Raw genomic sequence first — 288,358 nt, forward strand, 5'->3', positions numbered from 1 at the left:
TTGTCATCTTGTGCCTTTTAAAATGTGCCTTTGGTTTCTAATTTTGTCTTCTTAATTTGCATTTTAACTTCCTTTTTTAATCACCATGCAATAAAACTGCACTCAAAGTTAAAATACTGTAGCCAGACTTGGTTAAATAAATGATGCTTAATGTGAAAACAGTGTTCAGTCATGCTCCTTTATCCATCTTGTCTCGCTTCCAAGTCAGGATCTTGTTAGACGATAAAAAAATCCAAGCTCATGCTCGTTTTGTTTGGTCTACAGGCTCCTACTGTACATGTCGGGTTTTTAGGCTGAATAACAGAAGCTTTTTGTTGGGGAGTAAACAGCTGGCTGAGGAAGCTTTTGTCTGTTCCCACCTGGATACTTTGTTGGCTGTCTGGCTGCTATCAGCTCAAGGAAACTCCATAAAACCGAGCTGGCACCGAGTCAGCGTGACTCCCCTGCAAAAGAGCTCAGTTATGTGTACGTCAGATTATTTCGGGTCTATTTCTGCCTTTTATCTGTTTGCTTAAATCTATAGCGTTGCCTGTCTGTTTTCGTCTTACAGTGTCTGTTTCTCCTCCGTGTGTTTCCCTTCCTCCAGTCACTGTATTGATTCTGATTTCTGCACTAACAGGGAGTGTTACTTCCTGCTGTGGCAGCCGGGTGTTTGTTTGCCTGCATGTGTTTTACCTTATATATGTGTGTGTGTGGACCCCCCTATGTTCCTACTTAGGCAGCAGTGTGAGCCGTCTTCTCACACAAAACTAGTGTGAGCTCAGAAACAAGCCTGGAAAATCAGCTTTTCATAAGATTATGTGTCACACCGTGTCTATTTCTGCACTTACAAACCATTTTATGACAAAATAGCACCGAGATTCGACTGGAATTACTGCTATGTAAATGTTAACATTTTGTTTCCAATGTAAAAATATATAATTTGCTGAAGAAATACGATGAATCCAACCCACCCCCCGATCCTGCCTCATGTATAAAAAAAAAGCCTTAACGCTCTCCAGAGAATTGGTGGAGAATTCATAATTTTCCAGCTTTCTCCTCCTCCAAGGTGCTGTTACCACCGTTCCACCCCGGTAATGTATGCAGCCAGCGCTGAGATCAAAGATACATAGATCATATTTTGGTGTGTGTGCATTCGTACACGTATGTGCGCTGCTAACAGGCATGTATCTTCAAAAAGCGCCGTGACTGGGCCCCAGGCGAGAGGGCAAGGAATACAGGTCTTGATGTGAGATGCCTCCACAGCGTGTGCCGCCTTCATACGCAGTCACATTATACGGCTGCAGCATGAAGGTGAATCACCGAGTGTGATGCCTCGCAGCTCTGGCAGCTTGTGACTGCTGACCTTAAGTAAATACAACTCTGCATGGTTTAGTACAAGTCCTGCTAACACGCTACTACAGGCCTCAGGGCTAAAATTAGGTAGAATATACGGTTTTATTACCTACAGTGTGTGTAAGTGAACGTGTTTTGGATGAACTGTTGTTATTGGGGGCACTCAGAATATCAATATGTGTCTTAAAGTTGGCAGTCATTCTTTGCATACACTGTAAAAAAAAAACTACATGGTAAAAAAAGCTGTCAAAAAACAACAGTGACTGTAAATGATTCTAATTCACAAAAGTGCAAAAACAATGCATTTACAGACATTTTCATTGTATGTTTTGTGGATAAACTCTGTGCTTTTACATATTTTTCCTAAAAATTAATTAAAGCACCTTGAATAAACTCATAGACAAAAACATTAAAACTGTTTGTTTTTGTTTTTTACAGATTTGGCCTAAATTATTACAATACAGCACCCTCAATAAACTGATAAATGTAAAAGTTCTGTAATTTTTTTTTTTTTTTTTTTTTTTTTTTTTTTTTTTTTTTTTTTTTTGTCTGCATTTGTTCTCATTGTTTAACTCCACAAAAGGGGAGTCAACATTATATGAGATTGATGCATATTTTAGTCTTGCAACCAAATATTTTAATATTTAGTGCATGTGTGTGACCATCACCAGCCCTCCCTGAAAGCTAAGCAGACCTTTTTTATTAGAATTCCCTATTATAAGCCAGGGAGGGCAGTGCTACACCTCAGTGATGTGTGGGGGAAACAAAGACTGGACAGGACGAACAGGACGAACAGGATGAACAGGGATAGAAAATAACAGGCGTTGCTATTGCAATTAAAGATTGTAAGGTGGTGTGTTATGCCCAACTACTAACTGTCCATCAATAGAAAAAAAAGAATAAAAATTTGAAAAAAGAAAAGAAAACCAAACCAACACAAAAGAAAAAGAGATTCAATAATAAATGAACAAACGGTACTGAGCACCATAATTGTGGATGTCTTGATAGTATAGAATAGAATAGAATAGGCCAGAAGAGGATGCTAGTGCGAGAGAGAATGAGTTTAGGGTAGAGACTGGAGAGATTCTCAGCACATTCTGGCGGGACCCATCATTTGCTGAAATGGGACTCGGCAGTAGCTGGCGAGACCTGATCAAACATGCAAGTGTGAAGAACCCCGAAGCCCAGAACAGCAATCACGGCAAGGCAGGGCCAAGCCAACAGGGCACCCCTCCCCCCAGGCAGTAGGAGCCACAGGGCGGCACCCCCAGAGAGCCACCGGGGCCACCGTGAACGACGAGGACCCAGAGAACAAGAGGGAGCAGCTACCGACACCCCCAGCGCGCCCAGACCGACCCAGGCGGCCCGGGGCACGAGGACCCACCCGCCACCCAAACCCCAACCCCGCCCACCCCAGCCCCCACCGAACCCCCCACCCCACCACCCGACCCGCCCACCCCCATCCCCTCTCCCTCCCCCGAGGGGGGCCAACGGCCCCCACACAGCCAGGAAGCCAGACACAGGGGCCGAGCGGCCCACCGAAGGGGCGGCAACCAGCCCATCACAAGGCAGGCCACCACCGGGAGCCGGCCAGAGGAAATCGGAGCCGGGACCCGATGCGAGTCCAGAGAGTAAAAATGGACAGTGTGGTGGGGCCCGGCGACGCCGACAGGGAGGCACCCCGCATACCCCCCGCACCAGGCCCCAGGCGAGCGCAGTACACCCAGGGCCCCCACCCCCCGCAATGCGCCCTGACAACCCACCGGGACAGAGCCACCACATGCCACCAGCCCGCAGTACAGCCACAGCGCCCACCAAGACGGCCAATCCAGCCCCCGCAGCCCACCAAGAGCCATCGCACCTGCCCGGACCCGTCGGGCACGCAGGAGAACCCCCCCCCGACCACAGCCCCCAGGTCCCGGGGACCCCCCAGCCACAGCAACACGGATGATGGTCCACCCCCGCCACCCCATAGCCATAAGGGGGCCGGGTCCCACCAGCGAGGCCATATTAGTGAAATCCCCCCATTACTCCCTATTAATATGTCTCCCGATCCCAGACTGGAGACATTATCCCTGCACCGTGATAGTGTAACCCTGAGTGTCATGTGGTGCATTAAAAGTGGGGAGGCTGGGCGAGGCGTCCAGGGGGCAGGCCAGAGGACCACAGAGGATGGCTACTCTGCAGCCTACCCTGGCCCAAGTTCCCCGAGCCGTCCCAGACCTACCCCCAAGGTGTGAGTGTATGTGGTGCATTAAAAAGAAATTAGAGAGCAGGGGAGGCAAGCAAGAGGGTGATGGGGAAGAGACAAGGCCGTAGAGCCCTGCCATCCGCCCCACCACAGAGCCCATCGTTCCTGCCCCCACCTGCTCTCGGGGCCCTAACTGTCATGTCCCTATATGTGCCTAAGAGTAACTATATACAGTGATGTGTGAAGTATGTGAAGTGCACAGTAAGAGGCAGTCTGGTGTGGATCCGGCCCATGAGGAGAGAGCAGCGGGGGAGACAGGTAGTAAGACCACCGGTACTGATGCAGAGGGCCCCCAGAGCCCGGAGGCAAGAGGCCGAGGTGGGCCCACCCGAACCCGACCGGCCCGGCCAGCACCGAAACCCCCAGAAGTCGCAGCGCTAGACCAGCGCCCCGGCAGACGCCGTAGCCCCACCACGGGCCAGCCGCATGCAGCACCCTGCCCCGGAGGGAGGACCAGGCCGCACCACTAGGAAGCAAGGGCCATGAGCCCCCACGCCCGCCCCGGAGCCGGCACGTCCAGGATGCAGGGCACCCACCCCGCAGCACCACCGAGACCCCATCCACCCCACCACACCCAAGGACAGCACCGGGCCCGGACAGAAGCCCCCAGTTCTGTAATGAACAAGTTTTATTTCACAGATTTCATCTAAATTGTTAGAGTCAAACACCCTCAAAGTGTGAACACATGCTCAAGGCATTTTAAAATAATAGTATTTTATTTTGGAAGACAAATAACTTATACTCTCCATCTGATTTCACAACACTTTTGTTAAATTTATGAAAGTTAATATGAAACTTTATATTTACTGTGAATGAAATGAAAAAACTTGATTAAAAAAAATTTAATTTGTTTTCAGAATTGCCAAGTTTGGTCGTAAAAGCTTTCATCAATATACAAAATATATGATTTCCCTAAAGTTGTTATGAATAAAATCAAAATTAATTTCATGTAAAGAGTTACATATTTATTTCAGAATAATATTATCATGTAACATAAATTTACATGCTATGTAAGAAAATACAGGGAAAATACAGTATAAATATTATAGTAGATGCTCTGTAAAAAAAAAACAAAACACAAAAAGAACAGAAAATTAAAAAAATCTGAGAAAAAAACATAATCACAAATTGGCATTATTGGCATGCGAGATATAACTGTCAGATTTTTAATTTACAGATAATGTAACTTGGATTTTTTTTTAATTTTAAACAGAAAATTACTTTCTTTCAAGAATATGTTTCCAGAAAATATTTAATTTAATTTAATTTAATTTAATTTAATTTAATTTAATTTAATTTAATTTAATTTAATTTAATTTAATTTAATTTAATTTAATTTTTATTTTTACAGTAGGTAGGTATTGCATAAGGACATACACATTAAACCTGCTGGTGCTCTCTATGTGCAGCATCATACTATTATTTAATATACAACATAATGGACTTTTACCAAAGCAACCCCTGTAATCTTTAGTGTTACGTACAGTGAAGTACTCACTGGCTACACAGAAATGCATGTGTGGATTTTCTTTGATTGCCTGAATCAAACTCTCATCACTGCTGATAGTTTAATAACCACAGTGATATGAAGGTGCTCTGTACCGAGCTGCACTCTCCTTATTGATTCGGTCTTCATTCAGAGTGCTATGTGTCATGTTTGGTTAATCATAGGTTCGGCCGAGCACTCGATGACAAATTGTCGCAATCATGTAACAGTGCTGCTCAGAAATAGAGGAGAATGATGTGGGGCTTCTTTAAAGGTTATGCCATGGTTTGTGACAGTAGTAGGAGAAAAGAATATCCGCCGGGACTCGACTGTCTGTCAGGCCGGAAGATGAGAGAGGGAGATAGAGGGAGGCAGAGAAATAGAGGCAATTGTGTTGAAGTATGAAGCTCTAATAAAGGCAATATTTGCAAGAAGAAAAGAGCTTGAATTGCTGCTTTTTTATCTCCTGGATTAAAGGTTGAACTGTCATCTGCATCTGCGAGGTTGAAGCGTATTTAAGTGGAGAGGAGGATGCAGCAACAATGTCGTTTTTGAAAATATACACTGCACACAAGTGCAGAAATAACACTGTGATCCAACATGTTGGACACACTCTATTTCCTCCTCCCTCTGAGCAGTGTGCAGTGATGGAAACAGAGGCATGATTGGGTGTCTGGATTAAACACACACTTCTGGATGTGATACATTACAATCACAGCTGCTGTATATTCCTTCATGTTCCTCACCTAATATCAGAGCCATCAATGATCCACCAGAGGACTGGTTATCTCCCCTGTTGCCCAGTGGCTGCGGCATATTGAAAATATGAAGCATAAAAGCCTGCAGTGCGTGCTCTGGTTGCAGAAGACGCCTCACAGTCAAGGTTTGAGGACAGCAAAATGAAAACCACGAGGGCACCCCCTGATATCCAGCTGCCCTGACATTTGGAAGAGAAGGCTTTTTGATGTGGGAGGCAGAATGAAGCTGTGTTTGTTTTTCTGTCTTTGCAGCAGATCTGTCCAAAGCTGTCTCTCTCTCTCCCTCCTGCCGCCTCTCACTGCACGTCGGTTTCATAATCTCGGCCTCTGTTTTCCTTCTTCTTGTTTTACCTACCTGCCCCCTCTTCCTTCCATCCTGTGTTTACATATCTTTGTGTTTTTGCTGTACGCCTGAAATAGTTGCCTCGCTCTGTGTGTGTGTGTTGCGTTCGCTGTCGTGTGGATATCTCAGAGCTGCACCGGTGAGCGGAGCAGCAGTTCACAGACCCCCCTCACCTTCACTGTCAGACTGTTATCAGAGTAAAGCCTGGTGTGTCTCCCACTGAGCCAGGAGGCACAGACCTTCCCTCCGCCGGCTTTCATCTGCGCCTTAATGCAACTACACACACACACACACACACACACACACACACACAGTGAAAACACTCACACGTTGTTATTTTCCAGGGTTTTCAGCTGTGTCACATTAATTTAAACCCTCCTTTTCTCCTACTTTTGACCTCAATGTTTCAAGAGCATTTGATGTTGGAAATGTTGAACACGCATGCGCAGCAAATCTGGTGCTGTTAATGAATGTTGACTTTTCTGTGACCATTATATGTTATTGACAAGTAGTGACTTGTGCGCCGTTTGTTCACCGGTGGAGTCGATGCAGCTTCCAGTTGAGTGTTACTAAAAGACTCTTGACTCTGATGGTGCAGAATATACATTGTTTGTCAACAGTCTGAACCCGAAAACCGGCTAGTAGCTTTGAAAAAATGGGCAAGGCAAGTTTATTTGTATAGCACCCTTCATGTCCAAGACAATTCAAAGTGCTTTACATGAAACATTAAGAGCATTACAGTGAGGTGCAGTAGTTAAAAGATATCATGCAGATTTCATGCATAGGCGCTTGAGAAAAGAAATGGTTTTTAGGAACTCTAAAGACAGAAAAAAATGTCAGATTCTCATCTTTCTATCGGTTATTAAACTACTCCTCTGTGATGTCCTGAATTTACATGATTAGTTAACCATCTGACCCCCAAAACAAGCTGGTAGGTTTGAAAAAACAGCCAAAATTTTGCAATTTATCAGAGCTAGAAACTGTAAAAAACAAAAATTTGTCAAATTTTCAGCTTTTAAAGAGTCATTGAACCACTCATCTGTCGCATGCAGTTCTATCCGGAAAAGTAACTAAATTAACTAAATCAAAATCAAATTTAAATCATCATATTTCATCAAAATGACTTCTACATGTCTTATTTAAAATATAACTATTTGTACCAGATTCTGTTAAAAAAAAAAAAAACAACTAAAAATTCTGCACTCCTTTGTGCAGCTGAAAAAGTATGACTGAAGTCAGCTGTGATCAACAGTCACATTGAAAAAATTCAGAAATGACTCAGCTGAACGGCAGGCAGTGTATACATTATACAGATAAGAGACAAGTATAGAAACAAATTAAAACTGTAAGTAGTAAAATATTGTTTTCGTGTTGGTAGCACTTGTGAACACTTACGCTTACATAAAAAATGTTATGCATGTAGATATTTTCAATTTTTGTAAAATAAATATTGTAAAAATGCAACATTCATTATTTATTTCTTTGATTTTTTATGATTTATTGCATTATAACTCTTTGTTATACTGCACTGCTGTTTCCATTGACGTGCAGGACTATATATTGAAGTGAAAAATGAGCCCATGGTGAATGAAAATGTGACAGGAGCAAAAACAAACCGCCCCGAAGCTGCTTGGGGTTAGGGTTAAATTAGAACTACATATTTCTCTTTTTAACATGTCAACATAAGGTTGTGAGATTGTACCAAACACTAGAGAGCAAAGTGTAAAATTGTGTTTTTTTCATCTAAACATCCTGCATGAAAAACACTAAAACAAGCACAACATATGCCTCATCATCTCCATTTATGCTGCTCTATTGTTTAGGCAGCACAAAGGCCTGTGAATGATACATCTATGCAGCATGTGAGACAGTTTGTCTGATAGCGCTTCCCCAAGCTGTAAATCTTTGCTGCTTCATATCCTGCTGTGATTTGTAATTCTGTTCACTTATCTTTCCTGATCAGTCTTCCTGCTTCTGGTTTTGCTGACAAGCCAAAGCCACTCTATATTACTCAACCAACACACATAACAAGAGCTACAATCACTTTTGTTTTTCCTTTTAAGACAATTTGACGCTTGGATTGTAACAAAAACAAATGCAAGTGGAAATTATCTGTTGTATTTAGTGTGTTTTTTATTTTCCTTGCTAGCATATGAGCTCATCAAAATAAGAAAACGATAATCGCATAATGACGGAAACCCCAGATCTTGATGGCGGCCTAAATTTAATTAACTGATCCGCTGACCTCAGTTTATCTCTCCACCTAATTTCAGTTAAATAAAATCAAGAGCAGCAATGTGAGGTTATTATATCGAAAAAAAACGTGAAACGAAAAAGATAATTAAGGCCAGCTGATCACACATCCTTCTAAATTCACACATCAACACATGTTCCAACACCACATTCTGTACATATTCACTGTGATCTCATACGGAATAATAATCTCCATAATGTAAGCAGAGTGAAATCCATTTTTAAAAAAATTCTGCTCTTATTCATTTATGGATACCAACTCACACTTTTCCTGCAGCAAGGTTTTTCCCGGAGATAACTGCTTACTTTCACCTCCATCTGAGCATTAGCAGCTACAGCATGTTATTCCAGCTCATCAGGTTGATAGCGACGTACGGCGTCGCAGGTGTCAGAGGCTGCAGTTAAACGTGTCAGCATGCTTTTATGTTATTAGTCCGCGTCAACACACAGCCGTGGTAATCACACCTCTCCTGACTTTTTTTTTTTTTTAAAAATGCACCAAGGACCAAATGCATCAGAAAAGCAGAAATTATCAGCTCACCCTTCACTCTGGTGAATTTTTATACGCCACTTCTGTTTTTTTGTTTTTTGTGTGTGTGTGTGTGTGTGTGTGTGTGTGTGTGTGTGTGGATTAGAGGATGTAGGTGTAGCATTTACACTCAGTACAGCACAGACTGCTCCTCACACCAACACCCACAGACCAACCGGCTGTTAGAACAGCTTAACACCAACCAGAAAAAGAGCAAACAGCACTTAGCCCAGAGCTGCTTGTGCGATTGCCAGCCTGTGGTTCTGTAGAAATGAGTAAGACAGATGACGAAGCAGAGAGAACAAAAGATTGCATGTTTGCGCAGAGCCAAACCTGGACTTTTAACATGTTATTTAATACGGCGATGAATAATTGCAAATGGCGAAACAAGTGAAAACAGTTTCACGTTAGTGTTACGCTTATAGAATCGGTATCTTGATACACATTTGCACCTACTGCCTTGCGTACCTTGTATTTTTTTACTGAAATGATACATGTTTGCATGCAACCAAACCTTGTATAGAATTTTTGCACGACTTTAAGTCATACTTTTCCATACATGTGCAACATCAGTCACACTGCTGTATTTATAGCTCTTAAGACAACAAATAAGGAATCTTTACACTAAAGATGCTTGTAAATCCATCTCCTGCTGTACTTTAAATGTTGTTTGATTCTGTGAATGCACTGACAGGATTGCATTGACAATAAATACTTCTATTCTTACTTGCTTTAATTACGCTGCATATAAACTTTTGCTTCTATATGGTGTTTGTGGCTTTAGCTTGAAATGTCTAACATTGCACTTTTAGCACCTAAACTATTGTCTCTTCTTGCATATTAGTAGTTTTTCCACAGGAAAATGGGTGCAATTTGCTGAAATAACAAACATTAATGCTTTTATGAATCATGTGTCACCCCTGGTTTAACTGTTTGCTTAGTTACTATCACTAAAGCTTGGACAGCACACAACTGGTTTAAAGGATACCAGCGCCAGATTCACCACTTGACCTGCATGAAACAGTGGGTGCTTGATTTTACTTTTAATGTTACAAGAGAAAAAGTTTGCAGGATGAGGAGTAACTAATACTAGAACTAATACTGTGTTCGCTGAGGAGTTGAGCTTTGGTTGTTGGGACATAAACTTCTACAAATCTATTAAACAGCAGGGCAGAGCTGCTCTCTAGCCTCCACCAAGGGTTCTTAAACTTAATACTTAAAGGTCCACATCTGATTTTGTTCAAGATTAGAAGTCTAAAACAATTGTAGAATAGAAGATGCATAGTTTGCGTCTCGGCCTGGGCCTGTTATCTTTCTGCATGGAGTTTGCATGTTCTCACTAAGCATGCGTGGCCTTTCACCGGGTACTCCAGTGTCCAAAATCATGCTGAATGAACTGGTGATTCAAAATTGCCTCTATGTATAGCCCTGTGATAGACTGGTGACTATCTGCCCTAAGTCAACTGGGATAGACTCCAGCCTCCCCATGACCCTAATGAAGATTAAGCCATGTATAGATAATGGATGGATGAAAATGACATTCAATAACCAACCCTCCCTGTTGTCCTCATTTACGGGCACCAAAAAATATTGTTTCCTTGGCTGAAAAAAATCCAAAAATTCAGCAAAGAAATTCTCCAAATTTCAGAAAATTTGCAGAACCTTCAGGAAGAAAATTCCAATAATTCCTTAAAAGTTTCCCTTGATAGTTTTTTTTTTAAAATTCTTGTAAATATTTTCAAAAAATGAGTAAAAATCTTCCAAAAAAATCCTAAAAATGTCTAAAATGAATACATATATATCAGTAAAACTTCAAATATTTTCTTTAAGAATGTTGTGAATGTTCTTAAGAAACATTTTTAACATTTCGTTTTTTTCCACCAAAAAATGTTAAAAGATTTCCCAAAAATACTGAAAATGTGGACATCAGAAGTTTCACTGTGAAAATATATATTTTTTTCACCTTTTCAAACTTTAAAACAGGTCAATTTTTAAAGGCATGAGGGTTAAGAAGCATTCATTGAACTTTGAGACGGTCAAAACTGTGAAAATACATTTGAGTGTAGTTTTGCCTGCGCTCAGTAGCTTTCAGCTGATTACACCACAGACGTCACATGTCTTTGTAACTGGGGCAGTACAAAACCACAACACACACAGTTGGTTCGTATTTATTTGAGACTTGGACATAGTCAGACAGTTTTAGAAATTGCGCACCACAAAAATGAGGAACACTGTATATATACGATTCAGAAGCTAATAGCAAATTCTCTATAAAGTTATTGAGCTCGGCAGCTGTAACGCCCAACACTCTTTCTTGGAGTTAATGTCACCATGACAACAATGTCAAAAATGGGGATATAAGTCACATTAAAACCACGTTATTCATCTGGGGACAAGTTTGCTGTGAAAAATCCCTTACAATTAACTGATCAATAAAAACTTTATTTCAGAGCATACAATGAACTTTTTAACATATTGTATTCATAACACAAGCTGTGGATTAGATCTGATTGACCACATATTCTGTCCTGATGCACACTAAGAATTAGGACGAAATTCCACAAAATTAAAAAACAGCACAAGTGCTATTGTAAAGGTGTTTTTAAATGCATCCTGAAACCTTACAAAACACAATACTCCTTGGTCTAGCTTACCTTTGTACTTGGTAATTGATGGAGCTAATTGGATGGAAGTTAGCTGATTCTTTCAGATGAGATAAACACACTCTTTAAAGCATTTCTTGTGCTGTTGCTCTTGTGTTCTTTTGGTTCCTGAAAGCCTAAAAAACAGATTTAACAGCTCATTAAGATGCAGAGAAACGTAAATAGACCTGCTATTCCTCGTTACAGCTGCTCTGCTGAGATCTGACGATTGCTTTCAGGGGAATAGTGCTGCTTAATGAATGGTCAACTGGTGTTAATACTTTCAGTGTCGGCTTTATACACTTCAGTACCATTCTCTCGCTTGTTTGTCTCCTTTCGTGCACTCTTCTAGTGCTGCATTAAATCTCAAAGCCGGATTCATCAGTAAAAAGGACTTTTTTCCAGTCTTCCGCTGAGAAATGCTGCTCTGTCTTTGCCCACCTCAAGCTCTGGGCCTTGTCTTCCCTCCTGAGAGCTGCCTTAGAGACACTACTCGTCTTCTGAGATGACTACTAGACAACTTTCTTCTGACAGGACTTTTGCTGTTTTTTATTTGGCAAATTCTGTATCTTTGAAGAACTTGCTTTTATATCTCTGCAGGAGCAAAGCTTGATGTATTGATCTTTGGATGGTGTGGTGTGATGCACAAAGTGTTTTAGGATGCCAAGCACTGTCCGCTCAGCAACCTTCAGTGTGGCGAAGATTTGATACTGAGAAAGCCCCTGTTTTTACAATAACAATTTCATATATAACCTAACTCTAATGCCATGTTTCTCCACCAACACACTGCAGCTTACAACGTTCTGCTGGAAACTTGAGACATAGCTATAAGAGGTGGATAGTCGCTGCAAATTGATTTGCTTGAATAAGGCATTTTGGCTTTTTTGTACGACTGAGTTAACATGGCCAATGCCACAAAATTGCTTGCATTTGAATGCTGACCAAGAAAAAGACCCGAATCTGAAATATTTCTTAGCATTTTACATTTCAGAACTTTTAAAAATGTTCTTGAATCCTCTAATTTTCTGAATTCTGATATAATGGTTTTCACTGTGGGCTCAGGCTTTCAGTTCTCATCGTATTGTGTGTGTGAGTGTGTGTGACTGTGCTGTCAGCCGATGAGATGAAATGTGATGTATGATGTATGTGGGTCGGTGGGTGTGGGAAGGGGACGCATTGCCAAGGATTGCTTTCAACTTGCTAACAGATACAGCCATTTATGACAGCCATCTGTCCAGCATGAACGTGTGTGTGTGTGTGTGTGTGTGTGTGTGTGTGTGTGTGTGTGTGTGTGTGTGTGTGTGTGTGTGTGTGTACTCCCAGGCACGATTATGTTTTTGCTGGTGGGTGTGTTGGGGTCCAGGTGGCTGTATACTGTAATATTGCACCCACAGCGTGCAACAGCATGGGGGATGTGGGAGCCCAGCAGAGCATGTTAGTCATAAAAACACAAGCATCGATGCCCTGCTGTTACCACGAAACAAAAACTGTAACTTGAGGAAATGTGGCACTTTGACTTTTCGGGGAACAACTTATCTTTGTCTCAACAATCAAAAGAAGTTTCCACGTCCGATATATCTGATAGTCATAGTCGTGAAAACTTGTAACCTGTGCTGTAGATCGGTTGTAAATCTGTGAAACAAACGTTGGTAATAATAACTGTCCAATCTACAACCAACTCTTTTCCATTGAATATGGGTCATTTTTGACCCATGTTGTGCATCAAAGGGTTAAAACAACAGTGAGAATCAGTTAAAAAAGATTTGGAAAATTAAACATCTAGAGTTCCTTGATCACAATAAAGATGTGCCAATGAAGACCATGTTATATGATTATGATTGCTGTGATATGAATGAATTATTTCTGAGAATAGAATAGAATAGAATAGAATAGAATAGAATAGAATAGAATAGAATAGAATAGAATAGAATAGAATAGAATACAATAGAATACAATAGAAATACTTTATTGAATCCTCAAGGGGAAATTCTGTCATTCCAGTTGCAAGCAGAAAGAGTAAAGTGACTATCACAATAGAGAAATATAAAACATAATAGAATATATAAATATATAGAAAAATATACAAAATTGAAAAATTCATCATTAGGTGTCTAATGCTAACAGGAACAATATTCAGTGAATGAGGACATCAAAGTCCTGTAAATAGCAGTGCAACATGTACAATATTGTAATGATGACATGATGGCTCTCCAGCTCTTCTTGGAGAATCTCAAATCATTCCCAGGCCAGATGGGATATTTAATCTCTCCCAGTTGGGAAAACCCAGGAAACCTCCAGATGAAATACCCCAGGAGGCTTACTAATCAGATGGCCGAACCACCTCAGCTCGCTCCTTTTGATGTGAAAGAGCAGGAACTTTACTCTGAGCTTCCTCCAAATGTCCAAACTCTTCACATGATCTCTAATCCTGAACTCAGCCACTGTATGGAGGAAGCCAATTTCGGCTGCTTGTAATCCTGCTTTCATTTTTTAATCACTACCCAGAACTCATAGATTCGAGTTAGAATATAGATTGGTGAATAAAGATCCAACCCAACATCATAATTGGTATAAACTAACCACTTCGGGCCACTGACCTTTATGTCCGTGGACTTTAATTTAACAGATTAACTCTGTGATGAAAGGGTGCTATCCTCAACTGATATCAACCCTCTCTCTCACTGACATTAAGACTGTTACCATCTCATCAATCTCCTCAAGGCTGGGTTATTGCAACTCAGTGCACCTGGGTATCGACCAGTTCTCATTGTCTCATATGCAGCTGCTGCAAGACCCCCAACAGGTAAAAAAAAAATTGGAAAGGCATTACTGCGGCACTAGCATTCCTGCACTGGATTCATTTTAAGATTCTTTTATTTGCACCTGGGTATATTTCAGAACTTCTCTGCCCCTACTCAACCTTCACACCTATTAGATCTTCTGAAGAAACAGTTGTGAGTGTTTCACTATCAGAGATAATGGGTGCCTTAGTGGTTTTAGCTCCAGAACTTCGGAGTAGCCTTTTTCTCAGTCAAATGTAAATCTGTTCATAATTAAAGGAAACCCATCCAGTGGGACGTCCACTGATGCAGTATCAGAATGGTCATAGATTAGAGGATCTCTCATAATCACACAGTGGAACAAGCTTCTCAAATAAAGTGTCTTGATTGTTGTCATTGTGACAAATGATCACATATTAAATTTTAAGAGAGGAGAAGAGCTTCTTTATTCAGATGTATCCTCAAGCAAAGTGGATAAAAAGGCCGTAATAGGTTAAAGATGATAACAGATTTGTAAGGACGACTGAGCTGCTCCTTTTAACTCCACTTGTAGCTTTCTTGAAACAAGATTGGATCCTTCGCGCATCAAAGATCTTTCTGCTTTGAGAATACATTGAAGAGACTGAGGTGAAAAGCAGCTGGAAACAAGCATTTACGGAATATGTAAAAATAAAAAATCGTATCTTGCTCGTCTGTAAGGCCTCATGAGCTTTTTTTTGATAGTAAACGTTTTGGGTGTATCAGAGACGCAGTTAAACTCGATAAGAGAGAACATGCGGGGAAACACGGTACTTTTCAGTCTTTTGATTCCCACGGTGAACACTTGCAGGTGACAGGATCCATTCCTGTACAGCGGATCATGTTTCATCGCCTGTGAGCGTGGTTTTGCATATCAAACCTATGAAAAATCATCCACGTTGCATTCCGTATTGATGCTAAGGAGAAAGACGGAGGAGGTCTATTTTTACATCCAGCCAAAACACGGTTTGAAGTGGAGGCCCAGCAGAGAGGAGGGAGGGAAAAAAAGTCGAGCTGATGTGCTGCTCTCATCCAAAGTCATTGGGATCTGCAGATACTGCTGTATCACTCATGTTGTTCAGGAGGACACTATCAAGAATAATGCCAGATATCTGACGATACAATAGCTTTTTATTGGATTTGAAGGATTTTCAGCAGCAGCCGTGTGGCTCAAAGGATAGAAATGTTGGTCGGTCAGTTCAACATTTTGGTTTAGACTGAAATATCCCGACAACAAGTGGATAGATTGATATGAAATCTTTTTCAGTCTTGTAGCAGGGACCTCATTGACTTTAGTGATTTGTGATTTACTCACTTTCATTCTAGTGTCACTCTGAGTCTGAGACAGGTGTGGGATTTATTTGTGGAAGCAATGCATTAATTATGGGGTGTGGAGGTCCCGCTCCAAAAAATTTTTTCACTTCAAACACTTAGTTTGATGCATTTTTATGCACAAATTGGTGCCTTTTCTGAATGCACCTGCATTCTTGCATCTATGTCTATAATTATAGCCATTTATCCCCTGCATTCCCACTGAAATTTACATGTAAATCTGAGATATTTATGGTTTTAGGTGACATGCCTCAACAAGTATTAGAGGAAATACCACAAAATTTAGTACACAAATTCACATTCCCCTTAGGATGATGATCATTTTTTTAATGTCTTAACTTTCCATCTGTCCCTTATGTTAAAACATAGATTTGTTCAATTATTTAATGACCAAAAACAGACATTCTTGTTATTGATAGTTATATTTCCTGCAAATTAGCAAATGTTTGCATGTCAACACACTATGTAAGTAAGGTGATATATAGTATGAACTCTAAATTTCAACATGTTAGCGTTGTTAGCATGCTAGCATTGTTGTCGTGAATTTTAAAGTTGCTAGCATGACTCAAGACTCTTAGGCCCAATCTCAACTTCCACCCTAAAAGCACTAAACCATCACAAACTTCACACATGCTACCTGGAAAGTGATCAAATCATCTTGCAAGCAGCCGCTTGAGTTTGAAATGGTATAAATAGGAACAGGTCAGCGACATATTAAGCTATCTTACTGACACCACAATGGCTTTCATACTGTCATGGGTTTGGGAATTTTTTATTTCACTTTTCTCTCGGACAAAGCATTTCAGATAAAGCTTATTTGGTATTCATCGTCGTACAACCACACAACAGCACAGTTCTGGTCATATGGTAACTTGCTTCCTCCATGCTTGTTTGTTTACCTCTTTTCAGACTTTCAGGCTTCTCCTTGTTGCCACGTCACAATGCTATGAACTGTGGGTGATCCCTTCAGGCAACAGCTTTAGAAATGCAGACTTATGGAAAGTGTGCATAAAGAGATCAAAATGCCTGCAAAAGAGCCCTCATGCATTTACTGATTTGACAGAGGGGCAGCCCTAAGCCCTCGTGGTATTAGCTGGGAAGCCTGTGAGTGTGGCCACCGGGATTTCGCTTTAGTCTCGTTCTGTTGTCCTCAGTTGAAGGCTTAAGATTGGGATTCATTTTATTTATTCTCACATGTTTAACTGACTGATCTATGAATGGAAATGTAATAATATAGTATACACCACCTTCCCCATATTACACCTTTAATTTATGTTATTGTATCACATAGGCCCCAAGAATAAAAGGGTCTTTCTTTCAACAATACATGTCTGTGTTTGTACATTCATGTGTAGCCTATGCATTCACATATTTATGTGAATATAAATGGGCTTTTACAGGTAGATTATACCCTAAGAAGTTATTACACGTATAAGAGGAGCAAATGACTAATCCCTTTCTAAGCTACAGTAAACGTGCCAATACTGTAAATGTGGGAAAAGCAATGTAATTAAGGCCGTTTCTATGTGAAGATCCTTCATCAGAGGTGTTGAGGTGTGAAATTCAGTCTTCGTGTGGTAAAATATACAATGAGGGGTGTTTTTCTTCTATCTCGCACAGCCTATTTTCATGGCTATATTTAGAGGCCTGTTTCTCCTGGAGGTGGATATTGCCTGCTGTGTGTGAGCTAAGGGAGGCATATGTTTTCCCCCCATCTGACCTACACTTCCTGGTGTGAATTAAATCAAAGCTCAGAAGTGCTGAGAAGAGCTGATAGGCAGTGGCCTCTTGAGATAAGCTGGTGTCATTTTTGCTTCAACCATCCAGAAAAGTAAATCAGCTCTTGTGTAGTCACATTTTTTGACATTATAAACCAGTCATGTGGTGGTTAAAAGGGAAAAATAAGAGGAGATCAACAGGGGTGTCGACAAATGAAACCTGAAAACTCTACTACGGCTTTAAAACGCATCAATGACCATGTCGTCTTTAATTTCTTTTGTTTGCCACTACTTGTTTGGGTTCCAAAGCCAGTGAAGTCTCGGCTGATTCCAGAGGCTCTCCCCTCTTCTTCGCTGTAACCATTTTGATTTATGCAGCACAGATGTTACGTTTAAATGTGGCTATGGGCCAGAGATGAAAAGAGACTGGTGGTTGAGTGGTGGAAATGCTGAGCAATCTTCAGAGCCCATCTGGGCTTTAGCGGAACTGTCTGCGGCAATGGCCGACACCATCTTCCCCTCCGTGATTGATTCTCAACAACGATGCCCGGCAGGGAACATATGGGTCTCCCTGATGAAACTCGGAGCAAACATGAAGAAGAGTAAAGACACTGGGAATGTGGACAGAGAAGAATGGATGAAGAGGTGAGGAGAAGGTGAAAGAGAAAACACGAGCACCTGGGCTGAATGCTGGATGACTCAACCTGTGCTCAGTCCACCATAATCCGATCACAGTGTGGTCAGTGGACAGATATGTCACCTCTGATCTCTCTCCCCGTTTTTCCATCTTCAGCCCCTCAGCTGTCACTTCATCATTCTTTGTCAGTCTGTGGACTTACAGCTTGGCATTGGAGAGACTAAAGGGACAGTAAATTTCTCTTTCAACATATGTAGGATTAGCCTTTATGGTGAAAGGCTGCATGGGACTTTTGTTCCTCCCTTTTGGTGGTGAAAATAATCACATAAATGCTGTGGACACATGCTTGTAACATACTGTATGTCATCATAGTCATTTGCTTTCTTTTTTTAGACTGTGATCCTTTCTCTGACCTTTGAGTTTCTTTGTAATCTGGAAAATCAGAAGCGTCTTGAATGCTTCCCAGGTTTTCCAATATATTGCCAGTTTCTGTAGTGTAGTTTGTCTCCATTGCTACAGTTGCTGTCCAATCATTGCTGGTGGATATAAAATGCACTGCCACTTGCTCGGGAATCCTACAAAACAAGTCACATTTAAAACTCCAGTATACTGCTAGGTACATAGAAATTTACCTGACACTTTTAGACTTAATCAGCGTCAACATCTCCTGACCCACAATGCGCATCAAAGGGTTAAGATACGTAGATGTTTGCCTGTGCGATTACTAAAGCTTGCTGTTGGCTGCGAGAGTGAACACAAGTGTCTTTATGCACTCCCAGCATCTGAGGAAGAACAAAAAGAAAATCTTTAATGTTCGTGAGCTGTATGACAAATGAAGCTAATGTTAGCGTTAGCGTCAATCATATGCCCACAGATAAAGCTTTGGGTGTTCTGTTGTGAATGTTGGAGACATTCAGAGAGTGTAGTTATAATTTAAAAGCTGATTTGAGACTAAGAAACAAGGACCGGGTGGGTTGTTGAATTTTGAAGTTGCACGTTGTGCTCCACAGTAAACTAAGCTTGGCTAGTGTTTTCTGCTCTCTGTGGTCACATATACTGTAATTTAATACAGCTGCATACCCAATAAAGCCGTTCTCATTTATTTTTCTGTTGTCAGGTAATAGAAGTATGGAATGCTGTCAATCGCAGATGCATAGAGTCTTCTTCCTGAAGGGGGCGGGGACTACAGTAGATCAGCTGCAGCCCATTTAGAACAGGACCAAAACCAAGTGTTACACAATCAACCATCTTTATAGCATTTTTTAGCTGAAATTTTGAAAGACACTTGAGAATTGACTTAAAAGGAGCATAGTATGGGTGGAACTTATTTTAACATTTGTATCATGTTTTAGTATTCTCATTTTTGACAGTGCATTTATTCTATAAAATGACTGTATGTTTGCATGTCAAATCTGAATGTGTTACTTTAGCTACCAAGACTGGAAATATTAAATAGCATGAGATAGAAATACTTCAAGTAAGTATAGGACAGATGTGTGACAATGGACTGAGGAACAATCCTTAGTATAATCCCCATCGGATATGCAAATGACAAAATTTTTAATTTTGTTGAGTACAGAAATGTGATGAAAATACACGTAGAGTGTTATATAGTGTTGTGTAAATCACATTGCCGGGATAAAGGACTGACACTAAAACACTGCACTCTTTCAGTCAGGTCAGGTTTAGCTGTTGGCAGTCAACCTCTCTGTCTGTCTTATCTGTCCAATACTCATTTTTCTTGTTTGCCTCGCCACATTTTTCACCTTTATCGCAACATAAAACTTGAAGGCAGCAGAAGTTTGAGCATTGATTAATTGATGTAGAACACAGTCTACTTTCCACTTTATTAAAAAAAAGAAAGAAAAAAAATGTACACCGACTCCCATCTCCTGTCCTCTCAGGGATGAATCCATGGGGTTTCTGTCTTACTTTACTCCCTGGCTTATGATTTATTCATATGTAGAGTAGAGCATTCCCACAACCCCCAACCTCTCCAATCAGAAATATCGAAGGATCGGGATAAAGCAGCGCAACGTGGAAACCCACTGTAAAATTAATCCAGCTCTAACTGCTAGTCGGCTTTTTTTTTTAATTTAATGTATGCCATGGCATTTATGCTGCTTACTGTATGTATGTACAGTGAGAGAAACAAGGCAGATAAGGGAAAAAAGGGGGGGTGACACTCGGCCTGTGATGCCATGTGAGTGCTCAGTACGCACTTTAACCTACAAAGCCTGCCTGGGGTTGCTTGCTTTTTTTTCATGGCACATCCATTCATAATTCACCGTATAAACTACAAAGGTGGATGGGTAAGTGGACATGTGAACTGCTGATGAGACACACAGAAAAGAGAGGCACATTTGACACTTCAAAGCATTTTAATGCACCATTTGCAGCATGAGAAATGAACATATCTCTTTTCTTGTCGTTGCAAAAATCTCTTTGTGCTCAAACACAGCACCGACTACACCCAGGCAAATACTGATGATGAGGAGAAAGAAAGGAGAAAAACAGTGTGCGAGTTGTATGGGTGTATTAGATCATAAAAAATGTGTCATTTCTGGGTGCACGTGCACTCACCCACATACAGACACGCTCAGCTCACTTTTTCTTTTTCTCCGAGTGTTGAACTCTTTCATTTTGGCTCTGGAACTCCCTCCAGTTTTCTGCTTCATCCTCATAGAGACTCATGTATTTTTCATGATCAGTTTTCCCAGCAGAAAGCTTTCATGTCCAAGAGGACTCTCCACTCTTACAAGGTCATGTTCTACACCACTATCCTAATATTATTTCTCTGTAAGGTGCATCTCCTTGGCTGAATGTACAGTAAATCAGAGCTTACATTTCTGTGTTAAACTGAGATTTATTTACTCCAGAATACCTCAGAGATCCTTAAAAACAAAACAAGCATATTCCAGCCTTGTGTTCACCAGAAAAGCCAAAAACAGAACAATACCCTAATGTGACGAAGATGCTGTTGATACAGAGACCGTCATTGACGTCAGTGGCTGCTACTACAAGTCCCAGAATGCCTTGCTGTAGCTTCTCGCTGCGCTGGCTATGCTGCTGCTTTCAAGTGCTCCTCGGAAACTTCTCAGTTGTACATTTAAATCTAAGCTGCCGCCTCAACAGGTCATGACGTTAGGGAATAAAACACAGGTTGAATGTCTTGGCGAAGCCTTAATTTACAGCAAGTGAATTTCCACTCAAAACTCCATGTTTGGAGGTTTCTTTCCAAGCTAGACTCGCAATTATGTCTAATGTAGGATAATAGACTTTCAAATAGATAGTGGAGCGTTTTCTTTGATCTTATAGCTTAGTAGCACAACTCATTCCATCAAAAATAGGCTAATGTTGCTGTTACTAGCTTTTGTGCTATTGCTATTGAGCATCAGGCTGTAGCAGATTTGAACTGACTCTTGTTTTGACTATTTGATTGTTAATTCACTTATAACCACACGGTTTTTGGATATTTCCTAATTACTGACATAGCTGATATGCCAAATATTCAGGACAAAATGAGAAGCTAACATGTTTAAACTGGAAAAAAATATATTTAATGTAGGATAATAGTCCTTAAAATAGATAGTGAGCCATTTTTTATAGGCTCAGAACTTACTAGCTCATCGTATTATATTGAAAATATGCTAATGCAGCTGCTAATAGCTATTTGTGCTAATGGTATTTGGCATTAGCTGTTAGCAGATTCTGAGTTTTATTTTTTGTCTCAACTTTTCTACTTTTATTTATTTATTTATTTATTTAGTTTACTGTGAAGCAAAATTATATCAATAACATACAACAGTGTTGCAAATGCTGTTTCTGCAGGTACTGGGAATACCAAAACACAGGACTGTAATGCTAATGCTACAGAGATATTAGCTAAGACAAGTACAGTAAGTGTGGACATTTACAGCTCAACGTTTAAGTACGATTTTGGACTACAACTGCTGAGAATTAAGATATAAACTACCAAAAAAAGTGTTAGATATAAGCTAATAGCAATTAAAGTAGACAATGGGCTTGTTTGTATAAGCTTATAACCTACTAGCTCATCTTATTGTATTGAAAATAGGCTAATGTAGCTGCTACTAGCTTTTCTTACGAATGGTATTTAGTAGTAGCAGATTTTCGTGTTTTTTGTTTTAACATTTTGTTTTTTTTCTGTTTTTTTACTATAAAGCAAACATAATGTCAGTAAAATGTCACATGTGACATTTGTTCTTATTTCTGCTGCTGGCAGACATAGAAAGCACAAAATTGTAATGCTAATCCTACATGCTAAATGTCAGCAAAAACAAGAGTGGCCATTCACAGATCAATTTTGAAGTAGGATATTGGACTACAGCTGTTGAGAATTAGGATTTACAATGCAGACACATCACATTTGGTGGTAAAGCTTTCATTCACTCTGCCTCCTAATGTCACAAATTTACAAAATAATGTAAACAAGCTAGCATGTTTAAACTGTAAGAAGTTGTATTTAAAGTAGGCTAATAGTCCTTCAAACAGACAGTGGTGTTTTATTTTAGCTTACAACTTGCTAGCTCATTTTATTCTATCGAAAATAGGCTAACGTTGCTGCTACTAGCTTTTCGTGCTAGTTGTATTTAGCATTAGCTAGTAGCAGATTAAAATTTTTTACATGTATTTATTGATTTATTTTTAAACTGTGAAGCAAAAACGATATCAGTATCAGGTAACGATGTCACATATGCCCAGCCGTAATTTTCTGCTGTTGGCGGAAATAGCAAATCATAAATAATTTAATGCTAATGCCACATGCTAAATGACAGCACAAGAAGTGTGGACTTTTACTGCTCAACTCTTAAAGAGGAATTTTGACTATAACTATTGAGAATTGGGATTCACAATGCAAAAACATCACATTTGGTGGTAAAGCTTGTATTCATTCTGCCTCCAAATACCACAAATGTGTTAAATGATGAAAAATCTCCATATACAGAAGCTCTCCGAGTGCACTGAAGTGATAGTCGTCCTATTTCCCACAGATCATGAAGGCAGCACGGCTCCGTACCACTACGAGCAGCAGCAGCAGCAGCAGCAGAAGCAGCGGCGGCGGCGGCGCTTTCTCCTTCTGTAACCTAAACAATGACTCCTACTACAGACCGGAGGAAAGCACACCAATAGAATGCGTTACCCAGACCCCAAACCCTGCCTTTCGCTGCTATTCCGACCGATCACTTAAATGCGCCGACCGTAAACATGTGGATACCTACGGAGCATGAAAAATACGGCGTCGGTAAGTTTATTTCCCTTTATGTTTTTCAGAAAAAAAGAAAACTGCTGTCTTCTCGCGTTCAGTTGTGCAGTGCATGTGTTAACGTGCGGATGGAGGTGAAGTGGCCAAAAGAAGGATGGTTTCCAGGACTGTTACAGTGACTGATTGTTTTTGCATAAGGCAGCATCAGCTCAGTCTTTCCAAACAGCCCGTGATGGGAGCTTCATCTGACTGCCACATTGCAAAGCACAGGGTTGTCGCTCTGACCCCCCTGGGTTTGCAAAATGATATGCCTCATTTTTGATTTTCCTTTGCCCTATTTCCCCCTTATGCATTGTCAGGGTATAATTTCCACACTCTCCAGTGCTTGTGTGTGTGTTTGAATGGGGGAGTAAAAATCTGTCGCTGTGTGCATTTGTACCCAACATCTGCAAATTCTTCGAAAGAAATTGAAAATCTCATGTGGAAGTAAAGAAGAGGTGTGCTTTTTCATAACACTGAGATTTGCTCTGGCCCTTGAGAGGTCCTGGAAAATGTGTGTGTGCATCCTACAGTGCATTGTTCCAGACTGTCGGTGGGGGCTCTGGATCAAACACTGAAGTGAGACAAACAAGCGACAACAACGCAACCGAAGCCAAATGTGGCGAGAAAAAATACAAAAACAACCTACACAGGCTTTTGTCCTGTTTGTGTGGTAGGAATTTCTAGTTTGCCTGTCCTAACAAGCAAAAAAAAAAAAAAAAAAAAAAAAGGAGCTCATTGAGATGCAGCCACTGAGAGGCGGCTTAAATGTCTCATAATAATATTCCCTGGAGATGTTGGTCTGCTCTGTGTGTGATGCTCTGGTCCCTACATGATCCAACAGTGTCCATGAATATGAGCCAGTGATCATTTTGTAATGTCTGCAGGGATGCCAGGAAAACGTGGCTTCACTTAAAACTAACAAAACTGTGATTTCATGCAATCAGTTAAACAATTTTTGCCATTATCACTTCCTCTTTCTTGCATGCAAGTGTTGCTTAATGTCCAAAAATTCATGATTCTCCCATCATGACCTGGAATCAGTGAAGCACAGTGAACCAGAAAACTAGCCTTTGGCCTCTCCCCGTCACACTCTGTGGTCTGGTCACTTGACTGCTCGACTAAATTTTCCCATACTATAGGCTGGTTTCCTTTCCACTACCACGAGAGAGCTAAATATCACACCTTAGTCACTTTGCAGTTATTATTTTTAATCCTGTGCAGGGCAGAGTCCTCAAGAGCCCATAGCTTCCATGTTTTGATAGGACTGAATAGATTTATTCCATTTAGCTACTTAAAGCCATTCCCTGCTGTCAAAGTTCATTTGGCTGGATGAAAAGACCACATTTATTTTGAAAGCTAAATACTCACCATTGTCCTCGAACTGCTAGAGGGCGCCCTGTTAATTGGATTAAAGTTCTTTATCCCCCCCTTTTCCCTCAATAACTGCAATAAGACTCCTTTAATTGGTTGTGATTTATTTTTTAAGACATGTTTTGGCAGCGGCGCACTTCTTTGCGGCCTAATCCGCTTCCTTTTGAGAAAGGATGTTTTCCTGTTGTGAAATTCATGTCAGTCAGGTTACGCATACATACACGCACAATGGCTGTTTGGTGGAGCAGGTTAGTTTTGGTTATTGATAATGGCAACTGTAATGTGTCAAGTGTTTGGAGTCAGAGGCTGAGACAAGTTCATGTGCTTTACTGTCTCTTTTAGTCTGGAGAGGATATTATTTATTCTTTGTAAGTGAATGAATGGAGACTTGTGTGCTTTAAAGAGAATTGTGAAGGCCAGAGTTGTGATACAGTGGCAGAATTTTGTACAAAGTGTTCTCTGAATGGAATGCAAAAGCGTTAATATTTGTTCTGAATGATCACATTTAGAGGTGGGACGAAATGCTGGCCTTCAAAGGAAATGATAACTCTGTTACTGGATTTTTGCACCAATATTGATATATAGGCTAATAGTTTTTATATCCATGTATGTATTTACATGTTAGAGCAATAATGAAGACCAAAAATGGTGGCATCATTTTTGATGCATTTCACAAACTGGTATAAAATAAATAAATAAATAAACTTGGAAACTTTTGGTGAAGACGCTGCTCGCTTGGCACCACTGACTGCTCAGCTGTTGCTCTGCTACATGTGCTGCATAATAATAAAAGTACTGTAATGAGTGGTTCTCTGGAGGGCTAAGTGTTTGTAGGGAAAAAAAGAATGCTTTAGCATAAGTGAATTGCTATATATGTAACAGTTGTGATAAGTGATATATCTTTTGGACGCCAAAAATGAATGTAGAAGAACCTGAGATAGAAATTCTAACCTTCCTCACTTGTAAACCTGTCAGACTGGATATGAATGTTGGACTGTCAGTTTAGGAAAATTGGATGGACAAATGGGGTTTCCAAAGCTTTTTGAGTCTGTTGCAAGCTGATGAGATGTATTGGCACCTTAAATTTTACCACAAAACATTTCATGACTTCAGTAATTTTAGTTCTTCACTTTGCTGTTGCGAAATGTTTAAGGCTTATCGCAGTCATTGCAATGGCATTCCAAATGGCAACATATCAATTCAGCTAGTCTCCAAATTGTTTACTTGTTTTGCAGGGCAAAAGGTTAACCAACTGTTCATCCTTGTGGCAAAAATAAGCTCACACCAGCAGTGATCACTGAGCCCCACCTGGACTCTCATTCTAAATTATTCATGTCTAGAGGATGAGCTGGTGCCTTTTCTACAAGCCTCCACAATTTATAGCAAAACACTACCTGAAATGGTATTGCGCAAAATATCATTCATCCACATCTGCTTTTACTTACCATTGCAGACTTGGTTGGATCTTTCATGAATAGATGCTCTGGAATGGCTGTGATATCTAAATATTGGTTCAAGTAATTCCCTACGTTAGCCATTTTAAATGCGATCTCCTCCAGGTGCTTTCAGCGAACATTTTATCCCACTTTGACAGGGAGGCAGGCCGACTAAAAGGGCTTAGAATTCCTCGGATCCTTGCAGGAACATTTGATCTCTGGCCAAATCGAGATGAGATCAGAACGTCTTGCTGTCTAATTGGAAGTTTGCAGCGTTTGATGTCGATTCGCCTTACTAGCAGAGCGGGGCCCGGGGACGACGGGGGCCACTGCCATTCATGAAATATGAATGGACTCTCGGTGAGTTGATGTTAAGGCGCCTATTAGCCCACCAGTGGAGTGATTAGTGGTTTTTAACCTGAAGCAAGAAGGCCAGAAGATTGATGAGATGATGTTATTCCTAAATGGATGTGCTGGGATATGGAGACATTACATTGAACCAAGAGAGAGAATCTTTTATACGTCAAAGCCATGCATCTCAGTGCAGAGATAGTTCAGGTTGCCAGTAAATAGGATGAGATTACGGTTGAAATGGATAAGAGGATGCATGAAGTTATGATGTTGATTTGAGATAACAGAATCTCCCATGACAGACGTGCAGAAGGATGTCTGTCCGATGCTTCATAAGTTGATGAGGAGCAATCTCACAAACGTTACTGAAGACAAATACACTTTGACTGAGTCACTGACTGCAGAAAACACTTGAGGCTGCATTGTGTGACGTTCAGAAGGAGCAGACGTCAAGTTAATGCTCAGACAGACAGTGAGGCCTTTCTCCTCATTAAGGCCCTTTGATACAACCAATCAAGCATGTCATTGCTCATCATAATTTAGACACATAATTAAACCTTTTTAACGAGCTGCTTCGGCTCTGTTTGCGTGCAAGTTGAATTCTCCACCAGCGTTTGACTGGAAAAGCTTGATGTAGTCTGCTGCCTTTCTTTGAGTGCTGTGCCATGTCAGATAAAGAGAGAGAATGGAGCAGTGGTCTTAGTGAATGTTCCTGCTTGAGGCCTGGCTGAGATGGAGAGCTGCCATCGGGGCTGGGGCTTTCCTGCTCTCCCATGGTTGACATGGCTGGTTCCTCCCCTGGGAGGATGTCGTTGTGGTCGATGGGGGGGTTGGGGTGGGGTTGATGGGTGTTGGAGGGTGCTGGCGCGTGTCAGGGGTGGACTCATTGTCGGGGCGGCCGTCCTGCCCTGTTACCCCCAAATTCACCCCCCCCGACCACTCCACAGGGGATTAGCAGGTTGTTTTGGAGGAGGCCCCCAGGCCCATTCCACCATTATACCCATGATTTCTTAATGCAGCGAGCCCCTCGGCAACGTATAGGAAATGGTGGGGGGAGGGGGCGTGGCGAGGGGAAGCCCACCAGCTTGTAACTGCTTGCTCGCCTGCTGCCTCATCTGCAGAGACAGAACCCCTTCCCCTCTATGTGTGCTCACGGACTAGTCCGAGACAATCATTCGACATGGAAAGAGGCTGGAGGAGGCACCCCAGTGTATAAAACAGATGCACAAATTCTAGAAAAAAAGATAGCAGGAGAGTTAACCATTCAGCCCACGACAATACACAAGCCGTTCCTTGGTGGGTGTGCATCTTGTGATGGCTAAATAAATCTACATAGACATGTGACATATGACGAGATCAGTGAGTGTTTTGCTCATCACTGATTCACTCTGACAATAATAGCCACTGTAGCACAAACATGAGGAAGAAATGCCACCGCTGGTTTGTTTGTGTCATTCAATTAAATCATGCTCTATTTATTATGGAGCCCTCATTTGTGAAGGGAAACACCCGAATTGCAAAAAACACATTGTCTGTCTGTTTTTTTCCAGTAACAAAAGATACAGGATCTGGACACAGTTGTGTGATCTCAGTTATACGCTGTGGAAATGAAAATATTTTACCTCCTTCCAGCTTTTCTTTGCAACATGCACACACTGGAGGTTACCCTTGTGAATCCTATTGGAGTGGGTGACGTAAACAAACGAATATGCTGTAATTGTCTGTCCACGTCCATGTATAATGTTGAGATGGGCAGCCGGGGGTGGGGGGAGTTTTCCTGCATTTCCACTCGAGTGGCGGTCTATCTGGCTTTCTGTAGGGAGATGATGCTTCTGCTCAGAGATGGCCGAGTGATTTCCAGTTTACCAGAACGCGTATGGTAATTACAATAGCCATTAATTCACACTGGATTGACATGAGTTATTGGTTTAATTTGCTTGTCTGGCTGCTAACTGCTAGTATTCCTTCTTACAGGCTTGCACTATTGATTTTAGGGCTCAAATAACCAATTATTTTAAATATATATTAACCTGTGGTTTAATTTCTCGATTGATTGATTGCAAAGTCTATAAAATGTTAAAAAATGATGACCCAACAAAAAGATTCAGTTTAAATGCTTATAACAGTGATCAAACCAGCAGTTACATGTGTTTTTTCCTTGAAAAATAATCCGAAACATAGATTAATTGTAGATTAATTGTCATTTAATCATTTAAACAGCTGCAGCTCTTATTGGATGTAAATGAAACAGACTTGTCTTTGACGAGTGACACTGAAGTTATGATGTTTCAACTGCAAAAGTAAAATGGTAGTTTTCAGATATGACATTTTCTCTGTTTTAGAAATAAAATGAACAAAATATGTGGCTTTTGAAGATAAAAAAAAACCTTTTTTGCCCTTTGGCTAGTCTCACTGTTAGGAAACCCTCTTTGCTTTTGTAGCAGGCCTGATGTGGAGCATGGTTGTAGTTTCCCTTCTTCGATATCAATCCATGATCCCTGCAGGAGAGGGGTTAATGGGATATGTCCTATTAGGAATTCAGCAGCTTAACTGATCAGTAGTGCTCCTGTAGTGGAGGCAACAGAGGAGTGTGTGTGTGTGTGTGTGTGTGTGTGTGTGTGTGTGTGTGTGTGTGTGTGTGTGTGTGTGTGTGTGTGTGTGTGTGTGTGTGTGTGTGTGTGTGTGTGTGTGTGTGTGTGTGTGTGTGTGTGTGTGTGTGTGTGTGTGTGTGTGTGTGTGTGTGTCATCTGTGTGGGCTGCTGGAAAAATGACTGACATGCTATTTTCATAAATGAAGGGCGTCTGCCGGTGACAGTCACTGTGATTGGCAGGTGAGAAGGGCTGTTTATGCATCAAGAGACACTTGTTTTTTTGTGCTCATTTGTGGCAGAATAAATGATCGCCCAGAGTGGACCGGCATCAGCTATGTGTTTCGTGCGGCCTGCACTTATTGACTATAAAGGAAGTGTACATTGATTTGTGCGAGCGTTTGTGTGGGTGACCCAGTGCATCGTAATGACCTTCCATTTTCCCATAAACCACCCTTTAGCTATCTCTGCTCACCCTCAAGTTACTAAACGTGGCGTGTTCACTTCATTATTAACATGCTCATAAAAAGGGATAGTTACGGTCTCTGTTCCGGTTAAATCTTATATCATTAATGCATTATTGATGGCTAATAAAGTGTCGAGGCTTTCTTTAAAGGACATATGCATTATTCAAGATTGCGAGCAGTCGTGGTTGTCTCTGTATTCAATTACTGTGCTAATTTTTGAGTTTAGAACTTCCCCTTATTCACACAGTGGGGAATGTGGAACCAGAGGTGACTCCTACAGATTGCTTTGGTCCAGTCTTTAGTTTTGTTCTGCAGTTTACTGTGTTTCTTTGCGGAATGACTGACCCTCCCTAGGCACAATCTGCACTGAGGCAGATTTTCCTTCGAGCATCCTTTCTCTTCAGTCTTTATTTGCTTGCCTGTCATGACACTAACTACTAGATTAATACACTGCTACTGCAGATACATCTGGAAAATGTGTATGTCCACAGACATAATGATCAAATCTGCTTTGCAAACTACAAACCGGTGCATGAGAAACAAATCCTAATAGGTGACTGAATGTATTTGATGCTGTACGTAGCTCAATCTTGTGCCTATTGTATGTATATGAACAGGCACAGATGCTGTAACTGGAATATTTAACTACCATTTTACCACCAGAGATGTAATTTGGCATTTTTGGACTGCTTATTCTTGTTATCCACTGTGCAGTGTTTTGCACTGATACTCATATATCTGCCATAAGCAATTCTGTTGAGTTTTGGCAGGCAAAAGTGTTTCAAAAGTACCAAAAGTTTCCATCAGATTTCGCTAGGTCTTGGTTTCATTGAGCATATATTTCAAGTATTGCCATATAACTGTGTCAGTTTTATGCTTTTTATGTTTTTGTTTGCTTTAGCAAAGTGACTGCTCTTGTCTGAGAGGATTGAAAACTACAAACGGAGGCCACAGTTGAAGGAGGCTGCCATGGTGGAAAGTGCTTACATGAGATGCTAAAAGTGACAAAAGCAGCATGTAGGCGTTTACCATTTTAGTTTAGTACAATAACACTACACAAAAGCACAGCTGAGACCGATGGGGACGTTGTGTTTTGCCATAAGCCAGAGTATTGAAAAATTACATTGTGACCTGATGAGTGTCCCACATCTAAGGACACATGATTATAGCATTGCATCTGATAGATTTCAAGATATTTCACTCAAAATTGTACATTGGTGTCACAAAAGAAAAACATCTAAGGATCATCAAAGCCAGTAGGACTCAGTGCCATGAATGTTTACAAAATTTAAAGGCAATGACTGTTAAGGTAGATCAGTCTAAACCATAGCAAACTGTGTCTCTACATAAACAACTATTAGGATAGCTAAAACATGCTTATGTTCTTAAAACCATATTTAGAGCTTTTTGTGGAGATTTTTTCTCTTGCGAAGACAACTCTTTATTCATAGCACAGATGTAAAGCTTAGTGTGGATGGATAGCCGCAAAGACTAATGATGCATTTGCGGACATGGCCTAAATTCGTCCATGTGCCAAAGCAGTTTTTAAAAGATAGTGTCCACAATGGCGCTCAGTTCCTCCTAAAAGCCTCACTGTCCTGTTCAGGTCACTGAGGACATTGTTAGGAGTTTATCAGTGGAGCGGCCGTCAGGATTAGTGTCAGAGACAGAGGAAGGGAGGTGAAAGGTCTTCAGACTGAAAGCTGGTGAGCACCATGGCTCGACCTTGACTGGGCGTTCACTCACAGCACTGTCTGCACCTTTATCTGTCCCCTCTCGCCCCTGCTTTTGTCTTTCAGTGCTCTAATTAAATGGAAATGCTTCTGTGTTGCTGCTGTATTGAATCGGTGTCCCTTCTGTTTTCCCTCTTTGTGTCTCTGCCTCTCTGCTCATCCACTCTTGTGCTTATTGCAGTTGAATGAGCTGTTTCCAGAGACAGCAGGCCACACTGTGATGACCCTTATCTCATTTTCTGCCTCTTTTTTATATCATCTATTGCTCACTCATTCCTTTTCTGGCTGGCTTATTTTCCCCGATTTCTTTCTCTCAGTAGCCCACTGCCCTCTATCTGTGCTGCAGTCTGTTTCACCTTTATCTCTCTTTCACATGCATCTCTTTTTTCCCCCTGAATCCATACTCACTCGTCCCAGATATCCCCAGATACTATGTGTGTGTTGTTGTCTGTTCAAGGATACGTTCATATTTGTGGTTCTGCTTTCCTGTGTGCATCTAACAGTTCAGATATGAATTTGTGCTCCAGTGTGCATGTTTGTATATTGTATTTTGGGGTGTGTGTTTGCAGCAGCCTCAGCGGACTAGAAGTCTGAAGATGATAAAGCACTACAGATGCCCCACAGGCTTTGGAGTACAGTTGTAGCTACAGTCGATGTTATACATCTTTTTGTTGTGATACATGCACGGTTTCCCGACAGATTCTGCTAAACATGCTTCCTAGTTATTCTAAGATGAGATCTGAAGCCACTTTGCTAATGCAAAATGTGAAATCGCAGATGCAGCACATAAGACCCGTGATGCTTGCTTTTAAAGATATCTAAGGATTTTTCGCTGTATTTCATCCCTGTTGGTTACCAGCCAGGCCATTTGCTTGGATTGCTATGATAAGACGATACACAGCAGAGGAGGTGCATGTCAGAGTCAGCACAAAAAACACAAAAGGGAACATTTTAACATTGGATGCTTGTAAATTTCAGAAATGGATAAAGCAATCACCAGTTAATTTGGGCCACATATTCTATTTCAGTTTATTATTGCTTTGTCTGAACAGCTGTTCAATGACTTATGCAACATAAACCTGGCAATACTTTAGTTTGATTGACATTTCCTGTGCTCAAATGCGCCTCATGGCAACAGGGTTGCTACCCAGTTTTACTAGAGCTCAATCTATGCAAATGGAAACTGGCTGAAAGTCATTAACCATTACAGTAGTCTTTATCATAGTGGCCCTTTACTGAACACTTACAATACTCTCAGTTGAAGAGATCTACTGGGTAAAAGGTGTCATTTCAACTGATAAAATTCATGCTAACCAGCTACAAATGGGAAGCCTTCTTTAGCATGTGACTGTGCGAAATGGAACACCCAGTTTAGAATAGAATTTTGGGTGTTTATTCTCCCTCTGTATCATTGCAAACCGCAGATGTGTCCTCCAACAACCGAAAGCTTGACGGTTATAGCAACAGAGAGGCCAAAGATTAACAACACGTGAAAGATGCAGGAATGTTCTTCTCCTAAAATTTGTCTTCTGCTTAAAATTGCATTTACAGTTGCAGGTAGACAGATGGTATATTCACTTTTAACTGGGCTTGTTTTCTGTCCCATCAAGTCTGTTCTCATTACGTCCTTGGAACCTGTTTTATCTGTGTTTCCTTAATGGAGGATGAAGCAGTTTTATGCTGACACCAGAATGATGCTGCATCCTTGTCGTTTATGCGCCGCTGTCGATTACTTCAATCTCCATCAAAGGACATGAGGTGAATTTTGTTGTGTTCTTTTGGCTCGCTATCCATTCATTATCCAGGGTACCTATAATTTAATTTTAGAGCATGTTTTAGTTACAGTACTGACCATGAAAATCTCCATGGCAAATAGAGTTACTTGCAAGCTCACAGCACAGGTATGTCATATTAGGAGTGTATATTGACTGTGGACTCAGGAGGTGTGGGGGTGACATTGATCGGTGTAGATCCCTCTCAGTCTTCTCTGAGATTGAACTGTTTTCCCATCTCCATCACTCTCTCTGTCTGTGTAAAGATCACACTGGGAGGATCAGCTGCTGCCTGGCTGATTTCTGGGCAGAGGCCTCTCCGACCTTGGCTGCTGTTAGCTGTCTTATTACCTCCTCGATGTGTGTCTCTGTGTGAGTGCGCATACACCTCCTCTGCGGTTGAGTCGGTGTACGTACGGACTCTACATTTGCTCTTTGTCCCCTTTGAGGTTGTGCGCGAGCGAGCTATCGGTTTCCTGCTCACGTTGTGCCGTCGAGGTGATGGTCTGGCTCTCCTCTGCATGTCAACCTGCTGCATGCGACATGTTGGCTCGCTGCCTGTCCTCCTCACCTCTCCTCTGTCAGCTCCCCTCACTTCCTCTCTCTACCCACACACAGAAAAGCCAGTTTTAATGTCAGGTTAACTTTCTAAAGGGGCTTTTGATTGCAAGCCTATAGCCGCTCGCTTGCTCGATTATGCCACGGCTGCTTTTTTTCAGTCGGTTAGAAGAGACTCAACTGTTCAGCTTGATTGCAATTGATTTTTGTTTGAATGCAGGAGTGCTTAGCTGATTGAAATAGCTTTGTTCTATAGAAAGCGAAGGCATAGGATGTATGGTATTGCGCCTTTTGCTAGGGGTGATTTTTCTGAATTTAGATCTATATTGCAAAAGAAAAGAGGAGCTACAACTTTGAAATGAGATTAACTCCAATTTCGTTGACAAAGCTTCACAATACTTCGAAACTGACTGGTTCTCCCCGAGCTGAGCAATTCTTCTGAATTCCTAAATTAATTGTGTGGGTGTTGTAGAGTGTTATTGCCTCAGAGAGTCTGTTTAATTCATCAGGTTGACTGAAACCTCCGACTGCGACCCAGTTCACTTTCTTATGTCTCCTCTTTTCAACCCTCTTCGGGGACTGTTACTATTTGGAATGTTTACCCAGTTAAGAGGAAAGCCTTCAAACCACACTGAGACAGAAACAGATTTCAAGTTAAATGCCCGTCTTAAATTAATAAGCCCCCCAAACATCTAAGCCGCTGGATCATTTGAAGTTGTGTTTGTCTGAGGGGAGAAGACCAAGACTCTTCCTTCTCCATGCCTCTCATCGTTGATTGAATGAGGCCTTTTCAGTATTCTTCCAGCAACACCAAAGGTTGGCACTGCGGTGCATTGTAGGATTGGTTTGTTTTGTTTGTGTTCCTTTTTTCTGGAAGTTGCACAGAGGATTTCTTCTGTTGATTCAGGAGGCAGGGCTTTTTCTTCTCCTGCCATTTAAAAGAGAACGCAAAGAGATGGAGTGGGTATTTTGTGTGTTTTCCTGGAGAAGTAATAGTTTGACATTTTGGAGAATACGTTTGCTCCTTTCTTGCTGAGTGCTTAGAAAATTATCTAATGTTGAGATATCTGTACCCACATAAAGGAAGAGTGTGACATTTGGGGAAATACACCTAATTCATGTTCTTGGTGCGAGTTAGATGAGGAGATTGATACCACTCCAATGTCGGTGCACTAAATAAGATGCCAGCAGCTGAGTGGCATAGCTTGGCATAAAGAGTGGAAACAGGGAGCGTTAACTAACCTGGCTTCATCTAAAGGTGCAAAAATCAGCCAACCAGCACATCTAAAGCTCACTAATTACCAGGTAATACTGTATCTTGTCTGCATGTTGCTGGTTTGCTTCCAGTCATTAGCAGTTTGTTTATTAGTGAAAAGGTTCAGCCAAAGAAGTGTTCCTATTAATTTTCTCAGCAAAAGATATAAAGCATTTTTTTTTTTTTAATCTCAGGATTTTATTTCCAGGAGGCAAGAATTATTCTTTATAAGGGTGTTTTCCATGAGTTCTTAAATGTCTCTTATGTGGTTTTATAAAGTTTGACATTGCCCCTTAGATGTGTTTCTTCTATTTATGAACCAAATATGGTGTCAGCCATGTTCATTACTATGCACATCCCTTGTCTGGGAATATAATTAGTCTGAATCTACTTTACATATATATATTAGGAATAGACTGATTATCGGCCTGACTGATTATTGTGGCCGATATTAGACATTTTTCCAATAATTTCAGTTATTTTTATTGACCGATTATTGCTAAATTGAATGTGCTACTACATGCCTGGTAGGTCTGAGACTGTAAAAACCGAACAAGCAACATGGACCAAACCAGGAAATGAACTACTCTCACAGTGGCTAAAGCAATGCTAACAGCTAGTGGCTAGTGGTTGGAAGGCACAAATTACCCTAAAACAGTCTGGAACACTCTAATTAATAATGCTTTAACATATGGACTTTAATGGTGATAAAAGTGATAGAACAGTGAAAAATTAAGAAAACAGAGAAGAACAGCAGACTGCAGAAGCTGATCAATTGATTCCACATCAACAGAGGAGAGCATCCTAATTCAATCAGTTCTATTTCTATTCTATTTTACATATTCAGTTATAGTCACTCTAATTAATGAAGAAGCCTAGTTATGAATGAGAGGTTCTTTGCTATCATGTGTTATTTTTAACATAACATCTAATGTGTATCGGCTAAAAATATCGGTTGTCTTCCTTTCTTGATCATAAAGAATCGACATCGGTATTGGCCCTGGAAAATCCATATCAGTCGATGCCCAATCTATCAATATATTCAGGTGAGGCTGAAATACATGTGTAGGTATATCCCAGGTTGCTTTTTATATTTTACTTCCAGGTAAATCTTTCAGTCTTCACTCTATTTAAATGTTCTTTGTTGCGTGTTTTATGATTGACCTTATGAAGTTCACAAGCCAAAATGTGCTGGTCTACACAGCACTAAACCAGAAATCAGAGTCGCTCCAGGCAGTGGTATCAGTTTCAATATCTCCCTCTAGCCTTAACCAAAAAAAGACATGCAATGATGGTGGGATATGTTTGAAGTACCCCTATTTGCCACAAGCCTAACCTCTCTCCCAGCATCCACCTGGTGTCTTTATTTTCCTCCTTCCACCAGTTGCGCCCTCGGGGCAGGGAGTCTGGAAAACTAAAAGCGGAAAGTGGTGCTGCTAAAAGCGGTTGAAATAGATCCCCTTTGTGTGGGTGCGAGTGAGTAAATGCGAAGGAAAACCCCCCGCTGTGGGAGCCTTTGTGCGGGAGAGTGTGAGCACTTGGACTGGGTGATGACGGCGGATGGACACGGCGGGCAGCTGGTTTGAGTACAGCAGAGGGGATGACAGGAGGGACGAGTTGCTGTTTGTACACATACTGGCAGTGTACACAACGTGAACACAAACCGTGATCCTGGAGCAGCTTCCCTCCCAGCGGATGGTTCTCATACCTTGCGAGGCCCCTGGCTATTCTTGCTAACGAGCAGTTTGTGTTGAGAGCTGGCCTCAGACAAAATATACAGATGCTGGCAGGGAAATAATACAGAAACTTGGGTGCCAGTTAGAAAAGGGCCATGTTTACTGGTATATACAAAAGATCCTCTTTAAATACAGATGGTTTTGTCGGTGAAGTGATTGCACCGAGGCTGTGGTGGTTTCTGTTTCATCTACAAGGGAATGTGAATTTAAAAACAACATCACAGCACAACAAGAGGAATTTTCCCATGGAGTAATCTCTGCCGTTAATGGATCAATAATGGAAATCTCTCTTTGGAAATGTATCCCCCTCCCCTTACCTATTTATCTGCAGTCTAATGACCTGTCATTGGTTCCATTTTGACCTTGATGGTCATTACACAGCCGAGTCTCATGTTCCAGTCTTCAAGCACTTTGAGCTGCTTGAAGAGAGCTCCTTTCAAGTTTTTTTTCATTCGTTTAACTTGAAAGAGTAGTGAGAAGGATATTTTAACACCAGCGAGTTATGTCTCTTGTCTTTGAAACATGAATCCTATCCTCTCGAGTTTGTTTACGCAGCACCTCAGGAGCTTGCCGGTGCACAGCCACAGCGGAGAAATGAGGCGTATTTGTTTTCCATCATCCTCAAAAATAAAATTAATTAGAGCGGCGAAGAACAAAACACATTTCTCACTGCCAGTATACATATGAGGGGCTCTCATGCCGGAGCAGATGCCCGAGTTTATGCAGAACTGAGCATTGTCTTCCTTCCTGTTGCTTTCTCACTTCACTCAGGCCGGCCCGAGCCTTCTGCTGTGCCGTGCTGACATAATGAGTATGGGATGCTAAAAATACCGATGCACAAATGGAGCATGTTGCAGTGCGCACGTTTATGACATATGTTGTGGCATGGCTGCTGATGCCGCCGTTGTCTCCAGAAGCAGAAAAGAAGAATGTCTTGGCTTGTGATTCCAGTAAAATGTGCGCCTGTTTCCTTTTGCCGAGGCTTTGATGTGTGGACAGCAACCTCAGCGATGCTTATTTATAATTCGCAAAATTCAAAATTCAACTCAGATCCAGTGTCTTGCATGACAGTATCTGCAAGTACAGGGATGCGCCCAGTTTTGTGACATACTACGACTCCTCTGGCTTGTATTGAGTGCAAATGTTAGTGAGCTTTGGACCAGGCCATTGATTTGTAGGGCAATATTTCCAGGCATCATCAGTGGTGATGCGTCACCCATAAGCTGCCCCCCTCCCCGGACCCTCATCTGGACTGCTGCCATAATCCTCTTTGCACAGGCTGTCCTAATGCACCAGTAACCTTAACAGCAACACCACCACCTAGGAATCCAGCGTGGGTAGCAGTAGCTGGCTGTGACTGCGCTTGTTTGGCATATAGCTTTGACAGTCGACACAATTACACATATAACATGCAAGCATACTTGCATGAAGGATATGTATGCAAATTCTAGGGATATTTGTCATAGTTTTAAGCTCACATATTTAAATGAAACTTGCTATATATTGTTTTTCCAAAGTTTCTAGGCTTCAAAATCACCTACAATTTATTTTGTGATAGTGGTCCGTGTGATTCTTCGTAGACTGCAAATACAAATGAAAAAACAAAACTGTGTCCCATTTTGATCCTCAGAGGATATACACAAATCCATCCTCCCAGGATTTACATTACTTAACCTCCAAACCTCAGTCTTAATCATCTGTAAATCAAACCTCAACAAAATCAGTTGCGTTGGGAGCTTTTTTTGGGATGGGACAAAGCTTAGAAATAAGTCTTGGCTGACAGACAAAAGCTGTTGTCAGGGGTTGTAGACAATCTTATATTTAGTCTTGGAGCTAGACAATAGTTCAGTATTATTGTGTATGGAGCTTTAGAGGAACTGATGACTGTGCTACTTGGATCTGACAGTTGGGAGTAACACAAAGCAGGTGCTTGAGTAGAGAAACTCTGAGTACAGGAAACAGACTTTTTTGATTTTGAGCAAGACTGCGTGGCAGGTGACATGTGTTTGTCTTGATTTTGATCATTTCAGTACTTGCTCAAAAGAAAAGAAATCCCAAGAAAACTTTGGATTTGTTGAATTTTGCTCTATAGTTCCGTGAAGTCTTCATGTCACTATGTGAAGTGTCTTGAGAAGACACAAGTTATGATTTGTTGCTATATAAACACTATAAATTGAATTAAATTGAACAGAATCTATTCCTTTGAATGTGGATATTGTTGATTTCTAGAAGCTTTATTATGTAAATCTTATTAATACTACAAAATTAGCTATTATGAATTCTCTTCAGTTCTGTTGCATATATGTGGTGCTTCAAAGCCAAGCTAATGTCTTCAAATGCCTTCTTTTGTCCGAACAACAAAAGCAAAGTTATTGTCTAAAAAGTTTCCTATCAGCTGACTCATTGATTTATAGTCTCGATTCTACTTACATGTGGAATATTGGACAATACAGGACATCTCTTTTAGAGAAATACTAGATGTAGATGATCATAAGTTGGCGTATGATCTGCTTTTTAGATGAAAGCTCAGTCACTGCTAACTAGCTAGCTCCAGCCCATCCTGTCTCATGTTTCCCTACCTGCAGGCCAGTTTAGTCACTGTTGTGGTGGTCCGAGATGTCTTTCAGCTGCTCCTCCAGTTAATCCCTTGTCCCGCGGACAGATCCCAAATCCACTTTCCCAGATTGCAGCTGGCGACAGTAGTGCTGCTCTCCAGGGGATCTGGTGTGAACTGAAGGGCCTCTACTACCAGAACCTGCAGGAGTTGAAGAACTGGTCCATGTGGTACCATGCTGAGCACCACAAGACTGCAAAACAGAACAGGAACACCACAGAATCTGCTCATGAAGAGACAGGCGGTACTATTGCCACCTGCAGTCCAAGAAAGTGTAGTTTCAGCTTACGTGGGATGAAGCAGAATGACATCAATGACTGCCACAGCAGCAACCTCACAACTTTTTCTGTAAACAGAAAACTTGTATCCACGCAGCCATATGTGCAGCTAATCATGTGATCACATGAGGTCAGCTGAATCTGGGGGTGCACTGAGATTCACTTCGTTAATTGTAATCCCACCTCAGAAGATCATAATATGATCTTTTGGCCACATCTCCTGGCACAAACTTTTATTCGACTGACATGTCCACAGTTTTGACCAGTATAGTGGTTTTTGATCTGGACCTGTTACGATGAGAAACGACGATGAAATTTTTGCATTATTTATGTAGTTAAAAACACTGTAATCTCACTTATTTTGGCATAACTAGCTTGAACGTCGTTCTTCATATACATTGCTGGGGCAGATAAAATGATAGGTGCTGTTGTAGAAAGCCCAAATTCTGACATAGTGAACAATTTCAAATCATATAATCTCCAGTAGTGACAGTTTAACTGGTTGGTGCATTCACTAAACTGTATTTGCCGCAAGCATGATCTGCCGGGGTTTACTGAGCACCAAGCAAGAAATCTATAAAGGGGAGAGAAATGAAAAGGGAAAAGAGTAGGGCATATATGTGAGCTGGAGATAGTGAGGCAGAGAGAATCAGACAGATACACAGAATGTGATGGTTGATGGGCTGTCAATTGCCGGGTCCACATGGAGTTCCTCCTCAGAGCTGAGCTGCCAAGGCTGGCAGAGCACCGTCCCAGTGTGTCTCTATCTGCCCCTTTGTGTTTCAGGAACTCTCTCTGTAGCTCATTAGAATCTTTATACTTTGCTTCCCCCCAGGGATCACCAGGCATTGAACGGGCACGCAAATGAGGCTACCTTTCTACTTTGTATAATGGTGTTCGCCCGCAACTGTGGGAGGAGAAAAACAAAGATGAAATTAATCACTGTAGCCCCCGTCCCTCCCCATTCTCTCATCCCTCTTCTCCCTTCAAGTTCAGAGCTCCTGCTGACTTTTTAACTAGTTTTATTTAATTACAGTCAGCTTTAGACGGTGCACACGACTGCTGTTGGCCTAAATCAGGAAACTGGGACATTTTTTTTCCCCCGTCGCCCCCTCCAACTTTCTTACTCTACCCTATTGATTTCGTCTGCGTGGACACGAGCATGAGCAAATTAGCTGGGCATCGGTTTGACACCCGTTACTCTCTGTGTCCGTCTCTCGGCTTCCCTCTCTTTTACTGCTGCGTCTGAATTAGCCTGCATCTAGCTTCATGTCCGCACTTCCTTCTGCTCCCAATTTATCCCAGAGAAACGTGAAGGGGAATTGGGAATCTCATCCATTTGGGGGTCCCTGACAGGACGAGAGCCATTGTGAAACAAATTGGAGAGCAGGCTCTTTGTTCGCACTGATGTAGTCGCAGTAATGGACAAGATTAAGGCAAAGTGTGAAGCAGCTCCTCGAGTTAAAGCGAATTTCAAAGCAGGCACAAGGGATTTGCTTGTGTGACGGTTGAGTATTGGTTAATTATTTTTACGGCGCGAGATGGCTTGAGTGGTGATTCTCTCTCTAACTCGCTCCCTTAGTGTCTCTCAATCAGTGTAGCTCTTGGCTGTGTGATTTCCTACGTGGTTTGCGTTGACAAACACAGCGCTGCCCGGTGGACCCTTTTTTTTGCCAGAGTTTGATTCCTTAGAGAAACGTTTTCCAAACCACAGTAGTTCTGTCCCTTTCTCTCTCTTATTTTTTTCCTCTCTCCTCCATCTATCCAAGCCCAAAGTTCTCCGACCCCAGGAATAATCCTCCCAGATCTACCAATGGCATGCAGGAAAACAGTCCTGACGACAGCTGAAGCCCTTAGCCCTGCAGGAATGTTTGACCATGTGCACTGGCCATGCATTCACACACAGAGCGGCTCATTCTAAAAAAATCAGTTGCAACCAGCCGTCCGCTCTTATGAACAATTTTTCCTCTTGTTTATGTCGACTCTGGATGAACATGAAAGCAAATTTGGGGAACCGCTTAGGTTTTTTTTTCTTTTTTCATGAGGCCTACATTTCCTGAAAGTAAGCACAACGTGGGGCGACTAAAGCAAGTAGAAGGAAGGAAACCCATTTCCTTCAATGCAACACAACTGATTTTCTCCTATGTAGTTCTGTTTGCATGAGAGACAGTATGGATGTCCAGTTTAACAGACTGTGTCGCACTTGTGCTATCACGCTGGTCCATACCTTTTTGTCAGTGCGACATCCAGTATTGATTTGCCTAAGTTATAGCAGATGTCAGAGGGACCAGCATGCCAACAAGCCACGGAATCCAACCCTCATTTTTCAGTTTTCAATGCGAGCCTCACTTCGTAGGAAAGAATGAGAATCAGTGCCAATATAGCAACGGACACACTCAGTCATTCATTCTGCATATCTTGTGGCTCATGGAAAGCAGAATGCGTATCACGTGAAAACATTTTATTTTTATTCAGTTTAGTTCAGCTCCATTGTAGCCTCCAACTTAAACGGCCACCTCCGCTCTTTCTACCCTGCCGAGCTCGGAAAGGTCTTGTGGCGGAGCTTCCCAACTTTTCCTGTTACTAAGAGGTGCCTGATACCCAGAGGTGCACACTGTACTTACTAATGCCGCGGCTGAATGCCTCTTTGTTTGGAGGACTTCAGGATTGCAAACTCTGCTGGTAACAGCTTTAGAGATTGAAGTTCAAATCAAACTGTAAGCTGTGGACTTGAAGAATGATACACCACAATATTGGCAACAAAATACTTCAGATTGTTTGGTTACATGAACAATTATGACTTCCATGTTCTCCCTTTGTATTGAATTTGTGGCATAATTTGTAATATATACAGGAACATCAACAAAACTAAGGCATCATTCTGTATAAAGCAAGACCGTGTTTATTTTGCTGCACGGGAGTCATTTTTTGGCTGCTTATTTTGACTGTAATGTTCATATAAACATTTCATTGTTCAGTTTATATGAATATAAATGTGAAATTAACAGCTTGTGAATTGAAATCTTAAAGTAAATCAATAGCACCACATAGTAAGAATATATTTTCAAAAGACTTAAAGTTACCATGAGTTTATTTTGAAGCCTTTCTTCATGCTCTTCTTCTATTTTCTTGTTTGAAGCCTGGGCTGAGCCATGCTGTCAACACATATATACAATACACCATGATGGGTCCTCTCTGCACAAGTTTATTGATTGTAAAACACTCTGATGTAGCACATTTCTCACACACGCATACTTATTTGCACTATAGTCATCATTTTTTCATCAATAAATGTCAAAAATGCCCATCAGAGGTCTCAACAACCCTAGGTGGAGTTTCCAAAATGTTTGTTTTGTCCTTGTAAGAGTCCAAAACCCAAAGATTTTCAATCTTTCATGACATAAAATGGAGAAAAACTAGCCACAAACACCTGTGGAATGTTCAGTCTTTCCAGCAAACATCTTACTAGCATGTACTAGGCTTCCATGGGATATGATGAGAACCTACAATCTGCAAAAAGAATGTTTAATATTGCAATATGAACTGCGATAAATCCAAAAATATTGAAGTGTATTAGCTATATCTTGTAGCTATAATGAGCACGCTGCTAAAATATACCCCAAACATTAATTAGTCCATGCACACTGATTAAATGGAATATATAATCATGCTTTTGTTGAACCAATTGGGAATGAACCCACAACCAATCAAGCATAATATTAATTTAAATAGGTTACTATAACTATAAGAAATTAAAGTTTAATTTTCCTACTGTTCCTTTCAAAAATATTTTCTTCTAATCTCAACAGGAGCATCTCTTGACATTTTCCTTGCTCTCCTCTCCTTCATCAACCTTGCAGTCGACACCAAACTGAAAACTAATTAATGCGAGGGCAGCTGATGACTAGCTGGGGCTTCAGCTGATTGGCCAAATGTTTAAGTGCGAATGCATAAATAAAACGATTTTACTTATTCATTGCATTTCAGGCAGTTATTTTAATGTGTTTTTCGTGCATGGTCATATTGCAACATGATTTATCGGTCAGCACTAGACTATACACACACACACACCGTCTCCCTCTGATTAAAACATCCTCCGCTTACATGTCCCTCCAGTTACTGACCTGTGTTCCCTTCATTTTACTCGTCTCCGTGTGATTTGCTGGATGTCCTGCTTCATGGGATTTCCATTCCTGTGTGAGCTTAGCTGTTCTTTTCCCCCACATTGAGGGAGGCTGACACACTCTGAGCTGCAGAATGGCTCTTATTGAGAAGCAGTGACTAGATGGCTGGCTGGCTGGCTTAGGCTGATAATAAGGTATGCTCCAGTGGTCTGTATTTGTGTAGCACCTGCCATCTGTGTGTCCTTGAGTGGAGCCACTAATGTGCGCGAGTTATTCCACGCCGCCACTTCCTGTGAACTGTCTTCAATTGCCCTGGCTGTGCTCTGAAGCTATGACCGTCTGTCAGCGTGTGTGTGTGTGTGTGTGTGTGTGTGTGTGTGTGTGTGTGTGTGTGTGCACTTTCTAGCGCCGTATTCCCGCATTGCACGCCGCAGTTCATGTGTCTCGGCGGCACGCAGCGAATCTGAGCTCACATCTAATATCCGAACCTGCACCCAGCGGCCCCTTTGAGTTCGGCGCAAATGACCGACACTGTGGTCTTTTCATTCACTGTGGTGCTTTTCATACACTCCCCGCTGACTGGAATCACTCACTGATGCTTCAGCCCCCTCTCTTCTCTTATACTGTCTCTCTGTCTCCACTTGTCACTGAGCCCTTTGTTTTATCTTCTCGGGAGGAGAGCTGAGTGAAAGCTACTGGGCCAGGATGTGAAGCAAATGTATAGAATCATGACTACACGGCACTTTGGATGCTAGCACAGTGTTCTTTCTGTGCCTCATCCGTTCACTGTCCTGCTTTTACTTTGGGTTTTACCGTGTTTTTAACAAACTAGGCTAAATAAGACTGCGGGTAGACGTGGAAACAAGTAATATAATTGCTTTAATTGTTTCCAACTCTATACTTAGCCTTAGCCCTATCATCAGCATTGTCATCTTTCCCTCCTTCTCTCTTTATTTGTCTCTTTGCACTCCTCTTAGGGCATCCTTCTGGGAGACTTAGCATTTAGCGCTAGCAGCATGGGGTCTTTACTGTGGGAGTCACTGCTTCAGAAGGATGTATGGTCAAGCCTCATCACTAATGGAAGACGTATGATTGGTGTGGTAATGAGATGAAAGTGGCTGCAGAGGTCGAAGTCAATATTAACCCCACGGTCCACTGCTGACATTTATCTTCAGTGTCTCTTCTGTTGATCCCACTCTCAATCTAACTCATCTTTTAAAGCAAAGTGTGTGTGTGTGTGTGTGTGTGTGTGTGTGTGTGTGTAGGCCTTCAGCTGAGAGTTGCTAATCAGATGAAGCAGAAACCTTCCTGCCTGTAGGGACAATGTTAACACAACCTATTGTTTAGGCTTGTTTTGATACTGTTGGCATGACATGCACTTTAACACACAGGCACATATGTAGATGTCGTATTAAGATGCCAGGCAGATACCAAGGTGTGTGTGTTTAGCTGCGCAGCCTGTGGTTTTTCACAGAAATGAGGCAGTAAAATCTGTTTTCATTTCTTCGCTGCCCTCGGCACCACAGCTCCGGCTCATCGAGAGCTCGAGAGCATCGTTGCCCTTTTATGACCGCACTTTTATTATAGAATTATCCTTTAAGTACTGTCTGCTGTATGTGTTTATGCGCTGCAGTTTCGCCCCTGTATGGAAAGGTTTCATTCTGCAATGAGGAATGCTGAACAATCGTTTTAATTTTAGCTCCGAGGAGGTGTTTGCTGCTGGAAGTTCATTTGTTGTCTGCGAGCTTCTGTGTCATGGCTCATACCCTACAATTTAGAGTGCTGGTGGTGATGTTGTGGCGGCATGTTGCCTTAACAACAAATCAGTGTACAAAACAGGCTGCATCTGCATGTAATAAAAAGCGTGACTAGTTCCCCGGCTACTGTCGTGGAACAATCCAGTGGGCTTAACTAATAAGAAAACCTCCATATGGTTGTTCATGGCTCGGTGCTGACTCCGAGACCCCGGGCTAACCCTGCTCACCATGCGGACAACACGCACGTGGGCGTGTTTGTGTATGTTACTGCGCGTCTCTCCTCGGCTCCGTCTCCGTAATGTCCTGCATGTGTGCATGCTGAGATACTGTATGTACGCAGAACAACATGCTTTGCATCTGAGTGGGGAGCGGAAATATTTTCTAATGAGGTGATAAGCACCAGCTGTCCACTATGACACTGTGGAATCAAATGGTATGATACTAGCACATTAACACTCTAATGCACGCTGAGCGTACAAATGAGAGCCATCATTTAAACTGAGCTACACACATCATCCATATCCCCAGGCTTTGAAAGTTTTACTTCAAGAATCAAGGACCAGTTTATTCATTTAAAATCTCATGAAAATTTCCTGCACCGCTGTGTATGATATGCACAAAAAAGATGAATTCTAAAAGATAAATACAAGAAAAATAAAACCAAAAAATCATACAGGAAAGTGGATCCTACATAGATACGTACAGATATCTTGCTATACAACATTTATTTCCTGTTTTAATGAGGGAGAATAAATATTTCTGCTCCACGCTTCCTAGTAATCTTCAGAATTTATAACAACTTCTTAATCATTAACTTCATGAAAAAGTCGGTGCACTTTAGTATGCAGAGATAATTTAATTCCATAAGCTGGTAATTCAGCAACAAGGTCTACCTCCAGGAGAATAATAAGATCTTATTTATCTCTTCTATTGTATCCACGGCTACACTGGTCCAATATTTCCAAATGTTGAGATTACAATTCTTATCATATTCCCCCATAACATTTTGGATGACTGGCCGTAGCCTGATGATCCCCTTTCTTTACATCTTAAGATGGATTTTAAACAAACACAGAAAGAGGGATGTGCTCTGTTTGTTTAAAGAGCAATTCAACTTTCAGATGTCTTATTAAGTAACTGGACCACTACAAGCTTTCTATGGCATATCTAGAACCCTGCTGGAAGGACCAACATCACTGTTCTAAATATATTTATTTATATATTGGCTCATTTGATGTTTTGATTATGTTTAAATAGTGTTCAGTAACATGCCAGTCTAAGTATGTACATGTATCACACAGCTTTTATTCTTAAAAACCCATTCTGTATCATCTGAATGACTGCATTTGTTACAGTTCCTTCAGACAATCACTCATCTGTACTAGTATGTGTTAGCAGTTCTGCAGTTCTTGGTTTTGTGATGTTAACGGTGTAGCTTAACTTGTCTCTTTGGTATTTTCTGAGCAATTCCTGTGCTTTTATGCCCTTCTTTGCCAGTTTTTAACTTTGTATTAAGCTATTAAATGTACCTGAAAGTGTCACCACAATAAAACACCAGTGTGTGGCTAAATAGGTTACAATAACTAGGGGATTACTTTAATTTCATTGCATGTCTATACACGCAGTAAGTTGATGCACATTAACATCATAATAAGGTTTATACTGGCAGGAATACGAGTTATGAAGTATTTTCCCTATCTCATTCTTTTCAAACTTCCTTTATTGAATTTCTCCATAAAATGAGAGGATAATAATGCAAACAATAAACAACTGTAAACAGAACTTCCTCTACCTTCCCCATAGCTCATATCTCACGTCTCTGTCTGTATTGCGCAGTCTTGTCTCCTTCTCTTCCTTCTCCATGACTGCTTTGACCTTGCTTTAGTCCCCATGTCTTCACTCTGGCCCTGCGGTCGCTGTGTACATATTTGAGAGCCGACAGGGAGCGTCTCTTTTCCCCTCTGGTTGACACACAGCACACGGCTAAACAACGTGAAGTGAGACACACAAAAGCTGACAGCTACTTATCTCCTCTGCCTTTTGATGCACTCTCCCTCACTCTTTCTGTTTCTCCCTCTCGTCCAGTCTCTCCTCGCCATTGTCTCTTTCGGTCGCTTTCGTTTGCCAGTCTCGCTGTTCTGCCGTCTTGATCTGTCCTTCACCTCCTCTCACCTGTCTCTCTTTTTACCCAGACTGCCTCTTTCTTTGCTCCCCAGTCAGCACAGAACCCACCAGTATCTGCACACCATCGGGCTTGAGGCTGTGGCTGTGAGCTGCACTGCTCTGTCTCTCTCATTTTTAAATCTCTTGACAGACACAAAACACAAATAAAAAAATCCAAACTAAGTCGATGCTGTGGTTGCACCAGCTCTATCTTATAAAATCCAGTTGATATGGATTCACCTTGGGGCGGCACTTCCCCATTTTTTTTTATTTTTTATTTTTTATAACTGCCACACCTTCTGTTTTTGATTTTTGCCCTACCAACACTGCAAGATATAACCACAGATGCTGTTTTTGGTGGGTTTTGTTTCATCATTTTTTCATCATAGTTTCATCATCCTCAGCGTAGACCTGACTGCTTTTGGGTTATTATAGCCTGGGGCTATAAAAACGAGGGAGTGTGTATATTTTTTCCCCTCTAATAGTGGGTGAGGGTCTTTTGCTGATGTCACGGTGATGAGAAATAGTCTCAGATACTGTTTTATGGTGCAGCTGACAGCGAAACACACAACCTGCCACATATTCATCTGTGTTTTATGGATTCATAAAGGTCACGCACTGTTTTCTGCTCTGTTGAGGCCTCACTCTTGCATATTCACAAGTTGATTTCCTCTCAGCATTGTGTTTCAATGTGCATAATCTGGGTCAGGAGAGGCTGAAATGCAGATAGAGGTCAGTCACACCTCCTCTTCCTTGAAAGACATCGGTGAATGAATGATAGAGGTACATATAAAGGAAGTGGAGAGGTTGCAGCTGAGTCAGAAGCAGAGAGAGGCAGATTGATGCAGTAAGTTTCAACTGACACTCCCATTTTTAACGGTTATACCTGCAGGAAGAAAAGCAGATGTTTTGTCAGTTTGTGGCGGCTGCGGCAGACTCTTCACTTGTTCGCTCAGTCTCCGCAAATCTTCCTCCTCTATCACTTTCTCAGCAGCCACACCCACAGCCTTAATTTCTCGGCTCACTCTCAGCATGTTTCAGCCTTTCTTCCTCCACTCTCCAGTCCTTTCTCTCTGCAGGGTGGGAGGATGTGTGGGCGCTGGTGTCGGTGTGACTTCACCTGCTGCCGAAAATCAACACTCAATAAAGCTGCAGAGAAAAAGAGAGATAATACCAGGTTTTATTTGCGGTTATTGTGTCACAGGGCATGGTGCAAGGATAGCCAAAGACAAAATCAAAGCAAGTGGTGAGATTTTCTACTTCTTTTGTTGGTAACAATCACAGTTTGCAGACCGATTTTCTCATTAAACTATGACCTGTCACCTCAGTTGAGCACCCGCTATTTTCCGGTGTAGATGCTGATATTCTGGGTGTGCTTGCTTTCAGTTTTACCTCAGATAATGTGGTTTAGATAGCCATGCTTAACTGTTGGTTTGCTATCTTAACTGACAAAAGTAAGACCCAAGTTGCAATACACTGGAATTATTCTTTAACCTTCTGAACCCGAGTGGTTTCTGGGCATTTTTGTTCCTGTCACATTTCTCTTCACTTATTTTTCACTGCAATATAAAGTCCTGCACCTCTATGGAAGCTGCACAGCCATTGCTAGGAGAAGAGAAACTCAAAAATAGTCTATTTTGCAGTCTAACTAAGGTTTAATCCTGGAAGTCATGAAAAATGGAAAGCAAAAGTTGAATTTTTTTGATTATTCGTTTCACTTGGAATTGACATTTTTCAACATTATTCCAAGACATACCATAGTCATATTTCTTTATATATAACATACATACATACATTTATTTCCATACATGTCTCCTCTCTGCCCTGTGTAAACACTGCCTGCAGTTCAGCCCATTACCGTTGAATTGTCCGAGAATTTTTGCGACTTGATCATTGATCACAACCGAGTTAATAATAGCTTCATTGTTTGGCTGACCAATGAGGATTTTTTTGTTTTGTTAAAGAATCTGCAAATGGCCATGGAGTAGAATGAATCGATTTTGATGAAATCTCCATTTAAATGCTGCATTTGCTGTTTTTCTCGATGATACTGAATGTCTCCCATAATTAGTCCAAGAACGGTCACAAAGTTGAAAATCCAATGATTCTTTCTGTTTTTATGGTTTCTTGCTATGATAGATTTGTAATTTTGCCAATTTTTAAAAAGCAAAAAAGCAAAAACATGCCTTTCTAATCTGCCAGAGGGTTTTTTGGGTTCAGATGGTTAAAGATGCACTCATCAGTAATTTATTTTATAAGCAATGGAAAAACTTGCTATGAATAATGTTAGAATTGTTGCTTGCATAGATAGTACCACAGAGAATTACCACTTGACTCTCCAGTTCCTCTGAGCTTTAGGAAGAATCTTAGCAGCTTGCAGTTCATGGTTTTGCTTTTTACAAACCTGTAGCTTTAATGTTGTGGTTCACTGCTAACCTCAACATCGCTTCAAAATTAGTCAAACTACTAGAAATTGACATTGCTACAACTAAAGTAGATATTACATTCATGAGGTGGGCAGAAATATTGCTCCAAATTAATTCTAATGTTGCTTCATGTTGGTTGGATGTGTAAATAAGCAACTGTTTGCAGCCACTTCATCTTAATCAACGAATGATATGTCAACACTGTGTTTACAGCTTGTTGCGCTTCCCCCAAGTGGCCCTAAAATATCAGCTTTGACTATGCAGCGTACCTGATGAAGATGATGAATTTGCTTTCACACTTGACTTGCCTGCTGCCCTCTGGAGTGTTTAGTTACAGAGCTGAAAAACCCCGGAGCTGAAATCTGGTGGCAGCTCGACAAGAGTCCAATCGTCCTCCGGGGTGAGCTGGCATCGGGTTGCTTCCCACAGAAATCCGGCCTGGTTTGTTTTTTTGGCACGAACGCCATTAAACCCAGTCACAGGAAGTATCCCTTATGTTATTATTGTGTACCTCTTCGGCTGCGACTGGCAACTCCCAGGTACAAAAGAAAAGAGCTACAGGAAAGTGTGATGTGATCGTGAATGGGTAAAAATGAACAGTTGATCAAGAAGTATACAAATCCCTTCCAAATACTTGATTATTTAGACATCAGAGTGATTAAAAGCACCACTAATGATGTCATAATCCAATGATAAATATTACAGAACGAGTAGGAAAAATTACAAATTTATGCAGGTGAGATAAAACCTCCCAAGAGGATTATAATAATCATCTCATCTCAACTTTGGCATCAGTGGGCTATCTAATGCATGCACTTAGCTAGCTTTGAAGCCACACACGTGCACACACACACACACACACACACACACACACATACACACTCACTGAGTCAGATTAATGCCTGGGAATGGGGTGAGGTTTTACTGCAATGACCTATATTTCTATTTAATCTGAGTCATTTATGATTTTTTTTCCTGCTCAGGCCAGTTGGACAGACTGAATGTCACTTTAGTTACTCTTTTCCCCCACTTCACGAGCTGCTGCTGCTGCTGCCTTCGCTGGTGATATAGTCACATAACCGTCTAATGAAAAGTCTTGCCAAAAAAGTTTTCCTCGTTAAAAGCCTCTTTAAAACACATGAACTGACAAACTGTGAGTCTCTGCGAGGATGTGTTTACAGGTAATCATGCTAGAGGGTAAAGCAGCAAGAGTTGATCCAAGTTTGCAGACATATTCTCTTTTTAATAGAGGGCTGTGAGTTTCACCTTCGCAGCTTGTATTTATCTTTCGAGTTCTTTCATGCGTTCGATACTTCTGGTGTAAGGATTTTTACATTCCTGACACAGAGGTAAGGCTGAAATGTTATTGAGCCCTGAGCTGCACTTTTTTTGTAATACCATTCCTCTGCTTTGAAAGCTTGTGCTCCGGCAGCGTGATTTGAGAGAAGGGTTATTGTTGCTAGTGAGCAGTTTTGTGATGGTGGTTGGGGCGCTATCTCGGCGCACACAAAGGCGGTGTAAGGAAACTGGCGGCCGGCAATGAAGAAGGCTAAATGAAAGCCGTTCCTCCTGGGTGATTCTACTGCCCTGGTTTTTGTCTGCACTGCCTATCAGACCTCTACGTCTGTGCACGTGTGTGTGTGTGTGTGTGTGAGGTTTTTTTTGTGTGTTTCTGCGTGCACAACTGCCAAGTTGAGTCCCGTTCAAGGCCTCCCCGGTGCTGCTACTTCCAGACATCTGCCCGCTCCCTTCTCCTCCAGCCGACCCCTGTTGATTGGACCTCCTTTAAAATGCATGATGCCACTTCCCAGCATTCCTAGCTCGGTCGGAGAAATCACTGTTTCACAGAGGCACGCACGCTGGCACTCGAGCTGTCAGGTAGCTCTCCTGCTCTGTGGCACCGATGCAAACTCGTGTGCGTTTGTGAGCTGTGTATGCATGAAAAAACGTCTTTGCTGTTTGGATTTTCCTACTGCAAGATCTCTGAGTAAGTCTTTGTGTGTTGTTAACCACACTCGCCCCCTCGCTGCCTTTAATCCACGAGGCAGTGGACATGTACAGTATTTTGGCAAGAAACGGAGCCATTTGTAGCTCCTTTTTTACTGACCACATAGAAAGATAAATGCTTGAAGCCTTTGAGCAGAAACACAGTGTGCGTGGATTTGGCCACGACAAAACATAGCTGAGCTGGTTTTGGTCTGAGTAGGAATGTTTTAGTCACATTGCTGGAATAAGGAGCACTTTTGGTTTGGCAAATACATTTCTGACTGTGCTATGCTTTTGGACAGTGGACGTGCAGAATGTGCAGCATGAGGAAGTAAAGAGTTTTTTATTGGGGCCAGAGGATGCAGAACGCAGTGTGCAGCTTGAGGAAATAAAGTGGTTTATTAGTGAGTTTAACTTTCAGTTCTGTGTATTAAACGCTTCACCTTGTAAATGTGTAGGAAAACGGAATGAAAACAAGCATTTGCTTCCCCTTGTGGGGAATTGCTTCTCCTCCTTACTTCAGAATCAACCCATTAACCTGATTCTGATTCTTACAAATATGTGTTTTGCATGCATGTCTGCGCATGGTTCATAACACTCACATGTATGTTCCCACACACATATTAAATATTCATGATCCCTACATTTGGCAGCGATAGAGGCCAGTGGAGTGCCACCAGTTTCTATGTTGTCAAATTAGCATATTAATGATATAAATGCTGTATAATTAACATGTGGGAGTGGATTATACGTGCGAATCGTTGTCAGATCAGTCAGAGAGAAGAAAGGGTCAGGCTAATTAGGTTAAAAAGCACATTAAGGAGCGCTTTGAATAAAATTCACCATGTGATTTGGTGGTAAAAGCTTTCGGATCTTGACACAAAAAATACTTCCTTCGTTTTGCTTATTTATTTATTTCACTTTAATGGTGAAATCTCCCATTAGTGATGGTATCCCTTTCATAATGTTGTTGCTTTTCTTGTCATTTTGAAGGAGATTTCTAATGTTTTCCTCAGTCAGGGCCAGTGGCGGTATTTGTTCTTCTAAGGAGCTTAGAAGCAGCAACAGACAAACCAAATGTAACATGGTTTGACAGGCCTTGACTCCAAGTGGCAGCCTAAAACACATGTAAGCCTAATCCGAGCCAGTAGGCTTTCCAGGGATCTCGACTTATTCAGCAGAATGCACTTGCAAACTAGCAAACAGATACACTGTATGGATTAAGGCGGGGTGAAAGCGCATTAAAGAGATCGAAATGCAACCTCTGACTCCACAATCCCATATATCACCGTCTCAGTCAGTTAATGAACAGATTTTTTTGCTTTCGGTGCAACTTTGTCTGGTGTAATATCTGAGTTAGGGCTGCGACTAATGACTGCTTCCATTATTGATGAGGCTATCAGTGTTTTTTAATTATTAATTATCAAATGATTATTCACTCTATAAATGTGGCTCTCCAGCTCGTTGTTTCTACAAACTTTAATCTGTGTGAGTCCTTGTGTAAAAGTTGGAGATGACTTTTATGGAAGGTTACATGAGGCCACGTGAGATTGTTGAAGCGCTAAAAACATGAAGAATAATAGCAGATATGCGGAATTTTGTCATAACTCTGATCGTGAAACTGTTCGTACTGTTACAGAAAGGCAGGAAATTCTCATATTTGAGTGCACTGTGATGAGTAAAACAAACCACTCAAAGCTGATAGAGTCCACTTGGATCCACTTGAGTAGTGGACATATTTACATACAAATTTGAGGAAATGTGGAGTACAAGGAGACCTATTTAGACTGAGTTGGACTGAATATAATATGAAATACTTCTGCTCAGTGGCAAACAAGTGAACCCACAAAGACCTTTACTCTCTATGCTTGGATTAGTGATACATTGATATATATTACTCTTACATGCATAGATTCACACTTATAACAGGCTAAAATGAACTACTTGCTATACTAAGCAGAAGTATATCATTAGAGATGTGGCATAATTGTCATTTTTAAAAAAAAATTATTAGATTTTTTTAAGATAATGATATTTATTGACTTAGAATAATTGATTTTTCCACATATGGGGTTACAGCTTTGTTAAAATTCAGCTAAATTATCTATTGTTAATGTTTTCAGGGAGTCTGTTGCTCCACGTTGGTTTTAGTATTAGCAATCTTTGACTTTTTCACATTGCTTCCATGTTTTGTCCAAAGTTGCTTCATATTTACCTCACAGTTTGTTGTATTTACTCCCCACCATTTGTTTGTCGTTTTATCCACCGTTTTCTGCCATCAAAACTTGACAGTGAGAAGAAAAAGAGTTGCATTGGCAGCATATTTAATTGCTCTCTGCTTACTACCTCGAAATGCATTGCTCCGTGTTTAATAGCTGCGAGAAGTACCCATGTGTGACTCAGAAGTAGGAAGGCACAGTTGGTGTATTATTAATCTCAATCACGATTTTGGCTTTTAAACGAACATGATCAGCTGCAATATTGACACACAACATGTTTGCTCTGCTCTGCGAATCAAATCAAGTGCTTCCTAAACTAACAGCCAGCCAACAGAGAGCAATGGAGATGTTTTGGCTCCACTTTTGGGGAGCTGTCATGCCACTGCGTTTGCACCCCTGCAGCGGCAGCCTGTGCAGAAATGTTCTGGATGTTGTGGCTGCGGTCCAGAGTTGAAGAGTAATTTTCAACAGAGAGCAGGTGGGCAAAATGGAAATGAAATGGCAAAAACTACTGCAGAAGGTGAAGAGCTTGGCCCTGGAAACAGATCATCATCTGCTGTTGGAAAGTATTTTAGATTTAGGGCAAGTGATGGTTATCAAAAAAAAAATATATATGAAAAAGAGTGCATGAGAGTCATGTCTGTGCTGCAAAGCAACACAACTAACTTCCTTTAACCACCTGAGAAAACACAACAAACTGTATGTAGAATATATGAAGGTCAAGAAGAATAACGACACAAAATCATTGAATCCCTATACTTGTCCAGTTTAATGTCAAATATTCTCTACAGTGCATCACTATGTTGTGCGGAGTGAAAGTGAAAGTTGATTTAATTTGAGGTAAAAGGTTTTGGTACAATTTCTAAAATAGTTTTTGTCTTCTACTCTTTGCAGTGTGACAAAGAACCAATCTTATTTTAATGCAAAGAGTTGCACATTCACAGAAATATAACACAGCATGCAAGTAATAACAGTGCTTTGTTTGAACGTAAAAACGCACTAAAAATACTTTGTAATGAATGTAAAATGATGACTTTTGTGCACGCTTTTTATGTAACTTTTGAGTTAATTATGTAGAATGAGTTTGTGAGTGAATGAGGGAGTGTTTTGGTCACAGCTTGACTTCATAAGTTCTTTTACTGTAGTATTACCTCGACATTAGCTAAGACATCTACAGTGATATTCTTATGTGCTGTGATGGAGATAAGTGCTGCTGTGCTTCTCCCATTAAGACCCAATGACACACTGCATCAGTGTCACACCACCAGCCCTCTATTAGACATATTATTCTGTTCTCTTTATCCTTTTCTGTCTGTCCTGATTTCCTCGTGTCTTTTGTTTCCTCTTGAGAAAACCGACAGTATGTTTCTGTTTGTCTATGCATGTGATGCGTAGTTTGCTCTTTCCGACTTCCGTCTTTGTGGAATCTTTAGGGTTGATGGTCTGGTCAAGAATAGCAGCGTCCTGGCTTTGACCCAGTGGACCAGTGTCACATACAATCAGACTGAGTGTGCTTGTGTGTGTCAGAAAGCATCAGAGTTTGCCTTTTGTTGGCTGAAATACTGGTCAGCGTAGGCCATGTAGAAACTGGATCTAATATGTTCAATAGGCAGATAATTTGTGTGTGTTCATGTCATATCTTTTGCCGGTCTGTTTATGTTGACTTTGCGCAATGAGATATTCATGCACCAGTTGCATTCATGTTTGTGCATGTGGCGTGTGTGTACATTGGTTCATTTATAGGCATTTCCCCCCGCTATGCCTGTTTTTGTACTCTGCGGCAGCTGTGCGGTCGAACAGCCATGAATGGCATCTTTCTCCCCCATTTGTACTCACTGTTCTTTCTCTCTGGCGCAACAGGACACAACCCGCAATCCCGGTAAACGGGACAAAACAACAACAAATCAGTTCCCTCAAGAGCGTACACCTTTTCCCGTCTCCTCCATGCATCATTTATTGGTTAGCCGGGACGGACGGTTGACAGACAGACTGATGACAGGCAGTTAGAGGCAGACGGTCAGACAGCAGCTGGCTTGTGGATCGACAGGCGGGAAGCTTTCATTTCACAGCAGAAAAAAAAAAAAAAAAAGCGGTGGCTTGAAACTGAATAATTTAGCTCAATGCAGCTGGGAAAGTAACTTGGATAATTCATGCATTGGGCACACTTTGTGAGTGAAAGTGTGCTTGCTGTGATTGGTCTCCGTGTGCAAGTGTGAGCGATTGGGCTTTGAATGAATTACAAAAAAGTCGGCAAGTGTCGGGCGTCTTGTGCGTGTTTGTGTTTGTGTGCATGCGGTGGCTCTTTGAATGAATTACAAAGTCAGATGTGCACTTGTGACAAATCCCTTGTAAGGATGGTGGTGCTGCAGCTCGAGGGATAACAAGGAGCTGGCGAAGCTTCAACATGAAATGCAAAGGACACCGACGAACACACTCATGCAGAGTTACAGACAGCACAGAGGGTTGTTTCATCAGCAGACTTGATCTCGGTGTCGACATGAGACAGGGGGTGGATGAGTAATTCTGCTGAATCCTCTCTTGGAGTGGTGGGCTATTCTGCTAGAGAAAAAAAGATTCCCCCTTAAATAAACAAAATGCCTCCAGCAGTTGCAGATATTGTTATAGTTCACTGTTTTTAGTTTGCCGAATTTCATCAAAAAATAGCCTCACACCTACAAGGAATAGCAAGTTTAAATAGATTTTTGCACTCAGGTATAAGAATCATATGATAAATTTACTGCTTTCAGTGGGTATTTTGCTGCTAATTAGTTTCGATTTTTGCAAACTTTGACCTTTTTTCAGGCTGTGTCCAAAATTACACCCTATTTATGATATAGTTTGTTGTATTTACACTTCGCCATTTGTTTAAACGTATAATTAAACCCACTATATTGTGCCAACAAAACTCAACAGTGAAATGAAATAAGTTTAATTGAGCGCATGTTCAGTTCGTCTCTGCTAACTATCTTGCAATTCAATACGTTTGGTAGATGTGACCAGTTAAGATTCTGTTAAAGTAATGCTTTATGTAACTAGAATTGTGGAATCTAACTTCATGAGATCTTTGTGAATTCCTAGTCACTTAATTGCAATTGAATTTGTCCCTTTGTAGGCAACAGTTACTGAAACATGACCACTGCTTTTTTTGTGTTTGTTTGTTTGTACTTTAGCCATCTAGGTAGAAGTCCCTGTTTCTTTAAACTGTCCAGGATTAAATATAATCCCTTTGCCGGAGAGGAAATTCTCTCAGTGCAGTTTGGATGGTGCGTTCAGGTACAGTGGATGAGCCCTGCAGGCAGAAGACATGAAATTCTCCCTAAACACTTTAGCTGTAGCAGGGATCCCATCTGCATGGCGGGGACTCTTATGTATTTCCAGTCCAAATCCCAGTTCAATTGCATGTGTGTGTCCATGTGTGAATGGGTATCTGTGTGTGTCCATGTGTGTCCTGCATACATTGCTGTTTTTGAATAGGCTGCTTGTGTGAGTTTGCTGCCTGTGTAGCAGCAGCAGCAGTAGGAACATTTGTAGACATTTCTACAGTTTCTGCGTTGATGGATCAGCCGGTGTTTACGTTTCTGTGCTTGTATGAACATCAGTGTTCAGTGGTTGATGTATCTGTTTGTACATGCAGGATTAGGAGCACGGCTCAATTCATCTTGTGTATGTATGTGTGTGGCAGGTTGCAGTGAGCAAGTCAGCGGGAAACTGTGCTATTTTAAAGCGTTACATGTCGATCTGTCAGCTGACACTCCCTGCTGATGGCTGGTACGCTCTCAAAGAACAAAGTACTGCTAAGTGTGAAGTAGGGATGCAAATTATAACAATTTTCTTGAGCTAAAGTCAGCCACATTGACAAATATCAATGTATTAATCTTAAAATAGCAATACATATGCCAATAAAACCATTACGGCATCAACTACTGATATTTAATGTTCAGAAAGTGGCATTAGGGATTTGAAAAACAGATAAAGTAAACACCAGATTACCTAAGTATTAAACAAAGACAACAAGCTGCAGTTTTCCACAGTAAATATGCCATAGCAGTTTAAATCTCTTCACAGCAAACTTGAGTCATAATGGTTCTTTATAACAAAACAATTCTCATACCTGATGATGGAGTTACTTATTCACTGTAGTTAATGTTGGTCCAGCTGCTGAAAACAGCTGCTTAGCCAGTACAGATGTGCATCATTACTATAGCAGCAATTTATCAGTCCAGTATATCTGCCACAATTTACTGCCACCTCTAAAATGTATTTATACTCGTCGAACAGTGTTGCCGATACACTTTATAGCTTCAGACTGAATGTTATTGGAGGTATGTAATCAGCGTCCTGCTGCTCCTAAACATTGGCAGCAGACCTCAACTGATATATCAGTGGGCCGATATTATTGGCTGATCACAGATAAATCGATGTCAGCGTGTATGTCGTCCGATATGTGCAGATACGTAGACATTTTTTTACAGTCTATACTATAAAAGAACATGCCTTAAAAATGGCGTCATCAAACAATTTGACCATCAGAACAGGTCATTGTTCATAATCCTCTCAGTACTGTCTGCAGCACATGTAGCAGAGTATAGACCACAGTTTAGCAGAGGGCGGTGTGGAGTCAAGTGGTGTCTTTATCATAAGCTGATAACTAGTTTGCGAAAAACATTGCGGGAAAGTTATTAAATAATACCCTTATCATTTTACCCTTTCAGTATAACTCTAACAGGTGTGTATATATATAAAGTTTATATATAGTGTTTTGGCCGATATGTTGATACCAGAACCCATAGCATCTGAATCGGCCCCAAAATCCAATATCGGTCGGGCTCTAGTTATCAGGGTTGCTTTCAACAGCTGGTCAGTCTTAGCTTGCGATCTTTGTTAGCATTACAAAATCCTAGTTTAGTGTTATCTAGCTACACCAGACAGCTGTCATCTTTTTCACAGCTTTTTTTTGCAGAATTCATGAACATCTTATTGGAAGTCAGCGAACACGTGTAACTTCAGTCTAACACTATCCACTCCAAACTGTCTATGTTTTTCTTTTTTGATATTATTTTTACACAATGTCATCTCTTTTTTTTGTCTTCTTATCTTTCCTTAAAGAGGCAAACCATACAGCCAACACTCACCATAATGCATTTTTTAAAATTAGTTTTCACATCCACTGTTGACAACACAGACTTCCTGTTTCAATCAGTTCACAGAGTGAGATCTGTTCCTCATGTTTAAAATCAGTGGTATGTCCCTTTAAACTGCTACTCACGCTCTTCGTGTATATTCTTCATAGACATTGAAACGTCTAAAAACTTGATATTTTTGTATCATATTTGATTGTGAGTTTTTATTGTGTCCACTTTCCAAGCTTTCAGCATATGAACGCGGCCTCAATAAGAGGTTGTGTGAGTCTATAGAAAGTGTTAGAGATATTATTAACACCTGTGCTGGATGTGTCCACTGGCTAGTCATCTCTCAGTGGGCAATGAATCACTGCAGTAAACAGCTCGTATTGAATCAAATACAGGCTGCTCCTGCTATCGCTGCATCATGCAAAATGATTTATGACCCCGCAGTGTTCAGGATTAAATGGCCGGTGTTGTATCTCTGCTAAAGGCTCTGCATCATTATGGCTATAACTGTCAATTCTTCTGCCTCTGGTTACATTGTGTGAAAGGTTTTGCCTTAAAATTAGAAAATCAAAATTCCGTGTTGCTCATAATGTATTTATGTAAGTTTGTTTTGTGTGTTGGTGCAGAAATACAGAGACATTTTCTAAGCTTTGATTTTATTTCACCTACTCAGATTATTGATTGCACCTCCTCTCTCTCTCTTCGTGATTTATTTATTTCTATCCAGATTTTTTAGAAGTGTTTTGTTTTCTGTCACTCTGCTCGTGTCCTAGGACCTCTCTCCAAGTCTGTGTAATCGAGCTGAAACATTAAAAAATACTCATGTGGGTGTTTGTACTCTTTCTGTTGCAGTGCTGGCCAGTTTCCGAGGGACTGTCCAGCATGGCCTCCCGCTGGAAATTGGAGACACGGTGCAGATCCTGGAGAAATGTGAAGGTACAGTGCTCACGCTGCAGTTCTTCTGTATGCATTACCCTAGCAATTAGCTACTTTCTATGAGGGAAAAAAAATAGAATTAAAACAGAACATTGCATGCAAGGAAACCAAATGCTTTGCTTGAGCAGTGAGGTGAAGACTTGTAAAGCTATTTCCAACACTTCTGCTTTAGACGGTAGACAGACTAAACGAATCAGTGCCATAGCTGTCATATTTATGAACTTCTTTTATTAAATCTGTACTGCACACACAGTTATGCATGTTAATACACTCACATTTATCCACTGATTTATGAATACAACAGGGCCAGATGCAGATATATTACTTGGCGCTGACTTGCACAAACAAACTCGAGCAAGAATGTAGGTTTCTTGTACTGAAAGTTCACCAGGTGGACTTCACAGACAAACATTTCTCACATATACCGAGCTTCTCTGATATTTTCTTGAGGGACATCCAGATGCAGTGCGCATACAAAATGAGCTATGTCTTGTCTGTGATGAAGGCCTGTGGAAATTCATGTTTTGCTGCTGTTTCCTGCACCACAAACTGGCTGCTTCTCCCGCCATCCTGCCCACACTTGGTCTGTTTTTCTCCTTTAGTTGCTTTTTCTTACACTCTCTCTCCTCTGCTGTCTGTCTCTGCCCGTGTATGTTAATATGTTTTTTTAATATCTCCTTCTTTCTAGCTTTCTTTTTGCTGTTCTGTCGTAGGCCTGCTTTAATTTCTACAACAATGTGGAAACATTTCACACTCTGTTATGCACACCTAAACACAAATACGCAACCATGCGTATGCAACCGATGCATACACACCTCCCTCTTCCGGTGCTCTTGACACACTCACTTCCTGCTGGGAGACAGAAACGCACAAACCGAGAGACCGGCAGCCAGTCAGTCGTGCAGCTAGCCAGCCAGAGGGATGTGATATTGTGGTAAAGGGCCCAAAGGAAGGAGACAATAGCACAGCCAGCGGAATGCTTGGCCCAGAAGGGTGGAACTAAATCAAAATCCTGCCAGCAGCGAAGAGGCTGAGAGACAGGCTGCTGACAGTATAGGAGACAGACTAATGGCTCTGCCTCATGTTGATACTGTTGACACTTCAAAACACAGGAGCTTATAGAGCGAGCGTGTCTGTACTGACATGTGGCTCCTGTCTGTAAACGCACCGCCTCGGTAATTGATTTTTGACTCGGCCCCTTCAGTGGCTCTTTCTTGAACTTTTGTTAAGTTTCTGACAGCAGCGAATACATTAGGCTGACTGCGCCGTATATAAACTGAGATTTAAAATGCCGCTTCCTCAACCTGCTCCGTCTTGTCTTCCCCTACAGCCGGTCTGTGGAAGTATAGCATGGCAAAGAGCTGTCACAACGTTTGACCTGAAAAAAAAAAGTGACTCATCTAGGAAACACTGAGCATGTGCTCCACAACCCAGACGAATTACTCAGTACTATCCTGACCATGCATGAATGAAACAAATCTGGAAGAAAACACTACCTAAGTCACAGATGTTCTGGCAGCGGTGATTTGAATAATCTATTCCATTTACATTTCAGTTATTTAGCTAATGCTCTTATCTGGAGGGACTTACAATGGATGCAACAGTGGAATGAACTTAAATTGTCAGGTTGGAAAAGAGCATCAGCTGAAAAGCCTCTGTAAATGTAAATTGTATTAGATTGTTTCTGTCAGTGTTGGGATTTGCAAAAAACACATCAAGCACGTACTGATTTGGCCTCAACCCAGACTGGTAATGGTGTGAGAAGAGTACGAGTGAATGCAAACCACAGTTATTTTAGCTTTCTTTCTGTGTTTGCATTTGTTAACATCTGCGAAAACGAGTCGTAGTCATATTTATAGGGTTCTCGGTGGAGGTGTTACAAGTTTCTTTCCTTCACTTGCTCGTGGTCACTGCAAGCATATGTTTCGAGTGCTGCTTTGTCACATTACATGTAATCTAAAATGACATTCTTATTGGCCGTGGAAGTATTCAGCGACAGAAGTTAGCCATCTGGTAGTATTTAAGTCCACTTTTCACGTGACAGCAAGATAGAATACAAATAAATGTTTGTTGGACTTCTTACAAAAATGGGAAGAAAGGGTTCATTTTGATTAAATCACAGTCAAAACACATCTATCTCCTCTCCTATCCTTATTCTGCTCCTATTAAATTTACAGTTTTTCATATTTCTCTGCTTCTTCTGTTCTGCAGGCCATAAAAATCTAAATGTGTAATATTAATAGTGACTAGTAATTATAACAGTGCTTTTTCTCTGCAGGATGGTACCGAGGATTCATCCTGAAGAACCCAAATGTAAAGGTGAGCGAACTTAATTTGCTTTGTCTGTAGTTTGTTTGTACCCTCGTTAAACACAGATGCCCTCCTTATTCTCATCTTCGAACAGTATGTTAGCTGACAGAGCACAGATTTCGAATGGAAAGTCTCCCTCAGGCCTGTCATTGTTAGCCAAAACCAGCAATTTCACCAGCTGAGATGACAACTGTCAGGAGCAGATGTTATCAGTTGTGCCTCTGCTTCTCTGACTATGACAAGTCAAAATACCTGCTAGTTTGGTGAAACCGTGTGATTTTCCTGCAGGGCTCCACCCAACTTGAGCTGAAGTAGAGGTATAATCAGGGAGATCTAATTAGACAAGAGAATACACCTGTGTGCGTCTACAGAACGGTGGAGGAGAGAAGCCTCTTTTAGGATGAGCAGAAAGATACTGTATGTGCAGAATAGAGAAAGGGAGCGACATTATGTAAAGAAGAAGGCTACAGACTTAAAAAGACTTTTAATTGTACCTGGAACATAAAACCTCTCATAAAGTTAATATTTTGTCACACTTATTATGCATTTAATAACAAATTTTCTTATGTCTGTCTTAGATAATTTTGTTAATACCGACACTGCAATAAGCAAATTCCAAATTTACGCTCACATTGTGATTGTTGACATTTGCAAAGGCAGTCTGAGGATAGAACAAAAAGGAAATGTCAGTTTGATGAAGGCACTTACAATTGTGACCAATAGGTCTTTATCTGATTACAGTTTGAGAACAAAAACACTCATCCTTGCTCCAAACCAACCATCCATCCATTATCTGTAGACCACTTAATCCTCATTCGGGTCACGTGGGGGCTGGAGTCTATCCCAGCTGATTTAGGGTGAAGGCAGGGGACACTTTGGACAGGTCACCAGTCTATCACAGGGCTATATATACAGACAAACAAGCTCACATTCACACCTACAGGCAATTTGGAATTATCAGTTAACCTCAGCATATTTTTGGACTGTAAGAGGAAGCCGGAGTACCTGGAGAGAACCCATGCATGCACAGGAAGAACGTGCAAACTCCAATCAGAATAATCCCATGCCCAGGCTGGGACGTGAACCGGGAATCTTCTAGCTGCAAGGCGACGGTGCTAACCATCGAGCCACTGTGCCACTGTGCAGCCCCCCAAACCAACCACCTGAACCAAAATAAATCATTACTGGTAATTATGACATTCCGAAAAAATTGTGTCTTTTTAAAAATTTTCTATAGTTTTTTTCAGAATCAACTTTAATGGCTAAGTACGTACACAACATACAAGCAATTTGTTTTGGCTGCTGGTGTCACCTTAGGAATATGGAAGAGAATAATACAAAATAAAGAAACTATAGAAAGAGGAACAGAAAGGAAAATAAAAATAGCAGTAATAAAATTAAATATAACACAATATATACAAAAATTTACAGCTTGAAAGAAATATATAAACACGGTAGTGCAAATGATAATTGCATGATGCAGTGCAAAAAGTAGAGACTGCTGTTCATGATGCAAAAAAGTAAATACTGTACATGTCCATTGGAATGCTGTCTATCGTACAGGTGTGTACGAATGGCTCATCTGCTTATCAGGGTGATGGCAGCGGGGAAGATTTTTTTAAAAGATTTGTCCCTTTTATAATGCGAAGAGTCACTTTGCATTTCACTGGGACAGATAAAAACTCTTGAATCCCATGCACGAAAGATAAAAATCCCACGAGCTTGTAGAAGAATATGCAATCAACCATGCGAGGAGTTAGGTGTTTGTGTGTTGCACTTAGCCTCAGATGCTTCAGCTTAAGTTCTGCTTTGATCTCTTTAAGTCAGTAGGGAGCAACATCCAGTTTATTAGCATCAAACATTGTGCGCACATCTTTTTTTTTGTCTGCTGAATCCCATTGCTACTTGCTTTTATCTCTGTCTGCTCCCCTCTCTCCCTCCAATCTCCTTCTTTTCGCAGCTCCGTATCGATTACGTGCATCATTGTCACAAATGTTTAATGCTAATTACACTGCAAGCAAATGACTCAGGGAGCATTCTCATTAACCTGTAAATCTTCCACCCAAAGGGGATCTTTCCATCCAGCTACATCCACTTGAAGAATGCCCACGTGAAGAACAAAGGGTAAGTAGTGTCACGTGTTGTTGTTGTTGTTGTCTGCTTCCATGTCTGTGTGCGCAGGTTGTCTGATTCTCATTCATGTGTTTGCAGGCAATTTGAGACCGTCATCCCCGTTGAGGACTCCGTCATCACGGAGATGACGTCAACTCTGAGAGACTGGGGCGCCATGTGGAAACAGCTCTATGTGGTAAGAATTGCTGAACACAACCACACAAACACACTTTTTACATTGATTTAAACATCACAGCTCCTTAAGCGAAGCCGCCTTCTTTTTAGGTTTCTCATGCAGGGAGTTTATTTGGTAATTCCAAAGCCGCAAACAGTCAAACGCTTTTTCATACACATTCATTAGCTGGATTGATTGTGTTTGTGGCCTATTAAGCTATCTGGGGTGCTGATTAAATTGAGCTGATGAATACTTGGAGATCAAAGTGCATAAATTTGCGGCAAAAAGCAGCAGGACACTGAAGCTAATTTGCACAAATCCATTTTAAGCCCCTCTGTCTGCTCCTCTCTCCGGGTCGCCCTCTTCCTCTCAGTGTCGATTTGGTTCTCTAATGTGCGCCGTGTCGCTTTTCGTGTTTTCACTTATGTTTTTTTAGGGAGTCAGTGTTGATGCAACTGTATGTTTTCATCTTCTTATCTGTGCCTTCCCTTCTGCCATCCTCATTCTGTCTTCTCCTTCTTGTCAATTTCCCTTTCATTCATCGCCTTTGACTGAATCTCATTTTTTTCCCTCTTCCCGGAATCCTCCTCTCATTGTTTTCTCCTCCAACAGAAGAACGAAGGGGATTTGTTCCATCGGCTTTGGCACGTGATGAATGAAATCTTGGACCTGAGGAGGCAGGTGCTGGTGGGCCACCTCACTCATGACCGCATGAGGGACGTCAAGCAGCACATCACGGCGAGATTGGACTGGGGCAACGAGTGAGTAGAAGAAGGGCCGAGAGGGAGAGGACCTCTGGTTTCAAATGTCCAGCTTCACAGGGACTTTTTAAACACACATGAACCATATTGATGTTTGTTTTTCATTTGATTAATAATTCATCAAACTTTGCTTCTATGACAGATCCACTTGTGTACTACACATTCTTGGATTGATTTTCTCTCCCTTCATTTTACGCTGCTGTAAAAAACTCAAATTTCAAGGGCTTGAGGCTTGCTTGAGAGCAATCCATCACAAAGAACATTCTGTCAGCTTGTTTTTGTAATGATTAGCAGAAGGAGGTAATATAGTTGTAAACCGGGACCATTTTGAGCATTCACTTTTTGATGATTTGAGAGTTATTTCCATAATTTGCATATTGATGTCTTCCATTGTTCAGTATCACACTTTTTTTAGGAACTGTTATACCTTTATCTGCGGTTATTGGAGGCACAAGAGACTAAGAGAAGGAGATAGTTAGTGAGCAAAATGTAGTTTTTCAAACTGGTTATGGACTCTGGAGGCATGCACTTTGGAGGTGTCAGTCTTGATTTCTGCTCGTGCCTGTTTCTTGAATCTGTTAATTACAACAAGAGTCAACAGTAAATTACAGATGACAACCTGAATCTGTTGTTACAACCTGAACCAATTGTTGCTTTGCAGTGGCTGAAAATTGCAATTACATCAGTTTTTAAGTCATTACTGGTGTTGACATGTGATGGAAAGAGAAGCAAACAAGAGTGTTAAGTTCTTTGGTAGGAATGCACTGACCCAATGCAGTATTCTCTTTTTCCACATTTGGTGAATAGGAGCCAAGGCACTTAATGGAATGTGGAGGGGCTGGGGATCAACACTGGGCAAAACTTGCACTAATCAATACTTTATCTCATCATTGTAACTGAATGAATGCAACTGATAGCAGTGACCCTGAACTGTATGGCATTGACAACTATACATATAAGCTGTATATATATTGATTTCTAACTGTATTTAGAGTGGATCAGTCATGTAATATCTGGCCAATATCTGATCCATTCTATACTATTGTGCTGATTCAGGTCTGGTGTATTAGACTTTCTAGTTCCTGGGAATTCTTAGAATCTGAAACTGTGTGGTTGATTGTATGTGATTTCCCAACAAAATGGAAAAGCTCTTCAATCAACCAACTGACTCTAAGGGGGTGCGTCTACAAAAGCATTTTTTTGCCTGCTGAAAGTGCCAGGCGTTCTTCTTCTTCTAAAAAATGTCCAGCTGGGAACAATTGAAAGTTCTTTGCAGGTGCAGCTGAGCCACTTTAGTTGCTATAATTCGAAATCTCCACATAAGTGATGTATTGCAATTACCGATCAACTGGCTGACTCGAGCTGATTGCCTGATAGGCCCATTGTGAGCAGAATAGTCCTCCAAGCGTTATTTTTCCTATCAATATTGTGATAGTCCAGGGATGTCATTTGGATTAGACATTGCTACTTAGAGACAAGCAGTATTAACTTCTTGTCCATTGTAGTTCAGGTGTTGTTTAATATTTGCACCGGTAGGATGTAATGGTTGGTTGGTGTGGGGTTTGCCTCTCCTCCAGTGTGATTGGATAGATAGACAGATAGATAGATCAATCCATAGATAGATAGATAGATAGATAGACTTTATTCATCTTCTTGGGGAATTTCTCAGTATCCATTAGGTCACACATGTTACATTGAATAAAAATGAAGAAGGAGAAGAAGAAAATGCTTTGCTGGACACTTCCTCCTTAAAATCTTGGATGTCTCAGTTTCGTTGAAACTGTTTGAATTGTTCCCAGTTCCTGCTCACAGTTGCATAACCACATTATAGTATAGCACTATAGCTTCTGCAGAATTAATGAGTAAAATAAATCAAACTTTATGTTCACTGTAAGGGATAACCTGCAGAGAGTTTAAAGTCTAAAAGTATTTTTCACTACACCTGTCAGGAAGGTGGAATAATCGATCTAAAAACTTACCACGCTTTGGGAAATTACCATCAATAATATCAGTCAGATTTGTTCTTAATGAGCCAAAGTAAAACCTATAAATCCACCAATTGGGTCTTAAAACAAATCGGTTCCTCCAACATTTGTGGTTCGGCTCAACTAATATGTGAAGCAAACAAAACTAAAAATAATCACGTCTCATTTCACATTTCTTTCTCAGCTTCTTTTCTTCAGCTTCCTGCAGCTCTCCAACTTGTCTTCACTTCCTCTTCTCTCTCTCCGACTCTTCTTCTCTCCTCTGTCTTTTGTTGTCACCTTCATTCCCTGCAGGCAAACTCATCACTCAAATCAAGAAACTCTCTCCATCCTTTCCTCCCGCTCTCTTCTTTCTTTCCTCTCTCCATGCCGTCGGGGTGAAACGAGAAAAAAAAAAATCCTCAGAACTTCTGTCGCGCTCTCTTTCAGTCTGTCCTCACCCTTCACTCTCCTTCATTTCCCTGCTGTGGGCCCTGCTTGAACACACATCCATACTTAGTGAGGAGGTGGTTGGAGGGTCCCTCGGTGTGGGCTGTTGCATGCCTGACCAGGCTCGTCTCTTTTATTGCTGAGAAGTAGACACACTCTAGTGTGTCGGTTTTGGTCCGCTGAGATGGCTAACCTAGAAGAAAGGTAGGATAGAGGTGTTTGTGGATAAGAATAAGAACAGAGAGGGTTAAAGGATAGAGGGGAAGGATAAAGAGGGCAGCAGGAATAGCAGCTGTAAGGACAGGGTGTTTTCTTTCATATGTTCTTCAATAAAGCAGACAGCCTCTTCAGTTTAGTTTGAAGGCTGACAGGTAATCTGAAATCTCTGGTGTGTGTGAACTTGTCCATCTGTATGGTTTGTTATTTATGCTCAGACCTGCCACAGAAGTCTTATCTGTATGTATCACTTCTTCAATGCGTTTCAGACAACTTGGCTTGGATCTGGTCCCGAGGCGAGAGTTCAGCATGGTGGACCCGGATGAAATCAGCGTCACAGAGCTTTACAGACTGGTAAGCGGACTCAAAGATCTTCACTTTGTGTTCTTAAAACTAACCCCCATTCAGAGGGTTTATTGTCCCTACAGCAGAATAATAGTGTGTGCAACCAGACCATTCTCCAGTGCTGACACAGTGCTATGGAGAAGGGTCTGACTGTGTTTTGAAAATGTATTTCACAGCTACAGATTTGACACTGTGGCTAGCTTCTGCAGCTTTACAGAAGATATGAAACCTATTACAAACAGTGAAAAGATGTTTTACAAGTGAGTACTCAAGACTTGGTCAATTCCAGCTATCCCTGTAACTGGCAGAAAAAGTCACATTGTGCCCTTTCATTCACATAGACCCATCAGACCTTAAACTGTAGAAATAAATAGAAATAATGCAATATGACAATTCATGGTTCAGAAAAATATAACAAATCTTGGATAATGGATACTTTTGTGATCAGGCTCTTGTGAAGGATTTCTATGATGGTGAACAAGGTTCAGACCGTCCTTTCAGCAACCGTTTTTGAGCTTTTCTGTGGTACGACATGATAGTTCACTCTTTACTGGGTTGTTACTGAATTGTAGATGTTCACATTTCCATTTTCTCCAAGAACTTGAATCACGTCTCCGTGTTGGCATAAATATTGTAATTGAAAGTCAGCTCTTGTCCTTGGTAGCAGCAGTTGGCAAAACGATTTGGTGTTATCCACCCAATACACCAGTGATATCAGTGTTTTTCCTCACATGTAGTCGAGTTGAAGGACTACATTCTCCCTCTTCCATCTGCCTCCTTATTTCTTCCCTTCCTTTCCCTACTGTTTGCTCCCTGCTTCCCTTTCCCGCTTTCTCCAAGCCCCAGCCACTGTTACCGTGGCAACCACTTCTCTGCCCTGGTACAGTGTAGGGAGGATTGTAACACACACACACACACACACACACATGCACACCCACAGTGTGTCGGCTTTCCCTTCACAGGGGTAATTGAAGCTCTTAATCCATCTGTTTCTTTTTTTGTTAGTCAAAACAAAAGCAGGCATCGCAGGAAGAAAGCTTAATGCACCTCTATTAAATGGCGTACAAAATGAGCAAATGACTGCAATTCCCCTATACTGGGACAAGATAAAGGGACAGGCATTCAGTGCTGTCATCCGCATACAAAAACACACAAGAGCCGCATGCAAGAAGACACAACACACCGTTTCAACGAGCCCAAATTACATCAATTATTTTTCAGTGAGATCTTGTGTTATGAGAACAGCTCCTTTCTTTCCTGTCTTGTGCTGTGCTGCTGTGGTGTGGCTTAATTAAATTGAGATGGGGATTACCTGATGTGTGTGTGTGTGTGCATATGTATGCATGCCTGTGTGTGTGTGTGTGTGTGTGTGTGTGTGTGTGTGTGTGTGTGTGTATGCATGCCTGTGTGTGTGTTGAAATGGCAGTGGGGTGTTACTGTGGGAAAATGTAGCTGCACTGTATCAAGGAATTATGTGATATCTACCCAGTGAGAATAAAGAGGACATAAGGAAGAATAAAGGGAAGACAGCTGAATAATATATATACATATACACTAATGGTCATTTTTACTATGCATTAATGTATAGAGTTGTTGATTCACAGCTCTTACAATAAAACATCAGGGAATAATTAGAAATTTTGACTTATTGTCGTTGTTAGGAAGAAAGTAAACGCGATTTTGTGTTATAAATAATCCTCACGTGTATGTATGTATGTATGTATGTATATATATATATATGTGTGTGTGTGTGTGTACACACACACACACACACACACACACACACACACACACACACATATATATATATATATATATATATATATATATATATATATATTTATACTTCAGTAATTTTAAACAGGGAAAACGATGAGGTTATTGTTTATTAACTTTTCCAAAATGTATTTTCCAAACTACTTATCAATGTATTATGAACACTAAGCTGGACTCCACACCATTTGCTCAGCTGTGATACGTAGTCTGCTACATGTGCTGCTGATAGTACTATAAACAATGGAGTTGGAGCCACTCTGTTGGGTGAACATTAAAACATTATTTATAATTTCCCCTAAGTGCTTTTTTTGTATTATGTTCTCTAAAAGACAGTTTTCATGTGTGCCCATACTGGACAAGATATGCACTGATAGCAATATATGAGTATGAGTAACTGATATATCAACTGGGCTCTAATATTCAGTATGTAAGTGACGAAAGTTATTTTCTTACGGTGTGCAGCTCTGCATATTATGTCCAGTCCATTGGAGTTATTAAGAAGATCATCTGTGGAGATCAAAGGCCAATTTTTAATTGGACGCATTTGACTTTACTACCAACAACAAACACTTGAAGCATTTGGTTTGGTAACAGCTTTAAAGTAAGAAACTCTCATGCAAAGTCTATTCATTTGGGATAGCTGTCTGTAGAGCAAAGGCAATCAGCTTCAAACTTCCCGTTTTTTCCTCGGAGACTTGAGTTCAGTGCCGAGCGCGAGCCGAGCAGACTAGAGTTTAGATCTCGCAGCGATGAATTCATTAACAGTGGCAGATCAGACGGCGGTGATAGATAGCTCGGGTCTGGCCCTGGACATGTGGTCGTAAAATACCCTCAGCGGCTTCGTTTATCACTAAAGAGAAACACTAATGCTTGAAAGCCTTCACACATCCACAGGTCTTCTTCCCACAAGCTTAAAAAGTGGGATAAAGGAGGCTTAAGTAGTCATGTAGAAGTGAGCGATGGCAGAAGGATTTAGAAGTTTCTCTGCGGCCTCAGTTTGACCCGTCACTCCTTCTTGAAGCTCCTCGTAGTCCCACAGTCGCGCCACTCCTCATGCTGTTTGGGAAAAGATTACTGAGTGAACAATAATAAGACGGTTGGCCAAGCACACACATGGTCACGTCCCCTCTCTGGTCGGCTATCTCCCGGCCTCTGCTTGTTGCCTACAGCATTATGTGTTGCAGGTAGGGCTGCCAGCCTGTCATGTCTACCCTTTGTGTCTAGTCATGCTGAAGCTGTCATATAACCACGCACTGTTCCCGCCGGGCAGCTTAAACGACACGCTGAAAATAACCTCGTAATAAAATCCCACAACATAAATTAGGCCTTCCCAAGACCTAGTCATTCTGCGTCAAAACCCTGCTGTGTATAGAAACACTGATCTGGTTGAGAAAAAACTAAACATTGTGCCTTGTTGTTAGATCATTCTCCGGATTGTTTTCTTCTGGGATCTCAGATACTATAGCGCAGAGGAGTGAGGGCAAAACAAAACATATTCATCACTTTGACAGATATTTCAAATTTAAAATGATTTGTGGTATAATTTTTGAACGTGTTTAAGTGTAATGCCATGTACACACAGTGGTTTTTGCACAGCTTTATATTTATATCGCAGCCTGAGCTTATCATTTGTGTTTGATTTCTTCCCCTCACTGTTTACACAATAGCTCATAAATCAACCTTTAGAGTTTTAAACCATCTCTGAAGCACTGTAGCTTAAGATTTTGTTGCCTTTATGTTTAGTCAAAGCAATATTGTTGTTGCTTGGTGAGGCATTTTTAGATGTGTTCAAGTAAACTGCAAAACCACTGCCTTCATAGTTATGCTTAGGCAGCATAATTGCTGTGAAAAGTAAGAAACAACCTGTTTGAAACCGTATTTAGACAACATCCAGACTAGATTATTGTTTGTCTTCCATGTTTAACTTTGTGACATTATATATTGCCATAAATAATTAATGATCTTGTGATTACAGCAATTATTGTCAATAATCCTTTCAAAAAAATCTGTGTAATTGACATTAAGTCAAAATTATTCCTTCCAATCATAATCACCCAACTTCCTTGTATATGGGTTATTGCCTCTCAGACTGTATTTCCCCCCAGGTGGTTTTCTACAGCAGCAGAAAGTCTTTGTTGAAACCGACAAGCTCCACCAAAGGATCATAGTTTCTTTGTTCTAACTCTGAAAAATTGGGAAATTATTGGCAAATTTTGGGAAAACCACTGCACAGTCAGTAAATTTTGGCCACAGTAATCACAAAATCTTGTTCAGCTTATGTAAGATAGACATCAAATGTAATGATGCAACTTTGAATTACCCCTAACAGACTTGAACATTTTAGGAAATAGATGAGTTACATGAATTAACTGATAGCACCATGTCTGTGCAGCAAAAATGTAGTAGAACCCAGGAGCTCGTTAGCATAGCTTAGCTTAGCATGAAGATTAGAAAAAATTAGTCTAAGCAGGCAACCAATGGAGAAACCACGAAGTTACTGGCTCAACAAACAATCTGAATTGACTTTAGCTCATTAAAGAAGAAATTGTTGTCTAAAAAAACAACAAATGAGATATAACTTGTTGATTAGTAAGCTTTGGAGGAGCTTGTAGAGCTTTTTCCAGTTGTTTTGCTAAGCTAAGCTAACTAGCTGCTGTCTCCAGCTGTATAATATTTGCAATATATGAGCGTGGTTTCTATTTTCTTATACAACTCTTGGTAAAGAAACTAAATCAACATTTTTCCTGTAGTTTTGGATTATTTAAAAATGCCAATAACAAAGTTCCAACACAGTCACTTTTGTAGCTCCAAGCAACAATCTGTGACTTTGACAACAAGATATAGACGAGTATGCTTTAACTAGAATCCTTCTTTTTAACATATTAATTCTCTCTTTAAATGTACTGCTCTAGGTGGGGGGTCCTGTAGCATTTTTACCTTTGTGTCTTCTTGTGTGTGGCTCTTGAGTGTCATTCTTACATTTTAGCATTTTTTGAGCATTTTAGCATAGCATTTTTACATTTTCTTTATCCCCCCTCATTCCTCATCCTCACGGCTCACCATTTTTTTTAATGCTTTACTCCAGAAATGGACGTGAGGCAAAATCTGGCAATGGCTCTGCTGGCCATCTGGTGCCTTGTGTCTATGTGTGTATATGTGTGTGTTTGTGTGTCTTGTATTTGTGGATGTTGACAGCAGATTAGGATGAACCTCTCATAAACAGATGTATAATGTCCATATTGATCTGGATGGCATTTTCAGTGCTACGCCACTGTGTCTGAGTAGGCCTTTTTGATCTTTTTGATACGGATTGACCTAATATAATATCATCATGTAATATCATCCACTGCTAGTGCACTACCAGGCACTGAGATGTGACGTCGTGCTGCAGTATTTTGACTATTTCTTTGCTTGCTTTACATTCGGTGTGAATCTCAGTGTTTGCATTCCTGTTTCGAAGATTAAGCAAAGGGATGCAAATGAAAACACCATTGATTCTCGAGAAAATAATTAGCCTTCTTGAAGATAAGTGGATGAAATGTTTGTTGCTTTTAAACCAGTTTGAAGTGATGTAAGATGTTAAATGTGCTTTCCCAAGTAAAGAGGCAACAATGTGTTTTCTGTGAAAGCCCTTTTACTGCAATATGTACATGCAATGCCCCATTTGCTTTCTCGGCATCACCGCTACCACAAAGAAACAGTCAGACAATACAGCTCGAACTCTCACATTTTAGCCTCTGGTGCTGTCTGCAATATTACACGCCATATTAATATGATCTATATCAACAAACTCTGTATCGGGGCCTATTTTTTCGGTCCTCAAATATATATGCAAATCTGCAGCAGTGATTCCCCCCACAGTGAGATGTCTCAGAGGGATATTACTTATCTTAGAAACTCAAAACTAAATACACCAGCTCTGTACTGTGATTGGCCAGTATTTAAAGAAATGTAACCACATGTTGTTTTTTTTTCCTGGTATTAACTGTATTTGATAAGCTTTGATCCTGCATTTTGAGGATCTTTCAGGATTTAGAGCTTATGGATTTTACTGTTATTTAAACCTTCCCAAATCCACCTCTTGAAATCTGCATTAAAGCAGCATTTGTTTTCACGTGTTTCCCCATTTATTAAAAATTTTGCACTTGCAAAGTTGATATGTAAGGAGTCTCCTTTTCAGAGGATCAATCCGTGCTGATTTTTTTCTCCTCTCCCCCACAGATGGAACATCGGCATCGTAAGAAGGAGACCCCGGCGCCCGCAAGCACCCACCATTTGTTCGTCCATGTGAAGAGTCTGATGAGCGCCAACCTCGGGGAGGAGCTAGAAGTCTTCTTTCACATCTATGATGGACGGGAGAATCGACCACTCAGGTAGAGACTGTAGAGAAAATAATGCACCCTAATTTAAAGAAATATTGATGTAAAATGCATCACTTTTTAACCCTCTGAACCCCAGTATCATAATGTAATACCACCCACTGCTAGTGCACTACCAGGCACTGAGATGTGACATTGTGCTGCGTTGTTTTGACTATTTCTGACTGAGCAGTTTGTGGGTGTTTTTTTTTTTTATTTGCTCCTGTCATATTTTTTCTCACTGTGGACCTGCATCTCTATTGAAACAGCACAACCATGGCTAGAAGTAGAGAGGATTAAAAAATCTCTTTTGCACAATATAATGAAGTTATAATGCCATAAATCATCAAAAAGTACACAGAAAAACTTTATTTACTTGATTATGCATTTTACAAAAAAATTAAATCCAGAAATTGACTTACGAATTACGATTTTCCCGTGGTGGTTCTGCATGCTATAGATGTATAGGTACTTACATTTTGAATTTGTTTCCATACTTGTCTCCTATCTGCTCTGTGGAAACACTGCCTGCAGTTCAACCCAGTTCAGCCCATAAAACCTAAAATTTTTGTCAACTGACTATTGGTCTCAACTGAGTCATTAATAACTTATAACTTATATCATTAATAATGTGTTTAAAACCCACTGGTGGGTTTTCGGGCTCAGAGGGTTAAGCTAATAATAATATTATCCTCATTATGAAATGTTTGTTTTTAAGTGTTCCTCACTGCAACCTGATTTTATGTAGGTCTGTACAGGAGGTTTTTGGACCAAGCAACAGCATTTAAAGGTCACCAGCCTGTGTGTTGTTTGCTTAGACTATATTTAGTTAAAAATCCTCATAAGCTTGCACAGTTATTGCATTTGCTAATGTCCTTTGGGTTTACGAGTTACAGAGATGCAAATGAGATGCACTGGTGATTGCGGGAGGTGTCTCTAATGGTTCCCCGCGTGATGTCAACAAGACTGCTGTAATTGTGTGTTCTGGAAGATTTATTAAATGAAGCAGGTTGTTAAAGTGCACTTGGACACATAAAAGTGGGCAAGGTCATGTCATTTTGTCATATAAAAAAAAAAAAGCCTGTGCCCTCCACATAAAAGAGCCTGTCGCCCTGGGAGTCTGCACACGTTACTTGCATGCATGCTCACACGCACCACACACTCCTGATGGGGTGTTGCCCAAATTGAAGACTGTGTTTAAACTCCCCGGTTTTCAAGGTTCAAAGTGAAGAAATTCTATTTAATGTTGCAAACAAGTGGATTTGTCAGGCGAAGGAAAATGAGTGGGTTGAAAAATGAGCACGGCGACGCTGAAACTTCTTTTGATAAGTCATGCTTGTGTGACGATGCTCTCCGCCCCACAGGGTCACATCAGAGGAATAAAGGTGGCTTTGATGGGAGTCATTGTTGTCTTACTGTTGTGCTGCATACAGTAACCTCACTTCTGTTTGAAATCCACTTTATTATTCATGAACTTTAAAGGTAAGTTTGTCTAAACCTCACATGGAGAATAGCTGCAGTCTCCTCTGCCACTGGGTGAATAATAGCACGCAAGACACCAGGTTCTGTTTTTGCTAGTGTGCTTTTCTGTTTGTTTCTCATGATGCGGTTTATCCAATAGGAAGAAGAACAAAGAGATCTGCATGTGGGCACTTAAGCCACAACTGTGAGTGAATCAGAAGCACTTTTAATGAGAAAGTTGTACTTAAATTTGGTCTCTTGTCTTCTTTTAACTCGTACATCTGAAATTACGATGTAGTTGAAAGGTTTGACAATAATGAAGATGATTTTTTTTCCTGCACTTTGTCTCAAAGCGTGTAATTGGTGACCAGTGCTATCATATTATGTTCCACTTGACGCACTTTGCCTTTCCATTTTACTGTCATTATCCGTCTCCTTTTTTTCTGTCTCTCTCCCTCTCCCTCTTCTTGCTACTTCAAAAGATCAAGTACCTTCTACAGGTATGACTAATTAGACTCCTTCAGCTCCTGTCATACATTTGAAGGGGATTTCCAATATGTTCTTTGAAACACAATGAGGTCTGCTTTAGAAATTCAACATATTTTATAAACTGAATATACAATAATGAACAGACACAAAGGTGTATTTTCCTTATAGCAGCTTATCTTGGTGCCTTGGTGTAAACCCAGTCATTGGCGTTTAACCACTGTGCGTTCATGCGTCTAATTTTCCACGTTTGGATCAGTTGTCTTTTTGAATGATCTCACAGTGGCAGCTCGCCAACCTTGTCTCTCACTGTCTGGTCCCATGCATAAACACAGACACACAAATTTACACAATCTGCCTGGCACTAAGCCATTTCACTCCTTCCCTCTGTATGCTGGTAGTTTATTTGTGTGTGTGTGTGTGTGTGTGTGTGTGTGCACGAGACCAGATGGGGGTCTGACCCGTTGTCTCAGTACCATGCCAACACCAGCAGCCCCCGTGCACCATGGCAGCTTCTTTGTGTTCAATACAGGCTCCTTGTCAGGCTCTCGAGTAGCACAACACAGTGGTATACTGTGCAGCGCTCACACTGATCCTGCTGCTCTTTTTACCCTGTAGGTTTTCAGATTATTCCAGATTGAACACAAGCACATCACACAAGTTTTTACACATTTCCCTCCTCCAAATTCCATTTTTTCTTCTTTCAAGGGCAACCATGGGTCACTTGGCTTGTGAATATGTGTGGTCTGAGTAGGGATTGACCGATATGGGTTTTCCAGGGCCAATACTGATGCCAATTACTGGCCGATAGCCGATATTTGGAGACGGTGAACATTATAAGTAATGTTTTAACAGCATGTCATAGCAGAGAACCTGTCATTCATAACTAGGGTTCTTCATTAATAAGGATGACTGTGACTAAATATATCAAACAGAAATAAGAGTGATTAAATTAGGACACTCTTCTCTGTAATTGTGGGATCGACTGATATTGATCAATTTGTCTCCTGTAGTTGTGTCTGCTGCTCACTAAGATCCATATTAATCATCTTAAATCATTACTCATCATAGTTTTCCAGTTGAGACTGACCGATTATTGGCCTGGCTGGTTATTGTGGCGGATATTTGGCATTTTCCAGGTTATTGTTATCTGTATTTTTCTTGGCCGATTATTAATAAATTAAATGCAATACTTCAGGTCTGATGCAGCCTCCTCTCTCTGTCTGTCGTCACTCTGTGGTCTCAGAAATGTCTGTCAAGCAGAGAGTGAAAAAACCTGAACAAGAAACACAAACCACAAAATCAGCTTCTCTCACTGTAACTACAGCTATGCTAAAGGTTAGTGGCTAAGTTAGAAGGCAGCCACAAATTACCCTAAAACCGAATCTAGAAAGCAATAATTAATAATGCTTTCAGATATAGACCTTAGTTCACATAAAAAATATAAAATGATGAAAGATTAAGAAAATAGAGAAGAACAGCAGATGTATCATCAGGGGACAAACTGATAGATCTTGTTCGATCGCACATATACAGAGGAGAGCGTCCTAATTTATTCACTCCTATTCTATTTTACATATTCAGTTCTAGTCACCCTTATTAATGAAGAAGCCTAGTTATGAACGACAGGTTCTCTGCTATTACATGCAATGTATATCGGCCCCTAACATCGGTTATCGGCCTTTCCTGATCACCAATAATCTGTATCAGCACTGAAAAAATATCAATCGATCCCCATTTTCACACTCTGTAATCTGTGGCAGGCTTCTGACTTAGCCGCTACTGTTAGCATAGCCTTAGCCACCGTGGGAGTAGCTAATTTCCTGGTTTGTGGCAACGTCTTCTTTCTTGTTCAGTTTTTGCAGTTTCTGTTTGAGAGACATTTCTGAGACTGCATTAGACCTGAAGTAACTCATTTAATTATAATAATGATTGGAAAAATGGCATATCTCTGCCATGATAATTGGCCAGGCATCAGTCTATCCTGTTCATTAATGGGACTAAGTGTTCTTTAACTGTCTGTTGCACTGTATTTAGTGTAATGTTGCGCTTTTTAAAAAAAGATTAAGTTTCCTCTGCTGTTTAGTTTTAGTCATCGTTCCACATGGCCTCTCGGGGTGGTTTTTTTAAGTTTAAGAGAGGGGTGTGAGGCAATAGTGGCACTTAATTTATCTGGTATTTTACACGCCAGTTGCTCACTATCCCATCCCTCCCTCCCCCTCCGCCCCCTCATCGGGTGAACGCACAGCTCCTAATGCAATCATCGATATCAGGAGAGGGAATAGCTAGCGCCGTGAGGGCCCAGAGGGGAGGGAAGTCGGCCATTCATGTTATGCTAATGCGAGCGGTGATAGAGGGAGATAAGGTCCCGCTGGGGGACGTCGGTCCCTTTAGCTCAGGCGATCAACACGCTGCAGCTGTGAGGCAGAAGATGTGGTGACAGCGAATGGTGTGTTAAAGAACCAGAGACTTGTGTGTCTGTGTTTGCTGGAGTGGCTGTTAATTGGCAGTTGGGGTTTCAACAATAGAGCACTAATTAGGGTTCGGGGGAGCGTGTGCAAAGTCTCATGTCTAATGCATAGGAATCCGTCTCCATATGGCTGGATAAATGGCCTGGAAAGTTACAGAGAGCAGCTAATGAGGAACAACCTCATCTAAATCAAGTTGGCCTCTCAACTGGTTCATTCCAATACGGGTTGATAAAAAGAAAACTTTACTGAAGGAATACATGTATGAAAAATCATAAGCATTTGTATAATTAATAATCAGGAGCTTAATTAATTCAAACATGGGCACCCACTGCCCTACATATACAAAACAGTGAATTACAGTGCAAGAAGCAGCCTCGTATTTACATCACTGTTGAGAAATTTTGAGCTTGTATTAGGAGCTTTCATTAGCCCAGACTATAATGAAACATCCTAATCCATTGTAGCCGGATACAGCATGAAGTCACGTTATATAGTATCTGCTGGGGTGAATTCTGCTCTCGTGTGAATGGGCCTACTGTAGCTTGCACTGCTAGCCGTGCCAGCGACTTGGCTCGTTGTCAGGCACTGGTGCATTACAAGGTTTTCTCTCTGCTTATCGGTGGACTGTGAAAGTCACCTAACTGGATTAGCCCTCAGCTCGCCAGCCAGGATGAGAGAGGCCCAGCAGGATGCCTCCGCTGCCCCTCTTAGACAGTGTGCTCAAGATAGACAGAGAGGACGAAGTACAAAGAGAATGAAAAGGCGATCAGTGTCTGTCCTTTCTGTTTTTGCATGACATTCACTTCAAAAAGGGAGGCTGGGGGGGCATTTGAGGCCACAGTTGTTATTTCGGGACAGTTCATTGTGGTTTATGAAGCTGCTCTTGGTTTTCACAGCTAAAGTTGCTCTATATGTAATATACAGAATATATACAGAGGATGTGCAAGCAACCCAAAGAATGATTCATTGTTGTTCAGCCAGTCTGTTGCTTTAGGTTTTACTTTGGTGGATTGAAGAGTTGCCATGACAGTTTGTACAGATATTAAAGTGCAGATATAATGCTTTGGGGTTTTTCCCTATAATTTTGTGTGTTATATAGCTACTTTATGCAACTAGAAGGAACTTACAAAGTCCAGACTCCATGCATAGAATTACTATCTCACACAGAAAACACTCTACATTACTTGTGCAGAAACTAGCCCGGCAACGAATGAGTAGCTGCATTATTTCTGTATTTATGATGATATGTAAATTAGAAATTACTTTATGTACACTGGGCCAATCAGAGAGAGAATGGTGTTTTTGGGCAGGCGACCTTAAAGAGAGACCGGCGCTAAAACTGAGTGTTTCAGGTGGATGGTGGAAAAAGGGGCTACAGAAGTGTACAGTATGCAACAAATAATGGTATTTAATCTCTAAAGCATGTAAACCTCATCTGGTGGAACCTGTAAATAAGCCTAATTTGAGCACTTTCATTGTCATCATTGGTTAAAGCTTAAGCATAATGTAAGTATCCTATAACTGTAGTTGGTGTTTGTGAAATGTCTTGACAACTATGAGATGTTTTTCCGTGTAATTGGGGCACGTACATCTGTGGCTGCCAGGATGAATTGTTATAATTTCAGGGATCCTTTAACTTTTCACTTAGCACCATCATCACATCCAAATTTTGTTTAATAATTTGCTTCATGCCCAAATACCCACAAAATTAAAACAAATTTTCCTATCAGCATCAGCTATACCTCGGGTTCAGTGCTGCTAGTTAAATATTTGCATGCTGACACACATAACCAAAACGTGAGCATGATTAGCATCATGCTACTTCAACATGCCAGCATACTGGCATTACTACCTGATTCTACAAAGCTGCTAGCATGATTGTAGACTCTTATGTCTTGTTGATAAAGAGGAAAATAGTGAGTAGGTCAGCATCTATCGGTCGGTCATCTGGCCAGTCGTGTTGAGTTTTAACAGTGTAATTTTGCAGCTTTATTAGCTTGGCTATATACTTTTGTCATGCATTAGCATTAGCATGACAGTTATGCTAACTAGGACCTGGCCAATACTGGATTTTTGGGGCCAGTGGCAATTTTTAGAGTGAAAAAAATTCTGATGTCAATATATAGGCTGATATTCTTTATATGCTTTGTTACAGTTATATTGAAAATGGTCTGTTCAGCTGTGATGTTTACTCTGTTACATGTGCTGCAGACAGTGCTAACAATGGAGTTGATCACCTGGACAAACTGTGTTATCAAAGTTTTCCAAAATAACCAAAACAAGTTTTTTCCTTTTTTTCTTGCATAATGTTTTGTAAAAAGAAAAAAAAATGACCTACGCTACCATTCAAAAGTTTGGGGTCACCCAGACAATATCATGTTTTCCATCAAAACTCACACTTTTCATGCACTAAAATAGTTGCACAAAGGTTTTCTAATCATCAATCAGCCTTTCAACACCATTAGCTAACACAATGTAGCATTAGAACACAGGAGTGATGGTTGCTGGAAATGTTCCTCTGTACCCCTATGGAGATATTCCATTAAAAATCACCTGTTTCCTGCTAGAATAGTCATTTACCACATTAATAATGTCTAGACTGTATTTCTGATTAATTCAGTGTTATCTTCATTGAAAAAAAATGCTTTCCTTTCAAAAATAAAGACATTTCCAAATTACCCCAAACTTTTGAATGATAGTGTAAATGGCAATAATAAGACAAAGCAGCTCATTCGTTGCTATGCTACTCCTGATAATGAACAAAAGCATGCAGCAGCCACCAAGCAGTTGCATGTGGATGAGTCAAACTCAATTGCTATTTATGTCTATTTCATATTATAAATCACATTTCCCAGTATCTTTGACATTCACCAGCTCTCATCAGGTTCATTTCTTTCTTTGTCTGTCCATATTCACCTCGTCAGTCCACGCCTGTCACAGCCAGAAGATTTATGACGACCGGCTCGGCAGTTATATGATTGAGGTTGTTTTATTATAACCCATCTTTATATTGAGGATGATGACAGTCCAATATTGGGGCTAAAGCATGTCAGAGAGAATCTATAATATGCAACAAAGCAATTTTATTGAGCCATGGAGGAGCCGCGTGTGAATGTACTTGTTGTCAGATATTTTGCAGACATTCTGTGTTGGGGATTTGGTTCAGTAATTCAACCTTTGTATATATATTTTTTTCTCCCCGCTCCCTCTCTGCCTGTCTTTTTCTTGCCTCGTATTCTGTTTCAAGGTTTCAGACAGCTTTAGTGTGAAGTTTGAACTTTGAAGTGATTTCTCCAGTGCCCACTGTTCAGCGCTTGACATTTTTGACATTGTTTCTAATCTTTATTCTGTTCCTGTTAGCAGCGACTTGGATGCAGTTGTTTACTGTGACACTCAGCCATCAGTCCTGACCTCATTCATCTCCATGTGTGTTCCCTCTCTCTGTCTCTCCTCTCGTACAGTGAAAGGTTCTTTGTCAGGCTGAATAAGAGCGGGTTGCCCAAGTCGCCAGAGAAGACAGAAAGACAATGCACGCTATTTGTGGTGAGTAGAGAACACGACTGTGTTTTTAGAGACTGACTGGAAGCAATTTAAAGCTATGTAACGTTGACTTAACTCATGTTCCATTGTACTGAATGCTAAAAAGCTTCGTCAGCCCTCCTCAGCTTGTTTGGCTCTGGTGCTAAAGCATGTTTTACTGTGTTGTTTGTCAGGATTTGGGAAGCAGTGATCTACGAAAAGACGTCTACATCGTCGTGCACATCATAAGAATAGGTGGGAGTGATGTTGTTGCCTCTTTATTCTCCTGAGCTCTACGTGTTGTTTTGAAAATCTCCTGGGCATTCGTAATAGAACTGTTCTTACTGTGGATGTGTTTTTTTGTGTGTTTGCAGGGAGGATGGGAGCAGGAGAGAAGAAGAACCTGTGTAGTGTACAATACAGGAGGCCGTTTGGCTGCGCTGTTGTTAGCATTGCTGATCTCCTCACTGCTGACTCCAAGGATGACCACTTGCTCAAGGTCTACGCGTAAGTCACCATGAAGAACTATTTCAATACGGTCATTTCATCTAAAGATTGAACTAGACTCTACTCAAAGGATAGCTCAGCGTTATTACAAATGAACTTATTTACTTTGTACGTGCACCTCTGAAGCTCAAGACTGTTCATGGGGTTCTTTATGCTAAGCTAAACCAATGCTAATGTTCTTTTAATGGTCAGTAGTGTTAAAATTAGCTACAAGTTCCATTTTTCTATCAAATGCCAACCATATTTTGAAAAAGAGATCAGTCCATCATCATAAACTCGAGGCTAGAATTCCCTTTCATGAAGCTACAAAGCAGTCCAGCTCCACTAAATAATACAGAAGTGCTAATGTGGACATTTACAGCAAAAAATACACCTTTTCTGTTGCACTTCAGAGGCTTTGTGGTTTATTCTCTGCCAGCAGCAGTGAAAGTATACTGTGGTCCTGCACAGTCCACACGATGCCCCCAGGGACAGAAAAGGCTACGGCTGACACAGTAGCTTTGACCTAAATTATAGCTGGAGCAGACTGACTGGCCAAATAGACTGAACTCACAAGAAAATACAGCCACTCTCCTTACACCTGAAGCAAACACCAGTGAGGTTTCAGTGGGATTAGCATGAAAGGTCTGAGCTGAATGTTTGCAGAATTAGGTCCAGGCAGGATGTGATTGTAAATAAGGCCAAGTTTTTACCCAGCTTGCCCTAGTTACACTTAGAAATCAGACAATTGGCAGGCCATGCAATAAGATAGAATCATACATGTGATAGATAGGTAGACAGACAGACAGACAGACAGACAGACAGACAGACAGACAGACAGACAGACAGACAGACAGACAGAGATAGATAGACAGATAAAGTAACTATGTTTACTCATGTACACTGTAAAATTTTGAGGTTCTTTACTTATTCACTTCACGTACCTCTGCCACTTTATAGCTCCACTCCACTACATTTCAGAGATAAATATTATACTTTTTATGCCACTACTTTTATTTGGCAACTGTGATTACCGTCAAGGAGAAAAGTTTACCCAATGAATAATGCAACAGTTTGTAAAATGCAACACATTGTTAAAGATTAATCCAGTACTTTCCGACCCTTCTGGCTTAGAAAACAGTTTGTTGTCGGCTCACATTTCAGATGTCTATGAATTGTTGAACAGCTCCATCCAATAGTGATTTCCCCCTTCGAAACGCATATTTTTATTTCAATAAATGTTCAAATAAGCCAGCATATCACCAAAAATCAAAGATTACAGAAAAAGTATATAAAAACTGAAATGACTTCTGTGTATCATAACTTTATTTTTTTATATTTCCTTTCTCGTTAATCATGTAATGATCCCTCAGATTTATCTGCGGACCTTGTGTATAAAACTGGATATAAAATAGTTCAAACTAACTCCACCTGCCACACTGATGCTCTGGTGTTTGTGATTTAATGGTGTCATATATAATAATATGTCTGTCAGAGAGACCAAACCAGTATGTTTATGTTGATACTTTAACTACATGTTGCTGCTATGTACTTGTTACTCGAGTAGAATGTTTTGTACAAGGCTTTTACTTGTTGTATTTGTACTTTTACTTACGTAAAGCATCAGATTACTTCTTTAACCGCTGACAACGACTACAGAAAGAAAGGACATGGTGCTTCAAAGCGGTGGGCATTTGCCAGGCACCGAGAATCTAATGCCAAAGTGCTTTTTGTTATGGAAAATGTAGGATTTATCCAAATATCTCAGCCTCTACTGCTTCAATGTTACCTTTTTTAAAAATCACTTGTCCTTGTGAGTCACTTTATTTATCAAAATGAAACAAAAAAGTGTGCCTGTGATTGTGCAATATGTACAAATGATTTAAGGGTTCTTCTTCTTTTTTGTTTTTCTGTCCCTCAGGTGTAACACTGAGAGTGAATGGTACCAAATCCATGAGAACATCATCAAAAAGGCCAATTCCAGATACAACTTGTCTGGATCCAACACTGGTACGAACCACATCTGTTTTATTCATTTTACTTCCGCACATCTACACACAGTTCTGAATCTGAGACGTTACACAACAGGAGGATTTAGTAATACATGTCGGCCTCCTGAGTTTTAAGCACATTCACTGATTCTCTTTTTGTTGTGTTTCAAAGCTGCTAATTCAACAGTCTCATGAACTCTGGATTCTTTTCTTTCGTAACACCTCCATTGTGCTCTGGTGACAGCTCAGTTGCATCACCGGTGTCTTACCATGCGATAGTCACTTTCCGGTCAGTCTGAGCAGCACTCATGTGGGAGTGAAGTTCCTCTTTAGGGGAGCGGATCATTCTTCACATGCTTGTGTCTGCAGGAAACCCGCCACTGCATATATGCATTCAGATGCTTTTGTATAAATAGCTGCATCCACATCACACTGCGTCAGCAGTTTCCCATAGCAACAGGTTGGTGGAGAGTCTGAACACTCAGTTCTTCAGACGTCCAAGAAAAACCATGTGGCATATGAAAAGATTTGTTATGCAATGAGATCCATATTTCTGTAGAGTACAGGATGATAAAATGCAGGTGTTGGAATAATAAATGCATGTAAACAAGATGATCTTCATTATTATAACTTGGATGCAGATTGTGAAGCGAGAGGACATATTCATAATTTAAACAGTGTTCGCTAGTTTGCAGCTGTTTACATCAAGGGGCAAACGCACAACCAACTGTAAGCAATCAGGAGCAGTTCATCAGAAGTTTGTCTTAAAGCTCATTTCCATTAATGTGTTTGTGAATGTTTCTGCAAACTTGCCGCAGGCTGTTATTCTCCTAATGAAAGTGTTCATTTTGTGCGCTAACCGAGTGCACCGTCTCCTTACACTTGCTTATATGTTCTTGGAGAAACAGCCGAGCCCGCCCTATAGAAAAGGTTGATGATTGTTTGAGGATTATCAGCAGGGAAATGGGAAAAGAGATTCCAAGAATGTCAAGAATCTGCGAGACTGATCTACTGAGTCAGCGCCTCTTTCCTCTGCCCTCAGAACGCCAATAATTACTTGAGGAGAAGTCATACGACTCCGGGATGTTAAATTATCATGAATAATCTCGCACAGGGGTGAAGGGATGCGGTGATTAAACTGAGTGCCACAAAGACATTTAACACAGTCGGCGTTATCTTTTACACCACGTTGGTTTATGACAAAACTGCAGCATCAAGCTAAAATCTTAAACGCATAGAATGAGTGGGGATGCAAAGCGCTTTTGCATTGCTAAGCTTGAATTAATTTCTGATTAAACATACAGAAATGGTGCTAAAACGGCACTATTAAGCAACCATTTACTTATTTTCTTGCTGTTTTCTTATCTCATATTGAACTAAATCTTAATCAGGTTCTTCGTCTACTAGTTAACCAGATTTATTTACTGCTTACTCCTGCTGCCTGCCCATATTATCATAGATAACACACAGCCATGCTCATGTCATCAGATTCAGTAACAGCTAATGCATACAGATGATGCTCTGTATTGTTGCTGTTCAGCCCCCATAACCTTTTTTTCAGATGACACTGCAGATACTGTATGTTGTTGTTGAGGTATGAGCAGCACAGTGTTTGATGTCTGCTGGATATCAGTTGACATTTTCATCCTTAACATTTTGTAATCAGAAACAATTACTCACACTCTTTGGTAAAGACAACATTACTGGCAGGAGACAGCACGATGCTGGAGTTCGCAGTGTTTTCTCAAAATGTATCCTTCGTGTAAGTGTTTGCTTCAGGCTTTTCGACACACCGAGCCAGTGCAAACACACACACACTTAATAAACACATGTAAGTGAATTATTTTCAAGAGTTCACTCCCGTCTTTGGCCGCACTTTATCACTAACACTTGGATGTTAGCTATTGAGTACCTGTCAGCTGAAGACATTGATCCAGCTGAACGCCTGATTTGCTTCAGTGCTTTCTCTGTTCAAAGTGCATTAGAGTCGAGCTGCGGGTCTTTTGTCACAATATGCTCGCATGCATAATTCAAGGGAGTTTGTTCCAAAATCATATTTACACCACTTAAATGAATTTGACATTGATCTTATGAAATGAAAGAAAAAAAATGTCTTTAATCGCAAAGGAGAGGCAATAATTTTAATATTTAAGATAATGGGCTCTGGATATTAGGTTTCACTTATGAGCACAATTCATCTGCCTGGACCAAGTAAATTAATTACAGTTTTATTAGCTTTGACAGTTTTACTTTGCATGCATTGTGCTCTTTTTAAGGTCCATCTTGTTAATTACATGCCTCTCTCTTTCTCACACATACACACACATTTGCTCTTATGCTAATAGCTCTTGTGGCAGTAGCTGCATAGTCTGCAGCAGCCTGATATCATTTCCACACCTACTGTACCAGGCTGTAAACTCACATGTGCAGCAACTAGGATGAAGATAGCCGAAACATTCCAGGAAGCAATCCAAATCCCCTCTGCCTCTAATTTCTTCTCCTTAATCTCCAGATCTTTTCTTGTTCCCTGCTCATTCCGCTTTGAAAACACAAATACACAGCATCACTTGCGGCCCGCTTTTTTTTCTTTCTTTTTTATTATTGGAAAAGTCAATTCCTCCCAAAAGGCAATTATTCTGCAGCGGTGCAACATTACAGAACAGATAACACTTGAGCTGCAACAACAAATGCGAAAACTAAGAGAGAATATTTTATCTTTACCAAGCAGGTCAGTGTCTCCTTTCTAGTTTGTCCCTGTAAAACCGTTCATGCAGGAGTTATGGAACACCACGAATAATTTAAGGGCCACAATTTATTACACTTAATGTCAGGAGGGCAATTAAAACAAGTTTGAAGAGGCGTGAAATAATGTAGTATGTATATGTGTCTGTATATGTGCACAGTATGCTATCTTTGTGCATCCTGGTGTGTGTCGCTGGTTGTCTCGCTGTGTGGTTCTCTTTTTCAACAGACCTGGCAGTGCTCCAGAAGTCTCTTATTAGCAGCCAATTAGCAGGGGAGAGATGAATGCGCTTCCCCTTAAACATACCAGGCTGTTTTTTATGTAATAAAGAGGAGGGGAGACAGTCTATGTGGAGACGGTTATTTTGTTCTCATGTCGTCTAATGACTACCTTGTTTTTTCTTAACCTGCGTTTCATGGTCACGGGTGCTTTTTGGGGTGATGGAAACCGAGAGACTGATGAGAGGATTTTGTTTACCTGCTCCCAGTGAATCCGTAAAAGGGATTTCATAAGAATCTGGCTCTGTGTGTGAGTCAGGTCAGGTAGATAATTCAGCTCCCACCTCCACATGCAAGTGTAGGCAGCGACAGAAGAGGCTGTGACAACGCCACTGTTTTGTTTTGGAGTTTTTTATTTTTCGAGTTTGTGAAGAGGCAGGCCGGGTGGGCCGAGGGCAGTAAAGGTAAAGGGTGTTTTTTTGTCAGCTGCATCTACTGGCCAGAATAGTAATGAAGCTGGCTTTGCCTAATTGTGGCCCTGCATTAGCTTTTAGAGCCTGACTGTGTGTTTGTTTATGTGGGTATATAAATGGAAAATGCCGGATCCACAGAAAGGGGCAAGCAGAGTAAGCTTGGGTAGAAAAAAGAAATCTTTCGTGAACTTAATGGGACTCTCCTTTCAATTTCTACCAAGCCATTGTGCTGCAATGAACACACTGTTAATGGACTGGGCTATTTTTTGAATTCCTTTGTGTCTCTGTCACCCCTGTGCCCCTTGTTTTTGAATTTTTTATTTTGAGATTGTCTTGGAGATGTCATCATGACATCATAGAGACACAGAGCTGTGCTGCCGGTGCACTATGAAGCCATATATTTTGTCAGAAAGAGATAAAGACTTACGTTTTATGATCTGTTTTACCATACAACCTCAGGTATTTACAGTATTATGCTATTAAAATGTAAAATTAGCAAGAAATCCTCTTGTGTTTGTAGTAACTGCACAAACACAACTAAAATCTAACCCCAGTTACTTCACTTGGATACTGTAGTTATTGCATTCTCTTCATCAGTAATTTCAACTGCTTTGGTCTGATAATCAATAAATAAATGACTGTTGCAGGTAAAGCAAGAGCAACATACCTTGGTGAGGAAATCCAAGCGTCCCTAGACAATCAGAAAATTTGCTTTATGGATTTTTCCCCATCTGTAATATAATTTATAATGATGTGGCATAACTGAACACATCGCTAAATTTTGAAGGAAAGCATTTAGCTTTTACATACTGTGTTGTCCTCATGTCGTCTTCAGATTATCTAAAAGCCATAGAGCTCATTTAAAAATGGAGTCTGTGATTACTGAGAAAGGTTGTTGATAGCCAGTTGGCATATTTTGAGAACATTTACATTAGTTAGCATTTAGATAGCAATGGCCAGAGCTACTTTGCTGCCACTGCCCCCTTTCCCTGTCCTGTGCATGAGCACAAACATACACAAGCACAGCACAAACGTGCACGGACCAGACTGGAATAATCAATGTATGGATGGGCCCATCCCAGTTTGTGTCTCATTTACAGAGTTAGGACTGTGTACAAACTATAGGCTGTAAAAAGGGAGGAACAAACTCTCCGTGATGGTGGATTTGAAGCTCAGTGTGAAGGCTTCAGGTGTCGCCATCTTGGCAGTGCCGGACTTTTTCTCACTTCTGGCTAATCAAAAAATGAGGAAAGAGGTGAAGTGTGAGTAGAGCTGAGCGGAGCAATACAAACTTTAAACCTTAATACAATTTGAATGGATGATTAATATAAAGATTCACCCTCTGCACAGTTGTCATGAATGGGAAATTAGCTACAGAGACTAAAACACTTATTGTATCAGGCTATATGCATGTTTTTTTCTGTTGTAAGGTTACGGTTTTTAACATGAGAGTCTATGGGGATCGACTCACTTCAAGCAAGCCTCAAGTGGCCATTTGAGGAACTGCAGTTTTTGACACTATTGCGTTGGCTTCACTTTTCATTCCCGGAGGTTCCTGCTTAGCATTAACAACAGATTTTTTTTCATAGTGGACAGCCAGTGGACCTTGAGGAGATTGCTTTGGATTACAGTTGTTGATTTTACCTCTTAAAATAGGCTCTTTATAAGTACGATGATTGTTTCTTTGGGTAACATTATCTCTGGCATAGGCGCAACATGAAGGCATTACAAACTTCTGTCTGATTTGCAGTTTACTGGACAGCCTGAAATCTTCAAACCCTTTTTTCCTCAACTCTTCTTCTTCTCACTGCTCTGTGCCTTTGTGCAGCAGTGTAGTCTCGCATATCGCTATCAGGTTTGCAAACAAGTCACGTCTCTTTGTTGACTCCCATTGACTGAAGCGTCTCACAGCTAATGAACCATTTCACCACTGCCTCCTGACTTTCCCAAAAAACAACAACCAAAATACTAATTATCATCATCATCTTGTCTCCTGCACATTCCCTTGCTGTTTTAGCTGTTTATGTATCTCTCTCTCCTCACCGTGAACATAGACGGGCACACGCATGCACATCTAGGAGAGGCATTTTAAACTCTAAATACAAACCGGTGCTTTAATTTAGCTTCGCTGACATTTGGAGTTATTGCGTAAGGATATTGATTTGAAACGACGGCATTCATGTAGGATTTCCTCTTAATAAAAAAGAGCTACAGATGACTCACAGGCTGCTTGCATTTTTTTGTTTTTATATATATATGTGTGGGTTTCTGGTTGCTTTCCATCCACATAAGTGTTGTTGTTGGCGAGTACAACTGTCTGGTTTGCAAGTCCATACGGCTGTAATAAAACTTGAGATGTGCCCTTGTGAATACTTTTTTCTTAGCTCACCAGTACAAGATTGTTTACAGTGTTGGGACTAGACTTGCGATATATTTTGAGTGTTTTATTGAGTGGCTTTGGTAAGGGATTAGAGAGGAAAAATCAAGGCCATGTTTTGGCTGTGTACTGGAATATGATATTTAAGGTTTTTTTAATGTGCTCATTATCTCTTTTTTAGGCCTGGCAGTGGCTCTCCAGCTCCTCCACGGGGACATTGAGCAGCTACGACGGGAATACATGGTCCTCTTCACCCGTGGGGTGTCCATCACCAGGAAACTGGGCTTCTCCGATGTCATCATGCCAGGTAGGACACAAACACAACGCACCGTTACTTTGATCCAGCGTTTACAACAACCTGACTTTCGTCTCTGCGTGTTGACTGTCTTTATTTTTGCACACCAGTCTTCTAAGTATAGATTACTATACTAATATTAATTGAAGAAATTGGCTTCTACAAGGCTTCATGTATTTATCTGGATGCTATGAATACAAGATCAAACATATACTACTAATGAAGCTACTTTGATAAGTCAGAGTTTCACAAAATCAATAGAAGACCCTAGTGTTTTATCAAAAATGCATTTCTCCTTAAATGATAACCATTTTTTTAATCCATTTAAGTATCTCATATGGTGAAAATCTGTTGTGTTTTATGTATTTTACAGACTTGGATGGGTATACTACTGCATTTTAATAGAGCCGAATTCCCATTTACATATTTTCTCAGTTTTTGTTGTCAGACAATGGAATGAGTGAGAAATAGACTGAAATGCAGCCCATTAAGACTACATATTAACAATCAGTCACTTCACAGCCATTTCCAAGCTGTGGCTCTGCACCGCTAAAATACGGATTTTATTCTAACGATGATGTCTGATAAAATCACACCACACACATAAATTGTTTGGAAGATCTGGCTGCATTTCCATGTGAAACGATGACAAACAGAGAAAACTAAAAGCGACAGGATGTTCAACTGCTGCTCTGCTCTGTTATTCACCGAACAGAACAGAAACAGAGAGAGTCTTCTTCCTGAAGGGGGCGTGGAGAGCAACAGCTCAGTTGCATTTGAAGCTACAGACACTGAAACAGCCTGATTCAAACAGGATTAAAACTAAGGTTTATACAGTTTTAGTAAAATCTTTGTGGTGTTTTGAGCTAAAAAATTGAACAACGCATTCTGGGGACATTCATTAATTTGCTGAACAGAGGAACAGAATGGAACCTTTCACTTTATACTAAGATCCGAACATATCAGTACATTTAACAAAGTCAATTAATCTTCTGACCATTTTACCACTAACATGAGCCATTTTCAGACACATGATATGCAACATTGCTGGCCTCATCAATCCTCATCAATAATGGCCTTTTGTCATTAGTACCTATGACAGTGATTGAGAGAGTACATGTGTGATGCAGAGATCAACCTGTAAACCAATAACAAATCACTGTGGATATCTTACATTTTGGAATTAATATTGGCAAAGACGTTTGCTACTCGATAGCCATTCTATTTAATTTTAATTGTGGCAGTAATGGTACTGGGAAAGTGTCTTGTGTACCACGTTGAATTTGCATACATATTTGTTAATACAATTGCTTGTATTTAAGACATGTTGAAAGGTATATGTAAATGTTTTAGTGTCTCAGTAAGGTTGAAATCTCAACTTTTACAGAAAAGTCACCAGAGTGCTTATTCAAACAAGTCTGTCTGTTTAGATTAATGGAAAGGAATGCATATCTGAAATAGTCATCTTTTACTTCATTTGCTGACGTACTTGCAGTGGTGTTTTTTGTGATCGCTCAACTATCAGCTGGAGTATTTACTCATGTTTTTCTGTCCTAACTATATTCGCTATGAACCCTAAATAATCATCTCTCTATCCATCCATTCATCTGTTTCTAAACTGCTTATTTTGAGGGTTGCAAGTCCTGTCCAGGTCAAGAGTCTGTTGCAGAGATATTATTAAGAGATGGATAAAGACAAAAACATGCGTCCAATTCATAATTTCTGTGAGAGGAAATAAGATCATGCACAAAGGCAGTTCCTGGCAGAGCAGAAAGGCTGCAGCTGGCTGGTCTAAATGGAGACCCTCTTATTGTCAGGAAACCGCTGAACCACTGCGCTGACCTTAACTGCTCCAACCTGTATTTATTCTCTATAAACTGTTACTACAACTGGAGAAAACACACCAGTTATATGTATCAGATACTGATGAGGACTTTCAGGAAGCAGGTGTGAGAAGTCAGTCATAAAATGAGCATTGATGTCTGCATTTATTAGATAATATTTTAGCCAACACCTTTTGAGGCTTCTTTAAAATATCTACTGTAGTTGTCCCGGCAACACCTGACATCCACCACCTATCCCACAAGTTGACTGATATTTGAATTCCACCTTAGGGTGCCCTTAGAAAGATTAAATATTTAAGTTGTTTCAGGTAGATAGGCATCACTTAGATAGCTGCTTCTCCACAGGACACAAACCCATGCAGAGACCCCTCAGGCTGAGCTGGATGGGGTTTTGTTGCCTTGGTAACAAAAGCACACAACCATTTGAATGTAAGATGAAACAAGAGACATGAGAAGTGAATGTTTATATTTACATATGCAGGAGGGAAAAGTAGTCGAGAAGGAAAGTACCGTCTGAATTAGCTTTCTGACTTTTCATTTTTGAAAGCTTGCCATCAGGGTTTTTTTTTTTTTTTCTTTAATCCAGACGAACACATCTCTTTAATAAGTGAGGTATGTTGTCTGGTCACACAGATAACGAGGAACCGCAGACTCCGGGCCCCTCGGTGCCTCACTAACACAGATTTATGTTCACCGTCTTTTTCTTTGTCTTTGTCTGGCTACAAACCCTTAAGGCTGAGTGCTCTCACCCTGTCTGCTTGTGTAAGTCTGCCCTTGGGCAAAGGAAAATGTCTCTCCTTTTTCCCCCCTCCCCTTTACTCCTATTCTGGATTTGTATCAGACTGTATCTTTCTCCTCATTTTCTTTTCTCTGTCCAGCTGCTCTGCCCCCCCACCCACTTTCCCATTGTACATTTAAAAAAACTGCCCCTGTGTCTCTCAACCCTCCTGCGCTCTTTTTGTGTCCATATGTGTGTGTATAAAAGCAAGTGTACAGTATGGGTGGATGTAGCATGCCTCACGTTGCCATGGTTACTGTCGTTACGAGCAGAAAATCAATTTTGACCCTGGTGATAGAGATATGATGAGCACACGTGCGTTCACACTCTCTGCGGTTGTGCAGGCAACCGGTTTTATAATGTGCCAGACCACAGCTTGGCCTGCACAAGGAACAATTCTTTCCTCTTTCCTACCCAGCATGCTTTGCACCACTTTTTTTTACTTCCCCTACAGAAGGGAATAAATGTACATCTGGCTCAGTCATTGCACATTCAGCTGCAGTTTTAACAAAAAGAAGTAGAGTATTACTTTCTGAGATTATATTTGCTTGAGTGTTTTTGCAGATTGCAGTACAGGAGCAAAGGAAAGATTGTGTTACAGGAGATTTTTTTTTAAGGATCCTGGACAATGAGTTCAGTTGCTCGACTTAAAGCCTTCAAAGCCGAGAATGAAAGTGGAATTAAAATTTTCTTCCTTTAACGGTGCACAGCTGTATTTTAATGGTTCCCCCTGTGTTTATGAAACATTTCTTGTGTAGTCAGAGGTAGGACAGAATGTGGAGGGGGACAAAATATTGACACGGTGATGTGCTCTCTTCAGATAAATGTCTGCTTTTGGTCTTTAAGGAGCGTTTTTTTTCTTCAGTTACATAGATATTAGCATGTATTGCGGATCAACATCTTACAAAATCAATGTATCATGGTACCATCATTATTGTAGGCGACCTGTTGTGACATCTGGTATCATATCTGGAGGTTGAGACCTTCTTAACCGATTACAAAATATGCCTGGAAAGTAGTTAAAATGCGAACAGAGCAGCAATTGTTTTTTAAAAATCCTCTGTCTTGCTTCAGGCTTTTCTTGAATTATTGCTTTTTTCAAGTGATTATTAAATCTAATTAAAAATTTCAGACCTCTAAAAGTTAAAAAAAAAAAAAAAAAATTATTTCTTCTGCAGAACATGTCAGAAAGCAGTACATGTATGTACACAAGTGGATATTTTCATTTGTTTTATAGGATCACAATGCAAAAAGGTTTACATTCAGTGTTTTCTTGCAAGAGTCAGCTCACTAACAACCTCACTGCCGATTTGCTGTGACAGTTTTATAACTCTGACTTTATCCTGTTTATGAAAATTGACCCTTTTGCCCTGAGAAATCTGCTCACATCAGACAAACCGTGAATTTGTTACATTCTGGTGGTCAAGTGTCATAACTCAGGCGCAGATTTCATGTCAGCAGAAAATATATCATTAAAGCCACTAATGTAAACGCTGTCCACCCCTGCCATGAGGAATTACACTAAAAATACGCTGAGAGGTCATTAATAATGCTCGCTCATATGCATAATCAATGTCTTGTTGGCTGCTTTGCTTTCCTGTTCCTGCAGGAGAGATGAGGAATGACCTTTACATCACACTGGAGAAAGGAGAGTTTGAGAAAGGTGGAAAAAGCGTCGCGAGGAACGTGGAAATCACCGTCTATGTGCTGGACATTGATGGACAGGTCCTCAAGGTAAACACACATTTAGTTTTTCTATTCAGCAGACTTGTAGCAGACTGATGTTTGATGGTACTGAGAGAACAGATCATTTACAGACACTAAACACTCTTTAAGGGTAGCAAATTCCTTATTTAAGTCCTTAGTTAACCCTGTTTTTTCTTATTGGTGGGTGTGTTATTTTGGAGCAAAACTCTTCAATTAAACATCGCTGACCCAGATAAGAGCTAAGTGTCTCTCCAGTGTGTTGCCTGTTTCTGGTGCAGCAGTGTGACAGTCTGCCTCTGTGGTTTCCTGCACTGCCTCGGCATCGGATCGAAAATAGAGTCAAATATAACCCTGATGCCACCGCAGGGCACACCACCCTCAAACACACATAAACTCACACGTAAACCTCGTCTTCCTCACTTTATTGCCATTTGTTGGGTGTGGACGGTCTACAATTCATTCATATCTTCTCTGTTTGACATATTAAAGAGCTCCCATTATACTTTTTGGGTGTTTCTCGCTCTATAGTCTGCTATAGCTTTATTGTGTGTGTAAAATGTCTGCAAACTTACAAAGCCCAAAGTCCATACCAAAAGGAGTTAGACTCTGCCAAAGAAAATACTACTCCTTGTATAGCTTTCAGGCTTTTCTTTCGTTACTTATTTACGTCATCATGTAACACTTTCTGCGGTCTAGTTGGCAAATCAGAGCAGACAGGTGTTTTAGGGAGAAGAGCCTTAAAGAGACAGGAACTAAGAAGTGCTGCAGCAATGCAGAGTCTGGAAATAATAATATAAATGTGAATAACATGGGCTCTTTAACCCTTAGAATCTCAAGTTATTTCTGGGTGTTTTCTATTCCTGTCGCATTTTTACTCACTGTGGGCGCATTTTTCAAGTCCTGCACCTCTAAAGGAAATGGCACAACCATGATTTGAAATAAAAATAACTCAAACATGTCTTTTGTGCAGTATGACACAGTTATAATGCCAAGAATCATAAAAAAGAAAGTCATTTTTTTTTATTAATCAAGGAATAATTTAACCAGAAAATGAAGAAATGTGGAAGCAGTAAGTAGATTTTTTTTTTAAGTGGCCATAGGGGTTCATAATACTGGAAAAATGGTGACTGCATGCTATAGATATTTTGCTACTTTCATTTTTGATATGTTTCAATATTTGTCCCCTACCTGTTTTGCATAAGCACAGCCTTCAGTTCAATCCAGTTAAACTATAAAGTATTTTTGCATTTTTTGTCATGTGACTGGTGGTTCCAGTTAAGTCAGTAATAGCTTCTCAGTTTGAGTGCAGATTTTTTTTATTTCTTACAGAATCTAGTTACTGCAAGCAATTATTTTTTGGCAATTTTTTTGAACAAGACATGGTGGATACAAGTAGTCTGGTGAAATATCCAATTCTGAAGCTTAGATATGATTTCCTTTCCACATGAAACTGAAAGTCACACATCGAACTGTTGAAAATCTGATGATCCTCTATGTGTTTACAGATTCTTGCCATGATAAATGGTGTGATTTTTGTGATTTCCTTCTCTATTTTCTGTAAAGAAAACATGCCTTTTCAAGCCCTGGGATGAGGCCTGAGGTTCAAAAGATTAATTTCCCAGTTTGCTTCCAACCTGCCCCTTTCCTCATCCTTTAACCTGGTCTCTCATTTTCTCTGTTTTTTGTTCTTTTTTTCATTTCTCCCCTTTGCCTCTCTCTGCTGTCTTCTTTCTGATCTTCAGAGCCATGTGGCTGCTGGCTCTGGTGAACCAGGTGGGGATGAGTACCACTCCCTGGTCCTGTACCACAACAACAGCCCTCGCTGGGCCGAGCAGATCAAGCTGCCCATCCCCGTCGACATGTTTCGGGGATCGCACGTCCGCTTCGAGTTCCGACATTGCTCTAGTAAGTGAGAATGGGGTTGCGGATAACCTGTGTTTATCTCGGAAAGGTCAAGCGAACACACTTTCCGAAAGCTTTCACACATTTTCACACACCGGCCGCCCGAGGTGCTGCATTCTCCACAGTTGATTGTCCAGGGAAGTCGAAGATAAAGAGCTGTCATCCTGCTGTGATTCCAGCCTGCAGTGTGGCTCCATAAACACCAGTGATAAACCCCGAGAATTACTCTAAATTACCTGGTCACTGTGTCCGTCTGAAAGGAGTCAAAGCATTCACTCTCCCAACTGCTTCAGTCTGCCAGCCCTCCAGCCTGAAGCCCTCAGGCTGCTGCCCCCTTTCCAAACAGGCAGCGTCCAAGTCTATGCTTGTTTTAGCATTTTCATAACGAGACTAGTTTGTCCAACTTCTCGTTTCCTAATGAGACAAAACTTTAATTATGACCAAAATATCTCACTATCTCACTCTTTCTCCCCCTTTCTGGGCTGCGGGGAGACGGCCGAGTCTCTTCTCTCATAACAAGCTGATATTATTATGCCAGGCTGGGAGGCTGGGTGGCTGTGTGCAGTAGATATAGTAGCCTTATTACTGCTGGCAGTGCTGGTATTGCCACCCCAGGGCTGCCTATTGAGATCCCAATTTGGGCCTGTGGTGACACCAAACTGAGGAGGCCATTCTACACATACTGTTAGGGCTCTCCAACTCAGACACAACCTGCATGTAGAAATATGATTAGCAGACACTTTATTTTCAATTAACGCAAAGTTGGAAGCTGCATTTTTTTTTTTCCTCTGACGATGCTTTTAAATGGTCTTGTTATTGAACTCATTACGCAGCAGCTGTTAATTTGTTTGTGGGGAGTTCATTGTTGTTCCTAAATGCTGTTTAATGCGGCTGTCAACATCAGCAGTGCAAAGCTTTATTATAGCTAATTGTTCACTGGTAGATTCTGTGACAATTGAAACAATTTCCAGGAGATGGTGCATGGTATGATTATTACTATCTGAAGGGCTGATTTATTAAAATATGAAGTCTTTTCTCTTAGTACGGTTCAAAATCTTGAAGTTCCCCAAATATTACATTGTGCTATGTTACAGAATAGTGTATGTGGTAGAAAATGTAACATAAATCAATCTGTACCTGGTCTCCTAAGCTTAGCTAAGCCTGCTTTTCACACAGTACCACTTAATCTTTCCTAATCTCCTACCACCTGAGGACTTAAGGATGTGGAAAACTTGTCCCCAAAGCATCCACACACAGTAAAAAAAAAGCAAAAGTGCAGAGTTTTCTAAGCAATAGCTTCCAAAAATGGCAGCAGTGCAGCACCAATTTCTAAGTTTAATACAGTAAAACTTGCCTCTCCTTGGAGAGTGAACACACACGCACGCACGCACGCACGCACGCACGCACGCACGCACACACACACACACACAGAAGCCCACCTAAATGAATCGCTGGTGTTGCAGTGGAAGGAAATAGAAACGCTCCTCGCACGATGCTGTTCACTTCCCGCTGTGCACACATTAGCACTTTACAGCTAAAGCAGCAGATAAATCAGATTACCTGTGTTCATAATGCAAATTATGCCCAGAGCTTTCAGAAAGCTTCCTAAAAACACAGCAGCCCACATTAGTCAGGCCCTCGAAGAGTAACTTAACAGCATCTAAAAATCTTGTTGTTGCTGGCTTTTGCTTCTTTTTTTGTTTTGTTTTTTTTAGTGGGACTCTTTTCGCTTCGCCTCAATATTATTGTGGTGGGTTGCGGCAGACTTTAGACAAGTCTAGATGGGTATTTTTAGACTTATGTACATCCTGTGCAATATTAATGCTTGTCTCAGTGTTATATTCATGAAAGAATAATACCAACGATATGTGCAATACTGTTATTTCTGTAACTAGTGCTTATGTACACTTTGGTTTATTTTTGTTTTTGTACTACATTTTCTAACACTGCAAACTTTCCCACCATTGGATTAATAAAGACATATGCTAACTTGTATTCAACAATAGTGAATCAGTGTTAGTTTCCACATTTTCCATTATGTTTTTTACACTTAAAGATCTTATGTGTGTCACAGGGGCTTCATCAAATATTCAAAATGCTGATGCTGAATATTTCAAACGGGTATTGTTAACATAAGTGTTTACATGGACTAACGGTGGTGTTCTTCCCGGTCTTTTTGCTATTTATTGTGCTCACACTGCTCGCAGAAATGTGCATCTCGGCACAGATTTGCTCTTCTGCAGAGCACAAGATACACAACATTCCACTCCTCAGCACCATAAGTGGTCAAAAACGGCTCACAGTAACTTTAAAACCCAAGAAGAGTCAAGAAGGCTTTTCAGTTTGAAAACGAGCGCAGCTAACTGAAAAGAGTTCCACTTTTTCAACTTATTTATACCGCTTTTAAGTGAAAAGCGGAACTTGTGTTCTATATATATAATTGTTTGTTTTGTTGCAGCCTGTGTTGGTCTATTTTGGATATCAATATCACGTACATGTGTTGTTGTTTGACAGCTAAAGACAAGGGAGAGAAGAAACTGTTTGGCTACTCCTTTGTTCCTCTGATGCAGGAGGATGGCAGGACTCTGCCAGATGGCACCCATGAGCTCATTATCCATAAGGTAAGACCTGCTCACCCTCATTCACTACCGAGAAACACGGAGTCCAATTCAATGTGTCCTTGGCAGGATATTTGTTTTTGGCATATGTACAGTGCTCAGACATTGCACTGCAGGAATAGTCATCTTGGTATGTTATTCAGTCCAAGATTAAGCCTGAAGAAAACTGCCGTTTAAAAAGAATAAATGAAGCAAGCTTTCTCTGAACAGAAAAACAAAGAAGGCTCGCTCTGTTCATTAGTGAATAGTAGATCCTTGACACAGGTGTTGCTGAGGGTACTTTGGATGGGATTACACCTCGTGTATGATTACATGAATCATTCCCCCTAAATGGCAAAATGCACTCATCATCTTATCATAGTGTTTGATGCCACTGGCTCACAAACAGCTCACATCACTCCATTATGGGCCGATGGGCCAATGAGTAATGGCCACTTACGTAACATTGTCGAGTGAGTGTTGGTGTCTTTTTGCTTGTGCATGTGTCACAAACAGTCTGTACTCGGCTTTATTTAGCTCGGCCTTTATGTCCATTTTCTGCACTTTAAGAGACTCACACTCATCTTCTCACACATTTAGGATTGGACACATCAAAAGTCTAAAGCAAATAAAATGACCTTTATCCGCAGTTTAAAGCTACTGCAATGCTGTCTTGGGTGTAATTCAGAATAATTGCAGACTACATGCTTTTCCTCAGCTGCAGGCGAAGGGTGTGTACATAAACCTCCGGCTCTGTGGAAGAGAGAGAAACACCAAGTGCATTTTATTGGCAGTAAGAAAGAACAGTTACCAAAAATCGGATTATTTATTTTGTGGTTGTCTACAGTTTATTTCAGCAATCTATAAAAGCAAAAAAATCCTGTTTTCATTGTCATCTTTTCCTGGCAGGTTGTGAGATTTAGTGTTACCAAACCCCAAACCTGAACCTGCCAGTTTTTTTGTTGTTTTTTTTTTTTTTTGCAGACAGCTTTCTTAGCCTTGTGTGTTCCCAGCGTTCCCACTGATGGGGTAAAGGCCCATTCTAATGCCAGATGGAAGTTGCTGAAAAGCTCAATGAAACTGGCATGGCCTAGTTTCTCCTCAGACCCAAAATAGACACGGAAGAATCAGTCCAGACTGAGTTGTAGCTTTGGAGCTGAACCGGCCTCAGCTGTGCATTAAGGCTGCACATTAAATCCCACAAATAACACAATCTTATTATTGGCTTCTGCATTTTTATCATTCCAACAGGCTGAATGTTTGCCAACAAGGTTTTCAACTTGAGTGTTAATCTCTCTGGCTTGACTAATCAGCGGAATCCACCCAAAATTTATGTCATAGTCCAGAAATGTGCTTTGATACAGTAACTAGAAATCACATCCTTGTTCTTTCTGTTGACAAACTGGCATTTAAAACTGTGAATGCAGCATTATTTCAACATTTTGATGATGTTACTTTGCTCTACACAGCGTCTACAGTGCCAGTTTACAGAAATACTTGCTCTCTTTTCCTTCCAGTGTGAGGAGAACACCAGCTTGGCCGACTGCTCGCGCTACCTGAAGCAGCCGTTCTCCAAGGCCAACCTGCCGTCTAACAATCAGACGCTGAAAGGCACCAAGGAGTCTTTCTGGATCACCAGCTTCCTCTGCTCCACCAAGCTCACACAAAATGGTAAACCAGACTCAGGCGTTGACATCTTTTGGCCTCTCGCCCGCCGAGCTGTTTTGGCTCCTATGCTTGTACACATTTTTAATTGGAGTTAGCATTTGCAGTGCTCCGCTATCTGCTCCGGTGTGCCTTTACAGTTCAGGAAGTAGAGCATAGCACAAACATTTCCAAAGATTGTGATCAGCACTTTAAAAAGGTTGCAGACAGTGCTAAGATGCCATATGTTTGAAGTCTCTTCCCTAAAGCTCATCTTTATGTAACAATATTACATATTCACACATTCTTCTATGACAATAATCCCTTATGTGCCTTAAAATGGTTTTGATGTAACTCTGCACATTTAACTCCTTTAGAGAGGGCAGATCTATGAATATGTAAATTAGCCTCACCTCTATCTCCACCCACTGCCTGCTGTTACCTTAAAACCTCTTTATGCAGCACAACTGGCAGTTATAATAATGGAATAATTTTGCAATATGTGTTCAAGCCAGAGTCTGATACTGATGAACAAATTATGCAGGGTCACCTACACATTAATGCATCAGAATGCTGTATTTTGTGTATTCCACAGTGCAACATTAGAATGTAAAGACTTCGTCTATGCATTACAGGCTCAAGCTGACAGATTGATTCCTTAGGTTTGTTACGTATGAAACCCTTAGTCAGTGTTTTTGAATCTGTCATCACTACACTGCAGTTCCAAGAAAGAAATGCTGCATATTTCATTCATGGTGCATTTTCTGGCAATAAAAAGGCACCACATTGGCATGTTAAAAACTTGATTTACCTCAGATCGGGTCATTAAGGAACAAAATACACAGCGAGAGACGGGTCCAAGTGTATGGACAGCCTCCAATCTGTAGATAAACTAGTAATCTCTCTGAAGTTCATGTGCAGAGTGAGATGTGACGCCTCATTTAAAAACGTATTATCCAATAATGAACATAAATAGAAATATGAGCAGGACTGTCACTTGTGCTTTCAAACTTCACCAGACTCTTATCACTGTTCTGCCAGGCAACAGTATTTTATGAACTTAAAAAAACACTGAATGGATTTTTGCCTCATTAAGCAGATGGTTGAATATATAAACATAAAAGCTACAGGCACAATTTACTTGCAAAAGGCTGCTAATTTCCTGAATAAATTTGATATTGTTGTTGCTGAATTGATTATAGAAATATGGCAGAGCTTTTGTGATGAAAAAAAATATTTGACACATATTCTGAGACAGACATAATAATAAACACACACACACAAATTTAAAAGTTGCAAAAAGACATGGTTCAAATTAAATCCAAATAGACAGCTAAGAGACTTTCTTCCTGAGGCTAATGTTTTATTCATGCATACGTCTGGGGACTCTGGCTCAGGAAAATGACTTTTTATCTTCTTTATCCCGCCGCACTTGAAAATGTCATCATTTGTTTAGATTCTTTGGAGTTTTTAGGCTGTAATTGAAGGGTGCGATGATGCTTTCTGATCCGAGGTACATTGCTCTCCTAATTCTCTGTTTCTTTACAAACAAACAAGCGATGTGTCTTGATCTGTTCTGCTTGTCTCTGCTGTTTTTTTCTAAGTCCCACTGTATCTCTCCGCATCTCCGTCTCTTTGCCTCCTCCCAGGCGATATGCTGGACCTGTTGAAGTGGCGAGCCCACCCCGAGCGCATCAACGACAGCCTCTCCAAGCTGAAGGAGATCGATGGCTCGGAGATTGTCAAAGTAGGCAATCAGATTCTCGGCCTTGAATTGCTTTTCTGGAGTTTATCGAGTGTTTCTGATTTGATTTCAGTCCACGTTTGTGTTAACTTCAAGCTGAAAGAATGTCAAACACTCACAGCTCAGGTTAATTTGATTCTGCAGCTCTGTGCTGAACTCCTCTTACTTCTTTTTCCAGTTTCTTCAGGACACCCTGGATACTCTTTTTGGTATTCTGGATGAAAGCTCCCAGAGATATGGACTCAAGGTGTTTGATTCACTGGTAAGCACATTATCCTAATGGTTCGGTCTTTCCATGGATCTTATTTTTTGTGTGTTTCCTTCACACATCTGATAACGTTCGTGCAGCGAGAGCAGAAAGCCGAACTGCTGGAGGAGGATCTGGTGATGTAACGCTTCAGAGCCTGTTGAACCAATCTCTCTCTGGTCATGCTGCACTGAGCTGATAGTACGAGACCAGAGATCGATCTCTCTCTCTCTCTCTCTCTTTCTATCTCTACTAGTGTGTCTCTCTCCCTCTACATCGGTCTCACACTGACAAATGAACACACTTTCTGCTCTCAGTGTGGTGTTATCAATGATGAAAAGGTCTAGTGAACCGCTGCAAGCCATCAAGTTTGCTTTTTGTGGTTTTTGAGATCAGTCCAGCAAGTTGGACGAGTGGACTTTTGTGGTTTGGACAAATTCAGTTCAGTGTACAACAACCTCCATATAAGAGAGACATGAAGTAAAAGGAAGAAGTAACATGTTAAGCTGGTTTTAGCTGTAAATATCTGTTTTCCTCTTTCTTTAGAGTTTCTTAGAACCTTTTTTTGTATTTTACCACAAGTCAGAAAGAAATTAAACTGATTAAATTAGCAACAAACCAGATCGCTTTCCGCTTTCCTGGCAGTCAAATACAAAACCATTAACACTTCTGAGGAAAGAAGAGAGTCAAAGGAAGCTTCTGATTTGTTTTCTGGCTAATAGCAGTAGCATTAGCAACATGGCAACAGTCCAAAGCAAGAAAAAAGCATCCCAAGAGAATCTCAGTTTGAAATAGGAAACCCTGATCTCAGTGCTGTGATAAAGGAAGAGTAAAACTGTCAGTTGTAATAATAAATATGATGATGTTGAACTAGTAGAAATCGTGCCAACTGAATGTCTGTTTTGAACCCTGTTAAATCCCGCAGCTCTCTCCTTTGAGCGAATGTCCGTCCGAGGATCATTTTTATTTTGACTTGAACTTTACCTTCTTTGCTTCTTCTTGCATTTCCACAGTTATTTCTGTTCTTGTAGCCGTTTTGCAGGGTGATTTCAGACCTGAATGCAGACAAAATTGCACAGTAAAAACAAGGCTTAATATCTAATTGAATCGTTCTATAGCCATTATATTGTGGAGTCAACACTTTAACCCTCTGAACCCTGAGCAGTTTGTGGTTGTTTTTTTTTTTTTTGGCTCCTGTCACATTTTTACTCACTCTGGGCTCATTTTCACCTCAATAAAAAGTCCTGCACCTCTATGAAAATATAATAACCACAGATAAAAGTCAACAGAACTTTTTTTCAAGTGTCCACAAGTGTTACTACTTGAAAAATAGTGACTCTTACTGTAGATATTTTAGTTGGTTTCAATACTTGCCTATGCTCGGTCATAACACTGCCTGCAGTTCAGCCTAAAAGTTTTTAAATTGATGATTGTTAATCACAGCTGTATCACTAATAGCTTCACTGTTGCACTAAGGAGCACAGAATTTTTTTTTTTTTTTTTACAGAATTCTGTGAATGCAGGGAGTTTATTTTTGGCACTTTTTTTTTTACACGAGTTACTTAGACTAAATGATATCTGATTAATGGAACAGCATGTCACAGCTGAGTAGTTCAGGGACCGTTTGTTTTTGTCTTTCAAAGACAACATACCAAATGGTTTTAGATTTTATCAGAAAAGCCCAGTATCTTTGAGAAATGTGTATAAAATCTTGTTGATTTGATGGATTGCTGTAGCCGTAAAAAAGTTTAAATATTGCATTCACTATAAAAATCAATAAAGAACTGGAACAAGCTGATGCAGAATATATATTTAGTGCCACACAGTGTCGAATAAGATGATGTTATTCAACCATAAAGCTCTGAAAGCAGAAAAAAATGTAAACTGTTGTTCAAGGGCAACTGAGTGAGCTTCCTAAAGCTAAAATTATGTCTGTCCTGTTTATTTCTAGGTCCATATCATCAACCTCCTCCAGGACAGTAAATTCCAGCACTTCAAACCCGTCATGGACACCTACATCGAGAGCCACTTTGCTGGAGCTTTGTCCTACAGGTACATGACGTTTCAGCCTTCACTTCTTCTTACGCATGTTGGCTGTTGAAAGCAGCACCTTGAGCACACAATACCGCAGCTTTGCCCACATATTGTATTCTAATAACACCTCACAGGGGCAGGGAGAAGGAACCTACGTCAATGCTGAGAGGCAGCTCTGCTCAGCTTCCAGTTAGTCACAAGAGCGAATAAAATGCCTCTGGTGCCCCCTGGCTGAAGAAAAGTGAATTATAAAACAGTGCCGGCTTTTGCCTCCTAACTTCTCATTTCTGCTTCCGTCCATCACACACATACAGAGACGCTTAGACACACATATTCACAATCTGCTGTTGTCACCGGCTGACTGCTTCACACTCTCTGTACCTGCTAAGACACCAGTGCTGTCTTCTGCTGGCTTCATTTCAGTTGTTGCATGCACATACACACACCGTGCTGCCACATTCATCTGCTTTAAACCCTTTTACCTGAGTGTCACAACTTAATTAACTCACTAAATCAGAGAGTGTGTGATGATTTTTCCTTATTATAGCTATTTTTGGTTCTTAATAGGAAGGTAAGATGTCATGAAGTCCTGATTAAAATGAGAAAATCCTCTCATGTAGTCATTTCTTTTTACTGTATCAGTCATGGATGAAGATGATCTTACTTGAATTTAATATCCAACTTGTAGAATTCAAAATGCAGGAAAAAAAAACAAACTTGTTGCTTGGAATTATTTATTGCATTTGTTGAGTGCAACATTTAGATCAAGTGGATTGAAGAAATAGATGAAATAATGTTATCTGATTTAAACATTTTGCAAAGGATTGTTGCCTTTTTAAACACAGCATTGCCTCATCTTTACTTGCCAAATCCAGTGGGGGAAGCCATGCAGTGAGAGGTAAATGGCAATACTGTGTGTGTGTGTGTGTGTGTGTGTGTGTGTGTGTGTGTGTGTGTGTGTCTTCTCCAGGGACCTGATCAAAGTGCTGAAGTGGTACGTGGACCGCATTGTTGATGCAGAGCATCAGGATCACATACAGCAGGTGCTCAAGGTGAGGCGCACACAACGACAAGCAGAGCCATGTTTTCCGACCGCACATTCCCGCATTCAGCTGTTTTTTATAGATGCGCACTCACCAAAATTTCTAGGGACAATTACACAATCCACACAGATGCATCCAGAAATACAAACAAACAAACTCGCTGCCACTTCTGCTAATTTATCTCCCCATCAGCAGTGAACACATCGTGCCACCGTTCGTTATTCCCCTCCTCTGTCTATTACGCTGCATGCAGTTTTAATCAGCAGAAATGCAGGGCCCGTGGTGCTGGGAATCCACATCACATTCTCCTAATGAGTCATGCAGATACACTGTCAGTGGAGCACATTGCAGCTTCTAAACTGTGGTTTTCCATTTATCATTCACAGAATACATTCTGCACCAGGAGTAAATGCTCGGCTGCCGTGCCGTAAATAATAAATAAGTGATACACCGCAGTCGTGGTTGCAGGGTTTCCATGTAGAAATGATCTATAGAACATTTACAGACAGCTTTAATTGTGTAACAGCCATGCGGCTTTGTGATATTTTTCAGGAATTTTTTTTTTACAGACAGCAGGTTATTGTTAAAGCCCTATAATACAAAACTGAAGCTAAAGACTATTTAAATTATGCTACATTTATTGAATACAGGGATTTTTCTACCTATTTAGTTAATAGACTTGTGTACAAAGGCCGCAAGTAATTACTTTTTCAACTTTAAAGGCTGAGGTGAAGTCTGAGGATGAAACCTGAGCAGCAAAAGCAGCAGATTCTCACAATTGTGCATCTATAAAAATAAACATTCTGCAGTCGTGATTAATAAAGGATGAGTCAGTTTTCAGACTTGTTGTTAGAACTGTCTTTTCATCAGGACTTCGAGTCAAACAACTTTCAATTAAAATACCTCAGTGCAAAGATTAATATTGCCTTTTTCTTTGACTACAGTGGACTTGCTGTGCTTTTTCACTACACAATAAATGCTTAATATCTGTTCTTTCTGTCCTCCAGGCCAGTGAGTACATCTTCAAGTACATTATCCAATCTCGCCGGCTCTTTTCTCTGGCGACGGGAGGCCAGAATGAGGAGGAGTTCAGAGTCTGCATCCACGAGCTCTTCATGTCCCTCCGATTCTTCCTCTCGCAGGAAAACAAAGGCACCAGTCCCGTCGCACAGACACAGGTGTGTAATTATGTTCTGTTTGTGTGCAACATCTGCAACAAGCACGAGCACGTCAAGCGTGCGTTTCTGTGTGCATATATGTGAATGTGTACCTCTAACTCTGTTGGTACTCGTGCACCACATCGTGTTTTCTTTCTCAAGGGCTCCTGGTAGTGCAGCTGTGATAGGTGAGAAATTGGCTGTAATTGAATTTCACGCTGCCGGAGGGTCTGGAGTCGGAATAGGAGTTTGTGCGGCAGCTTTTCCTTTTCCGGTGGGAGGTCTGCACAGCAGGGCAGCCGCCTTCACTGATTTCAAACAAGACCAAAACAAACAAGCTAAAGACGGCAGAGATAATTCCAATTACACAGCAGAAACAGATGCCTGTGTGGTTGTATCTTTGCGCATTTGAAATAACTATATATTTGCCTTTGTGGTACATGTGTGTGCATCTGTGTCCATTTGAACCTTTGACTTCTTTATACATGATAATCCATTTAACTTCTGCTGAACATGTGTTGTCTTGTCATATTTGAACAATTATCACAATTAAATCATTAGACTGACAGAAAGAGTTATCAGAACCAGAAATCCTGTTCTCTTTAGTCACGTTTATTGATTTTGCAATACTTTCTCCTCTCTTTGATGCTGCTAGAATCCTATTTTTAGAGTAGAATTCCAGTTGTGTCCAGTTCATGCAGTCTGAAAAGCTCTGTTTCATCCCTCCACTGACTTCTGATCTGGTTTAATCTGTATTCTCAACACAACAATAGCTGTGGGAGGATGCAGGTCAGGCTAATGCTAATCCCCGTTAATCTGTCACATGTGGCGCACACACTGGCCAAGAGACACAATTACACACACACAAGCACATTAACAGCAAAATCATATACAAACAAGCATAATTAAGTAGGAATTCCTGCATAGATGGACTTTGGCTTGAGGAACAGGTGATTTATACCGGATTTCTCAGCCTTTTTATGTTCCAACTATGTACAAAGCAGTTAGAGAGTCACAAGTTGGCAAGTGAATACCATTTTGGTGAAAATTTTCCCCATTTTTATCTTTTAAAATCTATTTGATGTTATAACAAAGTTAAAATGCGGTAATCATGAAGAAAATCTTTATTTATTTTTCAAAAAATTTAAATAAATAAAATGGAAACAAAGTACCCACAGGTGTTACCAATACTGGGGAAAAATGGTGACTCTACATACTGTAGATATTTTACTACGTAACTTTTTAATTAATTTCCATATTTGTCTCCTCTTCTGCTTTGTGAAGACACAGCCTGCAGTTCAACCCAGTCCCCGAATTTTTGTAACGTCCTTGTTGTTTGTAGCTCAGTCATTAATGACATCATGGACTTCCAAATTCTTAGTTCTTTTTATAGAATTTGATTATTACAAACTGTTTATTTTTAGCAAATAACATATGTAGACTAAAGGGATTTTAAAGAAAAGTCCCAATTTTAAGCTTAGATTTGGATAATTTCGCAGCACATTACAAAAGAGTAGCTCAAGGACTGTTGGGAATTTTAAAAATTAGATTTTTTTTTTTTTTTAACAGCTTCCTGCTTAATAGTAAAATTTTGGCAATTCTTATTTAAAGGTAATATGTCTTTTAAGACTTTAGATGGTTCATTTATCATTCTGACTGTCCAACAAAAAAACTCTTAGTTACTACCAGAGAGCTGATGTAATTTTCAGCTCGATCTGGTCCCTTGTCGCTCCATCTAAACAGGTAATTTCTCAAAAAGCACGTCTTTGACAGTGAAACAAGGTGTTGCCGAAAAACAGCTTCTATCTTCTGCCGGGCTTTCTTGGAAAAGAAAAATGAAGGTGTAGAGAGAAAAAGAGACACAGTGACACACTGCTCGAGAGTTTTGTAATCTTCATCTTTCAACTATGAAATGAGAATCTGACAGAACTCGACAGGAAGAAAGATCCTCCGACAGCGAGCCGTGAACAGGTGACGGACAGCAATCCCAGCGGTCCTTCACTTTAATCCACATAATCCCCGTCTGCCAGAGTTCCAACCAAATCCAGTCCAGGGCAGTGCTTCAGGGCAGAATCCTAAATATTTACTTTGGTTTTTCAGAAATCTATAATCACAGAAGGATAAATGAGGTTATGGTTGCTTATTCTTACAGGATTTGTGTCATGAACTCTCTAAAGCTCCCATTTGTCACTGCTGAGCTTTACCCTTTGAGCTTCACAGCACCTTCATATCACAATGAGAATGGAAGCTCCTCATCAGATTAAACGTTGCACTCCTGTTAGAAAGATTCATGGAAACAAAGCCAGAACGGTGTTTATCACGGAGTGAGTCATTTCAGACTAGATTTTGTCATTAAATAAATAAACTGTGTAAATTTGGACAAGTTTGGAGTCAGTTTCAAAGAAGTTTTTTTTAATTGTATGAAAATTTTAGTAATTTTGAACACAATTCTGACTTATTTTGCATAGACTGTCATTTTAGACAAGTAATTTAGGACCGGTGTTTGTCATCTTAAACAAATTTTGACTCACTTTGGATATTTGTTTTGCCATTTTACATAAGTTATGTGACACATTTTGTGTGCTGATTTAGAGAAAGATGTAGATAAAATGCAGATAAAATTATAAAGCATATTCACATCCTAAAATGCCCTCTGCAGTATAATTTGACTGGTTTTGGCTGCTCAGTAAGGTGTTTCCTTCGGGAGAGAATTTATTTGGATGATAAACGATGGTGCCTGTTTTGATTTCGCCTCCATATGATCCTTTCTTTCTGCCCAGGCGGTGTTCCTGCGAACGTTCCCGGCAATTTACGGCGAGCTGCTGAAGATCTTCACCGTGCGGGAGGTGGCCGGGTTCGTCAGGGAGACACTGGGCAGCCTGCCGACCGCCGTCCACGCCGACTGCCCCCTGGAGGCCATCAAACTGCAGTGCATCGCCAAAACTGTGGAGAGCCAGCTTTACATTAACCCAGGTGAAGATACACTCACACAAACACATGCACTAGTTTGAAATGTGTCCCTAATTATCACTTGAAGACATGCTGAAAACCCGGGGCAGGAGGATTTGTGAGAATACACAAAAAAGGCATTAGGAGCACAGGGCACACAGGAAAACAAACAGGTTTGAAGAGGCAGATTCGTGCACAAAATACAGAAAATGATCAATAATACTTTGTCTTGCGGTTTGTACAAACAGGCTATTAGTCTTTGTTTGCTTGTGTACTCCTACGATGCAGTCATCTGAGAACACACCTTAATTAATAGTTAACCTACAGTGAGCCCAACTCCATGTCGTTCAATAGTTCTTAATAAAGGCTTTGCGCTGAAGAAAATGACTGTGTCAGTGTTTTATTTCCAGCATGCTCCCAACAGGGAGCAAGAAACACATCCCTCATCCAAATCACATTAATGCTTCGCGAGGAATTACATTAGGTACACTTAATAATATTTAAGAAGCAACGTGTGAGCATGAAAGCAAAGCAGAAAGCCGTGGCCCCGTGAAATAAAAATGAAAATTGTTCCTGTTTTCTTTTACCTCTTAGTGTTTTCCTTTCATGTGGCATTATGCGTTTGATGTGTGACAGCCGTTTGTGTTGCAGAATCACGATGCATCCTGCTGCCGGTGGTGCTGCGAGTCCTCCAGGCCCACATGCAGGAGCAGAGAGACCTGGTCATGTGCGCTCGCATCCTCACCAGTATGCTTTCTCTGATCAAGAAGGAGGAAAACGGCAGCGCGGTGAGCAATGCACGGAAAACTGAGCACCGTTATGCAAATCCTCTGAACCCCAAAGACCACCAGCAGGTTTCAAAACACATGCTGTCTGTAAAAAAAAAAAAAAAAAAGCCAAAATCACAATTTTTCCGAGCCAGTAGCTGTAAAAATAGAAAGACTTGAATGTTTAGCTGTCTGATGGTTTGCAAAAACCACAATCTGTAAAAAACAAATAATTCTGCACTCCTTTGCACAACTGTGAGGCCATTACTGACTCAGCTGCGACCAACACTTCGGTGCCCAAAATTCTGAGACTTTTTGGATAAACTGCAGGATGTGTTTACACAAAGCAGATAGGAGACAAATATGGAAACACATTAAAAACAAGTCATGAAATATCTATAGTATGTACAGTCACAGTACAGTACAGCATACAGCTATACAACTACAGTGCACAAAAGATATTTTTTAGTTCTCTTTCCTTCTTGTTATGGTTGTGCTGTTTCCATATGGCTACAGGACTTTATATTACAGAAGAAAAATTAACCCACACTGAATAAAACTGTCACAGGAGCAATATTTCCTAGAAACTACTTGGGGTCCAGAGGGGTGAAGAAGTAGTTCAGCATTTTGGGAAATATACTGCCTGGCTGATATAGCTGTATAGTAGATATGAAGCTGTAAGGGTGTAGCTACTTACCTGAGATTATCAGAATTTAGCAAAGTTAATCTAAAAGCATTTGTAAAGCTCTCAAATAAGTACACTGTATCCTGATTGTATAAAGAGCTTGTATTATGCTTTTAAAGTTTTTATCCCCTTTCCCTCAGTGCATTATTTAAGTGCTTTTTTGTGCAACTCTGCAAACTTGCAAAGTCCACACCTAAGGGAGTTTTCACCTCCACAGAAAACTCTTTTCTGCTACTTACCTGCCTCAAGCACTTTATTTAAAGTCCAGGCTTTTCTTCCATTACTTATTTACTTCACCATATAGCACATTTTCGTACCTCACCTCTGTTGATCCGGCTGACCGATCAGAGCTTTTCAGGATACAGAAGCTCCGGCAGAAAGCAAGAAGAGGTGCAACAGCAAGATTATTATTTTTTTAAAAAACATTAAAGCATATAGGTAAAGTGTAACTGAATCCAAAAATACAAATACAGTCCTGTAAATAAGGATAATGTGGGTTTATTACCCTGTTCAAAAGAGAAAAATACATAATTGACAAGCTGAAGAACAGCCGTGGTCTTTCTCAAACTTTTCGTGACTTTTATTTCACATAAGAAGGGAAAGAAAAAAAGAACAAATTTGAGAATTGTAATTTTATAGGAGGTTAGTACTGGCCTGTTCCCTGACCACTTTAGTATTAGAGGTACTGTTTGGTAACATTCTATTAATTTAAGCTTTATTTAACCAGGGAAATAGTGAACCTCTTTTACAAGACGGGTCAGTCATACATACATATAATAATTCAAAAAAGATTTACACAAATATTAGATGATTCTAGTCTTTTTACTAAGCTAAGCCAACTGGCTGCAGCTTTATATATCACACATATCGAATGCACTAAGCTAATTTATGACACGACTTAATACTTTAACTGTCTCTTGTGCAGTTACGATGAATTCCCCCTTCTCTTTTACAAGACTGTGCTCGAGAATTACAGCCATTGTAGCTGGAAAATAACTTTAAAGCAAGTCAAAGCTGCAGGAATTAGTCATACAGCAGTTTCCTTGCCAACACATTGCAATAGCAGATTGCTTTGTCATGTGTATATGGTCAATTAGTCTTGGTAACAGGGACTTTGGCAGCTGTGCACTTCAGTAATGAGACCCATCAATTTAGCAATGGGCATTGTCGGAGTGGCAGTCACTTTGAGCTGATTTGTGTGTGTGTGTGTGTGTGTGTGTGTGTGTGTGTGTGTGTGTGTGTGTGTAGCAGCTCAGGTTGCCTTGGCTCGCACTGTTCGCTGCCAGAGGGGCAGCTAGTGGTAAAGGCGCCCAGTAGGACACACACTCACACACAAACTGGCACCATATCTAAAGGGAAGTGACAGCAGTGGCAGCAAATGCGGCAGTGAGGCTCCTTCTCATTATCACTCTGTCCAAGACCTGTCTGTCTAGTCAGGAGGAAAGACTGGAGGGAGATGCAACCACACACACACACACACACACACACACACACATGTTTATCCGCCACTCTCTTTGAGTTGCTTTTAATCTTTAACTGTCTCTTTCTCCTTTGTATTCTACCTCCTTTTATTCCTCACCATTCTCTGCTTTCAGTTTGAACTTTTCTAGTTTCAAAACATTCCCCGTAACCCTGAAACTTCTTATTAGTCCCCCGTACCGGTCCAAGACTCATTAAAAACTGTGATGAAAATAAAATTACAGAACAGGGCGTGCAGAGGCAGAATGACGTCGATTATGGTTCAAGGTTGTGCTGGCAGAACAACACAAAAAATATGCAAATTATGCAGGCAAACTTAATTCGTGTAACTTTAGTCGAGGGATGTAATAAGTATTCAAATCTCAAGGATAACCCTGACATTTTAGATGCAGGTTTTAACTTTAAAAAAAAAGGGACTCTTTTGCTTGTATTCTCTGAATACAAAGTGTCACCTGTGATTTATTTTTTGAGCTTTCTCTGTCATGCAGGAGCCTGTGGTGTCTGAGGAAGTGGAGCTAATTGTGGAAAGTCTGCTGGGAGTTTTACTGAGGACCATTCTGGAAATTAGCAACCGGCCTCAGCCTGCTGGACCTGCCATGAGACTCCAGTTCCAGGATGTCACTGTATGTGTGTTTGTATTGTACACTATGTGCCAGAATATGTGAGTGTGTGCGCTTAATACTGTAAATTGTTTTGGGACTTAACAAAACGTACAAGAGTAATTAGAGATTTTAAATTGAGTTGCTTCCGTGGCGACTATAATTCCATGAACATTATTAATATTAATGGCAATAATTAAGATTTATAATGCAACACAGCGCAGAAGGGGAATAGCGAGGTGGAAAATAATGAAATCATCGTCGTCTCTGTGTGATGATGGAAACTCATGGAGGGGTGGAAGGTTTTTACCGGTTCCCATTAGAGGTTAATACAGGACGTGATGTAGATTTGACAGAACGGCAAAGGAAGCTCCATAAAGCGGCATAATTCAGAAGCTTCTGATTTTTTTTCTCAGCATGATTAGGAAACGATAAATCCCAAATTTTGTCAAGAATTACAAATTAAAGACATATTTGAACTGCTCAGATTCACACCAGCTTATGTTGTCATGCCTCCTGCTTGCTACATATGTTTCAAACCTCAGCAATACAATTAACGTAGTCATTTAAGGTGCCTCTAAACTCTCGCAGGTTCTCTCTCACTCTCTTTCTCCTTTCATGTTGTCCTGTCAGGGGGAGTTTGTGGCATGTTTGTTGGCGCTCCTGCGACAGATGAGTGACAGACATTACCAGCAGCTGCTGCAGGCGTTCAGCAGCAAAGACGACCTGAGGGTAAGACTGCCATATCCGTCTCCCTCCCTCCCCCTCTGTCTGCATGTCTGTTTGGATGAGGCAAGACTTCTGTTACACTCTGCCCTCGATTTTGTCTGAAGGTGATCCTTTAAGTGAAACAGAAATTCCAATAAATAGCAGAGGATGGATATTTCACACCCACCTGTACCATTAAAGCTGATCGTAAGCGCATTGAAATATTATCATTTTACAGCGGAATACCAAAGCTGCTGTTTTGTTTGTGCAGTGTAACCCTCTGAATGCCATTTTTCGCATTTGCATTTTTTGCTCCTGTGACATTTTTACTCATTGTAGGCTAATTTTTCAATGCAAAATGAAGTTTTAGACCTCTATGGAAACAGTAAAAGAGGGGAGAACTTAAAATGTCTTCTATGTCGTTCAACATCATAGTTTATACCATAATTTATAATGCTGTTAATCACAAAACAAACAAAAAAAATTGTATTACATAGACATTCAGATCAAAACTTTATTTATAGACATTTATAGACATTCTACCACTTTCTGTGTAAACACTGCTACAGTTCACTAGGCATCCCTTAAAACATTACAGCTGTTTATTTTATAACCTGTATATTTTCCATGTTTCCACTCTTGTACATCAATTTAAATGCTTTTTAAATGCCTATATACCCAGTGTGAGTGGAAACACAGAAGAAGAGAAAAGCTAATGAGGTCAAAAGTTCACTTGAGTGCAAAGTAAAACCAGTTGGATGAATGTCAGAAACAGTGAAAAGGTTAGAGACAGTCTTTCTAGCTTTAAAGTAGTTGTTTCATAACGAACCATAGTTCTTATGCTTTCATCACAGGTGTCTTGAACTAACTTAACACTGACTCTGGGCTTGGAAAAAAGAATGTTCATGGAGTCATAGATACTCATAGATACTCATTGTAATGTAGAATTCAAACTTTTTGGAGTAGAAGAAGGTCTGGAGGTGAGCTGCAAGTCACAGCAGCTCCTTTAGTCTCCCAAAAGGCTTTCATTTGTCTTTTAAGTAGAAGTTTTAGTAGGTTGTTTTCTCAGAGTGACCCAAAAGTTGTCCCACACTTAAAGCTGAGAGAAAAAGTCCTTAGATTTTGTGTGGTCTGGGATCATTAACCTGTTTTCCTGCTTGCTGCACTGTTCATAATGAACTGATTTTCAGACAGAGCTTGAGTTCGACTGTTTCAGCACCACGGAGAGAGACACAAGAGACGTTGCTGTGCTCTAATCTCACGCTGCATACTAACTAAAGCAGATTTTCACCATCCTCACACTGTGAAAGGGACAAAATTAAGTATAATCAAGAGTAACAGTGCATGCAGAAGGGAGATGGAAGAGAGAAAAACTATTAAACTCACCAAGGATGTTGTTGAAATGGCCACAGGAGCACCTCAGAAAGTTTTGTGGAAATGTTTCAGCACAAGTTACTGCACAGATTGTTAGTTTTACCTTGCAAATTGTGGGTATTATAGCCGGAAAATAACTTTAAAGCAAGTGAAAGCTACAGTAATTAGTCATACAGCAGTGTCCTTGGGTGTATATGGTCTCTGTGTTGTTTAACTGACATTAGTATGTACACTGTGTTTCTGAGTTCCCACTGATAACATGTCTATTGTTTTGTGTGTGTTTGCATTCCAGGACTTCCTTCTTCATATCTTTACAGTCTTCAGAATCCTGATCCGACCAGAAATGTTCCCTAAAGACTGGACTGTCATGCGATTGGTCACAAACAAGTAAGAATGCAGAGTGCATAGAAAACAGTAAAAGGACTCAAATAATGACAAATGAGAAAGTGACAGAGGCCTTTTCAGATACATCCACTTTATTTATTTATCCTTTATTTTACCAGGCAAGTTAGTTAAGAACTAGTTCTCATTTTTGATATTCATTTTCATTTTCAATGACAATAGTTCTATCTTTTAACAGTCTATTTTAAAGGTCCCGTACTATATCTGTTTTTAAGAAGTTAATGAAAGTCTCATATCCCTAGAATGTGTATTTTTTAAGTTTCAGCTCAAAATATGGAATTTAACTTAACGAATAATGCCTCTGATTTTCCAAATGGGCTGTTTTAATCTGTAACTTGCAATCCAGGGTGCAAAATGGTATAAAAAAAAAGAGGAATTGGAAACACTAATGTGACAGCACGTGTTTATTTCAGACCTGCATTAAATAAAACATTACTTGCACTTGTGTTTCATTCTTACTTTGATTGGCTGCACAGTTGATCACTTCCTGCTCGTGACTTTCAATATTCATACATTTTAACAAAATGCCAAAAGTCAGGATGTCTGTGAACATATGTAAATATTATGGCTCATACAGACAAAATTTCTGATCTATGGAGAAAGTACAGAAATGTCTTTTCTCATATTTTGAGCATGTCTAGACGAGACGTATGCAGAAACGTTGAACAAACTGTATTTTGCATAATATGTTCCCTTGAAATGCACATTAATGACCAACATCCAAAATAATAATCATAAAGTTACTGTTTTTCAGAAAAGTAGAAGGATTTTGATGCAGTGCTCTTGTTAAAAATGAGAGTGAACCCAAGGCTAATGCACTCTATCTCTCTGGAGGATGCCATAAAATGACAGAAGATGTAACACAGAAAGGTCAATGAAATGCTTTAATCCACACAGTCATGAAGGTCTCTGTATTTAAAATGGACTAGAGGTTGTTGATAAAAACATGAATTCTCTCTTTTTTCCAATTTAGTGAAGTGTAACTTAAAAACTTGAGGTTGTAACGAGATGAGAAGTCCCACTTTGCTCTTTTTGTGGTTTTGTTTTTTTTTCCTTTGATGCTCTTATTTGTCCTTCACCAGCATGCAATGTTTCATGGAGTTATTTCACATTACCCTTTGACTGTATTACTCCACAAAAAGGCCCATTTAAATGGAGTGTGAGATGTTCATGGTGATGTATTTTCCTCCAAGGTGACACAGTAACCCTTCCCTCACCTCCTGCTTTTTATTTCTCCCTTGTTCTTTCAGTGTCATCATCACAACTGTCCTCTACCTTTCTGATGCTCTGAGGAAAAACTTCCTCAGTGACAAGTTTGACTACAAGGTAAAGAAATGTGTCAGTATGCAGATGTGTGTGTGTGTGTGTGTGTGTGTGTGTGTGTGTGTGTGTGTGTGTGTGTGTGTGTGTGTGTGTGTGTGTGTGTGTGTGTGTGTGTGTGTGTGTGTGTGTGTGTGTGTGTGGCTTCAAAACTGTCTGAAAATCAAAACAGCCTCTGTTCTAAAAAGGCTGCAGTGTTGGTTTACCTCTGACACACATTTATAATTAAAGCTATGAATTAATTTATTTTTGTACATCACACTTTTTCAAACCAAAGCTGGAAATGACGCAGACATAAAACAGAGCTAATAGGAAGAATATAAAATTAGCCGAAAGCTGAAGAATAGAAACAGACTGAGGTCAAAATGACACAGAAGGAAGAACAGAGATTAGTTAATTAATTTTCTTCTTCCTCAAACACTTTAATGCACATTTCCTATTCTCACATCACATTACTGCATATGTAGGTTGCAGAAATGTGACTTAAATTAACAATAACGACTTCTTTATGTTCCAAAGTAGCATTAAAGCTTAAATATTAATCTGTGCATGCCGGTGGCAAACTGTGCACGTTTTTGTCTACATTTCTACATTAGTTATAGGAGGTTGTTTTTGCATGAAATTGCTATTTTTATTTATTATTTTTTTCGTTTTCAGGTGTGGGACTCGTACTTCTATCTGTCTGTAATATTCATCAACCAGCCCTGTCTTCAGCTGGAGTCCTTCTCTCCCTCTAAGAGGAAGAAGATACTGGAAAAGTAAGTGTACACACACACACATTTGGTATTCTTGGCTGCATGTGTTGCTGAAGTGAGTCACATACTTTACAAAAACAAGCCATTCTGTCCTGCTGCTGCTCTCCAAACACCAAGACACACACTGCATACATACACTCAGTACAATGGCTGCTTGACGTGCTGCTCCATACAGATTCTAACTGTGAATTTTTGTCATGCAGATACGGAGACATGAGGGTCATGATGGGCTGTGAGATCTTCAGCATGTGGCAGAATTTAGGTGAACAAAATCTCAATTTTCGCTGTTAAAATGGGCTGTTTTATTCCTGAATATGGCTCTGACCCATGATAGAGGAGAATCAATCATATCTAACTTATTGCAGTAGCTCAGCAAACACTAACAGTATCTGTTTTCTATTCCAGCAATAGGCTTTTCTTACAGTCCTATCACAACGTATCCAAAAATTCATTCTTTATTTATGCACATTTAGTGATTTTCTGATGCAAAAGTAAAGTTCTTGAAATCTGTGTGATGCACTAACATTACAAAAAAAAAGGAAAATAAACTGTTTCTTTGTAATCGAGCTGCTGGGATCTAAAAAAATCTTTATGCCAAAGACTATTTGTCACCACGGCAACCAGCTGGATGCCCAGCCTTGCTTTATGTGAGTGTTTTTGTTCTGAGTCTGTGATGGATCTGTGCAATTTAGTTTTTTCTAACAATTTCTGCTGCAGTTGTGTGTATTCAAGTGTGCACGGTTTGAAGTGTGCTTTGAAGTCACTTTATTTTTGTTGTATTTGATGTTAATATGTATATGAAGACTGTCTGGATTATAATATATGCACTGTGAGTATTTCATTTATGAAAATGCTGCACTTCAGTCGCATTAAAGAAATCTGTGCGACTTCCCAGAGTGGCTTTCATCGAGGCTGAAGTTTTGGAAGAACAGTTGGCTGCTTTTCAGAGTTGGCCAGATTGCTTTTGTCATACACAGAGCTAAAGTGAAAGCCTGATCTCTGTGTTGACCTCGGTCTCTCCTCCAGGGGAACACAAGTTGAACTTCATCCCGGCGATGATTGGGCCGTTCCTGGAGGTGACGCTGGTGCCTCAACCTGATCTGAGGAATGTCATGATCCCCATCTTCCATGACATGATGGACTGGGAGCAGAGACGCAGTGGCAATTTCAAACAGGTGTGATGCTGTTGGAAATGTAAAAATAGATATTTAATCAAATGAACCGTATTAGTATCAGCCATTTTTCTTAGCACTAATTCATGCTATGTTGATGATTTTGCTTGTTTAATTTTAAGTATTAAATACTTTCAGTATACCTTGCAATGTTTACCATCTGAACTACTAAACTTCTGGAATTAATCCACAGCTAAAGTAATGTTATCTTGCTACAAAGTGTGTTAATTTGATCATAGTATCAGAAGTATATTCATCTGAATTTGAGCTTTTTTGAAGCCCAGAACGCATTAAATGTAAAGTTGTGTTACTGTATAAAGTACTGTAGGTGATTGGTGTTGTATAATCACTACTATTCCTCAACAGATAGTGTGTTTACCTCACAAATGTAAAGAGCCCTGTGAATTTCCAAAGTAAATGTAGAAGGAAACCATAAAACGGACTTTTGCAGAATGCGTTGTGAAGTAGGACACTACCTGTACATTTTTAGAAGAAGAAACAGTTCTGAGAAACAACAGTACAAGCCCCAGTTACATTATCAAAGAGAGGGGCAATGGTGTAGTATCATGTTTTTATGTCACTTGGCTGAAGTGTGGAAATAGTCAGCGACAGTCAGAAACTAGAATAAGATGTACATATGATCCTGTTTCCTTCAGATTACACCAGCTAGCATAATCCTGTTTCACAAAACTGGGCAAATGGTCTTATGAATTCAGATTGTCACAGAAAACTGCCTTTTTTGCCCCTTTTGACTGACAGACCTCTTAAGGTTTAAGCCTTCAGGTTTAAATATTGCTGTTCCTCCCTGCAATTTTATCAATACTGTTTGCTTCTTTGAGTTCTAAGTGCTTTTTCTGCACAGGTGGAGGCCAAGCTGATTGACAAGCTGGACAGCCTGATGTCTGAGGGCAAAGGAGACGAGACGTACAGGGAGCTCTTCAACAGCATGTGAGTTAGTGAAAGAATCAGAGGGCACAAAGACGAGGAGCGTCCACAGATGTACAATACGATGCTTTATTACTACACATACAGCCGCCTCTGTGGCAAATCGCAACCCTAAATAACACATATTGCACATTACATTACACAAGCAGTGGGAAAATAGTGATAAGAACACTATAAAGCCACTGCACAGCCCACACAGCCTCTATTTACTGACATTCACCTGCAAGATTTTCCAAGAAAAATGGATTCGGTCACCGGCAGGTTAGACGACCAAACTAATAAAGCCACTTAAAGTAAACAGTCAGATCACAACAGAGGCCTTCGTGGACCGAGGTCAGCTCAGGACACTTCCAGCGAAAGACAAAATAGCTGTTTATCGAGTCTAATGACCTAAATGATGCGACTCGCACGAGGCTCCATCGGGTAAATGTCTGTGTGGGCTGCAATTTGCAGGTCGTTTGTCTCAGTCCATGGCGGTTTTATCTGCGAGCGGATGTGTTTAAGTATTCTGCGTTTGAAAATTAGCTTTTAACCCTGAAAACCACCGAGCACAGATAACGGCGTTATGATTCAGATAAAGCCTGCTTCCCGTCTATAAAACACCCGGTAAACTCACCGGGTTGCTGTCAGAGCGAGACGCTAATAAGAAAAGTGGGTTTTGGAAATTGAAAGTTTCACCTCCGCTTTCAGTTTCACAAACTTATGAATAGAAATAGGAGCTTTCTAGGTTTGTATATGAAATAGTTTTTATCAAATGGGTTGATAGAATGATTTAAAAAAAAAGGTAAGTGAGTGTTAAGTCATCTTCATCTTCACTCACACCTCCTCTATGGCCGGTTCATTTTGTCCTTGTGTTTTTGCATGTTTCCTGTTTGCACATGTGTGTGTGTTCCTGCTTCTTTTGTGCTTGTTTTTGTCGCCCTCCACTATAGTCTACTAATATTTGAACTTTAAAAAAAACACCTATCTGCTACATTTCAACTTGCAGTCCAAGAGCATTATTGCATTAAAAAATTCACATGCACACTTTGTGTCTTTTCTACTCTCACATAAATCAAACTGTTATCTTGATAAGTATTAAAAGAATATGCATCTGCTCTAATTGTCCCCTCTGTCTTTCATAGTGGATCATTCTTTCCCACCATATTTTTATGTGAAACATTACAGAATACAGCGTAATATCGCTTCATACTATTATTATCTGCAGTATATTGTGCAATATAATGTAATTATGCATTAGAAATCTAGACTATATGATATTTTTTCTGTTTAAACTGCAATTTAATTTGTTTATGATTTCAGCTGACTTTAATTTTCTTCCTTAATTTATTGTTCTGTTTTGCCTCCTTCTAACTCCACTAACCCCTTAAACTAACCCGTATGCGTGTGTGCTGATATTAATCATATTAATATTAATTTATTCCGCCTATGCTTCCCGCCTGGAGTAGAATTCCTCTGTTTGGTCCGTACCCTAGGTAAGATGCTCTCCTCTTTGTTCTCTCAGTGTCGTCTGTGTGAGGGGAACGGGGATTATATCAGCCAAAAAAACTTTTAAAAAATGGCTACCGTTTGTGTTTGTCCTCTTTACCATCCAGCTGAGATAAACAATCGATCCTATAAAACTATTAAGGTGGCCAAACAGTGAATCGGTTATTGTGTTTTTTTTTTATTTTTTTGAAGCCACCTTTACTTGAAGTCCCGCAGGCAGGCCAACAAGCATAGGTGACACTGGTGTGACTGATTTCCTCTTTGCTTTGCCTCCTTTCTTTTCTTAGTAATTTCCTCCATCGCAGTTCCTTTTCCCATTTACTCTCTTTTCCCTCTTGTCTCCTTTGGTCTTTACATCTCTCTGTCTTGTTCTGTCTCTCTTCATTTGTTCCTTCAGTCTGCTGAAGAAGATTGAGAGGGAGACCTGGAGGGAGAGCGGCATCTCTCTGATTGCTACCGTCACTCGACTAATGGAGAGGCTGCTGGACTATAGGTGAGAGTTCACACATATTTGCTCTTAAAAACACTCATGCACGACCTTTTTCTTTAAATTTTCTTTTAGTCATGTCATATTTTTGTGCCAGTTTTATGCTTTTGTGTTTCTACTACAGGGATTGCATGAAGTTGGGAGAAGTGGACGGCAAAAAGATTGGATGTACTGTCAGTTTACTGGTGAGTAGCAGTTACATCCTGTGTTTGGTTTGGACTTCTTTGAGTGTCAAAGCTTTGGATTGGTTTGAAAGATTTCACAAAGCATACTGTTAAACAGAATAATTGACTTAATCCATTCTGTTGACCAGGTGAGAGTGCTTTCAACTTTTTAACTGTTTTTTGCAATTTTTCTGTCCAAATTTCAGCTGAAATATAAAAATGAAATTCAGTTTTGGCTGCTGTTTGCCTTGGATAGGATGATCGAATCACTTCTCATATCTGTCATGTTAATTATAAATTAAAACCAGGAGGCAGTTAGCTTAGCATGAAGGCTAGAAATAGAATAAGTTCTAACCTGGCCTTGTCCAAAACTAAAAGAAAATAAAAATTGCCTCAATTTTTGACAATTAATACATTATATGTATTGAACATTTGAAATCTTTATGCTAAGCTAGGCTAACTTAATATATAGATAGCATATAGATATGACAGTGGTAGAAATCTTCTTTAACTTCTTCTGTTCTGTAACTTTTAAGCGACAAAAAGAAATAAGTGTGTTGCCCAAAAAGTTAAACCATTAATTTAATATTTACATTAAGTTAAAGACTTTTTACTGTCTGTCAAAGTCAAAACATTACATTCTGTCAGATATTTTTGCCATCTTCATTTGTGCTATAACAGCTATTCTGTACCTCGCACTTAGAAGACAGAATAGGATGTATATTATGATTATATTGCTGTTAACCTTTCAGAATCTATTCTTAACAGTTACAAACACATAAAAATGTGTTGTAATATATGAAATCATCGTAGTCCAGTTTTAATCATTAATATTTTTCCCATTTAAACTGATACCGAAAGACGTGTGCACTCTTTAGACAAAAAAAAAACCATTTTAAAAACAGCGCCTTGAATCATTTTTGGCGTCTATTTAAAGGTAAATAGTTTGAGGAACATTTCGAGGGCTGACATAGATGTTTTCATTTTCATTACGCTGCTATTACTTTACCCTGTAAAGTTTAATTTATAAAGAATATAGAAAGAAAGATAGTGATTATCTTCTTTTCAGGATATTTTTATCTATTTTCTACCTATTGCTTGATATGTTTGTGTATTTTGTAGGAATTAGAATTCTTCTCCCTGATCAGCAGAATGCATCTATAAGGATTCTTTATGTAACTGCAGCCATCTGCAGGAGCACCTGGATGTGTAGGCAGATGGATCAAGAAGTCCCTGCAAATCAGCATCTGAAATACACTGTTGCACTTTTAGTCCAGAACAGTCTGTCACTTTCACATGTTCTGCTCATTTACACCTCGAAACTCACTCTCACCCCTGTTGGCCTTGTCTCTCTTGTATGTTTTTTAAATTAATTTATTTGTCCTCAAACTTCACCAAACCACCAAACTGCCCACTCCTCCTGCCAGAACTTCTACAAAACCGAGCTGAACAAAGAGGAAATGTACATCCGCTACATCCACAAACTGTACGACCTGCACTTGAAAGCTCAAAACTACACAGGTACGCCTTAAAGATTGACCTTAACAGCACGGTATGAGTGTTTACACGTGTGGGCGATGCATTTTTCTCATCTCACTGCATGCATGTTTGTGCTGTGTACATGCATTCTGAATGTATTGTGTTCTGAGCTGCTCCAGTGACTCATATTTACTTTCTGAGAGACTTTGTGTTGTTCCCAAACTGCTGCTTTTAGCTGACTTTGCTCTCCTGTGTGGGTTTGTGTGTGTCACAGAGGCGTCCTACACCCTGCTGCTGTATGATGAGCTACTGGAATGGTCGGACAGGCCGCTCAGAGAGTTCCTCAACTACCCCATGCAAAGCGAATGGCAGAGAAAGGAGTATTTGCATCTCACTATTGTCCAGAACTTCGACAGGGGGAAGGTGAGCTTTAACACGGTGCTGTTTTTCCTCACAACCTCCCTTCCTTCCACTATTTTTGCATTTTATTGTTGTTAAACAGAAGCAAAAATATTCCTCTTTTCTGCACTGGGCCAAAATAAATCAAATAAGCTCTCTTTTTAGTGAGAGAAACTGTTCATATGAGCCCAGAGTGGCTTCTTAGCACTGAATGTACTGTACCAGTGAGAAGGAACAGTGTGTTCAGTTTTATTGAGAATATTTCTTTCTGCCAAACACCCAGCAGCATGTCAGCTACTAATACATATTCTATTTCATACCTGGCAGCGAGAAAGAAGCATAATATTAACAGCTCATTTAGAGTAAATACATGTTAAAGAGATCAGCTGAAATGCAGATGGACCAAGATGGAAGGTGGGAGAACTGGCTGATTGTTGACATCATTCTCATGAAATGAAACCCTTCTTCAGAGGAAGGCTAGAAGCTGTACAAAGTTAATTTCTACCCGTCATGAACTGTGACAGCAGCTCGAGGCATCAGCACCTCCTCGGTTTAATCAGACGGATTGCCGGTGGCTGTAATTACAGCAGGATCCATATTGTCCCACAGTATTCTACACCATTCCTCTAACAAATATTGCAGGAGATGATGACACCAAGACTGACAGGTGAAGCGTGACGTGAATTGATGCTGTTTCTTTTCAGCTGGAGAGTCGGCAGTGAGACCTGCAGCTTAAACAGCTGATTCAGGATGCAGCATCATTTAAGAGAAAAAAAGTTAGTTTTTCATGAATTCCGCTCCATTTTCCTCCCACTCCTCTTCTATCTCTTTATCCTAACTGCCTTTGCCATTGTTCTACACTCTCAGGAGAAAGTGGCATTATGGAAAAACCTACAAAATTGCACTCACCCCTCCCAAAAAAGGAGCTTTACCATTCCTTGATGAAATAACATAGCTCTGTGGAATCGTTAAAACTGCTCCCCTCGTTACTCATAGTCCAATTTTCCTTCTCTTTCACGAGCTATGCCATCTGCCAGTGCTGCCGCGCTGGGAGGAGAAGGCAGCAGGAAAGGAAAGCTTTTCATTTAATTAGCAAGATGGTTGGGTGTTGCATGTACCTACGTGAAGAGGCTGGATTCCACTCCTGAGATTGCTGACTCGCCAGTGCCATCCAGTGGAGTTTAGTGGTTTAGCAGCGCCACTGCAGAGCGAGTGGCCCAGTTTAATGGAGTTTCTGCTCAGACAGTTCCTGATAATGGTGTTTTGAGACAGGGCACGGTGAACTTGGAGGTGAATAAGAATGTGTTTTTGTGTGTCCTCAGTGTTGGGAGAATGGCATCATCCTTTGCAGGGAACTCGCTGACCAGTATGAATCGTACTACGACTACAGGAACTTGAGCAAAATGAGGGTAAGTTGCGCACATAATAGTAGCATTATGAAGTAGGACTGTTAGTTTAAGTGTTGCTTTTACCACCAACTCATTCAGGAAAGAAGCTAAAGAAGCCATTTTATTCTATTGTGGTTTAAAGTAGCTGTGCTATTGTCGAAGCACAATAAACCTCACTGGTTTGTATTCACCGCTGTCCTTCATTTTCATTGCCAGATGATGGAAGCTTCTCTCTATGACAAGATCATGGACCAGCAAAGACTAGAACCGGAGTTCTTCAGAGTTGGTTTCTACGGGAAGAAGTTTCCTTTCTTCTTACGGGTAAAGAAATCTCCACATTCTTTATGCGTCTTGAATAGCGAATTGAAAAGAGTAGTGCTTTTACCCTCTTCAACAAGGAGAGAGACCTGCAGGAAGAATTAACTTTTCTTATGTAAGACTCCTCCAGTGTAAGGTGACATTCAGCAAACTCTTGTTCGCTGCCATTTAATGATGTAACAGGCCCTGTCCTTGGTGGAGTTTTGCGGATCGAGCTGCAGTCGCGCTGGACGACCACTAGATGTCAAGCTAACCCCACGCTCTCTTGATATTCCCACCACTGCAGAATAAGGAGTTTGTGTGCCGCGGCCATGACTACGAGAGGCTGGAGGCTTTCCAGCAGCGGATGCTCAACGAGTTCCCCCACGCCATCGCCATGCAGCACGTCAACCAGCCCGACCAGACCATCTACCAGGCAGACGCGCAGTGTATCCTTGGCTCTAGAGAGGAGGCGCATGCAAAATTCATTCACACAAGCCCGGACACACGTACATCCATGCTGAGCAGAGACAGCGAAATGCGTGGAAATGCATACAGACTGAAAGCACAGCAGGCGTGCGTATGTACACATATGCACAGAGACTCAGGCACACAGCATGCTTTGTGTATTCATACACCGTAATGAGGCTATCACACACTGTGCCTCGCTCTTTCTCTTGCAGTCTTTCTGTTTTCATATCAAAGGCCCATCCGGCAAATTGTCCGCGGCATACAGAAAGTCATACAAACCGCAATCAAACGCGCTATGGTTGTTGCATGTGTTTAAAAACAACGCCGAAGGGCCGATGTCTCGCTGGGCGCAATTAGTTTGCAACATTCCAGGTGCGCTACCTTCTGATTTGTGCTGAGGTTTGGAACAATATGCAGTCTGACAGGAAAACAGCAGACGCTACCTGGGAATACTCATTTACAGTTACTGCTCATATTCTCCCAATTAAGACGCTCGAATTGAACATCACTCAAAGATGCGGTCTTTGAAGTGAATAATTATTTTATTATAATAAATATGATGTTAAGCGAGGTTGCTCCGTAAACCCTCTTAACCCCAAGAGCTGCCAGCGGGTTTGAAAGGCATGCTGCCTTTAAAAATTACTAAAATTGCACCATTTATAAGAGATAGAACTTGTAAAAACTAAAAACATTGCTGGATTTTTGTCTTTTGACGATCCTTGTAATACTTACCTGTGATGTACTCTTCAAATGGGAAAAGTAACCAAATCTAATGATATTTTATAAACATCTTTTGACTGTAATTGACTCATTTATAATTAGACCAAAAATGCTTTAGTTAGATTCTGTTAAAAATAAAAATTCTGGGCCCCTTGCTGCAACCATGAAGCCACTGGTGACTATTTTTTTGTCGAACTGGGTTGAACTGCAGGCAGTGTTTACACAAAGCTGATAGGAGACATATATAGAAAGTAGTAAAATAGTTATAGTATGTAAAGTCACCATTTTTTTCCCACTAGGAAAAAAACTATAAATAAATATATTTACATATAAGTAGTCGAAGAAATTCAACATTTGAATTAATTTTTTAAATCATTTTTTTCATTTTAATTTTGTTATACAGCACAAAATAGATTTTTGAGCTCTCTCTACTTAACACTATGATTTTGCTGTTTCTGTATAAATGCAGAACTTCATATTGCAGTGACAAATGAGCCCATAATGAGTAAAAATGTGACGGAAATTTGGGTTTCAGTAGATTAATAATACCATCATTTACGAAACCTTTCTCATTTTTTTTTGTGACTGTACTAAAAAAACTGAATCATTCATTGTTAAATACAAACTCACTGAGCAGCAAATGACTATATGGACCACTTATTGTGAGATATTAAAGGGATATGCAGCTGTAAAATGACTTCTGTGCCTACCTGAGCTGCCACGACTCTATTATTTTTTGCATTCTGAAAACAAAGCTTCACTTTACATAAATAAATCACTGGCTTTCCTCATTTCCATGCAGGGTTCAGACTCATCCGTACAATATGGTCCTTTTTAATTATTCAAATCAATGTATGGAACAACTGTTGTCCCACATAGCAGAGGAAGGAAAAACGGCAGTGACTGAATGACGCAGGTTCGGGGGATAGAAAGACACGTTTAAGTTGTTCTTTTCACCGTTTTTCATGTTCATGTGATTATGCCTGCACACGTAAAACGACACTGATCATCTGTGTGAGTTAACGCACTGCTGTGTCATTCTCACATCATGCCAATCAATAGAGTCTCTCTCAGAATGCTCAGCCATCTGTATATCCTTGTCACAAACACTCATGCATATGAATCCATGTGTGTGTTTGCTGTTCTCTTGGCGATAAAGTTGCTCGTCACTGCAGGGTTTCTTATAATGAAGGTGAGTATATGCAAAGAGACGTTGAATCTTCTTCTGCTGCTCGTGCTGACAAGTCTTTTCTTTATCTTTTTTTTGTTTTTTTTCTCCACATACTAGCTTAAAGTTTTTGTCGTAGTTCCTCTGTGTCTTCTTTTGGGCTCTGAGTGCAGTGATGTGTATAGAGGCACTGTCAAACTCTTTGGAAGACAGTTTTCTCTTAGTTAGGCTGATTTGTCACCTTTTCTGTCCTTGATGTGTAGTTTTGTGCGGTATTTGTGGCTTCGGTCCAGGTATTGCTTTTTTTCTTTTTTTTTTTTTTTTTTAAAAGAAGATCAGATAAGATAACCCTTTATTAATCCCACAGTGGGGAAATGTGCAGTTTTACAGCAGCAAAGATAGTGCAAACATTTAAGAAATGTGATATAAAAATAAAATTCAACCAAAATATATAGTACTATTTCTAAAAATACCTTTATTGCACATATCAGTAGTATTGCATGGATGTTTTGATGAATAGAAACACTGCTAGAGTGCTATTATTGCACAGATTGTACATAAGTAGAGCACTTAGGGCAACAGTTTGTTTCTAGTGTATGTAGAAAAAAGATAATGCACAGGGTTTTGAAAGTGCCAAATGAAACACAAGTGACATTGGAGATGTGTGCTTTTCTTAAAGTGCACGCACACTTGACCGTGTAAACCGGTTGCTTGTGTCCTTGTTGTCTGCGTGCGACAACATCTTCACATTCCCGTATTCTTTCGGGTCAGTGAGAAACTGTTACCTGTTTCCGCCTACAGTGCTTTTCCCTGTCGCTCCCTCGCACTTTCCTTAACTTCCGGTGCTTTCAGACCTGCAGATCTATGCCGTCACCCCCATCCCGGAGAGTCAGGATGTGCTGCAGAGAGACGGAGTGCCCGACAACATCAAAAGCTTTTACAAGTTTAATCACATCTGGAGGTTCAGATACGACCGGCCTTTTCACAAGGGCACCAAAGACAAGGAGAACGAGTTCAAGGTGCAGAAAAGAAAACACATTGACGACACAGGAAGCGCCGCATGCTGCCATATGCACACACTAATATGTCACTTTGACTTATGAAAATAAGAAATTAACCATATCGCTCATGACTCTGTGTGGATTAACTGCAAGATGTCATGTGCTATGACAGTTTTTTTTTATGAATATTTCAAAAGTTAAAATCATACATTCATGAACATTAACATTATTCAGTGATGTGAAACGGCTTCATTTACTTCCTTCTCTGGCTCGTTCATCCATCATGCTGTGTAGATACTGATAGTTCGACCCAGGTGTTGGTCTGTGTAAAGTGCATGTTTTATTCATTACGACTCAGTAATTATCCACAGAAAGTCAGATGCGAGTCCGAGTTTGGCTCAGATGAAGTCTTTACAGCCTGATTTAGTTGCACACATCCACACCCAACCACCGTGCAGACGCTGATATTATTCTCATAAATATTCAGTTTTAATACACACACGCGCGCGTCATGCCGTCTTCTCATCTCGGTTCCATCAAGGCTATTTGGCCAAATTTAATCATGATATTGCATTTCCATCAGTGCTGCATATCTGTGGCCCTCAGGTGGGGAATAATATGTGTGATAAACTTTTGCTTGGTGACAAGAGAGACCCAGCAGCCAGAGTATGATCGGCACTAATAAACTGGTAAAGAGATATGTTGGCAAAATTCAACAAAGTTTCTACCTGCGGGAACAAAAATAGTTAGCAGAAAGGTCAAGACTTCTCTTTATGTCAGATTTTGCTTTCAACTTCTTGTTCTTAAAGTGTAATACATGTTTGTTTTTTTATTTATTTTTGAAATGGTGCTGAGGTGGGCTTCTTGGCCTTAAAAAGCATGAAATCAATAAAGGGCAGCTGGATTGTGTAGTGAGTCGGAAGTCCCTTCTTCAGCCTGAGAGCACTGGATCGATACTGCACGAGCACGGCACTGGGTTCTAAACTAAACTTAAAATAAATTAAACTGTACTCTATGAGCACCTTGAAAAACCCTTGAAAATCAAAACAGAGAAAAGCCTCAGATAGATGGGTTTGTAAGATAGTTAGCATTTTCCAATACTTTGGTGACACTGCAAATAACATTCCCATAATTGTTAGCTGTGATTTGTTTAGTCCTCATTAGCCCACTGACACATTAACCCAACAACACATTCATCTCCACTATATTTTAGTTATTTATGTGTTCTTGCCTTCATTGTAAAGTGACGTTGAGTGTTTTAAAAGCACTATATAAGTATTATTAACCTTCTGAATCCTAAAATACGCTGACAGGTTTGACAGGTATGCTATCATTTTAACACAGTTATATCTGAGGTAATAAATGCAGTTTCTGAGTGACAGAATTTGTAAAAAGAAAAACAGATTTTCAACTCTCCGACGGTCCTTGATCTACTTATCTTTGATGTGTCATTCTGTTGGAAAACAAATCTAAATATTTCTCTAAAATCACTTCATTATACATGTCCTATTTAATAACTGGCCAAAAATAAACAGTTTGTTCAAATCAGATTCTGTAAAAACCAAAAAAAAATTGGCACTACTGGTCAACTGTGGAGTCCTTCGTAATGCTGTTGCGACCAACAGTCGTGCCAAACATAAATTCGCTTTCAGCTGAACTGCAGGCAGTGTTTACACAGAGCAGGTTGGAGACAAAAAAAACCCAACTTTTTTTGTAATTGGAGTCTATAAAAAACTAAAACTCGGCACTCCTTGAAGCCGTTAGTGGCTCAGCTGTGACCATGTTTCAAAATATCCGAGAATTTTTGGTCAAACTGGGTTGAACGGCAGGTTGTGTTTTCACAAAAGTCATGTGTAATATATAGAGCCGCCATTTTTTCCAGTATCTATAACACCATGGGGCACTTAATATTATATAATATTGTATGTATTGATTTCAGGCTTTGTCAATCTTTTGGAAAACAAATAATCAAAGAAATTTCTTTTTTCTTTTATTATTTATGTCATTATGAATTTATCATACTCCACAAAAGACAGTTTATGAGTGCCCTGCACTACTAGCCATAACTGTGCTGTTTCCATAGAGATGCAGGACTTTATATTGCAGCTAAAAAAAAGATGTGACAGAAAAGAAAAATGGGCTTAGGGGGTTAAGCTAGCAGGTAAAACTAGCTGCTAAGCATCATTGTGTTAGTGTTGTCATTGTGAGTAGGCTAGGATGCCGTTATTAGCGTTTAACTTTAAATCACTTCCCACTGTCTTCTTTGTTTGTTTGTGTTGTAAACATCCCTTGGGTGTTACTCAGTTAATTTGATAACAAATAATTTTAAAGTACAATGAGATGCAGGCCTTTTAATGTTTATTTATCTCATCTGATAAATATTACTGTTTGTTTATTAACCGGCCTCTGGCCTCCTGTTGTTTTTGCAAAAGTGGCCCCCAGGCAAAACAAATTGAGTATCCATGCTGCAGACTTGGGAAACAACAGTTGACAATTAAAGATAACAGATCTAGGAAGAATCGATGGAGCCGTTAATCTGTGAAATGACAAGAATATGTGAAAAGTATTGACAAGTTTGTTGCATGTTTAGTTGGGCAATGGAAGCAGAGAAAGTTGGAGTTATTTTCTGTCAAGAGTAAACATGCAGAACACAAAAACATGTATTTACAAGCTTTCCATTGTTTGGCTTCTTGACATATTTATCACTTAGTTTGAACAATGTTGTTGGTGCTCTTGCTATAGTGCGACTCTATTATGCTAATAGCCTGCAGTGAATGTTAGAGTTTCCATAGTTTACGTGCTGTCAACAGTGACCTTGTGGGATGTTGGCATATTGACAAGCATGCTGGCTGACAGCGTAAGTGGTGGAACATGAATGATGATATGAAATATAAGCCGTGACATCTGACCTACGCCTAAAAGTGGGTGTTTGGCTGTAGGTGCGCGTATGTTTTGCTCAAACTAGTGATTAAATTGCGTTGCGTTTGCCAGAGATTGAGAGCGCATACGTGCATCAGGCACAAGTAGTTATGGATTTTTTTTGTTGTTGAGTAAAACATATAACAATCAGCTAATTCTCATCATTTCCCTTCTGTGTGTTAATGCAGAGCTTGTGGGTGGAGAGGACGACTCTGACTCTGGTCCAGAGCCTACCAGGCATCTCCCGCTGGTTCGAAGTGGAGAAGAGAGAACTGGTGAGTGCGACCATCTGATGAAACAAACATGACAACATAAATACAACACACATTCATCTCTCACGAGCGACGCCGTAATACACTTTTGTTTTGCAGGTTGCAATTTAGAGCACCGCCAGCCAATACCTGAGTATTGATCCGAGTCATTACGCTGAACAACAATAATGACCGAGGTCATAGGTTTGAGGCTGTTGGACCTTTAATTTCCTCCACTGGATAGATTGGATGTCGTGCTAAAAATCTGATTGCTTCACTTTGATTGCAAACATGTCCAATTTTTAGAATGGATTTCTCTATTGGGAATTCATTTCTTTTTTGGCCCGGAATCACATATCATATTTGATACACTGTGTATCACGTAAATCCTCTCAAAAAGGTTTTTCTTTGTCTTGGATCTTTTCATTCAGGTCTCTAAGAAGTGGGTGGATTTTGAATGCTGTTTTGTCCAGCGTATGCAAAACATAACACAGTGTCTGTCTCTGATGGTCTAAGCGCTTATTTTTCAGTTCACAGCAGCTGAGTGTGGTGTGAAATTGTGGATTGTAAAGCCAGTGTTACTCCATGATGGTTATGCTGTGCAGTAGCATATAAAATACAGAGCTGGCAAAAGCTCTATTAGCAAAAGGATTAAGCTTTGTGTGGGACAGAAACAGAGAGAAAAAGAAATGCAGGATGAAGAGAAGAGCGTTTGCTGTGCATGTGTGAGGATGTGCAAAACTGACCTGATACTAATTATATAGGAAACATTACAGCCGTAGTTTCCTGACAGGATGCTGCAGTTGTTTTCATATTAATGGTTGATCAGTTGTGATGAATCCAAAGATAATTATCGCCCCCATCACTATGGAGCATTTTAGCGTCAGTCTGTTAATTATTTCGATTTTTACGGCTCACAGCTTCACTGCTTTAGTTCACTGTCGCTGCAAAGACAAAGAAGACAGCAGTTTGCAGTGAAAAGCCTCTAAAATCCTCCTCTCTGGCATCAAACAGCACATCAGCACTCTTGCTGGTGAACATAGTGGAACATTTAGCTGCTAAACAGGCTGATATTTCCCTCGGGAATTGCGAGGGACCAAAAACAGTAAATATTGGATGTCAAGTAGACAGAAACTCAATTCCAGATGAATGCTAATATTGCTCAAAGTCTGCTGGATGTGTGAATAAGCTGCAGCTAAAAAGTTCACCATATAAGCTTAACAGGTGATTGATATCATGGCAGATTTAGTGTTTATAGCTTTTTCTTCTCCCACTAGCTTCATTTTGAACTCAAAAAATCAAGTAATTCGAATACAGAACATTTTCCTCCATAATAACATATCCACCTATTGAAATATTTAGCGATTTTTTTTTATTCAGGCCTCGAGGTGGAAGTGTGTAAATGTTACTGCATTTTCCAGAAATCTAGACAGATGAAAATTTATTAAAATGAAAACATGTGCCCTTTTGAAGTACCATTTCCTTGCAAGATTCATTTGTGTGTTTCCGGTAGGAAAACATTCAGAATCGATCAGGTTTTGGAGTAAAAGTTGGCAATTTAGCAATGCACTTTTGAGAAATCTGTTGGAGATACATTGAAAAAAATAGTGAAAATGAAAGCATCGCAGGCAGGAATCCAAGATTTGTAGAACTTAATATGGTCTAAGCTGCTGGATCCTTCAGTGTAATTCAGTTCAGTAGCATTTCTTTATTGCACTAGCTTGTTAAATTGCCACCATTTCTTTTCTATAAATGTGTAATCTCCAACCCCAAACTGAGATAACCTGCTGTAGCTTTCTGACGCCAGAGAGCTCCCTTTAGAGCTAAATAAGAAAAGCTATAAAAAGTGTTTCTGCAACCTCTCCGTTCGCAGGTGGAGGTGAGCCCGCTGGAGAACGCCATCGAGGTGATCGAGAACAAGAACCTACAGTTACGCACGTTGATCACCCAGTGTCAGAACCGGCAGATGCAGAACATCAACCCCCTCACCATGTGCCTCAACGGGGTCATCGACGCCGCTGTCAACGGGGGGCTGGCCCGCTACCAAGAGGTATGGATGGGCCGGCGGGGCATAGGGTTGGAGGGTTTTAGAGACCGAGGCAGGAGCGACAGGCAGTGACGTATGGATTGCCTAATGATGCATGAAGGTGGGTTTAAGCGGAGGAGATGTATGGACGAGGGAGCGTTTTGCGGAGGGAGGAGCGCATGAACAGATGGATGGATGGACGCAAGAATGGCTGGGTGAAGGTTTGACCGAGTGGATAGACAAGCGGAGGCTGGAAGCGAGAAAATGAGATGGATGGGGTGATGCAGGAACGAGCTGAATGGATGGCGAGTTTCACTCAATGGGTGGAAGGATGGATGTGGGGAGAAAGAGAGGTAGGGTCAGATAGAGGAAGGAGGTATGGAGAGATGGATGGCTAATAACAGCTAAATGAATGAGATGGGAGTGTTTATGCAGCTGCTCTGTTATAAACTCAAGTGGTAACAGGCAGATGTACAGATGGGTAGAGAACATTTTCACCTTCTGCTGCTTCTCCTGGAGAGGAGATGATCACAGGATGACAGTACAGTCCTATTTGGTAATTGAAAAAGACTAAAAATCTACACAAGAAAATGTTGTTTTTAGTTACCCTCAACAAAACTGAGTGGACTCCATGACTTGCTCTGTGTTGCATAGCAACCACAGCCAGCATGCATGTGGGGGCACTTGCATGTTGGTGTGTAATTTGGGGACATGTACTGCATGTATGTGAGCGGAGAGCATGTCTCTGTGCACAAGTAGCCTATTAAGGTTTGTAGAGGCTGATAAAGCCACAGAGATGAGCGTCAGTGAAACTTCCCCCCCTCCTGCCTTCATTTTGTTAGAAGAATGAAAGCTTCGAAAATACTTACAGAGCTTTGATGCACTGTTTGCAGCATCATGTACATATTTCCATGCATATAAATGACATCCCCGCTGGTATAAATTGACCACCTACTGCTCTGAATCATTTGTAATTTGTATTTTCAACATCATACACAACAGAAAGTGACACATATTTCGATAATTTTGCCTGAGCTGGACACAGACGGGGCTTTCTTTTTTTTTTTTTTTTTTTTCCTCTGCAAAAACATCGCCACTGCTAACAACTCTCATTTTTCACTGCAGAATATATCACACTCGGTACCCCACGGACTGCGCCTATAAATCTATTAATTTGCCCACGTAATGCCGATTGACAGCTGTGGAGGTTTGCTGAGCTACAAATGAAGGAGAAATTGTCATTATTAATATTCAGATTTATTGCTTTGGTTTGAGCTGAAACCCTTGAGGGGGAATGCTGTCTGATTTATTTTCCCCCTCCCCTTAGCGTTCCATCTCTAATTGGACTTTTCTAATGATTGACTGAGCCACTCCATGGCGAGGTCTCTCTCCCCGCAGCCCGATGAGGAATTTCCATCATTTGAGGAAGATTATTGATTATTTTTGCCGCGTTTTTCCACTAGGTTCTTGGATGGAAGTTCCTGCTGAATCATAGTAGTCCTCTTTTTAGAAATTTCGACCATAAAACCAGTGCATGTTTGGCTGTAAAGATTATAATAATGTTTATGCGATGCCATATTTAAAATTGTCCATCTGTGCTGCACAGTTTAACACAAGAGGATTGTATAAATGCTGTGTTGACAAAGATTGCTGTCTCAATATGTTTGTCTGACTTTATTGAGGATTTATAGCCTGCATGCTTTCCTTGATGGGGATCTATGATTGTGAGCAAACATATCTGAAGCAGCCTTGAGCATCTTTTCTCGTTTACTGTCTCTTTGGTGATCGACAGCTGTGTCCTTGAGAGGGGAATCATGCTGATCTTTTTTTGTATGCTCCCTTTTTAGTTTTTTTTAAATCTACGTGTGTGTGTTTCCTTCTGAACCAGATTTGAAAGCAGATTGCGAGCCGGGTCACTCATAGGTTCATCCTCTCCCCTCTTTGTGTGCCCTGATGCAGATTGAAAAGGATTTACCATAATCTGTTGACACATCACAAGTGTTGATGGCATTGTAAGGAGCGGGGGGACCTGGCATTTAATGTATGGCTGTGACAGAAACAGTTATCGTCATTCAAAGCAGATCGGGGGCATTTTTCATCTTATCTGTTTCTCCTTTGAGTCTCCATTTTTGAACGAAATGTCTGGGAAAGTGAATAGAAAGCACAGTCTGTAAGAAGTGTGGTGTTTCTAAAGAGACATGATCTGTAACAGGAAGCAGTGACATGAATGAAAGAGATCTGAAGAGCGCCTTTTTAAGATCCGCAACCAAATTGACTCCTATATCAAAGTAAAATCAGCCCTTTGATTCCGTTAACATCTATTTGGTGCAGTGTTTTTCTATTTTTAGCCAGTATGTTTTTTTAACTTGATATTAATATCACTACACAAAACCCAGACAGGAGTATTACACCCCATTTGAGTGGGATGTTAGTTCACTCTGTTTGTCTATTTGCTCAGTTTTCCTGCATATTTTTTTAAAGGATTTAGCAAATAAATGTGTGGACAGTAATTCACTGTGTCAGGCCAGCTGGGATTCAGGTAATGCTGCAGTGCAGGAAGCCTACTGCCTCAGCTCCCAGTGTATGCATAACAGATGTTCTGTATTTTTGTCTCCATGCAGGCCTTTTTCGTGAAGGACTACATTATGAATCACCCAGAGGATGGCGAGAAGATCGGGCGACTGAGAGAGCTCATGTTTGAACAGGTTAGAAGCGAGAGGTGCTTTAAATGCAACGGCGCAAATTTTAACTCTCGAGCTCTAAACCACGAGAAGTTTCTGGGTGTTTTTTTTCTTTGCTCCCGTCATATTTTTACTCACTGTGTGCTCATTTTTACTGTAATACAAAGTCCTGTGCCTCTATGGAAATAGTACAGCAATGTGAGCTTGTCATACCATACATAGTTACTACTTCCATTTTTAGTATGTTTGTCTGCTATGTGCTGTGTGTAAACACTGCCTGTAGTTCAGCCAAGTTCAACCAAAAATCCCTTGTAATTTTGCCATGTCACATTTTTTAGTCACATTTTTTGATTTTAAAATAGAAGAGAAATACTTTATTAATCCCCAAGGGCAAATTTTGTGTTATTTTACAGAATCTGGAGAGTTATTTTTGGAAGATTTTCAAATGAGACATTCAGAATGAACGGATTTTAAATAAATACCATGATTTAAGAGTTCCAATGCCACACAAGATTAGCTTAAGAGCCACCTGAAAGGTAATAATTGGGCAATTTCATCTTTTTACACTTTGTGGCTCTGATAAATGGAGTCATTTTGGCATTTCTTTTTAAATAGCATGCCTTTCAAACCTGCCAGTGGGTTTTAAGGATTTAGAGGATAGATTATTACCTGTAGGGGGAATTTGTTTTCCCTTATCATCAACTGATACTAGTATATCAAAGATATACTAATATTGGCCAGTTTATCAGCCCAGACAATTTATCATTCTGGCTTTAGTTCTCGTATCAGGTGACATGGACTTAATATTGCTGATATGACTCATAATTTCTGTCTAATTTATCATGGTGCACTTGCAAGTAGTTAAAATATATTGTAAAACATAGCTGAAGGACTGCAATAATAAATGGTATCACAGTTCAATCAAGAGAGATAATTTGGAAGCAAAGAGCAGCATTTATTGCAGAAACATGCAAAACAGGAGTATTTTAGTGGTGGAGTCCCAGTTGAAGATCCCGTGTCAGTGCTGAAGAATGGTCTGCCTGCACTTTATTACAATTCTGTTATAGGGGGGAAAAAATCACTTCTTTCTATTTCTTTAGACCCGTCACAATAATCTGACTAAGCCCAGGATGCAGCCAGTGTCCCTGCAAAAATCATGACACAGGAAAGGCTCATTAAAAGGGCTACTGCATCAAAACAAAGCAAAAAAACAACAACAAGCAGACCTACTTTTTTGCGTGATCCAAATTTTCTTCAAAACTTTTCAGTGTGTAGGTTGCCAGTTTAGAGGTTATTGTAACACAGATCACAGAAGAGGAGGCCAAAGCTTTAAGAAATCAGTAACAGAAAAGGCAAACTTATACCCAAATTCTGCATCTGGTGAGTCAGAGGAAGACTCCCTGGACAGCTCGGATGAGGTGGACATGAAGAGGAGGGTTGCATAATACATGGTCTGAAAGGCAGAGGGGCGGAATTAGAATCAATTTTTTTAAAATGTGGACTCGATAGCCTCAGAACCTGGGCAGTGGACAAGAGTAGTGATGTTGAAGCACACATTTTACAATTTACACCGATAAAATAGGAATTAAAAACTCTTCTGTGTGGATTTTTGTCATGCAGGCACACATACTGGAGTATGGCCTCGCTGTGCACGAGAAGTTCGTTCCTCAAGACATGAGACCTCTACACAAGAAGTTAGTGGACCAGTTTCATCTCATGAAATCCAGTCTGGGCATACAGGTACGTAGCAATTCCTGTTTGTGACGTCTCGGTACATCTTCGAGAAAGCATTCGTAAACCAGTGGTGGATTTAAATATCATGTTAAACAGACATTAATTTAGTTACTGCAGGTGTTGCATCGTTTTCACTCGAGTCTTTCTAGAAGCACACGCTGTATGTGACAACAGAAACCGCCTGCTGTGTTTAGGCTTCCGAGTAAATGACCCCTTCAGTCCTCAGAGGGGGAGAAGCCACCCCTCATTAAACAAACTTCCATCATCTGCATACTGTGTATTTTATTTACATATCTCACGCTGGCACCAAGAAGCATCTAATGATGTGCGCGTCCTCTTCTCCCACTTTCAAAACCACAGGAGTTTCCAGCTTATGTGCGTGCAAGCCCAGTGCACTTCACCAACGGCAGCCCACGTACCTGCAGGAACTCCGTGCCCAGCATCATTAGCCCAGACGGTGGCAGGGGGGTCACCAGGCGGAGGTGATGATGATTTCTCACTGATTTTACTTAGCCTCTTTGCTTAAATTCCTTTTTATGTGCATGTTTAGCTTTCAAATGGTCTTGCATCTGTATTTTATTCTGTTAAGGATCCAAAAAAATCACCTAAAAAGCTTAACCCCTCCTGTTGTCCTTATTTACGGGCACCAAAAAATATTGCTTCCTTGTCTGAAAAAAATCCAGAAATTCAGCAAAAAAATTCCCCAGTTTTCTGAAAATTTGCAAAACCTTCAGGAAGAATAATTCCAATAATTCCTTAAAAGTTTCCCTTAAAAGTTTTATTTTTTAAAAAAATCCCCCAATGTTGGCAAGAAAATTCTTGTAAATATTTTCAAAAAAATGAGCAAAAATCTTCCAAAAAAATCCTAAAAATATCTAAAGTGATTCCATATATATCAGTAAAACTTCTAATATTTTCTTCAAGAACATTCACATAAAAATCAACCAAAATCCAGCGAAATTCGCTGGATTTTGGTTGATTTTTTTGTGAATGTTCTTGAAGAAACATTTTTAACATTCCTTTTTTTCACCAAAAAATGTTCAGAGATTTCCCAAAATTGTTGAAAATGTGGACATCAGAAGTTTCACTGTGAAAATATATTTCATTTCCACATTTTCAAACTTTAAAACGGGTCGACACAAGGGTTAAATCTAGGGAATATTTAAAATTTCCTCGTCACATTGTGTCACCTTCCTTTACTTCCTCTTGATGTGACGCCCTTCTCTGCAGACCTTTGTCCTCGTCTTGCCTTCTTTTTTTTTGCTTTTACTTTCCGTGTCTCCACTTCACCTCGCCACGCTCTGTGCCTTTTTCTCTTCTTCTTCCTTCAGTTCTTTAGCGGCGTGGCACGACGTGGGCACACAATAGGTGGAGACGGCCGGCTCGCACCCACAGGGATATTTCTGTGTGGCTGCTGTCGGGCCAGCAGGCAGAGTGTGTGCACAACAGTGTGTGTGTGTGTGTGTGTGTGTGTGTGTGTGTGTGTGTGTGTGTGTGTGTGTGTGTGTGTGTGTGTGTTTTGATGTGTTCAGTGACCCTGCCACTCTGTCTACCTGCGACATTCAGCCTCCACAGTCTGATCCCGCGGGACACGGCAGCCACACAGAAAGATGGAGACGCACACATCACCTCAGTCTCCCACTGACATTTCACGTTTTTGCGTGTTGAGTTTTGATTTCTTTCTTCTTCTTTTTTTTCTTTGTACTCTGTTTCGCAATACAAAAACTAGGTCCCATCTATTTTTTTTAACACTTTTGCCTCTTGGCAGCTCGGTGAAACGCTCAGATTGGTGCACAAGTTATCTGCTTCTCATCTGACATTTTCTGTCTCTGTGTTTGTCTTTGTTCCCCGCCTGTCTGCCTTTTTATTGGCCTTGCTGCTGCTCGCGCTGGATTTTCGGTGAGTGAGACCTCTCGGAGCTAATGAAACATAAAAACTCAATCCCTTTATTGAAAACCACAATAACCATCTCTCTGGCACCTTCAGCCTCCTCAGCTACCCTGCCGTGAACCGTTACTCCTCATCCTCTTTGTCATCGCAAGCCTCCAACGAAGTCAGTAACATCACAGGGCAATCGGAGAGCTCGGATGAAGTCTTCAACATGCAGGTAGTCTCTCTGTAATACACACATACATGCGCCCTCTTATGCCTTCCCACACACTCATGCAAAAGCTTTTAAGGCAGTGGATTGAGTCCACCTCCCAACATTTGCCCTCCTGCTCCCCGAGGATTTCACTTGCAATACTTTTTAATCCACTCTCGCTCTGTTCGACCCTCATTTCTCGTCTCCTCTGACCCTTTCCTCCCTATCTCCCTCTCTTGCTTGTTTGGAGCGTCGCCCAGCCAAGCAAATTGTCATGATTATATCAAATGAGGACACAGTGCTTTGTGTGGTCCGTCCAGGGAGCCCGCTGGAGTCTAATCTAAACTAGATTTGGCCAATTCAGAAAGCTGCCGACAACTCCTGGCAAGCTGTCTGCCGCACCTGGCAGGTCTGGAGTAACAGGGAGAAGAGAAAAAAATGAGAGGAAAAAAAGCTGTCGTCAGGGATCTGACTGAGCCCATTACAGAATTAGCTTTGAACATCATACGTTTTTTTTTTTTTTTTTAAAGATCAAGCACAATTTACTGAAAGATGACTGTGACGATGAATGTTATTATGTATAATTTACAAAATGTATTAAAATGCAGATACATATGAGGTAATACCCAAAATCAAAACCATCTATTCTCCATTACATCGAAGCAGTCTGCGATGCAGGGCTGTGGACATTTCTGCAGCACTTGTAATGCCCCCTGAAAGTTACACTATGTAAATATACAGTATCAGACACCATATACAAAGAGCGCTGAATATCCTAAACTGTGTCAAAACTGTGATACTTTAACTCAAATTCCATTACTGGGAAGAAGAAGGAGCCAAATCTGCCAAGTAGGTCGGGTGACTAGCGACATTTGTGATGCTGTGGCTTGAGATAACGATTAATCAATTAATTACATTTAACAACAATAATGTATTAATGGATAACAGAGAAGATAAAGGGCAGAAAATGTATTGTTACATTGGATGTTTTTCTATTCAGTGTCATTGTGAAGACTACAGTTTCACTTAAACTACAGACAAGGAAGCATAGAGAATTGTAAGGGTTTAGCTACAAACTGGCCACCATGACAGAGACTTATGTGGTGATTAATGGATCCTGGCCTCGTATTCAAAACAGGTCAGAGTCTGCAACTACAATGATCCTTTAACTATATGGCTAACATAACAAAGCTGGCTTTGTGGTGATTGTTATGTCTCCTAAGTGAAAAACAGCTGTATTTGCATATGTAGTAATGTCCACTTTAGTTAATTCCTTTTAGCAGTCAATCAACTAGTTAGTAGGAACCACCTATCAGTCTAGAAAATTGTTTGAAATTTGCCTCCCTGGTTGTGGCCTTACATGTAATCACCCACACTCCATACACCACAGTCCAGGTCATTAATGTGAATGTTCCCTCAGGACATTTCAGTAGAACTCTGCCTTGACAGTCTCATGCAGGGGGACTAATTCCTGCAGCACAACCATGTAAATGTGGACAAAAACAGCAAGCATGTTCCTTGTGCGCTCTCGATATGATGCACCTTATCCATTGTGAGAAACTCTGGGCTTTTCCTCTGTAAAAAATGCTGTTTCTTCTCTCAGTCATAGCTGCAGGCCTACACAGGATGATTCTTGACATATAGGTTGGCTCATCCTAGCTACTAACACAGAACGTGATGTTTTCTTCTCGGCTCCAGTTTTCGCAAATGTCTCACAGTCTTAGAACTTTTTGATCGCATCGTGTATTTCCATATTTAAACGTTCTGCTGTATCTTGCAGTACATTGTGCTGGAGCTATTTTTAGAATCTCCTTTTGTTTTTTAAGTGTCCACAGTTTTTACAAATTGCCAACACACATAGTCAACACATAGTCTGCTGGTATTTTGCATAGAACTAGTAGTTGTCCAGCTTTGCATAACTGCACTGAGCAAACTAACATGCAGTATCAGCAGTCTCTAGTATGCAGACTGTATAAATGAATGTTTTTGATATTCTGGTGATGATGCTGTTATTGATGCTGTCTTGTCCGTCTGCAGCCCAGTCCGTCTACCTCGAGCCTCAGCTCCAACCATTCTGCCTCGCCCAACGTCACCAGCTCAGCCCCCTCCAGCGCCAGAGGTGAGACCGGCACTTATGCTACGCATCATACTTTACAAATCTACACTCTGCAGGCTTTTAGCTGATATTTCAGTCCGGAGTGACTCAGACAGAGGAAGCAGACTGAAGTCCAGCTGGACAGGTTGAACCTTTGACCTTTTCGGTGACACGATGTTCTCTCAAGCCACCGCGGCATCCTGTCTGGCGAGGTAAGCGAGGTTAGGTGACAGCTGAGGATACACAGGGAGGAGGTAGATGGAGACAAAAGAAAGAAAAGAAAAACTAAAAAGAGAAGGAGAGAGAATTGAATGGATAGTGAGGGATTGAAAAATAGAGAGAATACAAAATGAGGCCAGATGAAAAATGAAATGGGCCGAGGGAAATGCTGTTGAAAGAAACATGGAGCCAATGAAAATGCAAGACAGAGCCAGAGAGAGTGAGAGATGATTACAGCTGTGCAGAGTATCCCACTCGGACCTCAACGCAATCTCCCGTCCGTGCCGGCCTCGGCTGTCCGAGCCTCCTCTACAGTGCAGCGTGAATGTCTAATGCCTCCTCATGCTTTGCCCTCTTATCTGGGTGTGCTCAGAAGTGTTTGTGCCTGATCCCCATCATAAAAAGTAAGAATATATGAAGACGTTTATGGAAGCGTATACACTCCCCTTTGGCAAGCTGCTGACAGCGGGCGGCGCCCTTATAAAAGCGCCCTCTGTCTACCCATAAAGCGTGCTGAGAATTATTGCTGCCGTGGTTATCTGAACGAGAGCCACCGATGGGTATCTCATTCTCATATGATAGCCTTCCAAGTGCTTCTGCTAATGGATCAATATCGATACAATGGCTGCAGCAGATGAGGGCGAGCGCTGTGAAAATTCAAGCATTTGCATGTTTTGTTTTTGTGCGTGCGTGTGTGTGTGTGTGTGTGTGGGCTTTATCTCTGCTGGCTGCGTTACATAATGTTACCGTGTCAAGTTGTAGCACACGTCTCTGTTGTCCGGTGTAGCAGAGGAGGTGAGGCAGGGAGGGAGGGAGGGAGGGAGGGGGAGTGTAAGAGGGGCCGGGCCATTTATCATGTCGTGGAGCTAGTGAGGCTGAAAGAATGGCGGAGAGGCTTGGAGGGAGAAAGAGAGATTGGCCTTTCCTGATTGCCAGTATTTGCGGGTAATAGCCTAACACCTTGCTGCCGCTTCGGTCCCTTATGTGCCTCGCGCATGCTCCTGTGGGGGTATGTGTGCAGCCGCCACCGCCACCGCTATAACGTCTCATGCTATCCGTTGCAGGTTCGCCTCAAATGGCAGAGAAACACAAGCATTCCAGAGAAAACGCCTGCCTGTCTCCACGAGAGAGGCCGGTCAGCGCCATCTTCCCCAACCCCCTCGACCCTGCACAGGTCAGCACACACGAGCACATTCATCTGCATTTAAGGACACGCAACATGACCTGTGCAAAGGACACGGTAGTGGTAGGAGTAGAGCATACTTCATTGTTCCAGTGTAGAGTGCTTTGAAATTGTTCTGTTAAATATGCAGCATTAAACCAAATACATACTCACATTATAACACCACTGTGGCCACTGTTTTGTCTTTTCCTATATGCTAGCTACAGCATTTTTCTTTTAAAGTTGTAATAGATGCTGTTTTGGTGATTAGCAGTGTCTTTCTTGGTATATTTTTCTTTGTCCTCTCACGTTTCTCTTTTTCCTGGCTTTGTTGAGTGATAACTTAGTTTGGATTGTCTCTTTTTTTAGACTTTACATCTACAACTTTTGCACAAAATAATGGTGACTCCAAAGAATTTCAGCCACCTATTGAGAATTTTTGACTATTTTTTATATTTTTTCAATATTTCAACAATAATATATGCTTTGAATTATTATAATACAAATTTTTATGTCTTTTACAAGCTAAATATGTGTATATATTATCAGTGCCAAAGGTTTGTTGTGTAAATGTTGCAAAGAAAACAACAGTTGGTCTCCTAATTATATCCAAAGCTGTATACAAACTGACAAACTGGGCTGCAGGTAAAACAAGACACACAAATGAGTCTTTGACCTTTTAGTGACAGAAGCAAAACCGAACAATCAGGAAGCATCTCCGAGGAAAGTTCAACAACGGTCGTATTTCTGTGAAGTATTTTTAGTCTCGTTTTGAATTATCACATGAGAAAAGGTTAATGGTTAATGGTGAAATTCAGAAAAAGCATTTTTGGAAGAGTTAATGCGCTTCGTGGGAGATATAAATACCTTTACTGAAAAAGTACTGATCAGTTATTTCTGCTTGTAGTGACTCTGCACAGTTGGAAACACTGGAAATACCAGCTGACATGAATGAATTATAACTTGCCTAAATGGAAGAAAAAAATTCTAAAACCCTTTTGCATTTTTCCGTCATTTGCAGCTGGTTTAGTTTGTTTCTTCTTCTTTGAGGGATTTTGGCTCTTTGGAAACAACTAGTTTTGTTTTCCATTCGCAACCTCTACTTCTTCTACTCTGTTAATTTGTGATTTTTTTTTTAGAAACATTTTGTAACATTTCAAAAGTTCTCATATAATTTGCTTGACAGTTGTATGGAAACATGGCTCCTTATGTAGTTCTTGCATATGTAGTTTTACACGTGGTTTAACAGAAAAAAACAGCAATAGCAGCGCAATAGGTTACATAAACTATTTTCTAAAATGAGCTGCTGGAAAAAGAAATCAGATTTTCTTTTTAATATTAAAAAAACAATAATTTCCTGTTCATTTCCTGTGTGGTGTCATTCTGGCCTTTGGCATATTGCCACACTTGAAGGGGAATTATACGGTTCTAGCTGATCTGGTAATAAAAGTCACATTCATTTTGTCTGGAGAAAAAGTGAGGTGACTCAAAGTTCAACCCTGCCTCCTAAAAATTATGTTCCAATACAGCCTAACTGCAAAATCAATTGCATTTTGATGGAAGCATAGTTTCTTCCGCTTGTTTGTGACGTATCAGAAATACGTTTCGAATCAACATATTGTTGGCATTTATTTTATTGTTTTGCTGTTGCTCCTTTCCAACCAACCAATCAGATTGTAGCTGTGGTGGTGGGTTTTTATCCCCCTATTCACCCAGAAAATGGGGGAAAAGGGTTGTATTTTAACCCAAACCGTGATTTTTTCCTCAACCTTACCGAGTAATTTTGGTACCTGAACTTGCCTAAACAATGTCAAAGATGCATTATTCTTTGATAAAAAGTTAAAGATACAAGACTATATAGACATGATGACTTAAGTTGAGAACTTTACTACATTGCAAACGGTGGATTTCTGCAAGAGACATCCAGCCACCAAGCTTGAAATCCTGCTTCATGCACCGCTAACGGTGAGCCAAAGCTTAAGATTACAGTGTTGAGAAAATCGATAACATAATCTGCAGTTGAAATCACTTCACTTTTTTAATTCTGGGTCAATTTTTGGATGAACTCGGGCGGCTGTAGTGTTCTGTTTTTGTCCTGAGGTTAAAGTGTTGACCATAAGATCGGCTTGTGGGGTTATTCTATTGTCTGGAGTTTCCACGTTTAGTAATATTGAGGATTTGAAGTAGAGCGAGGGAAGACGTTCACAGAACCAGCAATAACTCTGTTCACTGCAAACAGGTGGATTTCTCTCACCTGCTGTTTTTCTGAGGAGGGAAATGGAAGAAGAACAGTCATTTTTCTCTCATTTGCAGATGCTTGAGTTACCTTTCCTCGATCTCACTGCTCCACCTGTCGTCCAGCCGTGTGTGTTAATGTGATTCGAACGTAACAACAAAATAAGAATCGTGTCTATATTTGTCCGGCACTGCAGCCGCCTATAAGATACACACTGGAGCAGCAAACAAGGTCACCTCTGTAATGTATAATATATCTCAATGGGTGACTTCTGTCTAAAAGAGGGGGTAAAAATAAACAAAAATCAGCTCCTGGACGAGGGCACATGCCGTAAGGCCTTTTGTAGCTGAGAAATGCAGTTTTTCAAGAGCAGCTGATGTTACTGATGTTTTATTAACGTCAGACAGTCCAGCTCTGCCTCATTCCAGCAGGAAGGAAAGAAAAAATACAAACATTCCTGCACAGGAAGCTAATGTTACCTCAATAACAAGGGCCGACAAGAACAACATGATATTGCAGTTCCTTTTCGGGCTGAAGGACAGTATGTAACACAATCACACACTCCATCCGCAGTGACAAAGCGACGGCTACAGAAAAATAATGCCTTTGCTTTTCCAGGCCATTCGTCTCTGGCGGTCAGTGCAGGCGCTTTTTGGCACAGTTCACCAGCTTTTCTTCCCCTGTTTGTGTTAGAATCCTTTAAAGTCGACTGAGGAATTGATGTTCAGAGGATCTAACAATGAAATACTCGATATTAGCTCCTAATGAAGTATTGATTATCAGAGATATTGATCATTTACTGTAATTAGAGACTTGTACTTTCTTTCTCTGTCTGGGTCTTTCAGTCTATTCTGTTGAATTTGTTGACTTTACAAGGCTTTACACTGTATTTATTTTTACCTACAGCTGTTTGTATTTGACAGTATTTTCTTCTTTGTGCAGAGAGCTCCTGCTCATCAGATAGGCGATACCACTTTACCTAGGAGTGACCCCAACCTCTCAGCGCCAGATAAAGGTAAAACACTATGTTCAGCATCTATATGTTTTCTATACCCTTCACCTACATGCAGTGAGGAGCGCCCACTCAGCACTCTCACAAACACTCCAAACACACCCTCCAGGGAATCCCCTCCTTTAAAATAATAACGCCGGCATATGGAGACACTCTTATCAAGTCTACTCGAAGCATGTAACATTTCTATTCGTTGTTTTCAGAGGTCCTTGCTGTCAGTGAAAAGACCGTTTGCCGTTATAAATCCTCAGCATGTGTCCATTAACTGTAATTCCTGTGAAGAAGGAGCACAGAGCTGTTATAACATGGAGGAGGCAGCCTGCTCCAGGGTCTTCAGAGAAATATTCGAGTGCAAATTCGGTGACTTCTGGCACATTTTAATGCCATTTTCCTAATTATTACACATTATAATGAGTTTGTGTACGTGATTTGTGAAGGACAGTTGGTCTCCTTGTGTGTTTTTCTTGCCCACACAGCCTGTAAATATTGCATTATATTAATACTTAAGAAATATTAGACCCATTTTATTGTGTTTTATTTATTTATCGACACCTTGACTGTAGATTTATCAAGACATGCTACAAAAAGAAACACAAATGCACTCTTTTTCAGTTAAAATAAACAAAGTTCCATTTAGGGGGAACATGTACTGGTCTTAACAGTAATTATTTAAAAATTAAACCTGTATCAAATATAATTGCAGTAACAAAACGTGAATCATTTGAGTCAAATCATGTGAATAAACAAAATAACCTCAGCAGCACGAAATAAGTAAAGATAATTCACTAATTTGCTCTTTCAGTAAACACATAAATGCCGCATTTTTAGTGGACTTTTTAATACTTACTGTGCACTTGTCAAGTTGCTGCAACCCGACTTTTTCTCCAAAGTAGTGTCGCGTGTTTGTGCAATCAATGCACTTCCTAATGTGTTTTGTCATCAGCTATTTTGCTAATATTTGTCAAACACCGAAGACTCTGTAGTCAGCAGGACACAGCCTCACAGCCGAGCGCTCACACATTTATAGAAGTGTACAATCTATAAGCATTCTAGAAAAAGTACAACCTAAGATGGCAAACATCCCACCTGCGGATCTATAACTGCACAAGCCAAAAAAACAAGAGCCTGTAATAAATCAGCTCAAATAAAAGAAATGTTGAAATCATGAATTTATGAAGGAAAATTACAGAGAGACATTTTTAAATTCCAAATCAGATGAAACGGCTTTAACTGATCAATAATCGTACAAAGCTAATATACACAAATAAATATCACACTGGATTGAGTTGGATAATAGCCCCAAAAATGTCAGAAGCAAGTGTTTTTAAAACATACACACATAGCAGATGTCAACCCAGTAATCAAATCTTCTTATTGAATCAAAAGTAATATTAAATAAAGTAGTTTTTGGCTCTTTCACCGGCAGCCTGAGTGCAGCAATACAGCTCTGTTACACCAGTATCAAGCTGCTTCTCTCTTATTTCAGCTCAGTTTTATTTAGATAGCACCAAGTCACAACTCGAGTCATCTCAGGACGCCTCACACAGCAAGTTCACGACCTGATGATGTTATATTACCGAGAGAAACCCAACAAATCTAGTGATTCCCTCTGAGCGATCGCTTGGCGACAGTTACTGTGGTGAGTTATTACTCACTGATGCTGACTCCACTGTACACGGTGGTGGTGGTGGTGGTGGTGGTCATCTGCCCAGACATGCAGCATGTGTGACAGTTTGACCACACAATGACTGGAGGCATCTGTTTTCACACAGCAGCTCCTCAAGATACACAGACACGCAAAAACGCATCAACACACTGTGGTGATGAAAGCTTTTCGAGGCTTTTCGAGGCTTTTTCTTAACCTTCCTGTTGTCCACATTTACGTGAAGCAAAAAATATTGTTTCCTTGTCTGAAAAAAATCCAAAAATTCAGCAAAAAAATTCCACAATTTTCTGAAAATTTGCAAAATTCCAGTAATTCCTTAAAAGTTTCCCTTAAAAGTTTTATTTTTTTTAAAAATCCCCCAAATTTGGCAAGAAAATGCTTGTAAATATTTTCAAAAACTAAGTAAAAATCTTCCGAAAAAATCCTAAAAATATCTGTAATATAAAAATATATGTGATTCCATATATATCCGTAAAACTCCTAATATTCTCTTAAGAACATTCACTTAAAAATCAACCAAAATCCAGCGAAATTCGCTGGATTTTGGTTGATTTTTTTTTGTGAATGTTCTTAAGAAACATTTTTAACATTCCTTTTTTCCACCAAAAAATGTTCAAAGATTTCCCAAAAGTGTTGAAAATATGGACATCAGAAGTTTCACTGTGAAAATATATTTTTTTCCCACATTTTCAAACTTTAAAACGGGTCAATTTTGACCCGCAGGACGACACGAGGGTTGAAGAGGAACAGAAGCGCAGCGATGATGGACATGCTTACCCCAACACACCCAAATCGTCATTATAAAAGACAGTTTTATTGTTTTTCTGTGTACTATTAAGACAGAAAAAAAACAACAAATGCTATTCTTTCGCACAAAAACGACAGCTTTCAAACTGTAAAATAAACACGGAGGCTTTGCAGACGCGACACCTTTAAAATAAGGAGTGAAGATGCGGATGCGAAAGCTTCCTTGTGACTTTCCACATGATCCGAGTGTGATCCGTAAAATAATGCAGCGCAAGATAGATAAACCGCCACAATATGGTGGCACGACACCTTTCTGCACATAACAATGATAAAAGGTGCAAGAATTTACACCAAACCTGTGATTGTGTCACATGTCACATCATATGCCTCGAAGCCTTTATTTATAACTCCACATAGTATTGTTAAAATATACCACTGGCTGTAAAACATAATGAAAAACTGTCTGGGTTTTATATCTGAGTTGCAGTTTTATTCCTTTGTTTTACTGAAGATTTACAATCAGGAAAAATCATTACCCTGCTGTCACACAAAAAACTCTTGGATTCACTGAAACTAAATTGCTTGCTTTAGATCTGTAAAAAGCATCAAATATATAATCTTTTCAGGAACTTGTTTAGCTGCTTGACTTGTTAAACTCACAGGTAACATCTTGCATTAAAATAAAAATCTCTCTGCCAGTTATGTCAACTTATATTGTCTATTTTAAAGAAGAAAAAAGTCACACAATTGCAGATTATCCTCGACAGGACCTCTGAAAATAAGGATGAGAAGCTGGAATGCATCAATTAGATTTGAATTTATTTTTATTTCATTTGAACAATACAGTTTAATACAGTTGCAGTAATAAAGAGCATGAACCTGATGTGCTGCTCAAAGAATAGATAGATATAGATAGATATGGATATAGATATGAACTGTTTATATTTCTAAAGCAATTTCCCCTCGAGGATCAACCATTGTTCTGAATACAGCATCTTTATGTTTAATTTTGGAATATTTAAAAAAATTCATCCTAATCAGTAGTCTTTGAAGTTGCTTTGATCGAATTTGATTTAAAGTCAGTAGACAACCAAGTAAATACCATCAGTTTCTAACAACTGATGCCATATCATTTCAATTCAGTTCAAATTTTGGCAGCAGAACGCTAATAAAAATGGAAATACAGATATATGTCATGTGTAATAACTGTTGTAAGTCAGACACAACTGAAACGCCTCATGTTGCATGTCATCACTCATCATACGCTAAATTAAGTTTCTAGAGTATTTCATTTGCTGTGAGGCTAGTTTTCAGTTTAATAAGTGACAATCCAATGCTCACAATTCATATGTTTGTCATCATATCATCCATTTAAGTTGTTCCACTGTGTTTTCTGTGTTCTCATGTTGTCCTGTTTGAATCCACGACCTGACATGTGCCTTGTGATGTTTTGTGCTGTAAAGTGAGACCCACCCCCAGTAGTTGGAGCCTAGACAGTGTCAAAGAGGGCGCTCCATCCTTCTCTGACTCTGTGGGCAAATTGCTGTGCCCTCCTGTCCCTCCTAGGCCACCGTACTCAGGTAAACAGGCCGATCACAGCAGATCCTCCAGCGAACAGTCGTACTAATTTTCCAGTCTGGCTTTTGACACCTGGTGCTCTTTCCTTCCTACTAAAACATTTCTGTCTCCTGGCTTTCAGCTCTTAATATCATCCACATGCAAGACGACTGCAGCATTATCTGAACTAACCGCTGATATTTCCTGCTATGAGATTCAGCAAGTTTTGGAAATCTCTGTGGAATTTGAAGTTATTCCCAATTGAAATTCTAGTCAATTCCATGATTCTTTTTTCCCCTTTTTTTTCCCCTTGAGACATGCATGTTATTACATTTCAACAACAGTTTTCTCCACCATCAACTCTAACCGTGTTTTTAGTTATTTACTTCTTTACAGATGCAACAGACTTGACTTATTCCCTAGTGTTTCCTGATGTATTGCGCTGCCCAGTAGCATAATAAGCAGATGGAGTGTTTTCTTTTTCTGCCCTCGTTGCACAGAGCAGTAACAGCTGTTGGATGTAGAAGCAGCTTAAGGCGGTCTGAAGGACCAGCAGAACATCAACGCTTATTTGATTCATTGATGCTTTAAGCCACTGGCCCCTCTCAGCTCCATGTGTGTAGGTTTGCATGACTCATGCCGTGTCATCCTGGCGAACGGAAGAAAACACTCCCCTAATTTGAATTTGTCCTCTTTTTCCTTCCTCTTTTCCTGTCAGCAGGCTCCTCGGCTAAAAACATGAGGTCGCAGTCTCCTGTCCCCACGTCCAGATCACCACAAAAGGTTGGTCCTCTTTCTGCCACTGACTTCCTCTGTTTTGTCCAAGTTTTTCCCTTTTCTGTGAAAGTTTTTCTTTTTCTCCCTGAGACAGCCTGACCTTGCTTAGCGACAGCCTCGGGACCTTTATCCTGCTAACGTCTTACTTGCCAGTTCGGGGTTTTTTTTTTTATCCGGCTCCGTGTCAACCATAAGACCGGATAGCTTTGCATTACTGTTCAATGAAGCTGTTAACGGCTCCGGAGCTGCTGATTTTGTAGTTTTTATATCACAGCTGTCCCAAAGAGGGCCCAAAAGCGGGGCTGGCTGGAGGGCATTCGTCGTATTAGCTAAATGTACACCTGGTAGATGCCAACCGTCATCCACTGAATGTGAACTGAGAATGTAGCTCGGCCTGCTTTCTGGATTTATTCAGCTTGTATTTGGGAATGAATTTAAACTTCAAACCTCCAACCCTGTTTGTTGGGATTTTTCCTTTCCATGCTGCACCGAATATTCCCTTCACATCCTTCAACTGCGATGTGTTGAAAGAAATTTTTTAATATTTCTGACCTCAAAGAGTCTTTTCTCTATTTATCTACACATAAACTGATTAGTCCTGCTTTGCCTCCGAGCTGAGATTTGCTGTTAATGAGCCTCTTAGTAGTTAATACCAGTCTGCAGTAGGAGAGGAGGTCCAGGAAAGGTTAGCTAAGCACTGAGCGAGCTTTTAATGAGGCTAAAAAGTTGTTTGGAAACACTGGCGCACTGAGGCTTGTCTTCCACCAACACCTATCTTCTTTTGTAAGCTTGTCACCAGCAACAGTGCTAAGCTCCCAGCTTTGTTGCAGGTGCGATGTCTTCTTACATGTGACAACTGCCGAGAATGTGGCTGTTTGTGTGTGTTTGTGTGTGGTCCGCTTGTGTGTGTGAAATGGAAAGAGTGAGAGGAAACAACTCCGGATAGCAAAGTGTGAGTGACAGCTTGGCACTCAGCATGCTCTGTCAATCAGATTGGTGTGTGGCGAAGTGTGTGCGCGCGACGCCACGATTGTGTGCGGCTGGCGCACGCAGCGTGGCAATAGAAGAGGCCTGGAGCGAAGTACCAGGCTGCCCATCACAGCACAGCCAGAGACGGATCCTCTGCGGACCTCCAGCAGGCCCCATTATCGAGTACATGAACGCACACATCAGTCTGTGCAGCCAGGGGCCCATTACCAGACCACCAAACCCCAGGACAGGAGTGAACCCACGGAAAACACACGGTGCCAGTCTGACAGGGCTGCACTTGCTCATCTCCAGAGGTAGAAATGATATTTGGTGGAAGCGTCTCTCTGGAAAACTGGGTCAGGAGTTTAAACCGCTCGTCAGCACTGTATTAAGTTTTACAGACTTTCATCACGCTCGGCCTGAATGTGAAAAGGTTCGCCCTCTTTGTAGCCCTTACTGATCAACTGTATACTCCACTACGTCCAATTAAGTGTCAGCAGATATAACGGCAGCGTGGTGTAATTGCTTAGAAAAACATTTTGATGAGCGATCGGATTTTTCGTCGCGGGGGGAAGTGCAGCATATTGTGTTTTTTCGTCTCGGTGCTCAGGGCCGGTTGATGGAGTGGAAAACCTGGCCCTCTCAATCTGTTCACTGACTCCACTTCCTTAAAAGTTATTTATCACGGCCGTACGGCTGCATCAGCGCGTGTTTTGGACAGCAGCATGCAATGCGGTCACACGCTTATCGTGACCGCCGCAAGATATTTTAGAAACAATATGCAAAAGTAATGCTGGTCTCCAGTTGCAGGTTTGTTATCATGAGAGAAGAAACATTGCACAATGTTAAAGTTGGGAGATGGATATAATATTAACTCTTTAAGTTTGTTTTTAAAGAGTCTTATGCTGTTTTTCTGTGCTTTTTTGCTCTGAATTTGTAAATGTAGCCAAATGTAGAGGAGATGTTGTAGGAAACTAAATATTTTTCTCGCTTTGTACTAAGACTAGTTGCTAATATTTTATTTTTACTGTTTTTGGAAAAGACTTTTATTTCCAGCCTGAGGATAGAAACACCACAAACTATCCCAGTATAGCTCCTTCCATCCTGGACATCTCTGCACCTGAACCGTGGCATATTTATCTTTTTACAAGGTTGCCAAAGACTTATTGTTTTATTTCTGTTCAAATTCAGTGGAGTTGGAGTTGAAAATTTTCTGAACAGGTTTGATAACCTCAGTGTCACTGACTCATTGTTATACGACTGTTTACCTCCAGTTTAAAGTTTTGATAAAGCAGAAGTAAAAATGTCTACTGTCACTGGAGTTGTTTTTTAGATCCAACACTGGCCTGATGATGAGAATCAGAGCTTCTTCTCTTCATAGAGCCCAAGGTTGTTCGTTTTGGCTTTACAGTTTTGCAGCTGTTGACTACATTTAGTTTTTCAAGTGCAAATTTCAAAAAACAGCCTCGACCTTAAGGGTTTAAAATGGGAAAAAAAATCTATCGAATGAATTTTTAGGGCTGGGGGGGGGAAGTCAAGCAGAACCAGGCTCAGGGAAGGCGACTATCTGCCTCAACCGGTTGGGGTGAGAGTGCAGATGAGAGGGGATAACAGAGGGAGAACAAGCAATACATACAAAACAGTGAACAGTACTGTAAACATAAATGAAAAGTGAGCTTTCTTGTCCCTTCTTCTCTCTCCTTAGACCACTGTGCCACCTTTCACCCCGTCACCCACCGAGTGCCAGTCTGCCAGCCTGGTCTCCAACTCCCCCGTCCTGTCTGGCAGCTACAGCAGCGGCATCTCCTCCCTCAGCCGCTGCAGCGTGTCCGAAGCTTCGGGCACCGAGCTGCCCACCGGCGACCACCCGCCCCACACGCTGCCTCCGCCCACCACCCTGCCCAACTCCATCTCCAGCAGCTCGGACGAGCCGATCCGCCGGGAGAACAAGACGCCGCCTCCGTACAGCGTCTACGAGAGGAACAACCCCCGCAGGCCTGTGCCGCTGCCCCACAGCCTCTCCATCCCCCCGCAGACGGACCCCCCGGCCCTGCCGCCCAAACCCCACCAGCTCCGCACAGGCAGCATGAAGCTGGACGGAACCGCCGACCCTCGGGTCCCCAGACCGAGGCCCCTGCCCAGGAAGGTGTCCCAGCTATAGGTGCTGGCTACTTGTGGAAGGAGGTGGAGAGGAAAAAAACACACACACACTGGCGTATTTTGCACTTTTCTACTCGGCACTCACTTTTTTTGTGATCATCAGTTCGGCATTCCTGACCCGATAAAAGACACAAGCCTATAGACTTAACAGGCAGTCAAAACAAAACTGAAAAGATAAGACGAGTTTCTTTTTGTATTTACTAGAGGACATTGCATTGACTTTGGTCATTCCGCACTTTTAGCTCTAGTACGTACAATAGGTCACCACAGTCAGTCGTAACATATGTTTACCAGAATACTCTAGAAAAACACAGTTTTGATAGATGTAATAATCTCAAATATATGTATATTGGTATATATGAGAATTGTTTTTGCCTTAAGTATTGGAAACAGAGTCTTTTATCTGTGAGTCTTGCACGTTTTTGTTTTTTTTTTTTTTTTTTAAACAATTCAGTTTATTTGTATACTGTATGGCTAAAAAAGGTGCTAGAGGCCTCGAGTATGCATTTCAGTGAAGTGTAGTAGACAAGGGTGTGTTCCCATAGTCTTGTGCACACAAGCAATGGTACAAAAAAGTCAAAACTTGACCTCAAACTAACTAAAAAGTATGAAATTTAAAACTAAAAGTTGCTCTAATGCCTGCATTTTTAGCCTGATTTTAAAATTCTGATCATATTTGGTCATTTTTATGCAGTGATATAAAAAATTTGGTCAACTTTGGCACAGTAATAACAGCAATTTTGAGGCCAGTTTAACTCCACATGTAAATTTGACAGCTGGAGAGCTTTTCAGTGGGAAATTACCATCTTCACAAACCACTCAAATGCCCTTCTTTCTCTAAAATCAGCCACTTATTTATGAAATCATGAGTCTGGACCAAAACACAGGCAAAGGGAGGTGGAATTTGACATTAGCCATTGCCGTTTTATGCGAACACACCCTATTCCTCCTGCATGATGTACATGACAACAGATTTTTGGGGTGGGTTAGCAAGTATTGTGCCAAAGGAAACTGAACAGTGTCCTGTAAAGTTTTTTTTTTTATTATTTCATTTTTCCTTTAAACTGGGACTCGGAATCAAGAAACGTGGAAATGCTCAGTTGAAAAGACATGTTTAGGAAAGTTTTTAAAGTGACTTTACCCCAAAAAAATCCACATTAATCTCTAATCTACTGATCAGACAAGCACAAACACGAGTTTCTCATCTGCATTATGACCAGTACTGTTATGAGCTCTTTATTTGACAAAACAGTAATTGGAACAGAGTTTTCACTGTCAGCAGTGACCTTAAAACGCACGAGGACTTATATTCTGTGGGAGAAATATTTACAAACTAATCATTGTCAAATATTTGTACAGTTGAGATTTACTTTCCGTTTGATTAAAAAGATGGACGTGAGTTGACTGCACTATAAATAGTTGCTCGGTTGAACCATGTCTTATTGCATTGCCCAGTGAAGTAAATGTTCTGTAGCGGGCAGATTTCACACTGTTTTGTAAAATAGAGCAATTTTTTTCTGGCATAAAAATATCCATTAATTAAATTCTGTGCAACACTTTTTTGGTGGGAAGGTGGGGGTGGGTAGCTTTAGTATTGTTTGTATGTTTCATTTTTTGTATGGTTAATTTACTTTTTGATTTGTTGTGAATTTTTGAGATTAAATATTCACATTAATCAGTACTTGAGAACCTGTAAATTATGTGATGAGATTAATGTAAGTATGCCAAATATAAAAATTTGTGTATTACAATTAATGTAAATATTGTGTTTTTAACAAAATGTAGCTATAACAATTTACAGCTTTGAATGTAATGTTGAAGCAGCAAATTATTATTATAAATGTTCAAACTTTTATGGTTTTGTGAGTGTAGAAAAACTAAGGTCATGCATAATGACTCCTAACTCATTTACAAGTTCAATAAACTGCCCTATGTAATACAAATAGAGTGGCTGAAACATTTCTGCATTACCAGAAGCATGAAATTGCCTGAAACTCAGAACTTTAGTGAAAGTTAGTCCCAGTTTATATGAGGCTACAGTGGTGCTTTTATTATGAAGTGATTTTGTCGTCTTGTTTTTTTTATTTTGAATAACTTTATTAAAGTGCTGTGTGATTCGGCATTTGGAGGTGTTCCAGTTTAACTGGTGATCAGATTAACTGGTGATAGTTTCCGTCTCCAGATGTTTCGTCCGCAGATTCGTCACGATCAGACCTGGATTTACGTGAAATAAAGATACCAGATAAAGAAGACCTCGCCGAAAAACGTCGGCATCACTACTTAACAAAGTCTAAATCCATGTAAATATCATCTACAGACAATAAAAAGAAACGTGTGGGCCGTATTTTCCAAGTACGGTGAGAGGATTGGAATCCACGTTATCCAGCGATAAAATTATGAGACCACCGTTTTACTCATTGCGCTACTGATCAGCTCGACAAACATTCCGCTTCATCCATATAGATCACTGTCATCCTGTCAGGTGTTTAACACCTGGTGATCGTTCAGGAATCACGTCCATGTCAACTGGGGATAATCACAACTTAACACAACCTGCCTGGTTAACAACGAGTCACAAAACTATTTATTTCTCACCAAGAAAACCCACAACATAGAAGCACGTCCACTGCTGTGTTCTGTGTTAGTCTGAGTTCAGTGGAACAGATCCAGAGCAGAACTTCAGGTTTAACTCGGGTTTGTTCTCAGAAACACTCAGAGCCTCAGCAGCCTCTCATCAGAACAACACGCAGCACATTAGCTTGATTTGCTAAAATGCATCGGAACAAACTGAGACCACGTTGTTTAAACTAGTCACTCAGTAAACAGTAAAAACTCGTTCAGTCATCCACGTCCTAATCGTCATTCACAGCACTTTAACCGCTGACAATACTTTTTTTTTTAAAAAAGGAAGTAAAGGGATCCGACCTGGTCAAAACAAACAATATATGTGTGTGATTTGTGTCTTCCCAAACATCCTGGCTGGTTTAGAAATGGCAGAAGACACTTTTAATGATGTCGCAGAGGAAGACTAGTGTGAATTGTGGTGATTGACAGTATCTGATTTAATGACATGTTCCTAATCCACCTTAGAGTACATATAGGCTAAATACACAAATATGGCAGCACAATATCTTCAGAGTCCAACAGGAATATCTGTAGCTGTAACGTTCAAATGTGACTGTAGTCTACTTCAATACCTCCTGCTCATGGCTCACTGTGTAGGACGAATAAACCATTGTTTGTTTTGACCAGACAGAATCCCTTCACTTCGTTTAAAAAATAAATAAATAAATAAATAAATTTAAAAAAATAAATAAATAAAATAAAAATATTTATTTATATATATATATATATATATATATATATATATATATATATATATATATATATATATATATATATATATATATATATATAGTAAGGCTACTGTGGTGCTTTTATTTTGAAGGGGGTTGTATTCAGTTTTTTTTCAGATGTTTTATTTAACTCTGGTGTTGTATTTTCACAGTGAAACTTTTGATGTTCACATTTTCAACATTTTTGGGAAATCTTTGAACATTTTTTGGTGGAAAAAAGGAAATGTTAAAAATGTTTCTTAAGAACATTCACAAAACATCTACCAAAATCCAGGGAATTTCACTGGATTTTGGTTGATTTTTTTGTGAATGTTCTTAAAGAAAATATTACAAGTTTTACTGATACATATGTAATCACTTTAGATATTTTTAGGATTTTTTGGAAGATTTTTACTCATTTTTTGAAAATATTTACTAGAATCTTCTTGCCAAATTTGGGGGATTTTTTTTTTTAAATAAAACTTTTAAGGGAATTTTTTAAGGAATTATTGGAATTTTCTTCCTGAAGGTTTTGCAAATTTTCAGAAATTTGTGGAATTTTTTTGCTGAATTTTTGGATTTTTTTCAGACAAGGAAACAATATTTTTTGGTGCCCGTAAATGAGGACAACAGGAGGGTTAAATCATGTATAACTCATCATTTGCAGGAGATGAAAAATGGGGGACAACAGTGTTAAAGTATAATAGTTTTAAAGGCATATTTATTTGGAAAATAGAAAATTATTAATTTAGCTAAAAGAAAAATTTAATTATTGAACCAAAAACGGGTCCGCATTACAATAAGTTAAGAAAAAAAAACACATTTTCAAACCAAATAAATTTACATGAGTTATCAAGATGGGTTTCCTGTAATGAAAATTGTGAAATTTCTGGAAACTTCTCTGAGCAGCACAGGTGTTTCTGATGTGATTAATGATGTGAGCAGCTTGTGCAGAGCCCTGACCCTGAAGCCGGAGCAGCAACATGGAATTCGTATTATTTGCACCTGTGCTTTTCTCACTCTGGCACATCTCAAAAAGTCTTCTGTAAAAGGAAAAAAAAGAAGAAATATCGGATTAAATTGCCTCACTTGAAAGCACAGTCCCTGGGAAGGAGTTTTGCCCTGGCACTGTATTCAAAACTGCTAAGTTGAAACACCTCGGTGTCCTCTGTTCTGCTCCAGTGATCTAATTCTTCTGGAAATTCCTTGGGACCGTCTAAAGGGAGTGACCCACTCATCATGTAAGAGCCATTTTTTCTTTGTTATCCATAAAATAAATGCTTATGGGCTTTACCTTTGGAGTTTTAAGGACAGAGTTGAGCCTTTTGGCAAGCTAGCTTGTCCGTTTGCTAACAGGCTAACAGTTGAGTTAGCCCCTAATTTGTTACGTCTGTCTGTAGCTGGGGAGAAAGAAAATATGTCAACCTGTGGAGTAGTAGGATAAAATATTGTATACCGAACACAAACAAACACACAGATATGAATACTGCCCTCCCGAGCTTCTTACTTTTCTAGTTTATACAGAAACGGACGACGTTAGCTTAATGGCTACCGATGCTAGCCGCTAGCAAGGGAGGTATGCTAGCAAGATTAGCAGGTTTGTTGGCCCCGAAGCCAGTTTTTCTTTCAAAGGGCTAAATCACCGTCATTTAAAATGAACAGCTAACAATGTTATGCTCAGAGTTTTCCATTTAAATAAACTGTAAAAACTGCCACCCCTTTACCATTCCTTTTCCTGACTAGAGACTCTATGAATAACACAAATTCTCAGCTGAGAGAATACTAGATGTGGGTTATTCTGTCTGAAATCGTCATTTTTTTTTGATCGACCATCTCTGATTTCCTTGAAACTTTTATGTCATAAAATACATATTTAAAATACTATCTCTGAAATTTTAGAGTGATATGTCGAATACTTGGCAAGATAACATTTTTAGAAATTGCCTGTCAACCCACTTTGTGTGTGTTTTTCTGCATATTGGAATTTGAGGCTGTTTGAATGACAAAATCTCTGGAACTCTAAAAGATAAAAGCCATTTTTTACTCTCATCATTGGACTGAATCAGAATCTGCGATATAAAATTAGAGATTAAATAGTCTCTGATTATGGCTGAGTTGAAATATGGAAAAAACAAATTGAAGGAGTCATTGGAAGTCCAATCCTTGAGCGCATATTATCAACAAACTGACATTACTGACATTAAATTTGTAGTTGCATGTCACCATATATCAAAACACATACAATACTTGATCATAAATCTGAAAGATTTCATTGAACTTTCATAACTGATTGAGCAAGTATGATAAGTTGTCCCAGAGAGCTTAAGTTTTCACAGCTTTACTTATTTTTGTGTTTTAACTCATCTGTAATCTGAGACTTTTTGATATACTTGTCCAATTTTGCAGATTCTGAATCAATAACGTGATGAGAATTTCAGGTCTTTATCTTTAATACATTCTCGGATATCGTGAAACTTCAGCCATCAGTGCATTTTGTGCAGAAGAAGAATCAAATAGCGCATCAGAGGTCAACCTGGACCTGGAGCTCAAAGCAAGATCAACGTTCTCAGCATATCGTTTCGTTGTGTAGCTTCACTAAACCTAACAACTGCAGTTATGCTAAGCGGTTGCACATAACCTGTTATTAATTCTTTACCTCAGTAAAGAAAGTAAAGGAACAAACTGTAAGTCTAAACAAAAATGAGCAGTTTAAAATTATAATACAAGTTGAAAACGGCACAGGTACTGCAGCCAAAGCCAGTATGGAAAGCGGACTGTGTGGATGTTAAATGGTTTTTGGAGCAAATAAAGACTGAAGAAGAATAAAAACATAATTCAAACTGGTAAGTAGGCTCACTGCAGATCTTACAAGGTCAACAAGTAGGCTGTAAGGCTTTAGTGTTTTAATCAGTGTCTGTTTTAGGATTATAGCACTCTCCAAAGTCATATAAAACAGTAAAAAGGCTTTGGAATCGGTTGCACCTCTTAAAACTCTTAGCTTTCCCTCTAATTATCTGCCCACCAGTCTTCCAGGAATGTTGATACTATTTTCCAAGAGAACAGTTGGTCAGTAGAACCAAGTTCAGAAAAAAGGTTTGATGGTCTCTGGTAAAAAAAAAAAGAACCACCATCATAGACCTGAAAATCCAAGTTTAAACCTCGAATTTTCTTGCTAATCCCAAATCCTGCTTCTTTGTGCAGTCTTCTAAATTATCAAAGAAAGTTGATAACTATCATCGTGTTATCCATAATCTCAGCTTGGGGTTTTAGAGTTTATCAAGCCAGCTTATGCAAAAAAAAAAAACAAAAAAACCCTGGATATGTCAGACTTACTTTGTAGTACACCCTGTGAGAAGATCTAGACTAGTGTCCTTCAAATGATTAAACATTTGACGGGAATGTAGTTAATTTTTAAAAATGTTTTATTGTGTTTTCGTTAATTTTTTTCCCCCCTTTGTTTTACTTTGTGTTTATTGCGGCAGAGTTATGTGATGATCAGCGTACGTGAATCCTTCCTTCCTTCTGTCTGCGCATAACATTACTCAAACGGACTAATCAATTTGGATGAAATTTTCAGAGAAGGTCAGAAATGACAAGGACCACCTTATTAGATTTTGGCAGTGATGCAGCTTACAATCTGGATCCATGGATTTGTTAGGGATTTCCCATTGAGATAGCGGCACTGCGTCACTGTAACTATGACAACAAGCGAACGCTACCTCAGTTGCCTGCTGACGACCACATGATTGCGATCCTACCACAAATCCACCGCTGCTGACTTATCGGAAATGATACAAGAAACAACTGATTATATAGTGGCGATGTTTCGGAGTCCCATCAATTCCCGCTACATATTTAGGCCAGGCGATTTGGTATCTGTACATAACGTACACATGCATAACACACGCCTGTGCTCAGCGCAAGGTCAGGGAGTGAACCGTCTTGGCGGAGCACTGCGCTCTCTGAGTGCTTTTCTTTTTCTAAATGTGAGCATGCTAAACTAAGGTAATGACTCATAAAATAAACCTGCTAAACACTAGCTGTTAGCATGTCAGCAAGCTAAAGTTAGCATTCAGCATCCTAAGTAGCACTCTCAGACAGCTGCTAGCCTCTTAGTCTTGTTAAAATAAAATGTGAGTGTCCAGAGCTGCTGTACAAATAAATTTCAAAATAAATTGTAAAATTATTAATTGCTGAGTTATTTTGGCTCTCATACGTAGCTGTGCATTGACTAATTTACCATCACGTAGCTACAATCCTGCTCTGGGATCAGAACTCGTACATTTGCTTCTGCATCAGTCTCTGAAATATCAATATCACTGAATTATCTAATCGTGATTGACAACGGAAAAGCACTGCAGAGAATGAAATACTTAAAGTTTCATGTCCACACTTCAAAATGGTTGATGCTAAGATCTACTCTACATAAATATGTCATCAGCTCAATCTCTGATTCTCTGCATCAATTTCTCATGTTTGGGAATCCGCCACCGCACATGAGCGTTAAAGCTGGTAGAAGAGTACCTCTGGCACAAGTGGTTCAGAGGCTGCAGATGAGTTCCTGATGTATGCTAACAGAAGACACACTATCACAAGGGAGCAAGAAGCCCTGTTCACCACACAGCATCTAATTACCCCACCACCAGGGTTGAACTGAAGACTGCTCTCGCTCTATAATCAGCACAACAGTTGTGTGTTGATGGAGCTGCGCTGCTTGACCGAGGGACCTTGAACAATTGCAAATTCCCCCCCTCCCTCGCCTATAAACATACTGTGTGTGTGTTGATTGGGAGATGAGCACACTTCACCTGTCAGCACTCATCATAATTGTTGGTGGTTGCCTCTAATTTGACAGCAATTATTATGTCAGGAATGGATTTCCAGCTAATCGCAAAGTCTCCTTGCAACAGAGGGCGCATAGCACAGCACCGAGAGAGACATGCCTGCACCATTCAGCATGCCCGGGTGGATTGTTGTGGGTTACAAACCTCCACGGGCTTGTCAATCTGCCCTTTATTGAGAGCAGAGCAGCTTTCTGCTTGTAGTAACAGTGAACAAAGCCTGTCCCGGTTAAAGGACAGGAGAGAGTTAAGCAGGCAGCAAATTTCTGCTGATCCCAGACATTGACACTTTGCATGGACACAGATAGCTTCCTTACAACAAAAGGAAGCGTAGCCGGAAGGCACAGAGTCGTAATAGCATGTAAATATTATGAACCTGCAGAGCTCCCTGTAATTGTGAAGATGTTCAGCTCATTTCTAAAAGATGCTTATATCCAGGATGAGTTGTTTTTTTTTTACTTTTTTTTTGCTGCAGTTTAGCCCTATTATACAAGCACTAAACATCACCCGTTTATAGCATTCATGGGCGATGATACATAATTATCAGGGGAAAGGCAGTGCAAGGTATTAATTTAAAGTTGCCTGAAGCGAATTTTGGAGAACACACAGCCGCAGAGAAACCCAAGGTGTTTGTCTCGCTCTGCAAATCTCTCCAGGGAGAAGAAGAGCTGGAGTAGCTCTGCAGGGAGCAAAGAACCTCCATCTCAGAGGCACACTGAAGGGAAATTTCAAAGAGGAGCTTGCAAGAATAGATGGCGTGTTTTATCTTTCTGCTCCACTCCTATATCTGCTCTGTTGTGTTCAGCCGCTTATGGGGGATTTTCACCTGACAGCTTCAAATACTCCAGGTTGTTTTTAATGGCAAGATGAGTGAAGTTTAATTTTTTGACTTGTGCTGTCCTCATAGGAGGACTATTGCCTCAGCTGAATGGGGAGTTGACTGCTAGTTTCAAATGCTTTGAATGCTGAAGAGGAGTACGAAAAAAAAGATATCAGAGAAAAGCAAGTGTGTGTGTGTGTGTGTTTGTGTGTGTTTGTGTGTGTGTTTGTTTGTGTGTGCGTTTGTGTGTGTGTTTGTGTGTGTGTGTGTGTGTGTGTGTGTGTGTGTGTGTGTGTGTGTGTGTGTGTGTGTGTGTGTAAAATTGTGTATGCTTGCAAGAGACATACTGTATACGTTACTGCAGTTTTGTGCAGTTTTTTTTTTTTTTTTTTTAAACCACTGCAGGAAAGTGTGGTGTAGAGTTCAACTATTGTGCCAACGATATAGGAAAAAAAAACTGCTTGATTGAATGAAATGCTTCAGTTATCACACTTTATAGGAGATTTAGCTCGACTGCAAAGGAAATCTTTTAAACATAAAGCCTCCTCATGATGTATAAGAAATAAGTTTAGACTAGATATGACAACATAATCCCCAGAGACACAGGAAAAAAAAATAACAAAGAGAAAGCAAATTATGAAATACGTACAAAATGAAGCAACCATCAAAACCGTAATTTTGTTACCTCAACATACAACACAAAAACAGATTTTTGTGGCCAACTCTGATACCAATTTGGTGGAAGTAAGAAAGTCATCTATCAATATATATGTTTGGGCCTTTATTCTTTATATATGCACATAGCCAGTATGCCAGAATTATATTGAAAGTAGAAATTGATGATGGTTTATTCATTTCCCAGCAATGGATTTCGCAAACTACTTGGCAAATTATGGTGAAGACACTGCTTTACTCTGCACCACTTATGACATGTGCCCTGCTACATGTGCTGCAGACTGTGCTGAGAGTAGTGTAAACACTGTCAGATTTGCTCTGCTCAATAAACTACGTGATGGTACTATTTCTTAATTATATGAAGTATCTTTTTCTGCATTAAGTTCTATTAAAAACTAGAATTTTAATTAATGTAGTGATCTGGCTTTAAAAACAACAGGCCCTGTAGCTCTGATAGGAAGCATTTAGAAACCTTCTACTGACACATAATTGAATAATAGTATAACAAAGCTGTCAGTAATAGCCCTCATTGTCTGCAATGCAATAGTCTTTAATGGTAACATAAAAATAAATAGAAACATTTGATAAAAAGGATTCTCTAGATTCAGATAAACATATATTTCTTTCAAGTGTTTGACTAATGAATTACACAAATATGTAAGGTTTTATACCAACTGTCGTCATCACTTCTTTTTTTGCATCTGTCATGGATTAAAGAATGTACTAGTAGTTTTTGATCTGGTGCGCACTGAAACAGCAAATGTAGAATAAACGGTGAAATGTTCAGCATGCGTGAACCGAGTAAAGCCCTGAAGACAGTGAGCCAAAACCTTCCAAGTTTAGAGTTTACAAATTAGCATTTCTAATAGCTCATTGTAATGTAGCATTATTGTATCCCTCATATGAAGTTAAGGCAACAGAGTTCTTTTACTATCCAAAGTGGATGTCGGTCCACATTTAGGCACCTCACAGTAGCTTAGTAGCTCATTTTTATTACAGCTTGTGTACGTGTTTATATAAAGAACAAAAAAATCCAAATGGTTTTTCACATTTTAACCCCACAATTAGTGAAAATGCACATTTCAGTATGGGCTTGAACTTGTTTAATCTTTTATTCTGTATTATTACTATTTCAAAAATACAAACATGCACCTGTGGTAACCAAAAAATGTGGCTGTTTTTCTTCTTAGCTAAGCAGTCCAAAACATTTTGAAGATGTACGAAGAAGCCATGTTTTCATCAGGCAGTAAGTGATTAAATGAATCTCTTTAATCTTGCAGCCAGTTTAAACTCACGCTGTGCAACCAAACACTCTTCAAACACTGTGGACTTTATTTGAAATTCTAGTGAAGATTAATGAAGAAATTTGGGAAATGTGGGGGAAAAAAAGATTACAGAATACAGAATCGTTTCTATTCACAGCCTCTGCCTGAAACTGATTGAAAATTCACATGAGATTCCAGGAAATGTGGACAGAGTTTGGGATAATTGTGTAAGCTGGACGCTGTAAAGGTTTATGTTTGTGGAAAAGTTTACCTGTGAAGCATTTTGCCAAAAATAATTGAATATATTTAGGTTTTTTTTAAGCTGTAGTTACACTACTGCCTCCTGCCTCTTGAGATTCTTTTATCCAACAGAAGAACCACTCAACTCCAGTTCCCTCATTACCATATGCCCCTATCCTTTCCAGTGAGTCATCCTCCAAAGGTCAGCAAATGGCGACCCTGTTGACTGAGCTTTCGTGCCCACCAAGGGTTCTCGATCCTCGCTTTCACTCCAGCCCTTGTGGTTCAGTAGTCTGCACGGCAGGACCAGAGGGCAGCTGCATCAGGACTCGCATCAGGCCAGCCATGTTAAGAGGTACTCTTTTGCCCTCATCTCACCTCTTCCTGTCACCCGCTCTCATTCTCTGTGGGGCGTATATTAAATTAAATGTTTGACTGTCTCCGTTTCCCCTCTCTTGGGCGATCGACTTCGTTCTGCCTGGCTAGTTCAGCTGCAAAGAGGCCTTTCTTGTTTCTCCTACACACATGAATAAACATAAGGTCAGGTGAGATTTTGAAGCGTTGTCTCAATACGGGTTTTCTGTTGAGTTAAAAGTCAGCCCCAGAGTTAACATTAGGGCTGGGAGGATGACATAGAAAGGACAGGAAGAAGTCAATTTCGCTGCTCCAGTTTAGTCTTTCTGGGGCACAGTTTCAAAGCAGGACATGAAAAGGTTTACCTTTATTATGAAAACAGTCGTCTCAGTGATCTTGGTGTTGGTTCCTCAGAATGTATCAGTTTATTCTATCCTAATTCAGCTTGTTTATGTCAAGGAAAAGAAGAAGTGCGGCGCTAAAAAACCTGAAGCCTATCAAGTAATGAGTCCACATACCGCTGCTGTGACCACCTGGATGCTCATGTACACATTACTTTCAGAAGCAATTCACATTTTTTCAAATACTTAGTGTATATTAATTTTAAAACCAGGTTGATTTGGTAGTAACATCAAGTGACTTTGCCACATCTATCATAAAATCTCTGGGAAATGGTGCAGCAATAATACTGAATAGGTCTGCCACTAATGACTACTTTTCTCAGTTAGTCCATCACCTGATTTTTATTCGTTTCTACAGACTGTATGTCATTGTATAATGCAACACAGTACAAAATGTAAACTTAGGTTTATTAATTAAAGTGCAACACTGTAGTTGTAAATTAGCAGCTGGAGCTCCAGCGTGATAAAAAAAACAGACAAAAAAAACCCCTCATCTCAAGTCAGTTGTACAACTTCAAAAGAAATCCAAATTTCCATTAAACCTCTTCACAAAGGGGAAAGTCAAGTGTGAATATTAAACAAAATGCAAAATGGACATATTTTACAACCAACACATTTTTTTCTCTGTTTTGCTCATCATGAAGTATGTGGCAAATCAGGGCGAAATATAAAATGTTCACTCTAAATACTTTTTGGTTATAATTGCTTGGGCCTAAAAGTCTTGCTAATTTCATGATATAATTTGACATAACTAATTGGAGGTCAAATGAGGAGAGAATTTATACAGAAACTACTAATACTTAGCAAAGTTTTCTGAAAACATTTTATATTAAGCTATTAAATCTTGCAAAGTGTAATGTTTGATGGGCATTGCATCCTTGCTTGCTAAACTTTGTACCACTATCTTGTTTTTTGGAACATTGACAAGAAAAAGCAGCACTCAGAAAGACAACAGACAATAGCAGCATGACAAAATAATACAGCATAATTTGATATTGCATTGGTGCCAAAAATCAGGTCCAGAGGGGTCAAATTTCAAAACAACAACTCTTGTCATGTACATTTTGTAGGAGTCATTGTAATAATTGCCAGTGGTGTTTTTTTGCTTGTTTGTTTTTAAATACAATATGTTTGCTCCATAATTATGAGCAACATTCATGCTTTGGACAGTTGTGTCCATCAGGAATATATAAAGACTTATAGCAGAGTTTGGCATCTTGCATTTGGAAAACTAGTAGCAGCTGCTTGCATCACTCAACTTTACAAAGCGGTTATGACTTCCCTGCAGAGTTCAACAAAAGCAACTAACTGGCTGCCTAAAGAGCGAGACACTTTGGCTTCTGTGCCTTTCTGCAAACTTTTCATCTTGCCACTTGTTTTCAGCTGCCCTCAAATTGTAATTGGTGTTTCGAAAGACGACTGTCAGAATTTGGTGTCCGGGTATGTGATGAAGGGGTGCCGGCGGTGGCGGGTCAGCCACGGGAAGGATAATGCACTGCTTGAGCACGCACGGTTTGATTCCTCCAGGAGAATGACTTTACTGGGCTATTACCGCTTCAGCTCGACAGCACTGAATTGTTTTTTTGTTCTGCCAGTGAAGCTCTGAGGGGGTTTCTCACAATGAATTCCTATTGATTTTTCTGGTCATGTCATCAAATTGTATGTGGCTTGAATCGTGACTACTGTTTTCTCATCTGCTCCCTGAGGTTCCTCTTCTCGATTAACTTTTTATCCTATTTGGATGGGGCAAAACTAAACAAAAGGCAAGCAGAGTGATGACTGGGGTGAACCTGGAAAGTCGAGGTAAACACAATGAACAGACCTGCGCTGTCTCTTGTTCAGTGAAGTTTCAGAAATTAGTTGAATCTTAATCCTCAGACATTGTTTGGTTTTCCTGTTGTAAACATTAGACTACAATGCCTTAAGTGATGGCACTTTGATGTAGCCATTTAGGACATGTAGCTCTGTATATGTATAAGAAAACTACAGACGTGATGTTAAAGCATTTTACCTTTGAAAGAGAACATAGCATGAAACATGCGATTCTTCTTTAAAAATAATAGTTGCATTCAGGAGCAATTAAACTGTTGCTCAAGTTTCAGGGATTTACCCAATACAGTCTTACTTACTTATATTAATGATTGCAAATGTCTGAAAACCTCAAATTTCATATAAGCAAATCAAAAAAAAAACCCACTGCCATTACTCATAGCTGACTGGCTTTGTTGCACTTGACTACTTTACTTGAGGCCCTGTTAGATTGTTTTTGTTTGTTTTTTTGGCTTATGGGAGGATACTGTACATGTGGAAGGTGGCAGCCCTATTCTTAATTAAATTATTATTGAATCCATTCATCTTTCCACTTTCTTCTACTTATCAAGAGTTGGGTCTCTGTGGCAGCAGGTTAAGCAGGACATTCAAAATCTATCTCCCCCTGCAATGCTTTCAAGTTCCTCCTGGGGAATTGCAATGCGTTCCCAGGACTGATGAGGTTTGTAAGCCCTCTAATGGAGTTCTGGGTCTACCCAAGGGTCTCCTCACAGTGGGACATGTCTGGAAAACCTCCAAGGGAAGGTGCCCAGGAGGCATCCAAATCAGGTGCCCAAACCACCTTAGCTGGCTCTTTTTGATGTAAATGAGTGTCTGTATTTTAAACTCTCCCTGGATGTCCGAGCTCTTCACCCTCTTCTTAAGGCCCAGCTATCCTATTGAAGAACCTCATTTGTATGGACATCCTTGTTTTTTTGGTCACTGTACACAGTTCATTAATATAGATGATTCAGACTATAAATCTTGAGGTTCCTCATTCCACTGAGCTCCCTCTTCACCACAGTAGTCCCGTACACTTCCTGCCTTATGGATTCCCCAACCTGTATGTCCGTCTCTTACTCTATTTTCTCATCACTCATGAACAAGATTGTGAGATACTTAAACTCTTTGACTTGGGGCATGCACAGCCCATAGACGTGACATGGAGTCACTGACCAGTTGTTCCACCACCTGCAGGGATGGGGATAGGGGTCATGTATGGTACAAGCTGGGTGGCAGGCGAGGGCAGGGACTGGAGTGTGCTGACCCAAGTACTGCAGACTGGCTCTAGGGACATGGAACACCACCTTTGCAAGAGGTGGATTGGTACCAGCTGGATATTGTTGGACTCACCTTTACCCATAGTGAAGTTTCTGGTACCAAACTTTTGAAGAAGGGCTGCACTGAAATCATTTAAGAATACCATATATACCATATCTACTGCAGATGTTTTCATTTCTAGTACTTTGTGACCTATAACTAAGCGTAAATCCCACTCCGTTTTTTGACACCATTTGCGTCAAGCAAGTAATTACACCAATCATCACAGTATTAAAACCATTTACAAATTAAATAACAGATCATCTTGTTACAGTACAACGTTCTCTTCAGAAGCCTTGCGTCCTGGCATTCATGTGGATGTTACTCTAACACTAGTCTCATTTAGCCAGCCCATTCTGTAATTCCTCCTCAGTGTTTACTCTAGGATTTTTTTACAGCAGCGGCAGCAGGTTCTCCTGGAGCCGTGACACGTAAACAAATGACATTTGACTGCAGATTTTACTTGTACAACTTATTTATTGAATGGCTAGTTGAAAATGGCTTTTTAAAGGCTGAATGTAAAAATAAATAAATAAATAGATATTTGAACAAGCTCATCTGAAAATGCAGTCTGCCGTTACATCATGCCGTGTAGATATTAACTTAATGCTATCAATAGTTTACTCACGTTAGCGACACTGAGTTGGCACCGGGCCCAATTAACTGAAGCTACCGATATGTTACGTAACATTAGCTGGACATCAATATTTTGTTAATGTCTATTTAACTTGTAAAATATGAGTTATCGTAAGCTAATAACTTTTCACCGGTAAGTCGCTGCCCTATTTTCCAAGACGACACTCCTCGGACTCTCTGACGTGCTGCCTCGTTGCTTGATGTGATGTCCTTTCAAGGCCGCGCTCTCGCGACATCAACGTTGTATTAACCCGACGTATGAAACAGTAGATACTGAGCAAGATAGTTATCTGTAGTTTACCTTAGTACTCGCGAGTACCCGACACAGTGCAGAACTTGGCTGTGAAGGTGGAGACATGTGGCGGTGGTGTATTTGTGACAATAACAAAAAAAAAAAGAGAGAAATTTGAAGGAGTGCCGGCTAGGATTTAGGAATGGCGGCCCGCTGCTGCTGAATGAATGTAGAGGAAACACTGCTACTACTTTAACACCCAGCTATTGCTGGACACCATTTAGCCCCTAATGACAGTGGTACTCCCTGAAGGTGGCAGCAGCTTCCCCCAGCAGAACAGACAAAATCTGCTCAGGAATTATCTGAAGTATACTATAGAGCCCAAGGCACTGAGAAACCAGATCCACAGAGGCCCCAACCCAAAACCCACAGGACCCAAAGGATCCGGTGCCAAAGTCCTAGTGCCAAACACTCTAGGACTCTCCCAGAGGCCTTGTGTCAATGTCCCAATAGGCAGGAGCTGTTTTGGGGACTCAAGTAGTACCTACATATCAGAAAGGTGACTTCAATGTAGAGGCTGAGTGGCGTAAATACAGTGCGCCATTACTTCACTTTGTGTCAAATAATCCTTTTCAGGATGAGTCTTTTAAAAATTTTTTCAATGTTCACCTCGACCAAGGGGGCAAACAACCAACACCAATGTTTTCCACTTGCATGAGCAGTTGATATTGACTAGCAGCTATGCACAGCATGCTAACTTGACAACCTAGATGAATTCTAATGTCAGCCTACACCCAGAGGCTTCTTACATGCTTGCTAATAATTTATTTGGAGACTTGAGTGTCAGCACTGTGTCAAGAACATAGATAGACTAAGTTACAAAAGTTAACTTGGATGCATCAGTTTTGGACAAGTTTGTGTAGAAGTGTTCATGATACTCACCATCTGTGAACTCTGGATTGATTCTATCCAGGAAATCAGCCAGCCGTTATCTCTGAGGGGGTAAAAAAAACCAACAACAGTCCTTGCTCCAGTGCATGATCATGTTTTGATTCAGTGTGTGTGTGGAGAGGTGGAACTGTTCACAGATGGGTCTGTTGTCAATGTGTTTGTGAGAAAGAAAGAGAGAGTGGGGGAAGTTGGGACACAGAAACTCAGCACTGCACTACAGAACAACAATATGTTAGTAATTTGAAATTGTAAAAAAGAATATTAAATATTTATGAGGCGTCAGTGTTGATATGGTGTTTGGCCTTCACAAATTCATGGTCGACCAATATTGCCTCAATATCAATTATGACTAATCAAGGCACAACAACCGATACTTGCAGCCCATATACATTTGCAGTAAAATTGTCAGTTTTAGAATGGCACAAAAACTAGTTGAAAAGTCGTTTTTTAATGTTGACATAGATTTGATTGAAAGAGACCTTCACTGCTAAAAGATTTGTTTAACCAACTTTATTGAATTGCTTCAACTCGTAGCATAAATGAATGTCTAGATTTAGTTAACAAGTAAAAATAAAACCACTGATTTAAGTCAGATGTACTGAAATCCCTAGACTGTTATTTCAAAACTTGCCAATGTTTGCTACCATAACTTAATTGTTCATAGTACCTCTTAAAAAATACACAATTTTACAGTTTCAAGTGGTTATATATTAAATGCAATACATTGTATCAGTGCAAAACATGATTTTGTCCTTAGATTTATCATCCTTTTCTTCTCCTTTACTCTGCAATCTAACTTGATGAGCATGGCTTTTGAGTTGCAGCAGAAAAAGTGAAAGAAATGTGGATGTGATTAGATCAGAGGCACAGTGCTAAAGGAGCTCTAAACCTGATTTTTGCACTTTTGCTGAAATTAGATTTTCAGATTAAAGGGACAAAGTGTAATTTTAGAGCCCAGCTGAAATCAGCCTAGTTAAGTCAGTGATCTCTTGAGTCTCTTCTCAAACTATACTTTTATTGGAGAGCCCTTCCTGATTTTTCATTGAATTTTTACTTACTTTGAGTTGTCTTGTGTATTTTTTCAGACATTTTTCCACTTCCTTTTGCTTTTATACCATGCTGTCTTTTAAATTCTAGAGATTTTATGGCTTGTCTGTTCTGTTTTGCCATGTTGTGAAACACTTTGTACCCTGGATTTTGAAAAGTGCACTATGAATAAAGATGATTATTATTATTATTATTATTATCATTAATAATTTCAGATTTATATCATCCACAAAATAAACTGACATCACCAAAGCAGAAAGATAAACGAGTTTCCAACATTTAACCATTAGTGTTGATCGGCTATTACTATGTGTAGCCAATCAGATGACATTACTGGACATCACAGATAGAAGAGAGAGACAAGTAGCTGCATCAGAGCCAAAGTAGCACATTTTTAAAAGAATTTCTTTAATTCAGAATGCTGAATATTGGTTAAATAATAGGATCTGCTGACGCCTACTCCAAATATATTGCTGTATGGGTGCATGTTTTACTTTACAGAACAGTACTGACTTTAAATACCCATTCTTTATGAAATCTCTTTCTATTAATAAACAATCAGAAATGTTGATTGCAACACTATCTTAAAAAAAAAAAAGCTTCCATATGTGCCAAGCAACTTCAGCAAGCATCAACAGATACTCTAAACTCTGATAGAGAAGTCCAGTACCCTATAATATGCACTCCATGCATCTAATCTCTCACTCACCCTCAGTGTGATACTGCAGCCATCTGTTAATGTGCTGCAGTCTTAATTATGCTCTCATCACACTAAGTCAATCAGAGGTGTGCCTGAGCCAACTGTAACACACCTAGCAGGGGCTTTACCAATCAATAAACCATCCCCCCGGGACTACTGCAGATTTCACCAGCTCAGGTCTTCTCAATCAGTTAGTCTCAGCACAGTGACTGGGAATTGTGCCATGTTTTCGCTAGAAGCGCTTTTAAAAAAAGACATGTTTGTACATATTGTATGTGAAAGCTCAATGTGCTGTGTCTGTGTTGCTGAGTATTAATATCTTATTTCCATATCTTTCATTCTACTCGATGTGGCTGTCTCAAGGTTCACTGGTTTCATGGTCAGTGATGCGGCACTGAATGCTCACTCACATGTTGCCTCAATGCATAAGGAGTTGTGCATGTATATTATTGAAATGATGTCCGTTTCACTGTCACAAGCTACCTTCTCTTGTGTTATTTTTCTGAGCAGATTCATAAAGTGATATATTGTGTTGACTGGCCTTGTATGATTTTACATAGATACATGTGACATTTTCAGTAGTATTCAATGTATTTGGCAAGCAGCGCAAAGCTTGGTTGACACGGAGCAGAAGTAGCAGTGAAGACAGTGGTAATGGGGAAGAAAAGCGCATAGATAAACAATGCGCTTTTTGAGCTGTCAGTTCTAGCACTATAAGCTACTTATATCATGAACTTTAGCACAAATTAACATAAATTTATCTGAGAGAGGTGACAGTTGAGCTTGGTATTAAGATGCAGAAGCCTACAGGCAAAACAAATTGCATCTCCCCAAACAGTAATCCGAGGGAAAGCACCTTTTTTTTTTAACAGCGTCTCACAATGAAAGTTGTATAGATTATGACTTTTCTGTGTTAAGTGGCAGAAGATGCAGTCTATATCATCGCAGTAAGTCCTTTCAACCTTAGTAAAATGTAGCCTTTGAAGCTAATGTTGCATCCATCCATTCAGTTAGATGGATATTAAAATGAACACCACACCGAACATGGGATGCATTTTAATTTCCATATTTCTGTGCTATATAGTATGCCAGAAAACTTCTAGGATGTCAGACTAGATTTTATGTCACATGTGTGAAGCCAAAAATACATGGATGTAGGTCATAATGTTCAATTCAAAGTAATTTTGCCAGTGAAAAGTCATTTTAATGCACTGAGTCTCTGTCCAATGTTTACAGGATATGTGGGATGATGTTTATTTACCTGTTGGTAACTTTCACAATCCTTCTAAAATTTCTGACGTCATTGACTGCATTTGTCATTGTGCCATTTCATTCGATCATTAACATTCAGCTGACCTTATTCCATATCATTCCTTGGTTCAAAAGTTCATGTGAAGAGGCGTCTGTGTACCAAGCATTAGTCCTCTGCTCAGTCTGCTGTCTCTCCCTCAGCGGGTTATCAGGGCTCTATCGGAAGCTTGGCTCTAATCTGCCGACTCGGGGGTGTGTTTCCTGCGTCGGGGCTGTGGCCCAATCCATCTGTCTTCATCAGTGAGCCGGGGCGGCTGTGGGTTTGGGCCAGCAGGACCCCGCTAAGCACCAGCTGCTAGCTGCCTTTTACACTGATTCCCACCAAGTGGGACATATTTACAGTACAGCACGCTGCCCGGTAAGACTGGAGGACCTTTCAGCTCCTAACGCCTGGATCTTTCTTTTTTTCTCTTGTGGTTTCATTCTGTTTCTCCTCCAGTTTGATTCTTCATGCCTACACAACCTGTGCTCTAGGTGCCTTTTTTAGCAGTCTCTGTCATTCTGTCGATCTATGTGCATCCACGTGTCATATTTTTTTTTCTGTGTAGATGTTGGCATGAGTACATTAAGGGTGTGCATGTCAGTTGTTTGTTGAACCTATAAAAGGCTTTTGGCAGTTGACAATGGACAGACCAGATAGCTATGAGTTTAATGATCTTATTATTTTGCTTAGACAGCCAAAGATTTCTCTCAATCTCTCTCTCTCCACTCAAACATGAACCCAAACAAACTTCAGAAACATCTGCAGCTGTAAAGTAATTGTATTTTCAGTTGTCATTCCAGCCATTATCCCTGTTGCCATGGCTTCAGTGTATGATAGAGAGGCTCATACATTTCTTTTTCTTCATCTCGTGTTTGCCAGTGGTAGTCTTTACTTACCGTCTCTTGGGCCTAGGTGGTATCTATTACTTCGGTTATATAAAAAAGATATTGTTCAGGTAGTATTTTATATATATCTATATCAATGGATAGATGGATAGATAGATGCACAGACACACATTACCAGTCAAAAGTTTGAACACACCTTCTCATTTAATGTTTTTTCTTTATTTTCATGACTATTTACATTGCAGATTCCCTGAAGGCAAAAAAGTGTGAACAAATTCAAACGTGTTTTATATTTTAGATTCTTCAAAATAGCCACCCTTTCCTTTGATTACTGCTGTGCACACTCTTGGCATTATCTCGAGCTTCATGAAGTAGTCAGCTGAAATGGTTTCCCAACAGTTTTCAAGGAGTTCCCAGAGATGTTGAGCACTTGTTGGCCCTTTTGCCTTCACTCTGTGGTCCATCTCATCCCAAACCATCTTGATTGTGTTTAGGTCAGGTGACTGTGGAGGCCAGGTCATCTGACACAGCACTCCATCACTCTCCTTCTTGGTCAAATAGCTCTTACTCAGCCTGGAGGTGTGTCTGGGGTCATTGTCCTGTTGAAAAATAAATGATGGGCCAACTAAATGCTCACAAGATGGGATGGCATGTCACTGCAGGATGTTGTGGTAGCCATGCTGGTTCAGTGTGCCTTCAGTTTTGAATAAATCCCCAACAGTATCTCTACAAATGTGTCACCAGCAAAACACCCCCACACCATCACACCTCCTCCTCCAGGCTTCACGGTGGGAACCATGCATGTAGAGACCATCCGTTCACCTTTTCTGTGTTGCACAAAGACACGGTGGGTGGAACCAAAGATCTCAAATTTGGACTCATCAGACCAAAGCACAGATATCCACTGGCCTATTGTCCATTCCTTGTGTTTCTTGGCCTAAACAAATCTCTTCTGCTTGTTGCTTTTCCTTAGTAGTGTTTTTTTAGCAGCTCTTTGACCATAAAGGCCTGATTGGTTCAGTCTCCTCTGAACAGTTGATGTAGAGATGTGTCTGCTACTAGAACTCTGTGTGGCATTTATCTGGGCCTTAATCTGAGATGCTGTTAACTTGCGATTTCTGAGGCTGGTGACTCGGATGAACTCATCCTCAGCAGCAAACGTGACTCTTGGGCTTCCTTTCCTGGGGCGGTCCTCATGTGGGCCAGTTTCGTCGTAGCGCTCGATGGTTTCTGCGACTGCACTTGGGGATACATTCAAAGTTTTTTTTTTTTTTTGCAATTTTCTGGACTGACTGACCTTCAGTTCTTAAAGTAATGATGGATTGTCATTTCTCTTTACTTAGCTGATTGGTTCTTGCCGTAACATGGATTCTAACGGTTGTCAAATAGGGCTGTCAACCGTGTACCAACCTGACTTCTGTACAACACAACTGATGGTCTCAACCCCATCAAGAAATCCCACAAATTAACCTTGACAAGACAAAATTGATTTTGAAATAGAGACACGAGTCACACATTGAGTAGCCTACTGTACTGTCTTGCAGGAATCCAATTAATTCATTATTCCTTTCCCAACAATGAAATAATACTTGAATTGCCATTAAAAAACCTCTTTTTCAGACATTTGTCCAAATATTCAATGCCAGATGTGTAAAATAGAAATAGACACTCCCCTGTAGGGAAAACATAATCATTAAAAGATATTCTTAATCTAAGAAGTAGGTCTGTTGGCTGACTGCCTAGTCCTATGCAAGCCTCTTAATAAGGTCATTGTGGGTATTGGCTGAACAACACAGAAAATACAATAAGAATTTTAAAAAAGGCTGAATAATTTAACCTAATTAAATCATCGGCTTACAAGTAGAAATTAACAAACACATCACTTAAATAGAACTCTTTGATTGTAGAAATGATGCAGAAATCATGTAGTGCCTCTTGCATTGGTAACAGAAACGGGTGACCCTTTAGAGTGGGTGACAGTGACTGGATTGATTTGAAGGGGCTGCTACTTAGCATGGCGAGACACTAAGCTAATTACCTGCCTTATAAACACCAGTCTGACCTTTAGCTCCTATTGAATAAGGCCATGGGGTCTGAACGATGAGAATGGGTTGAGGAAGCTCTGAGGCCATTGGTTCTTCCTATGGAAATCAATTTTGGTCTAAATGGCAATGAGATTAGCGCAGTACTGATCCGATCCTTTGATTTTCTGCTTCACCTAACCACAAGCACCCTTTTTATTTCTGGAGCCCTCAGGTATTGTCATGTTATGTTGGAGGCATACTAGCAAAGCGTGTTTGTTTGTTGGAGCTGTGAGTTCTTTCAGATGTTGGTCTGTTTGTCTCCCCCTTTAGTTCAGATAAACTTGGCAAACAATTAAATGCATTGCCAGCATATTTAAACAGACACTCATGTTTCCCTGAGGATGAAATGTAATATCCTCAGATGGTACTAGATGAATTTCAAGTTGAGCTTTGGTTTCAGGGCCAAGTCCTACAGGCACTTATCATACTCTACTGTACTTGAATTCATTGCTATTTTGGTAAATATTACCATGCCAACAATCTAAACATTAGCAATATTCTCAAAGCACTGCTGGTACATACTCAAAGAACTAGATGCACACTGAAGACTTTTGGTCTCTTCAGTTGACCTTAGCTTAACCCTCAACAGATAAAGAAACATTGAAACATGGGAAAAAAACACATGCAATTTAAGGAAAGGTCTTCACTAATTTGATAGCAAAAATGTTGGAGAGCAGGAGCGAAACATGGTTCCAGTATTGAACATTTTTACAGTTATTACTATTTTTTTTCTTAACTGATTCCAGGTCACATATATTTAAAAATATATGTTTAAAATTGTGCTCCTTTGTCTCTAATGCAACTGCATCTTCATTTGTAATCGCCACGCTGTGATTTCAAGCAATGCACAAGCATGACATATATGGAGCCTATGAACACTGTTGAATAAATGTTGAAAAGTAATTTTCCAATTAAACGTGTAAAACATCACATTGTTTTTCAAAATTTTGACATCAAGGTTTTAATTTTTACGGCAGTCATATATCACTTCCAGATAGTGGTTGAGTCTCCTTAACTACAAAAGCACATAATGGTTGACCTCTACGGCACTAATAATTTTGCAAATAGAGAAATGTGGTGAAACAAGAAAACTCTTCCAAATGCTCGTGCTGTTAAATTACTAAAATATTTTGTTAGTTTGCTTGTGCTATGTCTATTTTAATGTGTTTTCCTAAATTACATTGAACTCTCAAGGCCACTGTATAAAACGGCTTTCATGGCACCATTAAATAGGACTTGAAAATCATAATATTTTTGTCTATTTTAAAAAAAATTAAATGTCTCCATTAAGTTTACCTGGTAGATTCTTTAAACATGAAAAGCCTGGTTGCCAGAGTTCAGAGCAGACAGAATAATTAACCGGGTATAGTATATGTAGCTCATCTCCTTTTATTTAAAAAATATAAATAGTAGTCTATTCAGTTACCCGGCAATAATGGAGATTGTATGTGTAGCGTGTGGCATCGACTTCATACCTGTCTTGGTGCATATGCAGTCAGTGCTCCAGGAAAAATGAAATGTACCTGCTGGTGTTGTTTCATTTGCCGCTCTGGTCTTGATGTGTTCAACAACGAGGGATGAGGGTAATGCACTCAAGCACTGGCAGTCATGCTACAATAAACCGCGGTGTGTGACAACAGCAGAGGTCCAATTGATGCTGATAGCACAATGACATCTCTTGGCAGACCCATAAAAGAAAATGTCATGCCCACCATCTCGAGCATTGCTCACGCTATAGCGAAGCATCATGATCCCAGAAGCTATGTTGACTGGGAGCCCAGGCATGTGTATTGTATGTGTGACTGAAGCATTCTTGTAATGATATGCGTGTGCGTGTGTGCTGGGACTTCTCTGACAAATGAAAGTGTGATTGTACATCTGCGTTTGTGTGGACTAACTGCCTCTTTATGGTGCCCATGAGGCCCTTGTGGTATTTCATAGCTAAATCTCTATTTATGTTTCATACACATCCGCCATACTCTAGTGCAAGTGACACGTCTTGTAAATATATGCATGGCTTAGTGAAGGGCCTATTTAGCTATGATTTATTTAGACCGTTGGACGTGTTTAATAGTGCTTTTTTGTGCGCATGTGTCGATACAGACTTGGTTGTGAATCAAAGAGAAATCACAGAGGGAAAAGCGGACTCTGCAACCATCTGAGCAGGTTCTGCAGTATGTGCAGCAGGGGAGAGGTGGCATCACGTGGGAATAGTCGGCTCTCTGCCTGGAAGAGAACAAAAGACTGATCCTACCTCAGGTCTCATTCTCACATGAGATATGAGATGGCACATAGGCTTCTCGTCAGTCCACCTTCGTTTCTCTGGGGCTGTGGAACTGTGACAGTGAGCAACAGAGGCTAATTGTGTTGGATCTAGCCAGACAAAGAATTTGCATGAACCTCCATTTATCTGCCTTTTTCTGGCATAGCTGGGTTTTTTTTTTTTTTTTTTTTAAGAGTTGTTTGAGGGCAATTGCATGCAATCGGTGTCAGATCAGGCACTGCACAGGCTTTTTTTTCTTGGACCCATTCTAGTCATCTCTTGATTGAAGTCTGCTCTTTTGCTCCTTACCTATGTTGAAACACAGCCGAAACACTGCTTTCCTGCAGCATGTTACTAAGTTTTTCATCATTTTCTCATAATCTTAATCTTTCTTTCGCTCTGTCTCTCCCTCTCCCTCTCCCTCTCTCTGAGGGATTATGCCTGAACCTTAAGCTTGTGTTCCATCCTAACTGTGTCAAACTCTTAAGATATGCAGTAAACAACACTGGCATCAGATGGCAGAGCAGGATAGACACTGTGCCATATGTGCTGTGCATGTTTCTCTGCAGAGACACTAACCTTTAAAATGTTAATTGTTGTGCACCATGTTTAATCATGGGAGAAAACCCGCCTCCTAAATATAGCCCCATTTCCGGTCCACACTGTCAGATAGAGGAAGGCTGATTTATACTGCAGTGAGATGACATTAAAGACAGCTTCCCTCCGGATTCGAACACCAATATTTTATGCACATTTTCTAAGCAATGTTGAGCTAAAAGCTGTCCAGGAAGAGCTTTGCAGTGTGAATAGTATGAGAAAGCAAACATGGAGAGAACCAAGGATAATCAAAAGCAAGCATTAGGGCTTTTGTGTGCTGCTGTCACTTTTTTCCCCATCTTTTTTTTACTCCTCTTTCTTCACCTCCACCTGTCAGTCCTGTTTCCATCTTCTTCAAAAACTTCACATCACCCATCAGTTTCCTCCCCAACCCTTTGTCTCTCCATCTCTCTTCCGGCAGTTGATTTATTATGCCTGTTATTCAGTGAAGGCATCATAGCGCCGCTGAAAGCAGCATGCCATTTGCAGGGTACCAGCGGCGCCTTTGTCTGTGAGCCACGCTGCTACCAGCAGGCCTTTGGATGCTTGTTGCCATTTCCACTCTCAAATTTGATTGCGGCAGCGAAATGAAAGCCATATCATACCACATCCCACGTGGGGTGCTGAAATGAATATTTACCTTTTTTCTTTTTTTCACACTGTCTTGTTTTCCCTTTTTAAGGACCTGTGAGCTCCAATCTAGAGGTAATATCAGATGGAATTTATATTTGAATAATGTCTTGTGGTGAGTGGTTAACATCAATAATGTTGATTTCACAGTGTGTCAGATTTCACTAGGCCTGGAGTAATTTCCTAAAACTGCACTTGCCACTGTGCGCCACTTAAACACCACCCATGTGTGATGAATTTTGATACTTTGTTTTTATGTCCTATTTGATTTGATTGAATGGAAAAAATCAAGAAATTGGTAATAAATGACTCTGCTGGTTTTGTAGATTCTGATGTTCAGGCAGATTTTACAGTGCATTGCCCTGGGCACGTTATCTGGGCAGAGGAGTAGAAATCTTTGGAGAATGAAACTTAATCATTTAGCATGGTGGCTGCATCAAAAGGGCCTGATTGCTTTCGATGTAGCATCCTGTAATGCTTCCTATTCACAAGCCTCTCTTTGTTGGCAAAGGGACAGATAAACAGTATTCTTCACAGTAAAATCCAAGTATATGAGTCACTCCATTCTACTCTGTTGTATTCACCGCACAATATCACAGTCTCATCAAATTGATTTTGGGCCCTAAATGCCTCACTAAAAGCTGCCAGTGCAGTAAGATTATTTCAGCCTGTTTCAAACTGATATCTTATTTCTTATTTGTCTGGTTTCAAGAATTTTTAAAATACTAGTGGCTGCATACAAACAAGAAATAATAATGTCTGTGCAGAATCTTAGTCATCCAGGTCATAACGATCCCAAGAGTTTCAGTAAAAACAAACTGGACTTTTATTTGGTTCTTCAAGAACGTCAAGACTATTTGCTTTTTTACCGAAGCTCTTGAAGAAAGAATATTATAAGTTCTGCTCAAAGTAATTGAGATTCATGTTGACAGTGACAACTTCCTCAGAAATCATTTCTCAGGCAGCTGCACATGACAACATGGGAAAAATCAAAGTTTTAAATGTACTTTTGAAATATAGATAATGTTGGAGAATGAAAGACCTTGTTAAGGTTTGAGAATGACTGTGATTGGTTGGTCGAAACATTACTTGCATTGCTAATCAATTTTAGCAATAGACTTGAATTGTTTGTTATAACTATCAAATACTGAATAGCTCCTGAATTGGAAAAAATAAAGTTGAAATAATCATGTTTTCATATAATGAATGTTTTAAATGTGCATGTAGAATTAGGAAGGTGTCAGTTGTAATAGATAGATAGATACTTTATAAATCCCGAGGTAAATTCAAGTGTTGAGCAGCTTACATACAACAACCTAAAATAACAAAAAGGCAGGTTAATAACATCAACAATAAAGGTTAGTATATACTTTGAAATCTTGCTGTACAATACTATACTATAAAAAGCGTCTCTAAGACATACCTAAATGTTAGCAGGTAACCACAGTGGAGCATGTAGCAGCTAAAGAGCCACGTATATTTCTCCAGGTGCATGCAGACCATCAGGTCACCACAAACACAAAATCAGTGATATGCAAAATAATGATACGTTAAGTTATTCATAAGCATATTGACTTTTAAAGGAGCTGGAAAGAGACAGAAACAGTAAAAAGTAGTAATTTTTGTCAAGCAAACCTTTTTTGCATGTAAAATTGTTTAAAATTAAATAACTAATGACTGATGGAATTGGTTTTTGAACATAACTAGTGCATAGTAATGTCAGAGGACATTTACAATCATCAAACAATTTGACACTTTGAAGAGCAAGATAATTAAATGGAAAAACTTCCTCTTTAGAGACATATGAGACTTGTTGTTTTCTTGGCTCAGACATCAGGATAGCGGAGTCACAGCACATTGACCCCATCAGAGAAACAGCTTGTTTGTTCTAATGAGACACAAGTGTCACACACAGCGTGAGATCCTTTATTACCAGTACAATTTAACTTGCACTCACAGAATGATGGCAAGAGGTGGAATTAGTTTAAGACATAATAATATAGACGCAGTAAAATATTGAGGTAAATAGAAGCAAGTCTCTCATCTTGAAAAGAAAAAAATGTATTCATATCGACTTCATAAATGGGAAAGACTGTGATGAGGGTTAAAATTGGGAAAATGAGAAAATGTTCAATAAGTAAAAAATGGAAGAGTTTTATTTGTACGAGGTAGTACATCCTAAAGGACTTTGAATTGGTTTTTAGTGATGGGTTACTAATTTATGTAGTTTGTGGCTGTAGGCAGATATGTTGTGGAGCTTTCAGTATAACAAGTTAAATCTACAAGAACTGCTTGACCTCATGGAAGTTAAAGCAGAAACTCTTGCTTGCTTAGGACAAAGACTGATGACGCAGATACGTTAGTCAATTTTTAGAAGTGCAAACACTTTTCCAAATGCTGTGGCTCTGTAAGTTTTTTAGCACAAAGAGAGAAATATCACATATAGAGAATTAGGTGACACTCTGTGTTATTTGCACTATCTGGTACTTCAGTGCATGTTCATTATCGGTGAGATTTCTCCTGTTTTGTTAGATCACACACCCCGCCTTCCCTTCACAGGTGTTGGTTCCTTTGGGAAGCTGAAAACGTGGCTGTTAATTAACTCGCTGCCGATCCCACACTTGTAGTTCACTGTCAACACTTCCTTCATAATCTAAGTGGTCTGGGAAGTCACAAGTTCACACTTCTGTGCACATGTGCGAGCAGTTGTGTACTTGTGTGTGAGAGAAACTAAATAATATCTTCGAACCAACACACCTGCACAGCTACATGAGGAGGAGAAGGAGGAGGAGGAGGAGGGGATGCTGAGCCCATATGCTATTAGCTTTAGCCTTCACCTTGTACATGGGTTTATTGACTAAACTACCAGTAGTAACATTTTTCATACACTGGTATGTGCAATATCCTCTGCAAGCTGGTGTCACATAGATAAGTTGTCCTTTCATCCTGTTTCTATAAAGCCAATGCCAGGTCAGCGTTTTCCTGGGATGCACTTGCACTCTACACTAAAGATAATTTGGCTGTGCTGCACTATATATGGTATGAAATGAGCATTACAATTTAATCTTCTCATTGGCATCAGCATATTTGATGCATATAGCAAACATGTTTATTCGCTGATGTCCTTGCTGGTCTCTCTGTTTGTTTTGTTTGCACATTATTATCACATCTCACACCTCTTTGTAACAGCAGGGTTCACATCCTGCCTTTGAGTGTGACTATTCTGATCTCCGGAGATGTTTTCTTCCACAAAACAACTGTATTTGCATACAGACCTGGTGTGCTATTGATGCTATATCCCAGAAACTACTCTTTGCATTGCTGTTTGATGTTCGGAGCCAAAGTCCTGGGGTTTTGTAGATTCAGCTTACGTTTCATTATGTGTAAATTTGTTCACTGTACTTAAGAGTGCAATAATTCTATATATATTCGCATAAAAGAGCGACAGTTAGGGAAGTCAGGAACTCCATTAAGGGTGCCAGAATGCACAGAGGTTTGAAATGTCATTGCTATTTATACCTTTTCTGTCTGTGTAAGGCATGAAATAGTATAGAAGACAGGCATTGTGACAATGCTGCACATCTGAACAAGTGATGGGTGCATCAGAGGAAGGTGCAACTTGAAGAAAGAGAGAAAAATCTCAGTAGTACTGGTTGGATGACTGAGGCAGGCCTTGTGTGTATATAGTATATATTGAGTGTTGTGATGTTGCCCTTGTACTTGACTGTGATGTTGTCATCAAATAAATGTTTCAACAGGAAGTGAGACCATGTGGGAGTTCTTCAAATTGCTTTCATATAACAGTGAATTAAAATATCCAGTAACCAGCGAGGTTCCTTTTTTTTCCTTTTGTATTATTTTTCAATTGAGCATCCCTCATTATTTTTGGAGATTGCAGTTTTTTAATCATTTCAGTTACAATCTTTGCTGACATTTTTGAGTCCATTGTGATTGGAAAAAGTGAAGTGTGTGTGTGTATCTAGTTTGTATGGGCAAGGTTGTGCGTTGCTTTGTTGTGTGGGAAGGTTTGGTTAATAATGGCCGTAGAGGTCTTTTGTGACGGGGCTGAGTGAATGGTGAAGGTCTATAAATAAAATGTAAGTCTATATCTGCTCTATGGGCCTTCGGTGAATATAGTCCTCCAGATAACATCAGGAATCACCACTTCTAGCGAGGTTAAAAAATACTGGAATAGCACATATGATAAAGGACAGTCGGCACTGCATTTATTGTACAAGTTTAACAATGGCATGTCAGGAACTGTTGTCTGTTAGCATCAACCGCAGGCTTTCTGCTGTCTGCATCAGACTAGTAGCACTCACTTGATTCCAGACAAGCAGGCCATCCATCCAGCGCTGGTCTGTGACAAATAAGATGGTTTCCTCTGCGGGTTGCTCTGACTGATGTGCAGCCGCCTTTCACTGCGCGATAAGGCTCCAGTGCCAAGTAGCATTGTTTGGAATATGTGTGCGTTTGGGTGGAGCCCTAAAGGTAGCGGCTCCCAGAGAATCACTGAAGTTCAGTAATCAGAACGGATGGATGCGAGGAGGCAGCTGGAGAGACGCGAGCACACACACATACTCACACACTTAAGGGTCCTTGGGGATCGTATGCACTGTGCCAGGTAGGACAAACACACAATTTGCGCATGCGCACTCACTCACGAGCACATATCCACAAACAGGCCCCTTAGGCTGACATACATAGAGCCAGGGCTAGTTCAGCTGGGAATGAGCTGAGCCAAGAAATACAAGGACGGACAGGCAGACAGCAGATAGCATGGAGGCGGGAAGGCTAATCTATAGTTTTTAGAAAAAACAGCCTTGGAGTAGAAGCATAGTAATAAAGCCAATGTGTGGTAAATTCATCTGCATTTACTGGTTATATAAGACCCACATGCAGTGATTAACACAGTGTGATTAGATTAGAATTATGCAGTTTTCACTCATCCATTAACCCTCCTGTTGTCATTTACGGGCACCAAAAATATTGTTTCCTTGTCTGAAAAAAAATCCAAAAATTCAGCAAAAAAATTGCCCAAATTTCAGAAGATTTGCAAAACCTTCAGGAAGAAAATTACAATAATTCCTTAAACATTTCCCTTAAAATTTTATTTTTAAAATAATCCCCAAAATTTGGCAAAAAAATTCCTGTAAATATTTTCAAAAAATGAGTAAAAATCTTCCAAAAAAACCTTAAAAATATCTAAAGTGATTACATATATATCAGTAAAACTTCTAATGCTTTCTTTAAGAACATTTTTAACATTTCATTTTTTCCACCAAAAAATGTTGAAAAATTTCCCAAAAAAGTTGAAAATGTGGACATCAGAAGTTTCACTGTTAAAATATTAGGATTTTTTCCCCCACATTTTAAAACTTTAAAACGGGTCAATTTGACCCGCAGGACAATACGAGGGTTAAATCAATATATTTGCAACCAATTATTGCTATCAGGGTTCACATGGGAGTAATATACAGTTTTAAACACCACAAAATAGCAGGAATTATTCGATTTCACAACTAAATTATTATTTACATTCCTTATGACATCTGAAAATATCAAAAACGTGTACTCGCGCTCACCCCGATACAAATTCCAACTAGATTTAAATACTGGAACAAAGCTGTTGATATTTGGTCAGCCCAGGTATCCTGTGGACCTCCTGTCATCATTATCCAAGCAAGATAGAGCCAGTGGTTTTCCTTTCTTCCTAGTTCAAACGAATGATATCCAGTAGGCTTACTCTGTCCCCAGGAGCAAGCATCCAATGAACCCTTTTCTTCCTGTTCCAAGCAGAAAATGTCCACACAGCCCTCTACTCTCAGAATTCCCATCTTTATAGATGAGGTTAACTCAGGGCATGCTCATGTAGGACACATCTCCTAACACCCAGTGCCAGTCTCTAACTTGCCATAATGCCAGCAAGAGAACAAGCATTGAATTACCTTTAGCACTCTCAGTCGAGCTGTCCAATCCATATCATGCTTCAGTGGACAAGGCAGGTGATGTTTTGTTTCAAAGCTGAAAAAACACGAATGTTCGAAAAGGGCAGTATGTGTGTTGACACAACAGCCTGTTGTTGTCTGGAGCTTTCAGTGCTATTATGTTGTCTTCAGATTGAATTTTCTTGGTTGTCATGAAATTGTACATGTTCAAACATCCATTTCTTTTTCTCAGTCATGTGATGAATTCATAATAGCTACAAAGCTTCTCTCTTTATGGCTCTAGTGCTGTATGTTATGGTGTAAGGTTGTGTTGTGTAGTGCGATTTAGAGCACGAACAGTACATGAAGGACACATTGACTGCTTTGTAATGTTGAAAAAGTCTGCGCAAAGTTGTGTAAGTAAATTCTTATTCCAGGAAAACTGGGGTTTCCCATCCTTTTACTGGAAGACACCACTCAAAAACCCGTGCCCACCATGACTAACTACAGCGCTGCCTCTGATGGATAGTATTTTGTGCACTCTGAACAATAAATCATTTTCCTCCAACAAGTCCCTCAGGAAAAGTCCTGGGACAAGCAATATCGTCTCTTTATACACCTTGCTGCCATGAAGCTGTAAGGATGCATTACAGTCATCTAATAGCCCTGTGCTATGTTGCCGTGTACATGCTTATATACTCTGTGTAGACTGATAGACACCAGAAATTGTTGTATTTTTCTGCAAATTTGCCTACTGAACATCTTAATGTCTTTTTAATTTAAGGTGTTAATAATTCTTAAAGGCCTGACTTTAACCTTGAATTCGTCTATGTAAAATCTCATTTACAATAAAAGTTTCCAGGGCATTATTGTTCCACCTCTGTAATTAGCGCACATTTTAACAGGGGCAACACGCTCACACACAGGGGTGTGTTGTCCATTAGGGATATTGGGACAAATCTCAGCAGGTTGCTGCATTGGTGGGCCAGTGGACAGTTCAAATAAAGTTTTTACCAGTCTGTCTCTTTACTTTTTCTGATGTGAGCCTCTTGTCAGAGTGCACAGGAGAGCGTGCATGCTCATATGTAATCAATCACGATTCAGTCCGAGCCACCTCACTCCATCAACCGGTCCAAAGCTGAATTTCTTCCCTGCACACACTCTCAAGCTCTGGCCCATATCACAACATTTGTGAAATGCTTGTTCTTTCTTCTTTTCAATACTCTTTTCATCTTTATTCATGACCTGTGTTCTTTGTGAAGCACTTAATGGCAAAAAAACCCCCAAAAACTCATGTCTGAAGAGCACTTTATGAATAAATTTCACTCTAGTTAACACGCATTTCTCATCTTCAGAACTACGCTAACCTTTCTACTTTCCGTTGTACCCCCATACGTATTTGTGAGAAAAGCTGCAGCAAGGATGCAGAAGTAACACACACATCTCAAGTGTTCCCCTCATCACTGATCCTCTTCTGCAGCTATCCTTGTCGCTATTTTTTTAAGGAATGAATCTGTAACCTTGTGAGTTTCTGTAGTTGGAGGAGTTTTGATAGTCTGAATGTATGCAGATATTTAGTCATTTGTTTTGTTGTCAGATATAACGCTTAAGTGGTAACATAAAATGTCTAAATACCTGAGATACCACTATTGAACGATGGTGGTTGGGTCGAATAGAGTGTGATGTTGTGGTGTGATTGGTTCAACAAGTTAATCATCCTGCACTCGCATGAATCAGGAGTTTTTTGTTTTTTTTTTTTAACAAAAGGGGTGGACAGATACTCGGCTGGTAATGCAAACAGGTTAGGCCTTTTGTTTTCTGTTGTTACTACTTGAAATGTGGCTGTTTAACTAGACTGCACTAATTTTAGCTCGTCTAAAGGGAGCTAATTTCATCTTTGTTTGGCCTAGTGGCGGTGTGAAGTTAAATCTTTGTTTTCCCACTCAGGCCTTAATAGGTGGCACTGAATGATGAGCAAGCAACAAAACACCCCAACTGAGTGTATGTTGTTCCTCTAAAATCCTGTTTTGTTCAGCTCACAAATAATGAATGCTCTACTGGGATCATTATGTGTCTGTACATGTTTGTCTAAAAGTTTCACTTCCTCACACAGCGGTAAAAAAAGAAGCAAATAGCTAAGTGATCCTATCGCTTAAATTGCAGGTTCAAACATAAAGCGATCAAGGCTGCAACTAATTAAATTATTGATGTAGATATTTTTGGCTAAATCCTTCAGTCTCTAAAACATCAAATAATAGAATACCAAGTTCCAAGATGATGTCTTTAATTGGCTTGTTTTTTAATTCATTTATCAATTAATCCTTACACTTGTTTTCTAAAATAACCCCTTTATTTATTTTTACTTGAGTTTTCAGGCTTTCCCTCCGAACTGTACATCATGTATACAGAATATGATTGAACTGATTTGTTACGGGAGGTGCACCCACCTTGTTAAATACATGTTCTGTTCATTAAATGACTGGGGGCTTTGATGCTCCCAGATCACTGCAATGTACATATGTCACTTTAAAAAAAAAAAATGCTGTGTAAATTGTTGAAAGTATATAATCTCCATTACCAGCCCAGAGGGGGCAGTGTGTTGCTGTGTGGGGGGACGATGAGCCCCAGGTCAGGGGGGAACTGCAATATTTATCCCCTCTTACATCACCTCTCCTCCTGACAAAGTGCACCGAGCCCTTCAGGGGCATACTAATTCGCCTGGTGTACATTAGCTCCCCATATCTGCCATTCAACACAATGACAGTAATTTGGCAGAAAGGTGAAAATCAGTCTAGACCCAATTGCCGATATCCAGTCAGCACAGAAGCTCATATTTAGCTCAGGATCTCTGCTTGTGAAGATTTAGGACAGTGTCCAAACTCTGTAGTGTGAGAACAGCTGATACATGTGAACACATACATGCAGCGGCTGAAACACTGAATCATGAAAAAACATAGTTATCGTCTCCTATAGCTGCTAGCTTGTTTTATCTCTATTTAAAGCTGTTAGAAATTTCAGTTTCTGTTTGTGGGGTATTTACTAAAATAAATACATAACATGTTTTACAATGAGTATTGGCAGACAGTCACTGCTCTGGGGGTTTGATGTCTTTGTCACAAAAAACAGACGCAAGTTTTTTTTTTCGTATCCAGATTCTGTCTGAACAAGTGTCTAATTCAGCATTTCAATTTCAAACATGTTTGTTTCTTGAGCAGAGTCTAATTCCCACAGATCATTGATATTCACCCTTGAAAGCAAATGGTTCAAGGAAACATTGGGGTCCACAGAGAAATGCCTTACTTACTGAATACCCTTCATTTTCAAGAGGCGGCATCTAACTCAGAAAAACACTCCGTCACTGGTCGCTCCATGAGCCCAAATGGGATTCAGTACCTCTCTTAGACTTTTTGTCATGCCTGCAGTAGGGACCATTACAAACCTGATTTATTCGGCATGCCGCTGTAAGCACACCCATCTGTGAGCTGCCTGTAAAACTGATTCATGCAAAGGATCAATTTCCTTCTGGTGGTTCTATTTGTCTGTATTCCTGCACGCTAAAAATAAGTGTTGCAAGAAATGTGAAATGAGATCTCATTTTCCGCATGGATCCATCATATGCTACATGCATTGGCATGATATGGTATCGTTATTGTACATCAGCCATCTAATTTTAGCTTTGACTCTACAGAAATACAAATCGCATCTTCTGCTTCACTGCACGCTGTCTCGCATAAAACCACAGACATATTTTCCAGACTTTTTATTTGTTTAGTGTCATCTTTTGAAATGAAATATTCATTGTGTTATATGTGGAAATATTTATGCATGAGCAATGGAGAACCAAACAAACTTTAGAAAACTGGTCCAAGACGGGATACTCCATTCAAGTTCCATTTGCTGCTATCTTAGGGTATTAGCATCCTTCAAATGTAGGCTGTGTTGCCGCTTTTGTCTTTTTTCTCACTGCCTCTCTTCTCTCCAGTGCCAACTCAGAGCCCACATGCAACACCAAGAGAAAAAAACAAAAAAAAAAAACCTAAAACCAAGATGTCTGGTTTATTTTCGCTCTCAGAAACATGACAGATGAAAAATAGAGGGAGAGAGAAAACATTCTAGGCAGCGGCGACAGCTTTGAAACCTTGGAGAGTCCACTGCAACCAATCTCGGCTTCACAGGCGTGCGGCGGTGCACTGTGGGAAGTCGGGGTGGCGCACTGTGCTTCAGGAGGAGCGAGAGAGAGAATGAGAGAAAATGGCAGCAAATGAAGTTGGCGGGCTGTGGAGTATTGTTCCCTCCTGCTCGCAGTAATGAACAGGCCTTCGGAACAGACTGGGGAAATTGGTCCCCGGTGGGCCTCGAGCTTTTCTCATCTGTCAGGTGTGTTAGGCTCACACGGATGCACACACATTCTCGTGGACACACATGCATCAAGATTGCCTGCACACGCGTTCACTGAAACATACATGCTGTTGAGAGGCGTCGGACCACGAGACGCTGCACTCAGCAGTGGTGTTGCATCTGTGTACTGAGGGACGTCCAGCGCATCGCCACATTCAATTTTAACCTTACACTGGTCTTGTCATTTTCTGCAGATGGAGATGGATGATGGTGCACAAGATCTGCTATTAAGGCTTAAGTTCAAATGTAACCTTTCAAGCTCTTACCATGTTTGCTTGTGCACTACACATCTGAACATCACATTTATTGACTGCAGTCACTGTACCTAGTGTACTTTAAGTTGTTTGTCTCAGACATATTTGCGTACCAGTGCTCATAAAAATCAAGTATAGATCCTTATTTATAAACTGTTTCTCATTTAAGTGGACAAAACAAGTTTATGAATACCTAATGTTAAGTTAAATCCCTTTCTGCTTCATGTTTATTTGTGCCAGAACAGAAAATAAAATATTCATGACATAGCTACTCAAAAATATATATATATATATATATTTACTATTAAGTACGTTCTCCACTCACTTAATGTTGTGGCATTTACCAAGTTCTAGCCGTACTCTGAAAGGTTGGAACTGTATGTTCCACACAGAGTATGTCATTACGGACAAGTGAACAGCAGATACACAATGTGGAGGTGCTTGTACATTCTCATGCTGTGCCAGCTCAATAAAAGGTTAAATGGATGTTTGATCTGCTGACACAGCTAGCTACTCTTGAACATACTGGATAACATAACATACAGTCATTACTGGCTGATACTGTTCTAGAGAGGTTGTCAGTGTTGCAAAATCTCTATTAAAACAATATCCAGGTATTCATATGAACATTCAAACAGTTTATTTGTTGCTGAAATCATTTTTCCTGTTTATACTGGCCATTTGAAGTTCCCTCTGAATCTGCTTTCAGTGAAAGTGATCGGGGGGAAAAATCCAGAGTACGCCTTCTGTGTAAAACTACATTCGAGATTTATCTGAAGTTAATGAGGCCTCAGCAGTCTGAATTAATAAGATCAAGTGGATATCTTCCAAAGTTAGTGCCTTTTTAGTACAAAATTCCCATTTCCCCAAACAGTATTTATGTGCTGAGCTGCAGTGAAGGAGCAGTAACAAAAAGAGGAAATTTCTACTGAAAACACAGTAACTTCGGAAGATAATTACTTGGTTTTACTACCTCAGGCTACTGAAGCCTCATTAACTTCAGATAAACTTTGGAATGTATTTTGACACAGAAGAAGGGCTGTTGATTTTGTCCCACATTACCTTCATAGAATCCATGTTTTTAAAGGCTTATTTTTTAGCCTTTATTTGATAGGACAGCGAAGGGAGGCAGGAAGCTGGGAAAGAGACGGCGGGAAAAACATGCTGCACATGATCCCACCGGGAATTCGCTTTTCAGGGCATATGTACCCATATGGTATGTGCCCTAACCATTTGGTGGTCAGGTCTCCCCATAAGAGGCTGGTTAACCCTCTGAACCCGAACGAACTTTCTAGATAATTTTTTTTTTTTGCCCCCGTCACATTTTTCGCACTCTGGGCTCATTTTTCACTGTAATACAAAGTTCTGCACCTCTGTGGAAACAGCACAAGCATAGCTTGAAGCAGATACGTCTTTTGCACAGTATGACAAAGTTATAATGCCATAAATCATTAAAAAAGAAAGAAGAAAAGTAACATTTCTTTGTTTATTCATTTTACAAAAATTGAAAAACCCTGTACAAAGTTTTTTTCCCCAAGTACCCCAAGGTGTTAACATTGCTGGAAAAAATGTGACTCTACCCACTATAAATACTTAACTACTTACATTTTTAATTCATTTTCTTAATTGTTTTCATCAGCTCTGTGTAAGCACAGTCTGCAGTTCAACCCAGTTCAGCCAAGTAGTCCTTGAATTTTTGACTAATGGTTACAGCAAAGTCTCTAATGGCTTCACAGTTTGCTTTGAGGAGCACAGATTTTTTTTATTTTTATTTTAAATTTTTATACAGAGCCTGCTTAATGCGTATGTTTTATTTCTGGCTAATGCTCAAATGAGGCAAGAATACAATGACTGATGAAATGTCATGATTTTAAGCAGAGCATTGGCTGTGTTTCCCCATGGAACGGCATGTCACTGATGAGTAATTCAAGGACCACCAGAAAGCTGAAAACTTGATGATTCTTTGTGTTTTTACAGTTTCTGACTCTGATAAAGGCTACAATTTCAGCAGTCTTTTTAAGCATGCCTTCTCAACCCTTCGTTGAGTTTCGGGGGTTCAGAGGATTCAGAACTCTTCTAATGCTCAGTTTTTAATGTGATTTTTCTAAACCACTCCTGTATAACATTATGTGACCCAGAGAATTCTGGCTCACAGCACATGCACAACCACTGTGTTTATCTGTTCTGAGCTGTAAACCTTAGCTCACTCCTTACAACCTACATTATGTCCTGAGGCATAATTAGCTGATTATTTTGTGGAGACATTCTTTGCTAGAAGCTTTCCTGTTCAAGACATGCACCTCATCAGCACCAGGCTGCTAGTATATTAGAGGTACATGTGTCTGTGACCTGCTCATGGTTTGGTTGGGGAAGCTTTACACTTCAGCAACTCCAAACAAACGTGTTGAAAATGAGTTTTCTAAAATGATCGCCGTCATGTTGTTAATCACTGTAGCAAGACCAAGTACCAAACCATCCATGGTTTATTATACTGATAGTAGATACTATAACTAACTAGCACTGACCTGCAAAATACAATTGTTGCCGCTCTTTTTCATAATCTAGTAAGGATCCCATGTGTGCTTGGTATGTATAGTTCTAGTATTAGCTTTGGAGAATCCCATCAACTGGAAACATGCTAGACATGATGTTCAACCAAGTCCTGGAGTTTTAGCACTGGCTAAAAGCTAACTTGCGTTGGCTGTAAATACAGCTGGTAAAATCTCACCCAACATTAATATCCAAAGTTGAGACTGACTACTCATAAAAATTACTTACTACAGCTTACAAGTAGTATCTGCCAGTGTTATCGCTTGAACTCTGAAGTGGCATTTTTTGATGCTTCTATTATCGTATTTCTATCCTTTAGTACTTGTTCTGTTCATTCATATTGACAGTCCGTATTTTGCCTTTTGTGTCTTTAATGGTGCTTAATTCTGTTTTTTCACTGTTTGCTTCTCTGGCCTTTCTTCTTTCTGTTTGGCCTGACTGGCTTTCTGTTGTTTTATTGTCTTCCCGAGTATTTTCTTTTTCGGCTTGTCCACCAAATAGCCTCTTAAACTCTGTTTTCAAATGGCGCTACATAAATGGTTGTTATTATTGTTTAAACTACATATATTCAAGAACCAATTTTCTCCCACCATTTCATGTTGTTTCTTCACATAGTAAACAGTAAGCTTGGTGTTTCTACCAGTTTTTGTTACTTCCCCCAGGTTATACTTATTCCAAGAAGAATTAATTTAAACTTTAATTGTGGCCAGCCTTGGGAGGACGACTGAGTCACAGATGAATGCAAAGGTTTTATTAATACATTGTGGCTCTCGTGTTATCATTCCTCTTGGTCCATATGTTTTATTCACGAGTCCTACTGTACTGCTGGGCAAGAGAGGATTTTGGCCTTGGTTTGAGTATGACCATGATGACAGGAAGGGGATAAAACCTAGATCTCAGAGGCCATTTTGTCTCTGAGGAGCTGCCATCTCTTGGCCCTTTTACAGCAAGCAAAGGAGAGAAAAAGAAGCTTTAATAAGGTGATCATTGGGGAAAGGGGCCCTTTAGAGTTTTATAAAGCCATGTTTCTTAGTGTAAGGAGAGATATTGTGGAGAAACTGAAGCCATTCTTAGTATTTCTCGATCTGATTGCAGTAATTAAATTGCCCATTGGAGGAGTGAGCGCTTAGCCTTCATTTCCAGCACTTTGGACGCCCCCTCTTTAGCACGGCAAGCGTTATGAGTCAGAGGGTCTAATTACAAACAAGGCCAGGCCCTAATGTGTAAAATTAAAGAAGTGTTCTCACTTGAAGCATGTGTTGACCTCTAATCCTCTATTATTGTAGCAACATGATGAGCAGGATTTGCTTCACAGTATGTCTTGGTCTCTTTTCATTCCTCGACCTCTCCTTCGCTCTTTTTCTCCCTCTCTTTTTCTCTTTTCCCCTATTTTCCCCTTCCTCTCTGACTGACTCAGCCTCACATCAATCACGCCAATGTTTATTGTCAATGAAATATTTAGTACGAGAGGGCCTGTGTGCACAGATTGCAGATTTCATCTCACCCTGAAACAATGCATAATGTGTGTGCTGCAGATATTTGTGTGTGCAGCAGATATTTGTGTGTCTGTCGGCTGATTTAGATTCAAGACCTTGATACCAAGAATCTGAATCTGTCCGTATGCTACATCCGTGATTGGGGGAGGATATTATAGGTTCATATCTCAAGGTTCATCAGAGATTTGACAAGCCTGTCAACATGTAAATAACATGCCTGGAGGTGTTACTGGTGAGGTTCTGGATACTGAAGGGTTAGACCTGTGCTAATACTGACAAAATGCATGAAATGAAAACTGAAAGGCCAATTTTGCAAATGTGCCATCTGAATTATTGCAATGCCTGCTTTCGCTATCATTTCTGTAAGCATTGCCATGAGTCAATCTTTCCCCAACACTTTCAGTTTCCTCAGTTATCATTTAAAAACATAGATAAACACAACTATCAGCTGTAATGTAGGTGTAAAGCTAGACTATTTACTTAAATGCTGTTTTTCTGTTAATGCGTCTCCAGCTACATTGTATTTTATGAACCAGACTACAGCTGTGTAGTGAACAAATCATTAGTGTGTAATATAATATTTATGAACCCTTTTTACACATGTGCAAATCATTCCCTAGTGGGTTTCAAGCTGTTTATTCATGTGTCCAAAAATCTCTTGTGTAATATATAATTACAGCTATTTTTAGTAAATGACATTCTGTTTTAATATAACTGTTTACACATCCATTATGGATTCTTTGTAAAAGGAATTCTGGTGTTGACCAGTACATCAAATGTTTAAAAAAGCATTTTTTAAAAGTTAATAAGCCTACTGTGTAGAGTTTGTATATTCTTTTATGTTTCATTCTTAAGCATTTTGATACTTTGTGAGTAACCAAGGTCTTGTATTAAAAATTGGAGAGTATTAAAGTGTTAATGAGAACACACGGCTAGGAGGAGACAGTAAGCAATTTAGTAGCCAAGTTTAATTAAAGTGCTTTAGCGGATGCACTGCAGTCTAGTGGTCAGAAAGAGTTGTAAAATTAAAAAGGTTAACAGCAGTAAAGCTGCTACAGGAAGAGAACTCTAGAAGCTGACATGGACTCATAGTGGCAGCTATTTATATCTGCATGCATGTGTGACAGATAAAATCAGACACTATGTATATTTTCTATGCAAATGTCAGCAATAGAAGATAAAAAAAAAAACACACATGACAGACGAGAGAAATGCTGACTGAAATGAAGACAGCAAATTGTTGACTGTACAGAATTATGGCTGAGCAGAGCTGGTGGCTGACAGAACACGGTGAAAAAAAAACAGCTAATTAAGAATAGTTCAGGGATCTGAAGCACTCAACACGACCTCAATAAACACCCTCAGATAGGCAAATTTATAGTCATTTAGTTTTATGACATACTAGAGTGTAAATCTGACATACTGCACCTTTAAGCTTGCATTACTATAATTTCCTGTATCAACACATCATTTAACACAGTTTTATGCTGGTGGGGAGAAGTGTGTAGAAAGCTTGAGTACGGTTTGTACATAATGTACCATATGAGTTAGTCAAAACAGTGTTTGTTTGCATTTTTTTTGTGTGTTTTTTGGTGGAAATGTATTTATTAAAGGTATGCTTTTATACGTTCGCAGTGGGATTTGTTTTTAATTTGTTGATAAGCTTAACTTTATTACAAGTATAGGGCCAGCTGGGGACACAGGAATAAAGTGCCTTGTGTGTTGGTCAAAACATAATGTTTTTTTATTACTATTCTTTTTTTATTAAAATGTATGAATTTATTTAAAAATACGTAACTATATTTCAAAGCCATTGTTTCAATTGCCTGAGAACAGTTTGTGCTGCTGAAGCAACTCAGTAAGACCTTTTTTTAGTTTGTTGTTAACTTTTGTATAGGGCCAGCTGGGGACACAGAAATAAAGATGTAGATTGAATAAAGTGCTGCATGAGTCATTTAAAACATTGTGGTTTTTGATGTGTTGTCTCAGGGGTCTGAAGAGGCAAATTGGCTGAAAAGATCATGTGTTGCTGAGGTGCTAAGTGAGACCTGTTTTCAATTTTTTTGTTAAACTTTGTTTTAGTCCAAGTATGAGACCAACTGGGGACACAGGAGTAAAGATGTAGATGGAATGAAGTGCCATTTGAGTTGGTCAAGACATAGTGGTTTTTGTTTTTTTAGGTTAAAATTTATGAATTTATTTAAAAATATATGGCTTTATTTCAAAGCTGTTGTTTCAATTGCCTGAAAAGTGTATGTTTTGTTGAAGTAGCTCAGTGAGATTTGTTCTTGTTAAACATATGTATAGGGATAGCTGGGGACACAGGAGTGAAGATGTAGAAGGAATGAAGTGCCATTTGAGTTGGTAGTACATAGTGTTTGTTTAAGGGCTGTATCGGGGATTTAAAAAGGAATATATCTCCATATGTATGCATAATGTTATTGCATTTCTACAGTTTGTAGATCAAACTGAAAAAATGGTTTGGAAAACTGGAACACAAACTGGAACGCAGTTTGAGACTTTAGTAAAGAGTATTTAGTGCTACCTCAAGAGAAAAGAGGTCATACATAGCTGGCAACTTAGGGAGCCAAGTCTGTCCAAAAAGAGGCTGAAGAAAATGATAATGGACGGAAAGAACACCCACTGAGCAGGAATTGAAAATAAACTGCAGGGGACAGTGTGATACGGAGGGATGTGGAGTGGGAGGAGAAAGATCACTTGGCTATAAGCGCACCGGCCAAATGGTGGAGGGGACAGCGTGAATAAGCCGAAGCGTTTTTAAACAGGTTTGACATGAGGGCCCCAGGCCATCGACTCGCTGCACAGCTCAGTAGGCTGCCATAATGGCACTCCACCTACCCTCACCCACACACACACCCCGTAATGGTAGTCAGGCTGCTCACATCTCTTCCCTCCCTCAAGGCCACTGTATGTTTGCAGTAAAATATAGACCTCCGACAGGTTGCTGAACACAAAAGACACAACACATTTGCAGTGTCAAATGTGCTTCCTTGAGTTTGGACACACTTGCTTTACAACTTGAGAATAGGGTGGCAAAAAACCCCAAAAAACAACAGGGCTGAAAACACACTGCAGTAAGTTTAGGTCAAAATTATTAACTGCAGCGTTGGTGGTGTGATCCTTGGCTCTGTCTTATAGGTAGTTAAAGTTTTTTTTGAGCACAGAGCAGAAACCAAAGTGATGAAAACTAAACTGGCTGCTATATGCTTTCCTGCGTGGGTGAATGTGACACATAAGCTCTTTCTACTGATATCAAGTTCAAAGAATTTGATATGTGGAGGAATACAGTTACTTGCTGTAGGATACAAATGTGCTACACTTGATACACTGAATATGTTTGCATTTTAAAGTTGTGATTTATTTCCTGCAAAACAAATTCTCTCCTTTTGGGTACAATAACCTGAAAACTTGACCTATCCATAACTCTTATTTCAAAGCTATACTTCTAATTGCCTGAGAAGATACTGTGTTGTTGAAGCAGCTAAGTGGCACCTGCTTGGTAGTTTGGGTCCAGCTGGGGACACAAGAATAAAGATGTACACAGATAATCGGGAAATAACAGAGTTTAACATGGAAACATGCTTAGACAAAACAGTGAAAAAGGCTGCTTTCTGTGCGGTCTTTACCTTTTACTGTCAGATCTAGGGGGATTTTATTTCTGTCATGTATGTTATTGCTCGCATTTATTAAATTACTGGAGCTCGAGGGTTACTTGGGTGTAAAATGTATTTCAGAGCGGTTTTCACATGCTTTCAGTGCATTCATCCAACCATTCATCCAGTCAGTCCCCCTGATGTTGCTGCCAGTAATGTGGATCACTCCCCACATGGCTGGAGCCTGAGAGCAGCTTGATGGTATGCTGAATGTTTGGGACCACAATTTGGCCAATGAGCGATGTAAAAATGTTTGAAGGCTTATTTTAGCCCTCTTCCTCCCTTTTCCAGCCCCCTCGTACTCACGCACTTAAACTCTTAAGCACAACCTCCATCACACTGACATTGCCAATGACACTGATGAGACAACTAGGCCACCGCTTTGACACATTGAGAGCAAGAATGGGGGAGAAATGCCTAATTATTTCTCTTAATTTGTGCCACATCATTAGTTTAGATCAGCTGATAATTTCACATTAGCATCATTAGAAAAGACTTTGACTGTTCTGACCCTAACTTGTAGTTTGAAAAAAAGAACAAATTAGACCGGATATGATTTTTTGAGTACATCTGGTGGAGAATAGAGATAAACTGATTTTAAAAGCTGCCCTATGAAGAGGAGGGAAAAACATCTGTTTTTGCATCAAGGGTAGTTATGAAGATTAATCAGTCAGTTTGCAATGACGGAACACTGTCTCCTCTGAAAAATTGCCTCCAAGCATGTGGTCTTAAAATAAAAATAGCCTCCGAGCAGAGCACCTCTGTGGCTTTGTGCGCAGGTGTTATTGTATGTATTTACACTTCTTAGCAGCGTATGTGTTTCTGCGTGTGCGAGCACAGGTGTGTTCTTCTCGTGTTGCGCTCACATGCGTGCTTTTTCATACGTGGCCATTGTCTGTATCCAGGAGCTGTCCTCACTGTCACATCTCAGGTATTTATAAATCTCGACAGTGGAAGACAGATCACCAGGCCTCAAGCTGCCACACATCCATCCTTCCAAGGGCTTCCAAAGACAGCCTTCAACACGCATTACTCATTCCCATGCTGCTACAAACCAAATTTTCAGCTGCTTTCCACTGTTTATTTTGTTGTTGTTTTTTTCCCCATTGTGTGCTGTGGGTGCATATCAGCGGGAAGCATGGGTGTGGTGATGTCTGCAGAATTGCGTGTATCTTCAGAGGTACAACTTTGTTCTCTTTCAATTCCTGCTCTCCCTCATGTCATTTTGAATGACACTGTCCCCTGCGTGCAGTGCTTGCGTTTCCTGCGGTGCGATGTGTGCCACCTCAAGTCGGTTTCGGCTAGGTTTGTTTGCATATTTGTGTATGCCTCTCAGTGTGTGATGATGTCTGAGAGTGTTTGCATGAATGTGGTTTTAGGGGGAAAAAAAATAGGAAAGGATTCGTGCCCAGGCTGGATTTACTGCACAGTAAGAGAAAGACACAAACTGAATGAAAGAATTCTAAATGGGTCACTAGGCATGTTGTTTTTTTCTGGTCAGACATCACGTAAACCTACCAGATACATTTAGGTTCGTGATTCTGCCACACTCACTGTAAAATAGATAAAATGCAGGATAAATTTAACTTTGACATGATGATGATGCTACATGAAGTCTACAGACACTATAAATATATGTACCCAGTTGGAATGTAATCCATAATGAAAGTCAAAAAGATTAATCCTCTGGACACCATGAACGCCTGTACAAATTTCCATAGCAATCTATTTAATAGCTGTCAAGACATTTCACTAAAAAGCTAAAAGGTCATCTTCATGATAGCGCCAGAGCAGAGGTCAAGGATTACCAAAGTCAATATGATTTATTAGGGCTGCATGATAAAACGATGGCGATATGTCCTGATGTTAGTTCATGTTTCATTCATGTTTATTAATTTGAATGCATTAGTTGCAAACTGCAACGAAGGTGCGAGGATGCTTCTCAGCTTGCATTATATTTTAACAGAGTCTCCTTTAACTTTAATGCACTTGGTCCACGGATCTTCAAGATTTACTAACCCTTTCTGGAAGAAAGTCACATCTTGAGGCTCCAGATTCTCCTCAACAGCACTACTTCATCATCACTCTGAAAATGGCTACAACACAAGTGATTTTTTTCAGTTCGGGAAGCAGTATATTATAGTATTATAGTATACAGTTGTGCCCTAAAATGGGAGTTACATGCCTTGCTTCTGGGTGAGGCTGAGAACATTTTGAAGTACCATCATACACAACAAAAATGCAGAGTTCAGTTGCATAAACAAACCCCAAGCGTGCTTCCTTCCTGCCTCATGAACAGCTTAAGAAACGCTTCCTTTAACACTGGAGCTCCTTTGCTCTCCATCATTCACTGTAGTTTCTATGCAGTCTGTGTGTGACTGCGGGAGACTATAGTTGGCAGGGATCAGTAGTTGCCCTTGCAAGACAGACTTCATGGTCTTAACATCCATGACCCTGTGTCCACTACTGCCTTCATCTAAGATACACGTTTTCTGCATCCTGCTCCAAGTGCTGATAGGCTTGACACTGGGTGGGCGTAGAGGCCGGTTCAAGATGTCCATCCAGTGACATCTGGTTCAGACTAGTCACTAACCTTCACCCTGGTCACCATCCTTGTGCCTACATTCTTTCTTTATTTAATATATATTAAGTAGAGATTGATTCTTCAGCTGAATATCAACAGGCTGAAGTAGTTAAATTCACAGCAGGGTGGTTAAAGGTCAAATTAAGTTCTTTTCTTTGTTTGTTTTGGTCTTTATATATATAAAAAAAATAAAAACAATTCAATTATTATTGATATCGACTGAAATAAAACGTGTTATCATGATGTGCTTTCCAGCTATATCGCCCAGCCCTGTGATTTATCCTCCGGGTGACACAACCCCCTGACATTAGTTGTAGAGAAAATTCTGTCCCCGCTTAAATTGTTGACCATCTGATTTATAAGCCATTTCACAGACGGACCAAAACTGCCATTCTGCAACTGGCTAAAGCTGAGTGTTCACACCATACATCTCAGCTCTCTTGTCCAGTGTGTGCACTGCTGAGTGGCAACAGCCTGGAGAAATTAGCAGGACCCTGGAAGGTTGCCAGTTCAAATTCTCAGACCAGTCAGTAAAGTAAATGACTAATGCTCTCTCTGCTCACTGAGTAATAACCACAGAAATCATATGTCGAAATGGCCCTAAGCTAGGTGCTTAATCCCTGACTGCTACAGAAAAGCTGCTTAGTTGCAGGAGACAGGAGATGACTCCGGTTTCTCTAAGCAGCCTTTAGGTGTGATGTGTGTAACGGTTTAAATATTTGCAGCAGCGTGGAGTTGAAAAGAGACTCAATGTTTGGCAAAAACACTGAATCAAAAACTACTAAATAAGGATGAATGATACATGGAATATGATTATTGATTGTGTTTAATATATGGATGGTGATGTGTAACTTTAAAGAAAATATAAGACCAAATACTATAGTTTCAAATGATGCTGTAATATTTTTGATTCTCTCAATTAGTTGTCATCTATTTTAATAATCAATTAAATGGTTTGGATAATTTATTTAAGAAAAAATGATTGATTCCTCTGATTCCAGCTACTGAAATTGGAATAACTCTGATTCATTTACTCCTCTATAACAGTAAGCTGAATAGCTTGAGGTGTGGGAAAAACAAGACAGCTTAAACCATAATGTTGGGCTTTAGGAAACACTAATTGACATTTTTCACCATTTTCTTACACTTTACAGACCAAGCAACTAATAGATTAATGGAGAAAATAGCAAACAGATAAAAACCAATGAAAATGAGAAGAATGAAGAAACTGAATGGCGTTTATCCTATTTTAGAGTTTACATCCCATGTGTCACATGTTGATATATAGCAGCCACTGAATAAAAATGGAGAGATATGTTATCGTGCCGTACAGTTCAAATCTGCACTGCATAACATATTCTGTTCTGTGATATACTGACCCAGGAGAGTTTATGACCATGAAATTTTAGATGAAAAAAGTCCTTATGACCACTGACACTCACTTGTCTAAATAAAGCTCTGTAGACCGTAGATACCCCATTTTTATAACTATTTTTCAATGCAGATAGCATACTGTAATGTCTCTGTGGTCTTAGCAAGTTTATTATATACTTACGTCTAGATTTGGGATATTTGGATATCTAGATGGATGTGTAGACTTTGTAAACCAGAAAGTTTTATTAAAATATTGAAAATTGGTTCCACAGTACAACAATTCTCATGAAAATGGGGGCATTCCTGTGAGTTGTTTGAACTGTTTTGCCTTTACAAAAAAAAAAAAAAAAAAAAAAAGCCCTCTGCAGCATTCTCCCAGAGATCATAGCAAGGAAAAAAATAGTTTTTGTGAGCATAATCCCAGTAGTGTGGATCCTATTGATTTATAAGACTGAATTTCAGTCCGATTCTTGTGGGATTCAGGAGTGTGTTGCAATAAATCCACTGAGATACATATACAGTATTGCCTAAACCGCCAAGAATTGTATTTTCGGTGGAGTGTACAGATGTTTGCACACTTGTATAGCAACACACAGTACTCGGATTTGGTATCATTTTAACTGACCGCAAGTGGGGTTTTTCAACCTGTATGATGGATTGTTTCCTTTATCCTCGGGTGGTTTTGGACCTTTATTTTTGGGCCTGTGCTACAAAAGGGAATAGCCACCAGGGACAATGCTGCCTACTCTAATCCACCAAGTTCTAAATCTCCAGTATGATTCCAGTCTCAAAGAACAATACACCCTGGTGCTTAGGGAGCACCGAGAGAGATACAGAGAGATGGGGGATGAGAGAAATGGGAATAGAGAACTACTGAAGGGAGTTGAGAAAGTGAACTAAATCCTTTGTGAATGCAGAATACATTGTTAAGAGATGGCATATTAAGGTTCAAGGGATGGGCTTTTTGGCCCAGAAGAAGTATTTTGCTATTGTAGTACTTGTACAAAAGCCTTCTTTTATTCTATTGATGATGAATTGCATCAGTCCCTTTTCTTCCAGCATATCTGGAGGCTATGGTCCTTATCAATAAGGATCACAGTCGACTGTTTTGGGGCTTGGAAATATTCACCTGTCGAAGACATTTCAAAAAGGTGACTAAATTGCACACTTGTGTTGGAAGAAGAAACCCAGAAAGAGAGAAAATAAGAGCTATAGAAAGACAAAAGAGAAACATGTTGAAAGAGAAAGAGCCTGGAGAAAGAATTGGAGAGACATCGCACATCTGGGAGACCAGTATTTAGAGAACACCATGAGCACAATGGCAGCGATACCCTGAAGTTGGCATTAGGCTTCTATGGAAAAGGACAGGAATCCCTTTAAACCCACATCCAGCCTGGATCAAGGAAGAACTGCTAAACTCCCTGTAGGTTCATTGAACAAGAAGGAAAGATAACAATAGACCTCCTTTCTTCTGACAAGGAAAAATGTCCTGGGTTCAAATGAACCTCCACTGAAAAGTCCTCCCTTCAGGCGCTGTTGCTGGAGAGATGTGGTGGGAAAACTTTCAGGCTAAAAACTGTGTCCTTGAGACTCTAGATATGGTGTTATTTTATAATTTTATTTTACCACCACAATCTCAATTTGGAAAATATTCCCTTCTATAAGCATTGTCATGGTATTTTGACAGCTAACAGCTGACGCAAACTGGCAACTTGATGCCACATCTTACTTGACATACAGTAACTATTTCCCAGGTCCCAATGTGAACATTATTTTTTTTATGTGTGTATCTGCTCACACCGAGTGTGATCTAGTATTTATTTTCTTAAGCCTTCATTAAAACTATTCTCTTTATATTTTTCAGTAGGTCAGAAGTGTGAAAGGTCTTGCTAATATTGATGAAGCTGCTGTAAGTTAGCATCAGATTCAGGAGTTACTGTAAGTAAATCTTTTAGCCCATTCTTTTAGTTTTGCTACCCTCACCTTTGTCATTCATCCATAACATTTTATTTCCAGCTACAACAGGCAGCTTTTTACAGCAGAAACAGTTTAATAAATCCTCTGTATGCTACATGGTCAGCTCTAAGCAGTCAAGTTAGCAATTAGCTGCTCAATATAATGGAGCATTTAGCCGCTAAACACTGCTCAACACCAAACAGAACTTAAAAGCAGGAATGAATACTGGGCTTTGTTACCTTGGTTTGTGAAATTTCTGTTCTGTTTCCCTGTTTGCTAGGAGGTTCATACTACTAACGTATATGTCAATGCAGTGTTTTCAGCTTTTTCTACTGCCGGAAGTGGCTTCTTTTAAATTAGTAATGCCAATAATGGATTTAGTTACGTTTTAGAGCGCTGAATAGGTTCGGAGTCACGGAAGAGAATGCTGCATGAAAGCTTTCCATTATTGATCAGTGGTGGTTTTGTATGTAAAAATATCTTTGTACTTGTGTCTCGCAGTGCAATAATGTTACAGGAAATTCCGACATATCAGGGTGAATAGACCATATGTCTGTATACAGCTGGTGTTAATGTAGATGCCATAACACTGTGTTTTACAAAAAGGGAGCAGTGTTTCACCAGTCTGCAATTACACATTTTCGACAGCTGACATACCCAGGAAACAGCTGGTTAAAGATTGACAATGGATCCGGTTGTAAAAAGTCTGTACACAGTGGATCTATTAAAAGGTCTTGATTGACTCAGATGTGGCCTGGGGCACGTCTCATGCTGTGTAGCATATACAGTATTCATATGGTCAGAACCAACATGCAATATATTGGGTGCATTTGGATACAGAGTCACAGTAAATACACCACATGTTTTCCAGTAGAATGTAGCTTGCATATCATCAGGTTATTTAGTAATGAACTCAGTGAGCTGTGGCTACCCTCAAAGCGCCTCATTACTCCGAGAAGATCATGACTTTATTATTGCCTATCATGTCAGGGTAAATGTGTGATATATGTGGTTCCAATATAAAATAGTGGACTGTAAAGTAGCATTAATTCGGCTCATTTTGTGTCAGAGATTGCAGCCAGCGAGAGGAACAGTAAAGTGAGAAAGAGAGACTGTGTCGAACGGAGTTATATGTGAGTTTGTGCCGTTGTAAAGAGCTGTTGAGGCATTTGTATAAATTATTCAATCTTAATCCTCATTTTGAAATACAACAAACCTTCCGTGTTGGCAATAGGTCTTGAGAATGATGCAGTTTGTTAGCAAGAACGGAGCAGTGATGCCATTATGATCTCGCAGGAGCTTTTTCAGAATCTGCAACAGCCCTGAATGATGAAAATACCTTTACCAAGCAGATCCATTCACTTATTAAACAGCAGGGGAATGTGCACCTGACAGTAATTTAAATGTGCCACTGAACAAAGGTAGCTGGCGGCTGTAAAACACCTGGGCATGTATTCCAGGTCTGTTTTGCCCCGCTTTGACTCAGGTAGGGGAGTACGCATATAAATTCCCATGTTTGTGCAGGCTACAGTATCAATGGCTCCAGTAAACTGTAGGAGTGCGTGCAGGAGTGTGTGCGTTTATCTGTGTTTTTGTGTGCACGGGACATTGTTTAAGACTCCATGAATGCTCCTCGGCTATGAAAGTGAATAGTGGGGATTCTTTACTTAAGCATGCCCCCTTTTGGCCCCTGAAATGGGCGAGCCTATTTCCCCATAATGGCTCTACCATGTAGCAAGATCCCATGGGAGCCTCGATGTGCTCGCCTCGCTCTGCTTTACCAGCCCCCTCCCTTCCACAGGAGTGTGCTGTACAGTGCTGTGATGAGTGAACACTGATGAGGGACAGTTATTATGCAGAGCTTATTATTCTCTCTCTGCACTGGGGGGATTGTCAGTAGCGGCCGCAGCTATTCATTAATGCTATGAAATATGACCCGGCCATGGTTTGTGTACGTGCGTGTGTGGTGTTTTGCCCACAGGGCCGAGCTAACAGATCTACACTGGAGCTTTTGAAGTAACTAGACCTCATAATCATTTTTAAGACTTGCTGGACGTGTTTACTTCTAGTCCTTTGTACTGCTTGTCTGTGCTGCCTGTTTTCATTTTTTATCTTCAGACACACAAGAAGAAAGTACTCAAGAAGCTGTTAAATTTACAATCCTGCTATTACTTTTTAAAGGTCATAATGGAAATTGAAGGCGTTTACTCCGAAACATATCAGCTGTGGAGAGCATTAACTAAACTTATCTACAAGTGGATATATTATATACCTCCGGGCTACAATCTTTCCATGTGACCACTGACTGTAGCTTTGATTTGGCTTTAGCTCATCACATTTGTCCCTGCAGAGTCTCCCTTGTCATGCTAGGCTCACAGTAATATATTATTGCATTAGATTCTCATTATCCTAAACAGCACAATTCTAAATTGAACCTGATGGCAATGACAGTTTTAAACAGAAGTTAAAAGTTACCAACTGTGTAATTGTTTTCTCTATAAATGATGACCGCTTCGAGGCAACAGAGGCATGGCTGTGAACACAACGCTGTCATATTATCACCATGTAAAGTTCATTAGGGTGAACTTGTTCGCAAACATTTGCCAGTTCACTCATTAAGCAGACACCGAGCAACATTATCATTAATTTGGACACCAGGCGAACACCAGTGTTCACTCTCCTTATGGCTCTGTTTATAAATTGTCCAGCAAGCTGCCACCTTGATTGCTATGATAGTAAACCAAAACAATGAAGTTTCACATTGGAAAGTCACTTTAAACCTCTGAAGATCTGAGTGGAATTGTACAGCTATGTCATATTTTTGCTATTTACAAGCGACTTCTTGATATGAGCCATTGTTAACATAAAAAAATTGATTATAGCAGCTTTAAATTAACACTTAACGTTAAATAATCAGCTGTGCCACATCTGAGTTTAAAGTCTGACACCAGCTTAGAGCAAACATCTAGCACTAAGCTGTATGTTCCTTATTTTCTGGTAGTGTTTGTTTTTTCTCTAAGCGGTGGGTAAATTTGCTCTCCACTTTCTTTGTGATTTAAAGTAGCTAATTGCTCACTTCTAGCACACTAGCTGAGCTCTTTTTACATAGAAATTTGGTGTGCCGGTCCCAGGGAGAAAGCTTCACTTTATAGAAGGCGAACATCAACAGAAATGTACACTTCATTCCCTGTTTCCTGTGTCCACACCCCGACCTACTCTCAGCAGCATGGCCCGTGACCCTTTAAGCCGCCCTGCCTCCAATCCTCATTACCCATCACTCCCCCAGGTACTTCAGAGGCAAAGCCCACCTCCTTCTCTTTCTGTTTTTCCTCTGAGCCATCCCCCCCTAACTTCCATCATCTTGGCCCCGTGGCCCTCACCTTCAGCCCCCCACTTCCCAGTCTCGACCTGCGGTCTCCTATCTGAGGTGATCTTTACAGTGATTAATGCAGGAGGGAGGTGGAGACCCTGCTGCTGCCCCATCTCTGGGAGCCATCTTATATCTCCAGCCTGCTGTGGCGTTCAGCGTGAATCACTGCTATTTCAGTCTCCTTTTTATTACTGTCTTTGCATATGTGTTGCAGTAATCTGCAGCTGAAAGCATGTCATGGTGCCTTGGCAGGAGAAGTTGAATGAAATATGGAAAACCACATTGCAAAGTGGCACATCTTCTGTGTATTTTCAATTGTGATAAAAGCATCATGGGATACGCGAGTCATTTTCTGGGTGTAAATGGTCTCACATTTAGATAGCCTGCTGCTTTGTTCAGGGCTCCATCTACCTAAATTTGCCACTGGGATCATTTAGCATGTATTTTATGGATATATTTAACATGCTGAAGTAAAAGTGTTCTGTCTTTTAATGAGATATATGAGCACAGCCTCAGTGTGAGCTTATGTTTTATATTACAGTTGAAATGTATTTGGGATTCTTCTGCTGATCTGAGCAATTGTTCATCGCTGCAGTCTTTTAGTCATAATACCTTTCACAGGGCTTTGTAAATGACAGGCCTTGGTGGCCATTTTTCATGTGGTTGCTACGGTAACAGGTTGAATCAAAGAACTGCTCACAACGGTAGATACACGTGTGTGCTGTCCACAGCTTGTCTGCACAGCTGTAACTGCATGATTATTTGAGGGTTTCCCTCAAAACCTCTTGAAAGGGTACAAGCTGTATAATTTGTTCAAATAGTAAACCAGTTGAATAAGAAGGTCGATGACTGAGTGTGTTTGGATTATAAGGATAATGATCATGCTGACAGATAAGGGCTCCCTAGACGCAGCGAAAGGATAGCCTGTCTGCCTCACATTCACCTGCAGAGGACAATCATGCATGTTTTTTACTCTTCGTTCCTATAGGCATGCTATTCTCTCATATTGTATCTCCTGAATCATCATAATACTACGATCAGCGCACCGACACACAAGTAAAAAGGTCATTATATTCTTTACAATAATCCTAAAACTGTCATTCATCAGCATTGTAAGACTTGCCACCCTCTCTGTTACAGTCCATGCCACCTTTCCCAAAGTGCCTGTGGGCCATGGTAGGCTTTAATTGGTGAGCCAGTGATTTTCTGTTGTTGGACCATCGATTTTTATTTGCATAGTTATTTGTTGATGGATACAAAGCCGGTGGCAGTCTATTGATCAAGCTTCCAGAGACAGCAGTGCGAAGAGATGGAGCTACGAACAGAATGAGGGATTAATCTTTGAATTAGAAATTACAGTAAATTGTCCAGTGCTATTGTGTTGTATACACAATACACGTACATCAATGCAACACCTTTATCTGTAATACAAATATAAGGCTTAAGGAGTGGAGATAATATTTCAGGTACACTTATTTTTAGAAATGTTGGTGATTATTCTTATATCGTGTGAAAAGAACAGTTGTGTATTTTTCAACCTGGCTTATCCTAGTAACAGTAATAATAATTGGACTAACTGTAGGGCATGCAAACTTGGCACCAGTACCAAACAACAATATACATTTCAGTTTAACAAATCTCATTTCAAAAGCTTGTTTCTGAGTTCGACTAAAAGTAAACAAAGATCCAGCCACTGGGATTACCTGTCACTACTAACTGTGTAGGGACGTAAATAATGTTGTTTGTTGTGTTCAAAGGTTGTAAAACAACCTGGAAGCCTTTCTTAAATGTAGAAATACTAGAAAGTCATCAAAGAAATCAATCTGTGATTTTAGTAGTTCAATTTGTAAAATGGGATAAGAAATCAGAAAAATCTTAATGTGAATGTCAACAATTTCTCCTTAAGTGAATAATTTGACATTTTGGGTTTTTGTTATTAACTTGGTGATTGATAACATTTCCATATCTGTCCATTTAATAGCCGGAGCAGCAGCCAGTTAGCAGATCTTGCATAAATACTGAAAACACAAGGAAAAAGCTAACCTGGTTCTTTCCAAAGGTCCTATCCGCTTTGTTTAATCATTTGAAGTGTAAAAATGAGCTGTTTTTCTTGTTTGCCAGTGAGAGTAACTTGCACTAGTTACCCAACTGCCTCATGGTGATGACAAGTAGCTGTGGATTAATTAACGTGATAAAATGTGTTAATTAGTGAGCCTTAGAGCTGTTGATAGGCAGATTTAGTTACTTTTGGGAAGGGCCAGGATAGATTTCCCCTTGTTTCCAGTCTTTTTACTAAGCTTAAGGTCTGCTGGCTCCAGTTACATATTGAACAGACAGACATAAATGTTGTATTGATCTTCTCATCTAACTTTAAACAAGGAGCAAATAAGCATTTTTCCCCAAAATGTCAGGGTATTCCTTTAAGAATTGATGCAGTATTTAAGTCCTTGCAGGTCTCAGTGTCTTACAAATGTAGATGCTTCATCGTGTGCTGAAATGTCCAAAATGCCTTTAAGTTGAATGCTGTTTGATTGCACAGTCTCCAAAACCACACAAGAACCACAGGGTAAACACTTTTCCATATCAACATGTGTCCATTTTAACTTGATATCATAGTGACCAATTCACTGTATGTTGACAGTTTGTAGTTTAATTTGAGGCAGTGTGTTTGCATATTTGGTTACTGACTTAATCCTCTTTTCATGCTAGCACCAATGACAAAGGCTCTAAATGGATTAGTGGAGGTGATCATTGCTATTGTCACCATTCAGTAGCTTTTGGGTGCCTGTTGTGTGGCGTCGCCCAAGACTGTGTCGTGTTTGTGCGAGAGGGAGTGTGTTTGGACTTGTATGTTAACACCTAATGAAAACAAGAGATTTTAAGGTGTCATCGCTGCCTGTTAGAATGAGATGGTGCGAAAAACAGAGAGAGGAGGCAGGAAGGACGGACTTTATACAGTGATACGGCTAACCAGGAGAGGGAGGGAGGGGGGCGGCACGAGGTGAGAACAATTCACACTACAAACAGCATTAGAGACACTCCCAGCAGAGATTGAAGGAAATTGCCCAGAATGAAGATGGACCAGAAGGGTAAGGGTTGTGACGGTGGCGTTAAGGGGGAAGGAGCGTGGCAGGAGCGTGCTGCGTAGCGTCTTGGCTGCAGAGCAGTCACCGCGAGGACGAGTGTTGGACAGGAGACGAGAGGCGGCTCGGGGAGATGGCTAAAAGATGCAGACGGGTAGAAGGGGAGAGAGACAGATGGATCGAGGTGTGAGGGAGGCGGCAGGATATCGACAGGGGAGGAATTGTGTTTCAGGAGCTCGGTGCCAGAAATATGTTTCCATCATGCAGATAGAGGGAGAGGAAAAGAACGGGGGGAGAGAGAGTAGAGCAGCGGGCAAAACATGAAGCAGTGTATTACAGGAATGGCAGGGGGGGTTATTGAAGGGTTAGAGAGTGACCTATAAATAGTAGGAGCCTAAGGTCATGATTTTCCATGGGTTTTAGTACATGGCAATAAGTGGGAAACAGAGAGGTGGTGCAGGAGTTTTTGGTATGTCTGTCAGTTGAAGTGCATTTATATATACAATCAAATAAGAGCGGCAAGAAGTGCATGGTGTGTGTGGAATTATTTTTGTAGTTATCTGCGGCAAACCATGTCATGCTGAATGTGTTTCCCAGACTGTGTGCTCTGAATGCTATTGAAAATCTCATTCAGTCTCTGATTTCAAAGAAGCAGCACACATAGGAGCTATATCTTGAAGGTTAGGGGCTGTAGTGTAAGCCATATCTCTCTGTCACACACACCCACGTACAAACTCTATCTTCCACTCCTATTTTTTATTTATTTTTTTCTCATTCCAAATGTTGTTTACTTAACTGTTATGGCTTCCTCGTGCAGCTCTCAGGGGACTGACTGCAGCGAGCATCAGGGGGCACTCCTGTGCTGAAGACTCCTTTTAGCATCAGTTTTCAAGCCCGTGCTGCTTATCTGTTTAATTAGCAAACATCATGCCAAGTTGAGAAGTTTACAGAGGACTACAAGTGAAAGCCAAGTCTGTTGGGGGTACTAGGCATCACAGTGGGCAAGATCAAAAACAACAACAAAAACACAGTCTAGGCCGGCTCCTCCTTTAAATGCAGAAGTCTCCGGAGTGGGTGAGCTGCGAGTACACAGCATTACAATATGTTCTTCCCACCCATGCTGATATTTAGCCAAGTAGTCATATTATGCTTCACGAAAACAGGACCATGACAAATATGATTTGAAAGTGTTCTCCACTCATAGTTCTTACACTACAAAGAAGATTATTCATGGTTTCGTCTACCACATGCAGTATGACCCGTCTTGGTATGTATCCAGTGCTGTTTTACATTAAACTGCCATGAAAACAAGATTTAGAGAAACAACGGTGTAGGTTTGTCAAGAATATGATTTGATAACTGGAAAGAGTATGACATGGAAACCAAAAGAGAATGAGAGGTCGAACAGATTCCAGTTGGCCTCCACCCACACATCCTTCACTGGTATTGTTAGATCAGGAAAAAGAACTGAAGGAGAAGGAAATCCATTGTAGCTTACACATGCTCTTTTGGAAATGTAATGTCACCCAAACTAATAATGAGAGGCTAGCTAATATGACCCACTAGCTGATTGTTATGTGTTGTTTCATGATGCACTGGGTTAGTTAGGTGCCCAAAATCACATTTCATTGCATAAATTATTCACTTAGATGTGCAGAACCTCGAGCAATGTGGAGCTGATTTAACACTTGTTTCTGTCTTCTTAATGAAATCTAATATGCATTTAGTCCACACCAACTCTCTCTCTTTAGCTTTGTGACAGCATACATCACTAGCTTCTCCCTAACTTTGTTCTCCTGACACTAGCTGCTGGAAAGCTGAAGTTTTTGTACATTCTTTTGTAAAAAGAGCAGACTGCTATCTGGAAACTGGGCGGATGAAGACAGCAGAAGCAATGAACTTAAAGGATTTAAAGCATTATGTGTGTTTTTTAGACCACAGAGTGCAACTACAAGTGACACTTTAAATGTTGTATGTATCATTGAAGACCCTCTGGTCTTTCATTAAACCCCTAAAAACTAATTTCTGTGGATCATAATTAATATTTTTACCATGAAATCAGTCATTATAATGATAATAATGATAAAAATAATACAAAAAATAATAATACCCACCTGCATAAAAATTGTGAGTTTGAAGGAGACGAATGAATTAGCCCAAACCTGCAAGTGGAAAAGATTAGTTCCTTAGATGTGTTTCATATTTACGCTCTTGGCTACACTGCAGTCAACACCGTGGCTGGGTATTTCTGCCTTGAAACTGCAAACATCACTCATGATGAAACCAACATTTGGACACGTTAAGGTAAAAAACTTTCTGATTACTGCACCAAGAACTGTCCCCAAATAGTGCGTCATTGCTTGGCTGGTTAATTTTCTGCATCTGGAGAAATGTGTGTTGCTGCAGGCCAAGGTCAGCTTATTTCTTCTTTTGATTAAGTAAAGTTGGCTGGGGAATCTTTGACAGCAGCCAATAACATAACACCGCCCGTGTGTAGCTCAGAAATGTTATGGGTACAAGTGAAAATCCGTAGCTTTAAAAGGTCACCATCAAGGTCAGTTATTCCATGTTTTGTATTTTGCCTGCGGAGGTCACGGGGAATGATCTCATAAATCGGTTGAGTGCTTTATTGGCTGCTGTAAGACGGTAACTCCTTCTGCATCACTCATATAAACCGAACTGCACAAAATATTTGGTACATTTCCTATTTTAATGAAGTGCAGAGATAAGGTGAATGCTACTAAACTCCTTATCTGCTGCGTTACTGTGTCAAACTCATGGATTTAAGTTGCTTCCCTTCTTTGGAAATGCGATTTCATTTAATTTTGGTCTGTTGGTTATTTTGAATGAACAGGTAAAATCTTTTCTAAATCTCATTATGGTTGAAAACTCCTCGCATATGAACTCATAACAGCTGAGAGAAGATTAAAAATATGCCCGGCTAAGCCTTGAGAATGTCATCCTCAAAGGCAGTATGAGTTGAGGTTTGAGAAACCATGTGCAATTTAGCATGAAGACAATTTCATACTTCCAGCTACATTTATCTCTGCCAGCCTGGAGAGGCTGGCTGAAAAGCCTTTGGCACATTCTGTTTCTAATGTGTTCAGAAGCACAAATGGTTAGTGGGAAAACAATTCTGGCACAGTTACGTGTCAGAATGTTTATCAGCCTCCTTTTTTTCTGTTTCTCCACCACATCTTTGCATCTTTGTGGATGTTTCTCTGCCTTTCTCTCCCGTGAGTTTATTTCTTCGTCCTGCAGTCACACAGTTGTCAAGTGTACAAGCTCTTTTAAAATGATAGGAAAGCTTCTGTAAGGCCGTCAGAGTTCAAACCTCCAGCAGGAGCTCCTTCACTCTGAGTTTGCAGCGGGCAGCACAGAGTCCCTTTTTTTTCTTGCCAGTAGTTCCACTTCATGGACATCTACACCTCCAAAGCACATCAATAGCATTATTTCAAAAAGGCAACATACAAAATAAATACCTGAGTCACAACACTTCTAACAGCTTTTAAAGCTTGCTGACATTTCTGGTAATTGCATTTCCCAGAGGTCAATCAAGCAATCAATCTGTTGACTGGTACCATAAAATCTTTTCCTAGGAGACTGGAGAAATGTGAATTTGTGCCACTGGATTATTTACTTTGTTTACCTGGTGTGTCCATTGCAGCTCATGCTAACTGCTGAGTTCTTCTGGTATTTATTCCACATAAAAGCCTTTTCTGCCTTAATATGAGTATTTTTCTTGACAGACATTGTTTCTCTCTATTATACAAAAAAACTTTTGTCCACACAAACATTGTTGCAAAATACCTCCACACATGACAAGACCACTAGAATGATGACAAATGCTCTCAGAAGCATGCCAGGCCAATCTACATCAGTGATAGATCAAATAACAGTGAAGACAGCTCTCACAGACCTTGGATGTATAATGTATGTAAACCGTGGATGCTGTGGTCCAAGTGTTACTCTGTTGCATGCCGGAGAAATGGTGCAACTATGTCAATCTACCTTGTAACCTGCAACTACTAGTGTTAACACAAGTAAAGAGACCAGTTTATTTCCACCATCGCTGCTGTTATTTCAGTCACATGCTCATTACACAAAGCAACACTAGGCATGTGCAAGTTCAAATATGATAATACCACTTGCCAAACTCTGTTTTACATATCCCCATGGATACATACGAACCAGAGGTGTTTTTTTTTTCTTTTTAGAAGGAATTTGAAGTATGATAAACTTTATTGAAATGTACACGTTACAACAACGAGATACAGATGAGGCATTAAAGAAGCACTATGAGAATGACAAAATCACAATAAGGCTAAAAATAAAGAAGATATAATTAAGGTATAATAAAGACAATGTACAAGGCGTGATGATTTTACATAATGATTTTGAGTGACTGAAAATAGCATTTGTATACGAATGAGAAGTCAATATGTTCATGAAAATGTGTGTTTTGCAAAATCAGAATCAGAATCAGCTTTAATGGCTAAGTACGTACACAACATACAAGGAATTTGGTTTCGGCTGTTGGTGTCACCCTAGGAGTATGGAAGAGAATAATAAAAAATGATGAAGCTATAGAAAGAGGAACAGGGAGTAAAAAAATAGTAGTAATAAAATTAAATATAACACAATATATACAGAAATTTACAGCTAGAAAGGAATATAATCCTTTATGCTTTCTTTCTCCCCACGCCAGGGGAAATCCACATATAAACACAGTAGTGCAAAAATGGTAATTGCTATAAACACATAGTGCAAATGATAATTGCATGATGCAGTGCAAAATGTCTGCATTATTGTGGACAAGCAAAATGTGATTGCTTTTAGCAAATACTGTATATTATAGATGATTAATGTGGTAGATATTCGCAATTTTTGTCCTTGATAGGTTGCATATCAGCCGGATGTTTGGTCTCTTGCGTTATCTTGTTGCATTGAAAACTCCAACATTACTGGTATTATTGGTCAGTGATCTTTTATTACTTTATACTGTATTGATACTATATAGCACAGGTAATATTTGTTTCTTCACTAATAGTAAAGTAAGGACACTTGCAAAAAATATTAACATCCCATAAAATGCACATAAAAACATATCGGATCGGTATTTGGTGTGACCGATGTTTGCCTTTAACACAGCACCAGTTCTTCCAGGTACACAGCTTTTCCAAAGTACTTGTCGGGCAAGTTGTTCCAAGCAACTTGAAAAACTTGCCACAATTCTGCAGATTTAGGGCATCTCACTGGCTTGTGTGTCTTCATGTAACTCCAGATGGACTCGGTAATGTTTAGATCAGGGCTCTGTGGGGCCAGACCATCTGCTGTGCAGGACTACTTGTTCTTCTTGTCGCCACTGATGACAGTTCTCTTTGACTCTTTATGACACTGTTGTGTGTCTGAGCTTGTTGTCTTACTGCAGAATTAATTTAGCACAAATCAGCAGTATTGTGTGATGGGGAAAAATCCAAACATGGGAAGTGAATAAAATAACTGTACATACATTTTCCATACATAATATGACTTGATGAAAAAGCCTGTTAATAGTAATTGTATGATTTTATAAGATACTTCTGTTTTCTGTGCAGTCTGCGCTCCATGTTTCTCCTCACTCCCAATCATGCCCTCATCAACAGTGGAACATATAGACCTTTAATTAAAGTAGGTCATCAGCAGTGTGCAAAATAACTCCTGACAATCAAAGGGCCTCATGCAGCGCACCATAGCTGCTGCTGCTGCCACAAATTCAAAGTAGCTTAACCTCACACAATTATCTATCCTATATGCTGCAAAATATACTATTGGTGTAAACATTTTCAAACACACCATATTTATATCTGTTTAGCAGACGGTCCAGTTTGCATAGTTATACCCTGCTCTGGCACACACATGGATCTGAGTGGAAATAAAATAAGCCCAAACCAGTCTGCTGTTTCCTGCAATTATCTCTAAAAAAACACACAAAAAAAAAGTCCTGGACCAAACCTGGCCTGTAATGAGACCTGCTGTTAGAGCCAAATGCTTGGGGTACCAGGGGTCTGTAGGGGCCCACATTGATACAAAATATAAATATGAATAAATAGGCCAAATAAAATGCATTGAAACATCTAAACTGTGCCAACCACAATCTCTGCCAATATTACCCAACTGGAACCGACGACAGAGAACACAGTACACATGGTATGCTAAATTTCAAAAATTTCTTTGACTTTGTTCCAATCAATATTGGGGTAAGTCAATTTGGTTTATTTCATGACAGATTCCAATACCGACAATTAGTACTCAAAGGGACTGATAACGAGCATTTGGATTTTACATGCAAGAAAAAATTATCTTGATGTCAAAACTTGGAAAATAAAATTTTGCTGAAATGTTTAATTATGTTTTGCATGTTTCATTAAAAGAGAACTTCCCACCATTTATTCTACAGTGCTGATAGTTTATTACCGAGTTCACTACAGATACAGAGAAGCAGCTGCATCAGAGGCATAGCAGCACGATTTAAATGTATTTATTTCATCAAGAAAAAATAGCTACACCAATATTTGGAAAAAATGCAGAATGGTATATCTTCAAGTCAACCAGTCCAATAATCAATCGAGACCTAAATCAGTACAATAACGTAAAACAGCCCCAGATTCATGTTGTAAGTGAGTCATGTTTACTTCAGTTTTTTCCTAGTCCGATTACACTAACCCACATCCATAATGTTGGGCTCTTTATGCACAGCTGGCACAGCGTGAATACCTTCATTAATCAGGGCATGAAAGCTGCATGAGGACACTATCCGAGTGTTGCAAGGAAGTCTTTTCTGTAGTTCGTATCTTAGTGTGTATCTACAATGAAATACAGAGTGAATTTATTTGAATTTGCTTGTGTGATCTGCCCACTCTTTCTTTTGTGTGCTCGCTCTCTCTCATCATTTTCTGACTCATATTGAGGTTTATTTGCATGTTGGCAACATAAATACAGAGAACTCGTGCCTGAGCCAATGATTTCAGATAAGTGAAACTGTCTAACTAGTGTGTGTGCTGATGTGGTGTGGAAAACCACTCTCTCGTTGCATCATTGTTAAAGTAGAAAAATTGCCATTCATTTCTTCAAAAATCTTGCACATTATTCTATTTAAAATGGCAACCATTGTGAGGTTCTGTTTCTTCCCACCATAATAGCAGCCCTCACACAAGCACTTGAACTTTTTATGGAGGAAAAACTGAACCTGCTGCAACATTAAAACCACTGACAGGCGATGTGAATAACACTGATTTTATCATTACAATGGCAGCTAATAAGGGTTGGGGTGTATTAGGCAGCAAATGAACAATCAATTCATGAAGTTGATGTGTCAAAAACAAGAAAATTGGGCAAGTTTGAGGAACTGAGTGACTCTGACAAGAACCAAATGGTGACGCCTATAGAAATGGTTCAGAGCATCTCTAAAACAGCGGTGTTGTGGGATGTTGTAGTGGTTCATTCCCACCAAAAGTGGTCCAAGGAAGAACAGCTGGTTAACTGCAGAGTGGGCTACAGTTAGTTGAGGCTCAGTGATCCCACAGATTGCGGAAAACCTTAATGCTGCTTGTGACAAAAAGGTGTCAGTTCACATTGAGCATCACAGCTTGTTGTCTGTAAAGCTGTAGACTGGTCAGTGTCCATGCTGACCACCACTGAAAGCACCCACAATGGACACATGAGCATCAGAACTGTACCATGGAGCAAAGGAATGAGCTGGTTTAGTCTGATGAATGACATTTTCTTTGATCTCATGTGGTCAGCCAGGTGCGTTTGAATTTTTCACCTGAGGAAAAAGATGACAGCATGACGCGCTATGGGAATAAAGCAATCTAACAGTGGCAGTGTGATCCTCTGGGCAATGTTCTGCTGGGAAACCGTTTGTCCTAGCCTTCAGGTGGATGTTAAACTGACACATACCACCTCCCTAAACATTGTTCCTTAGCACCCCTACCTGGCAATAGTAATTCTTGATGTCCTCTTTCATCAAGATTATGCTCCCTGCCAATGCACAAATGGTTCAGGAAGGGTCTGAGGAAGAGTTCAAGTTGTTGTCTTGACCTCTAAACCCCCCAGATCTCAATCCAATCAAGCATCTGTGGGATGTGTTGGAAAAACAAGGCAAATTCCAACTTCTTCTGCTGCTAACATCTTGGTGTCTGATACCACAGGACACCAGAGATCTGTGCCCATTGCTTTAGCGGACAGAGCTGAACTTTTATCATCATGGTTGATCGGTGTATATTAAGATTGCTGTGGTATCTTTAACAAGAAATATTTCTCAGAATTTTGATAACCAACTTAGTGTCATATCAGTAATGTTTATATTTGTCTCATCTTCTGATGTTGCAGACAAAAATAATAAAATATTCCTGCGATTTTTAAAGGCTCGTCTATTGTAGCCACAGCAGCACAAGAAAACATTATTTGAGGATCTGAAATAAAGCCTGACAACCAGTCACAATGTTGCGCTGTCTGGCCAGAGGGTCCTCACACCCTGCTGAGCTCAGTCAACGGACAATTGAACATAGTGCTTGCTTGTCCTCACATATTGTACTCACACAAACACACAACAACAGACACACAGGCAAGCAGAACAGAAAGCATTCACATACTAGGTAGGAGAAAGACAGATTGCTGTAGAAACCCACAGGCAAGAGGGTAGATGAAGGTAATGTTGAGGTTTTTATTCTAAAATGCTGTTTTCCGCTTCTTGGATATGTGTATTCCTCGAACATAAAAGCACATGCGCTTTTATTGCATTCATAATTTTAAATATCTCGCTGGGAACCCTTCATGGACCAACAATATACACACAAAAACACACCTGGCTGGTTTGCAGAAGCCGCTACAGCAGCTGCTCTCTCCTCCTACTCAAAGAGATGAGTCAGCCTTCGATTTCTGTCATTGTTGAGGAGTCTGGAAATATCTCATTGCTGATGGGATTTTATACTCCGTTAGCAATTGTATATATTTATGCAAAGAGACTGCACACAAAAATAGGAATACTTGTTTAGCTTTTTGTCAATTTTATGTAGAGCACAATGAGTGTATTTGAATATGAAATTTGCCTCACAAATACAGCGTGATTTGACAGGACTTGACAAGTGTGTCTGCTGCATGAAAAGTTGGGGACCGTCCTGCCTTCATCCCACAGTTTCCCAACAGCAGAATTTCCGAGCTGTCAGGAGGATAATAATGCAAGGAAGGTCACGCTTTATAATGTTACCTGTCAGCCAGCCAATACAGCATCGCCCTGGAAGAAATTTAATTAGCTTGAAACGGCAGCGGGGAGAGAGGCGACATTAAAGGAATTGAACGATAACCAGCTTTTAATCCCGTCCTGGCGAGAGAATAGAAGAAAAGAGGAAAAATCATTCTCTATCGAACAGTTGTGACTTTGATGGAGGTGGAATTCTTTTAAGGTGATATGCAGCGTAATTAGTAATGCGCATGTGTTTACAAGATAAATAAACCACCCTCACTTGCTTTGATGTGTAATGGAACCTTCCTTAGAAATCACAGGCTGACAAAGACTGGGCTCGCTGAGACAGCTATTTACACCATGTCGTGTAGGAACGGAGCAGGAAAAGCTTTTAGTGTTGCTCCAGCATATTGGGATGCAATTGTATCCATGTTTTAGACTCTTATGATCCGATCAGAGTCTAAAAAGAGCCATGTTAAATATCGAGCAGCGTGCGATTTGAAGTAATTTTATAAAGACAAAAACAGTGGACTATTTAGTGTCTTTTGAAGCATTCAAGCAAAGTTTGCTAAAGTGTGGCAGCGTGCAGCAGTTGTAATTAGTGGAACAAGACTCCTACTTAAAAGGCTGAGTTTAAAGATTGTGACAGAAAGCATACCGAGCAATTTTCTCACTCCTTAATCACTAACTGTAGCAAAAAACGTCTAATATGTATAGTAGGTGAACTGTATATTCTTGTATGATTTATTCAGTTCTTTTATATTCCAGTGCAGTATGTACTTTTCTGGTAGCTGTCCTTGAGAGACGCAGTCATTACACTCAAAACAAACGCTGTTTCTGTAAAGTCAGCTCTGTAACAGCTGAATTTCTCTCCCCCATATAGTCAGCATTGTATAAAATCTCCACAATAATGTGGCTCATGAAATAACTCAAAAACCAAAATGAATGGAGCGAACATTAAAAACAGACAGTTTTCATTTATTTTTGCTCTTAATTGAGTAAAGTTTGAGCAGCTGTACATAAGGAAACAAGTACATGAGAACTCTTCTTTCAGCCATTCTACAAGACCTGTCAGTGAAGTCCTGCAGATGAATGATGATCAAGGCAGGTTTTGTAAATAATGCACATCTTGGATAGATTAATGACTTTGCAATGAAGGATTTATTTGTCTTAAACCCTAAATTGACACGGCAGCTGTGTAAATGCATGCATCCACATTAACACACCTTAGAAAAAACATCGCTTGACAATAAAATGCTCAATTTCTGTAATAAAAGAACAGTAATGTAGTTATTGCAGCATCACTGGAGTGACGATCTGGACTCAGTCTCTGATACCAGGTTGATCAGGACCAGTTTGGAAGAAGAACACATCAAATCTGAAGTGTTTGTGGAGAAACACACACAAGACACAAACACCCCCCCCTCTCTCAGTCACAGACCACAGCCATAAAAGACACAGAGAGACTTTTTACTCCAAGCATACATACTTCCTATGTGTAATGGTGCGTTTAGAAATACTGATTGAGAATTCATTGTTAGTTCAGTCAGTGGTGCTATGGCACTGTATTTCGGTTAAGAGCTTTCTTTGTATTAATTATCTTTTGTTTTCTTCCAGTATGTTAATCTCAACTTCTGAGTAAAGTTTGCTTTCGAATATGTTTGGTTTAATTTCAGTTGCACCCATTTGCATTTAACCTCCTTACTTTTTGTATTTTATTGTGACTATACTCTTTTCAAGATAAATTCCAGCCCGTCACTCTGTAACTCAGTGCTGGTTTTGCTTTCTTTTTTGCTGTCCCGCTACCCTAGACAGCCGGGTCGTAACACCCGGATAAACTAAGGTAGGAAGCCAAAGAATTCAGCGCTAGGCAAAAGTTAACCAATAACTCAGAAACAGGAAACACACACTAACCAGGACTGGCTAAGGCTAGCAGCAGAGCTACATATTGAATAGCGACTCACAGTAACATAGAAGAATAGCACAAACACTAACTGGCTGGCTCTTTAAGACAAGCAGGGAACTTCGCTGTATGCAGACCTGGATAGAGGGGAACTGTAGAAGCTTGGCGGGGAGTGCACTGGCATGGGCTTGGATGGGATCGGAATCCGGACAGGTGCTGCAGGAATGGAGGGAGCCGGTTGGACTGTGGCTGCCTCGGGGGGTGAAGGTGGAGGGCTGACGGAAGACGGAGGGATTCAGACAGACCGTGGTGTGGAACGAAAAGGTAGTTCAACGATCCGGCAACAAGTGATGGCAGCGTATGTCTTTTATGGTAGGTGGGTGTAGATTGATGATCGCTCCCTCCTACTCGCCCGTCAATTCTGCTGATTATCATTGACAGCACCTGTCCTCACACCACACGGTGTGCTCCCGCCCACCTGAGGAGAGAGGGTGGGAAGGGGAAGGGAAAAAGAAGTGTGCCACTAAGAGGCAGCAGAGCTAGCGGACGTACCATACACATGCTGCAGCGGCCTCCCTCTCCCTACTACAAAGACTACGCAAGCATCACTTTCCTTCTGGTAAACGGGAGAATTTACAAATTTCCAATTCTAGAGTGAATCTAAATTCATCACCTTCCTACCAACTGTTTCCAGTGACGATTACAGTTAATTAGTTTATCTGCATTTATGCATTCATTAATTAACTGTATGTTGTTTTTACATCATCGTTGTTTATTGTTTGTCCGTAGTATTAATTAATGAATGTTTGTGTATAATTATCATCGGCTCTACTGTGCATTTCCTTGTTTGGGAACTGGAGGTCAATGAGATCAGAACTTAAAACTTTCAGATAACAGACTGATCAATTTAATTTTAATCAAAGTCTCTGAGACCTAGTCTAAATTGATTATTTTCTCAGGAAAGATGGTGTCCCTAAATTAACAAGTGCAATTTTAATCACAAAGTGTAGTTTCTACCATTAGGTGTGTTGCAGCCTACACTATTATCTACATTGTTTGGCGCAGCCATGTGAGGCTGAGTTCTCCAAATTTTGTTACACATACATTGATTTCCATGATTATATCAGAGGTCAATGTTCTATGAATGGAATACAGTTCATCTTAAAAACCTAAATGAGTAATTGCTGTGCCCAGAGAAAGCTGGTCCCCCCAGCACGTTATCATTTGTCTCTTCTCTCTTTGTACTCGGCACATGGGAGCTGGATGCAGGCAGATTACACAATTTCTGATGTTCACATTTTCAAACATTCTGACCCCAGATTTGTGCTTTGAAAGTCTAACAGTTCATGGTTTATTAATTAAACTACAAAAGGAAGCAACAGTGCTGGTGTGCGCGATACACACACCACATCACCCACTCAGCCTCCCTCTGTCTCTCTGCATCTCTCTATCAGAAGAAGCAGAACATACGTCTACGTTTTAGCTCTTGTTTTTGTGTGTAGCCATTCAGGCTCCTCTTCTTCTAAAATATTCCCTCTGAAGCACTTAGCCTAATTAGAGATCATTTATTCCCAGAACTAATCAGTCCAAGTGTTTTTGTGTCTTCTAAAATAATAACATGAGAGAAGGCTGTTGCACTAAGTGCAGGTTCAACAGCCCACACTGCTTACTTAATTTGACTTGCGAGTTTTGTGTGTGTGAATGTTTGCAGGGTTACTGTTCTTCAAGCCATAGCCTAATTTTATTAGAGGATAGAGTTGAATTACTTAGTAAAAGAGGGCATATTGTAGGATTTTTCTGTTGATCTATCATTATAAAGATCATCTTGTGTAAAAAGACATGGATTGTTAAGGTTTCACATTGCATCTCCCCCAATGTAGAAATAAGAAGTTGCTAAAGTACAGTCAGCAATCTGAGAAAACAAAACAGGTTTCAGCATAGAGAGTTTGAATCAGATTTGCTTAAAGTGAGTCCAAACTTAGTCCAAGAAGACTTCCTGCGCTAGTCGCCATGCATCTCTTATTGTCGATGGTGGGTCCACTGGTTGGCACCACTGTGCATTTTCTTCATCCACCAGACTCTTGCCGGCGAACTCCCTTCTTGGGCCTGGTTGCCGAAAGGGGCACTAATTTCCCTGTTCTTGACAAAGTTGTGCCTTTTCCTTGGTTTCAAATTCATTTATGTATTTGAATCTGTTGGTCTCTGTCATGCCTACCACCCATTTGCCTTGGGAGACCATACTTTGGAGACTTTTGCCCCTTACAACATATGTCCCAGGATCACAGAGACACTCAAACCCCTCCAGTGCATTGAGGTGGCAATTCTTCGTAGGGTAGAGTAGAGTTGCTGCTCACATGAAGCTGACATGTTCAGATGCTGTAAGACTAAAAGAAAGGAGTGCATTTCTGAAAGTGGCTTCATTCTGTTTAAACATTTAGAGGACTGGAAGTACAAAGTTGCAGAAAATGTAGGAAACGAGTAGCTCAGACTAGTATTCAAGGACGGTAATTGTGGAAAAACACCACTGTCCAAAAGAGTTGAAAGCTGGTCTGAAAAATCTATGATAAAAATTGAGAAATCTAAAATGCTCTTTTGGCCATTTTGCATGCACTTTTGAGACGGTCTGTAACTTCAGAGTCAAATATCATGCTGACATTCTCTTTGGCTTTTTCGTACTTTCATTTCAACTGCTTTTGTGGCATTAGCAGCAAATGCACAACACTTGCACGCGCGCGCACACACATTGTCTGGCGGCAAATAGTGTGCAAATGAATTTCACATTACTGTAGGTCACTGAATTCATTTCTGAAATGGCAATTGGTATAATCTCTCACGGGACTTGTTGTGAGTAGTGGGCCACATTTACCCAGTTACCCTTACACCTCAGTGTAGATTAAGAAATACATTTTCCCACTATCAACCCATCAACCCCAGCCCATTTGTTCCCCTCGGACAGTATGGATTGAACTGTTTTTGTCTGTAGTTAATTTTAACTTGGACGCGGCCGGCTGTGAAAACTGCATCAGAAGAGAAGCCAAAAGCTTTTCCTGGAGAACAAACATCCTCTCTCCTGTCTCATCCTTTTGTCTTATGAAATACCTTCCCCCCAGGCCCATTAAGAGAAAATCTGACTTTTTCCAGCCTTATCTGCTGTGATCTGAACCACAGAACTCAGTCAGACTATTCAAAGTCAACCTTGATCTGCAGGCCAGTTCTGTATAAAACATATTCAAGTGGCTCCTGCAAAATATTAACTAGTCTGTCGAACACTGAAAGGCTTCAACAGCAATCAGTTAGACTCCCAACTTTATTATTTAAAGAGAGCCAAGTTCAGTAAACGAAATGACTGAATTACAAGATGAAGAACAAGATGTAGCTAATTTAATGCTTTCATTACAGAAGACTGTGTAGGTACAACCTTTGCTAATATGAGATTGTCTATCCAAGTACCTGCAGAGCAACACAACCCCCAAACGCTGCTCCTCGCTGCTAAATTGACTGCAGCTGTCTCCTTCTCTTAGAACGACCTTGCAAAGACGAGTCTCCTCTTTAACCCAGAGTGGTGTAGCTAGCTCAGCGCTGTCTCTCTCACACCTTGTCCCCATTGTTGCTGATCTTATCGTTCAGCCTATCAGAGGACTAATGACCCCGGCAATCGTTGCTGACCCGTCGGGGGAAGTGCAGCTGCCAAAGAGAAGGGAGGAGAGTCCATTAAAAGATTAATGTAAGGAAGTGGACACTGTCCTCCTGGACCTGTGGAGCACTACAGCAGGAACGGGGAATTTGATTTATTGTCGTCCCCCCTCCTCACTTGCTGAATAGGCAGAGAAGGATGAGTGGGGTAAAGTGCCTCGCCTTGTCAAAAACCACTGACTGCAGGTTTGTTTGCTTTAGTTTTCAATAAAAAAGAACCATACTGTGTTGCCAACACAGTTTATAAATTATTATTGTTATAAAGGTTAAAGATTTAATTGGGAATAAAGTAAATGTTTTCTGTTTAGGCTGGCATGACTCGGCAGAAATCACCTTTGGAGCAAAGTCAACACTTGAGTCTGGCAATTAACCTGTGTTTTTAAGAGAACACACTGCCCTGTTTATCATTCAATATGCTGCAATTAAGCATTCTGTTACGTTGGCAGCCATTTTTAATATTTATTTGATCAAAGCGCAGAGTGGCCCCGTAACTTGCCTCCATTACTCATGCATACGGAATAATGTTGGCATTCCTGCGGTGAAAAAAGTTTCCTATTATATCCTTTTAGTAAAGATTTGCTGTCAAGCTTGAGGAGCCCTGTTTCCCTGACTCCTTTAGTGAGGGCTTGAACTTCTATAATGGGCACAAACAACGACTTCTTCACTGCATGGGTACTGACAGAGCTGGCATCCTGCCGAAGGAAGAGAAATTATCCTCACTTTTGACTGTCAGGTTGGCTCTCTGTGTTGTTGAATTCCACTCTTTAGTTGAGATCATTATATCTAGCAATTGGGGTTTTCATATTGTTTAAATTACGGCCCAAGCATACCAGCTGTTGGAAAAAAAAATACATGCATGTTTGCACACATGGGAGTTCCATATGTGGATTCCAGCACTACAGACTAAGAAGCTGTGGTTTACACCCACTGTTTCTCAATTAAACCACTATAAAGTAGTCATCCTTAATGGAAAATACCAGCCTCCAGAATGAGGGCAATCCACTTCACATTCCTCCTCCCTCAGTCTCCACCTCCAGCTGATCATATATAGGTTAAATGTTAATTGAAGAAAATCCCAAGCCTCCTTCGCTTTAATGCCATCATATTCTCTCCCACTGCTGCACACAAAACATTTAGAAGAGACAGATGTGAGGGGTTTCAAAAACACAATGTCACTAACCCTGCAAAGACTTACTGTCTACATTCCTCAGTCATAATGGGCTTTCTCACCATTTGTAGCATTTGCACCATTAGCCTGAGATGACTTTGCATCCAGACCTGACTGAGATAAACAAGGCCGTCAGATGTCAAATGACAATAAATGGGCCACCGAAGCTAAGTGCTTCTGGACAGGGAAGAACAGCAACAATCAGCAATCCCAAAGACACACATAAACCACTCTGGAGCAGTTTCCTTTCCCAGCTGTAGTATTGCTGACTTTGTCACCATAAAAAAAAAAAAAAAAAAAAAAAAATGCATATTTTTATGGCAAACATTTAAAAGCAGAATTAAACATGCTTTAGCTGATATTTTTGCCACTTGAGTGCAGTGGATCAAGCTGTAACAAAAATGTTGACCAGGTGTGCAATAGTACCTGTATTCATCCCAAACCATTCAGTACTAGACATGACATTCGGCAATGCACTAATTGTTGTACGTTAGCAAAATCAAGCTAGCTTGGTTAGCTTCAAAAGAAGAGGAGAGATTGTTCCAGTTTTATTTAACATGATGTATGATGTGTAAACTCACACTACTTCTTGAGTTACATTATAATTGGCCTTCCTGTCTGAATCTGCAACTTCTCCGCTTGCACTAAACGTGTCAACCATCTGGCCAACATCAATAGAGACTGAGTGTCAAAACCAAGGCTACAGCCACTTTTGTCCATTGGCTATTCCAATCGAGAAAGCTTTTTGTTTGCGTCTTCAGTGCTTTCAAAAAGCGAGAAAGGCAGTGTTACTTTGTACAATTTTTTTTTTAATGGTTTATTTTAGTCTTGTATATGTTGACATATCTCTATAGCACGTATATAGGAGAATGGTCTGACTGCACCCATGGTCATTCTGCAATAGAGGAAAAATAAACATACCACCTTTTTTCCCCATTTCTTTCAACCAGTCAGTCATCTCAGGCGGCACTAAGCCCAGGATGTAGTGATGGTGCCCCTGTTAAATAAGGGAATCAGGAACTTCTTTAGGTGGAACATGCTTGGCAAATAAAACTTTTTCAATAACCAGTATGTAAATGTGAAAGAACGTCTCTGTTAAACAGCAAATGTTGTAAAGATTGACTTTATAGGTCTTCAGCACAACTGATTTAAAGTCAGTCTTTATCAAATCTTACCATTTTAGCACATAGGGTGCTAGCTTAAAGGTTTTATTGTTGTTTCCTGTCTTAAAGAGGATTTTAAAAATAGTAACATCCAGGGAAACAATACGGGAAGAATGCCACATGGCCACTGGCTGGATTATACCAACAGTCTGCAGTCAGTAAATAAGATTAATTTCAAGTAATTATAAATATGAAGCACTTGTCTTAATGGATTTTTATTTTTTTCTGCTTAAGTGTGTGAACATCTTGTTTTTTTAAATTGACAGTATGGCGCACATGAGTATCCTAACTGTTAGAATGAAATTCATGGCACATTAGGCCATGTTTAGACCATAAATCTTACTGAGGAATTTCATTTTTGGAATTTAAAATGTCTTTGGTTTTCTCTGCTGTAACAAAAATACACTGAACCATGAGTCCAATCAAGTAGTGCCTAACAAACCACAAATTAAGTGTACTGCGGCCCCCCTAATGTTGACATATTATCAAATTTCAAATTAATGTGAAAAACTTACTTTGAGCAACTTTAACATTCACTTGAAGTCGTGTCTCTGGCTATCATTAACCTTTTGGCATTATCTTTTTGTAATCTCTCCTATAGCCAAAGATTTACCCAAAGGCAGTAGAGGTTTTAATTCTGATATACGATAACAAGGAAAGATGATTGCTCATAATTTAAAAAGTTTAATTAACTTGTTCATTCATACAGGTGTCATTATGGGATCCCAGTATGTTTCTTTGCAAAACTGGATAATCAGCATCTGGAAATTATCATAGCTGCCGGAACAAAAATCTGGATTAAAAGTAGAACTTAGTGATTATTCTCAATGTCATTTGTTACAGTAGCTTGAGCAATTCAATTACAGAATTTGTTAGTAACATCTCAGGGACTTAATTGTTTCATATTAGGTGAGTCAGGTGGAAAGTGTGCAAAATGAATCTCAACCCCTCCAGACCTGATTTGTGCATATTTAAATGATCAATCAGTGTGATAATAACACGGCACTAAATTGAGGTACTACGCTACCATTTTTCAATTACAGCATCACAACCAAAAAACTCTGATATCACAGAAACAACGGCAGGATCAGACTGATGCAAAAGGACAAAAGTGACTTTAAAACCACTTTGCTTACTTTCACTTTTTCTGGCCCTGGAGAGACAGCCTTCACACAATATTGAAAAGAAAACAGACGGGTCAACTCATTATACAAAAATGAAAATCACCAGCACAAATGTCACTTTCCTTTGTCTTTCATCTTAAACAGGCTGACAGATTGCACAGCTATCACCTCAGGGATGAAGTCTGTGTCAGGAAAATGTATGAGAAGGAATGCAGCGGACCATTTCTTGCAATTCAGGTAATGTTTGTTTTGCTCACAAATTTATTCCATAACCTTCTCTGCACCAACTGCTGCAGGTCAGACAGTTGAGTCAGACTTGGTCCTCTGTTTCTTAATAATTTCCCCCTGCTGTTCACTCAGAGCCACATCCTTGGCCTGCAAAGCTCTTTTTTGATCCATCAGTAGAGTGACGGCAGAGAAGAATGTCAAACAAGATGCGAATTGATGTTATAAAATCTGGTCTCTAAAACAGATTGTTAAAAACAAAAAGTCAAAACGACAGATGTGACTCAAGACACAGTAACCATGCCACCTACCTAAAAATATAACTTTAGCCACTCACTGCATTTTAATTTAAGGTTTGATTACTTAGGTAGTTGTGTTGTTTTACCTTTCATTGAGTTGGGGGACTTGCAAGAACCAAACTGAGAAAGCAGTGGTCACAATCTACACATATAGCTTTCGTCCTTAGACTCAAGCAACACCAGATCATACATATCACTGTACCGTTGTAAATGTCTTTCAAGCTGCACACTCTAAACTCTAAGTCAGACTCTTTGTTGATGGAAATTGACGTCTCAAGACCAATATAGGACAATGCTGATTAGTTATCGTCAGAATTTTATCAGTCAAGTCGAATTCAGCTGACAGTACAACAATTTGAATATTTATCCCTGAATATTTCTACACTCTAGCCATAGACAAAGTTAATTAGAAGCTATAGTCATAACATTGTATGGATCGTGCCTTTATTTCCTTTATTTTACGGCAGCAAACACGATATACAACATTTGGATCGCTGTTCCACTGAACTTATACCTATATAAACACTTTATCATAGACTACAGTAACTTACTGTTACCTGTTAGTATGCGTTTCACTGTAACGGCTTTGGCTATATGCTGGTAATTTTACTTCTTTGACACACTACAGTCACTCACTTACCAATACAGTAGGCCTGCGCCATGCACAGGTTACCCACAAAGCCATGCTACTTAAAGGTTAGCGCTTGGCTGGTAACGTGTGTCACTCCACCTTATTTTTTAGCTTATCTCATCAGTTACCCATTAGCACAGTGCATATTGTATTATTATGTGGAGGAGTGATTGCTTGACTTTAACAATCTGAGTTGAATCAAGGATGTTTCGAAGCATCGACCTTCAGGGAGAAGGCTTATGTTCTTGATAAACTGATTCATATGTATTCCCAGTGGAGTGTCCCTTTAAGTAATGTATAGAAGCTCAAAGAAGAACAAAAATTCAGTAGAACTTTGGTAGAAAGGCAGACAGGGAAAAGGAGAAGTGGTTAGCGAGCAGAGGAAAAAAAGGACCAAAGGTCAAGGATTCAGTCGTTCCGGAGTGCGGTCAAAAGCACTAAAAGCTTTATGCTTTAACAGGATTGTTAGGCAAGATATCTCAAGCCTCAGTGGCTCATGTTGCTCAGAGCATAATGATTGGTTGGTCGAGTATTTTATATGCAGCATGGCTAATTAAATCGGTGGATACTGTTCCGGAATCGATATGAGCCCAGTGACATAACTTATTACCAGCAAACCACTGCATCCTCACAAGTGTGCAGGGGGCAAAGTGAGAGTCGGAGAGAGAGAAGGTGAAGAAAGGGAACATAAGAGGCAGAGAGCGAGGGGCAGAGTGGGCAGCACAAATTGCAAGCTAAATTTTTATTATGACAGATGAGATGGGTTATTGGAATCCAGGCAAGACTCTTTGACTGTAGATGCCATTACAGGACACGGCTGCTTTAAATCTGGGTCACCTATCGACTTAACCTCGCATCGGGCATCAGCGGGGCCTCATTGCCGTGTAATTATGCCTGGAATAAATAGTGCATTTGGCTTGTGGCACTACACGACATTGCGGCTGGTATAATGGACAGTGTGGAATTCATTTGTTCTCCTCTGTTCTTTTCTAATCCCTCCTCTCAACCTCTATTAACTCTCTACATTTTTCATTTCTTCCTCTGAGCCCCCTTCTACCCTTTGGTTTTCATGCCATCATTGTTTCTGTCCTTTTTTGTGCCACGCTTTATCTTATTCCCTGCTGTCCTTGAGCAGAAGGAAGAGGGGTCACATGAGCCTCAGAAGGAATGCACTATTAAGAAAGAGTTACCAAAACACTGTATGAACTGTAATGCAAGGAAAAATTACAGGCAACCCACACAATGTGAATTCATCCAGCTCAGCCCAGTTAAGGAGCATAAATATTCTCTCTACACCGAAAGCTTTATCATCGAGCCTCGTGTTGTTGGGAGTTTTGAAGATATTTTGGGTGGCCATTTGGCTCCATAATGCCTGTTCAAACCAGATCTGAGCACAGCACATTATTGCCTGCAGAAACTGTGCTTCTGGCTCTTTGGCCGCACAGCAGCACAAAGAAACTAAAGGCCCCCTAAGCTACTAGCAGGGTGTGCTCATAGTTATATGTGTGACTGTCTTCCTTTGTGTGTGTGTGTTTGAGGTGACCGGCTCAGTAATTGGTCCTGGAGGCTTTTACCTGGCAGCGTCGACTGGCCATGTCAGTGCCTTTTTTTTGTGTGTGTGTGTGTGTGTGTGTGTGTGTGTGTGTGTGTGTGTGTGTGTGTGTGTGTGTGTGTGTCTTCGACTCCAAATGGCCTCATTGGCCATTTAGAGCTCATTACGAATACTTCTGTTAACCGTTTCAACTGTCATGAAAGGATTGAAAGAAGGGAGTACGTTTTTTGTCATTAATTATATGCCAGCCTTTTATTAGTGGAAGTATGCAAGCTATTTTCATGCACATCACAAAGAGAACAGACGCCTGGTCTTTGCCTTCATTAGAGTGAATTCTGTACAACTTGGCTTTTATTAAACACAACGGGGGTTCCAGTCTCTGCTTCTGTCTTCATTGTTTTTAATCTTTGTTAATTAATTTGAAAAAGGTCCTGATTAAAATAATAGAATTGTCAGTGAAGACATTGTCTTCAGCTTTTTGATTTTTTTAAAAATTGTGTAGGCCTACAGCTGTTTGAACAGTCTTTACAAGGACCATTTAATAATTAAATACATTCATGAGTCACCCGCTTTGTTCTGAACCATATGAATGTTTCCCAAAATGTTGTTTAATTTAGTTGAATCTTCCTCAGTGGCACTCTTTTACTGCAGCATGAGTCTCTGTAGAGTGAGTTTGTTTGGAAACCTACCAAATCTGTTGGTTTCATAGTGTTGATTATGTTGAATATTGCTTGTCAGCTTTACTAATTTTGATTAAATGTAAATATCAGGATGATGCACAATTCTGTGCATATTATTGCTAAAAATATATCTTATACCAGTCATTGTATGAACACTTACTGGGAATATAATTTTTTTCACTGTCAAAAAAAAAAAAAACAATCAATGCAATGTTTTCCTCACTAGAGATCAGCTGCCAGAAAAATGATGATCCGGTGTGAATGCATGCTCTCATTGTTGTTCAGGCTTCTGTTCAACATCCGGCACTTTGCATTCAATAAACGCATAATTTGCTGTATGAGTGCATCGATGTGGCTGAAGATGCACTGTAGTATCAATATCTGCATCGCAGAATTTTCACAGGTTGTTTTCAGCGGCAGTTGTGGCAGGGCGGCAGTGACAACAGCTATACAAGCTTATCTTCAGCACGATAATGTTACTTTGCACCTATGCTGACAAGCCAGACGTTGTGGGGGGAAAAAAAGGCCTCAGAGCACAGATGCTCTGTTGGAGTAGTAAAGGACTTCTGATTCAGTTATTAGAAACTGTCAGTTTAAAAAAAAAATCAGAGCACAGTTTCCCAACAAGTGACTTTGTGTGGTCTTTTTCAAAATAACTACAGTCCTCTAGATGCTGTGGAAGTATAATGTCAGTTTCTGATGGGTGGTTTAGTGTGGAAAGTGTGTGTGGGGGCCATGGTTTTAATCTAATGTCTCGCCAACATATTTTTGTCGCTGCTCTTGGCTCTACTGATGGCAGTGTTGGTCAGTCGGTTGGTTGCACATGGTCTGTTGGTCAGTCAGACTGAAATATCTGAACAATAATCAGATGGCCGCCAAGGGTTCAATCTTACACAATCCAATCATCCTCTGGCTTTTCTTGCCTTGAGGTTTTAGTTTTTCCTGACATCTCAACACCTATTGGATCAAACATAACAAACACTGATGTCTCAAAAATGTTACTTGACTCCAATTTGGTTGATGAATTAGTTTAAAGTCATCTGAGTTATGAAAATGTAAAACTAGCTGATTTAAATGAACTGACCTTGAGAAAACGAGTTCAATACACTTAAGATATTAAGTTGAATAGACTAGCCACATTGGTAGTGCTTACAGACTTACATTCCTTTTACATATTTACAATTTAAAGACTTTTGAAGACTCTTGAAGAAATATATGACCAGAATCAGCACAGAGACCATCAGTGAGGATGCTCACAGTTGGATTATATTCTAAGTCTATGAGTGTAGGGGCTAAATTTGGTTATACTCTTTGTCATAGTTCGATTAATTATGATGAAAACAAACAACCAGAACCTTATATTACTTGTATTAAAGACATATACTACCAGTCAAAAGTTTGGACACACCTTCTCAAGCAATATTTTTTATTTAATTTTGTTATACATCGATTAATACTGAAGACATTAAAACTATAAAAGAATACATATGGAATTATGTTGTAAACAAAAAAGTGTTAATCTTCAGTATTAATCTACAATGTAGAAAATAATACAAATAAATAAAAAGCATTGAATGAGAAGGTGTGTCCAAACTTTTGACTGATAGTGTACAGCAAGTTTCAACTATCTTTTTTCTTAAACTACAACTCTCTACCAGTGCATCCTTAGAAGTCTGCTTCCATGCTAGCTTTGTTTCTCATAGACTGAATTTAGTGAGTTAAGTGAACTCTCAACTGTTGTTCATTCAACTCATCACTTCGGGTCAAAAGGCCTCAAGTTGTAAGAACGCACATTTTTAAGTCCTAAAGTAGTACTAAAATAAAAAGTTCAATTAACTATAAATTAGAAAAACTCATATTTACATAAAGTAAACTAGAAGACATAAGTTGATTTGACCATATTCCATTTTTTTTTTTGTTTTACTGTGTACTCCTCTGGTGTCACAATGAGGTTAACAGTCATGGATTTGAAAGAAATTTGTAAAATACTGCCATGAAATTTAGTACACACATCTGTATACGACTGCTGGATAAATATGAACAACTGTGGTAACCTGTTCACTTTCTATCTAACACCATCATCAGGTCAAAAATGTTAATTTGTCCATTACTATGACTATTTAGTATTAACTGAGATGCTAAAAAAAAAAGAATTAGACTTGCTAATCACCAGGATCATAAAGTCACTGTGAGCCTATTCATATGTTGACATTATGATTGAACTCAAAGCTAGCATTGCTGTCGACTTCGTTTTTGTTTAACTGTGACCACAAACCTTCCTCGTCAAGTAAAGCTGCCTTTGATTGTGGGTGCCATTGATCATCACAGAGGTGGCAGATCAGAAAAATGGAAAGTACTGACCAAACACTGCTATACAAGGACAACTGCTTCATACTTCATGATTTAAATAAAACGAGAAGATTTTAGGGAGTGTGTGTTTTTTCTTCTGTGCAGTAAAAGTAATGGCTAACAAACATGATTTCCAAAGCCTTTGAAGGTTTTGAGGTTATTACTGTCCAAATGTCTTTTCCAGCACACTCCTCTGCCTCTCAGTTGACACGTTTTTTTATATATATATTCTTTGTCAGTTCTAAACAGGGTGCTCTGGTCTTCTCTTTTCTGTCCGACAGGCAGGCAGCTAAAAGCTCATTTTGGGTACAGCGAGTCAGAACGCATGAAACCTGTGGTAGAAACTCTCTGAGTGCTCATCTCAGGCTGACAGCAGGCAGTCCCTCAAGCATTACCTTAGTTGGCCGTGACTGATTTCTCTGAGGCAGGCAGAGCCACGGGAGACTAAATGTACTGCTTTGGCTCGTCCGTTTTGATTTGCTCTAGATGTACGGCTGTTTGACATTTTGTCTTTTGAATGTGCCGTCTTTGTATTCACCGTTTGCTTGCAGTTGTTTACAATCAGTAAACACCACACAAAAACAGAGAAAGCCAGGACAGCAAAGGTGTCTGGGAAAGAACTTTGAGATTATTTTAGATGTCTGCTTTTACATGACTTTGTTTCCAGGCGCAGCAAAGCATATTGCGTGTTTTCTCTATTGTGAATGTGGATAATACTGCTTCGGGACGCTGTAACCTAAAGAATTAGCTGATGTGCAAGACATTTTAAAATATAGATATGTTTTTTGTGTGTAACTCAAGGTCTCAGATGCCCACTGCCTTCTTAAAAGCACATGAAATGTTTATCGCTGTGTACACTCATATCACCTGTGTAGCAGATGGCGGACAGAAGAACAGACTGATTCATGCCGCTCGTATTTATCCAGTCCAATCCTCAGATATTAATTTAGTTTTCTCTATTTGCAGATGAACTCTCATGTTGACAGGAGCATCAGAGGAATATACTGTACAAGGCTTTTATCATGCAATTTACTTACTCTATTGTCAGTTTGAGCTATAGGAGGATGTTTACCGTGACAGGCTGCCAATAGAGGAATAGGCATTCAGGCTTAGTGTTAGAATAGCTTGTACTGGAGGCCCTTATGGTGAGTGTACGCTGCACAACAGTTGCCAAGGCGACGTTATCACCCATCATCCATCATTGGAAGCAACAAATCCAGGCTCTGCTATTTATTCTGTTGTTTTCTCAGAAATGGAGGTGACAGATAGCGTGATGGCGGAGAGAGTACATTATTGATCAACACCAGACCCGACTTGTCCCCCTTGTTCGCTCTGCGATGGCAATCCCACAGGCCTTTTCCATTGAGCAGAGCGGTGGGCTATCTTGTTCGACGGTGGTTTATGGGGCCTGTCATTGGGATGTGGAGGAGCATGTAGTACAAAAGAGAAGCCGAGCCAGGAGACTCCCCAGGGAGCAGGGAGATGTGGCGGGTGGGGGTCAGAGGTCGCCGGCTGTGAGTACAACAATATAGGGCTGAGATTCCGGGGTGGAAGAAAGAGAATGGATAAGTTTGTGCGAGTTGTGTTTCTTGTGGAGGGTGAAATAGTCAATACAATGTTTCCACATACTAATGCACCGAGCAGAAAATGAAAAGTAATAGAAAAACAGGCTTTTGGCTGTGCTGCTCACCTTTACTGCTGTCAACAACCTTTCAAAACACACAAAAAAACAACACAGCGCTATGCGGGGATATGTTCCGAGAGTAGCACTGTTGTTTTGTCAGAGTAAACCAACATAAATTGTGCTGATGTCGAAAACACTTACTATTTTTAATGGTCTGCTGCAAATGTTCCTCTTTAATGAACATTTGCTCAAAAAAACTGACTTTGACTTTGTACAGAAGTATTGCAATATAGTTTCCAAATCTAATTCTTGACACATTTTAATTCTTTAAGAAATTCACTTTTTTCATGTCATCTCACTTTATTTCCAGCTGCTCTTGTTTTAGTTAACTCATTTGTTTTAAAACTTAAATTAATGCTTATTATTTAACTATCTTTGTCTTTTAATGTTTTTTATCAAGTTTGTTATTTGTTACTCGACTACGTTGTAAATGAGACCCTTAAACCTCAATGTACTCTGAGTTTAAATCAGGTTTAAATGAATAAAAGTATGCTTGGGATCTATTTTTAAAGCACTTAAGTGGGAGTCAGTGAGTTTGGAGCTTAGTGTGGTCAATTAACACACTGCTGAAAAAACAGACATTGCTATATATAAGAATAATGTTTCTACATTCATTATTTATAATTAAATGAAAATTGCTGCTAAGAAATCATTTAACATATTCTATTAAATACTGGTATAGTGTTCTGTATGTGTTTGTCGACTTGTGTACTTTAACATTTGGTAAAAAAATATATAATGACTAAAACAAAACATTAATAATTTTACAACGATGTTGCCCATCGCAACACACCAATGCTTTACATCTGTGGTGTGATCAGTGTGATTTTTGTGTGGACTGACACTAAAAATACTGAGCAGTATCGCGTCACTTCCAAAGGCTGTTAAATATCTGGGGAGACAGTTTTGTTGGCTGTTGCTTATTACATCTGTGATTCGAACACAACCAAGCTTTCTTTGTGCTTTGCTTGATGAATCACAATGAAACACACGAAGGGCTGAGATGGTGGGACTGACCTGTTGTTGCTCTAAGTTTTGGCAGTCTGGTCATTTGCCAGAACATCCTCCTACACTGTGACAGATTTTCCTGTAAAATTACAGTAAAGTACTAACATTTGAAGTTGCCAGTATTTTTGCTGTTGCTATTTTAATTTACCTGAACAGTTAATTACTGTCTGATTGATAAAACGTGCTCAACATTAAAATATGGTGTGTTGTTATGTGCTGCAACTAGACTTTCCAATAATGTAGTGTGGCTATACGGTGTTGTCACTATAATCAACATGAACTATAACCATAGATGCCTGGTAATTACAAAATGTTCTTCTGTAAATGTAGAAATGTTTAGAATGTATAAACTATGAATTACAGACATAGACAATAAAAAACAAAAAATACTTTAATCTTTATTATGCAAAATGGAGATGTACCAGCTCTGTTGGACATTTAAAAGTGCATATAGCACTGAAACACAACAAGAAAAGCAGTCAGAGAGCACAGTACTCCACCAAGACTGCTCAGTCGTATCATTTCCGACGGCTGAAATCTTGAAAAAATGTGTGGCAGAAATCAAGGCAACATAGAATGTTGTCTTTTAATATAGATGTATCCACAAACAAAATGACCTTGCAGTGAACACAGGCGTGTGTTATGCATGTGTACGTTATGTACGAATACTGAATCGCATGACCTAAATATGTAGCAGGCGGTGGGAATTGATGGGACTCAGAAACACCCTCACAATTTAATCAGTTGTTCCTTGTGTCATTTTTGATGGATAAGTCCCGATAAGTCCGCAACGGTCGATTGTAGTAGGATCGCAATCATGTGACCGTTAGCAGGCAGCACACGTAGTGTTCACTTGTAGTCTTAGTTACAGTGATGCCGTGCCGCTATCTCGCAATGATATGGAAATCTTTAACAAATCTGTGGATCCAGACTATAAGCTGCATAACTGCCAAAATCTAATCACTTGGTCCTTGTGTCATTTCTGACCTTCTCTGAAAATTTCATCCAAATCTGTTAGTCCGTTTTTGAGTAAAGTTGCTAACAGACATATAAATGATAAGATAAATGTACGCTGATCGTCACATATCTCTGCAGTTCCTTGGCGGAGTAATAATGAAAAAAATATTAGACAAGATACATTTTTATGGATTGAGAATATTTATTTAAAGGCAGCAATGTATGACTAGTTGTAGTCTATTAAATATATATTAGAAACCAAAGAAAAATAAGTTATCTTGATGTTAATTAAAAAAAACAACATTCTAAAATGGCCCGTCTCAGGGCATCAGTGTAAAAATAGCAATAATATTTGAAGCTACCTCAATCCAGTCACTTGTCTAAACTGTTAATTTTTACCCTAGCCTACTGTTAACGTGCATTCTTGTTTTTAGCTCCACAAGAAGCATCAGATTTTGCAGTATGTTGGAAATGTGGTACACTATTGTTCAAACGTTGCGGTATTTTTGCACTAATTTTTGTACAGTGTGTGACAAATACAGCATTGAGTGTGAGGAAACCTGACAAAGAGTCAACAGGACTTAACTGTTGCGAGGTCTGCTAACTAGCTCCCACCTTCTGAGTGAAATGAAAATAGCCGGTCTTCCTTAAAGGGACAGATGTGTCAAATCTATAATGGTTGATAACTAACGCTATGGCAGCTTGTTGGAAGAAGAGGGAAAACGTGCGTCCCGGTGTTTTATCGGATACACAGTGTGACATGTTATTGTCTGGAGGGCATCAAGTTGACAGTGTGTTTCCCAGCAATGCCAGCTCTCAGATGTCAGTCAGTTACAGCCGTAGGAAACATCCGCCTCAAGGTTTAACCCTCGTTTGAAAAACCGGAAAACATGCACACTAGCTGCAGTATCATTACAGTTTTTTTCAGTGTACACAAAAAGGCAGAATTTGCCATTTTTGCTTCCCAAACACCTCAGGGAGAGAAACAGCTACTGTTTCATCTCTCAATCTGAACAGACAGACTTCAGATGTAGTCTTCCATTTTCCCTCCACATTTAAAACCGCATATTTCCCTCCCCCTTCCTCACTCCACCCCTCCCTCAAAATAAGAGCAGTGCGACACTCCCCTTCTCTGACCGGTACAAAGATGGCCTTCCTCTGTTAGGAGAGATATATGAGATGGGAGATACAAAGCCAAGGCTCTTAATAAAAATCATCCATTTTTGTCAGGGCTGGCCAGAGGACAATTTGCAGCAGTATCAATAGACAGCTTTTTTTCTCCACACTTCTTTATCTCATCCCACCTCCATCTTGTCGTCTTTCTATCTTTCTCTCTTTCTTTCTCGGTAACAGCATGCATCAGAGAGAGAAAGAACGTCACCTCGACTGTCACCGATATCTCCTAAATCACAGTGTCTCTTTCTGAAGGCTGACCTCTCCGCAGTACATTTTGGGGCTATCAAGTGGCACTGAAAGTCACACTTATCATGAGCTAAGGGATGACTAGCAGACTGCCATTTATTTCTTGATTTCACTGCGATGGGAGTGTGTAGGTGTGATTGAATTTGCCCCCTCTCCCTCCTCGTGAGCATTTATACGGCCCACTGTGGGAAGAAGTAAGTCGACTGTCCAAAACTGTGCCCCACATTCCTCAAACTCGATTACTGTTATTTCCTCACATCCTGGATGGAGGTTTATAGTCGTTATGCTGCTATATGAAGAAAAATGTTGCAGCAGTTGCTAGAGCTGCCCCCACACTTCAAATAATGCACCACTGTTCTTGATGGTTTGTGAATCATCCCTGTAAACGTTGAGTAGTCTGCACTGAGGACACTGAGGGGTAAATATGATAAGAGAATGCATAAACACATCAGTCATACTGGTGTTGCGGAGGTTGCTGATATACTCCTGTAGGTGGAATTGTCATGCCCGGGGATGATGGTGCGACTCCTCTCCAGGAGAGCATGAAACAGGATTACAAGCACATCGACAAACATGCAAACCTTTATTTCAGGACCACTACTTTTCAAAATAATGCGGCTGCTGACTTTAAAGTTTTCTGTGTGATTGATTCCCCTATCTGGAAAAATAAATGAAGCTTGCCGTATGTAGCAGTCAGGATTCGTGTCGCACTTGCACCTCAGCTGTAGCATTTTCACACTGTGTCATTTGTGTGATGTCACCTATTTTCTGGCGGAATCTTATATACATCATTTTGGCGCACCTCGACATATCATCAGTGATGTTTCCTGGGGTCGTCTGGTGTTTCTCATAACCCAGCCAGGCTTTTTCAAGCTATAGTTTGCGTCCAGGTACCACCAACGCCACCCACGACTTGGCGACACACATAAAGTGCATCATTTTCTCATCAGGATGTCATATTCCATCTTATCTGCACTGCAGAATGTCCAAAGCAATTCAAAGTGAGCTTGTGTCACACGTGTAAAAGCAGCTCTTCGGCATGACTGACAGCTCTCCCGCTTTCAGCTTGACCATTTAGATCTGTGCTCTATCAAGAACTCCAGCGACAGCTTTCAGTCGAGGGATGGGGTGCTGTGAGAGCAAACGTTCCTCCCCTGCTTAGAGGAATCCCATTGGATTTTTTTCCCCCTGCACGCTGAAATGACTGGCTGCTGCATTTTCTCTCCTGACACTTGGTTACCCACCGTTTGTCAGCCAGCTCCCATCATGCCACATGCCCCTGCAGCTGTAGCTGTGGGCAACAAACACCTTGTCACCAGCAAAAGCATGATGATATGCCTATGAGTTAAGAGCACACGGCGTCGCATCCCGAACACATGCACCTCGCCTCGCGCTGCACACTTTTCCCTTTACGCCTGTCAGATCACATATCCAAATAGCACCAACTATGCTGTTACAGACTTCCCCACTGTCTCACTGTCTGACCACTTCCCCACTCTAAATCGCACAAAATCCAATCGCTGCACAGGTTGTAGTGTGAAATGAGAAGCAGCAGACACCCACTAATATGATCTGTCACAGTCTGTTGGAGGAGAGAAATATGGAGCAGGGGGATAGCTCACCTTGATAAGCACAGGAGCCTTTGCTGTTTATACATGATTTTAAATATGGACCCACACTACAAAGATGTATCTCCTCCCACCAGCCACATGTTTTTCAAAGAACCCCTCTTCTTCTTTCTTCTTGTCTCCTCCCTCCACTCCAGCTCCTGTTTCCTCCATCAGTGTCTCCAATTGCTTTTTTTTTTTTTCCCCAGTCTCCTTTTAAATTAGTCTGTCTCCCCATCTTCACCTCTCATGTTATTTTCATAGAAGGCAATCCAGAGTGGATTGCATGTTAATTCAAATATGGGATCGCTTGTCCCTCACAAGAGATAGTGGACAGAAAGCAATTGCGAGCCCAGGAGCAGGGTAGACATGTCTGGCGGACAAGCCACAAATGTGTCTCCTGCCGGGCGGAGTGACAGAAAATGCAAATAATTTGAGTCTCGCTTTACCGGCGTCTAGACACTGCACTCTTCTTGACTTTGAAGCTACACTACACTTTCCAACAGCAAAATATTTGTACAAAGACGTTTGAAAAGACCATTTTTTTCCCCCATGAGTCACTAAGTTTATATATAAAGGGTCTCGCTTATGCATCAGAGAAAGTAAAAATTTTCTGATTGAAGATCAATCCCTTGCGCACACTTCTAAAAGGTATTCACACTTAAAAATAAATAAATAAATAAATAAAAAATCTCCATTTTCTTGGCTGTGACATGAATCCACAAGCAGCAAGCCTGTTCTTTGGTTACAGCCATATTGATGAACATCTACATCCAATATGTTGCTCCATTGATTCTTCATTATTGCAATTCCCGGGACTATTTCAATGCGGCATGGCAGCAAGATGTACACAATTAATTTGTGCTTTCTAATAAAACCGAGTCATTAAAAGCATGCCACACAACAATTTATAATTAAAATACGGGTACAAGCAAGAGGTGAAAGTCTCATTAGTATTGGTGACACGTGCTGTTTATTTCCACGACTAATTTAAACAGCCAGTTCTCGCCATTGCCGTGATGATTTATGTGCCACATATACATGTATGTATTCAAGGCTGAGTGTTTAGGGACAGTAACAATGTGAGGAAAAATAGGTTGCTTTAATGTGAAATAATAGCAGGGAGCATCGAGGTCAATAAATGTGTCAACAGATGATAATCCTGTGCACAATTGTGAGCTTATTCATCTATCAACTGCTGAGCTGCAACAGAAATAGCATAAAAAAACATGTATATGTAGTAGAAATTCCCACAAGGGAAACTGACAAGGTGTTCATTTAGTAATAATTGCAGATGATTACAAATCTATGAGAAACACAGAACAAGCCTGAGGAAGCAAAATGTGTTCCTTAGTCATATTAGTTATCATGTATAATTATTAATAAGTAAAGATAATCCAGTCTACCCTTATGTGCACTTGTTTTTCTACTATATGTTAATGAATATGTGTGGGAGAACTGCAAAAACTTGATCATATGTTATTAGTGTTTAGCTTCAGTTCCCATTAGCCTCTGCTGTGCTTTATGTTTAGTGTTAAATAACAAATATCAGCACACTAATGTACTAAACTAAGATGAGATGATGATTATTGTTAGCTGACTGGATTTGTATCGACAATTAGCCCTTGTTTGTTCAAACTTTAACTACCACCATCATTGACACATGAAGTCAAATTAGCACAGTGGTGTCGCCGACTGCTGATGTTCTCTCCTAGCACCGAATTGTTAAAGTATCAGTCTTTTGTCAATACGTGTCGAGGGTACAGTGTCACAGACATAGATCTTTGCCACGATAATGAGACGCAATTGATTAGCTTTGCTTCTCAAATGAGCCCTCCACAAGGAAATTGAAATAACACACAGTCACACCATACAGACATGATTAATGATGTTTTGAGATTGGGATCTAGTGGTATTTACATAATCAGCACGGGAGAATTAGCTATTTCCATCGTCGTGTCGCCTGCGAACGGTGGCTCTCCTCTTACGTCAGCCTGTCACTCTGATTGTGCTGCGTCGTCGTCAACTCTTGATTTCTCAAAGGCTTTAACGAAGTGATCGGGCAGATAATGAGGAGAGTTGTGAATCTGCGTCAAAGTGAGAAAGTACTTGAGGGTGGAAAAACAATATAAATAGGCATAATTAACACGCTTTGATGCTATTTTAAATATTAAATACACTATATACTGTCTTATGTGAAAACAAAGGAGAAGTTTTTTACTTTTCTGTGTGAAAATACGCATATTTTCTGCTAGTACATGATGGAAATGGACTGTCACAAACTAAAATGTACAAAATTCAAAACGCATAATAATATGCAACACAGAAAATCAGTTTTTAAAACCCCACGAAACCTTTGATTTACTAACATGTTCACGACTAAGCAAGCAACAATCAAATGGAAAGCTTTAAAAAGTGTTAATTAAGCCGTCAACTCTGTTTGATAAGGAAAAAAAATCTTAATTATCTTTTCCGCACATAAATACATGACATCACCTTTGCTCCCTGATTATTGCGTAATTGTATACAAGAGGCTCATTAAGAAAATTCATTTTGAGGGCAATTTATTGCTTTCAAAATATCATACAGATTGTGAAGGTTTTATTTGGACATTTGTTTGTGGCAGTGTGCTGCTGTACTCTCCAGCAGACCTTCAAATGGTTTCTAAATGAATGTAATAATGAAAGTGGGATTTGTAATTGTCAGGACTGGATGACATTAATGGTCCCGTACATCTTGAACGGTTAAACAAAGTTACCCAAAGACTGCTGCGGATCAGTAATTTTCAGTGTGTTGTCATTATTAGATTTCACGGTTTATTGCAAGTTTAAAAAAAAAAAAAAAAAAAAGGCAGAGTAATAAAAGGATTAAAGTTTGTAGGAAGAGGGAAGAAGCTCCCATTTTCAAACGATGTGAAAGATTGAAAGATACACAAAAAAGTTCATTCAAACATTTTTTTAAAACTGAAATACCGATACTCCTATGCAAGTCAATGCTTTAAGAGCAAAAAATAAACAGTGTACTTATTCTATCTAGAGGCAATTTCTTTTTTTAAAGGTTACATAATCCTGTTTTAAATGCCAAATTGTATTAATACTCCTGCTTACTATTTGCTAAATGTTTTAACAGCATAAATTTAACCCCAAGTCATCATGGCTGCCACAACTCTGTGTTAGTTTATAAATCTGCTTTCATAAAATTACACTCACATTTTCAATTCTATTTAAAAATTAAAAACTATGTATGTTTTTACTTATTACATTGCAGGAAAAACTTCCAGTTTAAAAGAACTGCAAAATCCATTGCATCCAGTTTGGGATTATTATTCTTAGGTTTCATTTTCACTCATTTACTTACTAGTTAGTTAAGTTTAGACTACATAGTTCAATTTAGGAAAATATCACTCTTGTTGACACTTTAACCATGACAGCTACATGTTAGAAGTTTGGTTAAGTTACATGGTTAAGTTTTGAAACAACATTTGCTTTTCCTTCATTTTTCTGGGGTATAATTGTGATGAGAGCCCAGCCACCATAAAAAGCAACTAACAGTAAAGCAAAAAAAAAAAAAAAACTAACGACAAAGATATGATGACTAGAAATGTATTTGGGTTGCTTAACAAACAAATCTAACCTAGCATGAAATACATTTCCCATAAAATGCAATTAACAATACAGATTAGTTGTATAGAAATGTAATTTTTGAAAGTCTGAGTTGCAATTTGAGAAGCTAGAAGACTTTGGAGGGGAGTCTGAAAGCTCATAAAGAGGCTTAAAACAAAGATATAGTGGCCTCAAATAATTCTGTTTATTTATACATCACCGGACGCACTATTTTCATGAAAGTTTATAAAGACTTGAAAAGGTAGCCTGTGGTCTGGTCAGCACACATGATCCGTGCAAACCCACAGTGAGAAGTTCTGCCCTGGGACAACTAAAGCTACTGCATGTCCTCTGCTTGTTCCAACACAAAAAGGTCACTGCATGATTTATGCACCTGTTTTGTGAGTTAGATGGGAACTGTTTGTGCTTTGGGGCACCTGACAGATCGAAACATGAAATATGAAAATGAAATCCTGTTCATGAATTGATTTACAAGGTTGAGCAGGTATTAAGCCACCCAGCCAAGAATAGTTGGATAAACACATACAATGTGTTTGCGTGCATTTTTGTGAGTGTTAACATATTTCCTCGTGGCATGTACATGTGCGTGCTTCATGTAAAAGTCGTGAGTATGCAACCATTAAACATTAAGTCGTGACATCTGAGTTTTTTCTTGTGTTTGTGGTTACGATTAAAAAAAGATAAGAAATAAAATATTTGTGTGACTCAGTACTCACACTTTGCTCCATTTCTCCATCTGATGATAGCATCTGTCTTGACATGACAGTGCACCGTGATGGAGGCATGTATTCTTAGACATGGCAGCTCACAGGGGAAAGACACAGATGGGGTTTGACTTCCTAATGGTTCTGGATGACCAAGAATGATGTTATTGTAGATGACAAGCTCCTCCATATCTGCTGTAATCGAATACCTTCCACACACGCTTTTTCATGAAAATTTGAATCTCCCTGTCAATGATTAATTGAACAATTTAGAGGCGGCCTACATGTAGAAAAAATCGGGAAATTCCCAAACGAGTTTCTTTCCTTGTGAAGCTTAGATTCGGCTTGAGCATAACAGTAGATGTGCTCATTTTGAAAACTTTAATAAAATATAGTAAGTGTTTTATTTAACCAATTCTTCCTCGTTATCTCATCCAGAAGAAAGTCCACTTTCATTTGAATTTTTGCTAAATCCGATAGCTTGCTGTGTGTACACAAGCTAAAATCTAATTTGCGAATATACAGGAAATGAATAATGTAGAATTAAATACAATGAACAACTCCAGCACTGTGGAGCTTTTAATTGAAAACGAAGTCAGTGCATTACACATTCACGCCAGAGGTAAATAGATGGCACTTGTATGCACAAGCTTGTTTAGCACGACAGCTGTGTTGGATACATTACTGCATTAAATCAAACCCAATTATTGCTAGCTCATTGCCCTCATGCCCCAAGAGGTGTCTGCAGAAGTAGGCGAATCCTCAGTGCTTCTGTGTTAAGGGCAAGATTCTTACAATTTGCACTGTAGAAAAAATAAAATGAAGGCGACAAGTGTTCATTTAAGAATGCATTTCCAGCATTTTAGGAATAATCTACAGAAAAATCCCTTTCAATTAAGATATCAACAGCTTTTCTGCCACAATGCTTTTTGCTTTGGGTTTACTGTGGTTTGCTCCAGTGTGGCCCAGAGTGCTGATGGTTTTATGTGCCGCTGCTGCTGTGCTTTTCGTCACTTTAGAGGGTCGACCAACTCACTGATATCCACTCCAGCACTTTCATGCACTATGTTACACTGATGGAAGAGGCTTTTTTTTGGGACAGCACTACTGGGATTGAGCCTGAGTGGTAACCTCTGAAATGGAACAATGTATGAGCGTGTGTGTGTGTGTGTAGCTGAGAGTATGTTTAAAACAGAAAATGGGGCTGCGCTGAATGGCAGATGAATGGACAAGTAAAGGACACAAAGTGAGAAGCAACATTTACAGAGTGTGAGGGTGCGAAACAAAGAGAGGGAACGAACAGAGAAAAAAGGTGGAGATTTGAGTCCGCCAGACAGCAAAATGACTAAGAGGAGTGCCTCACACACTTCAGTGCCATGCCACCAGTTTTCTCCAGTGAGACTCACTGGAGGTGTCTGTCAGGTCAATTAGCACTACTGCGCTTACATTTTCCACCTGACTTCCTTGATTAGTGTTTTTGTCTGCAGCTTTCAGGCTGCTTGGTGCGTCTGCATGTTCATACTCCAGCCATTTTTCCCACAGTCTGGGTGTGAACCAAAGTGCTGTGGATTCGCCAGTCGAGTGGCCTAGCGGAAGTCACAGCTTTATGCAGTTTCTTTAGCCACCCTAGCTGCTGCTATTGCCAGAAAATGAATTCTGTGGATTTTTATAATCACCTGACTTTACCTTTGGAGCCACAGTGAGGCTGCAAGGGCGGAAGGGTGGTTTTTTTCTAACCATTTCAGAAACAGAAATGCCTATCTTTATAGTTTTATCATTTTCTATTCAATGGCACAGGTGAGTTCCTTTTGGTACAAGTTAAAACTTCATTTTGGTGGAATATTGCATATTAAAATTTAATTTACATTCTATGCACGTGTTTATGTTATCTCATTTTATTTTAATGAAATTGCAGCACGTACTGTTTACTAGCCAGGCTTCTGTGGTGAATTCCGTGGTGCTGTTGATCAGTGCTGTTATCCGTGTTGAATATAATTATACTAAACAATGGTGAGCCATCACAAGTAGCTAGCTAGTTTCCTTACTTCTCCGTGGGTCATGCCAGATAGCAGTGTTGCTCCGCCATCTCATATTTTGTTCTGACTGTCTTGTTATTGCATGATTTGTTTCAGTAAACATGTCGTTTATGCGTGTTGAATTATTGTCTGTTTCTATGTTCAGTGTTCATTACAAGTATATGCACGGAAACATTCAGTGAGGCGAAATGAGCCTTATAATTTATTCAATTTTCCATAAAGACTACATGGAAACAGCTTGTAATTTGCACATATGACAATACAGAGACCCCTTTGCACACAACTTTTTGTGGTCGTACAAATGAGGCCACATCACCAATTTGACACATTACAATAGCACAAAACTGGAACCTTGGCTTGTCATACTCGCCTCACATCAAATTCTATTGACATTAGAGGCTTATATAAACACTCACAGGAATTTTCTGGAGCCTCAATACTACCCTTATTTAAAAATGTTTTCCATTTTTTATTTTCAAAGGTCAATAATTACAAATTTCCCTTCTGCTGGAGCCATTCCATCATTTCAATGTATTCTAAACAATTTTGTCTGTATCCTCACCAAATTTCATTATTGTAGGAGTCATATTTCTAGACATAATGAACCCTTAAAATGGCTTCCCATGTATTTCGTTTTTTAAGAGTACACATATAAAAACCCCAAGGTCAGAAAACCTCTAAAGTTGTCCAATGACAATTATTGTAAATATTTAAGATACAAAACAAGCAACAACTGAATGGCTGGTAGGAGTTTAAACATTGCCCCTAGCTAGCAAGCCACACGAACCTGTTAGCAACATATACCAATGGAAACATTATACACATTTTATTGTTGGCTTTCTCAGACACTTTGACGGTTTTAGATGACTGGAGGAGTATTTTAGGCCATAAACCAGATGAGTATTTGGTGTTCCATTGTGTAGTGTCTTTCAGATCCCAGTTGCCGTACAAAAGGTAGCCTTTGATTGGTCGACGAGTGAGGAACAAAACTTCTGATTGGTCAAAAGACTCAACCATCATGGATGGCTTGTAAATATGAAAACAATGAACTGACATCACTTATTTTTTGCATGCCTTAGTCGGACAACCACATGAGGCATTCCATGCTCCCAGGGTTTCTTGCCTTGGGCATATGGAAATTGGTATGTCACAGGAATAGTGTCTTAGTGAGTAAAATTAGTAGAACTCTTGAAAGCATAGAGCAAACAGCAAGTCTTTTTGTCTATTTAATCTATAGTTTTATTGATCTATCCTCTGTGTGACTTGCAGAATGATCCTGTAATGTGGCAAACATCATCGTCCCCAAAGACTCACTTACACATTATTCAAATTCTAGAAGCATCCAACAATGACATGTCCTGCCATGTGAAATGGGAAAGAAGCCAATATACGCTGAGATATGTGCTATTAAAACACTGCTGCCAGTTAGTCAATTATGGGCTCAGTCTTAGCCATTCCACAATCTGAAAGCTGCTTATCCACCTCCAAACAAATGAATAAATCAAAGTGTTTTCAAGCCATAGTAATCAATGTTTTGACATTCATTGTTGTTATCCCCAACTTTCAGCATCTCATGGTTTGCTCTGACTCAAAGATATGTGAAAAGCACAATCACAGCATGAAATGCTTAGTCGTTTGAGTTCTTGAAAGATTCCTGAAAACAGCCCAGTTGAGGTCTGCCTTTAAACGCGTTTTGATGTGTCGCACTTTGAGCACAAACAGAGAGCGGCTGTTTTGTGGAGGCCAGGAGATAAAAGACAGAGACGTTTGGATGTGTGATAGGAAGCAGGGCAGCGATTCCCTTTATGGTTTGTTCCGGGGCCACCTGCTGTTCGATCCAAACAAAGCCCCTCATGACAGATCAAAGTCGTGAACGCTTTGTTTTGTGGAGGTTTCATACAATTAGCAGGTTATTTATACATGAGGAATTCATCTGGCAATATTATCTGCTAACTGACTTGAGCCAATGACATGTCAGTTTCTATGAGACACCTGTGTAAGAATTTTCACTGCCACTGAGTGAGCAAACAAAAATTAGAAGATGAATGACTTCCATATTTCATTCTGGTTAAATGTCCGCCATCCGTCATATCCACGTGTTCAGAGATATGAACTGGACAGGTCAAAGGACAATCTGTTTAAATACCAGTGCAACATTTGCCTCTAATGCAGTGGTTTACCAAGATCTATGTCCATTTGTCTTCTGGTTCCAGTGTACTGCTTTAAGGCCTTACCAACCTTAACTGAGCGAATAAATCGCTGTCACACTCCTCAAATAGTGTGATCGCCTGTCACAGCCCCTCACATCAGTTTGCTTTATTGGATGTGGCTCACGCCTCCAGATATTTATATCTTTTTACAGCCATGTACTGTAGTGGCTAACAAAACAAAAAAAAAAAAGGAGTGGGAGAAAGCAGTGAGGGAGAAAGAGGAGGCAGGGATGCTAGGCAGGCAGCTAGGCGAGTAATGGTGTGGAATACAGAGGAGGGATGTGTGGAGCTTTGGCGGGGGACAGCCTCTAGATCCATCTTCCCCTGCTTAAAGCCCTCGCGCCTGGGTAATGGCCGCACGGCAGGTGCTTTCAGAGGTTACGACGCAGGAGATGAGGGATCTAGGAGTAGAGAGGCCAAACTGAGAGGTGATTTCCCCAGCAGAGGCCTCTTCATTTTGGGGGTAGGGGAAGTGTCGGCGTTGCCACTGCTGCTGGAGCCTGGAGGAAAACAAGCAAATTGCTCCCCACAGGAACGGTGCACCGACAACACACTGGATCCGACATGATATAGAGTATTATCTGCTCTGCTGCCCACCTGTTCTCTTTATTTATCTCTGCACGCATGAGACATTAATTTCATTTATTGATCTCTTTATGCACCTATTGTCCATCCATACACAGGTCTATACTGCAGACGTGCATGCACCCTTGAAGCAAAAATAGATTTGCAACTGGCATGCAACACAAAAAGATATATTGTCACCTCCAAAAATCTACTGCAGCTCACGGCACCCACTGATTTTAATGAGGTCACTGTGCTGACTAGAGTCTCAGGCACATGCTAAATGATACAACCCATGTAGTGTATGCGTGTACATGTGTGAGGAGGTGGGGGTGGGTTGGGGTCTCTCTGGGTTTCGCATGAAAAATCACCGGTGCCTTTGCCTTAGGTTTAGAGGCAGTTTTGAGCATGAAAGCCAACCTTTACAAAATGCGATTCGCCATGACAAAGGCATTGGTTCTACATTTAAATCAGAGGTAGTATACTAGAAGAAGACAAGGTTCGACATTAAAGCTGTCATCTCGCATTGTCAACAAAGCAGGTAAAGCCTTGTGAGTGGAACAAATGCAACACTGGGTTCACTCCTGCTTCCCTGATAGGACTGCTGTTGCTGCAAAGCTGGTGAAGCCTCTCAAGGTTTATCCCTTTCAGTGGTAAATTATATCTTCTGCTTCTCAACGGCAGGATGTGTTCTTCCACCTATTATTTCCACCCCTTCTAAATACTTGAGTGAGATTCACTCCATTTACGTGAATCAACTCTAGCCATCTTCAATTTGTTAAAGGCTCTTTGGCACTCCGAGTATGAGGGAAGATAATTGAATTGAGCTCATTCTTTGTGCTGATTTCTCATGTTACCTAAAGGGACCTGGGGAGGAAAAGCATTCTCAGAATAAGCCCTTTTTCAATTTATTGCAAAGGATATTCATGAAAGGAAATATCAAAGTCATATGCAAAGCTGGGAGGGGCGAGAGAAAGGCAACAAGAGGCAGAGAGCACCACTTGGAGTTTATTGTTTGGGAGAGATCTGTAATATGAGACTGACCATGAATTTCAAGCCCACCTGCTGCTGCTGTGGAGTTTCCATACACTAGAAACATGTAGGTATATTCAATTATCTTTTGAGAATCTTATAGAAAAAAAAACATTGACAATAAGTAAGGAAAACTTCACCTCTTTTTAAAAATTGTGTTCCCCAATCATTTGTGTGCCACAACCTGTATAAAAGAACAGAATTTATAGCTGTCTTATAGCAGTATTTACAGTTATCGCACCATATTATCCTTTTTTTTTTTTTGTGGTGCATGAATGCTTGAGCCTGGTTGTTTTGGTGTCCAGTGACCCATAGAGCCTCCCAGAGTGGAGGAGACAGCAAAGGGAGTGCTGCCTCACTACTCTGCAGTAGTAAATGTGCTAGGAGGATGGCAGGGATGTACCAGTGATCTTTGTAGAAAACCCATTCTCCTTTCCAAGGATACAGTAACTGGCATTTTGTCAAACCAGATGACAGATGTCTGACTGATTTGCAACCCAGATACCCTTGTAGGAGTTATTCAAATCGACTATTTAGGAGGTGAAGGGGTGGCAGAGGAGGAATAAGTCACAGACCTTTATCCAGGAGGCTGACCTGTGTTGGACCATTAGTTTTTCACCTAGTTTTCTTTTACGCCTTGTTTTTATACTTAACTTTAATTGTCACTGGCACTTTGGTTCAATTTTGACACCAAAATCACTCAGTTAGTTCTAGGCACCAGACTTCTGTGACTAAGCTTAGGGTATGATCAGGATTTGGGTTAAAATACACCCTTTTACAACATTAACCGCGTGTTCCAAGGTAAATTTTTTGTTAACTGAAAAGGGTCGACAGTGATGAAACCACCAGAGAACATCTGGCTACGGCCTCATTGTGTCTATTTTTTATAGATCTAACTACCATGTACATTGAAAAATGACTCTAAAGGGAAGCCAGTGCTTTCAAATATGACACCAAGGGGTCTCAACAAAGCGGCTGCAGCTGAGTTCAGAGTGAAACCGGGTTCTCCTCACTGTCCTCCAAACTAAATTAGAAAAGCCTGGTCCATTTGAAAATACTGGCTCAAACACTGTGGGTTTGACGTTTTGGGTGAAATCTGCTCTGCTTACATCGAAACCGGCCCATAGTGCTGAACTTTCAGCCATCTTTAATTGATGTCGATATACCAGAGGGGCATTTTAGGATTAAATTAGTCCACTGAAAACGAGAATTAGACTTCTAAACTGTGAAACCCACTGTAAGAATCAGCAAAACAGTTGTGAGCCCTGGGCTTCTCTTAAATGTGTGAAATGAATATTATATAAAGGCATAAAATGTCCTTATTAGAGCAATATGAAATTGAATCACTAATAGAAATAGTAATAGATTTAAAAAGACACCGGAGAGATCCATGTTTTCTATGGCACGTGTGAAATAATCCAGAACACTGAGCTCAGATCTTTAATAGTAAGGTGACAGCTTCTACTATTACAGGAAAAAAGTCATCTCTTCAAAATAAGCCAGCTCACTGTTAATTTCTAAACTGCCGCAGCATTTTGACATGCTTCTCAAAAACTGTTGACACATTCTAAATTAAAACCATTTCTCTCTTTTCTTGCGTGTGAAGTAATACTTCATTAGTAATGATTGTTCATGCATGCCGTGAATACAGAGGATTTTTTTTCCCAAGAAATAACAAAGGGCCTCTTTTGCCTCTGAAGATAAAAGAGTAAAGCTTTTGACAAGTTAATGAATTAGTATGGATAAAATCAACTATGGTGCTCACACAGTTAGTAAAATTCAATCAAAGAATAGAAAACTCACTCATGAAGAGAAAAAATACACACTGCAGTGTGCTGGGGGTTCTGACAAGTCATGGGAACATTTCATCCAGTTCAATTTCAAGACAGCTGTTTTCCTTTTTTTCTAGAATGCTATGATGAGAACTAATCTTTAATATATTGTGGTAGAGCCCTCATTTACAATATCACTGAGCAAAAATTAAAATTAACAAAGATGTAAGAATGGAAATTAGATTTTAGATGAAACACTTTGATAGAAATGTTAAAATTCCAAGTTAGTAAAATAATAAAACCAATTAAGAGACAAATGAATCATTAATTAGATTTAGATGTTGTGGCTGTGTGTGCATGCAAATTTGTGTATATCCATGAATTAACAGCTAGTCTGCTGCTACCCACACACCTCATCATGAGCAGCTACGATCCTGCAAAGATAGTTGAAGGCTTAATGTATGTGTTTGAAAGGCAAGGCCAGTGTTGCTGTGAATGGAGTTGACACTGAGCTGAATTGGTCATGGCTATGTTGTTGTATGTCTTCTGCCAGGAGACTTTTAATGCTTATGTTGAAACAGTAAAAAGGACATATTGACTGCAACCACTGACACTGTGCACACAGCGATTGCCAATATTTCACCCGACTGAGACATTATAGCCGCTGTGCCGTGGAGGTGACTGCCGCAGCCTTGCTTTGACAGTCTTGAGTGACATTGGCAAAGTGTGCTCACACACAAACCCAGGGCAGACGGACACCGACTGACAGACAGAGAGACAGAGGCTGAGAGGAAGAAGAGAGAGAGAGAAGCCGAGGGTAAATGCAGCACCATGGACAGCTACCATCAGACATCTCTCCGGGCAACATTTGTTTGCTTTATCTCCAGGAGATGAATCACTTACAGCCAGCAAAGCCAGTGCAGGATAAGCACACTCATTTGAAATGCCACTGTAATAGGAAAGGCCTCACAAGTACCCCATTTTGTCCTTTAACTTTAAGTGTTTTCTTTTTTCAAAGATTTTTCTCAGTTGATAAACCTTACTGCTGCACATATGCAAAAAAAAAGAGTGGATTTTGTATTGATTATTTTTTAGTTTTGCATGTACCTCAGCAGATCTGCAGTGGTATTGTTCCCTTAATGCAGCTTCCTATTCTCAGTCTGACAACTATTTCCTTACACATATAGCTTCAAAACTCCCTATCATTGAAATGGAGGCACTACAGATTAAATGTTGTTTGTACATGTATGCCCACACAGTTTACTGTGACCTTAAAAAGACATTTTTCCCCACCACTGACAAAATCCTTCGGTTGCTGATGCGGGACACTGCAGATTTTCTGTTAGTGCTTCTATTACTGGAGAATAGCAAGAGAGCTCTCTTATTCATAACTCCATTTTAGTGTCTGTTTTAGCAGGCAGTTTTCGAGTGTTATGTTTACAAGGTCCACATTGTTAATGAGATATAAATACGTAAAATCTGGATGCATTCCTGCCTGTGACCAGTTTAGCTCGGATGATAGCAGCAGCTTGAGTTAGTACCAGTAATCTCAGCCTCTTAATATATTTTGATGACACTATTATTACAATAACGTGGCCGTCTTAATGACAATCAGTCATCAGTTGCAAATAGCACGTGGTAATTCATAATATGACTAATTTGCTTGCTGGATTACAAAATGTATGTGACTATTGCTTTTTGTTTTTTGGTTCCCTGCAGATTTGTTTGGCTATATGCACCACTTAGGCAGAAATAGATCTGAAATTGATGTCCTATGATGACTGTGGCTTTTCACCTTATGCAAACATTGTGAATTTTTTTTTTAGTTTTTATCCCTTTTACATTACAGGATATATATATTTATTTGCTTGCTTCTGACATTTGACGAGTAAACAGTACAGATGTAACAGCTGCAACATTAAAACCACCTGCCTAATATTGTATAGATCCACCTCGTGCAGCTAAAACAGCTCTGGGGTGTCCAGTTATGTCAGGTACCAGGATTTTTGCAACAGATTCTTTGGCGCTATGGGTTGTAAGATGATGTCTCTGTAGACCAGACTTGTTCTGTAGCATTTGGAGGCCAGAACAATGCCTTGGGCTTTTTGTCATGTTCCTTGAGCTGTTCCTGAGCAGTTCTTGTAGTGTGGTGAGGCACATTGTCCATGCTGCTGGTGTTGAAGAGTGCTGTTGCTATGGTGGTTTGTACTAGATCTCTAACAATGTTGGTATGTGTCAGACTAATATCCACATGAAAGCCAAGAGCCAAAATTTCCCAGCAGAACACGGCATTTTAACAAGATGATGAATGTCTTACCAATATTGTGGCTGATCGGTGTATATAATAAGAGTCAAATGTCTGCAGTCCTAGTGAGGATTTTCAGGTAAATTGGCAGATAGTCCAGCAGCTGGTAGGCCGTGGATGCCACTTTCTGAGAATATTCGCATCAGATATGTGTGACTGTTTCACCCTTCCAAAAAAAAAAAACCTATAATGATTGTCGAACTTCTCTGCTCAGTGTTGCTTTCTTCAACACACTGAGGATTGATCGGCTTCTGGTGGTATCTGCTCCTGTCCTCCGCCCACATGGTCCAAAATCCTGCGCTTGACATAGTTTACTGCTGACCAAACGCTATTTTACATGGTCTTAGCTTGCAGTGTTAAAGGCATTGAAAAAATGCTGCACTCTCTCCAGCTGCACCCTCTGCTGTGCTTTTGCTCTCCCAACATTTGATCCATAACACCACTCAGTTTTTAATCAGAGCTTTCAAATTTGACCTTGACTTAAATCCATCAAGCTGACATTTCTGGTGAAAACAGGGACCGATGGCAGCCTCTGAAATCGAATGATCAGCTCTCCCATGTGCACACATAGTAGGATGATTCTCTGCACTTGGAGCATTATAATCACAAGCCCGTTCCATTTGCACCCTCCCAGCACCTATAAAAAAGAAGGTATGGAGCCAATGAAAGCTAGCAAGAGGTAATTATCATAAGAGTGTGTGGAACAGACCTCCATGCAGAGGAGATTACAGTTCTCTCCATCTGTCCCCCTCCATCCTCCCTCATTCTCTCTCTCCCCCTGTTTGTGAATCACTTTTAACCTACAATCCAAACAGCTTTGACAGGGATTATGGAGTTTTGATGAGAGACAGAGAGAGGCTGGGAGAAAGTGAGTTTGGGGTAATGAAGCAGCAATGTCAAGGAATGATTTATGAGCGGTTCTCTTCCCTTCACTCTGCCTTCACCGAGATGTAGTCAGTTCAAATATCGCATTTCAGAAAAATTCAATTCTGACCACGCACAAAGTGATCAGTGTACCATTTCGAGAAATTGAATAGCATTGTTTGTTTAATATAGTATCCCCAGCCTTCCAATGACATGTCAGCAATATTTTCACATAACAGCAGAACAATGCACATTCAGGGCAATATTTGAGAAAGACCATAAAGCCTTGGAAATGAAGCATTTATTAGCATCCGCAAGTTTTCTTTGGGTAACTTTCTTCTTGGGGTGAGGCATGAGAGTAGTGCTGATTTCAGACAGGAAAATCAGGACTGGGGTCAATGCTTTAGCTAATGAACAGCTCACAGGCAACCTTCAGCAGCTACAGAATCGACTACATCTCTATTGTGTAAAGCGAATAAATGTGCAACGTGTACTCAAAAATTAACAAAACACTGCATACAAAATAATAGCTAAAATTAGATCTTTATAAGCACTATGGTTTTCAGCATTAACCTTAAAACTAGTGTGTAGGTTGTTATGACAACCATTCTTACCTACTTTATGAGATTATTGCGCCATTTTCCCTCCCACTGCATATTTACATATTCAACATTAAGCTGACATTTTTATCTTTTGTTGCTTATAATGAGTACGTAGGTAGGAGTTTCTGGAAAAGTCAACAGAGCCAGGATAAAGGATTGCTTGCCGACGCACACACACAGTTAGTGAAAAACAATTGTGTAGCCTTCCACTTAGTGGACAGATGAATGGTGAGGATTTAAGGTTTGGCAACAACAAATCAAAATGCTGATATCCTGTTTTGGGACTCTATATTATGAATGATGACCAGCTAACAAGCTCATCATAACAGTTTCAATATTAACAATAGACAGCAACGATATAACAAAGACATCAAGATTTTCAAGGTTTAATGATTAAAATTTATTTTTGAAATCCCACTTTATTCCTGCTATATTCTGGCCAAATCCTTTAATGTCATTTTGAAGAAATTTTAGAAAATATGCTTATTCACTAAAACTAATCTCTTTGTGCATTAAGTACAGACCTGTAATTGGGAGGTGATTAGCTTAGCATGTCCATATGCCAAATTCAGCTACAAGCACCTCTTCATCTTCCTAATTATCATGCTGTATCATGCATTTTTAATATGTGCACAAATACACATGTAAAAAATGACAATTTGGAATTTTAAAGCGTGTTACATGCTGGAACTATCTGAGCACTGATTTAGCTAATGGATTCTAACATGCTAATTTGTCAGGAGTTGTTTCTTGCCAAACAAGCCTTTCTCCCTCCTTTCATTGTTTGTGCTAAGCTAACTGCCCTCTAGCTCTTCCAGCTATGTACTCGATAAACAAGCATAAAATGCCCCAAATGCTGAGCTTTAGTTTTTCAGTTTTGTTTTGCTATATGTAGAACATGTTAGCTAGCAGATTGGGTTTTTACTTTTTACTTTTAATGAAAAAATGAAAACAAAGTCCTGGTCATGGAACAGTGAACAACTTCTTTACCCTTGTGGAGTTGCTGAGCAGGTCGTGGGAGTTTCCCCATCTAATCCATGTGTTTTGTGGACTTGAAGAAGCCTATGATCATGTCCCCTTGGGAAACCTGTGGTGGATGCTGTGGGAGTATGAGGTATTTGCTATGAGCCATCCGGTCATTGTACAACCAAAACACAAAGTAGGTGTTGAACTCCGTCAGTCTCTGATCCTGTGGTATTTGTAGAGCCACTCTTCCAACCTTTCACCCATTGCCATGAACTCTGGTTAGCGACCGAAAGAATTAAATCATGGGTACAATTGACTAAAATGGGTTTTCATCATTAGGATCTTTTGAGTAGAGTTGAAAGTAGCCCGGATGAAGTGGTTCTGGCATCTGATTAGGCCGCCTGCTGGGTGACTGGAGGTTTTTCAGGGACATCCAACTGGGAGGAAATCCCAGAACTGGCAGGAGGGATTACATGTCTCATGTGGACTGGGTACGTCCATCTCAGGATTCCCCAGGGGAACTTGAAAACATTTTTGTGTAGAAGGGTATCTGAAATGGCCTGCTGGCACCGCAATTCAAACCCCGGATAAGCACCACAAGATGAATAAAAGGGTGGAATACATTTAATTACATTAAGTGACTTTTTGCGGTTTGAAATTGTAAATTCTAATGACGCTAGATGACTTGTAACTTGTCAAATTTGTCTACTTTCACCACACAGCAGTGACTGTGGAGAAATATTTTGTCCAGAAGACCTTCTGTCTCTTTGACATTTATACTGTTGCTCCATGCCAAGTGTAACATACTGTGGTTTTCCATTTGTCTTCATCTCCACCACCTTGCAAAGCAATCACAATGCCCCATCTCCCCCAGAACAATGAAGGATAGCTGCAGCTGGACAGCTCATATTCGCCTTCCTGTACAGATGATGTGTTACATCTCTGGCAGGCCTTTGATGTTCCTTATGTCTACCAATCAAAATGTATCACCTCATTTGACTATATATATATTGTTATGACTGAGCAACAGACAGCTACAAACACATGAGTCTCAGACTGACTAGTCTATTACCATTTGTCTTTGTAAAGTGACTGGCCTTATTCATAAAGGCCTTGGATGAGAGTGTATTGTGTTGTGGGAGGGACAGAGGCGGCTTTTGAATGAAGCCTTGATCATCACAAATGCACATCAACAGACATTTGTTGTGGAGACACTGCTTTGTATGCGGGACAAAACTTCACTGGTAATCAGGAAGAACAAACTTAACCAAGCTTTTAATTGTTGTTTGTGTAACTGTCTGATCCCATTTAAATCACACTGTGGGATCTGCACAACATAGAAGCGTATAAGTGGCATAATAAGGGATTTTAAACTCTATCCTCTCAAAATGGAATTGGAGGTTTCTGTACGAATAGAGTTAACAAAGCAATTAAGACATAATCATTATAAACTCTCTGAATATGCGGTGCACGAGCAGAAAGTTTTACAAAGCAAATACACATGCAAATCTGTCCTACCTTTCCTCAAAAAACACTGAGGTGCCCTTATACGTCTCACATAACCTCCTCCAGCTGTTCCAGACTCTAGTGGTTAAATGTAAAAGAGCAGTTTTTGGACAATATAATGGGGGTAATGATGGCAATCACTTCAACTCAATCACTGCAATTCCATTTTTAAGATATTGTGATTAGCCTTGTCAGTTTTGTTAATAAATGGTCAATTTGTTCCACTGTACCAAATTATCAACTTGATAATGGGGTGCAGTGGAAATATATGCATGTGCCAGAAATGTGAAATTTAAGCATTGCAGTCAAGTGACTTTATATCTGCTCTCAGCTCTTCTGCAACCAATTTATAATCACAAACTGTAAATCTTCTCATTGCAAAAAATCTCACATTGGTCTCATATTGGTTCTCTATTCTTGTCTAAATGATTGAATTTCACTGCGATCTATCAGATCAGATCTACATGTCCAGAAGAAACGGTGCAACATCAGTATTCACTTGAAATAATGTTTTTAGCCACTTGAGGAATATAAGTCAAGTGTTCACACAATCTCTTACTCTCTGGCGTCTGTAAATGTTCCACTTTGTTTGCCAGCTAGTCACTAACTTTGTCTGCTATTTGGTGTAGAAACTGACCATGTGCAATAACCTTATCAGAACTTATTGGACAAAGAATGAAAACGAGAGTGGTGAAACTAAACAAGTAGAGCTGTTTGCAGTAAAGCCAAAAGAATGAAGAAAATCTTGATAGAGTGTAATTGCACATACTTATCTAATTTTGCCACTGTGCACTGGCTGAACTGTACCTGCTAGCCTTAATAACCTAAATTCATTCAAAATAAATATTAAAAGCTAGTATTTAGAGCATATTCAATAGTTTTAATAAAGCTAGTTTACATTGAAATGATAGCAGGCTTGTTTATAATGTCTGATTGCAAGAATACAATAGCACATGAGAAACATACTGCAGACAAGTCAGCCTGCTGTTTTTAATAAGATGTCATGCTGGCTGTTGAGCAGTGATATGCGGTCTATTGTTTGCAAACTTTACACTCAACTTTTTGACCATTGGTTTTGACAAACGTAGCCACAACGACAACTTTCTTGACATGGTGTCAGTTAGTTTGAAGCTGACTTTTTTTTGCATTTTCAATAAATGTTCTGAGTTGTGAAAGATGTAGTTGTGATCACAGGTGGTGTGTTCATCCCACTGCCAAAAATAAGTATTATTCCAACAAGGCGACTGATTTGACACTTTTCTCCTTATGAACGTAACACCAGTCTTTATCCGACCAATGAGAATATTCTGCCAAAAAAGCAATTCAACTTTAAAAACTGAATTTGCTTTAACCAACAGAGGCAAATCAAATTGGTGCTGTAAAACGGAATTCATGCTCAGTAAATATTCCTTCATTTTAGACAAAATAAGAATGGCTCGTTTTATTTTAACCGTGTTAATTTTTATGCCATCTAATATCTTTCCAACACACAATACTTACCATCAAAGCGCTGCTGTAGTGCTCCTCTGACACCAAATGAAAAATACATTTGACCACTGTTTCATTACTGAATTCTGTCTGCTGCAAAGCCAGACCTCTACGTAAAACCTGCCGACACTCATGGAAGAAAACCCAATGTGAGCTGTACGGCACATGAATTACAGCCTCAGTTGAAACAATTATGGCACAGAATTCCTTCTAGGCATCTGAGTGACGGATCAACGACTCACTTTCTTTCGTTTAAAGGAGACATTGCCCATTACATGGAAAAAAGAGATTCTTTACTTTTCCCCTCAAGTGGTGCAATTGAATCACTTTTTGCTGAATAAGTTGTAATAAAATCTACTGTAATTCAAATATAAAGAGGCTTTTGTCTCACTTGTGCAAATTTATACTTTCAAACATTATTATTGTATTTTTTTGTCTGAGTCTAACAGTAAAATGTTTTCAAGAGTAAAATAAAAATTGAGTTTGACCCTGGTTTCATGTACATTAGCATGTGTCCGTGGAAGAATCTAGTATTGTATTTTATTTATATCTATTTGGCCTTTCCAGGACCTTTGACATGGAATGAAAATTACTTTACAGTTTACAGTTTGCAAAAAATTGTCAAAAATATCCTGAACATTGCCTGACCACTGGGCAATCATTAGTTTCAATTATACAGAAATAATACCCATACATTTACACACATAGACTCCTACTTTACAAATAGTGGACCATCATTGTACACAGACCAAGAGTGGACCAACATTTCTGGTCATTATTAGAAATAAAAATGAAATAGAAAATGTTCTTTTAAGGTTTTTTTTTTTCATAACACAACTGTAAATAAGCCTTTTTATTTTTAAATATTCCAAGAGAGGACTACTAACCCTGAGTGATGTCTAACAGGGGATGTCCAAAACTGGCAATGGAGCTGTATGCATGTGTTCTGCATGTTTCTGTGACTTTTGCGAAAGTTTTAAACATTTAAACACTTTAACTCGGATTCGACTGCTTTGGATTTTTTAGGTTTATGTGAGATTATCTGAGATTTATCAGTTTGTCTCTTGCAGTTACATCTGCTGTTCTTTTCTGATTTCTTGATATTTTACTGTTCTGTCTCTTTCATTGTGCACTAAAGTCCATATCTCAAAGCACTGTGAATTATTGTTTTCCAGACTCCGTTTCAGGTTAATCTGTGGCTGCCTTCCGACTTAACCACTAGCCCTTAGCATAGCCTTAGCCACTGTAAGAGTAGCTAATTTCCTGGTTTGTGGCAACAGCTTTTTTTGTTCAGTTTTTGCAGCTTGAGATACATTTGTGAGACCACAGAGTGATAACAGAGAGAGAGGAGGCTGCCTCAGACTGAAGTAGAGCATTTATCAATAATCAGCCATTAAAAATAACAATACTAATAACTGGGGGAAAAAAGCAAATATCGGCCATGACTATTGGCCGGGCGGGTAATCAGTCTATTCCCAATTAACATTGCATAAATGTTCATCCACTTAATAAATCAGTTTTGCCTCCAAACCCTTGCTTTGCTTGGCTGAGTTAGGTTTTTGGCTGCATGCACTAATGTATACACTTACAGCACTGAGATCTGTAGCATCCATTTAATTTCATTTATCCAGATTTGAATCCTATGAAAGTGTAGATTAAATATTTTCCAAACTATATTACACCTTGTTTTACGTTTCCCATTAGGGGACTTAACATTTCACATGGTTACCATGGTTTTATTATGAAATGAAAAAAGTGTGAATTTCAAATTGGACCCACGTCATCCGGCAATTTATTTTAGTATTTGCTCATTTTAGTCCTTAGGGGCAAAACCTTTCATGTTAGGCTCTGTTTGTCATGGTCTTAGGAGCTTCTTTAGTCATTTTAGACTAATTCATTATAAAGCAATAAAACCTAAACATTCTCCCGTATTGTTTCTCTAATAAGGATTTATCTGATTGCTGATTTGATTATACGCATCACTCCATGCTACCAAGGACCACTATCACTCTGTACAATAAAAGTGTGGACTTTATATTCTCTAAATGCTCAAACCATCTATTTTTGAGAAATAGTGCAGAGTTTACCTTCACTGAGTTTGTCAAACACTTTTGAAAGATACTTCCAGGTTTTTTCAGTAAGCCCAGTTTCATTTTAGGTGTCAGATCCACTGCACCAGGAAAACATCACTCAGCCACTCAGAGACAAAACTGTAACCAGCATGTACTGTATGACCCAGATCTGTAGCGGTTCAGTGTTATATGGAACACACACACAAAGATGTATTCCTAAAGATCAGGCCTCACTGAAGAGGTGCACCACACCGAGCCAGAAGGCTGACAAAAGAGCCCCCCCAGCAGACTCCCAAACCACTCTCCTGCTCCTGTACATGAAATATGGAACAAAGATGAATTATACACAACACCTGTTCATTTGACATGCCAAATATACACCCTTATGCAGTGGTACAGGAGCTTCTGTGGCAGCACACCTGTTCCCCAATGTGACAAGGCAGTGACGCCTCATTTAGGCGCCCCCACTGGATCATTCTGCCTGAATGTATTATTGATACATTTAATCTTTCCTGTCGCTCAGTGTTTGACCTCTCACTGCAGGCTTCGCAGGCAGGGTGTATCATGGAATGTACTCTTTGATTTGTCACTGTTTAATTGCTTTTTACGGAGATGAATGTGTTTCGGGAGGAGAAGGGTATTGATTCAAGGTTGAGTGAGCAGTAATTCAGTGTTATAATTATATAGAGGACTGTCAGTCACATGAGCACACAGGTGCGCTGTAATGATTTTAGAGTAATGGATGGATTTGACATTCAACATATAGCGGGAGAGAAATTCATATGCAGACAGTTCACATAGAATATGTTGAATAAAATAACAGCATATAGATGAGCTTCTGTATTGCAGTCTGATTTCTCCCTTTGTTCTCATCACATATACCGTTGTTGTATCAAAGAAACTGCCTTCTGGATTTCACCTGATGTTGAGCAATACATATGAACTTTTTTTTTTTTTTAACGTTTAAAGCGCAGAGGACAGTTCCATTAAATCCCACAAACCTTTCCTGTCACACACTGTTAGCCATTGTAAGAATTATTTTCTCTGTCAATAACAGGTAAAGCAGGACTAGCTTCTGAAATACCACATGTTGACAGTTATATTTAACAGGCATTCCTACTTTGTTTACCTGCATTTGTGCTGCTGTAAAGGCATCCAGCTCCTATCATCTGCTGTCCCTCCCCTTATTTGCATCACTCTATGAAAAATGCCCCCCGTCTGCCTCTGCCTCCTCACTTTCGTGATAATCATTATCACCCTCACAAGGAAGCATGGCACCCCCCAAGATGGAGATTGCCAGGGCTCACCACTGAAAGGTCACACAGGAGGGGAGTGAGAGGGGAGGCAGACAGAATGTGTTGCAGGAGGTGTAGCGCTGAATCACAGAGCTGCTGCCCAAAACCAGACTCGGGAGGCAAAACGGGTGAGGTGAAAACGGTCTTTATAGGTCAAAATGCATGATTGCAGTTGCAAATGAGAAAGTAGCCAGACCAGGAAATGAATCCAGAGGGCTATGGGAGGCAGATGGTCATCAAAACATCTGTCCTCCATATCTACTGAGGGTAATGGCTCATAAGAAGCAGTTGGGGAGGCAGGTGATGAGCTGAGGCAGGAGGCTCAGTAGTAATGGCTGCTGGGCAGGTGAGGAATGACAGGTGAGATTAGTGTGCAGTACTTCTCTGACACATTTTTAAAAACTGGTTTAGCTGTAACTGTTTCAACTGTTTCTTACTATTTGACCGATTTCTTTTGTTAAATTACAGAAATAACTATTAAAAACACAGGACGAAAAAAACAATTTATATGTGAACACAAAAAACAAACACAGTTTACAATTGTAAATAATGCCCACATTAACAATTGTAATTTTTACAATTAGTAATTAATTCTCGTTTGACTTTAAAATGATCAGAAATTTAACTGTATTTAAATCAATATAATACTAATCTACTCCACTACATTTATCTGGCATCTTTTTTAAGATGCAGTTTGGAAGATTAAAAGATTAAATCAGTGATTTCCAGCATTTTTGGATTCTGTGTCACATTTTTGTTGTTTAAAATTCCCCTCTAAACCTCTCACATGGTTTAATTTCTATAAAATCCTCCACTATCTCAAAAAAATATATAACTTCTTCATTCCTGTCTGTTAATCATCAGATTTATCTGCTGTTCCTGCATAAAAAAAACTGGATCTAAAGTAGTTTAACCATCATGTTGCAGTGAAAAATGAGCCGCATTTCTTCCCATATTGTATTTCAGAATGAAGTGCCTTGAATCCAAAATCTTGCAGCTGTTTTCTAATCATTTGCTTTATTTTATGGGAATAATAATGCTACATTGTTTTTAAAAAAAAAAAAAAAAAAAAAGTTGTTTTTACGGTAAAATTCCGGCAGCTGTGCTCACCAGAATGCTAACGTCAAATTGCAGTAAAACATTTTCTACATTTATGGTAAAGAAATGTATTGATATTGTTGATTTTAGGGTTTAAAAATGGGCTTCATTCCAAATTTTACTAAAAAAAAATTTAAAATATACATGAAGATGCCATATAAAATAAAATCAAATAAAATAATAATTATGTATTAGTAGATATTTAAGAAAAAAATTAAGTCAAATTATTAGGTAATCAAAAATGATAGCTTATATTTTACATGTTTTTTTTTCAGGTTTCCCAGTTTTGTTAAATCACAGACATATACATTCACAAAAATGAAACAGACCAATGAAGTCTACATCAGAAATTTGTATTTTTATGAATGGTATTTTGTTCTTTTTCAACATTTCACCATATTAAATGGTGAAACATTGTAAAACACTGTTTTTACTGCGTTTAAAATGGCAACAAAATCATTATTTTCTAAAAAAAATTTTTTAAATTTGACAGAAAAGGTATCTATATTAAAGATTAAAGAATGCTTTTTTACTTTTAGATTTTCCTTAATTTTCTAAATTACAGATATTGCCTCATAAAATCCCAGAAAAAACATTATTTCAGTGTTTTACAGACATTCTTAGATTTTTTGAACATTACAGTATTTTACAATTTAAAAGGCTTTTTTTCTGGCGCCCCTGCTGCCAGATTTATATATTTATAATATATATGTTTATACTGTACAAATGTAATCAAAAGTAACACACAGAAGTGTTGCTAGTTTTATGTTAAAATTCAAAGTTCATCCTGAGTAACATTCTTCTAATTTTCATAAGGTTTGCTGGGTTCTGCAGAATGAATCTGGACTGATGTCGCACAGATTCTACTTAATGAGATATTTTTTAATGCCTGGAACTTAATTATGTTTTGAAAAAGGTCTTGGTTTAGGTTAAAGTATACCGTTGAAAATGCTAAGCACAAATCTCCAGGTGGGCTTTAGGTCACTAGGATGACAAGAACAAAGAATAGCCCTTAGAAAACAGAAGCATCTCACAATTTGACCGCCATAAAATGTCCAGTGTTGCTGACCAGTGTAGTTAGAATCTCAAAGTAACTCCATTTAAAAGTATTTTAATTTAGAATGTTTTCTATGTTTTATTTTGTTCTTGTGAAAATAAATGGAAAGTAAACTTAATTTTAAGGGTTGACCGATTATCAGCTTGGACGAAAAACTGATTATTATTGTTATTGTTATTATTGTTAACACTTTTCCAATTATAAGCTTTTGTTATTTTTTTTAACCTATTCCTGATAAAATAAATCAAATTAAAAGTGTGCTACTTATGCTTCTGCCTTTCTCTATTTGTACTCACCGCTCCAACACCACACTAACAGCACTGTCGGACTGCTTACATGTCTCAAGTACCAAGTTCTAAAGGATATATGTTGGAACGATATCTCTCTTATCTCACAGACAAATGAAGGCTTTTATGGAAGTTCTGTGTTGGGGTCTGTATTGTCTAATTTTTAATATCAAGATTTTCATTATTGCTGCAAATCAGCATATGCAAATGTCGGTTCCAAATATCAGATTTGCATCTCAGCCTCCTTGATTATGAACCAAATACATATTATAACCTTTATTTTTGTCATTATTGTTCTGACTTGTGTACTGCCCCTGCTGCTGCATTATTATTATTATATAGTGGATTTTATTAGCGACTAAACTTTTGAAATACATGTATGAGAAGTGTAAATGGCAGTAGAAAACCATGTAGCACAGAAGACAAGGGAGTCAGTATAGATCCTGCACATTTCTGGTAAGAATCCAAATGCAGATGTTTTTTGTGCAATCAGCAGATACAGATTGTACATTTGCGTTACCCTGCAGATTAATCAGATCAGCTGGAGGCGATAGACAGAAGCAGGGTGGAGCAGCTGTTGTCCTGTCAGGACGACTCTAGCGGGGAATACAAAGAGCGTGTTCGACCCCCAACATTTCAAAGTAGCGTAAATAGCTGATAGATAAACCGAGCCACCCGGGACCACTGCCACGAGTCATATATTTGATATTGAACTATTAGAGCAAAGAAGCACTCTTTTAGACTTGATTAGATCTGAGTAGCTATAAAGAGGAAATTATATGATCATCAAATACAGTGAATTACCATCAAGTGCATCGATTTCCATTATGAAAAGCACTAAACAAGACTCTCGTGGTGGCGCGTTTGCTTCTCCACATACAATCCCACGCTGTCCTGTGTGTGGAAGTAAAGACATTGATTTTATTATTAACTTCCCGCTGTGAAATGAATGAAGGTCCAACTCATTGAGTGGGTAATGTGAAAATGCTGTTGCTAACCCAATTTTAATCGCCGGGTTCAGAGAGTTTGCAACAGCTACCAGAAAGGCCTCCAAGGATTGCTTAAGTGTCAGCAATAACTAGTCAATATAATGCATGTTAAGCTAGGCTAAGTGGGGGAAAACGTTGAAAGCACACAAGACTTTTACAAAGTGACAGCGGTGCATTATGGGAACAATTGAATAAAGTGACAAAAACGCGTTCAATCCATTTACGCTTGCACAGATCTGCTTCCACTTTGTTAAATGCAATTAGGCCCCATCCACTCTGTCCAAGTGACACTCGCAATGCCTTTTAAGACGTCAGCACAAATAGATCTCTGGGCTGAAAGACGAGACGAGGAAGGAGGAGGGTGGGTTTAGGTATAGACAGACGAAGGCTTCTCCCACTGTGCTTTTGTGCGTGTGAGAGATAGGCAGAATGAAAGGACTATACATGCCTTCCCTCACAGGAGTCAGCATTGTTTACCCCCCAACAGGGACGTGGGGAGGAATGAAAACCAAAGCGGGAGAAGTGTTCATAAATCATACTTTGCCGTTTGTTCATCTCCCTCCCCCTTGTGTGTATCGGCCTCTCAGCTGAGAGCGGAGGAGGATGCATGGAGGTTGTCGAGGAGCGAAGAGCCCTACCGAGACGTGTTGCGGAGTTATCTTTCCCCGTGTGAAGCTCCTCGCGAGATCAAACGCGTCGGCCGTCGCCCGAAGCGGCGAACAGGCCTCGTAAACCAGCCAAGCATTTTGGGGCTTTCTTACGCCTACTTTTCTGCCGTTTCTTTCTGCTTGTCTTGCTGCTTTCCTTTCTACTACATCTTGCTTGTGGACTCTATAACACCCCTCTCCTTGAATGCTGTTCTCTCTCTTTGTCACAGAAGCTTCCACGGTTTTCTCAGTGCCACGGCTTCGATGACCAGACTGTATCAAACTAGCAATCTTATGATGTGTTGTTTTTTTTTTCAGCTCCATAGCAGTGATGTTTACCTACTCCAACACTACCTCCAGCACTGCATCATACACATCAAACCGCTGGTGGTGTGAGGCTTGTTTGTGTGGCTGGAAGTCTCCTGTGTGCAACCACAGAGCAAGTTTTGAAAAATGTAACGCTCACTCTTGAAGAAATACTACCCTTCATCCATGTCAACAGTTTTGATTTGATTCTGTCTGTAGCACAGCTGTCATGGTAGTGAGCTCAGGACTGTGACACTGTCAAAAAAGAGAAAAAAAGGGAGTCTGTAGTAGAAGTTATACTCACTGGTAGCCTGTCTGCACGCCGTCTGTCACATTGATCCTGTGATCCAGTTCACTTGGTGGATCCAGCTGGAGACACTGAGGTTTTTGTTTTTTGTTTTTTTTTTTGGAGTTGGTTAAAGTTACAAAGAAATGTACGTCTGAAGGTGTTTTGCTTCTGTTATCTGCTGGTAAAACCAGACACCTTGGCACAGTACAGCATTTGCCTTGCACCAGCACGAGAGGGAAGTCTAGCTGCTGCCACATTCTGGTAAAAGTTAAATTATGAAAAGGGTGTGTGTGTTTCCTACTCCGTCTTGAATTACTACAGGTGAGGCAGAGCTCTGCTGTGCTTTTGCATGCATTTAAAGACATTATTATATAATAAATCATGCTATTTTGTGTTGAGAAAATAGCCGTGTATGATTATTAGTTGATATAAAACGAGCCCCATCATGTATTTTCACCTAAATCATCCAATATCAGCATGCTAATATGCTCCACTCACTCACATCTTTATTCATGGACCTTAATATTACTAGTACTACTACCAATAATAATAATAATCAGTGATGTACCAGTTAAAATAAAAGTGTCTCATGTAGCCGCCTCAGTCAAAACAGACTGGCTAGAATGAAAGATGTACTATACAGAAGTAATTCAAGGAAACAATTCCAACCACTTAAATAAAAGCATGGTTGAAAAATAAGAAAAAAAATTAAAAGATAAGTATTTTACTAATTTAGATAAAGTATTTAACTGCATCATCTTGTTATTATGTGTAATTTAAACTAAACTGTCTGCGTTAGCTGACTTTAAACTAAATTCAAGTTGAGATAGCTTCATATAATCGCCTTGGTAACTTAATTTTTCTTTGCCTTGAGTTCAAGTGTCCTCCTCTATCTTAACAGGCCTGGATTATTTCAGACATTTCAGACTGCTAATTAAAAATACATTTGATTGTAGAGGAAAAGCTATTTCCCCTAAATCCATGTAATTTCTTGGTTGAGTGTAATTTCATTAGAAGCTGACAAACAACACAATGTTAAAAGTGAGAGTGTGGTGTAAACCCTTTGATAGTCCCAATAACTATGTGATCACTAAATCTGATTGCTACCTTCTGGTTGGAGCAAATACATCCTTTCTGTGCATGTTTGTCCAATATTCCACTCCTGATCAGTAAACTCTGAAATAACTTTCCTCCACCAATATTTGCTTTAGACTTTCATCTACTAGCTCCTGGTCTCCAGTGGAGGAAGGAGCACCGAGTTTACTGTTCTTGTTGAGCGGTAAAGGTCCACTTGCATTTTCACTGTCTTTAAAGACTGTAGGAGAATTTTGTGTGCTGCTGAGATTGCTGCTTATTTAGAAAGCCAAATATTGTTCCCCTGGATACACATCACTTGATGCGTGTCCATCTTAGCCATTTTATTCTACTGAATGAATTGAGTTTTCTCAACTATTTAGAAAAAACGATTTAACTATTATATTAATGGGCAGATTAGATGGGCAGTGGGCAGAACCACTTGGCATGCATCAAAGTTATATTCTGATTAAATGCTTTGGGGCATGCAAACACACATCTTATCGCATTATTTAACGTCCATAAGCAATTCTGTTGGGATCTCTAATCAGAATGATTTCAGTCATGCTGAAGAAATACTGCCCATGTAACTGCAGCTATTGTTGACATTAAATCTGCTTGCCATCATTGTCATCGTGAGCATCTTAACATGCTGATGGTAGCATTTAGCTCAAAGCAATACTGTCCTTAAGTACAGCCTCACAGGGTCAGCAGCTGTAGATTCTAAAACATATTAGATTAAAATGCAACAGCCCAAAGAATTTAAAGTAGGATTAGAATTACAAGTCGAAATCAGAAAATGTAGTAGATGAATGAATATTTAAAGCGATTACGGGTAGATGTTCAGCTACTTTTATCGGTACATGCCCCCATTCATTTTTACATCGATGCAGTGCAGTTGTCCTGTATCCTTTGGAGAGAAACAGCCCCAAAGAATAATGGTTCCACCTCCGTGCTTGTCTGTGAGTATGATGTTGTTGGGGGTCATAATCGCCATTCTTCTCTCTCCAACATGGGGAGTCCAATTGATGCCAGAGAACTCAGTTTTGGTCTCATGTGACCAAATCACATTCTTCCAAGCCTCATGACTATTGTTCAAATGCTCTTCAGGGGAACTTTGTGGGTCCTGCAGGATTTCAGCCCACTACGGCGCAGTGTGTTACCAATGGTTTTGTTGTTGACTGTGGTTCCAGCTGCCTAAACATTACTAAGGTCCTGTTGTGTAGTTCTGGGATTATCCTTGACCTCTGTGATAATCATAGATACTGCACAAGGTGAGATCTAGCATGGTTGATCTTTCTTCCATTTGCGTGTAAAGACACCGACATTTGTCATTGTCTAGAAGTTGCTTGCTGATGGTCTTGTAGCCCTTTCCAACCTTGTATCTGACATCCTTGGACAGCTCTTTGATCTTACCCATGGTGGTAAATTTGAAGATGCAGTGTGATTCTTTGGACAGGTTTATTTCACACATGTACACATAACCAGTTCAGATTAATAGTTTGTAAAGCAGAATGGGCTTATATGCGTCTCTTGGTCACATAACCAATCTGTGGGAGTTAAAATTCTTGCTGGTCGGAAGAGGATCAAATACTTACTTCCTTTGATCAACTGGGAATTAATGTATAACTGTTAGATAATGTGTTTTTTCTGGATTTTTTTGGCTGATATTCTGTCTCTTACAGTTAAAATGATCCTATTATTGAAATCATGGACCACTTGTTTTTTTGTTTTTCTTTTGTATATGGCCGAAATAATGAAATTTACATGGGCTCAAATATCTATTTCCCTCACTGCAGGTAAACTTATTCATTTTAATTGGCATTTGAGTTGATGTGAAAAACCTTTTTGGTACTTAGTGTTACCAAGTTGCATGTCCTGGCACTGCCAAAGAGGCTTTTGCTGCCATCGGTATTAAAGGGAGGTGAAACTCATGTAACGGTTACTTGCAGACATGAGCTCAGCCTCCCAGGCAGCACTTTCTTTTAGCCTCCCACTAAGGCTGGCGGACCCAAAAGCCCCAACAATAGCCATAATCCTAACCTGTGAGTAAGCGCTGCCTGAGAGGCTGAAATCCCTTTTCTGAGCTAGTCCCTTAACTGGGCTCTGTTCCTGCTCAAATTTTACTGCCAGAACTCCTTTGGGGTGAGGCACGACCCATTTTCATCCCTACTCATAGAGACAATAGAGACGGAGTCTTAAAAAAATGTAAGGACAAAGAGCAGAAATATATTCACTAGGAAGGAACAAAATGCTGTGTTCTATCAATGGGTGTCTTTTATTCTTTACTCATCCTGTAATTCAGACAGGAATTAACACATGGATCTGCTCCAGTGACAGCAGTGTATGATAATCAAAGGAAGTCAGGCAGTTTAATGAGGCTTTATATGTTCCAGACGCTTCAAATAATTAATCATTTCTATTCATTGGCATGTGCCATGGTCTTCCTCCCAAGTAAACACTGTTGTTAGCGGTGAGCATTCATGAAAGCACTGATAAATTATTTTACCAGATGCACTCATTGAGGGTATTTTTAAAAATCCACTTCTATTTACTAATTGATTATTTCCTAATAGGAAACTCATCTGACTGTTTAATATTAACGTGTGCAATCAGTTCTACTAACGAGCATTTATGTTCAGTTGTCTGTGTGTGCAGACATTTCCAAATATCTCCATGAATCGTATGCGTTCAGCTATCTGCCAGATGTAAGTCAGCTTGTCTCACGCGCCTAACCTCGAGTGGTGGCCTGTGCTCGCTGCCAGCCTAATAAACTTAATGGACTTGTAGCTAACCTGGGATGAGTTCATCGGGTGGCTTCATTTCACGCTGGCATTTTAAACTCCTTATATTTATGCAAATCAAGAAAGCAGGCAAGGGCCAAGGCCAAGTAGTACTACTGAGAATGCATTAAGAAGAATGACTGCTTTGTTATGTGTAATATTACTGTCAAAGAAGCTGTCATGATAGCACAATCTTTTGATTATTAATGTGATATATGGGACTTAGTTAATAGCCCATGAGCTTGACAAGCATCTGTGACCTTGTCAAGAATTGCAATAATAATGTGACAGCGATGTGTTATGGCAGTCTGGTAGTGAATGTGAGTTTGTGTTATAATACTTTCCAGTCATATCAGAAAGTTGCATTCATTTAGGAAGATGGCGTCAGTTTTCTCACTTCTTTAGGCTATGTGCTCTTCAGTTTTTCTCTTTGAAAGTTGTATTTTTCCTCAGACTGAAGCCTTGTCAGCACAAATTTTTTATAACATAGCTTTTTTTTTAATGCATTTTGCTGTTTCATCTGCACGTAAACTGAGTTATGCTTCACTGAAAACCTTTAAGACTTTCCAGGTTGAAGGTTTTGAGAAACTCTGTTTGCAGTGTTGATGTGTAGACAGACAGGAATGCAGTCCAAACTAATTAACAGGGAGTGAAGGTGGGTTGTAAAAACCTTCAACAGCATCGATGCTGATGTACGTGTTTATCATAGAAGTCTGTGAAACTGCTAATGTATTCACTAATAATCTGCTTGATAGATATTAGTCAGGCACTAAAACTTTTCTGAGGAAGTCTAGAACACAGTCGATGTGGTTATTTGATTGCAAAGTGTTTCGTATTTGCAGGGACTGTTGCAAAACCAAAGCAGCTAATGAAGGTTAAAAATGAGAAGATCTGCCAGAGGGGGGCAAAGTTGTCCTAAAGCTCGCTGCTTCATTCAACTATAAGTGACTGTATATAGAGTTGGACTAGGGAAGGCCCAATTTGAGAAAGACACAGATCCCACTTCATTTCCTGACTGGGTCTCTTTCGGATTCGTCAGGCCTTTTTCACGTGTGTCCGGTGTATGTAAATGTCAATGTGATACACATTTTCAGACTAATAGAACCCTCAAGACTGAAAAATGAAACTAATGCAGCAGTGCTGAAAACTACAATTCCTCAAATGGGCACTAGGGGTGCCAAAAGCGACTCAATTGTCACGGACCTGCATGCTAAAACTGTGCAACTTTACAGGCAAATTAAACATGTTTGAGGTTGGATACACCTTCTGGTGCTACTCAGACACGTCATCAGTGAAGAACCTGGGATTATAGAGTGTTTCGGGTCTTTAATCATCATACACCCTTGCCCAGGCGACCCAGTCGGGGGTGATCAGTCCTTGGCTTGTGTCCGTTTCTCCACAGATCCCCCCTACAGATTCACAGCCACCGTGAGGCCCTCTCTGCGACCTCTAAGATGTTCCTGATGGTTCTCTTCAATTGCAGTCCTTTAACTCCAAGGAGTTTGAGAGTTTGCTGAAATGAGTGGCCAGCGAAGCCTCAGCACCCGACGTCGACTGGCTCACGATGGGCTTTCCAGCCGTTGTTCCAGCACTCTGTACCGATGTGCTGTGTTTAAATTCTGATACAAAAAACAGCTTTCCTCTCATTAGCTAATTTCCTCGTTCATGACAACTGCAGCTTCAAAATCGCTGTTTAAGAAACCTGTGGGTGACGCCACAGAGGATTTTTCCATCTTTATTTACAATATTTCTGGTGCGTCACCTCAAAATTGTGAACAAAAGTTTACATTCACTTGTAAAGACCATATGTATTATGGCAGTCTCGACTCCTATAACTCTAAATTTTATGTGATGGAATGATTGAAACATGCATCTTTGTCACAAAAATCTATCTTGCATTGTGGTTCGTTCATAGACTTATGATAGATCGTCTGGAGTCACCAGCTGTAGTCAATTGTAATCACATACAAGAGGTCATCTCACTAAGAAATTAGATTAACACAGGTTTCTATATCACCAAAACTGATCATTCAAGTTGCTGTATGTATGTTTTTAACCAAGCAGATTTTGTCATATTTCTGGAAGACCTATGTATGAATGAATCAAAATGCATGATTGTTTTAGTGACAAGGAAACATGTTTCAATAAGTCCAATATAGAAAATCCAGGGTAATAAGATATATATGATCTTTACAAGGGTACGTAAACTTTTGTTCACAACTGTAGATGGAGAGTATTTCTGAAGAAAATTCTAAATCACTTGCCTGGGCTGAGACCATTTTCAATTTATCACACAGCTTGTATAAATGTCTATGTAGTCTGAGTTTCCTTTAATGTGCGAGCCGTCTATGCAAAGGCTTATAGCTTCTCCTTGTATTTTTTCTCTGCTCTCAAACATCGTTCGGTTGCATCATGCTGTGAGTCGTAGCACTGACTGCCAGATTCTCTTGATTCTCTTGCCTGATTTAGTCTTTGCATGTACTCTTATTTCCCTGTATATGTCTCTTTTTAAAGATTCTGTTCTGTCCTTTGAGAGGCAAATCAGCAACAGTTAAGCTTCTTCTACATGCTTTGCTCTGGGTTTTACCCACAGAATTAAACATATTATTGTATCAATTAATACAAACTTTCTTAATTTATGTTTAATTAGCCTCTTAATCCCATATGTTTCCGAAGATCTACTGAAACCCTCACTTCCATTTCACTTATTTTCTACAAACTCTAAAACTTAAATCAGTTTAGATGTTTTCAGAAGTAAACACGACTGCAGCATCAGGCAATTATACGATACTTTCGTTTAAATCACCGCTCAGATTTGAGCTTATCAGAGGCACACTTGTGGTGGAGGGTTTGAAAATCATCAGCTCACTGAGGGGCACAGCAGCCGGGACAGATGTTGCAGCCGCTGATGCTGAAGCTGCTGCTTCTGCAGGTTCTGCTCGCAGACACTGCAGCTGTCGACGCCGCTCTGCCAAGACGATCATACCCCCATAACCACCACCACTCATCTCAAACACACAGTCTTACGTCTGCTCTGCTAATCTCTTGCACCATCCATTCTTCTCAGTTTGTTAGTCCACTTTTTATTACCCTTCAGCTTCACACTGTGCTGAGTTCTCCTATACTGTTGATACTCCTGCTTCCCACTGCATGTTTTAAACCTTTGCCAAGATGTCACTCTAAGTTAGAATTAACTCTGCTGCTTGTGTAACGTTAAGTCAATTAAAGTGAAAAAAAAATCTATCTATACTGTATCTGTCAGTCTCTCTTCCATCTCTCTCCTCTTCTTCCCCTCGGTTTTGCCGTCTTATCTTAAATTTCTTCATCCAGCAGCTTAATTTCTCTGCAGGATGGACCCTTTCTGCCTGCTGCTGCCGTCTGGAAAATAAATTGCTCCACAAAAGCCCAAGCAGCTCATGAAAAACCCACCTCTGCCCAGCTTAATCAATAGCAAAGCCTCTAATTAAACGCTCCTTCAGTTTCATATGCTCATGCACTTCAGCCTGTAATTTTCTGTACATTTCATGCGCTTGGGCTAATCTTTGCATTTTTTCTTTTTTTTCAGCAGGTCAGAATTAGATTTCATTTTCTCCCACTTCTCTATCATAACCCAGGATTTGAACCTCCACAAATGTCAAGCGCCACTGTGGGTTTTGCGCTTGCATTAGCCAATCATAGATTTAGAGCTTCCAATTATGTCAAAGGGCCTGAAAAAATTAATGAAATGCCATGTCTCGAGAGACCCTAAACCCTACCTTCGCCCATCATTTACATACATTAATTTCACTCAGTATATTTTTTATGGACAGATCCATATTGGCCGGGTCACATTTCATAGATCTTTCACACGGGACTGAAACCCTTGTAAAACCACCAAGAGTGAACAGGGGGACATTTATTCCCATATGCCGTTTCTTCATGCATTTTCCACCCACATTACTATAAAGTCTGCAGGCTCCATTTGGCCATATCCGTCAGAGTTTTCAGCTAAAACAGCTTCGTTGCCATAAATCTCTTGACTGTATATTTTTTTTTGTCTTCAACCAGAGAGGTTAATTGTTAGCTTTTGTGCGCCTTTTGTAAAGGAATCGGTGGAAAAATTAATGGGATGAATATCGCAAAGGTCAACACACGAGGTGGGTTTCAAATTGACAGCTTGCCCCGGTGCTGTGACAGAGGAGGCGCAGTCGCCACACAGAACACGGAGAGCGTCGTGATGAATTGCGTGACTGAGTAGTTTGGCATTTCTATAATCAGGACTTTGAGGTGGCAGACGTGAAGCAGGACAGCCGGGGGATGATGGAGTAGGTGATGATGGCAAAGCATCTGAGGAAGACATCAGCTCAGAAAATCTCCCTCAGCTGACACACCTGATATCCGTCCTTTGGTGTAACATCCCCATATATTTAAAATGTCTCTTTTCTGATAGCAAGGGATGAAACTAAAGATTACTGGCTTGATCGTGTTCACTGTTAAGGACCTTTGACATCCATGGTAAAATTATCTCTCATACCATAACTTTTATTGTCTACCGTTTTTAATCCGATTGTATTAGCGGTTGCACATCTTTGGCCTTTGCCGAGCAGATAAAACCTAATGAATGCTGGTGTGACTCCTTTGGCCTCAGCTGATTAATAGCTGTTAAATCAGGGTTTAGTCGTTAACAGCTGTGGACATCTAACTTCTCATTTATCTAGCACAGACGTGTCACTCACTTTCTCCTTGTATTTCACCCTTGTCTGTTTAAAAACCCTTTTTCTTTCAGACTACTTTCTTTTCCATTCACGCTGTCTTCTTATTGTAATCTCCCTAATGCCGGGCTCAGACTACAGGAGTTTTAAAATCCTAACACATTTTGAAATCAAGTTGCATCACACACATGAGGAGAAACTTCACAGATATTCTTCTCTCTAATCTCAGACATGCTCAGGCTACAAGATTTGAAAATAATGGTGCATCACACACTGCTGAATGTTATTACGTTATGTGGTGATGGCTGTTGATTTGTCTCTGTCAGTTCGTTTGCAACATTACTCAAAAAAAGACTGACACAAGGAGTGAGTGATTAGATTTTGTGGCTTATAGTCTGGATCCATGGAAGATTTCCGCGTCATTGCCAGATAGCAGCACAGTGTCACGGTAACTATGACTACAAGTGAACACTACGTCAGCTGCCAGCTGACGATCACATGATTGCGACCCTACTACAAATCGACTGCTGCAGACCCCGAATTGTTCAAAGATTTCATCCGTTGGAAATCATACAACGACTGAGCAGCCTTGGCAGAGTACTGCTACTACTACCACTTTGTGATGAGAGTAAAACACAAGCACAAAGCTAAATGAACCTGCTGGACAAAATGGCTGGGAAGACGCAGTTAATATGGGTGCTCTACTGTTCAGCAAGATTCTAACCATCCATTTTCATCCAATTATCAGGACTCTGGCTGCAATGGTTGCAGGCTAAGCAGGGCATCCGGACGTCCCTTTACACAGCAACACTTCCCAGTTTGTCTTGGGGGATCCAACACATTTCCAGAGATATGAGATATGTATTCCCTCCAGCAAGTTCTGGATCTACCTCAGAGTCTTCTCCCAGTTGGACATTCTCGAAAAACTTCCAAAGGATGAGACCCAAGAGGCATCCTAATCAGATGCTCGGTTCACCTCAGCTGGCTCCTTTTGATGTCAAGTAGCAGTATCTCCGGGCTTTCTCCAGATTCTCCTCACCCTGTGCCCCTAAGCCTGAGCCCAACCATCCTTCAGATCCCTCTTCACCATGACAATCTGGGATAACATCCACAATACTGCTGGTACTGCTCCAATCCCATCTCACTCTCCATTTTCCTGCCACTCATGAATAAGATTTAACCATCAATTGTAATAATTTTAATATTTGTACACTAGCTAACAAGAGCTGGAATTTTTTACATCACCTGGCAACAGCATTTGTGGCTTTGGGGAAACTCTGGTATCCTGGATACAGGAGCAAAAAACTAATCAAACATTTTTTTTTTCGTTTTAAGAATTGCCTCTGTGAGACTGTGAGCAGTTAGGGAGGTTTACCACAAGATCTGTAATCCTTCACATTACCAAATAATCTGGGCCCAACAGACCATAATTCCAGGCCAGAGTTCTTTTCCCATTGTGTGGAAGGTTAAAATGGAGGCAAATCATCCCAAAACTCCTGTAGTCTGAGCTCAGCATAACTCCCAGATGACTCAAATTGATTCGGGTTAGGGTTAGTGGAAGTACCCATTTTATGTTTTCTTGCCACCAGATGTAAACGTTGATACCACTGTCATGTCTTAGTGTGAAGTATGAGGTTAGAGACAGGAAGCAGGTAGCCTACTAAGCTCAAAGCCTCTTGACCAGCTCTTTCCAAACTTTAAAATACTGCAAGTTGCCACCACCAGTTTGAAGTGTGTATCACATTTGACCAGTAAATACTCCAGGAACTAATAAATCCCTCGAGCAAGTTACACTTCTAAGATCACAACATTTTACATTTCTGACTACATACATGATAAGGAAACAAGATACAGTCTACTATTAAGTGGCAGTTGGAAATGTGAAAAAGTGAAATTTAATACTTTGAGAAAGAACAAAGATAGGCATTTATGCTAAGCTAAGCTTAGTGCACACTGGTTTTTCCTCACACTTGATTCATGGAGCAGTATCAGTGATCTCAAGAATCAATAAGTGGATTCCTTGAACCCAAAATTTCTTTTCACATCACTTTATCAGTGTTCGATTAACTGTCCTGATATCTTGCAATACCCTGCCTCATTCACAAAACAATAAGGAACAGCTTCCTAAAATTGCATGATGGAGAATATTTAAAATTTTTCATTTGTATTGTCGTGAGTCTTCTCAAAAAAATCTTTTTTAGCTAATATACCTGTTTTATACATCTCTTCTGTGTCATGTTTTAGACTAATGATTCTTTGATTTTTCTCAGTGACTTTACAACCAGTATTTTCCAACATTAAAAATCCTTTGTGGGTTAAAAGCAACATACTCAGGGGTGTTTGAACACCTTTTTGAGGAAGGAGAGTCTTTTTTACTGTTTTCACTTTGGCTACTATGATGACGATCCAAGACTCCATGAAAGTCAGATGTCATCTAAAGCTGCAAGCACCAATGTTCTTCTGTTATCCATCTGCCGGTTCATCATGGTGCCAAAAGGACTTTATCAAATCACTCTGCATCGGAGGGTCAAAAGAACCAAAGCTCTCGTCAAGCTGCCATTTCCCTCCCAGTCTTTCTCCTCATCCCCTATGATAAATCCCACCATCTGCATTGAAATCAAGCAAGTGTTGAAATAACGTTCCTTGAGGTGCTCAGTGATCCCTTTGCCCTCAGCGTCTAATTTTGTCTTAGATGGTTCCTTATTATCTTAAGGTTTCTGCTGTATTGTGAGTTTGAAAAATTAAAAAATAAAGCCAGGATTAGTTTGGATGTAACCAACCAAAGTCAGATCAGGATCAAGTCCCTGGTTGTTGCTGATTGCTGTGTGTGTGTGTGTGTGTGTGTGTGTGTGTGTGTGTATGTGTGTGTGTGTGTGTGTTTCTTCTCTTTTATATTTTTCCTTTGGCAATCTTTGCTGTGCAGGGACACAAGGAGAGCTACCACTGAAAGGTTTTGCCCGAAGATAAATTGGTTAACCTTCTTCTGTCATTAGTAATACCTTTTCCACTGGTGAACAGCAAGACAGAGCAGAGAGGGGTGATGGAGGGAAGAGAAAGCAAAGGAAGACGTGGAGGAGAGGCGGGGGTTTTAGAGCCAGGAGTCAGCGGTAATTAGCCATGAAACAAAAGCCCGTTCGGCTCAGTTACGGCTCGAGTTTCACACCTCAAGCCATCTCTCCGAGGCTCAGAGCTCGGCTGGTGCCGCGAATGCTGTGAGGTGTCCAGCTGAAACAGCGAGCAGACCTGCAGCAGCACTGTCCTGGCGCTGTCTTCAATCCATCACGCCGCCTACACACTTCGGTCTCAGTCTGGCTGGATGGCTGGCAGGGAGGTACTTTGTCTGGCTGACTTGTCATGTCTGTCTGGGGCACATGATTATGGATCCCACTAGTCGTGAGAAGAGGTAACAGTGAAACAGCTGCAAAAATGCTGCAATTTCAACATGCAAAAATCAAAACCGTGCATTCTACATACCGTTTGTATCCATCCATCCATCCATCATCTATACACCGTTTAATCTTTATTAGGGTTGTGGGGAGGCTGGAGTCTATCCCAGCTGACTTAGGGTGAAGACGGGATACTCTAGACAGGTCACCAGTCTATCACAGGGCTACACATAGAGACAAATGAGCACACTCACATTCACACCTACAGACAATTTAGAATCACCAATTAGCCTCAGCATGTTTTTGGACTGTGGGAGGAAGCCAGAGTACTTGGAGAAACTCCACACATGCGCAGGGAGAACATGCAAACTCCATGCAGAAAGATCACAGGCCAGAATGCGAACCAGGGATCTTCTAGCTGCAAGGCAACGATGCTAACCACCGTGCCTGCTTGTATCCTGTTTTCCCATAAATCAATTTGTGTTTGACATCTCTGTTTGTGGACTGATAACACAAACTGAATACAGTGACCTTTAGAGATGGTTTTAGGTGTTTTTTGTTGTTGCTTTTTACTTTTGCAGCTAGATAACCGGTTCCCCTTATTTATAGTCTTTCTGCAAAGCAAAGCTAATTGCCTGCCTAAATTTTTACAGACGTGAATTGGTATCGATCTCTTCATCTGGCTCTGGGCAAGAAGCATTTTTTGTGCATTTTGTTTCTGTTATTTGTCTATAATAATGAATGTGTCCATGAGTTATACAGTTCTGGGGCGCAGAAGTAATTTGAGAAAGGAATAACTCTAAGAAAAACAATTTTTAATAGTATGTAATAAAGACTGAAATATAGCATGGTGGAATATGAAGCAGCAACCAGCAAAGTAAAAACAACAGCAGACAGCAAAATGGTAAGAAGCCATTACTTTAAAGGAGGGAAATAAGAACTGACTCATGGCAGGGTGGCAGTGGAATTTATAATTTAGGTGGTGTCAAAGTACAACGCTGGTGCTCCTCACTGCTTCACCAGCTTTTGATGTTATATAAATATGATATGCTATTTGGACAAGCAGTAGGGTGTGTATGCAATTTTTTGAGGTTTGAGTCAGTTTGAAAGTTCCTGGATTATCATTTGAACATTCATTCTACCAGCATCTTTCACATACCAACTGTGCTCCAGGGACACCCCAAGAATACATTATTATAAGACCACCATGGCAAAAACATTAGCTTATTTCTTCTTTTATTCCAAATACAGTCTACATTAGTGCTTAAAAGCTTTTTTTTTTTTGCCATCTTTTGATTTTGATATTTCACTTTCTACTATTTTGAGTAAACAATCTTTGAAATCTCAGCAACACCAAATCTGGCCTATTTTGATCTACTTATCACTGTTGCTTTAAAAACCAAACACTATTATCACACCAACCATATAATAGAGATATATTCTAGATTTATTACAACCATACACATCATATAACTCAGCAACAGAACTAAATAAAATAGTATAAAATACTAATACAGGCAATGAGAATAGCGACATGTAAGATCAATTTCTAAAATTGAAATCAATATATTATAATAAAGCATAAACATTTAGTTTGTTATGTAAACTTTTATTGTGAAAATATGTAGTATATGCCTGACCTTGAGTAAATCTGTCTTGCAGCTATTTCAACTGCACAAGTGGAATTTGGTGCCGACTTGGGTGCTTTTGACTGACTGGGTCTTATTTTTTTAAAGCATCAGTTTAAACAGAAATAGAAAAATAAAGGCATGAAGTCATAACGAACGAAATATCAAGAAAGTCACAAAAAATTAGAACAATAGAACAAACTCTGGGATCTGAGGGTACCGTCATCATACATAGTGAAAAATTATGAGAAGTTGCGTGGTTTGGCAGCCGCTTTACAACTTGTCGTCAGTGAATTTATAGACATACAGTAGCAACTCATAAACTGACAGTCATCATTTTCATTGTGAAAAAATGGAAACTGCTCCTAACAGTCACTCTGGCAGCTTCGGTGTCATTTGAAAATAATGACAGAAGTACATTTAGTGAACCCTTTTACAAAACGCTGTCACAAATTGTGACTAATTTGCTACAGAAATAGAGAAACAACTCCCCCCTCGCTTATGATCATGAATCAACTGCTGTTGTTAGCAAGTTAGCGTTACTCCTGTGGCCCATGTGTGTCTAATAGAGTGTGCAGTTCCAGGTGTGCACTGAGCAAGCACTATCACAATGCAGGTGCTGGAAATGCACTTGAACTGTTCTTGCCTTCCTCTTCGAGATAAGATCCAAGTGGGGGGCTCAGCACAAGCATCCCTCCCACCTCCAATGACTGCACTGTTTTCTGGGGAAGGCCTGTGTTGACAGGCCCTTCATTAGAGTCTTTGTCCTAGAAGAGCTTAGTACATAATTAATGTCTCCATGATGGATTACATGGGTGGGTTGCAAACTGCGAAGAGGTCGGCAGAAAACGGGAGAATTGATGCAGGGCCATTTTCCCTATCGAACACACCTACTGTGTGCCCCTTCTGCACTGGCACCAAAATTGCTGATTAGAAAGTCACAATATTTACACCAGTGGTTTATTTAGTACAGGTGCGAGTGAAAATTAGCCTCCCGTGTCTTAACTTTTCAGCTCTTTAAAAAAATGTCTTTCTGTCTACATGTGGGAATGGAAGGCGGCTGCAGCCCGACGAACAATCATCTTTATTGCGATTCTCACAGGTGGGGCTTTGGGTGGTTGTAAACCATTAATCAAAGCCATTGTTAATGATGCAGAAAGCACTGTGGAAATTAAACCCTTCTGTTCCGGTTTCCGTAATGCTGAGGTACTCTGGTATGATGAAGACTCTGCCTCGGTCAAGAGTGAGATATCTTGTTGTATTCGCTCTTTTATCCATTTATCACAAGAATCTCTGTAAATATTAGCCAGGTGCTAGCACCCGTATGCGACTGAGAAGTAATGAGGTGGAGGTTTTTCTTCATGTCAATGGCAATTTAGGAGTCTATGTAATGATTTTAACATTTGACTCCAAAATAGGATGCCAGGGCGTGCATCAATGCGCTGCCTTTCTTCACAACCTCCAGGCTATGTTTTAATAAAACAAACTAAATCAGAACTAATTGCAACACATAGCTTTTTACATAAGAGATCAAGTGGGCTCAAGTGGAGTGGCATCTAATTGAAAGTGCAGGGGATGTTTGATCTCAGTGTTTTCATTTAATGCCATCCCGAGGGGAAACCAAATGCAATATTTTTCACCATTTCCAGGCTTTTTGGAAAATGCAGTTTAAATCTGACAGGAACTGCTTTGCAACACCACCCCCCCCACCCCCCTCCTCTGAAAACACCCAGCTTGCCTTAAGGTTGTGAGCTTTCGTGATGCATGTCAGTCAGCTCCCTGGCAGTTGTCGAGATTTCGGTTTGAAAATAAATTTGCCTGTGCCAGTGTTCGTCTCGTGCACCAGTGGATGAAGTGACTCGCTCAATTATACATTTACTTAGACAAGTAATAAAGTGCTGCCACTCTCTGCCAAAGCTGTGGCTGATTATACCGGCTGTACAAGCTGTTTTCCCAGCCTCCTGTTCCTCCCATCTCACTGATCAAGACATTCATCCCAAAGAGAGACACACTTATTGCCGCAACTGCATCTCCCAGCACTGCACTCATATGCTGTCAAAAGCCCCTCCTTGCTGTCTTTTCCACTGAAGAAGTGCATGTTTTTTCCGCCTCACATGGGGCTCTAATCTTCTTATACAGTATGTAAGCTTACAGTTCAGACGCCCTCATATCGTGACATTATCAGTCCAGCCTCTGAACGTGCATCATGTCTACAGACGTGATCATTTTTCATCTTCAATCTTTTTTCTTTTTCTTGCTCAAAAGTCCCAAGGTTATAAGAACAAAAAAGATAACAGTCCGCAAGTCTTTCACAAGAAACGCTAGATTTTTTTTTTGTTTGACTGTCATCAGCATCAAAACAACTTCAAAAATAATGATGCAATCACATTTTCATGGAGGAAAAAATACTTTTTTTTTCCTTTTGCAAGTTGTTTACGTCTGTCCTTTGATGAAAGCATGTCAGAGCTAACATAAAGCAGGAGTGTTTTATGCTGTTTAGACAGTGAAAGAATGTCCTTTTAATTTGTGAAGGGTAGCCACAGAAAAGATAACCAGTAAAAACAACTGAAAAACAACTGAGAAACAACTTCTGATGGAAACTTACAGTAATTTCCTCTAATTAACATTGTTTCCAGCATTAACTTTACATTATATCATATGTTTTTACTCGCTTTTTAATTAGTGCAAAAATACTGAATACAATAAACATGGTCTAATGATTCTATAAGAAGCAATAAAAAAGAAAAAAATCAGGCATAATACTGCAGAAAACTGCTGTTATTGTAATAAAAAAAAGTCAGAGTACTATTGCAAAGCTAGTAATTTGGTTTTAAAAAGCAAGAAAGTACTGTTAATTTTAGATTATACAAAATGTAATATGAATTTTTACATCCAACTTAGCAGAATAATCTTGTAGACATAACAGGCCTTTTCTGTTCAACA

At 40.0% G+C, this 288,358-nt stretch overlaps 1 protein-coding gene across 5 annotated transcripts; it reads left to right on the top strand.

Annotated features, from left to right (window-relative positions):
- Positions 1-23,120: 23,120 nt before the first annotated feature.
- dock4b (dedicator of cytokinesis 4b) lies at positions 23,121-158,567 on the top strand. Of its 5 annotated transcripts, none has more exons than XM_023262540.3 (53): positions 23,121-23,348; positions 60,167-60,250; positions 62,529-62,569; positions 64,629-64,684; positions 64,772-64,868; positions 65,460-65,608; positions 68,508-68,592; positions 74,581-74,732; positions 82,597-82,678; positions 82,849-82,909; positions 83,029-83,161; positions 85,062-85,150; positions 91,124-91,249; positions 95,469-95,593; positions 97,309-97,471; positions 99,983-100,089; positions 101,583-101,736; positions 103,359-103,456; positions 103,632-103,715; positions 105,652-105,752; positions 106,705-106,786; positions 107,785-107,955; positions 110,715-110,907; positions 111,535-111,671; positions 114,303-114,437; positions 115,047-115,145; positions 116,788-116,882; positions 118,148-118,223; positions 118,875-118,975; positions 119,176-119,234; positions 119,999-120,147; positions 121,007-121,092; positions 122,538-122,564; positions 122,975-123,070; positions 123,189-123,249; positions 124,656-124,749; positions 124,982-125,130; positions 126,429-126,515; positions 126,711-126,815; positions 127,099-127,240; positions 130,003-130,169; positions 133,259-133,345; positions 135,195-135,371; positions 137,969-138,052; positions 139,649-139,768; positions 140,123-140,244; positions 141,758-141,869; positions 143,883-143,964; positions 145,224-145,333; positions 148,500-148,572; positions 152,446-152,562; positions 153,258-153,322; positions 155,991-158,567. In XM_023262540.3, the coding sequence occupies exons 1-53, from the start codon at positions 23,312-23,314 to the stop codon at positions 156,444-156,446; spliced, it is 5,940 nt and encodes a 1,979-aa protein (XP_023118308.2). In that variant the 5' UTR covers positions 23,121-23,311; the 3' UTR covers positions 156,447-158,567. The 5 variants fall into 5 exon arrangements, with proteins under 5 accessions (XP_023118308.2, XP_023118316.2, XP_023118329.2 ...); XM_023262548.3 differs by having other exon boundaries at positions 153,261-153,322; XM_023262561.3 differs by lacking the exon at positions 152,446-152,562.
- The last annotated feature ends 129,791 nt before the right edge of the window (positions 158,568-288,358 follow it).

Source organism: Amphiprion ocellaris, chromosome 21, assembly GCF_022539595.1.
Source record: "Amphiprion ocellaris isolate individual 3 ecotype Okinawa chromosome 21, ASM2253959v1, whole genome shotgun sequence".
Lineage (NCBI taxonomy): Eukaryota > Metazoa > Chordata > Actinopteri > Pomacentridae > Amphiprion > Amphiprion ocellaris.

What these genes read in the sequence shown, in the direction of transcription:
- dock4b (XM_023262540.3), top strand. Translation starts at nt 23,312, where the DNA reads ATGTGGATACCTACGGAGCATGAAAAATACGGCGTCG. An exon ending in ATGAGCTCATTATCCATAAG is followed by an intron (nt 100,090 to 101,582) that starts GTAAGACCTGCT and finishes TTTTCCTTCCAG; the next exon opens with TGTGAGGAGAACACCAGCTT. An exon ending in CTACCAGGCAGACGCGCAGT is followed by an intron (nt 127,241 to 130,002) that starts GTATCCTTGGCT and finishes CGGTGCTTTCAG; the next exon opens with ACCTGCAGATCTATGCCGTC.